The sequence below is a fragment of the Gobio gobio genome (genome assembly GCF_949357685.1).
Source record: "Gobio gobio genome assembly, chromosome: 17".
Classification (NCBI taxonomy): domain Eukaryota; kingdom Metazoa; phylum Chordata; class Actinopteri; order Cypriniformes; family Gobionidae; genus Gobio; species Gobio gobio.
The window spans coordinates 27135024-27423381 of NC_137110.1; the positions used below are offsets into that span (position 1 = coordinate 27135024).

Below are 288358 nucleotides of genomic sequence, written 5' to 3' on the forward strand. Positions count from 1 at the left end.
AAAGATAAAAATAAAAATAAAAGAGATTTGAACTTTTTTTACTAATTTCTTGAAAAACAAATGTAAAATGAAAGATGCAGCTAAATGGCATTTAGGTTCTCTGGTAACACTTTACAATAAGGTTTCATTTGTTAACATTAGTTAACTACATTAGTTAACATGAACTAATAATGAACTGCACTTATAAAGCATTTATTTATCTTTGTTAATGTTAATTTCAAAATTTACTAATACATTATTAAAATCTTGTTACCATTAGTTAATGCACTGTGAACTAACAACAAACCATGAACAGCAGGATTTTTATTAACGTTAACAAAGATGAACAAATACAGTAACAAATTTCTCAGGGTTAGTTCATGTTAGTTAATACATTAACTACTATTAACTAATGAAACCTTATTGTAAAGTGTTACCACATATCTTTATAAAAACCACCATTGCCCATGTATGAAAATATATAGGCTTATAAAAAAATCTCTCCATAACACAAACTATTATTTCTCATGCAGTACTTTGTGTTCTGTTATGTGTAATAGAAGTAAAATTGTATATCATGAGCTGAAATGAGCTTATCGTTACCGTTACCGTTATCGTTACTCCCACTTAGACCGAGGAAGAGACAGAATAAAACAAATAATTATTTATTGATAACCACCTACTTTTGTTGTTGTAATAAACTGATTTCAGTACCTAAACTATTTGTAAAATAAATACATTTAAAAAAAGGTTAAGACTTACTCCCATCCAAGTTGAGCTGCATTTCTTTTGCCAGAAAACATGTTCTTTCTTCGCCCTTATGAGAATCTTTTCCACATCTTCGTCTGTCCCTAAGCTAACAGTTAATCATTTAACACTTATTAGCTAACTGAGATTTCAAGTTGAAATATGTCAAATAAACCTGAATTAAAACATTTAAATTAATTAATTAAAAAGGAACTTACACGTGTATTGTTCTGCCATGGACGCCATCTTGTGTCGAGACGCGGGAATTCGAGGCATTTCGGACATAAGAATCGGTTCTGCGCAGATTTTTGCTGAACTTCGGCACCGTATGAATCGCTCACGCGGTACTTTTATGTGATACATCGATCGGTCGGCACGGCAGAGCACAGCTTCAAGTCGAACGCAATAAGGGCTCCCTAGAATCCTTTTTTAATTACAGTTTATTTAAATGACTCATTCGACAAAACCAAATCATCCTTTCAATTATTTAGACATCCAATTAATAACTTAAAAAACGGCAACATTCTAAGTCAGGAATGCTGAGCATGATTTTTGAACGGTTCAAATGAATCGATTCAGTGAAATGAACTCTCTTTAAACTACTAAGCAACGCGTCCAAACACCGCGTGGTACTGTGTTGCCTAGATACGTTTGTTTGGCTCCCGAAGCCAGCAGCCTTTTCAACACATATCCGAAGCTGCAAGTTGTATCACGATGGCAGAAGACACGCAAGAAGTCCCTCAACTCGCATTAGAAGCTGTTATTGGGTTTAATGGTAAGGTGAACTGTGAACCCTCTTGCATTTGATTGTTTGATCTTTAAAATGTAAACAATACTCGCTGTATTTTCTGAGATGAAAGTAACTGTATCAAAGTAACGTTATCTAACCTGCATTGTTTATACAGGGCATGTGTTTTCTGGACTCAAAGTGCATCCAGACAGAGAACATATTATTTATCCTCTTGGCTGCACTGTTATTATTAAGAGTCTGAGAAGTGGAAAACAAGATTTCCTTCATGGCCACACAAACAACGTCTCTTGCATTTCTGTGTCTAAAAGTGGATGCTATATTGCATCTGGACAGGTCACTTTCATGGGCTTTAAGGTGAGCTGGTGCAATAAAAGTGGGAAAACGCAATGTATACATGGCTTAATAACATCATATACCGGTAGATGCTGTGTTTTACTGGAAGACAGTGCTCCCTTAATAGTCCATTCTTATAACCTTGGAATGAGATGACCATTTCTCACTACATGCAGGCTGATGTTATTATCTGGGACTATGAGAAGAAGGAGATTTATGCTCGCCTTGTGCTCCATAAAGCTAAAGTTGAAGATCTTAGCTTCTCCCCAAATGATAAGTATCTGGTATCTCTGGGTGGACAAGATGATGCCAGGTAAAATACTTCTTATTGCAGTGATCTTAAAGTGACTTCCAATCGCATATTTTGGTTTGGTTTCTCAATTTCTGTCTCTGTGTGGTTAGATCAAAGGGATAAGTTAGTTCACCCAAACATGAAAATTAGCCCATGGTTTACTCACCCTTAAAAATGAAAATGTCCTGATAATTTACTCACCCCCATCTCATCCAAGATGTTGATGTCTTTCTTTCTTCAGTCGAAAAGAAATTACGTTTTTTTTTTTAGGAAAACATTCCAGGATTTTTCTTCACATAATCGTTTTCAATTGCAACCACAATGTTGAAGGTCCAAATCAATGCTGTTTCAAAACGCTTTGAAGGGCTTCAGAGATTCTGTACGATCCCAGACGAGGAATAGGGTATTATCTAGTGAAACGATCGGTCATTTAAAAAAAACCCAAAAAAACTAATTAATATACTTTTTAACCTAAATTGCTCATCTTGCGCTGCTCTGTGGCCGCCAGTGATTGCGCAATCATGTTGAGACGTCACACTAGATGTAGGCGAAAGTACCGCCCCAACCAAATGTGCGAGGACTAATACAAACGGCCTTTACCAAAAAAAACACTCAATCTTCAACTTCAAAATCATCCGACATCGTTGTTTTACCTTTTTTTTGTTAAAGGGCGTTTGTATTAGTCTTCACATGTGCGCTTTGTAAATACGGGGGCGGTACTTCTGCCTACGTCTAGTGTGACGTTTTAGATGTGATTGCGCAATCCCTGCCGGCCTCAGAGCAGCGCAAGATGAGCAATTTAGGTTAAAAAGTATATTCATTTAAAAAAAAAAAAATTAAAACGACCGATCGCTCTTTAAGCACCACACTTAAGTAGAAGTACTAAAGTATTCAACATTTTTTGTAATTAAGTATTGCAAGTAGTTTATTTTAAAATGTACTACTCAAGTACTGAAAGTAAAAGTACAAGTATTGTGTTATGTAGTTATTAAAGAAAGTAGTCAAAAGTTTGAACATCATATTGTATTTATTATTTAATAAAAATACAGCTGTTCATTGTTTGTATATGTTACTTCACAGTGCACATTAACTATGTAAACAAATAGAGAGCAATTTGAGCGCAAGACGCTCGTGTTGTTTTAAAGACAGTGAATCTCTCTCTCTCTCATGCGCGGTAATGTGGGTTTGGAATGGAATGATTCGTAACATTTTTATAATTGTAACGAGTAACGATGCAGCACATAAAAAAAATATCGGAGTAAAAGTATTAAACTCATCGAAAATATGTACTGAAGTAAAAGTGGAAGTAGGAGAAAAAAATAATACTCTAATAAAGTACAGATACTGCCTTTTAGTACTTAAGTACAGTAGTGAAGTAGTTCTACTTCGTTACTATACATCTCTGGAAAGGAGTGCATGCCCACTGGCAGTGACAGCTGTCAGGACAAGCAAATTCAACTGAAATGCCTGAACCACTCCCCCTCTGGTCACATTAGGCTGTCAGTGACAGCGCTCCCTACGGTCAGCGCCAAGCTATAAGCCTCAGGAGGAACCTTCGTACCGCATGAAGTCCTACCTTGGCAGCTCGAAGGCCTGGAACCAGCCCATTCAACAGAAGGGGTTCCTTTAAGGGAACTTGGCTAGGGGACCCGAGGGACCCGAGGGAACCTGCGGCAGTCACTATTCGGGAAGAATTCACCGACTGCCACCAGGGAGGCCTGACCTAGCGACCTCTATGTGGGACACGTCAGTTCGGCCAACCCTGTCTTTTAAGAACAGAGCCTCTGGTACTCGCCTCCGAAGAGACATCCCGCTAGGGTACTGCAAAAAGGCAGTGTCCTCCACCAGCCGGACCTCAGAGATGGGTTATCCTGGAGAGCAGCGCTCAGTGAAGTGCTTTCTAACCCTTGCTTGCGAGGGGAGTTTAGCCGCTCAATCCTAGGATCTACCGAGCACTTATTTTAAGATGTGTTCAGGAGGCCGAGCAGGCCTACGGGCTGATCCTAGCTGGGAGGCCCCGAGGGGCCTACAACTGACGGATCAGTACCAAGCGGCTGTAAGCTCACAGAAGACTCTCACTTGAGAGGAGCTCCTAAGCCTGCCTGGTAGGTAACCATGCTGTAGGCAACCTATGCAAGTTCTTGGCCTGTAGGGACCGCATAGCAGCAGCGTTGTCTCGTAATGCTAGGGTATGAACACCGCCTTCAGGTGCTACCGGCTAGAAACCGGAGCCTGATAGCAGGTGACCACTAGCTGTCAGTGTAAAGCCAGTTATGTGTTCCCGCCTAGGGAACTCGTTCCCCAGGGAGGCCAGAAAGAGGCTTCCATCTGGTAACCTGTGCTGACTGCTCGAGCATCCAAAAAGCAGTGGAGCTTAGCCTCAAGGAGGCCTAACGAGGCCTACTACCTGATAGCAGTTGAGCTAGCCCTCAAAGTAGCTGGGAAAAACAGGGACTCGCTCCATCAGGGAGGCCTAGTGAGGCCTACCACCTGCTAGTCATTGGGCGTTCCTCCAGGGAGGCTTGATTAGGCCTGCCACCTGACAGTAGGTCGCGATAGCTATCCGCACAACCTTTCTGGTGCTAGCTTGTCACAGTGACTGGGCCCGCCCAGTGACTGAAGACCAGGAACATGTTTTGAATCCGCATTCACAACGCCACAGTGACGCTGCTGACGTAAGACGCTGTGACGTGTTATCTGGTGCGAAAACCAAACCGGAAGAGTAGACAATGCTTAATAAAGTCTTAGTTTTTGTTATTTTTGGACCAAAATGTATTGCCGACGCTTCAAAAGAGTCTAACTAACCAAATAATGTCACATATGGACTACTTTGATGATGTTTTCATTACCTTTCTGGACGTGGACAGCAAAGTGTGCTTACACTTACATTGAAAGGACTGAAAGCCCTCGGACTAAATCTAAAATATCTTAAACTGTGTTCCGAGGATGAACGGAGGTCTTACGGGTGTGGAACAACATTGGGGTGAGTCATTAATGGAAGAAATTTCATTTTTGGGTGAACTAACCCTTTAAAAGTACAAAAATATTGTTTTCCTCTTTTGTTTTTCGTGTGATCAAGTAATTTTTTTTTTTTTTTCGTGTGATCGAGACACTCAGCAAGTACAGGTAGCGCTGTTTCGTTCCGCTTTAGGACTTAGGTGTATATGACATTCTTCTTTCAGACGAATACAATCGGAGTTATATTAAAAAATGTCATGGCTCTTCCAAGCTTTATAATGGCTGTGAATGGCTGTTTCTGTTTTGAAGTCCATAAAAGTGCTTCTATCCATCATAAAAGTGCTCCACATGGCTCGGGGGGGTAAATAAAGGCCTTCTGAAGCGAAGCGATGCGTTTGTGTAAGAAAAATATCCATATTTAAAACTTTACAAACAGTAACCTCTAACTAAAACGCTAACTGTCGTATGCGCATTCTCGAGAGACTGGCATTCTAGCGTATGACGTAGGATGCTCCAGTGAGAATGTGCTAGTTCTCGTGAGAACCAAGTTTTGTTTTGCTCTATCCTCTGGACTTCCGCGTTCCTCACCACGTCATACGCTCTTTTATGTACTAATGCACTTTTATGGTCTTCAAAACAGAAACAGCCATTCTCTGCCATTATAAAGCTTGGATTAGCCAGGACTTTTTAAATATAACTCAGATTTTATTCATCTGAAAGAAGAGTGTCATACACCTAGAATGGCTCGAGGGTGAGTAAATCAAGGGCTGATTTTAATTTTCATTTTTGGGTGAACTATCCCTTTAAGCAATATTCATATTTCTTCTACATTAATTAATGTAGATGTACATTAGAAAGTCTTTTCTTAGCATGTTTACATTATGGTTTTAGTATCGTGGTGTGGAACATCGAGAGTAAGGAGGCTATATGTGGCAGTCCTGCTTCAGCACAGAGTGCTGGTGACTGTCTCACCATAGAGTATACCAACCTGAACGATGAAATCTTTGTCTCTGCTGGAAAGTAAGTCCAATTTTGGGATATATTCTTCATGTAATAATAATTTTCATTTAAATCTGTAACAACTTTTATAGCATAATGACACACACTTAGGGCCCTATTTTAACGATCTGAAACGCAAGTGTCAAAACGCGAAGCGCAAGTAACTTTGTGGGCGGGTCTCGGCGCTGTTGCTATTTTCCCGGCGGGATAAATGGCTCTTGCGCCCGGCGCAAATCTAAAATGGGTTGGTCTGAAGTAGCTTCATTATTCATAGGTGTGGTTTGGGCGTAACGTGAATAAGCCAATCCGAGCGTCATCCAACATTCCCTGTAAAAGCAGGTGCGCAAGTTCCATTATGGATTGCTATTATTATGGCGTATTTACCAGGCGCACGCCAGGAGCGGTTCACAGCCGAGGAGACTGATGTTCTTTTAAGAGCAGTGAAAGACAGAGAAGTGAAGTTGTAATGTTGTACATTATGGTAAAGGTGATTTCACAGTCTTTTTTTTTTCAGTCTTTCAGTTTTTTCAGTTTTTCAGTCGATTTTTGTTCCTGGTTCTTGACGGACAAACCAATTTGTCAGATGTCCTTATATACATATATGTCTTGCCACTATTGGGCAAACAGGTCTTATCCTTAATTATTACAATTAGCCTGAATCATTTGTAAGCTAGATTTATGCCTATTTTTTCACATCTTCGTGGCACACCACAATGATTTCCGTCATATGACGGATGAAGATGAAGATATCTCATGTGTTAATATTTTTTTAGTGTAACAATTTATGATTTGCAAAAATAACTTGCATCTGTGTAGATTACATGAGCAAAGTGTATGCGCGTTGTGCACGCTATACATTATGGTCAAGCATGCGCCCTTAAAATAGCATAATGAACAACGCGCAACGCGCCACTGACTTTAGACTAGGTTTTTTCTGGTCAGTGGCGCAATTGTTTAATGAAACAGCAAAATAGCACCAGGGATTGTTTGCGCCGGAACACGCCTCCTTTTTTGCGCTGAACCGCCCAGGGAGCGCAAGTGCATTCACTAGTTTAGCGACGTGCTTCTGTGGAGGGAAAAGCGCGCTTTGCGCGGGTGCAAAATAGGAATGACACATGCGTCGGTGTACAAAGTCAATTGCGCTGGGTGCAAGATAGGGCCCATAATCTCACATTAAATTATTTCTGAATGATCATGTGACACTAAAAACAATAAAAAATCTTATTCCAAACTTTTGACCAGTAGAAAACTGTATATAGAGTATACTGTGCAAAAGTCTTAGGCACGTTAGTATTTTCACACACAAATACACACACACACACACACACACACACACACACACACACACACACACACACACACACACTCACACAGGGTTTTTTTTAGTGAAATGTGGGGACATTCCATAGGCATAATGGTTTTTATACCGTACACACCGTATTTTATATACCCTTACACTGCCCCTGCCCCTAAACCTACCCATCACAGGAAACTGCACAGTTTACTTTCTGTGAAAAAAACCTAATTCTGTATGATTTATAAGAATTTTGAAAAGTAAGGACATGTGTAACGTCCTCATATTTCACCATCTTTTTGTAATACCCATGTCATTATACACATTTGTGTCCTGATATTTCACAAAAACATGCCCACACAGACACACACACACGTTGGTGCAACTACATTATGAGAACATTCCATAGACTTAATGGTTTTTATACTGTACAAACTGTACATTCTATCACCCTACACTACCCCTACCCCTAAACCTACCCATCACAGAAAACATTCTGCATTTTTACATTTTTAATAAAACATTGTTTAGTATGTTTTTTAAGCTATTTTTATTATGTGGACACATGAAATATCCTCATAAACCACGTTTACGTTGTAATACCAGTGAAATACCCATGTCATTATACAAATTTGTGTCCTCATAAATCACATAAACAGGCACACACACACACACACACACACACACACAAATGGTTTTAAGCCATTTATTTATATATTTTGCTGTAGTGTGTCAATAGGAAATATCAGTGTACATTTCCAAACATCCCTTTTGCTAGTAATTGTAATTATCCAGTGAGATTTTTGTATGCACAAGGACTCTGACAGAACACCTTTGGGATGAATTAGAGCATCCAAATCAGTGCCTGACCTCACAAATGCGCTTCTTGAATGGTCAAAAATTCCCATAAACACACTCCTAAACCTTGTGGAAAGCCTTCCCAGAAGAGTTGAAGCTGTTATAGCTGCAAAGGGTGGGCCAACTCCATATTAAACCCTATGGATTAAGAATAGGATGTCATTAAAGTTCATGTACATGTAAAGGCAGGCCTCCCAAAACTTTGGCCAATATAGTGTATATACCACAAATTGATATAGTGTATGCGTGAAATAAAGTGCTTATCGCTTTCTGCAAATGTCAGTATGTTTATTTGTGTTTTTTTGGTGTTTTTTTTCCAAGTGGAACTCTACGTGTGTGGGAGCTCGATTTGCCCAACAGAAAGATCCGGCCCACAGAATGTCAGACTGGACAGCTTAAGAGAATTGTCAAATGTCTTGAGGTGAGTGAGAATCACTGCTACTGCCGATTCTGGTTCTCTCATTTTTTACCTGCTCATTCCATAGGTGTTTGTGTGGTTAAAACTGGTATATAAAACATCACTAAATGTATGTGTTTCTCTGCCTTGCAGATCCCAAATGATGATAATTATTTCTACTGTGGAACTACAAGTGGGGATATTCTGAAATTGAACCTGAAGACTAGGTTGCTCAACAGCTGTGGACCTGTTAAACAAAAATTCAGCAAGGTGAATCTTCTTATCTTAATTTAACACAGCGAGCAGCTTAGAAGTTCTTCTTTTGTTTTTTGTTTTTTTGAAGTTGCCTGTATATAATATGAATGACTTCTGAGAAAAATGCACTTATACATTTTATGTGAATTGTTTTCAAAATAATGCACTGAAAATATTTGATCTCTTTGACTTCTGATTTTATTTATTTATTACACTACACAGTCCAGGAAACACAAGTAAATAGACGCACAAAACAAGCTGAACAACAATAATTTTTAACAGACCTCTTGGTTGAAATTATAATTTAAAGTGCTTTGTCTTGTTGTTGCAGGGAGTGAACACTCTTAAAGTCTTGAAGACTGGTGATATTTTAGTTGGATCAGGAGATGGGATGTTGACTTTGTGCTCAGGAGGGAATTTCAAAACCATTAAGTATGTAACTTTCTTCTCAGTTTTCTATTCTTTTATGTGTGCTTTGTTTTCCTCCTTGTTTATTATTTATTATTTCTATCTGCCTTCCTCTCGTTCAACCACTAATTTTGGTTAACTATATTATTTGTGACAGGAGTGTTCAGTTAGAGGGAGGGGTGACGTCGGTGGCCCTGCGTGGAGACGGGCATCAGTTCTACGTCGGGACAGAGGCAGCACAGATCTACAGTTTAGGCTATGCTGACTTCAAACCAGAGCTCATTGCTACAAACCATAACAGTGCTGTAAAGGATGTGGCCTTTCCTTTGTGAGTAAAACTGCAATGCTTTGTGAACACCTCTCTTCTGCCACCAGAGGGAGACGTAAGCTTTGTATCGGTGGCCTAAGTAAAATACATTGACCGTGCATCTATTTGTGCAAATCCTCTCCATCACTCTCAACAGTGGGACGTCAGAGCTCTTTGCCACCTGTTCGCAGAATGATATACGAGTGTGGCATGCTGATTCCTCCAAGGAACTTCTGCGTATCATAGTTCCCAACACAACATGCAACGCTCTGGGCTTTATGCAAGATGGCAGGAGCATCTTCAGTGGTCAGTCTCATACAGGATGACCTGTTGAAATGGTTTGAGGAGCATAGCATTGCTTTTCTGTGTTGATGTATTTTCCGTTTTAAACACTTTATGTACACTCCTGGGCAAGCCAAAAATGGCAAAATATTTAGTGGTGTTTTAATGGTCTTAACCATCTTAATCACAAATCACTGGTTAGCAAGAATTGCACAAATACTGTAGATAAAGTAACAGCACAGAATAGCCTTCCCCAACTTGCAGAGAGCTTTCTACAGGAAGAAAAGTCAGTGTTGTTCATGACTTCAAATAGTTCATGTGTAGTTGAAAAATGTCTCCCAGTTCGTTTGAGTTTAATGTGAGACCAAATGTTCACTGGTTCAAATCTGGACTTTGACCAGGCCAAAACATGAGCCTGATGGACTTGTTCTCAAGCCACTTCTTGGTTGTCTTTGCAATTTGGGCAGGAGCATTGTCTTGTTGAAATATAACATCTGATCATTCCTCTTTAGATAACTTTTCATTTGTGGGAAGCAAGTCATTCTGTACTCCAAACAGGAATTTTCACAGTGAAGTAGCTCACCAATACCAGCAGCTAAAAAGGCTCCCCACACAATGACACCTCTTCCTCCATGTGGTAGAGATGCATTTATTATTATATTTCTCACCAGATTTACGAAGACACCCTCTGGAGCATCACCATGTAACTCGTGTTTCATTGTGATTCACACAAATCAAACTTCCCATATTCTGCTAAAAACCTAATTCTGTCTTTGATGTTTTTCTGAGACAGCAATGGCTTTTTAAGTAGTACATTTGCTTAAATTTAGCTAGTTTCCTGACCAATAATTTGTGGTTAAGTCAATTAAAAGCTTAGTGTTTAGCCATTTTGGGCCTGGCCCTTTTCTTTAGCACAGGAGTGTACAAGCTGTAATAAAGTACAAGCTATATCTTAACTGAAGATACAGACAAAACACGATACTGCTTGGTATTGCTAATTTGATTTATAATTTTACTACGAATAATATAAAATTAATGGATTTTTAAATAAATGGATACTGTAAATATAGTATTATGCTTTTTTTAATATGATTTATTGGATTATTTATTTGTTAAAGTTATTTTTTTAATAAATACTGATTAAAAAACCCTGTGAAATAAATATTGTCTATTAGATTTGAGGTCATCTATATATTCTAGTGTACTGTAAAAACTGATAAAACAAATAAGAAATAAAATATATAATATTTACAGCATTAAAAATCCATTTATTATATATATTATTTACAACCCCAAATCAAAGTTGTGACAGTATGGAAAACGCAAATAATAAACAAAAGGAAGTGATTTCTATTTTTAAATTTACTTTGACTTGTATTTCATTGCAGACAATAATAACACAAAATATTTCATGTTTTGTCTGGTCAACTTCATGTCATTTGTAAATATTCCTGTCATTCAGACCTGCAACACATTTCAAAAAAAGTTGGGACAGTAAGGCATTTACCACTTTGTAATGTTGCCATTCCTTTTCACAACACTTAAAAGACGTTTAGGGACTGAAGACACCAAGTGATGAAGTGTTTCAGGTGTAATTTTGTCCCATTCCTCCTGCAAACAAGTCTTAAGGTGGGCAACAGTAAGGGGTCTTCGTTGTCGCATTTTGCGCTTCAAAATGCGCCACACATTCTCTATTGGAGACAGGTCGGGACTGCAGGCAGGCCAGTCAAGTACCCGTACCCTCTTCCTCCGCAGCCAGGACTTTGTAATGTGTGCAGAATGTGGTTTTGCATTGTCTTGTTGAAATATGCATGGACGTCCCTGGAAAAGATGTCTTCTTGAAGGCAGCATATTATGCTCCAAAATCTCTATGTACTTTTTAGCATTAATGGTGCCTTCACAGAAGTGCAAGTTACCTTTGCCAAGGGCACTGACACAACCCCATACCATGACAGACCCTGGCTTTTGGACTTGTTGCTGGTAACAGTCTGGATGATCCTTTCTTCTTTGGTCCGGAGCACACAGCGTCCATTCCTTCCAAAAAATACCCCAAATACTGATTCATCTGACCACAGTACACGTTTCCACTGTGTGATGGTCCATCACAGATGCCTCCGAGCCCAGAGAAGTCGACGGCGCTTCTGGACACTGTTAACATAGGGCTTCCTTTTGGCACAGTACAGTTTTAACTGGCATTTGTGGATGTAACTACGTATTGTGGTACTTGAAAAAGGTTTGCCAAAGTAGTCCTGAGCCCATGTGGTGATATCGCTTATAGATGAATGACGATTCTTGATGCAGTGCCGCCTGAGGGATCGGAGATCACGGTTGTTCAGCTTAGGCTTGCGCCCTTGTCCTTTACGCACTGAAATTCCTCCAGATTCCTTGAATCTTTTAATTATGTTATGCACTGTTGAATGTGAAATATCCAAATCTCTTCCTATCTTTCTTTGAGGAACATTGTTTTTAAACATTTCAATAATTTTCTCACGTATTTGTTGGCAAACTGGCGATCCTCGGCCCATCTTTGCTCCTAAAGGATTAGACCTTTCTTGAATGCTGCTTTTGTACCAAATCATAATTACAATCACCTGTTGACATCACCTGTTTCAAATCACATCATTATTTAACCATTTTACCTCATTACTAGCCCTAAATTGCTCCTGTCCCAACTTTTTTTTTTAATGTGTTGCAGGTCTGAATGACAGGAAAGGATGCATATTTACAAATTACATGAAGTTGACCAGACAAAACATGAAATATTTTGTGTTCATATTGTCTGCAATGAAGTACAAGTCAAAGTACATTTAGAAATCACTTCTTTTTTTTTTATTTGCGTTTTTCCATACTGTCCCAACTTTTTCTGATTTGGGGTTGTATAATAAAATTATATAAATGTTTGAATTATGCACAAACTTGTTAATTAATTTACTCATTTAACACGTTTGGAGTTCAGTACAATGTAGTTACATCTTTCTTTATTTGATAACTTTTTTGTCAGCTTGGAACGATGGGAAGATTCGTGTGTTCACTCCAGAGAGTGGGAAGCTGAGGCTGATCATTCATAATGCCCATAGTATGGGAGTGACTGCCATAGCAGCAACCAATGACTGCAAGAGGATTGTCAGTGGCGGGGGAGAAGGACAGGTACAGCATCAGATACACGTCATAAACTCACTCTCGAGAGCTGGGCTCAGGCTTTAGATGATGACATTACACATGACATTAACCCACTTAGTTCATGGTTACTTAATACATAATAACAAATAAATGTTTGTGAAATATTATTTTAAGATTAAATTGATTCACTTTTTGAGCGGAAAAAAAGGCTGCGGTATGAAATGAGTGACATCAAGCACAACTACTTATTACTGTTCAAAAGTTTGGGGTCAGTAAGAACTTAACACTTTTAATCTGCAAGGATGCAAAAGCAAAACATTTAGTTTTTATTGTGACTGTACTCAACTTAACAGATTGTAATGATGTACAACACTTGCCTGAATAATAGAAAAAATAAAAAAAGCAAGCCGATCACGCCGGCGCAGCGGCCGACTCGAGAGGGTTAAACTGATAGTGAAGACATTTTAAAATAAATGCTTTTCTTTTGAACATTCTATTTATCAAATCATCTTAAAAAACTATCACTGTTTCCACAAAAAAGCAGCACAACTGTTTTCATTATGGATAATAATAAGAAAAGTTTAAGCAACAAATTAGTATATTTTTCAGAAGAATCAAGTGACCGCTTTACCAGACAGCTTTGCTATCACATTTTAAAATGTATTCAATATTACTGAATTTTTTATCAAATAAATGCAGCCTTGGTGAGCATAGGAGACTTCTTTCAAAAACCTTTAATATTCCAAAGTTTTGAACGGTGTATGTAGGAAACTAGTTTCCTTGAAAATGATTAAATACACAGTTTAGCTTTCATTGTAGAACAATATATATCTTTCAATATATATGTATATATATATAATATATATATATATATATATATATATATATATATATATATATATATATATATATATATATATATATATATATATATATATATATATATATATATATATATATATATATATATATATATATATCTTATAGAGCCATGTAATAATAAGTAGAGCCGTTTTGTTTGTTTGTAATCTAAAACATCCTTACAATAAATGCAGACTAAATGTATACCTTGACATCTTTCTGTAATGAAGGTGAGAGTCTGGGAGATATTCCAGAAATCCTATCGACTCATTGAGACCATGAAGGAGCATAAAGCCACAGTTAACTGTATTAAGATCAAGAGTAATGACAAGGAGTGTGTGACGGCCAGCTCTGATGGAGCCTGCATCACCTGGGACCTGGTGTAAGTTTGAAGAGCATCAGACATACTGAGTGAGAGGTCTTGCCCTCAAGTTATTCATCTATGCACAAGCTTGTCATGTGTTGTAAAGTTGGTACTTTATTTTTACAGACCTGTTCCTTGCGTACATACTATGTACTTATGATAGTAATTACAATAACTGGGTAATAACCCTGAACCTACCCCTAAACCTAACCTTAACCCATGTAGTTATCCAGTACTAAATACACACAAGTGCACATACTGTAAAAGTGAAACGAAAAAGTTAAAGGGTTAGTTTATCCAGAAATGAAAATTATGTCATCAATTACTCATGTTGTTCCAAACCCATCTTCGAAACACAATAGTCCTTAGTCAAGGTAGCGCCATATTTAATATTTGACAGGACTGAAAAGGAGGCTGTGTGGGAGTGCATTTAATGGATTGTACTGTTGTTTAACAACATTCTGATTGTGCAGCTGATAAAACATCTTTACGAGAAAAACTTTCAGTAGGTAAAACAGATCTTAAAAGTTGTGAAAATTCTGTGAGGATCTTTATGCAGTGTGTGCCATTGTAAAGACTGTATATCTATCCCTCACAGCCTTGTTTTCATCTGGGAGAAATGTTATGGTCTAAATTTAAAGTCTATTCACTCAAAACTCAAGCAAGTGCGTTTGAACTTCCATTTACCATATTTGAGTGCTCTATGTACCGCTACGTTTGTTGATCAGTGTTTATATGTGAATAAGCTAAACCTGTTCATCATATAAAGCAACTGTGTCTCCTAGAAGACTTGGATTAAACCGCTCGATTTCATATGGATTAGTTTGAATGATTATGAACCTTTTGAAGCATCTGAGTTTTACGTCAATAGACATGAGAGTGAGTAATTGATGACAGAATTTTCAGTTTTGGGTGAACTATCCCTTTAAATCATACACCTTCACATGAACCAAATATTCAGAGTACCGATTTTCATTGTGAAAAAAACATTTATTTCATGTCATCTTTAACTATATTTGTCTGGGTTCTTCTCATTTCACATTCAGGAGGTTCATCAGGAATCAAATGGTCTTGTCCAACACCCTGTTCAGTGTTGTATGTTACCACCCTGAGGAATACCAGATGATCACCAGTGGCACTGACAGAAAGGTACAAGACTAGACTGATCTAGACTGATGTACTGGCATGTGTTTGCCAGAAATTTGGCCAGAAAGAGAGAGAGACGGATGGATAGGTGAGAGAGTAGAAAAAAAAATCAGAGATAGATACTGTGTGTGCACAACAACAAGCTGACAGAAAGCTCTCCCAGTGTCCTGTGGATGTACTGTAGTATGATCCGCTCATTCTACTCTGTGCCAAATAGTCCATCTGCTAGTCTTAGGGCACAGCATCAGTGTTCATTTAAAGAGCTTATTAGAATACATATGGTCAGCTGTGTACATGCGTCCATCTCGTAGAAGCCGAGGAAAGATTGGCATTCTCAGTGCTTTCATTCATATTTCAACTGTGGATCATGCTGTTGTTATGTTTCATTTAAAGACATTTATTATTTGCAAGTAGCTTAATTTGTTATCAACAATGGTACTTAAGGAAAGCTTATAACATTTTGATTAAATATTTGCTGCATTTGGACAAAGAACAAACGTGTTCAGTTAAATTTCAACCATCTAATAGCAGTAATTAATAATACTCCAGACTGTAGCCAAACACAAATGTGAGTCTATTGTTGTCCAGGAAAAGCAGCCAAAACCAGCACAGTAGGTACAGTACTTGAAAGGACACAATGCTGGGGTCATGCCGGATACCGAGTGCTTGCACAAAACCTGCTGGGACAGAGCCATCTCAATGAGTTGTACCAGACCTGCTCTGTCTGCAGGGCCCGTGCCTTTTAAAACTTAGTAGAATTGTTCTGTAATAAATCATTCTTTTTTTTTAAATGTTTTGAACACAGCCTCATGAGTATGACATTTGATACATTTTGACAGGATATTTTTCTTTCATTTATTTGTTCCTTTTTTCCTTTAAATGAATAATGCAATTATCAAAAAAAGCAGCCATATCACAAAAGTGAACATCCCCATTACTGCGAAAAGCAATCTGTGGTCTACGTAAATTACATTTATGTAATATCTGTTGTATACAGGTTCAGATGCAACAGCCCAAGACAAAGAGCAACTGAAGGCTTAGAGCCGTTTGTTTTTTCTTTAGTAGCACTATAACAAATTACATATTTCTTTTGCCATTACATCACATATAGTTTGATCTGAGTGCATGCTGAGAAATTACATTGTCTCTCATTGTTTTTTCATTCTTTAAATTGTTACCCTCTTACTGTTCACTATATAATTTGTCAGCCATCTTTGTTTTTGTGGTTTTATTTGAAGGTGCAGTGTGTAGTATTTATGAGGATCTATTGACAGAAATGCACTATATATACATAACTATGTTTTCAGTGGTGTATACAGACTTTACATAATGAACCGTTATGTTTTTATTACGTTAGAATGAGCCATTTCTTTCTACATACACCGCAGGTCCCCTTACAGTGAAGTCGCCATTTTGCGCTGACATGTTTCTACAGTAGCCCTAAACGGACAAACTGCTCTACAGAGCACTAGCTAGGCCCTGTCCCAAATGGCACACTTCATATGCACTTTCGGTCTTGTGGACTTACAATGGCTGCTGCGTTAAGTCCACGAGACTGTAGGGTGTCATTTTAGGTCTCAGAAGGGTGCTTGTGAGCGTTCCCTTTGTGGTCGATATGCGCCCTCGACGCGCACTTTTGCAGAGCCCGCACTGATACGAGCTCCGCAGTGGACTTCTTCCCGACAGTCAAAGCGGTGTTACGTCACGAAAGTGCAGACTTGTAGGAAGACCGCGAGTGTTTAGGGTGCCATTTGGGACAGGACCCTACTCTCTGCTGTCTCAGACGACGACATCTTTGTCCTGTGTCGGCCACCATAGCTTCTCTATGTGCTTCGAAAGGGAGGGGTGAGCGGTGGGCAGTTGCAATTCGCAACCTCACCGCTAGATGCCGCTAAAATTTACACACTGCACCTTTAATTAACAACCTTATTTATTTGTTTGTTATACTACCATTAAACCATTTAGACCAGGATAAGACATCTTACATTCAATCTTTAAACGTTGAACAGATTGGCTACTGGGAGGTGTATGATGGTTCTGCAATCAGAGAACTTGAGGGCTCCTTGTCCGGAGCTATAAATGGCATGCACATTTCCGAAGACGGAAAATATTTTGTGACGGGTAGGTACCTTCAATATCTTTTTGACATTCAGAGTTATTTTCACTGAGTCATTCTTCTGTCATATGGGGGATGTAACAGTAACAACAGGTGGCACAATAAACAATATAAACAGAAGTATTTATAGCGTTGCAGAAAAGCATCATTCACAAAACAGTTGGATAAATGTCTGCTCACCAGGTCTAAATAAACACTTGCAGAATTCAAACTGATCCCAGCAGTTATTTATAAACGAGTTTCACAGTTTGAGTTGATAAGATGCTAATCTAACATGTCTGTGTTTAGTGCGTATTCATGCTGCTTTCTGCAGTTTAATGCTAAACATCAAACGTCTCTTTCAGGTGGAGATGACAAACTACTGAAGCTCTGGCTCTATTCTGATGGCGAAGTGACCCACGTTGGCATCGGGCACAGTGGAAGCATCACAAATGTGAGGATCTGTCCCAACAGCAGATATATTGTCAGCACCAGTGGCGATGGAACTATCCTAAGGTGGAGATACCCACAACCCTCATAGAACCTTAAACAGTGAAGCAGTTCAAATATGATGATTGCTGGAGAAATATACATTTGCCTTGCACACACATATTGTTTTCAAGAAATTTATTTTTGGTACAACTTTTCTAAAGATTTAAAACCACACAGAACTGATATTAAATTTGCTGTGACATTTCTAAGGGCAAATGCAGACCCTTTGGATTTCCGTTACTATATTTAAACATAGTATTACAAATTAAATTGGCACCATGATCTGCAAGAAAACATTATTGTATAATAAAGTATTTTAATGTCATAGGACCAAAAAGACAAATGGTACCTTCCATTTCTTTTCCTTGCAAATAATTGAATAACAAATTAGGTTATGAATTCTGATGAGATTTAAAGGTACCATTAAACAGTCCAATTTCAGTAATTTCTTTGAAATAAAGCAGCCTAGAGCCCCAGTTTCTGAGGACTTTTTGTGAACTGCACTGTCAGCTAATATATCACCTGAGAATCTCCAGAGAGCTGGCGGGGGAGGTTTGGAGAAGTACAGCAAGGCGTGAACCCAGCATCTAGATGTGCCTGTCCCAAATTTCCTCTCACCTCAGATGAACAGTCTCAATTATGAATATCTTAACCCCTAACAGTAAGGATATTCAACCATATTGAGTCAGAAAGGAGGGAGATGGGGTGCTCTGCTAACTTACATGTTTTGGCAATAAAAGTGGTTTTGTAAGAGGTTTCAAAAGCAATTTTTGTATCTAATTAGTAACTGAAGATATGTGTCAGTATCTATTGTTGGAAAGGTTACTTTGGAAATGCAATAGGTTACAGATTACAAGTTACCCTATTTAAAATGTAATAAGTCGTGTAACTATTTCAATGATTTTATTAAAGTAATGTAACTGATTACATATGATCACGTTTTGATTACTTTTCTAAATTATCATTTAACCTCTAAAAACAGTTATTTAGTTATAATTAAGTTATAATTAAAAACACACAATTCTAGATTCTAGTGAAAAACATGTTTTTCTTCTTACTGATATATAAATAAAAAAAGTAAAAATCTGAATACTATTATTTTTACCACTATGTGTGTGTGAAGGGAACACATAGAAGAATAGATTCTAGTTTCATACTCACTGGCAACTCAATCAGACCCAATAGTGTAGCTGTCATAACATGCATGGTATTGTTTTTGTTTTGTTTTTAAATAAATAAAGTGTTATATTCCACCCATAATATTGTTTAGACTCAATGACCAATCGTTGTGTAGTTAAATGGCTCTATTTTGCCAGTCAAAATGGGACAAACTAATAGAAAGATTTGTTCACTAGGTAGTGCTTAAGATTAACCTTTCTCATTGGAGATGCTTCCTCAGGTTCAACATTGAAACCTTCGATGTCGATAGCATTTTAATAGTTGGCAAACATTTTCACTGAACTTTTATATTTGTGCTCTTTTCTAATTTCTGCATGAAATGATTTTTACATTTCCAGCACTGGAACGCATTATCACTCGCCATGGTGGCATCTCTCAGACTGGTTGTAGCAGATGTGGTGCACTGTAAATTCAATCAAGAAAGCCAATCAAAAGCATCAGAATAGCATAGCTTTACTAAGCGATGTTTTATTAACAAATTTCGGGAGGAGCATGTTCAGATAATTAAACCTAATTAAACACAAATGGAGCACATTAAGTTAATTAATTTAAACAACGATAAGAGGTGTATATATACTACAGATTAACCTCCTTTTCGTTGACAGTTTTTTAGCATCCCTCCACAAACCCCATCTCCTCACTTTGATTTAATAAACTCTTATTAGACATCAACACAATCCATAATACGTTCTGCTGAACACAAAAGAAGATATTTTGAAGAATGTTTGTAACCAAGCAGATAGAGCAACCATTGACTAACATAGTATTTTTTCCCTACTATGGTAGTCAATGGTTGCTCTATCTGCTTGGTTACAAACATTCTTCAAAATATCTTCTTTTGTGTTCAGCAGAACAAAGAAACTCATACAGGTTTGGAACAACTTGAGGGTGAGTAAATGATGACAGAATTTTCATTTTTGGGTGAACTATCCCTTTAAATTACGTAACACTGTTACATGTAACCTACTCCCCAAACACTGTCAGTATCTACAAGTCAATATTATGCCATGCTTTACATTGTGACAGTTCACTGGTATAGCCTATATACCACAGACTGCGCAGATCAAACTATTCAATGACCTTGTTGTTGATATTAAGAAATAAAGTAAGTCAGTGGGCGATCTAATCAATTGTTCTAAGTAATATTAAAAAGAGTATTTACACTCACCTAAAGGATTATTAGGAACACCTGTTCAATTTCTCATTAATGCAATGATCTAATCAACCAATCACATGGCAGTTGCTTCAATGCATTTAGGGGTGTGGTCCTGGTCAAGACAATCTCCTGAACTCCAAACTGAATGTCAGAATGGGAAAGAAAGGTGATTTAAGCAATTTTGAGCGTGGCATGGTTGTTGGTGCCAGACGGGCCGGTCTGAGTATTTCACAATCTGCTCAGTTACTGGGATTTTCACGCACAACCATTTCTAGGGTTTACAAAGAATGGTGTGAAAAGGGAAAAACATCCAGTATGCGGCCGTCCTGTGGGCGCAAATGCCTTGTTGATGCTAGAGGTCAGAGGAGAATGGGCCGTCTGATTCAAGCTGATAGAAGAGCAACTTTGACTGAAATAACTACTAGTTACTACCGAGGTATGCAGCAAAGCATTTAGACTGGAAAAATGTTGCCTGGTCTGATGAGTCTCGATTTCTGTTGAGACATTCAGATGGTAGAGTCAGAATTTGGCGTAAACAGAATGAGAACATGGATCCATCATGCCTTGTTACCACTGTGCAGGCTGCTGGTGGTGGTGTAATGGTGTGGGGGATGTTTTCTTGGCACACTTTAGGCCCCTTAGTGCCAATTGGGCATCGTTTAAATGCCACGTCCTACCTGAGCATTGTTTCTGACCAGGTCCATCCCTTTATGACCACCATGTACCCATCCTCTGATGGCTACTTCCAGCAGGATAATGCACCATGTCACAAAGCTCGAATCATTTCAAATTGGTTTCTTGAACATGACAATGAGTTCACTGTACTAAAATTGCCCCCACAGTCATCAGATCTCAACCCAATAGAGCATCTTTGGGATGTGGTGGAACGGGAGCTTCGTGCCCTGGATGTGCATCCCACAAATCTCCATCAACTGCAAGATGCTATCCTATCAATATGGGCCAACATTTCTAAAGAATGCTTTCAGCACCTTGTTGAATCAATGCCACGTAGAATTAAGGCAGTTCTGAAGGCGAAAGGGGGTCAAACACAGTATTAGTATGGTGTTCCTAATAATCCTTTAGGTGAGTGTATATGTCTTGCAGGTAAGGTGTCTGATAATAAAGATGCCTATCAAAGGATAACCCTGTAGTGTGTCAGATAAGACTAGAATCATAAATGTTGGTGTTTTATAGATTAGATGAAGTCTGTAAAACCCTGTGCTGACTGAGTTTACTCTTTTCTTTTTCTGCTCTCAGTCTTCCTTGCTTATAAGCATAATGGGGCTACAGTTATGAAAATACATGAATATGATTCTAGACATGAATATGAATCATATACACACTTTTAAAAGAAAACACTCAGGGCAACAGTAGGGGGCTCCTAATGCTTTATGAAAAGACAAACCACAAGTGTGGTATAACTGATAATGAACCTCAGAATATTTATCATAATCTACATTCAGGCCAACGGTTCACAAACTTTTACTACAAGGCCCCCCATTGTCCACAACAATATTGGGAGGCCCCATGACTTTTCCAGTTTTTTGCAATTTAAAGATTTGTTTTACTCACAATTTCTACCTGATACAATATTTTAGAGCTTGATATACCTAGAAAAACATACATTATAAAAATGCCCATGGAGTTTTATGATTTGATTCATCTAGAAATAATACTTTTCAAATTAGTCTTAGTCTTTTTCAAGACAGTAGAAACCCTGGTTCTTCTTCTTCTTCAAAATTTTTTTTTAAAGTCCCTGTAAAGGCAATTCTGAGATTTTTTTCTAAACCCATTATAAATGTTAGAAATGTATTGCTGAAACAAATTACAAAGACTGTGAACTATGTAGTACTGAATTCAGAAGTTAGACCGTTAAAGGGTAACTAAACCCCTGCTCAGAGCTTAACTCCACCCACTGGCAATTTTCAAAAAATGCTGGAAAAGTGGGCAGAGCCCGGCGGACACAGAGGGGACGAGGGGACACCGAGGGCGGGGCTGAGCGGAGGGCGTGCACCTGAGACCCGCAGTGACGGATTGATTGACAGCTGTCTGACTCGCGAGTCGCAAAGATGGAGAATGACTGGAGTGACGCCAGCTTTGCAACAGAGCGGTCATTTCTCATACCTTCACCTGAAGTGGAGGAGGGTGGATTGTCTGTTACAGACACAAACCCGGAGCCTTATCACTGCGAGCCGCTGCTCAAACTGCGTTAACTCCCGATGCAGACGATGCTAGTGAAGCAGCCGCGCAAGAGAACCGACCTAATCTATCTGCGTCCGCGGCAACCACTTGCGTGTCAGGGTTTGAAAGTGCGTCTCATGTATGAAAATTATCTGTACACATGACGGGCGGCAATAATATCGCAAGAAAAGCCTGACGTGTACTGACAACTGCATTATTTAACCGTATTTTCTTCAATACAATGTTAAAGCAAGTGTCAAGTGAGTTTCATTCATAATGTTTCTACTTCATGTAACATGACAGTTCATACTGGAGTGAAGCCGTTCTCATCATGTGATTGGGGGAAACATTTCTGAGGGTGTGGTGAGCTCGTGCCAGGGGCGCGGATAGTGAGCCGTTGGAGGTACCATCCTACGTCACGATGTACCACAACGTCCAATAGGAAAATTCAACTCCAGTAGCCACCGTTCAACCTTAAGAGGGCAGCACTTTGGCGGTTTTACACCATATTTTATAGAATTAAAACACTTTATACTCAAATGTCAAAACATGTACTTGAATCAATGAACAGCATTAATAAAGCCCCAGTATTACAGATCATTAACTAAAAAAAGTTGGTTTAGGGTTTAGTTACCCTTTAAACAGTTTTTCACCGTTGCTGTGTTCAGGATTTTCTGGGCGGGGCTAAAACGGTGGCTCGATGACGCACTGGAGCCACCGAGCTTGGCTCCTCCCCTAACACGATCATAACTAGAGCACATTCGCATCAGTTTGCCCGCTCGATCGCGAGTTACTGTCAGTACTGTTAGTTACTATAGTATACAACTTACAAAACAGCTCACAAAACAAACACGATGATCAAGAAGAGGTGGATTAATTTTGTGAACAGCCATCTTGATGGAGAGCTGAGGATCACCACCGACGCCTGCCACTGAGTCTGCAGTGATCGTTTTACAAACTTTCACCGGAGACAACTGGGATTCTCTGATAATCCGCTGCAGAACCGACTATCCCCCGCCCCGGCCTTAGTCCTCCCGTCCCACCGACATCTGGTGCGTCGTGATCGTAGACGGTCATGATCAGTACGTGAGTGTTGTCTTGTGTGCTACGCCAGCTTTCCCGCAAGTGGGCGTGGTTTCGGTTAATTAAAATAAGAAACATTTAGATTTTTTTGTTGTTTTGACATGTTTTAATGCTGGAAAGTCATCTAGGCCCCTTGATTGAGAGTCACTAGTTTACACACAGAATATATATATATATATATATATATATATATATATATATATATATATATATATATATATATATATATATATATATATATATATTATTATTATTTTTTTTTTTTTCATAAAATAATTATTTTGTTTTAATCAATAAATGAAGTGAATGAACCAACATGTATTGTTATCTACATTTACAAGACCAAAATTATTCTGACATAAATGAAGTTAATCATATTCTGATCATTTGAATATTACAAATATTTTCAGGAAAATCTGAATATATATCTGAGTATGTCCAAATGAAGGTAATTGTGGATATTTGTGATTTTTTTTTTTGAGTGAGTAAGGAAACGTTATATACGTGATATACGTAGCCTATTGTATACCACATTCTTGTTTGTTATTGTGGTTACCTATACAATAATATTCCAGTAGCTGTGGACCATTATACAATGGTATTAAAAGCTTAATCGGAATGTGGACATTAATTTGAATGAACTAAAATGGAATAGGAATAGTTTGGAGAGGATAGCCTAGTTGAGCAGCGATGAAGCAGGTAAATACAGGTGTAGATTCCGTCTTTGGGCTATTCATTTCCACGTTCACTTCTCCCCAATACATGTTCAAAGTAAACCAGGCTAATAAGATTCATAGTGGGAGGGTAGAAAGCCGTGTATCCACCATTCAGACGCATACTCCAACCAGAAGCCCGAGAAAGAGAGCGGAGAAGACAACCAGTAATGGGCATCCACACACAAGCACGCATGTAGGTGTGGTGTAAAGAACAAGAGTTGTGTCTGAATGGAGTTCAGCTCAGTGTAATTTCAGGTGCGTAAGCGTCATGGATAAAGCGAAACTAGCGCAGCTGAGATCAGCCATAGGGAATGTCGGGGACGCGTTAGTCAACATGAGCCTCGGTGCCGACACCGGTGCTTTTAGACTCTGTTTTTCGTCGTCGTGATGGTTTAGTGATGAAGAATTTCGAGACGCACAGGACGCCGTGTCTTCACACCGTAGTGCACTTGTTTCTCTTTCTGACTTCCACTGATCGGTTTGGGTGAAACTACAGACTAAACATGGATACGCCGAGGGAAACCAGGAAACAAACAATCAAAGCCAAATCAACCAAGCGCAAGAATAAGACACACAAGTCCCAGAAGCTGTTCAGAAGGAAATCGTTGAAATCGCTGGGGAATTTTATGAGCCGGATTGTCAAAACTTTGGGCACTTTAGCACACTTGGGGGACGCGGACCAGCCGGACGCGGCGGAGGATGATGATGGTGGGTTCGGGGACACTCAGAGCGCCCACAACTTTGGGAATTACAGAGAGAATTCGACGAGGAAGACCGCTGCGCCCTCATCATCTTATGGATCTGTGAAAGAACGACTGTCCTGGTGCTACGGCGAGAAAACTCCGGGAGTTCAGGGTCTGAAGAATCACGGAAACACCTGTTTCATGAACGCCGTGGTGCAGTGCCTGAGTAACACGGAACTTCTGGCAGAGTATCTGAGTCTGGAACAGTATAAATGTGAATTATACGAGCGGAGGATCAACGGGATGATGAAGAGCGAGGAGGTCAGGGGGGAGGTGACGGAGAAGCTGGCCTCGCTGGTGAGGGGGCTCTGGACGCTCGATTACACGCCTCAGCTGTCGGTGGAATTTAAGGTGAGTTTCGACCAAAAATTATGTCTAGACTAGACGCGACCTAGCACGCCCCCATTCAACCAGTGTAGACAACTTCTTTCAGAGACCCCTTGCTTCCTTTCAGTGTAGAGTGGGCTCGTTTTATTTGCGTTATACTGAAGCTGAGATCATGTCAACAGGTGGGTTTGTTTGAGACTGATTTTGAGAACTGGATCAAAGATTCAGAAACGATCCGAGTCTTGCGCATAACACTACATTTTATAGTAGAGAGACCATTGGTTGCAATTGTTATACGAACAATTAGGCTTACGATGCTTTTGGGAAACGCAGCCACGAGTTCATGAATTGGATCGTATCGTGAACCGAGTAATTAAATCACAGACATTTTGAACCTATAATCATTGTTTTTGACATGTCCGATTCGGATTGATGGGGGATAACAGCACCAATTGAACCGAGAACGGAATAAAGTGATAGCAGACGCATTTGATGCTACGCCAGGATGTCAAGGACGACGTAATTTCGAGATCGAATCACTGAATCTTTCTAAATTTATTCTATAAAACGAACTGTTCAGAAGAACCGATTCACGGAAATGACTTCCTCATCACTAATTCAAAAGTCTGCACTCTGTAGTCCAGTGGCTGTGCTGGAAGTGGGAGGGGCTTAGAGTAGGAGGAGACAGGTGAATCACCTGTCAACAATTCGACCAACTCGTTTTGGAAGAATGCAGAATGTTGTTAAGTCAAAAGTTTTGTTAGATGCAAAAACTTTTTCCAGGGAAGAATGGCAATAACACTGCCTTCTTACTGGCAATAACACAGATAAACAGGATAAGAATCCTGTCATCCACAAACAACAATCATAGATTGCTCACAGATATTTAGTTATGTACAAATGTCTTGAAGGCACAGTATCTAGAATCATGTAACACGCTTGCTCAGAGAGAGTAAGTTAGGGAGGGGGAGTTGCACATTAGTCCACATTCTTAACAGACTTTGCCTCTGGTGTTCCCATTCATTCAGATCTGCCGTTTACCCTTTATACTGTGAACAGTTTCTGCTCTGTCTACAGACCTCATTAGCTTGCAGTTACAAGTGTATCAAAATGTACCTTTTTAAAAGCCAGCCTTTCCCAGGATTTCACTGTAAAAGTATTTCTGAAGCAGTTATAATATAACATTATTTCAGGTGTATATTGAATGCTTACATTTGTGTTTTAGTGCACAACAATTCAGAGTCATTAAGCAAAACCCTCTCAAAGTTGTCATATGTCCAAGAGTTTAAAATTAATTTTAGTATGGTTTATACAGTGACTAAAGAGTTTATGTATTATTCATAAACATATTATTATTGTAGCCATAAGAATTTCTTCAGTGTATTTGTAAAACTAAATTAAAAAGTGTGTGTGTGTGTGTGTGTGTGTGTGTGTTTGTTTGTGCGTCATCACGGTTACCCTGCAATGTGCAATACTGATACAGTCTCCACATCATGCACAGTGGGTAGGCTACTCTGCTCAGACATCATCCTAAGATGCATGTTTCTGATATCTATCCCATTTCCATCCATTCTCCGAATACATATCAAAATGGGTGTTGTAATTATAACACATAGAATTTATTTAGTTCCTCTGTCACACTTCCATAGGAACAAAATGTAGTATGATCATATTAATAGTTTTATTAGTGATACTTAATCATTCAGTTTTGTGCTCGTCTTGTTTACAGGGTTTGGTTTGGTACTGAATACAGTATAGACATGAAACTCTGGTAGAGGCCACATTGGACATTTAGTCTCTGAGGTGAGGAGATAAATGATGAGGGTGAGAAGGAAGGGCACCACTGATGGTCAGGGGAAAGTGAATAATACAGAGCCTGGAGATCAGCAGATATTAATGACTGTCCTCCATATGGAGAAATGAGACAGGCTGGACATGACTTTTATGCATCTCTCTTTGTTTTTCTTCCTTCCTGTGTTCTAAACAGGGCCGTAACCACCATAGACAAGTCCCCCTAATAATTAGAAATGGCCAAATTGTCACCCCAATATTTTAAATTATTGCACTGCTCTGCTGCACATTATGCAGCACTCTGTATGTTAGGATGACAAAAAGGTTTAAAAGTTAAATTTTTAGTCTGGTCTGCCTCAGCGGTCTAAAAGCTCTTGTCAATGTCAAAATGATTGAGATGGCCAATCAAATCAAAGCAGGCGGTGTTACGTTCTCTTTTGTTCTCATCACACAGACGAGTGTGCCAATCTATTGCTTTATTCCGTTGCGGAGACTCTATTCTTTCCGGTAAAATCACAAAACAAAATGCACACAAAAACGTGTCCCTGCTCTCAATCATTGATAAACATCTTTGATTTTAATGAGGGGAAAATTTTTTATTTGAGGTAGGATTAGAACCTGGAAACTTTGACACTGTGTAAAAAAAATTCTACCACCAGACCACTAGGGTATCCAAATGTGAATAGTGGATCTATCACTAACATGAAGAATCTCGGGACTAATATATTGCAACTGACATTATAATGCAAATTAATGCAAATATGGTTTGCAAATAGTCCCAAAATGATTATTTCCCATCTAGAATTACCTAGAATGTCATTCACTGTTCTGTTTCTTTATGCTTTATAAAAAAAAAAAAGAATTGCCCCCCCCCCCCCCCCCCCCCCCCCAATGTTCAAGACATGGTTATGGCCTTGCTTCTATATTTCAGTGTACATCAGGGGTGTTCAAACTCGGTCCTGGAGGGCCACTGTCCTGCAGAGTTACCTCAAAACACCTGCCTGGAAGCTTCTAGTATGCCTAGTCTTTCCCTGCTGTGGTACACAGGGAAGGAGAACAGAGGCATTTTTTAAAAATGGATGTCAATGGAGGAGAGGCTTTACTACGCTGAATAAACTGCTTTTGTGGGAAAACGGCTTATCATTTAATGAATCGAAAGCCCATTGGCTAATCTTCTGTTTGTTCTTAAACATTCCTGTTGAATTTATCTATTTTGTAGAGTTTACACTGAAAAAAATGCTGTTTTATAAGAAAAGTCACAGACAATTTTGCGAATTGCACTTCTCATTCATTTCTAAGGTATCCGCAAACAGTGACTGACTGTCGTACAACTCTAAACAAAATTCAATGACGTCAAGGCTGTTATGTGACTGGTTATCAAGGCACACTTGATTCAAGTTAGCCATTACGTTTTCTCCAACGGTAGATCCACGGACCCTCGGAGGCTTTTAGATTACATACCAAACTGGTAAACAGGTAGCCTGACGTCGTCATACTCAGATTCTAGTCAGAATGTACTGCTCCATTGGGCTGTGATTATGGGGCGTGTTTCAACCGAACCAGGAAAAAAAGTGCCTCTGCACTCAATTGGATAGACCTACAACCAATCAGAGCAACGGAGTAAGTGACGTATGTTGAGCGACGCATAGTTGTCAACAAAACTCAACTGCGTGCATGCTGGAAGAAGTAGAAGAAGATGAGTGTAAACGATTTTTCCCGGTGTTGTAAAGAATTTAAGGATACTCACCAAGTACTTACCAACACGTGGATGATTACGTTACTGTTGATCATCTGTCCACCATTGTATAAAGCCCGCCCTGACAATTTGATTGGTCCTGGTTCGAGCATAGTTGCTCCAAAACGGATCAAGTCCAGACTGAACTTCCCGACCTCAAATGTTGTGAACAGGGCTACATTCGGCTGGCATCCAGGCTAGTAATTAGGTAAAATTAATCACGCTCAAATTTGAACTGCTTTTTAGTAAACATAGTTAAATTTGTATAACCTGTCCACCTTATTGCTGTGAGTGACAAATTTTAAAGGGGAAAAAACGATACCTCTGGTGCCTCTGGGACAGTTGCATGATGTGTGTACTGAAAACAATGTTTCCAGCAGTTCCATTGTTAAAATTAATTATGAATGTTTCATACCGAGATATAATATGGACACATATGTTTATTTTATTTTCATATATGTATATATATATATATATCCCACAGGTCAGATTAGATGCTCTATTCGGCCCACTGGCCACGTCTTTGACACCCCAGATCTAAATGGAAAACTAGTTGATTCTGAAATGAAAAGATGAATGTGGTAAAGGCACATTCCAGCACGTCTGTCTGGAAAGCTTAAGAATAGGAGGGAAACTCTGCTATAGCAGCGCTGAAGCTGAGGTTATGTAATGCCCTCATTCATCATGTTGCTTAGTGAATTGGCAATGGAACCAAGACAGGTCGTGTTAACCTGCTAGACTTGTTTGTCATTCTTGTGTAAGAGAAGGGGAAGGTTTGTCCTCGGAAGTGAAGGGAGCTTGGTAATTTATGTCTAAACTAATTCACACACAAATGGTATTGTTTGGCCATAGGAGCTTTAAGAAGATGTTGAAAGAACAAAAATGAAATGTTTTACAATTTACAGGGTTTCAAAGTCTCTGTGCCATTATGTTTAGTGACCTATATGAAGTTCAAACAATTTGCTGCAGTATGAAAGGGTTGATGGTTGTTCCATGGCTTGCTTGCAACTAGCTTGGAGGAAGTAAAGTTTAAATCTGTTTAGAGCTGGGTTCGATTGAACTTTGTTGATTTAATTTCCTAGATATCCTTATCCAACATGGTCCGTCTCAAACTAGAACACCTGTTAACCTACTGTGGCTGTAGGCCGATATACATGTAAAATAAAATACAGCCTGAAGTTCCTGTTGTTGTTCGCATTTCTGTTCGGTAGTATCAGTTTACAGCCTGCAGTCCTGGTTAGACAAACATTCATAGGTATAAATGTCATAAAGTTGCAGTACAAGGAAATCTTGGAACTTTGGACCTGGTTTACTCATGCAGACATGATTTGAATTGATAAAGGGTATTTGTGCTGCAGGTGAGCGGTTGTGACAAATAACATTCAGTATGGAACAGTCAGTTTGAATGCCGTTAAAGGAACACTACACCCAAAAATGAAAATTCGGTCATTATTCACTCACCGTCAATTCTTAACGGAATGAAGGAACATAGAAGAGGATATTTTGAGAAATGTACATGTTTTGGGTTATATTGTCTATTAGGGGTGTAACGGTACTCAAAACTGACGGTTCAGTACGTACCTCGGTTTTGAAGGTACGGTTCGGTACGGGTTCGGTACAGCAGTTTTACAAAATTGCTTTTTATTTATTTTTATTAAACAGTGGTTTACTGAAAAAAAAGTGCCTGTCCTTAAATTAATTAAATTATAACTAAAAGTTTATTGAAGATATTGCTGTAAACTATATAGGGAGCCCTTACTTGCACATTAATATTAAAGGTTAACAACAGAGCCCAAACTATTAGCCTAAATTCAGTTGCTATTTGTTTTTAGGTATAATAATCAACGATCAAATAACACATTGTATGCCAACATGTAAACTTCACATAAGTTTTTGCAATAACTTCTACATCTAATTATAAAGTATTTTTTCTCCAATTCGTTGTTGAAATATAATCATTTATACACAGTGTCTGTCATTTTCATGATAGGTTTATTTAAACATACATTACATTTTCAAGACATCACTAACAGGTTAAGTAGAATAAAATGAATAGGCTAATATAGTGCATATATTTAGTGACAGAGTTGATTTCTCTAGTGAATAAAACTCTGTGAACACTGAATGACTGCCTGAGGTAAATGTGATGTGACATTGTTTAGTTTACAAGCAGTTATATTGACGTCTTTCCGCCGTTGAAACACTGATTGAGCGATTACACCACATATGATACGTGACAGTAAGTTGTAATGTATCCTCAACATACCTTCAGATGTTCATCCATGTTTATTCTTTTGGAAAAGATGATCGATTGCGTTCACGTACACGCGCATCGTGCGGCCGCTTGAATTGTGATCAGTGATCAGTCACCCCACATTAAAGAGCGTCAAAACGGCAATTTATCATTTGAATGTCGTGATAAAATGGACTGAATACTTAATATATTCGTGTGGGAACTCGGATTGAAGTGTTTTCCGTGCTTAAAACAAGCTGACTGTTAACTGTTAAAGACTGTATTCGGAAACCGTTCGGTACACATGTGTCCCGAACCGAAAGCCCTGTACCGAAACGGTTTGGTACGAATACGTTTACCGTTACACCCCTATTGTCTATACAATGGAAGTCAGTGGTAACCAAAACTATTTGGTTTTTCAAAATATAATTTTTTGTGTTCCATAGATGAAAGAAATGCATACAGGTTTGGAATGACATTAGGGAGAGTAAATAATGACCATTTACATTTTTGGGTGAACTGTCTAAGTTTTTGAGTTCAACTTGAGAAGCAAAAAGTGCAATTTGTGAATGAATCATTCAGACCATTTATAACTGATTCATAAGAATGACTCATTCACTTATCGGACAACACTACTTCTCTCTTGATCTCATCAAGGAGAGCTAGGGTTTGACTTAAATTTCAATCAGTTTCTTACACAAGTTTGTATGGGTTTGAATATGACTATGAATATGGTGCACCCATCAACCATTTTTATCATACCTTTATGTTGCTTTCGCATCAGTTTTCATACATTGTAATTGCATGGAAAAGAGCAACCATTCACCTTGAGCAACCAACAAGCTGACATGAGGGCGAATAAATGAAGACTGAATTTTCATTTTGGGTGCACTATTTCTTTGATAAAGTTGAGCAAACACCATAACAGTGATAAATGTTTTTCATCTTGTAAATTAACCAACACAAAATGTTTATGTAATACTGAAACCATATAAAATGACAAATAAACATTACATTTTCTTTGAAGAGTGGAAAATGCAATATTTGAGGATTTTTGTTTTTCTAAAGAGAAGAATTAGTAAAATGAGGTGCCATTATAGGAGTACAGAAACCTGTGTATTTCTGCTCTTAGCTTTGTGATTCCCAAAATCTGCCTCTATCCCAGATCAATCCAAATATGTAGATAAGGAGATTATTATGATCTGATTATGTGGTCAGATTTTTTTTTTACATACTGTATATTGCACAGCCCTCAGTTAGACACAGATGACAGTGTGGGAGTCTGACATTTTCCTGATGTCCTTCTTTGTTCAAAAGTCACACAGGGCATTTTGTGCATGTTCATTTTTAGGCCCCAAATAAATGACTTTCCAAAGCTTTCATATGTCTTCACTGAGAGAAGTGGAAAATCTCTCTACATTAAAGTCAATTTATGGACTCATTATCAGCTGAAAAGGTGTTTATCTGAGACAAGTTTGCAGTTCAAAATGTCACTTTTTAGGACAGTGCCATAAAATTAAACTGCAAATTAAATAACACCTCACCTATATTTTCAGAATATTGGTGATAATATTTATACAACAGTGAAGGGCCGTTCACACCGAAGAACGCTGACTAGAAGATAACTATATTAGCACCAGCACTAACAATGGATTTTGATTCACTGATTTTATCGTTAAAGTTGTAAAAAAACAACATCTGAACGTTTAATTTTGTCACATGTCTATCTGTTTGTTAGGTCTTTCAGTTGTGTTTTGATTCTGTCCTGTGTTCCTTTGTCTTAGTTTCCCGCCACTTATCTGTTTCCTAGGTTACCCTCGTTAGTTAAGTTCTGTTCAGCTGTGTTTAGTTAATTATCTCGTTTCTGTCTCCTATTTAAGTTCCTCTTGTTCACTCAGTCTTTGTCTAGTCACTGTTATGTTAGATTGAGTTTCTGTTGCCTGTGTGCAGTTATCTGAGAAGTTTTGATTAAAGTTTATGTTTGAATATATCTCCTGAGTCTTCATCCTGTTCCTGGTACTTCTAACATTACAAATGATTAGACCTCAAAACATCGCTGCAGCAGTGCAGATTCTCTGTTTAGAGCAGGAGACACTTTCCCTTGAGGCTCACACCTGTGTGTTCATTGACCTGGCATGCCTCACCAACTTCCCAGACCATTCGCTGTGCACCTTCTACTAAGCCAGCTTGAATGCGGAGACTAAGGCACACCTGCCCGGTGTGGGACCTCGAGGGGACTTCGAGAGGGTTCCAGACCCTGACCAGAGTTCAGAGAGAGCTCCAGCCCATGACCAGGTTCTAGAGAGGACTACGCCTCCTGTCCCTCCTGTCCTCGCTCCAGAGTCAATAGGGGCTCCCTGAACTCCCCGAGCCGCTCTGGCCTCCTTAGCTTCCGCCGCTGTTTCCTAGGTTACCCTCGTTAGTTATCTCGTTTCTGTCTCTTGTTCACTCAGTCTGTAGCCCTATTCGCACGGGATTAGTATTATCTGGGGACCTCGTGTGATTTCGAAATAACTCCCCCACATCTGAATTTTGCGTGGCGCATTCGCACGGGATAAGCAAGCCTGTGATTTTACTCGAATTTACTGACTATCTCCCGGATATGATGTCAAGACTTGTAAATGTTTTTTCGTTATAGATATAGCTCTAAGAAATTATATACAGTCGTTTCGATATAATTGATTGTTTTATAGTAATACAAATAATTTAGTTCAGTTAGAGAACAGACGCTACAGTTAAAAACTTAACTGAGCAATATAATAACAACATACGGCGGAAGATTCAGTTTCAAAGGTAAATGTAAAAGCGCCCCCTTTAAGCGAGTTTGTCATTGTACTGTTCTGTTTTTGTGTTTTTCATTAAGAATAATAATAAACACACCATTCAAGCAATTTACTACCAAATTGCTCATTCTAAAGTGAAAGTATAATCCGCGCGGCCGCACAGGAATTCATAACATTGTGCATTATATGTAGCCTAGCGCCATTCTTCGTGAAAGATAAAGATAAAAATGCGCACCGGACACAAACCTTATACGAAAATAAAATTATACGATCCGCCTAATCCTGGCCAAATCACAGAGATGCCGATTCGCATGGGGTTAGCTAATATTATCACAGGACCTCTGTGTTTGGCGAAATATGGTAGGTAATTTGCGGGGGAATTTTTTACTTTACAAATTACATACATGGCCGATTCGCACAGGATTAAGATCACAGACATTCTCTGCAATTATTACAAATCAACAGAGGTCCCCAGATAATACTAATCCTGTGCGAATAGGGCTTTTGTCTAGTAACTGTTATTTTAGGCTGAGTGTCCGTTGCCTGTATTCAGTTCTTTGAGAAGTTTTGATTAAAGTTTGTTTGATTATCTCCTGAGTCTTCATCCTGTTCCTGGTACCTCCAACATTGCAGATTTTCATTTCACATTTATTTGTATAGCGCTTTTCACAATATATATAATTTCAAAGCAGAAAATGCATGTGTCTACATTACAATATAGAGTGATCTGTTGTCAGAGGTGACTGTCCAAATTATGCATTTCAGAAATGAATGCAGTTAGCTAACAAAGTATTAATTTAAACAATGTATTAAATTAAGGCAGAAACAATTAGCTCACTGAAGTAATGAGTACATGTTAACAAATGATTAGAATATATAGCAGAATGCATCATGTTCATTCAGATTTGTCATCTGTAGTCTTCGCAGTAGTTGGCGCTGTCTCTTCACAGGTGTTAGGGCGTCTGAAGTCTTCATAAGAGGCTGGATCCAGACCGGAGCTGACGGACTCTGTTACCTCGGATCGGTTCCAAGATAAAACAGAAAAGCAAAAGGAAAATAATTAACATAGCTGATGTTCATAACATTAAGCAAAGATAATAGGTGAGATGGTGGGATGGTGGGTTAAACCATGGAACCGATACGCAGAAGGTTGCTGGTTCGATCCCAGTGGTCACCACCAGTGTGTCCTTGAGCAAGGCACTTTACTCCATGTTGCTCCAGGGGGATTGTCCCTGTAATAAGGGCACTGTAAGTCGCTTTGGATAAAAGCGTCTGCCAAATGCATAAATATAGATATATAATCATGTGCATTTGATCTGATGTACAAGGTTACGAGATGCATTATGTGCATGCTTGGCTAAAGAGTTGCGTCTTTAATCTAGATTTAAAATGGGAGAGTAAGTTTGAGCCCCGAACATTATCAGGAAGGCTATTCCAGAGTTTAGGAGCCAAATGTGAAAACGCTGTCCCTCCTTAGTGGACTTAGAAAGTGATTTCAAATATATTGTTCATAGTTGTCATTACTGTTATAGTTGTGGTGTGGATTTCTCATAGAATTAGAGCATTTTCTCGCTGTGAAAAGCGCCTTTAGCTCTGGTGTTTGGTCCACAAATTTAATTAGTTGAGTAGTGTTTCAAGGCCGTTTATCACCACAGTGGTGAACTTGTGATTTTGATATTACGTTAGTATCTGTTGATGTGAAGGATTTGTATAAATTAAGTTACGTGATTTGTTTTAAAACTATATCCAGATCAACATTTATCTGACACAATCTCCCGCTCCTTCCCTAGAGTGCTGTGTCCAAGTATGGCTCTCAGTTCAAGGGGAACGCTCAACACGACGCTTTGGAGTTTCTGCTCTGGCTCCTGGACCGTGTGCATGAGGATGCCAACCTCTCCACCAACAACAACCACAGCAGCAGAACCAAATCGTCCAGCAAGGTAACACACCACCTTCAGTCCTTCTAAATGCTTTTTAGAATATTTTTAAAATCAACTAATGTGTGAGACAATGCAGCGACCAAAGAGATCTACAGCCATACGCAGTTTGTTTCCCCATTCAAACTGCAGGCATTGTAATTAAAAGAGTTACTGCCAGCAGTTTTGAAACTCTGGCCCTTGAAGTCCACTTTCCTGCAGAGTTTAGCTCCAACCTTACTCAAACATACCTGCCTGTAACTTTCTAGGAAGAGAGAAGACCATGGCTGTACCCCTAAATAAGGCACCACTATAATAATAAGTGCACATTTTGTGTGTCTCCCTCATTTATCACACCTGATTCAACTCATTAGCTCATTAATAGAGACTGCAAGAACTAAATTGGGTGTGTCTGATAAGGGAGACTCTGTGCAGGGCTAGGGTGCCTCCAGGACAGGTTTGAAAACCACTGGGCTAGAGAATACCTATAATGCACTGCAAGGGTTGCGACGAATGAATTCCTGCGTCTCGCCAGAAGATGATGCCTGCAGCTGAACCATCCATACATTTTCCAAACTGCTGGTTCAGTGTGGGTACAGTGTAATATCATTCAGGTAAAAATTCCTTTTTCGTGCTAGTTTCCATACAGAGTTCAAGATAAATGTTTTACTACTGGAACTGCAAGTTTGCTAAGTTGCAAATGATTATTAAAAAGCAAGCACAAACTATACAAAAGCAGCAGCCCATTCAGTGTCCAAATTCACTCGCTCGTGTTCATTCACTCCTTCAAGAGGACTATATTAGTGGACTAATGTTGGGAATAGTGAATGAGGGTATAAGGGGCTATTTCGAACACAACTCAGGATTAGCTTCAGGTGTGTTTGATTAGGTTTGGAGCAAAACTCTGCAGGAAAGTGGACCTCGAGGTCCAAAGTTGAGATCTCCTATACTACAATGGGTCATACAAGACTAGCCCAGGGGTTTAAGGTGGGGTAAGTGCTTTCTGGTAACCGATGTTGATATTTCAAATCACCAAAACAAACACGCCCCTATTGTGATAGCTCCACCTGACACATACATAATCCAGGCAACGACTATGGCGGAATCTGTGTGTTACTATGGTAATCCAGGTCGAATGTTCAATGAAAAAGTCATCCCTTCCATGCCAAAAACACAAACAGTTCTCATTAACAACTCGACAGCACGAACATGACAGTCCAACTAACAAACATATTACAATTATGACAATATTAGAGGGTCATAGCGATCACAAAAACACAAACAGTTCTCATGAACAACTCAATAGCACGAACATGACAGTCCAACTAACGAACATATTACAATTATAACAAGATTAGAGGGTTTTATCGATCACAAAAACAAACAGTTCTCATGAACAACTCTATAGCACTGCAACGACAGTCCAACTAACGAACATATTACAATTATTAGGGATGCACGATATATCGGCAACATATCGTTATCGGCCGATAAATGATTATTTTTGATGTTATCGTTATCGGTCCAATAAGAAAATTTGACCGATATAGTCAAGCCGATAGATAATGTATTATTTCCTTCAGCTGAGACGGACGCGCTGTCCACCATGATGGGTTTGAATTGCTCTAAATATGTTTGGAATCACTTCGAAAAGGAAAATACAGTTATGTGCAACATGTGCAGCGCAAGTCTTCTATAATCTACATAAAATGATAATGAGAATAGAATAGGCTGTAAAAGAGCGTTGTGTTTCAGCGCGTTTGTTGAGGGAAGAGCGCGCCCACGGAGTTACACCTTCATGACGAGCACAGTCAAGTTCGCTTGTGCATTCACAGCCTTTTGTGCCATTGTAAGTTGTAATATTATATTTATTATTATTCTGTGTATGTAATATCATATAGGATGCGTTTGGTTGAGTTAATAAACGATGCAGTAAAGCACTTCATTGCCTACCGGTCTTTCACGCGCCCACGGAGTTACACCTTCATGACGAGCACAGTCAAGTTTGCTTGTGCATTCACAGCCTTTTGTGCCATTGTAAGTTGTAATATTATATTTATTATTTTGTGTAGGCCTATATAATCCCATATAGGATGCGTTTGGTTGAGTTAATTAACGATGCAGTAAAGCACTTCATTGTACCGGCGCGCGCATTTCAAACAGAAATGCACAGCATTAATAACTACTGGGACTGTCCTATACATAACACTGCAATGAGAATATTTCTGTTATAAAACGTAGTGAATTCTCTGGGTTTAGTTGTTTTTCAGCGCGCTGTTGTGGGAAGCGTCAACAACGCATTCTGACCAGCACAGTAAGTTCGCTTGTGCATTCGCGTCATTTTAAGCATATGTAAGTCGTAATATTACGTTTTTGTAGTATAAACATCTGATTAAAGTCATATAGGATGTGTTTGGTTAAGTCAATAACCCGCAGTGCTTCACTGTACCGGTGATCATCTTCAGTTTCAGCACGCTCTCAAACAGGGGAAGAGCATCCACAGGAGTTCTAACCCTTCACCTATGCGTGATTTTGTGCTAATATAAGTTGTAATATTATATTTATTTTGTATAAATATCTGATTGTTCTCATATATGATGCGTTTAGTTGTTAATTAAACTTCTAAGCGCTTCAGTTTATGGTTGTTCGTTCATTCTCTCCAGCTTCAGCGCGCTCTCAAACAGCAACATTATTCCTAATAGACTAGACTAATATTACAGATGTTTACTATTACTGTAATATTAAACATATTTTTTTTCCAAAAACACAGAAGCATTATTTTTTATAATTAGCACTTTTAATGTTCTAGTATCATTTCCATCAACAATATGGTTTGATTAAAACCATTTCTTTATCGTCTGTGCGGAGGTTATTTCATGCACTTGCATTCTGATTCTTTATTATGCAGCCTAAGTAATGCTGTTCAATTACTTGTTTGCATTATTTAGGTATATTATTTTAATTTTTTAGACAATATAATTTTTGGTAACATTTTACAAATAAGGTCTCATTTTATTAATGCATTAACTATCATGAACAAACAGAGAGCAATAACCTTTGTTTCTTTTAGTAATAAAATGTTTGTGTTTTGTAACAGTCCATTCACAGTTCATACCTAATGTTAAAAGACACAACTTTGGGTCTGAATATGTTGAGATTAACATGAACTAAAATTAATAAATCCTGTTGAAGTATTGTTCATTCATTGTTGGTTAACTAATACTAACAAAAATTAAACCTTATTGTAAAGTGTTAAAAAAAAAATGTTGGCCATAGGAGTGTAAAATTAATTTGAAAAGGTAAGGAATCTCACACTGGTTCAAATAGGCTACTGTAGTGTATAGGTTTGATTTATGTTGAAGTGTTTGGGACATGGCTTTTAATGGTGAGCCTTTTGTTTTTGTAATCAGGCTCTCAGAGTTTATTAAAATTTGTATTTAGATTTATCGGCCAATATATCGGTTATCGGCTTTCAAATATTAAGAATTATCGGTTATCGGTATCGGCCAAAATGTACATATCGGTGCATCCCTAACAATTATGACAAGATTAGAGGGATATCGATCACGAAAAGAGGAAACAAACAAATATTAGGAGTATATTATCTTACTTGTCGGACACATTTTGGGAGCTGACGCTTGAAACAGACAGTGGAGGATGTTTAGACGCTCCAGGCTTATACGGTGTGGAAATGAATGGGTCTTTATCATCGCTGAAGTGAACGACAATACGATCGCAAATGGACAAACAAGCGAACATGACACACGAGCATATTCAAGCAAAAGCCAGCATATATTAGTTCTGTGAAACAAAACAAAATCAATGTTACTTGCCTATCGAAAAGAAATAAAGCAACCTTGGCCTTCACTCCTTGAGTTCTCTCCAGCGCTGGAAAGCTGATCTGATATTTACGCAGGTCCTACTTCTTGCATGATTGTAAGCCTTCTTTTGTTCCACAGACATCTTCCAAATTTGTTTTTTATCTGCCATATCTCTTTCTGTCATCGCTCAGCTAATGTCCGTCCTGTTTCATGTCTTACATGCATTGAACGCTCTCTTCTCCCCGTAATTAGTAGACACACCCCTTACTGCCGATTGGCTATCAGTTTGTTATTGTACTCGGCCCGAGTCACATTTTTAAAGCAGTTTTGAAAAAATCTTTAAGGGTGTAGTATGTACTGTATTTTCCGGACTATAAGTCGCTCCGGATTGCATGTCGCATCAGTCAAAAAATGCGTCATGAAGAGGAAAAAAACATATATAAGTCACACTGGACTATAAGTCACATTTATTTAGAAATTTATTTCACAAAATCAAAGACAAAGAACAGACATTTAATCTGGAAAAGCAAGTTATTTAGCTACACAACAGCACAGAACAACAGGCTGAATAGGTGTCCGGTATGTTAACGTAACACATTAACAGTTATTCAGCTACACAATAGCACAAAGAACCGCATACCGGTACTTTGGAGGCTGAATAGGCTAAATTAACATAAGCCAGCCAGCGAGTCCAACGAGCAAGTTACCAGTAAGCAAGTTCACCAAGCTCCCGATCTCATTCCACATCACTGAATCCATTGAATTCCTAATCCTGTGTCGCTTCTGAACAACTCCGCCAATTCCGGAGAAAGATGAAGCGCCGATTCCTCTTCTGCGGGGCTGTCGTCAGACTCTGCATCAGTTACAATTATTCCGGCCTTTCTGAATCCCGACAGGATGGTTTCGGTTGCCACTGAAGTCCATGCAGTGTTGATCCATCAAAGGACTTGCTGGAAAGCTGCCTTAAAGCTCCGGTTCACCGAGATGTCGAGGGGCTGGAGAAATAAGTCGCACCTGACTATAAGTCGCAGGACCAGCCAAATTATGAAAAAAAAGTGTGACTTATAATAAGTCCGGAAAATACGGTAATATTGACAGCTAGTGGTTGAAATGGGTACTGCAGTCCAAATTCAAAATATTGGAAAGAGCTGTTTTGGCTGCAATTTGCTATGTTTTCCGCCAGCTGGCAACCTGCGGTGTCAAAATACTACTGGGCAAACTGGCAGCGTGCCGTATCGCACAGACATTCCAACACGGACATACAAAGTAGAATATCTGGCTGTAGCATTGTTTTTAAGAGAAATGAGTATGTGAAATTGCTTGTTTCCTAAATATCTGCAAACATATTATGGTATTTGGATGCTTTAGTAGAGTGAAAAAATTACATACAGCACCTCTAAGTGTTTTTCTCAGCACACAACATCAAATGTGTTTTTAAAATACCTATTTGTTTATATGAAGATATTTAGTTCACATGAACCACAATAACTGGAACTTAAACTAGAATGACCAGAACATCCCACTAACTTTAAATAGATAGTTAAGGGATAGTTTATGTCATCATTTACTCACTCTCATGTCGTTCCAGACCTGTATGACAGTTTTTAAAAAAAAATGAGTGCTCCTGAGAAAAGAAACTAATCACTAGACTTGCTCCAGTTTGTGAGGTTCATGCCATTGTGAAAAGTGGCTTGTGTCGTTTGCCAACAAACTTTGTTTTCAGAGTTGTCTCTGAAGTATTTAGTGCTTATTACAGTACTTGGAGGCAAACTCTGGACAAAGTTAAAGCACAGTTTCTGCTACAGTACTTTCTTTGGTGTTGTCTGTAGTCCAAGACACTGCAGACTACTAATTTAAATAAGATTCCACTGCAGAAGAAAACTGTAAACGTCATAACCTGCAATAGTTACCTTAAAAAGCTATTTATGATTGAACACATTTGTGACCCTGGACCACAAAACCATTCATAAGGGTAACTTTTTTGAAATTGAGAGTTATGCATCCTCTGAAATAAGCTGTATTTGGCCGAGATACAACTATTTGAAAATCTGGAATCTGAGGGTGTAAAATATACCTAAATATTGAGAAAATCAACATTAAAGCTACACTGTGTGATATTTTCCCCCAACTAGCGGTGAAAAGGTATATGACCACCCAGTGAATATTAGTTTCTGTTCCTCTCAATTCCGATTTCGTTTTAACTCCTACGGTGGCCGATTTAGTCCAAGATTAACATGGCTTCCAGTTCGACCTCGTCCACATTCGACACGGTGCCATCGAGTGTTAAAACGCGAAAGGCGAAGCTTGAATTTACGGGTATGTCCCTCTTTGGCTAATTTACTTTCAAGATGAAGGGACAACATGGCGAACGGCATTCGAACCCCTCACCCGTATGTATTTTCAATGGCCTATTATAGACTTACGAGAATACTTTATTACTTGAAAGAAGTAAATATACATTAATGAGCACATATATTTTTGAAAGAACTAAGTGTTTTTAGCTAAGAATAAGCTAAAAAAAGTTACACAGTGTAGCTTTAAAGTTGTCCAAATTAAGTCCTTAGCAATACATATTACTACTAATAATAATTTTTTATATATATTTACAGTAGGAAATATACTAAATATCTTCATGGAACATGATCTTTACTTAATATCCTAATGATTTTTCGCATAAAAGAAAATTAAAAGTTAATCATGTTGAAAAAGTTAATTGAGATGTTGCCATTTTACTGTGTACAGATCTCTGGTTGGGATCAAAATCTGCATATTAGCACATTAAAAAATTATAATAAATTGTTCGCTGTAATAATTGTTCGTTATAATTGTGTTCACTTAAAATGCTTATTTGTGCAATGACATACATTAAAAAAAAGATTTGGTTTCCCCTTCACGTTACAGCCCAGTTCATTAACCCCTCATATATATAACTGCATGACTAGTTATTATTTTTCTTCCATTGATGAGGCACTGCATCCAAACTTGTGTACCAGTCATCTCTTGTGTCTCTCTACGTGGTGTTTCTACTGAGACTGAGGTCTCAAACTCCATTAAGCTAATGAGGAGAAAGTTGCAGCCTAAGATAAGACTCCCTCCTGTGTATGATGCATTGGCTGACTAGTTTTCCTGTTTCATTTGTTAACTTTTGTGCTAGAGAGAGGGTGTAGGAGGGAAACATGAGTGGGTGGATTTGTGTGGGGGTGTTGTGAATGTGTTGTACGTTCTGTATATTTCAGTGAGACCTTATTGTAAGTGTTTATTCTCTTTAGAAATCAATGAGGAATTAGAGAGCGTAGAATGTGCTGAATAGAATTCACTTGGGTGTTTAAAACAATGTGCATGTTTGATAATGGTTTGGCTGTTAGAATGCAGTGGATTGTACAGAGTGTCAGACAGCAGCAGGTCAGCTCAAGTCTGTTTTGGCAGTGAACACACTTCAGCCTTTGTCTGCTCTAGTGGCAGCAAACGAAGACGCCAAGCCTGCATGGTAATGTGGCAGCTCCATCAACAGCCATTTTTAGACTCATCACAGAATGGGTCCGTATCTCTGGCCCCATCACATCACACTCTGATCTCATCCAAAAAGAGACACAATTATTACCAGCTGAATGACAGCTAGACACTTTCAGACCCCGTTAATGCTTACAGTTTGACATTTGAGTTCTGAACTCTCGCAAACTCACATTTAAATCAGTGAAGCTTTAGACTGTGTCTGCGATTTTGTTTATTATAAAGAAATGTTTATTTGTTTATTATAAAACAAATATTTCAATATGTCCCATGTTTCATAAGACACACTAATTCATCATCTTGGCATATAATATGCTTTATATCTGTCAAGGGGTGAAAGATTGTGGGAAAATCCTAATGACCTTAAACCAATCTACAAACATGTCTCTCACAGGTTACTTTTCATAGATGAAGTCACTGACTGTTAACTAGAGAACGATCCAGTCTGTTGACACAGCCAATGACATACTAAGCAGTGTTGTAGTCAAGACCAGCTCAGACAGAGACCTCAGCCAATACCTGTCAAAAAGAAGTACACTTTAGCTTTTTTTACTTTTAAAAATAGAACTTAAGGAAATTATATACTTAAAAATTTAAATAATATATATATATATATATATATATATATATATACAGAATATTAACTTTAAGTGTAATATCGAATAACACACAACAGTTAAAATTATAATCAGGTACTAGTAGGCTATGTTATTCAACACATCAAAATAAAAGCATGACAAAAGATTTAAAGTAAACTTTAATTTGACATGATTACAAAGTGCACTTTTAAAAGTGTACTAGAGTGTTAAGAAACAAAGTCATGAAAATGTACTCTCTTTAAAGGGATAGTTCCCCCAAAAATTAGCCCATGATTTACTCACCCTCAAGCCATCCTAGGTGTATGTAATTTTCTTCTTTCAGACGAATACAATCGGAGTTGTATTAAAAAATGTCCTGCCTCTTCCAAGCATTATAATGGCAGTGAATGGCAGCCCAAAATTTGAAGACCAAAAAAGTGCATCCATCCATTATAAATGTACTCTACGCGGCTCCGGGGAGTTAATAAAGGCCTTTTGAAGCGAATCGATGGGTTTTTGTATGAAAAAGATCCATATTTAACACTTTATGGGCACTCTTTTAACTATCTGAAACGCAAGTGTCAAAGCGCGAAGCGCAAGTAACTTTGTGGGCGGGTCTCGGCGCTGTTGCTATTTTCCCGGCGGGATAAATGGCTCTTGCGCCCGGCGCAAATCTAAAATGGGTTGGTCTGAAGTAGCTTCATTATTCATTGGTGTGGTTTGGGCGTAACGTGAATAAACCAATCAGAGAGTCATCCAACATTCCCTGTAAAAGCAGGTGCGCAAGTTCCATTATGGATTGCTATTATTATGGCGTATTTACCAGGCGCACGCCAGGAGCGGTTCACAGCCGAGGAGACTGATGTGCTTGTAAGAGCAGTGAAAGACAGAGAAGTTGTGTTGTATGGGGATGGGAGAAACCCACCCAAAATAGCGTCGGTTAAACAGGCGTGGGAGGAAATAGCCATCAGCTGTTTATAGTTATAGTTATAGCTGTTATAGTTTCATCAGCTGGCATCCCCAGGACGTCGCACCAGTGCCGCAAGCGCTACAATGACATCAGAAGACGGGGAAAGTCCAAGCTTGCCAGCATCAATCGGGCACGCCGTGTAACGGGAGGTGGATCTGCCTCTACTCAGGACCTGACGCCAGCAGAGGACATCGCTGCGTCCACCCTCACCGATTTTTTTTTCCTGGTTCTTGACGGACAAACCAATTTGTTAGATGTCCTTATATACATATATGTCTTGCCAGAAGTTGCCACTATTGGGCAAACAGGTCTCCTTAATTATTAGACTACAATTAGCCTGAATAATTTGTAAGCTAGATTTATGCCTATTTTTTCACATCTTCGTGGCACACCACAATGATTTCCGTCATCTCATGTGTTAATATTTTTTAGTGTAACAATTTATGATTTGCAAAAATAACTGTTGCATCTGTGTAGATTACATGAGCAAAGTGTATACACGTTGTGCACGCTATACATTATGGTCAAGCATGCGTCCTTAAAATAGCATAATGAACAACGCGCAACGCGCCACTGACTTTAGACTAGGTTTTTTCTGGTCAGTGGCGCAATTGTTTAACGGAACAGCAAAATAGCACCAGGGATTGTTTGCGCCGGAACACGCCTCCTTTTTTGCGCTGAACCGCCCAGGTAGCGCAAGTTCATTCACTAGTTTAGCGACGTGCTTCTGTGGAGGGAAAAGCGCACTTTGCACGGGTGCAAAATAGGAATGACACATGCGTCGATGTACAAAGTCAATTGCGCTGGGTGCAAGATAGGGCCCAATAAAGTAAAATAGCTAGATTCCGCTATGTCCAACGTCATCGTCGCGCCAGTTACGCTTTTTCCGTAAGTTTAATACGGAAGGCAGTCCGTCGGAAGCTAGATATTTTACTTTATAATGTGTTAAATATGGATATTTTTCTAACAAAAACCCATCAATTTGCTTCAGAAGACATTTATTAACCCCCCGGAGCCGTGTGGAGTTTGGGTTTCAAATTTTGGGCTTCCATTCACTGCCATTAAAATCCTTGGAAGAGCCAGGATATATTTTGATATAACTCCAATTGTATTCGTCTGAAAGAAGAATGTTATATACACCTATGATGGCTTGAGGGTGCGTAATCATGGGGTAATTAAAATTTTTAGGTGAACTATCCCTTTAAGTACACTTTCATTTAATTAATATTTATATTATCTGCAAGTAATGTTTTAAATATATACCTTTTAAGATTTTAAGTTGCACCACAGATGCACATCACATACAGTTAAGCCCACTTCTTTTTCACAAGGGGAGGGACTGAGTCTGAGTCAAGACCAAGAAATATCGAATTCTATAATGAGTACTACAACACTATTATTCACAATGTAAAATGTCAAATATTTTAAACATAGTTAAAATGTTTTTAGCTAGAGATAGAAAGAAAGAAATAGAGTAAGAGATGGCAGGTCAAGTGTTTGTCAAACTGTTTGTCAAAATGTCAGTATGATTTGCCATGAAAGTTCTCACTTCAGTGTTTAACCTCAAAGGATTGAGAGTTTACTTAGAGATTACAACTCACTCAGTCTGTCTTGGCTATAGCCTGATGTACTGCGCTGATCACAATCAGTTTGAATGAAATGAATCAGAATCTTCCTAGTACTCACACTTTGGTAGGATTTGCCCAGCAAAACGGAACCTTCTCTGAAGGAAATATTACTCAATATGCTTCCAGTGCCTCAAGGCCCAGCTGTCCATCTGTAATTTACCTTCATCCATTTAAGTTATTTATTAAACGACCCTGTTCCATTGACGTATGGAAAAAATAAAAGCGATCCAATTTGCACTCTTCTCCACTTAGCTCTAGCTCTTAGAGACTTTCTGGAGGTGAATAATTTCTGAAGTGGTTAGTTTTGCACTGAACAAAGCTGCACTTCAGTTTCTTTGGGTGTTGTCACAAGTGTCCCACAGGTACACTTATACACAGAATCCAGTCGCCTTCATTAGTCACTGTGAGATCTCTTTGCCTTGATGGAAGTGGTGCTTATAGGAATATAATGGATCCAAGGATGGTCTGTTGTTCACACCGATTGACTCGCTGGACTGTCTTTCGCTAATAATTGCGTAGAATATTTCGTATTTGAAAGCACAGGAGAACTTACTCACTCCTAATTCACAACATGTGCGCATGTACATAAATTTGTTCTTAATCTTGTTCGAATGTTAATGAATTTGGAGTATTCTAATTGAGTGACCAACCAAGGTTAGTCATTTGCATAAAACATGCCCAAATCATCTCCATATAAGGGCTTGCCCTCTCCATACATCCTTGCCTTTACAGCCTTTCGTCACTCTCAGCAAACATATAATGCTCTCTAATGATGCACTCTTAACTGAGAGCATGCACAGCAAGATCCTTGAGCAGTGCCAGGTGTGTGTACTTCAAAACCAGTTCAAACGCAATAAACACCTTTCATACAGACCTCTAATTAGCCAGCTGTACTTGCGTGTTTCTGTGTTGTTATACAGAGAAACTTCCCAGGTTTAGCTATAATGCAATTTTTCTTACTCTTTCACTTTATATGACGAAATATATTTGGGATTTTTGCTTATAGAATAAATATAGAATACATTTTAGTGCAGTGTACTGTATGGTGTATTATTGGTGAATTTTAGATTTGTTCGTGAAAACATTCATACACAAATTTGATGCAAAAATTATTGCGTGCGCACACTTCGTGAATGAGACGCATTGTCTTTAAAGGATTAGTTCACTTTAAAATTCAAATTACCCCATGATTTACTCACCCTCAAGCCATCCTAGGTGTATATAGCCCCGTTTCCACCAAAATTACCCAGAACAATTTGTCCCAGGAACATTTTTTCCCAGACCTGCTGCTGATTGCGTTTCCATCGCGGTTTAAAGTACCGTGACGATTAGTCCGGTGACGTAGGACTGCGTGCGACTTTCCAGAGCCCACTGGATTTCATCCTCAGCAAATAAACTTAATAAAGCCTGAACCTCGTCGTCGGTCCATCTGTCGTATTTTTTGAACTCCATTGTTGATTTGAATTGCAAACGACTCTTACTGCACGCACCGCAACAGACTTTTAGGTTGAAATAAAATGCTGCGTGAGCTCAACCAATCAACACGTTCGACGCCCAAGTCCCACCCCCAAAAGTTCCTGAACTTTGATAAAGTACCACCTCGCGAGCAGGGCCAAACTTTTTTTAGTTTTTTAGTACACACCGAGTACCACGCCAAAGTCCCTAGTTCCTGGGGAAAGTTCCCGTGGTGGAAACGTGGCTTATGACTTTCTTTTTTCTAATAAACACAATCAGAGTTATATTAATACATATCCTGATGCTTCCAAGCTCTATAATGGCAGTGACGGGGTCCATTGAGTTTGAAGCTCAAAAAAGTGCCTCCATCCATTAGTGTTGTAGTCAAGACCACCTAAACCAAGACCAAGTCGAGACCAAGAACAGGGTATGCCGAGACCAAGACAAGACCAAGACTTTGTGAGGTTGAGACCAAGACAAGACCAAGACAGGGCGAGACCGAGTCAAGACCAAGACTAGACCAGCAGTCCTTAAAGGTCCCATGGCATGAAATTTTCATTTTATGAGGTTTTTCAACATTAATATGAGTTCCCCTAGCCTGAATATTGTCCCCAAGTGGATAGAAATGTTGATCGGTGTAAAACCGAGTTGTGGCTGTCTTTCTCTGCCTTTGAGAAAATGACAGGCCAGACTAGCCAATCCTGAAGTCTCCTGGTTTGACGTCCAAGCAGGCACGGTTTCCTCCCTTTCCTCCGCCCAGAGAATCTGGCACGCCCATGCAAACGCTCGTCGAGAGATCATTGCATCATTGCTTGTGAACGAGTGAACGCTGGCAGTTTCTCAGTGTTTGGATGTACAAATGAAAACAGAAGTCTTTTTTCAGTTCCTTCTGATCTGTGATCAGTGATTTCTGATGTGTAGCTAATTATTTATTATTCGTGCACACAATGCGGCTTCTCTCTCTCCAGACAGAACGGTGTTTTCGTGTTTTATATCTTGTGAGTCAGTGTTTTTGTACGTCCTCGTCGCGTCTATCGGTTCTAAAATGTGCATACAGTCATGAGTTTCTGCTCAACATCAGCAGAGATAAACCTCACACACGCCGAAGCTCGGCCTTCAACATCCCCGACCCCCAGTACTGCATCTGGCCCACAGCGGAGGCACCAAACGCGGCGTGAGATTAAGCAGAAGGGGGGTAAGCTTGAGCATATCCGGGCTAGCCAGCCTAGCCCCACAATAAACTGGATTACATCCGATTACTGCTGTTGTGTCTTTGTTTGCGCTGTGTACTCAACGCGCGTCACTGACGCTTTTATTTTATTTTATTTTAAAAATAATGCTATTATCAACACTTACTTTTAACTCGTTCATCTCGACAGCTGTAATGGTACTTTGCATGTGTTACAAAGTTGGTAGAATAATGATGAAGAGACGGACTCGATGTGACTGTTTATTCAGAACTCTCAGATACAAACACAATAAACTCGCGCTGACTGACAGCGCTCTCATAACTCAGTAGTTACTATAAATAACTTTGTTAGCAATCGCTGAGCTCAGTCTCTGATACATTAGTGATGTCCGGTTCGCGAACGATCTTTCTTTTGAACCAGTTCTTTTTAGTGAACCGAATCAGTTCACCAAATCGGACTGAATCGTTCTAAACGGTTCGCGTCTCCAGTCAGCGCTGATCCATAATTTACTAAAGTTACTAACTTTCTGACATGAGTGACAGTCCCTCCGACTAGAAATAGACTAATAACCTAAAGTATATGCTGTAACTAAAACAGTTCAGACATGCTGAGAACTGATGTGAAGTGAACTCAGGTCCATCCGTCTCCCTGGCAGACTCGTGCTTGCTCGTGCCTCGATAAACCACGCCCCCTCCGCTCATATAAAATGCAAAGATGTCAGCCAATCACAACAGTGGGTGTTTTTACTGAAGTCTCACAGCAGACACGCCTCTTGAAGCAGGGCATTCAGCCACAGGGCAAACAGCAGTATAGAAAAAATGCCTTTTATTTCTAAATTATGACATTTTATGATGTAAAAGTCATACTAACAATATAAGTACAGCTCAGGAAACATTATAAAATAATAGAAAAATGCCATGCCATGGGACCTTTAAATTCATCTAAAATATCCATATCTACTTTCTGAGAAATGACTTATATTTAATAAATAAACACAATTACAAGTAAGACACTATAGCGCTGTTACCAATCAAATCACTAACAATAAAATTCATGGCACAGAAGTTGCATCTGAATTGGTACAATTACACTTGCATAAATAATGTTCAGATTAATTTAACATTAAAACATTAACGTTATTTAACAGTCACAGAACTTTTATTCAACCGATTTGTTCAAATCAGCTGATTCATTTGATAACGAAACGTTGCCAAATAAGCAAAGACATAGTTTTTTTATATTAACTTCTTGTTTATTGAATGTTTGTATAAATCAATTTGCAATCAGGGTTATATTCATGAAAACAGCTCTCTTGCTCTTGTGATATTGCTTAATTATATTCTATGTTATATAAAAAAAACTAAATCTCAGAATTTTGTGGGCATTTATATTAATTTTGGGCATTTTTGAGACAATGCTGCATTTATTTTGAACCCGGCAGCACAACAAACGAAAATCACTTTACAAAGTTATTGATTGCGTTTTAAGAAGTAAGTTTTACATCAAATCACATTAATGATATTAAATCAGACAATGCACCGGCAATTTAGTGAGATCCTTGCAGTTGTGGTCTTGACTGGTCTTGAGATAAAATCCTGAGTCCTCTAAGTCCGAGACCAAGACAAGACCGAGGAGAAATGCAGTCGAGACCGAGACAAGACCAAGGTCTCGGTCTCGGTCTCGACTGCATTTCTCCTCGGTCTTGTCTTGGTATCTAATCTGCAAGACTGTGAATGTAAAGCCAAGCCTGTTTGCTTGAAGTGGAGTCTCTGGAGAGACTGCTGTCAAATTAAAATTTTTGGGTGAACTAACCCTTTAAAAATGCCATAACGGTATTTATTTTTTATATGAGACTTTGTTTTCAAAAATAACAAAGCACAAAACTCATTGAGATTTATTGAATGGGAGGCATGCTGCAAATAATGTTAAGTGAAGTTTAATTCATGCATCAACTGAAAACAGACTAAAAGATCGATTCTTTACTGTAAGAATCGACAGGGTTCATCTAAAATGGAGGGAAAAAATGCTGTGGTAGTAAGAGTTACAGTACAAATTCACCACATTGTCACAATAAATTTCAAGGCAGTTGCTGTTGAACTTTAAATCATCTGCTCTTAGCAATATTCCCATAATCATACAGTCTCCCTTTTTTGTGACAACTACACTAGTTTTGTACAATAACGCTTATAACTATGTAATATTTGTTTATTAGTCGAATATAGTCTATCATTTTAATGAGTGTAAGATCTGTCAGTTTCTGCGTCTTGTGGTGTTGTATTAAAAATAGTTCATTTTAAAAATGTGTCTCGGGGCTCATAGCAGTTTTGGAATGCAGGAATGTGTTTTATGTGAACGCCCTTTAAGAAACTTCTTCGCAGCTGACATTTCAATGTTCATTCATCGGTGAATCAACGTCATGTATCAAGGTTGAATCACTGTTGAATTTTGTTTTGATTGTGCAATTGGAATCAGCATTGATTTCGCAACTTTGTTTTGTCTTTCGTACAGGCCTTGTTCAAATTTAAATGTTGAAGTATTTTGTGAACTTTTTATTTTATTGAATTGTTTCAACATTTTTAAAACATTATTTCAACACTGAAACAACAACTTACATTATTTAAACCACATTTCAATGTTGAAGTTTGATCACATGCTGGCTGGGTTTGATCAAGGACTCTGATTTTTCAGGGCTTCCTTAAGACAGAGTTGGCTAGTCCTTCACACAACACAATTGACACAAGTTTTTGCAAATCCCTAGTTAGCGCATTCAGTAAATTGAATGCTTAATAGGGTAGCGAGTAGTGACGGACAATACAACAACCAGGTGACCTCCATTGATAAAATCTGTGGCAGTAGAGCTTTAGTATGTATTCTGGTCTCCAGGGAGTTGTCTACTATTTCTGTTCTGCTATGAATTCAGACATTGTCCCAAGAACTTCTGCTCTAAAACAATAGTACAGTGATGACTACCTAGTTATTTCAATAGGGGCCCTCTAGGTCAAACACGCAATGAAGAAAGATCTTTAGAAGCAGTGAACTCTATCACACTGGATCACTTTTGGACAAGCCTCTATAAACACCGCTCTGAAATTGAGGAATCATGAATATTTAACAAGTTCAACCTAAGAGAGACAGAGTGAGTGAGTGAGAGAGCGAGGGGTTGAAGTCATAGAGAGAGGGAGGCATATGCCACAAAAGAGAGGAACATTAGACTGGGAATTGATCGGCTGAGAGGGCAGAATGCACATCCGGCTCACCATCACCCGCTCCTGAAACCTCAGGGGTGCTTTAAAACTGCACCATACACTGCATAATGGCATCCTGCCCTCTTTATGAACCCTTTAGAGGTGGATAGGTGTATTTTAAGCACTTTTAAACATAATAGACTTTTAATGACCCCCTTGTGAGGTGTTTTGCTTTCCCCCCTTGGTTTGTCCATCATATTATGTTGCTTTCACTAGATAATAGATACATTCTTTGTGACAAGGACTTTTAAAAAAATGTGCACTCTAAATTGCAGATTAAAATCGTCAAAAATTTAAAGTGAGTTAACAATTTATTAGAGTTTTATACTTTTTGCATAGTACAAAAAGTATGTAAAAAATATTCCATAATATATTTATACTGTGATAATGCACAGTGAATAGAGCTGTATAAATTTGTAATAAAATAAAGTGTATGTTTGTGATCTGAGCTGTTCATAATGTCTCTCTCCTGTGATCAAGTGCCATTGGTGTCCATTCAAACCCTCAGCTAGCAGGCACCCACCTGACACACGTACATGTTCCCTAGATACTATTAAAGGGCCTGTAATGGATTTCACTGCTGCTTGAAATATTTAACACTTTTTTTATAGGAAAATTTGATTAAATCAATTAATATTTCAGATAAACTCCCTAAAAAGTGCAGAGAACCACTAAAATATTCAGAGGCATCTAAACTTTTGTCTATTCTTTAAAGTGAGAGGTGAACAGTAGAGTATGTGTTGCTGATGGAGGTGTGTAAGGCTGGTTGAGGTGCAGGCTGATTTTGTGTGTGTGTGTTCGTGTTCGTGTGTGTTCATGTTTTTCTATCCCGGTGGGGACTTCAACCTGAATGCACACTGACTCGTGGGGACTCGTGTGGACATAAATTGAGGTCCCCATGAGGAAACAAACGTGTAAATCATATATATTGAGTTTAAATAAATGCAAAAAAAAGTTTTGTGTGATGGGTAGGATTAGTGTAAGGGGATATAATGTACAGCTTGTACAGTATAAAAAACATTACATCTATGGAGAGTCCCCACAAAGATAGCGAATCAGACTTGTGTGCATGTGTGTGCAGGTTCAAGGCTCTACTGTTGTGCAATCGTATCTTAATGCTTTAGAAAAAAAACCTACACACCCTGACATATTTCTGAGAAAAAAAATTAATAAAACACTTTTATAACTGGGTATGTGGCTGTGTTCAGAATGACCTAATCATCAAGCTCATGGGAAATAGTACACACCTGTCTTCACCTGAATTGACTCTGACTAACTTGCATGCATATATGCAATCACTGCAATCATTTTTACACTGTTTTTGCTTCAGTGATAGTTTTTGTCTTTTGATGAAAACATTTAAGTATTTGTTCATTCACTGATAAGTGTCAGCTCATATAGAATATGATTGGAATTTGTTAAGTCTAAGTTTATATTTCTTCTTTAAAATGCATTGTTAGTTTATTAGTTATTACTTTTCCTTGATATATTTTTGTTTTAAAATAGTTTAAATAAAGCTGCAAACGACAATTATCAGGGTCCAAGCACCATGTAGCACCATGCTCATGTAGATACAACTGCCATGCCCATGTATCCTTACAGATATGTGTGTGCACTGCAAAGTTATCAGTCTGGAATCTCCACTGATACTGCGAGTTAGTGTTTGATGAAACGGCTTATAAAAACACATGATATAAAATCATGAAATGTTCAGGCATTCAAATTGATGGAAAAAGATTAGAACTAAAACATTTCTTATACAGTTGTCTTCTAGTAGACAACATTAGTATTATAGCCCTCATCTGTCATTCACATTGAGAAAATGCTGAATTTTGATTGGCTGCTCGAGGCCATGTTTGTTTATTTGTCAGAGTAATTAGGGGCTGTTTACATGACATCGTTTTCAACTAAAAACAAAAAAACGTTTTGTGTTTTGGCCGTTCATTTACACAACAGCGTTTTCTAATTTTAAGTTGACATGAAAAAGCAAACATTTGAAAATGGATTTCAAAATGCGAGGTAATTAAAGTTTTTTTGTGCCTTTTTGTGACAGGATAGTATAGAGTGGACAGGAAGCGAGGTGGTAGAGAAAGTGGGGACGGGATCGGGAAAAGTCCATGAACCAGGATTCAAACTCGAACATGTCGAAGTGCTGCCCATGAGGCTATCAGTGCAGACAAAGTGCGAGATTTTGAAAACAATACCATTATCGTCTCTCTAAGCGGTCACGTAACACATATGCGCATTACATGTTTAGTGTAGTAGTGTTTCTTTAAAAAGTGACATTGCCAACTTCAGGCCTGGCATGCATAATGCAGCGTTTTTAGTCAGCGTGAACGGGACTTGTTTTGACAATGTTATACACAAAGAACGCAAAGGAAAAGCTTTTCATTTTTTAGCACAAATCGTAGTATAGCAAATGTGTAAAAATCTCAAAATATGTTACTAAATATGTCTACTATCATGTTAATGTTGGAGGAAGGGACCCCAGACCTTAGAAAATGTATTAAGAGACTTCATTTAACCATATTTTTTCAAGGTTTAAAACCGATACCATCTCAGCAAGCCATCTCTGAAAGCATTGGGGGAGCAGTGGCTTTCCAATCCCTCAATATAATTCTCCTGGCCACAACCATGTGTAACGGGTTGGTGTGCACAGGAACAGGCTGAAGACTCAGACGATCAAAATACAAACTTAAACTTTAATAATGCTCAGGAACAAACAGAAAGTTAGGGTAAAATAATAGTGACTAGACAAAGACTGAGTGAACAAGAGGAACTTAGTTCACACTTGTAGTTCGGTTCGTTTGGTCCGGACCAAAAAACAAAAACAAAACATATAGTCCTGGTCCGCTTAGCGTTCACACTGGCATTTTTAACAGCGAACCTAAAGTTACTGAACCAAAGGCATAGGGATACGGTCACAACCTGATTGGTCGGCTTTTATGACGTATATTTCGCAACGGAGCTTGCTTACCGAACATTCAAAACAATGCTGTGTTCTGGATTAAACGCGATCATTTGATGCGGGTACATATGGTTTTATTTTTACCAGCTGAGAACTCCCGAAGAGCTCATAAAATGTTCAAAACATTCAAAACAGCACCAGGATTTCCTCCGTTGTATGCAGAAACGAAGATCTGCATATTTTGATGAGGCACTTTACCTCCTCGTTGCTCCACGTTTGCCCTCGACTCATTTTGGATACACCGATCTTTCTGCGTCGTCAAATCAGCTGACTTGTAGCGGCATCTTGTGACAGCACATTCTGTTTTTGGTTCGTTTACATGTCTTTGGTCTGTGTTGCGTTCATATATCAATCGAACCGCACCAGAGTTCGTTTGGAAGCGGACCGAGACCCATCTTTTTAGCGGTCTCAGTCCGCTTGTTTGGTGTGCACCAGGGTTCGTATGGCAGCGTTCACATATGTTCAAATGAACAGCACTAACCGAGCAATCGCACCAGGGTTCGTTTTAATCGAACCAAACATTACAAGTGTGAACGCACCCTAAAATAGGAGACAGAAACGAGATAATTAACTAAGCACAGCTGAACAGAACTTAACTAACAAGGGTAACCACGGAAACCGACAAGTGGTGGGAAACTAAGGCCCTGTCCACACGACCACGGGTATTTTCAAAACCGCACCTTTTTGTACGTGGTTTGGCTGTTCGTCCACACGCAAACGCAGTATCCGGTTACTGAAACCGGACTTTTTTGAAAACTCTTGCCAGGGTGAAGATTTTTAGAAACTCCGGTTGCAGTGTTGTCGTGTTGATGGTGAAACTGGAGATTTCGGCTTGTGAAGTCGAAGTGTGTGCCGTTCTCTCCTTTGTTTGACGTCAGATTGTGCGCTGTTATCTCTTTTGTTTACATGAGTCGAGTCTATGCAATGGCGGACGTAGCTTTTAACAACTCTGCTAACAGCGCTTATCACATGTATACAGATACATGCGCATTGCGCAGTTATCTCATTGTATTGCAGAACAGAGGCACCAGAATGCAATAATACAAAATAGTAAGGCAAGTGTGTGAAGCTATTACAGTCCACTTAGGCCCTGCCCCTGTGTATATACAGTTACTTGTCACTGAGTCCAAAGTAAAGGAACTTGGGTTTCACTGAGCCCATGGCATCCCTCAGTGCATGTGGAAATCAGGCAGCCAATCATAGCGCGGTTTTGCGTTTTCATGTGGACAGAGATTTTTTTTAAACCATGCTTGTGTGGATGCGATTGTTTTTTAAAGGAGGAAAAATTCTGGTTATGAAAATACCTGTGTACGTGTGGACTAGGCCTAAGAAAAAGGAACACGTGACAAAATCAAAACACAACTGAAAGATCAAATAAACAGACAGACATGTGACACCATGCCTGGTATCAATGCCAGCTGCAAATAGTACGGCAAAGAGGAAACTGTCAGAATGGCCAAAGATGGCCAGTTTCATTTCAGGAGAGAGAACCTGATCATATGCTGCAGAATACAAGAAAACATATCTTGCCAATAACTCTGGAGCTTCAGGCGGAACCAAAAAGAATTGGATAAAGTTCCCTCTGCACCCTGACATCGATCTCAAATTGGAGACACCGCTGGGTAGATCTGGTGGAGTTTGGCTTTAGAATGGTGCAATGTGTACAATTTTAAACTGAAATTATTGGATTCTTGCACTGATGGAACAGCTATGCATTCTCTGCAAGATATCGGACCAGAGATCGACAGATAAATTGATGCCAGCCTCCTTTTCCCAGGCAACCTTGAGATAATCAGAAGATGTATTTAACTGCGAAGAGAACAGGGAAACAAATTGTCAAACCATATCAGGGCTCCAGAGTGCGACTAAATGGTCGCATTTTGCGACTAAAATTTGAGAGTGTGCGACTGAATTTTACATCCAGTCGCACATGTGCGACCAGTAAATTTGCCTGCTGTCATACTGGAGAAATTAAGAAAATACACTTACTAATTATAATTGATAGACATTATGTCTGGCAAATTCTATCTTTGCCAGCCTTTTCTATATGAGATAATATTAAACCATTTGTCCGTGATGCATTTTTGCTCTTCGCAATCCAGAAGAGAGAGAAAGCGAGCTCTCTCACGTTGAGCTCCAGCGAACACACCACAGTCAGCTTAATGAGTGACGATGGCCAAGAGAACTACACTAAAGTTTAGTCTGCTTACTTTAGGGATGTGCTGTGATATTAATCTAATTTTATTTTCGATTTTGGCTTCCAAGAATTATAAAAAGATGATATATTCCTATAGCCGTGTTCGTCGAGCTCATCCTTCCCTTCACAGCCTTGCGCTGTCATTTCTCCTTAAACCTAAACTAAACGTCAGATTCAGTGATTGTTGTAAACTGCAGTCTCCACTGTTGCTAAACTGCGGGATGTGTTTGATAATAAAGAGCTATTAAATGCACAATAATCCGCGCAAGAGACGCTGTTTCCAACTTCAAGGCGGCTTATGTGTGTGTGCTGCGAAATGGACCGACTGGCACTTAATATTTTAGGCGTTGTGTGCGCGTCTAAACCATCAAATAAACAACAAATAGCCGGTGTCAAAATGACCGGATTGGAGAGTAGTTATTTTAACAGTTTATATCTTAAATGGGCGTAAATAGTTTGGAGAAATAGGAGAATATGATATTATTAGTTCTACATTCGATCGGTCTTAAAGGGGCAGCGTCTAATAAACCTGCTGACGATTGAGCCATTAATTCCAATCGAACAAAAGGCAAATAGAAAATATTCACATCTCTTGAATTAATAACTTTAGATTTTATAAGCATTAATCTATCAATTTATACAGTGAAAACTATGCAGTGTTATTTTACATTTCATTACTTTATTAGATTTCTTTGTAGGTTTGTTCTTTACTGTAATAATGTTAGCAGACCTTCCGAATGCCTGCACACTGGTCCATTTACAAATAGATGCGGTTTCTTTTGCTATAGATATTTTACTTTTCAGATTATAAAGCCATGTTAATTATGTTTTTAATGTTTTTTTTTTAAATAAAAAAAAATATATAAAGTATAATAAAAAGAACCGTTAAGAATACTGTTAAAGTACAGGATCGATAAGCAGTATGGGTAAGAGTAGTAATACCATTAAAACCTTAACGATACCGACTCCTATTAGTAATACAGTGGACATTAGTAGATTTGGTTAGCATGTTGATTTACGGTGTGCGCCCCTAAAATTTCTGGTTGTGCCCCTAAAATTTTCAGTTGGGGGCCACTGTGCTCCTAGTGAAAAAAGTTAGTCTGGAGCCCTGCATATGCCTAGAATCTGGTGCATGTAGCACTAGATTACAGAAACAGTGCACTTCCTGCTGAATATTATAGTCAGAGAAAGCCTGCAGAACATAATGTCAAATCTCCAAGTAACAATAAAAATGAGAGTGAGAAAGACCAAATCTACTTGAGAAGAAGATCAAAAGATGAAAAGTGACCATCTGTGTACAACTCGCTAAATGTAGAAAGAGCCTTGTTATATCACATTTGGAAGTTGCTACAGTCTTCGTTATCATTGATGGAATAAAAAAAAACCTTTTGTGTTTGTCGTTTTGTAGTTTTCTGCAAGATGGTTTTGATTAACATGAGGGTAAGAATGACAGAATTGTAATATTTGAACTATCCCTTTAAGGGGGCCATTGAGGCATTTCACGTGAACGTGAGAGGAGATGAAACTGTCACCTCAGTTATCTCTTCCTGAAGCCAAAGATTGGCTCTGTAAAGCACAGTATAGCTCATGCTGTGAGTGGGTGTGTATTTTGGATGTATGTGTGGTTGTGTGTGTGTTGTGAATCGCATCCTAATCTCAGCTGGATTACATTCGCAGTGGGGGTGTAGGATGGTAGGCTGGCATGCTGTATCGTGGAGAGGTCTAGAGATTACTCGCCTAGCAGGGGTTTGAATCCTCTCTGTGTGCATGTATGCGTGTTCACACCCAGGTGCTTTTCTGGATTTTTGTGCATTTTTCTAGTCAACTCAGCTGTATGCTCTATTTATCATCTAAATGAATGACTGATCAGCACCCAGCTGCTCTTCTTCCGTTATCAAACATGGGGTTGGCAGTATCATCTATATATTGTATGTTATTCGTGCTTATCTATAAACGCCCCAGCATTGGAGATATTGTGTTGACAATATGTCTATGCCCCATTTGTAATGCATTCCTCTGCAGACCTCTAAAACTGGTCTTCAGAAGTAAAGGGGGGAATGTTATCTGCTCTGATCCCACACATTTTATTTTACCACAGAACAGTCTGCACTGTTCCTTTCTTTGTACAGAATTAGGTTCACTGCTTTTTACTAGTACAATTTAGTCACTATACAGCAGGACATTCCTTACTTGTTACTTGAGGAATATCAGCATATCATTTGAATGATTTCTGAAGGATCATGTGACACTGAAGACTGGAGTAATGATGCTGGAAATTCAGCTTTACCATCACAGGAACAAATTGCATTTTAAAATATATTAAAATAGAAAACGGTTATTTTAAATTGAAATAGGCCTGCTAATTCACAATATTACTGTTTTTAATGTATAATGTAATGTATTTTAATGTTTAACTACCATATAGGTTCATAATTTACATAGATAATGCATAATGTACAATTATTTCTAAAGTGAAGATCATGGTAACCCACTAGTAATGACTGAAGTATTACCAAATCCTTCAGAAGGAATAACTAATTATTTGGATCAGTATTCTAAAGTGAAAAACATGATAACTCACTAATATTGACTGAAGTCATTGTAGGCCTTTGAGGTAAACTGTGACATATTATACCCAAAAAAACTTTTTTTTTGCAGTGCTATAGTGGCCTCCCCTTTGTCTTCTGATGCCATGTGGCTGTGTAGTTTCCATATTTCACTGTCTGTCTTTATCTTCTTTATCTGTCCTCCACTGTCTGTCATTAATAGTCTCTCTACTATTGTATCTGTTGAACTTGGGCAAGACAACCAACCTTGTGATATCACAGGTTGTAGCTATAACAAAACATCCTTTTATATCTTTTAAATGGTTATATTTATCGTGTTTGTTAGTGGAGTGAGTGGAAATCCATTTACGAAATAATATTAACTTTACTGAATGCTTCATTTTCTACTTTAAAGCCATTCCCTTTATTTCCACTTTAAAGCCATACCCTTTATTTCTCAACATTGTCATTTAAATTACATAACATTTGAAACATTTTAATCAATGTTTTTACAGAATTTATTAACCATTGTTAATGTTAGCTAATTCAAATCTTGTTCATGTTAGTTCACTGTGCATTAACTATGTGCATTAACTAATGTTAACAGATGCAACGTTTGATCATAATGTATTAGTAAATGTTGAGATTAACATTAACTACGGTTAATGAATGCTGTAGAAGTATTGTTCATTGTTAGTTCATGTTAAAATTCACCATCTATTTTTTGAATACATGTTATAGATCTTATTGTAAATGATTTATCTAGGTCTATGTTTCAGTTTCATATACATTTTAAATGTAATATTTAATCAAAATGGCATAACTTGATTTTCCAGTGAAAACGACAGATACAATCCATTTTATTATGACTTTAATTACATTCATACGCTCAGGCATACCCGAGACGCTGTGGCACTGATATATTTGCTACAAACTAAAACTGTTTTAAGCATTCTGTAAGGCTGGCCACACACTTGAAGATTTTAAGCTAGGTTTTTGGCCCAATTTGCAACCCCCAACTGGGCGTGGTCCGATTTGAGACTTCTCGCAACCGACTTTTTGTCCAAAAAATCCTCAATTGTGTGGTGTCATTTAAATTATTTTACTTATCCCAATGGTGTCGGAGCCCGCATATTCCCAAATCGTAAATATCAAACATAAGACTCTACCTCAGACGTGATACCCGCGATAGCCAATGAGAGCAAGCTTCACCAACAGGATGTTACGTGCTTCTATAGCTGAATGACAGCCACAAACATGCCGCGAAAGGGAAGTATTGATCACCCATAATCTTTTTTCTCCTTTATTTTTCTTCCCGTAAAACAAAACTCATGCTAGGAGAATCAGCTGATGATGTTGATCGTCCTCCATTTGTTTTTCTTCTCAAGTCACGTTTATTCTCACTGTGAATATATTACAATCAACAGGTTTGTGGTCTTGTGGTCCAGACGAATCTTCTAGTGTGTGCATTTGGAGGATTATAATGCTAAAAATCGGTTCAAACTGCCCTTATGTCTTATGTCCCACAGCTTTAAAATCGTCTAGTGTGTCCCAGGCCTAAAGCTGCTTTGAAACGCTGTATTGTGAAAAATTCTTGAGAAAACAGCCTGCAAAACTCACATTGGCCACTCAGGTAAAGTATGATTTCCTGTGCCGTGGCGCTGAAGTTCCACTTGTGGTGGTAATTCTCCCCCGCTGCTGAAAAGTGATGTTGGAAACTGATACAGGGAACCTTCTAACCTTCAAACTTGGTATCCCATTAAAATAGGAACAGAGTAAAATATCCATTTGTAGTGTTAGGCAGAGTGAGTAAAGGAAGGAAGATCATCTACTCTGCTCTTTGACTCAAGACATGCAAGCCAGGTAATATAATAAAAGTCCTAGAATGTTTTTCAGCAGCTGCGCTTGGGGATGAAAAGAGGTGTATGACCTCTCGAAATGAATAACGAATCACTAAAAAGCCCAGCAGATCAGAGCTTCTGGGAAGCCCTGAGAGTGAGTACAGAGAGGGAGACGAATCAGAGAGGGGGGGGGGGGGGGGGGGGGTTTGAATGTCTAATTGGAATGCAGAAATGGAACAATTGAGAGATGGATAAAGTGACATATGGATAAACAAATACGGAGATAGAGGGTTGTTAGAGTGAAATGCCTGTCAGGGTTTTTCCTATCCTGTGAGTCCCAGTGTTTGCTGTGATACCGTAAGCCCTAGCTGAATAGCCTGAATTAGCAGCTGCTATGTGTGTCTGAAAGAATAGCTGTGAGTCAGCCCCTTTCCTGCAAGACTAGCATTTCGTCCCCCTTTACATGCCTCTCTGTCTGTTACTCCATTCTCACTGACCTCCCAGCGACTGTTGACTCACATGACTGTTGGTGCTGCCCAACTGATGGAAGAATAAAAGGATGGATGGGTTTCTTATAAAGAAAGTGCCTCATGCTTCACTACAGAGTTGAGCTGAAATCTCTATACAGTCCTTAAATGCCTCTGATCACAGAGAAAAAGCTCTGAAGGACACCAATTAACTGCCCTCACTGGATTGTTAAGAAAGTGGACTAAGGATTCTTTCTGTCCGAGCATGAGCAGATATGGTTTAGAGGAATATTTCTGGCAGAGATTGCATTTAAACCTTGCTCGAATGACAACATTTAAAAAAAAATTTTTTTGTTAGGGTCAGTGTTTCAAATATCTTAAACTTCCATTTAAATATAATAGATAATAATTAGATATATTAATATTATGTACTGTACACATGCAATATAATAATATAATAAATAGTCTGGAACTACATCTAAAATGAATTATCGGCAATAATATTAATTAGGGGTGCACCGAAATTTCGGCCAAAAAAAACCAGCGGAAAACGCTAACCGAAAGTGAATGTCACGCGCCCCTCCCATCCGTGCACAAGCGCTTAGGTTTCACTCACGGTTGAGCCGTTATCACGCGACGCGTCTGCCTATCAAAGATTAAGCGTGTCAGCGGTATGAGAACAAATAGAGATGTATCCAGCTGAACTACCCATTGCCAGAAGCGACAATCCCCTTGACTACTGGTGCGCGAACGAAGGCCGCTTTCCATTGCTTGCGCGGATTGCACGCAGGTATTTATCTGCCCCAAGCAGTGTGACCAAGCAGTGTTTTTCCATGTCCGCGGGTTGAAGCGACCCCAATTATGTGATATTTAGACCCAGGAATGCGAATTTTAGCAGGCAGCCCTGCCAAAAAAAAACACATTTTACCCCCAAATGCCATATTTCCCGGAGAACAGTGACAGACAGTGAGAGACTATTCAGTGCAGCATTTCATGTTCTTAATGAGAACCATTCTGTGATTTTGTGTGCAGTTATTCAGATAATTGTGGATTTTCTTTTTGCACAACTGTTAAAAAACTATTTTATTTGATGGAACAAAACTTGAAGAATAATATTATTTGGTATCATTATTTATATTTATTGTTAAAAATATTTTAGGTTTTGTTATGTAACTTAATACAAGTTTGATTATTCTTTTGGTTCGTGATTTTTTTTTTTTCATTTCAGATCCATTAAATTCAAGCTATATATATATATATATATATATATATATATATATATATATATATATATATATATATATATATATATATATATATTATACGTTTTTAAAAGAAGCCATTTTCGGCTTCAGTTTCGGTTTTCGGCCAAGTGCCTCCTAAATTTTCGGTTTCAGCCCAGAATTTTCATTTCGTTGCATCACTAATATTAATAAATAAAATACAAATTATATAAATATATATATATATAATTCTTCTGAAACATATTGCTTAAAGTGTGTGTTTATATATATTTTTAGATATTTTATATCATGCACCTTTGTCTGTTATTTAAGTTTACATCTTGGGGCCATTTTAAACCAGTTATTTGCAATATATTGTGATTTCACTGGAACGAAAGAGTCTGATGAAAGATGTGTACATGCATCTCTGACAGCTGTGGGACAAGGGACAAGTTTCCATGCCAAACGTTTTAACTTCAACAATCTTTGTTCTTATCGTGACAGAAAAAGAGGGACGTTTTAAAAGATTTTTATAGGTTTCAAAGCCATATGCTATACACAAAGCTCTGAACTGTTGACCAGTAAGGAATTACTTTGATAAATTCTTGTAAAGGGCTGTGCATATTTTTAAAGACTCATTCAGACACTTCTTGGAGTAGGGGAGAACCGGGGCGAAAGTAACACGGGACGAAAGTAACAAAGTGATTTTCTCCGAGCCCTGAATACATTTGCATTTCAAGCTATGACAGCACGTTCAGCACACAACCCATGACGGATCTGCCAAATATCATGTGATTCCGCCATCGTTTCCCGCGGTTAGGTCCGAAATACAGTTTTCAAGTACGGCAAGTAAATTAATGAAGTGGTACTTTTTTTCTAATTACAAGTTGTGTTTCTTGTTTCATGTGTCACAGTAATGATCAATCTACGGGTTATTTAGTGCTGTTACACACACTGAAGGTTTGTCTTTTCAGAGTTTTTCAGTATAAAAGTAAATCGTGTTTAAATGTCAGGACTTCCTGTCAGGACGAAAGTAACACTATTGTATATAGGCTATATGTCCCGCTATTATATATATAATGCATATTATGCAAATTTAATTTAATTTAATTTTTATATTGTTCATACTGTTGAAGAAAAAACTTATCAAATAGATTGACATTGCAAATAAAAAATATTCTAAACAATTCACGTTTGTACTGTCATATTACATTTGAAACATTTGATGAACTTTAACATATAAAATGAAAATGTAATTTAATATTTTTTTTGCAAAGATAAAGGACAAAATATGTTTGCAGTTACATATTAACATGGTCATAGTCAGGTATGTTTAATAAAAACAAGAGTAGCACCAAAAAATCTAGCTTGTATTGTTGTGTTACTTTTGACCCACCTGTGTGTTACTTTCGTCCCACCTGATGGGGTCAAAAGTAACAATGTGCAACTTATGTTCAAAGTGAAATTATACTGTAGTCGTTCTACATTTGTACAAAATACCACCTGCTATTGATAGAACACACTTGTGAGTTATTGGCCACAGCAAAAATATCTCTCGGTCTAAAACATTATCTTTTAAAATTACGATTTTCTGAAAAATGGTACTTTCGTCCCTGCTCTCCCCTACTGCTTCTGTGAGAGGAGGTAAATACTTGGCATGTTTCGGATTCATTTGTTGCAAGAATGTTTTTAGCTGTTTTCATACTGCAGGGAGTATATAGAGGAAGATAGAAATAACGCAGGAAGTAGAGATCTGTGAACCTCAGTGGATTTCCTTACAAACATCCAACTCCACATGCAGGAGGTTACTCACACTGTCCTCCGTGGGCAGACAGATGGATGTAGTGGATAAAAAGGATTTGTAGATTCAGCATGATTCATGTACTTTTAATTACAGCCCTTAATTTGGTTCATCTTAGTCCTTCCTTAACTTCTTTATAACCCCCTCCCCTTCCTCATAGATCCCTGTTCACTTCTTCACCATTTTTTTCCACACATTTCCTCGCAGCTTCTCCCTCACTTTCTTCCAGCTCTTACCTCTCTTCTTTAAAGCTCTTCTCTCTCTTCCTCAAAGACTTTCTCCCACAACTCTCACCGACTTCACCTCTGCCTTCACTTCCTCTCACTTTCCTTCCTCTCTTCCTCAGGTCTCTGCCTTTTTTTGTTCAAAACTCTTCCCTCATTTCCTCATAGCTCTTCCCCCACTTCCTCAAAACACATCCTTTTGCTTGTGCACAACTCTTCCTCACTTTGTCTCCAGCCATCTCTTAGAACTTCCTCATAGGCATTTCCTCAATTCATCATGGCTCTTCCTTCTATTCTTCACACTTCTGCTCTTACTTCCTCATAACTCTTCCCTCGCCATCACAACTCTTCCATCTCTTCCCACAGTTCCCTGTTGCCTTGCACCACTTCCTCACAACTCTCCCCCTACTTCCTCACAGTAAGGGTACTTCCACTCAGCCCTACTATCTTATTGCGCTTCCCTCTCTGGAAATCGGTCCCGATTCTCCCACTACCCTTCCTTCACAGCTCCGTAACGTTTCACACAGTTCACCTTCCTTTACTTCCTTTACTTCCTTTTCGCTCTTGCCACAGTTCTGTGTAAGACCGCATTTTTAGGTATATCCTAATACTTATACCTAATTTCTTCATAGCTCCATCCAACGCATTACCATTCTGATACATTGACTTGTAGACGAGCTTGTATAATTCACTCTTCCACTTGTTCTGAATCACTGCCATTGTGAAGCATTTACTACAGTAAAGTTGACAGTGGATCAGCTATTCTGAGCTTGTGTGATTGCGTGGAGGTGGGGCTAATTTGCATATTCATGGTTTTGCATTTAATGAAGCAAGGGTGAGTTATATAAGCATTACAACACTTTTTTCACAGAAAAAAAACAAAACATTTAAATATGTAATTTTGGTGATCAAAGATTAGTTTTATGGATACAATGATTGACTACAGGGTGACAACAGCTTTCTTTAAATGAAAGACATGTTCTTAACTGAACTTAACTGTATCAAAAAAGATTCACCGAAGACAGTGATGTTCAATAGACACATTCATGTGCATCTTCAGTGACTCTGCAGTGAATAATTCGGAGGACAGTCATTGTTAACAGCAGCAGCTCCTCTGCAAGGGCAAGTCCTTGGGCTGGAGTTTGTCTGCTGAATGAAACATTCTGATATCTAATACCCATGAGTATCTGTGTGGTCTAGCAGTTTCTATTGTTTTGCTGATGCTGGTGATGGGTATCTGTTTGACCTCATCTCTTTAAAGGCAATAACTCATTCAAACCCCATTCCAAGTTATGTGATGAGACAAACAGATATAGACATGAGCTGCACCTTTACATATATTAGTGTTATGAAAACATGGTCTTGAATTATTTTCTAGCATATGGTCATCTGAGGTTTCTTTAACAACAAATAGTCACTCTATTTCTGCAGATGTCTACTTTGTCTATCCTTTTGAAATTTGTTGAATTTGAATTATTTTCAGTCATTTTGAGTGAACAAAAATCCATGTGTATACCATCTATGGTAATGTGTAGCAATGTTCTCCAGACATCATCCATTGCGTTGACTGTTATATTTCTGACTGTGCACTGCACTCCTCTGTGGTTTTTGTTTTCCTGGTGTGTAGTTTTGTTCTACAAGCAAGTCGGTGCTACTTTATACCCTCATTATCATCACATAAAGTAAAATTATCAAGTTATATCTAGCATAGTTTTACATTTGGTAAAAACATTTTGAGAGCGAGCGAGAGAGAGATTTGAGATTTACAATCACTTTATTCAAAAACAATCTCTTCATCAAAAACTAAACACAGAGCATTATCACAACACCACGGAATTTAAAAAGCATTTATCGTACTCATTAGTTTATGAAAATTTAAATCAATAGGAATTCTTGGTTTTACCATATCTTTTTTTTTTATAAATGGTAATACAACATCTTGTCCTGACTTCTCTTATTTATCATGGTAATATAAAAAATACTATCACCATTTTTTATGGTGGTTTATAAAGGGCTCGCCAAACAGGCTTAGTTTCATAATCAATCCTTAATTATTCCCTACATACTGTCTGTACATACATATCTGTTTTAATACTTAATTTGCACTGATGAATATATTTCACAATGCATTAATATTTTTCCTTCTACTGTACACAAATCAATATGTTCATTACAAAAATCAATATGCTCATTAACTCCCAAGTTCAACAGGGGCCTAGTAAAACAGGACCCATCAATAGCAGGTGAAATTTCAATGTCACTGCACTAAACTTTCCTAGAAGTGTCTTCTCTTCAACAGTTAATTTTAATAGTTAGTAACTTTGTAGAAAAAGGTATTGATTGAACTCCTAAAAGGGTAGTAACTTTTTCAGGTCTCTGTAAATCATATCCTGATTCATTTATGATGTGTTTTTTTTTTTTACTTGAAAAGTTTTCTATATCATAATAAGTGTGTTAGAACAGGAAAATCTTCTCCAGAAACATCAAATCGAGCTCCAAACACAAGTGGTTCTTCCAATAACCAATAAAGAGAAGTTGCTGATTCCATCCACACCAATGTTAACACCCACCCCCAACCCCCCAAAAGAAACCCAAAAAACTTCTTGACCCAAAAAGCTCCACCAGTTCTCTTTGAATATTTACCATATTTACAAGTCCATTTGGAGGGTCTAAACAAGCAATAGAGAAGAAGCCACATCTAAGGGAGTAACATTTCCATTTTTCCAATCATTTATTTTCTCAATTATACCTTCCCAATTTTTCTTTATGAAATTTTTATTTCCCAAATAGAAAAGATATTTTAAACGGGGAAGATCATCCTTTTCATTTACAAAAACAATAACATCATCAGCATAGCGGAAAGATATAAAAAGATTTTTACAACCAGGGAAAACCAGACTTTTTTCATGAACTTGTACATTTTGAAGTAAAGGTTCTATGGGAATACAGCATACCAGACATGGGACATCCCATCCCACTCCCCTCTGAACTTTGAACAGAGCACTCAAACCACCATTAATCTTAATAACGATGCTACAGTACATAGCCCTGAATCATTGATATAAAAGAGGGCTGATACCAAAATCTTCTAATGTATTCCACAAAAACAGATGTTCAACTCTATCAAAGCTTTCTCTTGATCGAGCAAAATCAGACCAGAGTTAATTCCCAAAAGTTTAGAAGCATCCAAAACATCCCTAATTAAAGCGATATTATGGGCGTCAGAAGCAAAAAAAAAAAAAATGTGGATGGGTCCTCCCCCAGAAAGATTAGTAGATGCCATTTTCCCATATTCTGGTGCCTTTTAATTAAACAATTACTTTTATAGCCTAAAACGGTTACCGCATACCTGGCAAGTTTTCCCAAAAATTAACACAGCAACAAAAGTTGTTTTGAACAAAAAATCCTTCCTCTGCCAAGCAGTTCAGATAACTGTTAGCGTTATAAGAACATGGTTGTAGTGTAACTGTAATTCAATGCTGCAACAAAGACATGATGCCTTTTAAAGCAACACGCAAACAAATTATGAACATTCACTTAAAGGCACAATATGTAAAAAAAAAAAATTAAAATATCCAAAAACCACTAGAACAATGTTATATGTTTTGTTGACTTGTGTGCTTGCATTATCCCAAATGTTTCCAAGAATGTTTAAATCTAGAGAAATAAGCTATTTTAACCAGGACACAGACTGTGTCCGCGTGTTGCCTATCAATGACATCTTTCCCACGTTACCCTATTTTGTAGAAACCGTGGAAACCCGAAATACGCTTTATATTGTGTTTTAATAGACAGGTGAGTAACTGTTTGGATACATTAATCAAAACAAATCATTGTTATATAGCTCAACACTATTAGTGGTATTGTTTAAAGGGGTGATGAATTGAGAAATCAACTTTCCCTTGAGCTTTTGATATATAAAAGGTCATGGTAATATAAGAATATCCTGTACGTTTCAGAGCTGATAACTTTCTTGTTAGTCAAAGAAAAGCTTTTATTGACACCAGGCCCAGCAAATGATCAATTTCAGAATGTGCCCGGCTATGATGTGAGAGCAGCACCGCCACAACAGAAGAAGAACAACGCCTGATTCTGTAGCCCCGCCCACCGACTCGTGCCACTAACATGACAGCTAAGAGCAGCATAGAACTAAACAGCATCGAATTTCTAAACAGTAAACATACCACATAAGCTTTTCGGATTCTGATTTTTAAGCATTCGGATTCCAATATTATGAATGCATGGATGAACTCTATTTTTAATGAATATCCAGCTCACGTGGGGAAGACATTGCACGTATGTTCATTTAACCATTTGCAGACAGGATGAGATTACATGAACGAATGAAGCAACACACTAATGTGAGTAAAACATGTTTTTATATGTGATAGTATTGCATTGTTACAGATCGTTTGATATCTATGGATTATGTGTACGTGTCTAACAGAACATACCTTAGTACGCTGTCACAGGCTGGAGAATACATGTCTTGATGTGCGTTGTTCACTCTCTTGACTCGATATTTGAAGGGTGCGCGCTGTACGGTTCGCGGTTATATTCATCGATTGGGCGGGCCAAGTAACATTAATAAAAAAATATCATTCCAATCAATCGCGGGTGGATGAGAGATGAATCATTGTGTTTGTTTGATAAAGACATTTTGCGAGCCCTGGCTGTGGGCTGGGCGATTCATTCAGGTTGCCGGTTGCCACACGCTGTCACTGACAGGGGGAGCAGAAGCTCATTAAATATGCAAATCTTATTCAATCCTAGCCGTGGACGTTTACTTCCAAGTCTTCAGTGTGGCACGCCCATCAAAACTGAGCGTTTTTCAGGGAGCCTCAAAACCAGGTTAGAAAATAGCCTATTACTTATTCATTATGATCTTTTTGAATGTAAAAACCACACAAACGCAATAAGTTGACCTCAGATAACAGTATAATAAAATAAAAAAGCCAGTTCATGACCTCTTTAAATCTTGTTTTCTTGATTTACCGCGAGTACCATATTTTACCATGCCTAATATCTAGCTAATATCTAAGATCTAAGATCTAGCTTAGTGCAGTGTGCAACAAATGTCTCATAGTAGCCGCCAAACGAACTCACAGGGTAGCATTGTAACATAACTTTCAATACACTCAAATGAATCTGACATGATAAAACAGCGCTGCGTTACCCCACATATGACCGGAAGAAGTCGTTCAGTACTGTTCAGTATTATGAGCCCAAGTGTGCTGCTTTTGATACTTCTCCATATATCACACAAATTGTGAGTTTCAATCAGTTATGTGTTTTCTCTGAAACAGCATGTGGTTCTATATGGTTTTTATCCAGTTTATCATTAGCGGTACAATTAAAATCTCCACCTATAAATAACAACTCTTCTGGATTTAAATCTTTCAAAAATGCATCCACCTTATTAAAGTAAAAAAATCTTTCCAGTCCCGTTGTAGGTGCATATATATTTATACGCACCATAGTTGTTTTCTCAAAATTAACATTAACCTTTAAAAAACATCCACAAGTTATTTCATCAAATGCATAAGATAAAGGTAAAAAATGTTTTGAAACTGCAACACCTCCACTAATAGAGGGTTTGTGACTTAAGACAATCTACCCATCCCATTCTCTTTTCCAAAAATCCCATTTTTAAAATCACGGTGTTTCTCCATCTTTGGAACCATTTAAATTTAAAGTTCTTATTTTAAAATGTGTCATTTATTTTAGAGACCAATACAATAAAGATAAAAAACACACAAAACAAGTTTTAGCACACAGCCACAAATGCACTCACCACGCTCTGTTCACTCCCAGCATGCACTCCGAAAGAGAGCGAGAGAGAGCGAGAGGGAAATGCTGCCCAGTCTTGTCACTGAGGCATCTATTCTTTGTTCTAAAGTCCAGCTAAGTGGCTTTTGACCCAGTTTTGAGAAGGTGCTTCTTCGAGTGTGCACTGAAAGCTTGACAATTCATCTGATATGAATAAGAAAAGAGACCACAGCCAGATCTCTCTCTCCCTCTCTCTCTCTCTGTCTCTCTGTCTAACTTACTGTATAACAGTTCTTCTCACAAACAATGTTTCCTGTTTCAGTCAGTGCCTCAGTCTCAGTGAATATGGCATTATTAGCGCCAATGTCTGACAGCACTCTTTCTGCCTTTTAGTTCCCCGAAGGTACTAGTTTGTTGTGTTAAGGTATAAATTCCTCTCTATCACTTCCAGTATGGAAAGATTTTATGTAAGGACATGTTTAATTCCGCCGTTAGGATTTGCATTGAAGAATCAGATGACTTTTATCATACTGACTGTTTCCCATAATTCTCTGACTGCTCCCCATAATTCCCTGAATGTCTTAAGCCCTGTTTGGGGAGCTAGTTGTCCCTGAGGAGGTTAGGTAAATTTGTGTTTCACAGATGTACTTGACATGATTTAAATCCCATCCAAATCGAACATGTCTGTGTTTATCCTTGTGTAACCTCAGTAAAAATGATGAAGCAAAATTACCTGCTGTTTTTGGATATTTCAATGACCCTCATAGAATTCTAATCCCATCAGGAAAAGAATGTCTGTGAATTCAGTATATTATTTTCTACAAAGCTACTTCTCATTTTTTTCTTTAAATGCATAAAGCTAAATTTCTTGTCGCACTTGCTGGTGTGTCTTCATTATGGGTTTAGATCTTTTACCAAGTTTTTTAATAAAATAGTTGGTGGTTCAAGTATTGCTTGCATCTCATCCAATATAAAAATGAAAATGAAATAAGTTTGATCATGGACTGCTCAGAATGGCAGTATAGCATCTATATCTAATTAATTCATTCCCTTCCTTAATTATATGCAGAACATTATATTTCTTATATGGCCTTCCATAATGCCCACGTCCTGAAACTTCGAATTTAGTTAAAAACTAACCAATCCTATCTTAAGAATATTTTCATACTCATAAAGGCATGTTCAGACCTTTATTTTGAAAAAGCATGAAAGATTGGTGGAAAGCTCAGTTTGTTTTCATGCCAAGAGTTCAAAAGATGACATGCATTCAATTTTATGAGAAATAAAGGTCTGAAAATTTTTTAAATATAAAGAAAATGAAAGATTCTCCATTTGTCATGTGGTGGTGAGCTATAACACACACATACGTGTTCTTTGTATCTTTATTAGAGGTTGAATTCAAATCAAATACTGCCAAACTCAACTCAAACTTAATTTTTCACTTCTACAATAATCTGCCAAACGTCTTCTTTAAAACCAATCTTATGTCTATATTCCAAAGTATTCTTGAATTACAACCATTTAAAGGGACTCAAAAAATGAAAATTCTGTCATCATTTAGTCACACTCAAGTTGTTCCAAACCTGTATACATTTCTTTGTTCTGCTGAACACAAAGGAAGATATTTGGAAGAATATTTGTAACCAAGTCATTGGTGGGGGAAAAAATACTATGGTAGTCAATGGCTGCCCGATATCTGCTTGGTTACAAAGATTTTTCCAAATATCTTGTTTTGTGTTCAGCAGAAGAAAGGAATTCATACCGGTTTGGAACAACTTGAGGGTGAGTAAATGATGACAGAATTTTCTAAATGTATAATTTAGAAAACTATCTGAATAGTGCTTTAGGCCAACCGCAGCTTTTGTATGTTGGATTATCGGGTCTGGCTCATAATTGCCATTCCAATTCTTCACAAAGGTGTTCAATAGGGGTGCAGGTCTAGGCTTTGTGCAGACAGTCAAGTTCTCAGTAAATCCACACTCAGTAAATCATTTCTTTATGGACCATCAAAGGGGCATTGTCACGTTGGTACAGAAAGGACCTTCCCCAAACTGTTGCAAAAAAAGTCGAAGGCACACGATTTTCTAGAATGTAATTTTATATTTGCAGTATAAAGTTATAAATAAAAGAACATTATAACTCAGGCTGGAAATTTACACATTAGAAGAACATGGAAAGTTTAGATACAAAGTCAAAAGAAATCTAGGCCCAAAAACCCCCAAAAGACATAAAACTCTAAACTTTTATTTCAAAATGTGATGCTTTTTGTGTTATTATCTCTGTAGTATAGCAATACGATTTCTTTCTGAATGGAAAACAAGTAATACTGGCTATATCTGTCTCAGTTAGATGTTTTAATTCATGGCTTGTATTTCTCTAATATCTGAAGAAAACAAAATTCTGGTTGCATTGAAAAAATTGTTTTAAACCCTAGCTGTCTAATCTATGCTTTCCTGGTGAAATATATACTTTCCCTGTGTAAACTGTAGTTATCATCCGAAAACCAATATGAAAACAGCTAAATATATATTTTTTTCATTTATTCCTTCTGCTTGCACCTCTCAGGGACCTTTGGAATTGGAAGAGAGTCCATGCCCCAGCCCAGCAAACTCACAGCAGCCTGGAACTCGACACAGTTTCGTTCAGGAGCACTTCCAAGCTCAGTACAGGTCAGACACCCCTTAGTCTTTAATTTAAGATCAAGTCCGCCCTTCTATTGGAACACTTCTGTGGTATTAGGCGTCCTTGATTGTGTACTGTATTATACAATATGTTATGTGATCATACTGTAGTAGCATGTAACAATCTGCATGCAATTATTCATAAAGAAGACCATTGTGTACTGATAGAAGTAGATAGAAAGGTTGCACAATTTGGTCAAACATCATACTGTGAATATTTTCACAAATATTGTTGTCAACTGGAACATGATAAACATGTAAAGTAAAATCTCATATTGCTGTTTAGAAAAAGGTTAAAAGAACAAAAATCCCTAAAATCATCCCTTATCTCATGTTAAATAAGATGTTTGAATGTACATTTTACAATCTATGTCTCAATCAGCTCCCTAGTTCAGTCTGGGCACTGCTCAGGGAGTCAGACATTTTAAGGGCTGTCTCAATCCATTGAAACTTTTGCTTCCTAAAAAGTCCCACAATGCACTGTGAAAACCAGGGAGCATCGACGCTTTCTATGTTCCCTTAATGGAAGTTCTGATACACGAAACCTAAATCATGGACCACACTCACTACACATTAGTTGCATACTAATTAGTAATATTTTTACCCTATAATTTTTGCAGATTCCATAAATATTCTTGTTCACGGTTTATTCAGACATCCATCAATAAAGAAAATGACTGGTTATCGTCTGTACCACAGTTTTGGCTGAGAGTTTGTCTCTCCTCAAAAAAATGGGCTCATCCGGCACCCGTTGAGTGAGCTCTCTAGAAAACAGCAGGCTTCATGCTATTCACTGTCTCTCTCAGGCTGCAGGGCTGTTGAAACATCTGTGCCGGAACTTTCTGCAGAGTGAAAATTATCAAGTAAACCACAATGAAATCACACACTATGCTATAGAGAATATTACGAAAGCATTATTTTCACCTATTTTTGGCGTGACAAAGACCTTCTCGCCAGCGGCATTTCTGCTTCTGTAGATGTGAGCAATATGCAAATGCTGAATATTAAGTTTTCAAGTGAGCAAAAGTTATTTGAGTAGGTTTAATTCGATTTTTTTTTCTTGAATGCTAAACATTCTAAAGCATCAAAGCTCTTTATAAATATCCCAATTTTCCCAGCTTCATGCCCACTCCTTAGCAAGTAGAAATGCAGGTAGAGATGAACTCAGCAATTTTCTTCAGTCGAGTGAAACGCTTCCGCTTCTCAGTGAGTTCTTGATTTCATGGATTCATTTTGTAATTCCATTAGCTATTATGGTTGCTCTAATTTTGAAAACAGATTGACTACATTTCAGATTGCACCCTGCTTGTTTGTTCAAATCTTCGCCACACAAACACTGCTGTGATATCTGCTTTCAGCATTTGTTTAATTAAGTCAGTCTTACATTGCCTGTGGTGGTTTATGTCTGATAAGCTATGAAATGTATAGGGAGACAAAACACTTCAGAAGCATACATGATGTGATCATTAAAATCTGGATTCTGAGTTTATCCGGAGCTGTGAGCATTTTTTGTGCTCCATAGGTGTTTAATGAAGGAGATTCAAAGCACTGAAGTATCCTCAAGGACTTTGATTATAAAGATGTCTTTAAAGTGCGGAAGTTTCGGACTACTGTAGTTGCAGTTTTCTGTGTCTAAGTGCCACAGTAATGACAACATTTGCTTGCCATGTTAGAGCTGTGGTAGTGATGGGCGGTATATTGAATATTATATATTTGTGATAGTTAAGCAGTATCATGAATATTGCTATGATTTTAATGTTTTGCTAAGTTTCATAAAGACTGCATCGTTACATCATCATTAGTTTCATGATTCCTCCTTGTCTTGTAGCTCATGAGTATGAGTTTTAAAACAGAAGTTTTAATAGTGCATGAACCTCAGTAAAGCAAAATTTATGTTAGAGTCTGAGCTTGAAACAGTTCAAACTGTCCATTTTCAGTGAATCTATGCACTGAAATCAAGCAAATTCAAAATTGTGGTTTAACAATTTGTTCATGTCATTACTCAAATTGCCCTCGTGGGGCAGTTTAAAATGCAGACCATGCCAACCTCTACGCATTTTGCGTAGCGGGTACACATTTGACCTCAAAGTACGCTGGTACGATTTGTCACTACACAAAAATCAGGTGACACCTCTGTGCATGCGCAGTACTCAAATCAAGCAACAGCAAAAGAAGAAGAGTTCGACCAATCAAAGCTCTGGGTTCATTCCTCAAATAGCAAGTGGGGGTGATTGTCAAATGCATAAGGCCTATCATTAAAAAAGAGACTGCAAATCGACAGCAACACAAAATCACAATGACCGTGTCCCATTCCGTCACACTGATGGTACTCAAAAAAAATAATAATTCCAAGGTTGGCAGGTCTGAAAATGTTTTAGTAAAATGTACAGTATGCTGGTAACTCTCTGAGAGATTGGCATGGTAATATATGGCAATGTTAAAGGGTTAGTTCACCCAAAAATGAAAATTCTGTCATTAATTACTTACCCTTATGTCGTTGGACACCCGTAAGACCTCCGTTCATCTTGGGAACACAAGTGAAGATATTTTAGTTGAAATCTGATGGCTCTGAAAGGCCTCCATTGGCTCAATGCACTTAACACTCTCAAGACCCTTAAAAGGTACTAAAGACGTCGTTACAAAGTCCATCTCATCTTCATGAGGCTGTGTTTTGAAATCGTCATCACTATATAAGTCGTTATTCAGGGTTTTTTTGCGCACAAAAACTATTCTCGCCGATTCATAAAGTTATTTTAGAACCACTGTAGTGAGATGGACTTTGTAACGACGTCTTTAGTACCTTTTAAGGATCTTGAGAGTGAACCGTGCATTGTGCCAATGGAGGCCTTTCAGAGCCATCAGATTTCAAATAAAATATCTTCATGGCTTCATGGCTTATATAAAGTTGCTGGTACTTTTGAAAATGGACCAATACTTGGAGATCCTTATGAACCCAAGTATAACAATCCTAAACACACCACAAATGCAATAAGTGTTCATTCTCAGAATTTTGAAGTCTTTAAGTGGCCTCCTCAGTCTCCAGATCTTAAAGCCATTGAAAACCTGTGGGAAATTATATGCCTGAATTGTGATGAGTCATGCAGGTCATCAAATGAAGCTCAGCGTTGGGGAAAGAAGTTAAGCATGACACATGCACAAAGTTTAGTGAGTTAATACCCAGCAGAATGGCTGCTGTAATCAAAAACAAGAGAGAACCAGCTAAATATTAATCAAATTAATTACATTGTAGTCAATGTATGCTTTATTTCCTGTGAGCTTTGTTTTTCTATGCATTTTTTGCATGATTTAAACCCATATTCCATGATATGCTGGAGATTGCCTTTCTTGCCAAGCTATTTTGTCATTTTAATACCTTAACCAAGTTTAGTGTTTTCTTCTTCCCAATATATCATACTCCTCATATTTTGATTGTTTAATTGAGCCTGAAGGGTCATTAAAGGCAAATATTGTGCAAATATCCCCTCCGGACATCCCTTTTGGCCACTGCTGTATATCAGGTTCTGCTACAGCATGCAGTAGATAAGGGAAAGACAGGCACAAATCCTTATCTACAGTCTCAGTGGCAATATGATTGCAGTGTTGATAACTAATCTAGGTTTGGTTGCCATATTAAAAATAGATTTTTAGCTACATATCAGCTAGATGACTTCTGAAAACACCCTGAAACCAGCCATACCCATTTGATGTATATGATATTTGAAATATAGGACTGCACAAAAATATTGCAAAGAGATCCCCCCTGATGTTGCTAAAGTATTGACTAGGAGTTTGGAGGACCTTCTGTTGATTTATTTAGAAGCTGAGTTGTTTTTAAACACAATCTCAGACTCAGAATATACTTCTGTTTTTCCTTAGGCTGGTCTCAGTTTGCTCTCTTTGGACTGCTTTTTTTTTCTTTTTTTCTTTCTTTCGTTCTTTTTTCATAGAATGTATGTTTTTTTGTCTCCCAAGTGATAAAAGTGAATATACTGAGTAAGATTCTTTTTAGAAAGATCTACACGTCCTGGACTGAGGTCGCATAGCCTCTTTTGTTTGGGGAAAAACCAGTTCCACCTGCTCTGCTGTTTACAGACTGGTACCGAGTTGCTGGTTGCCAAGGCCTTTCACTTCAGATTGAGTGAAGGCAATTTATTAGTGCTGTCAGTTAAACGCGTTATTAACGACGTTAACGCAAACCTATTTTAACGGCGTCAATTTTTTTATCGCGAGATTAACGTTCTTTTTGGTCTAACAAACTTTGTAGTTTTTTCACATGCTGTTGCAACAACTAGTAACGTTAGAAAAACTACAACACCACTCCGGATGTAGCTAGACCGGAAACAAAACATCAGGCACGCTGCGGCTGCCCGCACTCGTTTGGGCCATTAAAAGAGTAGACGTGGATGGCAAGCGTGAGACGCCGAAATGAGAAACGTATTATGCCATGGTTTAACTCAGGGGTCTTCAACTAAAAGTGCTTGTCTTGAGCGCTGCTTTCTGCTCTGATGGTGCTTTCACACCAGACGCGAATGAAGCGTTTTGCGCGAGTGATTTAAGTCAATGCAAAGACGCAAATAGACATTCTGCGGCGCGGATTAAGCGGCGTGCATGTCGCGTCATTCGCGTCCGGTGTGAACGCACCATCAGTCTCTTCTTCACTGCATGCTTGACCGCGCGTCTGGGTCTGAACGTAGTAACTGAGCATTGCAACGTTAACTGTTTCATTACGTCAAAAGGCTTCGCGGTCCGGATTCGGACCGGAGTCCACTAGTTGGCGACCCCTGGTTTAACTGCACTATAGGCGGAGTCCTAGTTTACCTTGCATGTGCACTTTGTAATTTTATTTTGTATCACCCTGTTTTGATCCCTTAGAAAGGGCTGTTGAAGGGGCTGTTTGTGCAACAAAGTATTTGTTTCACCCTTTTATTGATGGGCAGTGTTACATTGTGTGAGATTATTTGCTCCAAGTGAGAATGTTGGTGTGAAATCGAACACTAAAGTATGCCAATGTTGTTTTCAATAAAACAAACATTTGAACAAAGCAAGCCGATCCACTTTTCTATGTTGATAAGATCATTAAAATAAGAAAAAATAATGGGACAAAAAGAAATCAAGGGACATTTAGAATAAATAAAAATGTGCGATTAATTGTGATTAATTGTGAGTTAACTATGACATTAATGCGATTAATCGGGATTAAATATTTTAATCGTTTGACAGCACTACAATTTATAAAACAGAAATTTTGATGAGATGAGTGTACTTGCTGCTCTTTCACCTCACAATAATCCATTCATGAATTGGACTCATCTGGTCCTCAGACTCACTGGCTAAATTTACATGCAACCACCAGATAATCCATTAGTAATCAGATTGATGGCTCAAAAGGACTGAAAGGTCGTCATGGAAACTCCTTAATCCATTTGAGTTCGATACAAATTAAATTTCGATTGTATTGGTATTGGTGGTGTAGACCATTTCTAATCTGATCGATAGGACATGTAAAAAATTGATAGGATTGAAAACCATAACTAGAAATTACTGCACATGTGCAATGATGTAGAATGGCGTAATGACGAAACCGAAATAGATAAATATAAAGTATTCTCTTTAAAACAAAGAAAATAAGCTATGGAGAATAGTATGTGCAAACAACGGGAAACTCTGTATATATATTCATGCAATGTGCATGTACATGTCAAAAGATCAAATCTGATTTAAAGCTTGTGATATATAAACATGCACATCAAACCGATCACTTTATTTAGAGTTCATGTAAACACTATGTTTGGATTAATTTAATCAGAATGATTTCATTCCGATTGAAACAAAATATGTCCATGTAAATGTAGCCCTTGACTTGTAGCAGTGCTACTTTAGGGCGTTTTCACACCTGAAAGTCCGCACCAAGGTCCGAACCAAAGTTCATGTTTTGATACATTTTATACATTTGGTTAGTTTTGGTTTGGTTTCACATTGCAATTATGCGAGCGCACTACAGAACTTTACATGACATACTTGCGTCATGTCTTCATCATCATCATGTGGGCTGCATCTTGATATTGATTGGTTTGCAAACGGACATGCGTCTGACGTCAGTGTCTTTGACAAGAATGAATGGACAGATGCATATCGTTGCCACTAGTGAACAGTGCACATTGCTTGACTATTTCTTTTCGTTTCGAATTGTTTCGTTTACATTTCTATACACATATTTCTATACACATATTTCTCATGTCTGTGAGGCAAGTAGCCTGCTGAGTTTCGGTTTATTTATTAGACCTGTTCAAGAGCAATGCAATTGATCACTCCGGCGCCTCCATGTCACGATTGTTGTTTATTAAATCCAGGCAATTGGCTGATGAAACATAAAATTAAGATACAATTTATACAAAATGAAATTCACTTTAAAGAAAGGCTTTCTACAAAACTAAACTTAATGAAATGGTCAAAATCATTTCTGACCTTCTGTCTTCTGACATATTGCGCATCTTTTCATTTTTCATAATCAATATAGCCTAGATTAAATTTTAAAATAACATTATAATATTTAAACATAAACAGGAACTTCCTGTAAATGGTCTGAAAGTCCGAACCATACAGAAAATGCTTTCACACTAGAAACGACCCAAACCTTTGTTTAGTTTGATCCGGACCGAGACTACCTCTTTTCGTCTCGGTCCAGGGGAGGTTTCACACCTGTAATTTTGATTCAGACCAAACTGAAAAGTCTGAAAATTCGGACCAAACAAGGTAGGTGTGAAAGGGCCCTTAGTTGACAGCTTACTGGAGGGGAAGATAATTTAGTGTCAGTCTTGTGAATAAATGTTCTATATTTGATGTTATATCACTAGTAAAGGTGGAATGTGCTTTACTGCTGAAAAAAAGTGTGTGAATATCTCTATTAGCTGCAAATTAGTCACTGCAGGGTGCATAAAACAAAATGTAAGAGTACACTAAAAATGTAATTGTAATTTAATACATATTTAATTCATTACATATATTGTTTTACCTTCATTCATTAAAAAGCGTTATATCATCATCATTAGGTACACAGCAGAGTCATAAAGCATTACAACACAACCTGGCAGTGATCGAAAGAATACTTAATTTTTTTTCTTTAAACAGCATACAATATAACACAATAATTAAATTATTCATTTTCTCTTTATTCATTAAAACGCATATTATCAGCATCATGTGCATACATGCAGTTATAATAGTCATTACCATTCAAGTCTTATCATAACTGGTAAAACCTGAAAGCCAAAGAAAGAAAACTTCCAGGTAGGAGCTAAACCCTGCATGACAGTAGCCCTCCGGGAGTAGAGTTTGAAGTTCTCAGAACTAGTAAATAACGGACCCCAGTGCAGCCACAAATATCATAACTATCTATAATAGGCTTAACTGTAATTAAGACATATATTAAACAAATGTATTAAAAACAGAAAGACGCTATAGTTTCAGCCTTATGGCTACTCAAAGGCCGCGGAAACAAGTCCAGTGGGTTCGTTAGGCGAGTAAAATAGAAGCTTGAGCGCGAGTGTGGCGAATGAAGACGTACGTGCTGCGAGTCGTGTCCAAGCTTTCAAGGGCTTGATTTGCGCGCAGAGGAGATGTCATGCGCGCGCGGGTTTAAAAGGAGCTTGCGGGCTGCCGTTTCCTCGCGTGTAGATCTGTTATTCTCTCGCTGGAGTGATTTATGAGAGCAGGCATCAGTTGTGCGCTCGGTTATTAATGGCATTGTAATGCCGCCATACAGTATGCTGCCAAGGCTTGGATAACAAAAAAGTACCATAAAGGTATAGCTCTAATAAAAATCATGACATCAAGCTTGCACTAAAAAGCTTGCCCCAATCTTGTCTCTAGTCAAAAAATAACATTGGTTCACATAAAATAAATACAATTCTGGCACGTGACATTATGGCACACACAAGATTATCAGTAAATAATAACTTAAATGTTGACCTGTTCCTCCACAAAGCTATTCAGAAGACTTGGAATATAGTATGGAATACATTTACAGTGATTTTACGGTATAACTTTTATTTGTGTTTTTTGGACAGCCATAGTCACTTAGAAGTTGAAGTATGAAAAATGTCAAAATTCTTGAAAAATCCCTTTTTTTGTGTGTTCCATGTAAAAAATAATAGCATAGGATTGGAATTATGTGACACCATTGTTCTAATTTACCTCCATTCTTGGGTCAAAGAGAGTTCAGTACCATTAGCAGACTCATGCGGAATATACACCCACAGAAAGACTTATACTCTGTCATTCAAATTCCACACGTTCTGCCCCTTGTGTTTGTTTATTTCACACTTTGGCTATTATGATTATGCTTTTAGCTGACAATAGTATAAAATGTAATTCTATACCATTTAGGCTTGGAAGAATTTAGCAAGGAAGAATTATGATGACCTAAATGTCATTCTAAAAAGCTGTTATTGTGTGCTAGAAGTGATTTAAAATAACTCCAAAAAAACTTAAAATCTTGATTATATTAGCCCTCTAAACAAAAAGAGCAACTGAATAATTTAAAAATGATGGATTGTACCAATGCATCATTTATATTTTCTAAGTGAAGTTGACAATGTACTACGGGTTAAAATGAGAAACAAAGAACCTCATTGTATTTAGATCAAAGCACTGCAATAGAGCAAAGTGGTTTGACTTTCTTTTGTAAAATTATTGTAATTGTCTCTCATGAGAATGACATTCACTGAATTAACATCACAGAACAATTTGACTCAAGACTTTGAGGAAAGGGTAAAACAGAGAAGGTCTATTCACTCCACCTTAGTCCAACAAACCAATGCTCTTCTGACATGCCCACCAGACTAGTTCAAAGACAGTTTTCTCAATGGACGTGCTTTAAAGTGGCATTGCGATTTACTGCAGCTTAACGACACAAGTATGGCATGGGAACAGAGGCACCTTGACTTATGGTGTGATTCTATAGGGTAAAAAAATAGGGCCTGAAATAAAAGTCAATCTCAATGCTGTTTGCAACCATGTTTAAACTCTAATTTGTGTAATTTTGTAATTTTCTAGAAATAAATATTAAACAAACATCAATTTACATTTTAAATAAATATATTTTGTGTATATATAATACATTTTGGTTTATAGTTTTTAATTAATTGATCTCATAAAATAAAGAAAATATTTTGGTCACACTTTAGATTAGTATGGAAGCTTATGTGTAAAAAGCAATATGTAAAATGGCAATGCATTTCAGTATTTAAATGTACATTTTCCATAACGTGTGCAACATTTGGAGCAAAATGAAAATTCAAATTGAATAATACAATTTACATTTGCTATTTCCTACACTAGTTTTAACATATCATTTAAATATAAATGTTAACGCTTTATAAGTTGCAAAAGTAAAATGAAAATGTATTACAGAAATGATTAGATGTGTTTAACATGTTAAAGCAAAAATTATCATTTAAATGTTATTTTTCTTAATTGCATTTACACTCACAGTTAAGATGCATTGCATGAAATGTCCCGCAATGAATATCCATTTTGCATATTGCATTGCAAATTGCAAATTGCTACACATAAACTTCCATAGATCAGGGGGCAATTCTCACTAATAACTAACTATTAACTACAAATTTTGCCTCAATAAAGTCCTAATTACTGCTTATTAATAGTTAGTAAGGTAGTTGTCACGTTTCGGTATTGGGTAGGATTAGGGATGTAGAATATGATCATGCTGAATAAGGCTTTAATATGTGCTTTATAAGTACTAATAAACAGCCAATATCCAAGTAATATGCATGCTAATTAGCAACTAGTTAATAGTGAGAATTGGACCCTAAACTAAAGTGTTACCAAAAATGTATAAGGCAACAGAGTTGAATGGCTAAGCTTTACAAATGCAGCCAACTTTTGTAAAATTCAGAAAATGCAATGCTGTTATTTCCTTGTATTCCCACCAGAAAGTGTCCAAATTATGTTACTTCTAGAGTGTGCGCAATGTTGAGGAATGTTATTTTTTGCAATGATGTCTAATCATGTCGTAACAGGGATGCTTTGTTTTTTACATTTTGGAAATTAAACATAATTTTGTTATATACCATTTTAGGGTATGATTCCTGTCCCACTACAGTAGAGTACAGAGTTGATTCTGCCATGGCTCTAAACTACATAGTATAAGCATGTGGATACTGCATGTATCCATTTGAGTTTGGAGATAATTATTAACATTGCTAATATGATGTAGCATGACAAGCCAGACCCACATCAAGATGTTGGGTCTGGGAACTCACCATTGGCAGGGCTCAATCCGAGGGGCGGGGTAAACGGTTGTCTTTCAAATTCCCTCTGCACGCAATAGGATAGCAATACAACCAACCAGAGCAACGAAGAAGGTGAAGCGGAGCTAGTTGATAGATTAAACTTTCGCCGTATCCGGTCGGTAAAACTCAGAACACATCTTCCTTTCTTAAGAATGACTTCAGTGCCGTTCTTTGTTCTTTTCTCAAAGAAAAGCTTAACTCCAAGTCTTCCAGAGTCGCGGCCAAAGCCGATTCGAAAGACCGCTGTTCGCCAGCTTCTTTGTTTACAAGTAGCACACAGAACCGCGGTAACTCTGCCGTCTTTATGTTAAGCCCTCCCACCGACTCTATACACGATGTGATTGGCCTGACCAGAGTTTGGTTTTTCCAGCTCGCAAGCCAACGGAGAGTTGCTAGACTACCCGGGCTGCAAATTAGATATGCTGCCGCTAGGGTGCGTCTAGATTTCTAGGCTAGATATGACGTTCACATGCTGTTATTTTCACAGCACTTCATTTACCTTCACTCTTCACATTAACTCTCCATACACACTTTCTCTTTAACAAGTGCTTCATTTGTTTGTGTGCGATGCAAAACACATCTGTTGAGTATCACTGTAAGGCTGTGGTAGGTGTGCACTGCTATTTTAAGGGGTCTCCACCAGTTGATATGACAGATCTGCCGAGTTCACAAGGCACAATTGGACCCCAACATGATGCAATCTGCAGCCACATTCTATATCTACTGTTCCCTCACTTTCTTTTTCATTTATTCCACTTAGAGATGTCTCTTCTATTTCTTACTCTTATCGTCCTTGTTTCTTTTTTCTTCATTCTCTCCATGCTCGTTTTTTTTCTTCTTTTTTTTTCTTCTTTTTTTTTCGTGCTGATATATTGAAATCCATGCATTCCAGAACTTTCCATCTCAGTGAATATGAGAACATGTGCCCATCTCTGCTGGTTTTCGAGCTGTCATCTGCACTGCAGGTGAACACGTTCCACCTGCAGAACCCAGATGCATTTCCAGTGTGCAGCCGTTGAGTCATGAAAGGGAAGCTCTATATCGGGCTCAGAGACAGACATGCTCACGCAGGTCCACTGTGGACATGATGCCAAACAACTGTGCTTTCCAAAAATACTCTTCAGGCAAAATTTTTATTTTTGTATTGTTGTCCAGTAACACAAGATGCATTATTTGATATAGAAAATTATTTGATTGTAAGTAGAGGTGTGACCATGAGATCTCACGAACATGACACTATTTCTCGTCGAGCTGATATCAGTATGGCGGAATTGAGTTTGTGGCAAAACCTTTTACAGTGCTTGCATTATATCGTTTTTTTCTTTTAACGCATATGATACTTCATGCTCAGAAAGTAGAAATGAAGTGACATTCATTACAAGATGATTAGTTAAAGGTGCTGTGTGTAATGAGGACCTATTGACAGAAATGCAATATAATATACATAACTTTGTTTTCAGTGGTGTATAAAGACCTTACATAATGAACTGTTATGTTTTTATTACCTTAGAATGAGCCATTTCTATCTACATACACCGCGGGTCCACTTACAGTGAAGTCACCATTTTGTGATGCCATGTTTCTACAGTAGCCATAAACGGACAAACTTCTTTAAAGAGCGCTAGCTACTCTGCTGTCTCCGACGACGAGGTCTTTGTCCTGTGTCGGCCACCCTAGCTTCTCTATGTGCTTCAAGGGAGGGGTAAGCGGTGGGCGGTTACAATTCGCAACCTCACCACCAGATGCCGCTAAATTTTACACACTGCACCTTTAAAACATTTTAAAATGCACCTGCATTGTTTTGCATTTTGTGACTTTCAGTCAAATAAAATACTTTTTTTCCAGCCATACATTACGTCATTGAAAATGTATTAAAAATAGTGTTAAAATATTGCCTCGTTCTCGTGAACCCAATATTGTGTATCATCTCGTCTTGTGAGCAAAGTGTATCATCACACTACTATAATAGTAAGACAAATAATCAGCATTTTCAGCTAAATTAAGCATTAGCAATTCGATCTGTGGAATCCTTTTTTTTTTTACAATACATTGAAAATGTAAAAAATATGCAATCTACTCCACTTTCTTGCAATGCTACAAAGTGCAGTTGCAGGTCACATTGTGATGTATCGATTACGTCTTCATGTGATACTAATTTGCAGGTTTAAGTTCACCAAAGTAGAATGTTGGAATGCAATAAAAATCAAAACTTCTTCATATGAGCTTGCGTTTCCCATCTTCAGCATTCAAATGCATGTGAATAGAAATCAATGGAATGAAAAGTGTAGTGTGACCGCCTCTTAAAAGAAAAATATTGAAGATGTGATAAGAAAAAAAAGAGTCTTAATACACCTATCATTTTTGGGAGAATGTATATGCCCCTGGAATGAAAGACAATAATACAGATTAAGAAAAATTGAGTTTTTGGAATGTTGCAGACTGAACAGCTAAATTATCAGGGGGTTTGATCAAAATACTGTAGTTTTAGGATTAAAGTAATGTGGCACATAAAATGCAGGAAACCATATGGAACCCTTTCTTTCATATTGTATTAAATATATACTCTATAGCTGCATTCAAATATATATATATATATAAAAAAAATACATGGTCAAGCCAGTTGAGACTTTTTCATAATTGACAAAAGAAAGTCATAAGTTTGAAGTCAAATTGGGATAAGACTCTTGTTGATGTGAGGATAATAGCGTATGAACATCATACTAAAGACATCAACTAAGCACAAAGCTACACATAAAATCAAGCAAATTATTGGTTATTATGGTTGTGAGTGTTTTAAAGAAAGTGAAATGTCTCATGGTCATTTCTATGTTTCAGGTCATCACTGACGTGCCCTCATTGCCTTAAACAGAGCAACACCTTTGACCCTTTCCTGTGTATTTCACTTCCAATCCCACTGCGACAGACCAGGTATGTTACTGTCCCTTCTGTCATTATCTCTTTGGAATCTATTAGACTCATTATCTATTTTATGTATGTAAACGCGCTTGTATGTATATCTTTGTGTATCTTTGCTATTGTGTGTTTCAGTGTGTTTGTCCTTGGCCTCCCTGAAATTCTTCATGTGATGAATGACCAAGTGAACAGCTCTTAACAGAACATTGTCTCAATTTTCTTAAATCTCAAAAACCGCCAGTCAGCAAAATCTCTCCTGTGAGACTGTCAACCTGTCAGACAGACCGATAATAGAACACGAGAAATATATGGAGAGAACTATGGCTCATCATGAAGACTTGTACCTACTGTCCTAACACTCAGATTTCTCAGCATGCACATCTCTGAATCACTAACCTCCAGATTTAACATTCATTACAGTGAAAATTTCATATCTAGCCTCACTGAGAGTTTTGAAGGTCTTCAGTAAATGTCGACAATACTTATTGTTATGAATTATTATGAAGACTACAAATTAGAACTGTATCAACCAGTAACACTTTAGTATGGGAAACACATATTCACTATTAAGGGACTATGACTTTTGCCTCGATAAACTCCCAATTTGCTGATTATGAATTGTTTGTAAGGTAGTTTTTGTAGCGTTTAAGTTTAGGTATTGGTTAGGATTAAGAGATGTAGAATATGGTCATGCAAAATAAGGCATTAATATGTGCTTTATAAGTACTAATAAACAGCCAATATCCTAGTAATATGCATGCCAAAAAGCAACTAGGTAATAGTGAGAATTGAATCCTAAAATAAAGTGTTACCAATCAACCAGTTCATTACAGTGATCTGATTTAAAAAATGGTTCTTTCAAAAATCAGACATTGCTACTTCTCTAATGAGCTCTCATTAATGCACCACAGTCTGATACTCTCAGAAAGTTGTTGTATTGTCTTAGAAGACTTAAAGTATCAAACCAGACTCGTTGCAAAAACCGTGCCTCTGCCGATATTTCTGTAAAAGGATATTACATTGATTCTTGAAGGTTTCGAGACAATTTCACAGTAAAATGTCCAATGAATTGTGCTAAAGGCACTTTTAGTTTTACCTGAAATACACCGATCAGGCATAACATTATGACCTAATATTGTGTTGGCCCCCCTTATGCCAAAACAGCAAAAGGGCATGGACTCCACTAGCATGGACTCCACTAGACCCCTGAAGGTGTGCTGTGGTATCTGGCACCAAGGTGTTAGCAGCAGATCCTTTAAGTCCTGTAAGTTGCGAGGTGGGGCCTCCATGGATCGGAGCTGTTTGTTCAGCACATCCTACAGACGCTCAATTGGAATGAGATCTGGGGAATTTGGAGGACAAATCAACACCTCAAACTCGTTATTGTGCTCCTCAAACCATTCCTGAACCATTTTTGCTTTGTGGCAGAGCGCATTATCCTGCTGAAAGAGGCCACAGCCACCAGGGAATACCGTTTCCATGAAAGGGTGTACGTGGTCTTCAACAATGCCTAGGTAGGTGGTACGTAACATCAACGTAACATCCACATGGATGGCAGGAACCAAAGTTTCCCAACAGAACATTGCCCAAAGCATTACACTGCTTCTGCCAGCTTGCCTTCTTCCCATAGTGCATCCTGGAGCTATGTGTTCCCCATGTAAGCGACGCACACGCACCCGGTCAACCACCTTATGTAAAAGTAAACGTGATTCATCAGACCAGACCACCTTCTTCCATTGCTCCATGGTCCAATTCTGATGCTCACGTGCCCACTGTTGCTGGTCTGTGGCTATACAGCCCCATACACAACAATCTGTGATGCACTGTGTATTGACACCTTTCTATCAGATCCAGCATTAACTTCTTGAGCAATTTGAGCTACAGTAGCTCGTCTGTTTTGATCAGGCCACACAGCCAGCCTTCGCTCCCCACATGCATCAAAGAGCCTTGGCTGTCCATGACCCTGTCGCTGGTTCACCACTGTTCCTTCTCTTTTTGATAGATACTGACCACTGAACACCCCACAAGAGCTGCAATTTTGGAGATGCTCTGAACAAGTCGTCTAGCCATCACATTTTGGCCCTTGTCAAACTCGCTCAAATATTTACGCTTGCCCATTTTTCCTGCTTTTAACACATCAACTTTGAGGACAAATTGTTCACTTGCTGCCTAATATATCCCAAGAGATAATCAGTGTTATTCACTTCACCTGTCAGGGTTCATAATGTCATGCCTGATCGGTGTATTTGAACATGAATCTGGTCATGTTTTATTATGTTGATTGTTGTACGTATCGCGACGGTTCAAAAAACAAAATGTCCGGTGAGTGACGCTAAAAGTTTTAATGCTCTATTGCATTTCAAAATGACATACAAAACCTAACTGATAGTTAACAAAATCAAACGTGAGATTAAAAATGCTATTTCTGAAGCAACCATGCCATTTAGCTTGTTTCTTCATATCTTTAAGCTCTTTTATTGGGACTTGTGTTTCACTGTACTGATACCTGAGCACTCCTTATGGCAAGAGCAGTGTTGTACCAGAGCAAGCAAGCAAGTTTGCGATTTTAGAAAAGCCTTACATATGGAGCTGGTTATGTGATGCAAATGGCAAAATGTATTAGTTTACAAACCATGCACTATGGTAAAAGTAGTCATAAAAAAAAAATCATAACATAGTATTGTGCAAGGAAATGCAAAAAAAAAAAAAAGGCTTATCTAGGTGTTGTACTGGTAGTCTAGTCTTACTAAACTCAGCTAAGACCTTTAGCCTACCAACTAGCTTATGACATGCTAGCAATGTGGTAAAACATGCTAGCAACATGCTAATTCATGCTATCAAAGTGTTAAACATGCTAGAAATATACTAAGTAATGCTAAAACATGCTAATCAATGCTAACAACATGTTAAAACATGCTAACAACATGTTAAATAATGCTAGCGACATGATAATTAATGCTAAACATGCTGAAAACAACATGTCACAACTTGCTAGCAAAACATGCTAAATATTGTTTACACATGTTAGCAAAAAACTAAATCATGTTAGCAAACATGTTAATTCATGCTAAAAACATGCTAGCAACATAATAAATAATGTTAACAACATGTTAAAACAGGCTAGCAAACATGTTAAAACATGGGAGCAACATGCTAATTCATATTAAAAAATGCTAGCAACATGTTAAAACATGCTAGCATAAAATGCTAAAATAATGTTAGCAACATACTAAGATAAATTCAAGATGAATCAAATTAGAAACATGTTAAAACAAGTAAGAAACATGCTTAAAATGCTACAACACGTTAAATCATGTTAACAAAATGTTAAAACATGCTAGCAACATGTTATAACATGCTAATTTGTGCTAGCAAAAAGCTAAATAATGTTAGCAAAATGTTACAGGTTAAAACATGCTAGCAACATGCTACTTCATGCTAACATGCCTTCAAAACATTCAACTTTAAACTTCAAACTACTTTCTAAAGCCAACTTCAAAGTTTGTCATCAAACTTTATTCAGCTAGTTCACATTGAAGTCATACGGGTTTGGCATGACATGATGGCAGAATGTGTCATTTGAAGTCACATTTTTTTCTTATTTCTGGGTGAAATATGATCTGGGCATTTCTTTTTGTCAGATTTACCCAATTAGTGCTTTCAGTTTTGACAACAAGTGATTACATCTAGTTGATGTCTGTGCAGATATTTGGTACGCTGTAGATAGACTGTACTTTTCAAATTAATTATACACAAATATGTCTTTGCATATTACACATCCAACCCGCAACACATCCAACCCGCAATTTAACACACCCAGATTCTGAAAACAGAATAAGCTGAGTTTGAATGCCAGTCCACATAGATAAAACCCTGTCACATGATTCAGACTCTGAGGCTAAATCTAAAAAAGGTTCAGTTGTCTTCTCACTGGTACACTCAAGTGAAAGTGTAGTTTTGCATAACCGAGAGCTTTTGTTGGGTCCAGCATTTCATATACAGCTTTCAATAATGCAGCATAGAGAGGCATCTAAAAGTCCACCCAAGTCTCCAGGGCCATAATGTCCACAACTGCATCTGCAGTGAAAAATGCTGCTGCACTGAGACAATCAGCTGCTCTGCGACTGGCTTGTGTGGGGCCATTTCCAGCCAAACTAATACAGCAGGAAACAGATCAGCTCTCAACTCTAATGTGCACTGCACCCACAAGCTGCGTGTTTGTGTGGCAGTGCTAGAGACACGTGCTGGTTTAAATCAACCTTCACGACATGTACACACACAACCAGACATATCTGCTCTCACTCAGACTGTAGCCCTGCATGTGGCAAATTGATTTCGATTGGTTACTCACTCTCTCACACACTCTTTCATATACAGTATTGGTAAAGCAAAAAGCCACAAGAGTATGTGTTACACTGGTTTTTAACCATGGTTAAAAGGATAGTCTGCTCAAAAATTCTGTTTCATCTGTATCATCTCCATTAAGCTTCCAACACCTTCAGTCTTTACTTTTAAACATTTTCTCTGAAAGTTGGAGTTAGAATAGCTTGCAAGTGTGTGATTATAAACACAATGAGGCTGTAAAAGCTTGCTAGTGAGAAGACGAGTTTTCCTGTTCGGTGGGATGGTGTTTAGTGTACGTAACAACCTTTGTAGTCCCATTTAGCCACTTATTATTTAGCAAACAAGTAAAAGTTTTTAAAAATGTTACCGTTTTAATGCTGCATTAATGTTGCAAAAAGAGTCTGTGGTTACCATTACTTGAAGAGACTTGAAGAGATCATTTGTTCTCATAAATCAGAAACTGCTATGGTAAAAGCCCAGAGTGAATTTAGCTGAATTGGCCTATAAATTGACTGAACATCATGACTGAACAGTTGTACTTGATGATGTGCTAAATATGTATGTTATTGTGTGTTTAGGGCCTTGAATGTGACGTTGGTGTTCAACAATGAAGGTCAGCGGTTTCTGAAAGTAGGGTTGGCTGTGCCTCTCTTTGGGTCTGTCTCAACGCTCAGGGCCATGGTAGCAGAGGAGGGCAAGATCTCTCCAGACCAGGTGAGACCTGCTGTCTGTCATATCTGCTGGTGTTTTGTCTCTCTTTCATCTTTTCTTATTCCTGAACTACATTGTGTGCGATACACACCCATTGCTTCATAATAAAATATTTGATTGTACCACACACACACCTTGCATAGTCTTGCCAAAGAAGAATTCCTCTTGCATACATCTTCCAGGCTCACAAAGAGTAATAGCGAACAAGCACATACATCTCTATTTATACTCCATTAAACTGCCTCCTCTGAACACACCCCATCTGGTGGTTAATGGAACTACCCAGACTTGCTCAGCCAGGGCTCAAGGTGTTATTGTGCTGCAAGATACAAATATTTAATGACACTGTTATAATCCTTGAACACACATTATTTTATATACTCACTCATTGAAACCTGGTGCACACTGTTTGATTTGGGCTTTCGTTGGGTCCAACATTCAAAATGTCATGGCTTTTAGTAATGATGCTTACTGTGATGTTACACAAACTCGTATTTGTGTTTGTTTGGAACACAAACCTCATTGATTCTTGCATGTCAAGCATGCACATTTGAGCTTCTATTTACCATATTTGATGGTCATGTGGGTTTGGAATGATATGAGGTTGAATAACAGTGAAAGAAAAACTAACCATTTAAGCTTGTGATTAGATTATAGTATAATAATAGCAAAATGCATATTGTCATGATTACATTTATTATTGTAGTATTAAAATTATCCTTAGGTTTCTCTGGATAATGAACAGTCCACAAATTCCCACTTTTGCCCAGAAATGACAGAGTTTAGACTATCAAGATTATTTATTTCCTTGTCCAAGAGGAGCATTGGCCATATTAGCACAAGGGTTTGCTTGGGTTTCTCTTATCAAAATCGATATCAATCGTGACCAAAGTTTATATTGTACAGTCCATTGATGTACAGTCTGATCATGCTTATTCACTTGCACCAGAATCTCTATTCCCAATTCAATATAGTGTACTTGTGGGGTGACAACAATTAGCAATTAGACCCTATTTAGAGCACCATATCAATAATGCATGCAGATTAAGAAGCATAACACCAACCAATGTTATTATTTTCATAATGCATTGAGCATGTTAACATTCCATGGCCAGGCAATTTTATTTATAGCACATTTCATACAGTGCGTTTTACATAGACATGATAAAGAGAAAGAACAAGAAAAACAGTTTTATTAAAATCATAAAAAGATCTAGATTAGTTTGCTGAAATCTTAATCCAGTAATTAATCAATTTTAAATAGCCATATCAAAATACCACAATTCCTATACAGATAATACTTTAAATAAAAAATCAGTGCATTTAAATTATGCTCATATTGATGAGGACATTATCTGGTAAGGAATAGATGGCCAGATGTAAAAAATAAATAAATGTATGTATTTATTTGTATAAATCTTAGGCCATTTTACTTGTGATAACCATTGGAGATGCAAGTTGATATTAAACGAAAAAGGCTACAAGGTGATATTTGCAAGTATTAAGAGCATTTGGACCTCCATTTCTAATCTATAGTATACAGTAGTGTGTTCATCTCTTCAGCTCTGTTAGTAATGCAGTGGAGAGGCTTACAGGATGCTATGACTATTTCAAAGCCGCCACAAACAATGTTCTGTCGCAGATTACGAGAAAGAGGATGACTCCTTAGCCTTTATAGACAGATCTCGGCACTGAATATTATATGACGGGTTCAGGCAAAAGAGATTTTTATTTGGCCTGTTCCACAGAGCTTAGATTTGGTATTATGTGGCCTTTTGTAAAAATGAGCCTTCTCTTAGCAGGGCATCTTACAGTGATATACTACTGTAGATAGTGTCTCCCCCTTGTGGTGTGAGGCAATATTGAGATGAGTGTGTATGAGTATGTGCATGGCTTGTTTAGAAGAGTATACTACCATACTAATCTAACTATTACTGCATTATATACTACCATTGGCAATGTGTGCAGTATACAACAGAACTGTTTCATATACTGTATCCCACAATGCAAACTTGACATTCTATTTTTGTGATATCAGCCACAATTTTTAAAGTATAACATTTTATAATATATAACGTGTGCATATATATGTGTGTGTGTGTGTGTGTGTGTGTGTGTGTGTGTGTGTGTGTGTGTGTGTGTGTGTGTGTGTGTGTGTGTGTGTGTGTGTGTGTGTGTGTGTGTGTGTGTGTGTGTGTGTGTGTGTGTGTGTGTGTGTTGGAGAACAAAACAGTGGTGTGAAATATTGTAATGGAGTGATTGAAACAGAAACCAAAATCAAGCAATAGAAACTGATCTACCACTGAGCCTAATAGTTTGACATTGATTTTCCAATGTTTGAGCTAAAATCCCCTTATCTGTTGGTTTGTGACATGGCAACAGCTTCTGGAAAACAGCTGGAGAAAAACCTAAAATCTTCTTTGTTTACTAAAACCCAAGTTTCTCGTTCATCGGAATAATCTGTTTTATGGTGTGCAAGGCCATTTGAGAAGAACATTTCTCTTTCTCTTATAGGTGATTTTGACAGAGATCAACTCAAATGGGTTCCAGCGCTCTTTCTCTGATGAAGATGATATGACAAGTATCTCAGAGAGTGATGTCATCTACGCCTTCCAGGCTCCACCCCTGTCCACGAGAGGAGGCTCCATGCGATTCTCAGGTAACCTAAGTGATACATAAGGAAATCAGGGCAATGCTTCAGCTAATTGTATGTGAGTGCTGTAAATTTGAGATGTTTGCTAACTTCCGTCTAGTCTCATCATTTTCACTTTTCTTGGTAGCTTAAGCCACATTTCCACCAAAATTACCCAGAAAAATTTGTCCCAGAAAATTTTTTTCCCCCAGACCCGTTGTCTGCGTTTATATATCGCGGTCTAAAGTACTGTGAAAATTAGGCAACTTTTAGTCCGGTATCGTAGGACTGCGCGTGACTTTCCAATTTCCACTGGAATTCTTCCGCATATAAGCTTAATAAAGCCTGAACCTCGTTGTCGGTCCATCTGAAATCAACCAATCAGCATGTTCAGTGTCCAAGTCCCACCACCGAAAGTTTCTGAACTTTGAAAAAGTACTACCTCGCGAGCAGGGACTTTCTGCGGGGGAAATTTTTACCTGGAACTTCATTTAGATCATGGTCCCTGCGGTCGAAACACACAGAGTACCACCCCAAAGTCTAGCCTGACGTCGCAATACTCAGATTCTAGTCAGAATATGAGTCTGATACTGCTCCATTGGGCTGTGATTATGGGGCATGTTTCAACCGAACCAGGAAAGACCTCAATTGGACAGACCTACAACCAATCAGAGCAACGGAGTAAGTGACGTGTTGAGCGACACATAGTTGTCAACAGAACCCAACTGCACGCACGCTGGAAGTAGTGGAAGAAGATGATGAGTGTAAAGGATCTTTGCCGGTGTTGTAAAAAGAATTTAAGGATACACGGAATACTTACCAACACAATTATCATTTTTGAGGGAAGTAGTAAAAGTGAATGCATATACGAACAAGTTCTCCGTTTAGAAAACAAATTCAGCCCAAGCACTCTTTGGTGACGTGGATGATTACGTTACTGTTGAGTATAATATGTGACTGTCCATCATCGTATAAAGCCCGCCCTGAAAATTTGATTGGTCCAAACAGCTCTGGTTCGAGCATAGTTGCTCCACAACGGATCAAGTCCAGACCGAACTTCCTGACCTCAAATGTTGTGGGCGGGGCTAAATTCGGCTGGCATTCAGGCTACCCAAAGTCCCTAGTTCCTAGGGAAAGGTCCTGCGATGGAAACACTACTTTATTCTGGCCAAAAAACTGCACACTTAGACTGGAGGAAACCACTTGATTGGCATGTAAAGCGACCTGTCAGGATTTATTTTTGTTATTTAGTGGTGGGGTTATCCTTCTTAACACAGCTTTAAATTGTACTGATCAAAAAAACTGTGTTCTAACTCAGGGTGCGAATTACACAATGGCCTTGGGATCAGGGAGGACAGACCTACTATTAGGCTATTTTTAGCTAACCGTTTGCTTCGTACATTCAGTTTAACAGCATTAAAGAGGGCAAATGTTATCATTCAACTGAACTGTGTAAATGCACTTTAAACACATTCCCCCGGTTCCACAGACAAGGTTTAAGATAGTCCCAGACTAAAAATAGGCAGTGTTAAGATGCACACCAGTAATGTTTTATTTTTTATAAAAGCTACTTAAGTGTCCTAATTGAACTAAGGCCTAATCTTGGCTTAAGCCCTGTCTGTGAAACCAGGTCATAATGTTCTTCGTCCATAAATGCACATCCCTGAATGAGTGTGTTTTATACTGTATTTAATTAAACTAGAAAGAGCTAGAAATGCATCTTCATATTTATAGGTAAAGCTTCATATTACGAGTAGATTATTTTCTTTGAACCCCCCCAAACATCTTGTTTTATGTAAAGTTACGTAAAGCCAGCCAATCAGACTGGAACTGGTAATTTCAATCAGCGATTGGAATGTATTTTTTATCAAAAATGTGACCAGTCACGGAAAGTAGGGACACAAGTCGGCAGCACAACTTTCGAGCAAAATGAGAAAGAAGCGTTTTTTTTTTTTGCTTTTTTGCAGAATCTGTTAGTTGAGATCACAAAGAAACCTCTCCGTGTTTGAGTATTGGTATATTTAAAAGCATACACTTTGAGGTTGAAATCGGCTTGTTTTTCGGAGATTCTAGCATGCAGCAGAGGCGTGTTTCTTTTGTTATTGCCCCCGCCCTCCAAGGGAAGCCTGGCTCAGTGTTGCCAAGTCCGCTGTTTTTCATGCTTGCAGGTTGAAGCGACCCCAATTATGTGATATTTAGCCCCGGGAATGCAAATTTTAGTAGGCAACCATGCCAAAAAAAACACATATTTTACCCCCCAAATGCGATTTTTACCGGAGAAGCACCCCTGAAACGTGATTGGGCTTGTTATGGGTTAGTTTTTAGTAGCAATTGTGTGGGTTTTCTTGTGAAAACCTGGCAACCCTGGTGGCTGGCCGCGCAGTAACGCAATAACGAGCAGCTGATACGAAGTGCAAACCTCCCAGATGACAGAAAGTCTGAAGCAGTAAAGAAGCAACACGATCATCTTTCCCTTGTGCAGAAAGAGAGGGCTTTGTACAACGACATGACTGAAAATAAACATACATTCAGATTAGGGGTGTAACGATTCGTTTTAACAACGATTCGATTCGTATCACGATTTGAGGTTGTCGATACGATTCAAGGACGATATTGGTTCATTTAGAACGATACGATCCGAAACGATTCAGTGACTTGAAATCGATTCAGTAACTTTTTAGCCAAAAATTGTGTGACTGAAATAAATATCTGGATACTGCTCAATGCAGGTGAAGTTTCCTAGATTCCTGTTGTTTCTTGTAAGGGAATCCGGTATATCAATTAATTATGGATATAAACAAACAAGTAAACAACAATTAATGGCAAATGCATTCAAATTTTATTTGAATAAAGTGCAACCAACAGTTTAGGTTGAATTAAAAGGAAGTTAACCTTTTCTGCTCTCATTTTCAATTTTCAATACATTTTCAATAAAAGCACAGTAAGTGCAACCAACATTTCAACAGTAGGTTAACCTGCTACTTCTGCTTTTGTTTTCCAACATAAAAATATTACAATATTAGTATAAAAAATAAAGTGCAACTAACTACTCTTCAGGTTTAATTAATAGTAGGTTTACCTGCTACTTTTGCTGTTGTTTTACAACATTAAAATTATACAAATACAATATTAATATCAAAAATAAAGTGCAACCAACATTTCTTCAGGTTGAATAAACTGGCTGAACCTGCTACTACTCTCAGTTTAATAAACAAACAATATTTAACAAAGATAAAATGTAACCAACTACTCTTCAATGACTCTACAGATTTCTTTTTCAAAAATATCAACATGATCTGACCGCAGAACACTTCTCTGTGCGTTCACTATGTCGCCAGCAGTACAAAAACTCGCTCTGCAGGCATACTGGTGTCAGGAATTCACAGGTAACATTTAGCAAGGGTTGAAAGTACAGGTAAAACGTTAGTAACTTAGCTCTTTCTCCTGCTGGCTTGATAATTTCTCGCACGTTGGCTTCTCTGTCATCCGCCATGCTATGTTTTGTTTTCTTAGCGCTGCTGCTGGTGCGTGCGTTGCGATGATGTCACAGATAGGCAGACTTAATCGAGTAACGTTTAACGGCTTTATCATTAAAAGTGCTAAGAAAAAATATCCATATAAAGTCTGACGTGCTTAAATCCAATGCGTTATTTCCCATGATCGATACAATCGATTGATTACCTTTTAAAACGATGTTAGATCGATATATGTCGTCCGGAAGGCCATCTTGCCGAGCACAGATCGATGTAGTTAGATCATAGGAAAATAAATCGATACATCGATGTAGTAGCTGAATCGTTACACCCCTAATTCAGATCCTTGAAAGTGCTTGAATTTATTTTGTGCAAGAGGTTTTCTGGAAGAAATTCCATATTATTCTCTCCGGTCCGATAATGTGTTATTTCGCCAACACTTCGTGGACTATGCTTGATTTACGTTTGTTACTTGCATTTACGTGTTACGTTAAGTGTTTCCCTCGTGAGGTACTTTGTGTTGTACGTTGCCATGATGTCAGATCATTTTAGTATAGGATGTACTAGTTTTATGCAAAACAGAAATATGACAAATAGAATATCAGACCTCTGTCATGTTAACCAAGCTGTGGGAACGCTGTATTAACAACTATCCAAACTGTTTTAGACCTAAAAGAGTCTTTGTAGGCCCTTAAATGTCAGAGAAAAGAACAAAATATAGAAAAATATAGAATTGACCTATCGGTAAGCCCCTCCCATCGAATGCCGATGAGCCAATGGCAGTTGAGTATCAGTTGCGCTGGGACCGGAACTCGGACATCTTTAGGTGTCAGCGCCATAGAGAAACATTGGAAAATCCGAAGCTGTCATCGGTTTGATGGTGTTTATGCTACAAAAATGGTAAACGTCGTGCCTGAGGTACTGTAACACTGATTCCAGGGATTCTGAGAGGATTTTCTGGTTGTCATACTCTAATTAAGTTACTATTAAAGTTAGTTATTCCCTGTTAACGTACAAACCGACTAACTATAACTAACGTTAACTGTTCTCATGCAATGGTGTAGGTCAGAAACACGAAGGTCTACATTTCAGTGCATCTCTCCATATTAAACTGATTAAATGTGAATTTATGTAATCTTACCCTGCGGTACATGAACAGTGTTGATCCTGGATGTTATCATCTGCGATCGTAACAAGAGGCTTCTCCCGTTTACATTGAGATCTGTAAACCATCGCTTCCAAATTAATCTCTCACCATATTTATTTTATTCCTATTTTATTTCTGTGAGTTAGATATGTTTAAAGGTCTGCATTATCTGTCTTATAAGGAGGACTCCTATTTTGACAGGTGTTATAGTCTACGGGTAAGTTAGTGAAAGGGAAAGCTTGCACGCAGTTTATCGGAGTTGTTTTGCAGATACAAAGTTCCCCAGTTATTAACTGCACCCCGAAAAGGCATAATGTCTGTGTATATGTTTGTTTACTGTGAGTGTTTTTTGTGTATTTTGCTGTGTATGTTAATGGTAATGCCACGGAGAGAGGGCTAGAGAGAGAGAGTTTGTGAATGAGACATTAAGGCGCACTTATGCTTTGTTTGTTCAGCTCTTACAATGATTTTTTGATTGAAAAATGATGTAATAAACTTCATAAACCATCAGTAAAGTTTGGCCATCATTCGGACGGGATATACGCTACATTCTGTGTCCACAAAACATCTTGGGATAAGGTTTTCACACTGACAGCTGTACATTGTAAGATATAGCAACTCCGTTAGTTTGTCCGAGTTAGCAACAGTAACTAAGGGGGGCGGGGCTTACCGATAGGTCAATTCTATATTTGTTTCTTATAGAAAATTGTACTTTGCATATTATACTATTAAAACACATAATTATAGTTGATTTTAGTTTATCATAGTTGATCATAACTAGAGATGAAATGGCATGAAAATTTCATTTCATGACTATAGTGACCAAAATGATCACGGTTATCACAGAATCCTGTTCAAAAAGTCCTAATGCTACATAATGCATCCCGTTGGGTCTGTCGTTGCTATGCAACCATGCAAGTTTACAGGGGGGAGCTTTACAGAGGGTATGGCTTATCTAAATGAGATGTAAATGAGCCCTATTGTCACTCCCAGCAGGTGAGAACTGCAAAATGTTTAGAGGTCTTTTTCTCCCTATTAAGGTTTTTTGAGTGCCTACTTTCAAATGGCCTCAACTTCTCCAAATATTATCAGATTTCCATGTGTTGCACATTGTTGGAAAGCTTGGAGACTACACTTTCAGAATCTGTGAATAACTCAAAATGCCCCAGGACCGACTTGTGTCCCTACTTTCCGTGACTGGTCACAAATATTTTTCCAATATGCCAGTGACTGGTTATTGAATGGTTTGACTGAGGCTGAGACTAATTGGAATCATTGACCGAAAGGGAGTTATTTTCCAGTAAAAAAAGTTGAAAGTTGAAAATGAATATCGCTGTTATCTGTATCGCTGTTAAACAAGTTGCTCTGGTGGATTCCAGCTTTTCGCAATACTTCACATACCATTTCAGTTTTCCGTCGATACTGTACAAAGCTGTGTAACTTCTTCTGTTTTGTTGACTGCATTTTTGTTCTATGATGAGTGGGCTGCGATGACAGATTATCAATGCTAGAACTTACATTCTACCTTAAATTCCGGAAAATACAATATTTCTGATGAAAACAGTGCAGACCACTCTATTTCCCTGTTTTGCTGTTTACAGTGCCTAGGGCTGTCACAGACAGATTTGATTTCTCTGGACACCTGTTTCATGATATCTGTCAGGTAGTATGGACATTTTATGTCTATTAGTCCACAAAAATATTAGCTTACAGCACTTTTAAGAAAAATGTAGGCATATAAGGCAATGTGCTGGAAAATGTAGCATATTTACACAGAAATATCTCAAGTACACAGTGACTTCTCAGTCCAGTGATGCATTTACGTGATAGGATTGCAGCATACATTTTTCCTTGTAAATGAGCTTACATTTTTTACCTCCCAGCTACGTTATAGCACTGTATATCTTAAAGGGTTAGTTCACCCAAAAATGAAAATTCTGTCATTAATTACTCACCCTCATGTTGTTCGACACCCGTAAGACCTCCGTTCATATTCGGAACACAAATGAAGATATTTTTGGCTGAGAAAGGCTTCAGATAGGCCTCCATTGGCATTCAGTACATTTACACTCCCAAGACCCATAAAAGGCGCTTAAAACGTCGTTACAAAGTCCATCTCACCACAGTGGCTCTACAATAATTTTACGATGCGAAGACAATAGTTTTTGTGCGCAAAAAAACACAAAATAACACCTTTATCCAGGGCTTAAAAACGGAAAAAAATATCAATCGGTTCACTCCGAGCAGAATCGATATTTTAACGTTTCCGTTTTTGCGTTCCTCAATAAACATTACTGTTCCGAAAACGGTTTGATATGAAAAAATACCGGTTAATAACGTTATTTTAATTTAGCCTATACTTTAAACAAATATGTATAAATAGACTTATTTTCACTCAATAATAATATAACGCATGGTAATTAAACTTGAATATTTAATTCATAACATTTTTAAAACCAGAAATACGTGCATTAATTACAAAGCATAAACAGCAGACCTGTTTTAATGGAGCGTTAGACAATCGAAAGTGGCTCTTATGCCTAATTATTTTCAGAAGAGTGATAACATTCTTTGTACATAACTTTTTTTCAACACGACTTGTTTTAAAAATTGCATGAATAAAGAATAAATAAACTGGATAACCATTGCTCTTTTAATGCACCGTCAACTGCTAATTTCAAAGCAAACACTGCGCAACACGTCCTTGCATCACATAATCAAATTCAGTCAGCTAATAAAGCTTGATAATTTAATGCAATATAACATATCATTTAATACGAAGCATCAACCGTCTATATAGAAAACATTGACCTGTCCTGTATTGGCAATCTGAAAGACTATAGGAAAAATGTTTGATAGATGCTAGTAGACTTGGACAGGCTTAAACAAAATCCATAAACTAGCCTAAATCGGTCTGTTTGAGCTTAAAGTCTGTACTGCTTATTTAAACGTACGAAAATAATGTCCTCCAATACCTGCGATTTCATTGTAGACCTCAGCGGGGAAAGAAATGTACTTGAGGCATGAAAATGCGCGCTCTGCACTGACGGTAGATTCATAGATGATGGTGCGCGGGCATTTCACTCACGCTTGATAAGTCAACGTCACATGCTGGACTACTCTATTCATGATTGGTCACTGCCAAATTAAAATATTAAAGAGAACGATAAAATAACGTTATTAACCCGTTAATGGTCATTTCAAATTAACGTTTCTGTTCAGAACGATTCAAATTGATTTTGATTTCGTTTCCGTTTTTGTTCCTCTTAATTTCGTTCGTTTCCGGTTTTCGTTTTCGTTCCTTGAACCGGTTCAGAGCCCTGCCTTTATCCAACTTGTTCTTGTCTTCCGTGTGTGCCTCCACGACGCATGCGCGAGAATATGACGTAGCGCCGGGGTTCGGGAATCCATGAAATCCACACTTTAGCCCGATTTTAAGAACTACGCCGAGACCTAAAGCACGATCAATGTAGAATCCAACAGCTTAGATACGCGCGTCTTCCTCTGCTCGTAAACAAATCGCTTCTGGGTCATGTGTCCGAACGACGGATCTGCGTCATATTCTCGCGCATGCGTCGTGGAGGCACACACGGAAGACAAGAACAAGTTGGATAAAGGTGTTATTTTTTTTTTTTTTTGCGCACAAAAACTATTGTCGTCACATCGTAAAATTATTGTAGAGTCACTGTGGTGAGATGGACTTTGTAACGACGTTTTAAGTGCCTTTTATGGGTCTTGGGAGTGTAAATGTACTGAATGCCAATGGAGGCCTATCTGAAGCCTTTCTCAGCCATCAGCTTTCAACAAAAATATCTTCATTTGTGTTCCGAATATGAACGGAGGTCTTACGGGTGTCGAACGACATGAGGGTGAGTAATTAATGACAGAATTTTCATTTTTGGGTGAACTAACCCTTTAAGTTCACTGAAAGGTCTAAAGAAAAGTTTCTCCTTCAAAATTAAGAATCTCTTTTGAATTACAGATAGAACCTGTTTACGAGTCTTTATAGCATGTTTGTTTAATATTGCTTTCAGGTGGATGATTGAAGATCAATAACAGTGCAAATTGTGCTTATGAAGGTTGTCAAAAGTGGTACAGCTGGTCTTGTGATCTCAACACGGCTGCCCCCATGAGGGGCTCCATGTAGAAAAAAAACTACTTTTTCTAGCTACTGATGTGACATCCTTTGTGAAAAAAGTACACTTTAGCATACTTTTAAAAATAGATATAGTTATAACGGAAATAATTAAAAGAAAACACTTATTTGCAACTGAATGTTATTTTTCGGACACTAAACTGCGTGTTAATTGCAATTTAATAAAAGTGTATTATAGTTAAAATTTATATTTAATGCAATACGCTGGAGTTTATTGCTTTTTCACCCACTTAAGAAGGACTTAAGAACATGTACATGCATACCGGTATGCAATTTCATAATTACCTTGAGTTTGAAATATGGTTAAAATGTACTGCTGAATATACTGACAAGCATTTAAGTAAACTAAAATATACTTTAATATATTTATATTGAAACTTGTGTGTTATGTATTTACATATATTTGTAATTACACATTTGCAATGGGGATGTTGCAATTTAAAATATATTACATATAGTATTGAATATCACGCTACAGTTAAAATTACAAGTAGCCTAATTTACATGTGACTTATGCTTGTCAACACTTCAAAATAAGTCTACTTTTAAAGCATGACAAAATATTATTAAAACATAATGATTTAAGTGTACTTTAAAGTACAATTTTTGACATTATGCAAAGTGCACTTTTTATTACAAAGGGGAAGTTCTTAATAGCAAAAGATGGGCAAGAAAGTGTACTTTCTTTAAGTACACTTAAGACTTGAACTAAACTACAAGTGGACATTCAATACAATTAAATGCACTTATTTTTCATAATGTATGTTTGTCTCATGTGATTGTACGTTATTAAAATCGATGTGAAATGTTTTTCTGAGGGAAATAATGTATATGTGTGCAATACCAGCTGAAATTAATTGCTAACATATTATTAATACTGTATGTGAATTTATGAATTCACATGAGAGGTTATGGAACAACTCATAATATCAGAATATTATACAAGATTCTGTCAAAATATTTTACTTACTGCTCAGCTGTCAGTGGTTGGCTAATGAGTATATTTTAGCACTTTGCATATTATCCATCTTAATTGCATTACTGATCAGCCGGTTATCATCAGGTAGGTTGCATCAGTATAACATTAAATGACTCATGACATGATGAAATATCATATAGCCTACATTTAAGTTTTAAATATGGATTGAAAATACTGAATTAGAATGAAGTGTCAAGCAAAGCAGGCTAATACTCTGTAGATCTAAATGTTGCCTTTCTTCTCTCTGATTTGGCCTTTTCTACTGTAATGAAATATTTTTTTCTCTGGCAATTTCCAATAAGATGAGGCTGTGTTGGGTGTCTGCCAAGGCTTTCTTATTGAAAAATGAACTTGTGCTTGTGTTAGATTTAGAAATTGATATTCCATCTGATGAAAAATAACAACACTGGGATTACTGCAAAGAAAGACAAATGGATTGGGAATTAGAGTGTCCGTCCTTGTATCAGTATGTGGCTTTCTTTTTTTCCAAATAAACTTTTATAATGGTATAAGCTTCTACAACAAACAGGATAATAAAGGGATCCATCTGCAAGTTCAATATTGAAGTAAATTCTTTTTAATTGTATTTGTATAACACTTTATACAACCGTAATTGCCTGAAAGGAGTTTTATGGGGTATTAGAACTAGACCTTCAATGACCAAGCCCATGGTTACAAGAAAAAGTACCGTAAAATAGAGTTAGTAAGTAACCTTGGGCAGAACTAAGGATCAAAGGATAAATCCATCTTCCTCTGCTTGGCCTGACTGGAGGCCATTTTAAAATAAGCAGTAATGTGTGTTGATGTATTAAAGCATGTAGACAGTATTTTCACCTGACCAGTTTTCTTTCGTAAACATTTGGTTTGGTTGAAAAATAATAATATTATTATTATGAAGAATTTCCATTTTTAAGCATTATGTTTTCCACAGAAAACTTGATCACTCGTACTTATTTCACTTCTGAACATTTTAAGACTGGATTATCCCATTTTGCTGCTTTTTCCAATTGCCATATGCTCCTGTGCTTTTCACCTGGATCTAAAACTATTTATCTTATGGTTAGATTGTAATTATAGCTCATCTATATCAGGAAACAAGTACTGCCCAGCTTTGTCATGGGCCTCATTTCTTGTACAATGTGCAGTGTATTAAGAGTGTTCATCAAGTTGTGAGAAACTTTAAATTATATTATAAATAACTTTTTGCTGACTTTGCTTGAAGGCATGTTTTATACACATACAGCTAGACGGTTTGTCATGACTCTTTGCCTCATTACAGGTGACAGTTACCGATCGGCACTAAAATGTGGTTTGCTGTCTTATTTCTCTCTGCAATCATGTCACTGCTTTTTGTTGACTTATAAAACCCTTTCTTAAAACTGCTGTATTTTTAAACTGAATGTTTTTATGATAAAATTTGGACATCCCTCTCGGATTCAAGATGTATACAAATTAGGCAGAGGTGGACAGTAACTAAGTACATTTACTTGAGTACTGTATTGTAAAGTCGTTTCTGTAGCAGCTTAGCCTATCAGTAATCACTCTTGTAGGGTCATGTGAAGTTTCCCAACATTTTTTGAACACTGATCAGTTTATAGCAAATTGGAAGAAGTCGGTTCCTCTGCGCAGTGTGTGCACCCATGGCCATACTTAAAAAGTATGTTTCAGTTTTCTGAAAAGATTAAAGATAAGTTAAGTTGGCATACACTTGATGCATGTCTCATAAAATGTTGATAAATGTAAACGTCTGGGAGAAAGAGAAGAGTAAACAGTTGGGAGAACATCGGATGTGTATCAGTGTATTGGATCCATGCATTTGCCCTTAAAGAGCTTTGTAACTTTTATACAAGTATTTAAATTAGTTTAAGGTAGTCGTATGCTTGCATGTCGGATGGAGCATCACTGACTGGCTTAAACCACCATGGTGGCATACTGTGGATTTATACAACAATGCAACAATAACAAAAGGCATTGACATAAAAAATGAAATTTACTTTTGATACTTAAGTACTTTTAAAAGCAAATACTTCTGTACTTTTACTTAAGTAAAAATATGTTTTTAGAACTTTCACTTGTAACGGAGTAATACTTGTGTAGTAGTACTTTTACTTTTACTCAAGTAATAGAGTTGTGTACTTTGTTCACCTCTGAAATTAGGATAGTGTATTCATAATTAATTGGTCATTTAACATATTGTCGCTGTCAGGCGGAAACCTCGTATTTCGTCAGTTTGGACTCTCTCTGCTTGTTTGCATAAAGAAAGAACTCATTGTTTGAATAAGTATAGCGTTTTCATTACTCTAGAATTTCATTTTATATATATATATATATATATATATATATATATATATATATATATATATATATATATATATATATATATATATATATATATATATATATATATATATATGCGCCATTTTGATATATTTCTGTTTATTTGGCCGTTTAGGTGCGCAACCAAAGACAAAAGGCTACTATGCTTGTCCGTGTTGTACTCAGTCACAGCATCCTGTCAGTAGACTTCATTTCTCTTTCGCGACTTAACGCATTTTTAATATTTCTTTTCAATATGAAGCACATCCCGCTCTTTTTTTTTTCTCATTCAATAACTGTATACAGTATCGTCAACTGAAATCTGCGCGGATTATCATAAATACGACACATTTATAGGACATAAAGGGTCTCTGCGGCAAAAGCGAAAGTACCAACGTTGAATAATTGCTGCACATTTCAAGGCACTTCAGTGGGCCTTTAAAACAAAACATTGTGAGATTAAAAGCAACATTTCATAAAATATATAAAAAGATATAATTTTCGTTTTACTGCATATGCGTATTTTTTCAATCTATGAAAACAGGTCTTAATATCGTGTGCGGTGTTATTTCTTAAGTAAATTGATCTTGTCTGAAGAATAAATAAAAAATTTTACTGGAAAACAAGTAAAAAATATCAGGAAATATTTTTTGTTGTACCATTGACGATTCTGATATTTATATTTAATTATTATCTTTTATTAATAATTATTATCTGACATTTTTTCATGTATTATGGGATGTCATACACACAAAAACAAAACACCATCAGGGTAAAACCAAGCGGCAACCTCCAGCAGTTTCTCTTGAAGCCAATACGGAAGTGACTTTAACTTAAATTCATCGACTGGCCGCTAGGGACAGGCTCCAGAAGGGAGCAGAATCTCATTGAGCCCCATGTTAAAATGCCCAACTTTACAGCAGAAAAAAACATGTTTACAGCCTGCTACAAATTGTGGTTTTGGTCTACACGGCTAATTTTGCCCTTCATGACAACTGTGAGGGGGGTGAATTTTTGTATAACTCATTCATTGACATTATATAAAGCCTTAAAGTTCAGCATGATTAAGGGCGTGGCCACTTTGAGTGACCGGTGGATAGCCATTTATTTGCCGTCTGTTAGTCATCGCGTCACCTCAGCTCCACCCACGTCCCACCTCTTTGCCTATTTTGCCTCTTTTTCTATCATCCGTGAGTGACGTGGGATGACGTTCTGTCAAGATGGCAACGGCCAGCTCGACCCTACTTTGCGCTTCAAAACTGTTTTTCAGAATCCTATGGGTGACGTCACGGACACTACGTCCATATTTTTTTACAGTCTATGGGTAAAACTCATGACACTACAATAATGCAATAAACATTAATAGCAGAAAATGTAACAAAACACATTGATGTGCATTACTGACTACTAAAATAAGAAAATAAATATATATGATCAAATGTGACATCACACAGGAACTACTCTTGTTTACTACTGTTTTTCACTGTAAATTATACTGTAAATTGTTTTCACAGTAATTCATAGCTTTACCTGCAAAAAAAAAAAGTCAATTTGACTGTATTTCACAGTAAAATAACAATGAATGTGGTAATGAACCATTTACAGTTTGCACTGTATATGGCAAGGTAACTTAACAGTTTTTTTATTGTAGCATTTTTTCCTGTAAAAATTGCAAACATTTTTACAGTCTATAATAGTAGCTCACATTTGGTAGCAGGTACAATATCTTTGCCCTCTTTTCCAGTGCATATACCAAATTCCCTCCCTTGAGGAGATGTGATCGACAGACCAGGTTAGAAGGTCATCTGTCTGAACTGTTCTTAGATCAGCTTACATCTAGGTCTCTCTGAAACATAAGTTGATAGAGGTTTGGTGAGGTCATGTGTGACTGAGCAAATACACACTCCACTTCTCTGATGGTGTGCAATGCTCTTGCAGATTTGCCTGCTATTGTCTGGACTTTCCAGCCCAGACCAGTGAAGAATTCATTCTGCATGGGCTGCTCTTTTACTGCCATTTTAATGAATTACTAATATCTAAATTTGCTATTAAAGTCATCCTCTTCCTCGGAGCTGTTCTGTCATCATGTATCTACTCTAGCGTGGTGGAATTAAAGCAATAGTCCAGGTTAAATACATGTATGCTGTACAAGTAACTTACAGTAACTTGTACTGAACCAGAAATAGTCTTTTAAAGCCAGAGTAGAACACGGTGTAGTGAGATATTGTGCGGTTTAAGGGGAAAAAGCAAAACTGCTGTGATTGAAGGCAATTACATTATTAAGAGCCAGTGGTTGATAGATTACTTACAAATTGTAGTACGTTACTCATTTCAAATTATATGACAAAAATTGTAAAGAGTAATGTAATCTATTACTTTACACATTTTAGGTTAAATAATCAGGCTACTTTTAGATTACTTTTGACCTAACCCATTTATCACATTGATACCAGCACTGTTGAGAGCCTCTATTGGCTCCTCCTTTGGCCTTAAAATAAAACCATGACTGAACAGAAGAATTCTGTCAATATCCTAAAGAACTGGATTGTCGCAAAGGCTTTCAAGCTGTGGGTTGGTCTTAGTGTGTTTGTGTCTGTGAAAGTGTGAAATGTGTATGTGTGTGTCAGTGAGGGCCAAGTTTAATTATGGCTCTCACAAGCTCACAGTTCCCCTCTTCAATCTGCTCCAGCTGGCCCTCAAATGAGACTCTGACGAGTAAGTAGAGCGAATCAGAGAGTGAGAGAGAAACACTTCCATCCTTCCATGAAAAGAAGATACTATACATAAGCACTTGCTACATGTCATCTCATTGGACTGCTAAAGAGAACCAATATTTATCCAGAAATCTGTTATATAGTGTTTTGCGAGCTTGAATATATATACCATTCAAAGGTTTAGGGACCGTAAGTTACGGTTAGGGTTTTCTTCCAGCAATGATGCATTAAATAGATAAAAAAATGACAGGATTTTTGTAACAATGTACCACTGTCTTAGCAAAAAATAGAGCCCATATTATGGATTTTTGAAAATTACCTTTCATGTAGAGTGTAACATAGTAGTGAATGAAAACATCCTGCAAAGTTTTAAATCTGAAAGTATATAAAGTTATTGTCTCTCAAAAGTAAGAGTCGACTCTGAGTCAATTAAACGAATCGTTTCTTAAACGAGTCCTTAGACGTTTCGTTGAGACGTCAAGACGAAACATTAGCATATTGCCCGTCCACTTATTGTGGGCATAGACACCAGGGAAAACTTGAACCACCTCAAACACTGCAGCCGATTCATGTGGATACTGGATAGTATCATGTCGAGAAGACTCTACAATGTGTTTATTGTGTTTCATATTGTGTAGGTATCTGGCTAACCAGCTAACTTACGTTATTACTATCTTACTAAAAATACTATGGCAAATCAGCTGTGGGCTGCAGTATTACAGATTTGTTTTGCAAACCTTAATGTTAACTTACATCCGTCATTCACGTTAGTGCTTGGCTAACATATGCGCTGTTATTGATACAGTACCCACATGTGCACCGCAGTAAATTAGAAACACACATACAGGTTTGTTGATGAACGCACACTTGTTAATGCTGATGGTGAAGAATTACAGTTGAAACATCTTATAATGTACCTCAAACTGAGTAGCTTCACTGAGAAACGTCCTGCTCAAGGTTTGGGTTGAATAACTAGTTCTTCCAATGTGTCATCATCGATACGGACTTGCACTGGGATTGATGTAAAATCAACGTCATCGTAACTGTCTTTACAGTGTGTACAATCGCTGAGCTTTAGGAAGCCTCCGGATGGAGCTGGAGTTCAGTTATGGTCATGGGCTAGACCAATCACAACAGACTGGGCCATCTGACTAATCAGAGCAGAGTAAGCTCGGGGAAAGGAGGAATTTAGAGAGACTGTTTCATCCATCGAGTCGTTGAGAATCATTGACATTGTGGTGATGTGCAATGTAGGGGAGATGTACATGAGGGTATGGTTGTAACACTTTTTCCTTCAGCACCTAAAACTACCTTTTTTCACATCTGAAACTTTTAGGCAAAGTACCCACATTTGTCTACTACAAATGGCAACAATTTAAATTTCTTCAACTATATCACAGACTTTGTGAGATGATGACAAATACAAGGTGGTCCTTGGTTACAACCTACCCCACTACTGGGGTAGGTTGTAACACATACTGGGGTAAGTTGTAACAGGTAGACAAAATGCACAAAAACCAAGAGTTCTCCAAGTGATATGCCAAAAAACGAGCTAAACCAATCAGGCCCCGCCATTTCTTCTCATCCCAGGTGTGTAGATGCTATATGTTGAATTCCACCGCGAGTTGATAGGCAAACTTTCGGACCTAAAATAAATCATAACACAATGTCTGAGTAGCGATACACATTTTTTAGAAATTGTCTAAATGTATGTGTTGGTAGTTATTTCACTTTTACCTGATTTAAAATATTTTCTTCATCATTCACAAACATTCAATTGAGTTTGCAGGAAAGGTCCACAAATTAAGAGGTCTTGAATTTTGCCTTTTCTACCCTGGGCCTGTTCTCAAGACGCTTATCCGTCATGCTCACCTCACGTGGAGTTAGCCCATAGTATATATCGGCTGCCTGGCTTGTATACTGTGACAAAGTCTCCTCCTGCTCCCTGGTGACGACTTGGGGCCTCATTTATAAAACTTTGCGTAGGATTTGCGTCAGAAGTGGCGTGCGGATGAAACATAGGACGTGCGTACTTACAGAAATATTTGGATTTATAAAACCGTGCGCACGCACATCCTACGCAGTTTTCCCTTAATAAATCACAATCAATTCTAAATGTAGCGCAGCTTTTGCGGCTTCATGTCACGCCCATAGTTGCCCATAAATAGTCCGTGAAACGCCCACAAGTTAATATTCATCGATTGCGAAATCATGGCAAATACAGAGAGGAAATCAAAAAAACGTAACTTCACTCAATGTCAAGTAGAAGTTATCGTTGGCGAGGTGGAAAAGAGGAGAAAAATGTTGTTTTGGAGGGCACAGTGTGGGCATTACTAATGCCAAAAAGGCACTTGAGGTGCAAAAGGTTGCAGACGCCGTAAATGCTGTAGCCTCACAACCTCGGACCGTGGCCGAAAAAAAAAGAAATGGTCGGACATCAAAGTCGAGGCAAAAAAGCGTCTAGCGCTCCATCGCCAGAGTGTGTCTGCCACGGGTGGGGGAGAGGGGACACCGGAGCGGACCCCTCTTGATGAGAGACAGGCGGCAATTATTGGGGAATCCCTATTAATCCCTATCCCTATTATCTATGTGGAAATGGGAAATAGTTCAGTGCAAATGTAATTTCTTGCAGCTTTCTGAATGGTTGAGACATACGTCATATGTTATTTTATCGAAAATAAAACAAACTAAAGGCATTTGCATGAATACCATGAAGAATTTTTGACTATGAAAACAACTTTCCCCAGTGGACAATTAATACATCTATCTATCTATTTATCTATATATCTCCCTAATTATCTATCTATCTGTCTATCTAATTGCATCTATATCTGCTCCGCCAGACGGACACATTGACAAGAATATCAGTTTTGTACATTATTTCGTTCTGTTTACCATATTATTTATGAGGATAAATTGCATAACATGCCAATATTGTTGCAGAACATATTTCACTTTTTTTTTTTTTTTGCATTTCTGTTGTAATTTTCATTTGATTTTGTTTGTTTTACACTGCAGATCGATCAAACGGGTGTTTGTGTAGGCTGTTAATTGTAATACTTGCTTTATGAAGTCTTCAAGTTATTTATGAGAGGCAGTATTGCCATTTCTTTTACACAACAGTCTACGGTTTCACACACTTTCACGTGTTTCTTCCATCTGCCGAGAGTGTCGCCATTTCTCATTTCACCCGTTTTTGTGCGTACGCCTGGGTCAGAGCTTGCGTGAAGGACTGCACATTTTCCCGTCAAGTTTGCTTTTTATAAATACCAATTATTGCGTAGAGAGCGGCGTACGCCTTCTTTTGTGCGTACGCAACGTTTATAAATGAGGCCCCTGGTGAGGACTGTAGTATCCTACACGAGGAAGGTCCCTCGATCCCTGGTCTTTCATTTCTTTATATTTCTGCCAATTAGCCTGACGTCGTCATACTCAGATTCTAGTCAGAATATGAGTCTGATACTGCTCCATTGGGCTTTGATTATGGGGCGTGTTTCAACCGAACCAGCAAAGAAAGTGCCTCTGCACTCAATTGGATAGACCTACAACCAATCAACGGAGTAAGTGACGTATGTTGAGCAATGCATAGTTGTCAACAGAACTCAACTGCACGCACGCTGGAAGAAGTAGAAGAAGATGAGGGTAAACGATCTTTGCCGGTGTTGTAAAAACAATTTAAAAATGAACTGTCATTTAAATGACTTAGTGAGAAAAGTAACATAAGAGAAAATTAAATTCAATAAGATCAATAAGCTTTTTAAAGGAAAAAAAGCAGTCACACTAAAGTTTGTTTGTACTGTTTGTAGAAAGAGAGCAGCGTACCATTGTCCCTCTCATCAAATCAAGAGATCAAGAGAATGGAAATAATTAAAAACAAAAACAAAACTTTACAAACTTTAACAAGGGGGGTAACATTTAAGTTACAAAATAATATATAGTATGATTTGAGCCACGGTTTGATGTTTTGTCACCTAAAACACATATTTCATTATGTGTGTGTGTGTGTGCGTGTGCGCGTGCGCGTGTGTGTCCATGTTTTTCTATCCCAGTGGGCACTTCAACCTGAATGCACACAGACTCATGGAAGGGAATTGGATCACTGTGGGGACCTGAATTGAGGTCCCCATGAGGAAACAAGCTTGGCTCATTTTCATGAGAAAATGCCGAAACTTTTGTGTGATGGGTATTTAGGGGTATAATAATAATAATAATAATAATAATAATAATAATAATAATAATAATAATAATAAACTTTATTTATATAGCACTTTTCAGGCAAATAATGCAGTTCAAAGTGCTTTACATAAAAATAATGTGCAATAAAAACATATCCATCAAACATGGTTATGGTTAGTGTAAGGGGACATAATATACCGTTTGTACAGTATAAAAACTATTACGTCTATGGAGAGTCCCCACGAAGATAGCAAACCAGATGTTTGTGTGTGTGTGTGTGTGTGTGTGTGTGTGTGTGTGTGTGTGTGTGTGTGTGTGTGTGTGTGTGTGTGTGTGTGTGTGTGCGTGTGTGTGCGTGTGTGTGTGTGTGTGTGTGTGTGTGTGTGTGTGTGTGTGTGTGTGTGTGTGTTGTCCTGCATTGTTGGCTTTTAATCACATTGCAGGATCAAACATCCACTTCTGATTGAAGTGAAAGATCAGAGCATGCCAGCAGTCACCAAGGAAACGAAGGAAGTTATAAGATTGATGCAGGAATAAAATTATACATGTATCCATGTTTCAAATGCTACTAGTGAATACACATCCTGATACACAAGATACAACATATAGAAAACACAAGTAAGAGCTGTATAACGATCCCAACACTCCCTCTGCATTCCATTCAAATCACTTATGGAAAACTAGCTGCAAAAATGGATCATTGAGAAGTCATATATTGACCACCCACCTACTGTATGTTTACATATTTAGTGTGAGTACATATTAAAGCAACAAGCCTCAAGAAGCTGTGTTTTACAGTGATGGGGATTGTTAGGCATGGCGCAGTGCGGCGTAAAAGTGAAGATTAAAAAATTCAAATGAAATTGTAGGAAAAAGGCCCCTTAAACTCACTGAAAATGTATGAAACATAACTGAACTTCCTTTTATCTTTATTTGAAGATTTGATGGCACTACGTACAAAGTTCAAGTTTTATTATTGAACTGATTTATAATTATACATTAATATTTTGCAACACTTATAATGTTTAATAACATGTTTCTTTTTATCTTTCGTAGGGTTCCATCACTCCCTCCCTTCCTCCCCATACACCGCAGAGCCCGAGGGTCACAGGTTACCACCCTCAGGGACGTTATCGTCAGAGTTCTTGAATCAGGGTGGTTCTTCAAAGATCCTTCTATTACTCTGCAATGTTGCTGGATCAGACCAACAAGCAGCAAGGTGACTAAAACATCTTAAACCTAATTTTACAGAAGGAGCCCTCTGAGGGTTTCCTAACCTTTTTTTGCCAACTTATCCCCAAATTGTTTACTGAAGTCCTATGAGATTTCAAGAAATGTTCTAACCCATTCAAAGAACCCTTTGATGGATAGTGAAATGGAGCAGTGAGTCCTTTCTCTATTGTTTATAATTAAGTGGTACTTTTTAACTTTATAATATTGTGTAAAGTAACATGTTTTCATATTTTAAGATTCCTACTCTACATACATGTACTTGTAGCCTACATTTGAATTTTGCTTTATACATTTTAATATGGGAGGGTTTCGCTGAACCTTAGCTTCTTTATTTTAGCTTTAGCTGAAGTTAGCTTAATATTGTATTTTGTTTAACACATGCTCGGTTTCCCACAAAAATTAGTTTGAAATCAAACCATAACGGGTGAACCCTTTGAGGTACCACTGCTAACCCCTTTGAAGACCTGCCGGTTAATAAATATAATGAATCATTTTATAAAATACCTTTCAAAGCTTTGGGGTCAGTAAGATTTTTATTTTTAAAGAAATTAATACTTTTATTCGGCAAGGATGCCTTAAATTGATCACAGTGGCCAGTAAACCATTTAAAATGTAACAAAAGATAACTATTTCAAATAAAGGCTGTTCTTTTAAACTTTCTATTCATCAAAGAATCCTGTAGCACAGTTTACACATGTATATTAATCTGTTTTTTCTTTATAATATTTCACAAATGTACTGTTTTTATATCAAATAATAGCAGAAGAGACTTATTAAAAAATCTTACTGACCCCAAACTTCTGAACTGTAGTGTATGTTTATTAAATACATATTGAAATTAATGACTCTTTTTATATGTAATATTCTATTTTGTTTTGAATTGTTTTACACATTTAATGTAAAATGTAAATATAATTTAACTATTTGCAATAACAAAATTTGAAGCAGATTTGTGTAAGGCTGCAGCATTCAGTCCTTGACTTGTTTGTTCCTGCAGAAACATTATCGTGTGATTTAAAAGACCATTTAAAGTCCATGTATATTTATAATTTTAAAGATCCAATATCCCAAACGTGATGTTCTATACGTCAAGAGATTCATTGGAAATTCATTTTAGACCTACTGACAAGAGACATTTCTAGATTCACAAAGACATTAATTCATACAAGTCAGATCAGTCGCTGTCAGAATCAATAATACAAGTAAGTAAACTGCAGCACAGGAATCATCTTACATGCTCCGACTACAGCTGCACTGATAGGCTGGACTCTGGGGAGTGCTGCATCTGGCCGTCTTTGTCACTAACCTCCAGCTGTCAATCAAAGTCGCACACTGTCTCGCTCTCTCACCCGTGGACACAGGGCAATGGGTGGAAACAGATGACGGGTATTCCCCTGGAACACCTACAAATGTCAGGATGACATTTTAGGGCCCAGGAGAGAGAGAGAGAGAGAGAGAGAGAGAGAGAGAGGAGGGGGGGGGGGGTGTATGGGGAGTGTTTGTGTACTGCACCTTAATGGCAGATGCCTCCGGTCTCTAGACAACATTTGATAGCGAAGTTGTCTCTCTGATTCAACGATTGCAACAAAATATCAAAAAGTAGGTTAATATTTTCAATGTGATAGGATGTTTTAAAAAGGGGAATTTTGTAACTTTTGCAATGTTAATTTGATCCTGTCATAACTTAATGTGCAGAGGCAACTTCAATGGACTTCAAAATTTCATTTATAGGTTGATTTCCCCAAAGAGTGTGAGTGCTTTAGCTCTGTAGCACTTTCAAAACATTTCTCTGTTTGCTTGACTCGGCTAATATCACCAGTTAGGGGCAGGACTACCTGTAATATCTGATTTCTGGGGAAGTGACTGTTTAGTCCTTGGGAAATCGTATTTTTTGTGTGTGGTGCAGCAGTTTGGCTAGCTAGACTAAATGACAAACCACACTGCAGCTTATTCTGGTCAATGACTGTCCATTCAGTCAAGAAGTGATGGTCTGAATGACATATAAAGCAAGAGACCACAGTTTTATTTTTAAGATTTATCTGACATTCATTTCAATAAGTTTATACCGCAATATTTGACTGGAATGGAAAAAAAAACTGGCACAGCAATCTTTACCAATGAAAACACTGGAAAAAATAATGGAAAACCTTTATAGATTATAGACTTTCTGCCTGTCCAAATTTTTTTACAGAGTATGTAGTTAACTTAATGCTTACTAAATTACTTCAAACTAAACTCTGTATATCTTTCAAAGATTTGATGCCTCTAACCTGGCAAACTCAGGCAAATCCAATTATTATTTTTTCCTCAACAAGCAAGCATGAATAAATGCTGTTTCCCCTTTGTAGCGCTCAGGCAGGGGAGAGTGAGGCAAAGATACCTATTGCAGCTGTAGTTTATTTCTAAAAGAAGATGATCCAGATTGCGGAGATGACAGCTTGAAAGTGACTGCTTAGTTAAACCAAGACAGTGGCTGCATCTGAAAACCTAGGCAGCTGACTTGTTGCCTCATTGCCTTATCAGACAATGGGCCCTATTTTAACGATCTGAAACGCAAGTGTCAAAGCGCGAAGCGCAAGTAACTTTGCGGGCGGGTCTCGGCGCTGTTGCTATTTTCCCGGCGGGATAAATGGCTCTTGCGCCCGGCGCAAATCTAAAATGGGTTGGTCTGAAGTAGCTTCATTATTCATAGGTGTGGTTTGGGCGTAACGTGAATAAACCAATCAGAGCGTCATCCAACATTCCCTGTAAAAGCAGGTGCGCAAGTTCCATTATGGATTGCTATTATTATGGCGTATTTACCAGGCGCACGCCAGGAGCGGTTCACAGCCGAGGAGACTGATGTTCTTGTAAGAGCAGTGAAAGACAGAGAAGTTGTGTTGTATGGGGATGGGAGAAACCCACCAAAAATAGCGTCAGTTAAACAGGCGTGGGAGGAAATAGCCACAATTGTTTCATCAGCTGGCATCCCCAGGACGTCGCACCAGTGCCGCAAGCGCTACAGTGACATCAGAAGACGGGGAAAGTCCAAGCTTGCCAGCATGAATCGGGCACGCCGTGTAACGGGAGGTGGATCTGCCTCTACTCAGGACCTGACGCCAGCAGAGGACATCGCTGCGTCCACCCTCACCGATTTTTTTTTCCTGGTTCTTGACGGACAAACCAATTTGTTAGATGTCCTTATATACATATATGTCTTGCCAGAAGTTGCCACTATTGGGCAAACAGGTCTCCTTAATTATTAGACTACAATTAGCCTGAATAATTTGTACGCTAGATTTATGCCTATTTTTTCACATCTTCGTGGCACACCACAATGATTTCCGTCATCTCATGTGTTAATATTTTTTAGTGTAACAATTTATGATTTGCAAAAATAACTGTTGCATCTGTGTAGATTACATGAGCAAAGTGTATGCGCGTTGTGCACGCTATACATTATGGTCAAGCATGCGCCCTTAAAATAGCATAATGAACAACGCGCAATGCGCCAATTGTTTCCAATTGTTTAATGGAACAGCAAAATAGCACCAGGGATTGTTTGCGCCGGAACACGCTTCCTTTTTTGCGCTGAACCGCCCAGGGAGCGCAAGTTCATTCACTAGTTTAGCGACGTGCTTCTGTGGAGGGAAAAGCGCGCTTTGCGCAGGTGCAAAATAGGAATGACACATGCGTCGGTGTACAAAGTTAATTGCGCTGGGTGCAAGATAGGGCCCAATGACTTTTAAGGCAGCATAAACGCACAAAGGTACCTCATGAAACAGCAGCGTAACAGTTCAATGATCTACAGCTAAATAAAGCGAGCTTTAATGAGAACTAAACAAATATTTCATTACTACAGTAGTAATTTCTCAATAGAAATAACATCAGAATTGGAAAACGTTGGTCAAAAACGTACATTTACACACAAACTGACCTGCAACCACAACTTCCATACGCCATCTTTCTAGCTCATCTGTCATCGAATGGAATGCATAGGATTGTGGGATATCAAAGGCAGTGAAGGATACATATATGCTGCCTTCAAAAATCGATCAGATGAAGGTCTCTCAGGAGGCAGGAAGTGAATTGATAACATGCCTTGATACCTTCCTACCTTGAAATGTGTCCTCCGAAGGCAGCATTTTCCAGTTTTTGGACGCAGCCATGAACTGACAATCTCGAGAGCTACAGGGCTAGATAGATATAAACAGGGGTAAACGAGAAACTAAACAAGACACAGGTGAATATAATAAGAAACCAAGAAAAAATAATTAGTATGAAAAACAACCTAAAACACAGGAAGAGAAAACGGAAGCAATGGAACATAAATATCTTTCAAAATAAGAGCCCTAAACCGGTATAACATGACACCCATACTCTTATAAAGTCAACCAATCATATTAGAGCTTGCTGGATATCAGAAAGTGCATATTTATATAGTCAAATAATCTTAGACTAGTGACGCAGGCAAAATAAATAAGTATTCGGTCCACACAAAATTGTGCTGTCACTCATTTTGACTTTGACTTTCTCTTTCCAGGTTTGGCCCTCCATTCCTGATGAGAGTAGAAAGGACTCTTTCTTGGGAGCATTTGCGACAGAGTGTCTGCAATAAGCTTTACTTATTTCAAAAAAATACAGTCATAAAGGTGAGTGTGAGCTGATAATTTTTTTTTTATGTTAGCGGTATGTGCTGCGGTTAGATTAAGGGTAATTATGGGATATTACATTTCTTTATTATGACAGAAGCCTCTCGATAATAATGACACCGCTCTCCCTGCAAGCTTAAATATGCACATGAGGGAAGGATAGTCATACAGACCAATTAGTTGAATACAGGAGATGGAGAGATGAGATGAAAGAGAAATGGTCATGTGTACAGGTTCTCTTTCACTCTTATAAAATTCACACCTGTTGGACTTACTGACTGAATATGAATAAATGTGTTTATTATTATTTATCAGTCATTTTCTTTTAGATACATGCTGAAGTGCTATGTTCTTTCTTAATAAGTTTAAATATGCAGGAATGTCACCATAAATGGTCATGTGCCAATGCTGCCCTCTGAGGGCCATTGTTGTATCCGTTTTTTCCAAATAAGAGATTCTTGTTTAACATTCATAAAGTTGATCATACCATGAATTATCTTGAATTAAAATTCTAAAAATGTTTTTAATTACCGTAGTAGAATATATTTAACTAACAGCTTTAGTCATATACATTAAATGCATTTAATCATCTGAAGAGCCTGAAACTAGATGCCACTGTTTTATAACACCAGTCCTGATCATTGACTCAATCTTTTTTCAATGCTAATTCTTAGTTATTTGTACTTACAGTATTAGACCCATTATATTGTATATGAGCTCTACAACAAACTAAATGTATTAGAACATGTTTCAGAAAATTAATGAGAAAGAAAGACACAAGAGATCTTGCATTGTCTTCTAATTTCTCCAGTACAACAGATTGGCCAGAACTGCAAAGAGCAGAGTTGTATTGTTTTAATGTCTTCTCAGGATAATAAATTAAAGGACCAATATAAACTCACCTTCTCAGACAAAAGACTGCTGCGGTTTTCATCTGTTCATTGGTTCCCATTAAGTATTTAATTTATCACTCTGTATGCTTGAGTACAGCTCCATTTTGTTCTATTTCTGCTTTAAATTGCATCTTTAAAGCCTGATGTTCCTCTCTTCCTCAGTTCCACTATGCTGCTGTCATTCCAAGAGAATGAAATAAACAACTTTTTCAAACCTCTTTTAATGCATTAGTTCACCCAAAAATGTAATAATATCAAGAGAATTGTATTATTATTTTCAGTGGAGCTATTAAGAATTTTCTGTATTGTTGCAAACATTTGATCTTCATTATGATCAGATATTATTCTAAATCCTATATCAAATTTTGAATCTTTTTTTATATACAGTATATACTTGTATGTGAACCTGTAGGATTACAGTATCAGATATTTAAAAAGGTAATTGGAATAAGGTAATTAATTAGATAAAATTGGGTTTAGTTGGCCCTGGTCAGCTGAACAAATGTAAACCTGGACTTAGTTCACCCAAAAATGATAATTCTGTCATTTTCTCACCCTCATGTCATTCCAAACCCGTAAGACTTTAGTTAATCTTCGAAACACAAATGAAGATATTTTTAATGAAACTTTCCCTCCCTTCAAAGTCACTCCACCACAACTTTCAAGCTTCAGAAAGTTCACAAAGAGATGTTAAAAGTAATACATATGAATCAAGCTGTTTAATCCAAGTCTTCTGAAGAGGCACGTTCGTGTTATATGATTAACAGATTTAATTTTGGCTTTTAATCACATATAACCATCGATCATTGCACTTACATAGAAAACATAAAAGAGGGTCAATGGTAGCTCAACCGTACTTGCTTGAGCAAACCTCAAGCAGAAGTTTGACATGCCTTGTCAACTCATTATTGATGCTTCCCAGGCTGAAAAAGGTTGCAAAATTATTTTACACCAATCAGATTACAGTACTTATTATTAAAGTATACAAGTGGAAGAAGCTCAGCTACAATGTTACTTTAGTTGTCTAACAAATATCACTCCAGGAGAAAGACATCTTATATTCTCTCTTACATTATCTAAGATTGGTGTTTATGAATCCACCATCGAGCAAACACTCTCTAAGAAAATGTCTACCCGTTTAAAGTTTGCCAGAGACCGTGGAGCCAGACGACTACTGGAAGAATGTCTTGTGGACATATGAGTCCTAAATATAACTCTGGTTTAAATGAGAAGCATTGCATTTGGAAAAAAATTTAAAATAAAATATGAACCTCATCCCAACTGTAAAGCATGGTGGTGGCATTATTATTGTTTGGGGTTAATTTACTCCTTCTGGACAAGGCTTGATATCAATGATGGAATAATGAATCCTGCGTTTTCTACAGGGTGTCAGTCCTTGAACTAAAGCTCAACAGAAAGACCATGGCCCTTAACACACACAGGTCTGATCCACAATTACCGAAAATGTTTGATTGCTGTTATCAGTGGCGTAGCAAGTCCCGGGCCCATATGTAGCCAGCAGCCATATCACCCTGTAGCCCAAGACTGGTTTCCCACTGAAGCTAAGCAGGACTGAGCCTAGTCAGTACCTGGATGGGAGACCTCCTGGGAAATACTAGGTAGCTGCTGGTAGATGGTCTCTACCAGTGTTAGTGAGGCCATCAGGGGGTGCTCCCCCTGTGGTCTGTGTTGGTCCTAACACCCCAGTATAGTGATGGGGACACTATTCTGTCAATAAGCACCGTCCTTCATATGAGACGTTAAACCGAGGTCCTGACTCTCTGTGGTCATTAAAAATTACAATGTCCTTCGGAAAAAGAGTAGGGGTGTAACCCCGGCATCCTGGCCAAATTTGCCCATTGCCCTCGGTCCATAATGGTCTCCTAATAATCCCTGTAATCTCCTCTCCACCAATCAGATGGTGTGTGGTGGGCGTTCTGGCGCAATATGGCTGCCGTTGCATCATCCAGGTGGAGGCTGCACATGGTGGTGGTTGAGGAGATATCCCCTCCTCTAACGGCGGCTCCTGACACCCTAAGACACAACCTGAAACCAAAAGTTCTGGAGGGTGGAAGAGCAGATATGGTCCAGGGGGAGGGATGGAGGGCCAGGCCCGTGAAGGGGAACTGTACCAGGATTGGAGAGCAGAGGCGGACCAGGGGCCTCATTTATAAACGTTACGTACGCACAAAAGAAGGCGTACGCCGCTCTCTACGCAATAATTGGTATTTATAAAAAGCAAACTTGACGGGAAAATGTGCGGTCCTTCACGCAAGCTCTGACCCAGGCGTACGCACAAAAACGGGTGAAATGAGAAATGGCAACACTGTCGGCAGATGGAAGAAACACGTGAAAGTGTGTGAAACTGTAGACCGTTGTGTAAAAGAAATGGCAATACTGCCTCTCATAAATAACATGAAGACTTCACAAAGCAAGTCTTACAATTAACAGCCTACACAAACACCCGTTTGATCGATCTGCAGTGTAAAACAAACAAAATTAAACGAAAATTAAATCAAATCAAAATCAAATCAAATCAAATCAAATCAAATCACTTTATTGTCACACAGCCATGTACACAAGTGCAACAGCAGGTGAAATTCTTGGTGCAGTTCCGAGCAACATAGCAGTCATGACATGTACAACATTTAAAGCAGCATCAGATTACACATCTGATGCGCCCACAATTACTCACAGCACAGTAAAACACTACAATAAATAATTTACACAATGTGAGTGTAGTTCTCACAGCTTTAACCAATATACACATACTTACAATATACATATACTTTAAACAATATACACTAAACATACATTAAACAGTATACATTAAGCTATAATAATAATAATATACAATGTACAGTATCCATTATTATTCACAGTAGAGATCCAATGTACAATAGGTGCTATATGATAAATGATAAATAATAAATTATAATAAATGTGTATATAATGTGTGTGTATCTACAGTGGGTTGTGCTGAGTGATATTCTGTCCAGTGTGTGTTATGATCCTGATGGGTCAAGAGTTAAGGAGTCTGATTGTTTGTGGGAAGAAGCTGTTCTGGAGTCGGCTGGTGCGTGTTCTGATGCTGCGGTACCGTCTGCCTGATGGCAGCAGTGAGAGCAGCCCATGGCTCGGGTGGCTAGAGTCTCTGATGATCCTCTGAGCTCTCTTCACACATCGCCTGGCGTAAATGTCCTGGAGGGAGGGAAGCTCACCTCCGATGATGCAGCTGGCCGTGCGCACTACCCTTTGCAGGGCTTTGCGGCTGCGGGCGGTACTGTTGCCGTACCAGGTGGTGATGCAGCCAGTCAGCAGGCTCTCTATGGTGCTGCTGTAGAACCGTGTGAGGATGTGGCGGCTCATTCCAAACCTCCTCAGCCGTCGCAGAAAGAAAAGGCGCTGATGAGCCTTCTTCACAACGGCCTCGGAGTGGACGGACCATGAGAGTTCCTCTGTGATGTGGACACCGAGGAACTTGAAGCTGCTGACTCTCTCCACCGGTGCTCCATCGATGGTGATGGGGCGGTGTTCTCTCTCATTCCTCCTGAAGTCGACCACCAGCTCCTTGGTCTTGCTGACGTTGAGGGAGAGGTTGTGCTCCTGACACCACCGTGTCAGAGTGTGCACCTCCTCTCTGTAGGCCGTTTCATCATTGTCAGTGATGAGACCTACCACCGTCGTATCGTCAGCAAACTTGATGATGGTGTTGGAGCTGTGGGTTGCCACACAGTCATGTGTGTACAAGGAGTACAGGAGTGGGCTGAGAACACAGCCCTGAGGGGCTCCAGTGTTGAGAGTCAGTGGTGAGGAGATGTTACTGCCCATTCTGACCACCTGGCGTCTGTTTGACAGGAAGTCCAGGATCCAGCTGCATAACAGGCTGTTTAAGCCGAGAGCCCGGAGTTTCATGTCAAGTATGGAGGGCACAATGGTGTTGAATGCTGAGCTGTAGTCTACAAACAGCATTCTCACATATGTGTTCCTCTTTTCCAGGTGGGAGAGAGCAGTGTGAATTGTTGATGAAATGGCATCATCAGTGGAGCGGTTTTTGCGGTATGCAAACTGCAGTGGGTCCAGTGAGGGGGGGAGAACAGAGCAGATGTGGTCTCTGACTAGTCTCTCAAAGCATTTGCTGATGATGGGGGTCAGAGCAACAGGACGCCAGTCGTTTAAGCAGAGTGTTTTTGACTGCTTAGGTACAGGAACAATGGTGGACGTTTTGAAGCATGTGGGGACCACAGACAGGGAGAGGGACAGGTTGAAAATGTCCGTGAAAACTCCAGCCAGTTGGCGCGCGCACGCTCTGATGACGCGGCCGGGAATCCCGTCTGGACCCGCAGCTTTACGGACGTTCACCCGCCGGAAGGATCGGGTTACATCCGCTTCAGATACGGAGAGTGCACTAACCTCTGTATCTTCAGCCGCGAGCTCTCTCTCCGCGAGGGCGGTGTTTGTTCCCTCAAAGCGAGCATAAAAGGTGTTGAGCTCGTCCGGGAGAGAGGCAGCGGTGTTCACGGTGGAGTTTGAGTTCCTTTTATAGTCTGTGATGATGTTAATTCCCCGCCACATGCTTCTGGAGTCGGTGGTGTTGAACTGTCCTTCAATCTTGTCCCTGTACTGGCGTTTTGCTGCTTTGATTGTTTTCCGGAGGGCATAACTTGCTTGTTTATGCTCCTCCGCATTACCGGAGTTAAAGGTGAGGGACCGCGCATTGAGTGCCGCGCGAACATCCCCATTTATCCACGGCTTCTGGTTTGGGTACAGCCGAATTGTTTTGGTCGGAACAACGTCATCTACGCACTTCCTGATGAAACACGTTACGCTATCAGCGTAGACCTCGATGTCGTCATCAGAGGCCGACCGGAACATCTCCCAGTCCGCGTGATCAAAACAGTCCTGTAGCATAGAGTCCGATTGGTCCGACCAGCACTGGATGGTTCTGAGGGCTGGTGCTTCCTGTTTCAGTCTCTGCCTGTAAGCGGGCAAAAGTAGAATGGACGCGTGATCTGATTTGCCGAATGGTGGGCGAGGGAGGGACTTGTAACCCTCCTTGAAGGGGGAGTAGCAGTGGTCTAAAACACGGTTCCCTCGCGTGTTGATGCTAACATGTTGGTGGTATTTGGGTGCGATGCGCTTGAAGTTGGCTTTGTTAAAGTCCCCGGTCACAATAAACGCAGCCTCAGGATGCGCGGTTTCCTGCTCACTCACTGACCTATACAGTTCCTTTAGTGCCCGGTCTGTGTCGGCTTGTGGGGGAATATACACCGCTGTGATGATGACCGCGGTGAATTCCCTCGGTAGCCAGAATGGTCGGCACAGAACCATGAGAAATTCCAGATCAGGAGAGCAGAAAGACTTGATAGAGTGTACGTTCCTCTGATCACACCAGGATCGGTTGATCATAAAACACACACCCCCGCCTTTGCTTTTCCCGGAGAGATCTTTTTCTCTGTCCATCCGATGCACGGAGAACCCCGTGGTTTCGATGGCTGAGTCTGGAATCTCAGCGGACATCCAAGTTTCTGTAAGGCAGATAATGCAGCAGTCCCTCGTGTCTCGTTGGAAAGAGATCCGCGCTCTCAGCTCGCAGAGTTTATTGTCCAGAGACTGAACATTTGCCAGTAAAATACTGGGAAGCGGGGGTCGGTTTGCGCGGCGTCTTACTCTGACGAGTACGCCAGCTCTACAGCCCCTTCTCCGGCCGCGTCTCCGCGGCCGGGCCACCCAGACAAAGGGTTCCGCTGCTGTGTTTGTAAACGGCGTGTCGTCGTTGATGAATTTAAAGTCCGGTTTTCGGTGTGCGATTGCCGAACCAATGTCCAAAAGTGTCTGTCTGTCGTACGTAGTAAGGCAGACAACATCCAAGACAAAAAACACAAAAACTATAAACAGAACAAACAAAAAACTACAATGCTTCAGCAGAGCTTGCGACGTTGCGGCCGTCCTCGGCGCCATCTCATCTCATGAATTACAATAGAAATGCAAATTAACACATATTTGCAAAAATAAAAGTGAAATACCGGTATGTTCCGTAATAATATTGGCATGTTATGCAATTCATCCTCATAAATAATATGGTAAACGAACGAAATAATGTGTAAAACTGATATTCTCGTCAATGTGTCCGTCTGGGGGAGCAGATATAGATGCAATTAGATTGACTGATAGATAGATAATTGGGGAGATGTATAGATAAATAGATAAATAGATAGATAGATGTATTAACTGTCCACTGGGGAGAGTTGTTTTCATAGTAAAATTTCTTCATCGGCTACGGAATCATGGTATTCATGCATATGCCTTTAGTTTTATTTTTGATCAAATGATATGACGTATGTCTCAACCATTCAGAAAGCTGCAAGACATTACATTTGCACTGAACTATTTTCCATTTCCACGTAGATTATGACCGACATCTGTAGCTTGTCAGATGCAATTAAATGGATGGAAATAAAATGCCCTATCACAATGCGTAATGACGCACAATGGCTGATCTTGCACTCTTAGAAGATGTGGCAAATGGAAGGAGTCGGAGTGAATGCATCTTCAGACAGCAAGAAGACTTGCTGGCAAATGAGGACACACTGGCGATGGAGCGCTAGACACTTTTTTGCCTCGACTTTGATGTCCGACCATTTCTTTTTTATTTCGGCCATGGTCTGAGGTTGTGAGGCTACAGCATTTACGGCGTCTGCAACCTTTTGCCACTCAAGTGCCTTTTTGGCATTAGTAATGCCCACACTGTGCCCTCCAAAACAACATTTTTCTCCTCTTTTCCACCTCGCCAACGATAACTTTTACTTCAAATCGAGTGAAGTTACGTTTTTTTTTATTTCCTCTCTGTGTTTGCCATGATTTCGCAATCGATGAATATTAACTTGTGGGCGTTTCACGGACTATTTATGGGCAACTATGGGCGTGACATGAAGCCGCAAAAGCTGCGCTACATTTAGAATTGATTGTGATTTATTAAAGGAAAACTGCGTAGGATGTGCGTGCGCACGGTTTTATAAATCCGAATATTTCTGTGCGTACGCACATCCTATGTTTCATCCGTACGCCACTTCTGACGCAAATCCTACGCAAAGTTTTATAAATGAGGCCCCTGGGCCGTGGAGCGTGAGCGGACCTGGGCCATGGGGCGTGGGCAGACCTAGCCCCGAGCCGTGGGCGGACCTGGACCCTGAGGCGTGGGCGGACCTGGACCCCGAGGCGTGGGTGGACCTGGCCCCGAGGCGTGAGCGGACCTGGCCCCGAGGCGCGGGCGGACCTGGACCCTGAGGCGTGGGTGGACCTGGACCCCGAGGCGTGGGTGGCCATGGCGGATCAGGCAGTTCAAGGGGCCATGGCGGATCAGGCAATTCAGGGGGCCACGGCCTTAATGTACCCCTTGCCCACCCCCCCCCCCCCCCACCCCCCCAAACATTTTCTTGGGCAGGACTATGGGCTCGTGGGCTGGAGTGGGCTCGGGGGCTGGAGTGGGCTCGGGGGCTGGAGCACGGGCGTGGCCTGGAGCGCGGGCGTGGCCTGGAGCGCGGGCGTGGCCTAGCCTGGCGGCGTGGTGGCATGGTGGCGTGGTGACTGGGCTCTCTGGTGTGAAGGGTACTGTGGGACAGTGGAGCTCCTCATCCACCATTCCCACAGTAAACGAGGAGCCACCCAGCAGGAGGGCATGATCAATATAATCAACCAGAGTCCATGGGACACTGCTATCAGGCAATAGGAAATTTAAAATGTCACTAAGACCATTTCGAAAAATACCTTTAAGGGCAACCTCTTTAAAGTCCACAGAACTCCTGTATAAAGTCCTCGATGGCCTGATTCCCCTGGCATAGACAAAGCAAAGCAACTGATGGGTCCATTTTGTTGGGCGAGTATTCTGTAACGTTTCATTGATCCACTGGAGGCAAGTCTTAGTTGAACCCAAATGCAGTGTTCATTATATCTTAAATGTGAGCAGGAACACAATAGCCTAAGACTTGACATGAACATGAACTCACCAACAGCAGTGTTACACTAACAATACTCGACGAGGACACATGAAAAACACAAGGGCTAAATACACAAAGACTAATGACAAGACACGGGACACCTGTGAACAATGATTAGACAATTAGAATTAGCCAATGACATGACACAACACATGAGGGCATGGGAATCACATAACCAGGAAACATGACAAGGAGAAAACATAAACGTGAAACAAAACATGAACCAACTGTGACATCACTGTAGCTTATCAGAAAAAATACCATACCAAATAATACCATAACAAAGCCAACAACTTTTCACAACCAGGACGGAACTAAAAAAAAAAAGTCTAAAATAACCAAGGCTCAGCCAATGTCAATAATAAACTGCATGCAAGCACAAACGATCTTGGCACGGTGGCCCAAAATGTAAAAACACAAAAGTACTCACTAATTTTAGTTGCATTCTCTGGCCCTTTCTTTAGGCAAATTCATCCAAAATGTCCTTGGTGTTTAATTCACGTCTTCGTGCATTCTCAATGGAAATAATTGCCAGTCCCAGTAGTCTGTTCTGCAACATGGTGCTCTGCAAATAATTTTTTTAATTAGCTTTAGTTTTGAAAATGAGCGCTCCGCTGAAGCAACAGTAACAGGGATGGCAAGAAAGAGAACTAAAACTAGATGTGATAGAGTTGTTCTCAAAAATCAAAACACTGGCCGGATCTTGAACTGTTAGATTCCCAGAGATTTCTCTCCACTAACCTCTCGCACGATATTTTCTTTTTTTTTTATTTGGCGCTGCGATGCAGCAGCGTTTGCATGTAGTACAGCATCATTAAAAAATTAAAATGTGCAAAAACTGACAAATGCACACAAGAAATTACGGAGGAACAGGAAATTACTTCACATGACATGCATACAAAAAATATATTTATCGTGGCCACAAATTAAAAATTAATTCCCTCATTTTAATTAAAATGTTCATCTGGACGGGCCCCCAAGCCACCCGTGCCGATTGCACGTGCATACCCTGCATGCCCAGACTGGCTGTTATTGTCATGGTCACACCAGATTCTGAAGGCAAATATTCTCTCAGGAAAACTAAATAGTGCAGGGAAACAGGAACTACAAACCAGAATATCAAAATAAGAGCCCATAACACAGAACATATACCTGACGATTGTCAATGCTGAAAACAGTTGTGCTGCTTATTTTTTTGTGGAACTGTACTCAATTTTTTTTAGGATTCCTTAATGAATAGAAAGTTCAAAAGAACAGCATTTATTTGAACAATATACTGTATTATTGGTAACAATGTAAACATCTTTGTTGTCACTGATCAATTGAATGCATTCTTGCTGAAATAAGTATTAATAAAAAATAAAAATAAAGCTACACTGTGTGATATTGACCATCCAGTGAATTTTAGTGTCTGTTCCTCTCAATTCCGATTTCGTTTTAACTCCTACGGTGGCCGATTTAGTCCAAGATTAGCATGGCTTCCAGTTCGACCTCGTCCACATTCAACACGGTGCCATCGAGTTTTAAAACGCGAAAGGCGAAGCTTGAATTTACGGGTATGTCCCTCTTTGGCTAATGTACTTTCAAGATGGATGGGCAACATGGCGACCCGCATTCGAACCCCTTACCCGTATGTATTTTCAATGGCATATTATCAACTTACGAGAATACTTTATCACTTGAAAGAAGTAAATATACATTAATGAGCACATATATTTTTGAAAGAACTAAGTGTTTTTAGCTAAGAATAAACTAAAAAAGTTACACAGTGTAGCTTTAAGATTAAAAATCTTTTGAAACTAAACTAAAACATTTGAATGGTATTCTAGGTCAATTTTGAATGCTGAACCTGAATGCTGTTATTTTTTCATGGAACAAATTAGAATTTTTGAAGAATCTTTATGCAACTCTTTTCCATGTAATGCCGTTTTAGTTAAATAGCTACACATGGAGTGAATCAATTACTTGTTACATTTATTAAAAAAATGTATTTTGCCTTCCACAGACTACTGAACTGTTTAAGATGCGTGTTGTTGGTGGGTCGGCTTCCTGCAGTTACCTGTCTCCCTATGACAGCAGACCTCTGTGCCACCCAACTGTGGACAGGTGAGTCCACACCCCCCACCTGAAGAACAAAACAGTGTATTTTTTTTTTACCAAGTCTTTTGCTCACCAAGGCTGAACTTGTTTGGTCAAAAATAAAACAGTAATATTGTGAATTACTTTGTATTTTAAAATGTAATGTTTTTGTGTTTTTTTTTTTTTTGCATCAATATAAAAGTCTTGTCACTGATCAATTTATTGTCCAATTTATTATCCTGTCACATCTGGTTCAGTTAATATTTTACAGTTAATATACCTTGAATACTGTCTGTCTGTATGCAAGCAACAAGTCTGTATTCTCTTACCAGTAGTGACAGTGACTAAAGTAATATCAAAGATAGCGACCCATTGAGCCAGAGTTCTTTCAAATCTTTGTTAACCGACAGAAGCTTCAATTTAAACATGTGCTAGCCAGATAAATATAGTTTCATTGCACTCATGTCTCACATCCTTTGCAGTGTCTCACGCATTACACAGAATTTGAGTCACATGATCCTTCAGAAATCATTCTAATATGGTGATGCTCAAGTATCATTTCTTATTTATTAATGTCAGGGGTTGGTGTGCAGCATGCATATATAAGATGAGGAGTAAACAAACCAAAACTAAAACAAACTCTCAGGAGATCGTAGGAGAAACGTAGGAGAATAGCAAACCAACATACTCCACAAACGAGAACTGACCTGAAAAAGGAGTATACATGGCAGACATAATGATACATTTGTGATGATAATATGTAACAAAGGAAACAAACAAGGACATAATCAGTAACCAAGGAAACCGAAACTAAATAGTGCAGAGAAACAAGAACTAAAGCAAACAAACTAGAATATCAAAATAAGAGCCAGTGGAGAACAGTGACTGGATCTAGAACCTTCAGATGATACACAGAGCTCATATTTCCGTCGCTGTAAGTTACCATAAGCAAAACCACACACAAAACCCCTTAGCAGAGTTGTATGATGTGACAGACAACTAGTTATCCAGTCCGGTTATGTTTACACACCACAGGTTTTCCGAGAATGCTGTTGTGAGTCCTGAAAATGTACAGGTATGAGTTCAATAATGCTTTTGTCGCTCTCGTAAATAACTGTACTCTTTGTGAACATCAGACCTAACATATTAATGACTCAAATACAGGGCTGTATTATATATACATATTATATATAAATAACTGTCCCGCCACTGGCCGTTTTGATGCCCTATGCCCTATAATGCCCATTTTCTTGTAGTGCCCCCTTGAGCACTTGGTGCCCTACGCACAGCGTGTGATGCGCATGGTGGGAGCGGCGGCACTGGGGCTGAAAATCATATTCTGCTAATGTGTGAACGTGATCTTCGGTTCATTCCATTTTTCCTGTGTTTGTTTATATTTCCTCAGTTCCTAGGTTACTAATACACCCTTATTTGTTACCATAGTAACTGATTATGTTCTTCACCTGTTTCTTCTTTAAGGGATAGTTCACCCAAAAATGAAAATTAGCTCATGATTTACTCACCCTCAAGTCATCCTAGGTGTATATGACATTCTTTTTTCAGACGAATAAAACCGGAGTTATATTAAAAAAAGTCCTGGCTAATCCAAGCTTTATAATGCCAGTAATTGTTACTCACTGGTTTTTGAAGTTCATAAAAAAATGCATCTGTCCATCAAATAACGTTCTCCACGTGGCTCTGGGGGGTTAATAAAGGCCTTCTGAAGCGAATCGATGCGTTTGTGTAAGAAAAATATCCATATTTAAAACTTTATAAAGTAAAGTTCTGGCTGATCGCCTTCCATGGAAAAAGTGTTGAAAGTGCCTCTGCAGTTCAAAATGCTTACGCTACGTCTGGCGAGCGTAACTGGTAGAGTAAGCATTTTTAACTGCAGAGGCACTTTCAACACTTTTTCCATAAATTGAATACGGAAGGCGATCGGCCGAAACTTTATGCATCGAAGCGCATCGATTCGCTTCAGAAGGCCTTTATTAACACCCAGAGCCGTGTGGAGCACGTTATTTGACGGACAGATGCATTTTTATGGACTTCAAAAACAGCAACAATTACTGCCATTATAAAGCTTGGATTAGCCAAGATTTTTTTAATATAACTCAGATTTTATTCGTCTGAAAGAAGAATATCATATACACCTAGGATGACTTGAGGGTGAGTAAATCATGGGCTAGTTTTAATTTTTGGGTGAACTAACCCTTTAAATCTAAAATGTATAACCCGGTGTTTTAGTCTTGGGTTGTAGGTTATTGTCTTAGTTTGACTTAGCAATTTTGTTGCTAGTTTTCCCGTTAGATTATGTAAGGACGCGAGATGGTAATGCAGTCATGATGCAAAACGGAGTTACACCTCTGGTGTGCATTATTTTTAAATTAAATTATTCCGCTTATACTACGATTACCACACCTCAAAACATTGTTCATGATGTATTTCAAGACATTTGTCAGTTTTGTTGTCCTTAAAACGCTCGTGTAATTTCTTACGCATCTCATCCCAAGCCTCTGTTGCTAATTCCAAAACGTCATTTTAGAGAGAGAGATTAAGTGTGTGTGATACCTCAGTCAGTGCGTTTCTCAACAGTGTTCGGCACCAGTGTCTCTACTAATAGCGAAACTGTAGGTTTATCTATTGAGTTTGTGTCCCTACTGTATGTTTGTGCATTTGAGTGGGACAGAACTTATATCTCCAAAACTTGGAAATAATTTGTTGTTTTTATTCTATTGTTTACTATGTTTATTTGCTTGGTGAGTGTCGTTGTGGGTTTTGGTTATTTTGCTGTTGTAGAAGGCTGTAATGACCTTTGAAATAACTGTAATCATTTAGCAAAGTGATATGGAACTTTAATGCAGTCAAAACCTGTCTGGAACTACTTGTGTGTTTCCCTGAAAATAATTGCAACCTTTAGAACGTTCATCAACCAATCAGATTCAAGCATTCAACAGCCATAGTATAAGATCATATCTTTTTTTTTTTTTAAATCTTACTGACCCCAAACTTTTGAACCGTAGTGTATGTCTAGAAATTCCTTGAAATTTGTTCTATACACCCTAAGTGCTCATCAGTCTTGCTAAAAGTTAATATCTCCAGCTGCTTTAAACTTTTTAATTGGTCTCCAAACACCCACATCACAGTTTTTTAACCTAGTTTGGACTAATTGTATCCTCTTCTCTGCATCATGTTTGTGAGGCTCTAGAGAGACAAACCCAACAAGCTAAACCATGAAGAGCTCATCCTCTCAGTGCTGTAGGTGTAACACACACAGTCTCAAAAGCCAATGATCCATTTCTCAATTTAAACAGCTTAAAACTCAGTTCCACAGTCGTGACTGCAGCCTCATTCGCTCCTGTGCCTGCTATTCTGGGCTGTTTTCCTTCCTCTGAAGTGAATATAACCGAATTCTGATGGTTTTATTTGTAAATGTGTTTTACTTTAAAGTTCAAGGCTTTTAAATGAGAGTTCAGTAGAATAGAATTTGAATCTTTAGAGCAGATTAAGTATGAAACCACAAACTAGATTAAATAAGGGGTTTGACGGTAATGTGTGCGTAAGGAATGACAGGGATAGATGGGATAGATGACGTGACGCGTGTTTAATAAGAATATTTTTATTTCTGAATTAAAATTGTTTTTTTTAGGGGGCATAAAGTCACAAATGTCAGGGTACAACTGCCCTTATATCATAATAAAGAAAAAAGTTTAATTTAAAGAATGACATATTTGAAAAGAAAAACTTTTTACTATTATTTCTCAAGAAAACAGAAATATAAAAAAACTGTTCAATGCTTATTAATATGTGATAAAAAAAAATGTGTCTGCTAAATTAAAATCGTGTGGTGTGACCATGAAAGTAATATGGTGCAACCAACACGCATAATCAAACAATACTGCAGATTCATAATATCTGATATTTTGCCCTGTTTATCACAAGGCGAGGTTGGTACCTGTTTTTTGTTTTTAATATGTCATGTGGTTCAAATACTATTTATGAATCAATAATTCATAATATTTGTAAAATACTCACCATGATCTCTCTCTCTCTCTTTTGGCTGCTCCCACGGTGGATCATCAGCATATTTATTTGGCACAGGTTTTACTCTGAATGCTTACACAACCCAAAACAAAGGGGGTGAGGCCATGTTGAGTTCAGGAAGAGTTGCTGTGGTAGAGCACATTTAGGAGTCTGTGTAACGGAGGCCAGCTAGTAGTTGCTGTGCGAGTAAACCTCACTCCTCTGATCTAGCGACTGATGTTAGAGGTTGGAGCCTTTAGCCTCCTTGTTAGAGCGTCCGTCTCTCATCCCGGCAGATCAAGGGCGAAATCAAATCGCTGGCAGATCAGGTTGGGTTTAGCCAGTCTAAGTTAACTCCACATCAGCTACATAAATTCATCAACTAACCATTCAGAAACGTCCTGTTGCATTCTACATGTTGTCACTTCTTTTGAGTCTCGCAATCATTGTCCGACTCTGGTTTGAACATAAAAGTAGCTCCGATTACCTCACACAGACATGCACTGAAAATGTCAGAAACTGTTCAGCCTAACACAAGATCTTGAAGCTCCACCCTCTTCCTGAAAGGGGGCCGGGAGCAGCAGCTCGTTTGTATTTAAAGGGACACACAAAAATGGCGCGTTTTTTATCAAAAAGTTACAATTTTAACATCGTATAAAATAATCTGTGGGGTATTTTGAGCCTAAAATTTCACATACACACTCTGGGGACATCAGAGACTTATTTTACATCTTGTAAAAAGGGGCATAATCGGACCCTTTTAACACTTGAAGAGGCCAACATAAATATGAAGCCAACATAAATACAAAAAAAGTGTTGTTCCTTTCATGGACATTCTTATCATTGACCCAGATGTCACTGACTAAATGTGCTATGGTATTGAACATGCACCATGCCATAGGTTTTTTTAAGTACCTTGGAGTACCATGAAAATATCAATACTGTATATGAATATTGTCATCATTCAGAGCCATGCAAGTACCATATTATCATCTGATAGCATCATTATAACATGCTAGAGCAGTTTTTTAAGGTACAGGTTTGGAGATGTGAATGTTTTTAACGCTGCAGAGGTGTTTGATCACATTTTCTTACCAAAGCATTGTTGTTTACTCTCATTTATGTCTGTCTCTGTATAAATAGGTTATTTATTTGTAATTATGATGTTCAGATGATAGCAGAGACATTCCGTCTCTCATGCGGTTACCTGCTGTTCTTTGACGCAAGCTGCTGCTCTTGTGTGCTGAAAGCCAGCAGTGTTTAACTGTGCAAGTAATTAAGTTTGTCAGCCATTGCTGAAGATGCATTCATTCTTCTATCTAGAGGTTTCACAAGCAAGATTGAGTTAAGAAGACCACATTTTCCAAGTAATGACAGGAAGCATATGGTTGCCCCAAACATTTATCATCAAATAGATGGTTTGTATGAACAGAAGTTCAGAGAACAGTGAAAGAGCATGCAAAGTTCCAGTGTAACTACAGAGGCAAAGGCGTGTGTGTACAGGTATACAGTATGTGAGGACACAAATGTGGTATTTGACATGTATTACAACGTTAAAATGGTTTATGAGGACACTTCCTGTGTCCTTGTAATCCAAATGGCTTAAAAGCACACTAAACTGTTTTTGTTTTAATTAAAAAAATGCCAAAGGTTGTATGTGATGGGCATGGGGTAGGGTTAATGTAGGGGGATAGAATATATACGGTTTACAGTATAAAAACATTACGCCTATGGAGAGTCCCAGTAAACCACATATACAAGTGTGTGTGTGTGTGTGTGTGTGTGTGCGCGTGCGTGCGTGCGTACGTGTGTACGTGTGTGCACGTGATTTAGGTCCCCAAAGTTCAGTTTGAGATAAGGTAAATTGTCAGTGTAAGACAAGATAAGTTGTTTGGTGTAAGATAAGAAAACTCCTGCATGTGCGTGTGAAGCCTTTTTCTCAATAGGCCAGAGTTGATGAATCCAAGTGAATTCCCCTCACGTCTCTGAATTATTGTTCCCTGCTTTTAAATCCTCTCAGAAACAATCGCAATTAACGCAGACGGACTGTGCGTCAGAATTAATCTGGCTTTAGCCCAGCTCTCAGAAAAACTCAGCCATGCTCCAGTCACATCTTCAAATTACCCCGCACTCCTTTCTGCCGCAGTTTTTCCCTCTGTCATATTTGATCGATTGTTTGCAGAATTGCACTGGGTGAACAGTGAGGGCAGAGGCTGTAAATGCTGTGTGTTCTTCTCCCTCTTGGTTATTTAGCCAGGTGATAATTGCCATGTGTGTGCATAGGCAATTTTTTTCAGTCTGAGGACCTGTAATGATAGTGAGAACTGCAGATGAATCCTACTGGTAATTACCATGAATAATAAAAAAAGAAACCTATTTAGACTTGCAATTTTAAAGGATAAATGAACTGGACATTGTTCTTTGACTTACTTTATTTTCTGGACATTTTCTTCTCTATTTTTTTTTCTCTCCCTCTATATTTGCATCATGCTTTTGTCTTTGTTTTGTAATGATTAAATAGTTAAAATATATATGTTCTGATTAGAAAACAAAATTACATAATCATCATAGTTGAGTCGAGTCATGACCCAGTTGCATGTGGTCATGATCTAGCCATACCTCCTGTCTTTGTAATTTCTTTACCCTTCTTTACTGTACAATCAAAGGCAAATAGACATAAGTTAAATTATACAAAATAATAAACTATTGTATACTATATACATTATGGTCAAAAGTTTGGGGGCAGTAAGATTTTGTTGTTGTTGTTGTTGTTGTTGTTGTTGAAAGAAGTCTCTTGTACTCACTAAGGCAGTGAAACTTTATATATTGTGTTATATTGTGAAATATCATTACAATTTAAAATAACTGTTTTCTATTTAATATATTTTAAAATGCAATTTATTACTGTCATTAAGTCAGTCTTCAATGTCACATGATCCTTCAGAAATCATTCTAATATGATGATTTGCTGCTCAATAAACATTTCTTATTAATTCCCATGTTGAATGTTCTCAAGATTATTTGATGACTAGAAAGTTCAAAAGAACTGCATTTATTTGAAATGGAAATCTTTTATAAATGTATTTACTGTGATATTTGATCACCTTAAGTCCTTTCTGAAAAAAGTATAAAAAATAACGTACTGACCCTAAACCATTGAACGGTAGTGCAAATTCAATTATTGGTAAATTAAAAATAAAAAAGTCTGCCAAATGATAAATTGACTGTTGCTGTCCTAACTGTCTATTGCTAATATGAGCTTCACAACACTGGCTGTAGTCTGCCCCCTAGTGGCTGAAAATAGAACTCACAATTTGAATCATGTTCTTTCTCACAGGGCCCTGAAGTTCTGTGGTCCTGGTGGTCCTCTGCATGTGAAACTCGTGATTGAATGGGAGAACAGAATTAAAGAAAGGTGAGATACATGCTGCTGCATAAAATGTTCTTATTATAGGCAAACATGTTCATTTAATTTAAAACTATCTTGTCAATTTCCCTGTATTAGTAAGGGTATTCTCAGTAATATCATTTGAAAGTCAGAATTCTTGTGTGATTCATATCTGTTTCAGTCTCTTTGGTAACATTCAAGAGGAAGTTATTGAGGATGCAGATAGTGTGAGAATCCAGCAGCAGAATCATGTACAGCAGCACAGCTGCACGCTGGATGAGTGTTTTCAGCTTTACACCAAAGAGGAGCAGGTACTCTTTCCTCCAATCACACTCCCTGTTTATTTCTCTCTCTTCTTACCTGTGTCATTTATGTGAAGATCGTGGAGATTAAAAAAGGGGCAGTCGTGGCCTAATGGTTAGAGAGTCACAGAGCAAAGCACCTAATCCCTAAACGCTCCCTGGGCATCACAGCAAAACTGGCTGCCTACTGCTCTGTGTGTGTGTGTGTGTGTGTGTGTGTGTGTGTGTGTGTGTGTGTGTGTGTGTGTGTGTGTGTGTGTGTGTGTGTGTGTGTGTGTGTGTGTGTGTGTGTGTGTGTGTGTGTGTGTGTGTGTGTGTGTGTGTGTGTGTGTGTGTGTGTGTGTGTGTGTGTGTGTGTGTGTGTGTGTGTGTGTACTCACTACTCCTAATGTGTGTGCACTTACTTGGATGGGTTAAATGCAGAGGACAAATTCCAAGTATGGGTTACCATACTTGGCCTTCACATGCCACTTTCACTAAAATGTAATTTATTCTTGTGATGGCAAAGCTGAATAATTATTCTGCATCATTACTGTAGTCTTCATTGTCGCATGAACTTTCAGAAATCATTCTGATTTGGTGCTCAAGTAACATTACTAACATTATTATTATCATCAATATTGACAGTTGTGCTGCTTCATGTTTTTTCGGAAACTGTGATCCTTTTTTTTCAGAATTCTATGATGAACCGAAAGTAAAAAAAATGTTTTATTAAAAATAATTTACTATGTCTTATTGTATCTGTTAGTTTTCTTCTTCTTCTGCCATGGTAGTCTATGGAAGCCCATAGAACTGTAAAAAGTTGTGAAATTTGGCACACAGAGTATCTAACTCAATCCCACTAGCGCCACCAACTGTCTAAAGCTTCACTTACATTTATGTTAATAACTTTTGAACTGGAAGGGCTAGAAACTTTTCTTTTTTTCCCCCGATGCCTTGGCTCAAGCCGATTCGGTTGCACCTTATGACGTCATTTTCCGTAGTGAAAAACTGTTCTCAAATAACACACGAACAAATTAGGCGAAAATCATTGTTACGAAACTCGGTATGTGCCGTTGGGACCATGCCCTGAATGTACTCAAAAAGTTTTGAGACAGCGCCACCCTGTGGTCAAAAATTATAATGAAATTTCCAAAAATGCTAATAACCTTGAATTAATTTAGCCTATTTTAGTGAAACTGGTCTTGATAAATTCCGTGGCTGAGAACAATGATACCAATTATATTATTTCCTCGAACTTGCTGTCCGCCATTTTGAATTTCTTTGAAAACCTACTTTTTCGAACTCCTCCTAGACCGTCTGATTTTCACCAAAATTGGCTCAGATCATCTTCAGACCATGCCTGCAAAAAGTTAACAAAAGCTTTTTGACAGACCAAACCATTCTCGAGTAATGCATCAACGAATTTGTTGGCATGATGCCAAGCTGATTCTGAGGCTGTAACTCTGCAATGCTTTGGCATATTGACACATATTGACTTTTTATGTGTCATTGTCACCTCGCACTGAACACACCATAATAATTTGATAACAGCGCCACCTATTGGTCAAAAGTGAGAAGCAAGTTAATCATATTACAGTGATTGTATTTGTGAATAAAATAATCTAAACAAATCTTGAATTGCTTTATTGTTGCAATATTTTGAAATTGTTTGTAACAATGCAAATGCCTTTACGGTCACTTTTTTATTCAGTTCAATTTGTGTAATAATCCATCAAAAACAACTTTTGGGTTCCACAAAAATGACAGAATGTTGGGTTAGAATGACTTCATAATGAAAGAATGACATTATTATAAGTTAATGAAATACTTTTCAACCAGAGCTGAAAAATGGCATAGAAAATGAGTTCCTCTTTTTTTATTTGTTACCTAACATTTGATATATTTCACTTTCTATTCTAGGCCAGTCTAGTTATGAGTTTAGTGCCTCTGCAGACACTCTGAAGTGACCTCTTGCTCTCATCATCTGCATTTTCTGTCTTAAATGCTAATGTTTAAGATGAAGTGGGTTTTGATGAAAAGAAAAACACTAAAATCAGCTCTAAAAATATGGACTGAACATGAAGAAAAGACAGGTAAAAAAAAAAAAACAAACCTCTTGAAAATCTCTTGCAGTGTAGAAAGCTCTACAAACGAACATAAGAGCAACCAATTATATAAATTCATATTCTAGCATAGCAGTTATGTGGTTAGGATCTTTAGGGAGGATGTCCAGAGTGATAATTTATTTCAATTATATGATTCAGTTGGTTTTTTAAATGGTTAGAATCAGGGGCGTTTCTAGGATTTTCATTTTAGGGGGGCTCAGCCCCCAGTGAGGGTATGGAAAAAAAAAATGGTAAGACTTTAGTTTAGGGTCCAATTCTCACTATTAACTAGTAGCCTATTAGTATGCATATTAGGATATTGTCTGTTTATTATTACTTATAAAGCAAATATTAATGCCTTATTCTGCATGACCATATTGTACATCCCTTAATACAATGTAGGCAGGTTTATAATCAATGAGATCCCAAATCCAAATGAGGTTTGGGGGGGCGAGAAAATTTTGATTTCCATGATCTACATATGTGCATTTTAAGATGTTCTGAACGCCTAAAAATTAGATAACAATAACTTGAAAACCATGTCATTGGGCAGATATGACTGATTACGTTTTTTCGATTTTTGTCAGGGAAGACAGTAAACATATGTTTAACTAATATTTATATGTTTTATGAATCATTTTTGAAGGCTAACAGGATGTTTTGTATTAAATGTATTAAATTACGGTAATTCATGATATGCACACATTCATTACTATTAATCTTATGCCTAATCTGAAGAAAACAGCTTTTATAATATAGTTAACAAACAAGAAATATTAACAATGACATTACATAGTTCTATTTCAATTCAAAATGGCGAATTTACTCAAAAGTTTATTAATTTGCCTGAATATTTTTGTCATTTGTTTAACGTTTCTGACTTAAAGAAGCAGCTGTCAGATATGAAACGTTTAGTTTAGCTACATATCTCGCACTTGACGTCAAGTCGCGCTGCTAAAATTCGCGCTCAGCCTCAGCAGCGTCTGTGAACATAAAGCCCGCCTACTCTGATTTGATTGGATTTCTCAAATATTTTGACATTGACGAGCGATGACAGACCAATGAGCGCACACACCTCTGCTTCTGACGTGCGCTCTATTCGCCGCCACAGCGGATTGAAAAAAACACGCTGATTAAAAGATGGGACGAAGGCGAAGTTTCATATGTTATAAAGGTTAATCACAAATTTTTTAGGGGGGCTGGGCAGAAGTTTAGGCGGGGTTGAAGCCCCCCTAAAAAAGGGCCTAGTGACGCTCGCCCATGGTTAGAAACAAAATATGCACATATATAGTCAACATATTGAATACAAAATTTAATTTTTTAACACTATAGTGAGGATTAATGCAGTAGAAAATGTTCTCTACAGAATTTATACTTGCAAAGGCGTTAGACATTTTGATTCACAGGACTGATCACTATTCCACTATTCCAAGATTATTCAAAACAAAACCCTCTTGAGGAGCAAATAGAGATTTTTTCCCTCCTACCATCATGTCTCTCATATCCCACTCACTCTCGCTCTCTTTGTAAGGTCATTCATTCATTTCTGAACTCATTCTTCTCTGCCTGTTCTGGACAAGCAACACTTATGAACCCCTGAGAATTGCCTCATCGTGAGTGGCTGCACAAATAATTATCGATCCTCTAACAGTGTCATGTCATTACTCAAGCAACACTTATACCAGGACTTCAGTTATATGGTGTGCAATGCCTGTGAGAAATGGCTGTACAGCTTTAATTAAATCATGCCTTTTTCTGTAATAGATATTTTAAAGTTATAAATAACGTGTTACTGATGGTCTATAGTGCTTCTGTAAATATTCAGATGTTGTTGTCCTTTCCTCTCTGCATGTTCACTGCACTCCAGTCTGTCGCAGCAGTGTATTCCTGAGACATAAATGTTTTACTGCACCACACTGAGTCAAAACCATAGACCGTAAAAAAATAGGTTCAGATAATGACATGGTTTAGTTGACCATGGAGAATCGCTACACTCTGCATGCATTTCAACAAATCCCCAGAAAGAAAATGTTATTTATATACCTGTGATCATGAATCCTACATAGGTAGTATCTGACTCTATTGATTTATTGTCTGTGACATACATCACTAATGAGTATTGGACTGTTTATAGCTAATGTTTGTCTTGCAGCTGGCGCCAGACGATGCATGGAAGTGTCCTCACTGCAAGCAGATGCAGCAGGGGATGGTGAAGATGAGTTTATGGACCCTGCCTGACATACTCATTCTGCACCTGAAGCGTTTTCGGCAGGTGGGCAAACGCCGAAACAAGCTCTCCACCCTCATCCGCTTCCCTGTGAGCGCTCTGGATATGACTCCTCATGTGGTGAAACGCAGTCAGAGCATGAAGAATCTGGCCCCGTGGCCTTCAACCTGGAAACATGGGGATACTGACTTCCTTTATGACCTGTATGCAGTCTGCAACCACCACGGAGGCATGCATGGAGGCCATTACACAGGTGAGTGTGCTGGGATCTCTATTGAAGCAGGGGTTATCTAAAAACATTTCTCTTTAATAATGTGGTTTTGACCTTGCGGATTTCATTCAGTAATATAAAACTATAAAGACACACTCTTAGTTGATTTTTAATGACTAACAATGTCTCGCAATTCTGCCCTACAAAGGCAAAAACCTTAATGCTATAGCTTGTAATAACTGAGAAAAAGGACTTTAAAGATTTGTAGTTGTCCAGTCAAATTAATTATAGGTAGGACACTGGAAATCTGACAATTAAATGTTTTAGTAATGAAAATGATCTACATATTTTGAAGTTACTGTACCCTGCCTTTGTATTGTCTGCAAAAAGTGAGAAGTCACACCAAGGCAAATGGCATACCACATTATAAATATTTGGTTGCTGATCACCATTTACAAAATCATTATAGTAACACCTGTATAAAATCTAGTAATCACTGCATTTATATTGGATGATTTACAATTGCTTTGTTATATGGAGCAGTTTGGTAGCCTATTCATTGGATAGATGACGAGCTTATTTTTGCTATTGGCTGCTAGCTAGCTAAATGAAGTATATTGAGATCTGTCTAATTTTTGTCTAACGCATCTTTTGTGTTACACAACTCAACCATAATTTTCCTTCAAGAGCAATGGGCCATCCTTAAACGCTATTAGTAAAAACAGCCACTCAACTATTTGTTTTACATACACTTTTATTCAGGTATTGTGTGTCAGAAGTTCTTCAGTGACAGATGAATGACACTGGCTACACTGTAATCTAAACGCAGCAAACATTAATGGACAGTAAAACAAAGGCAGAATACCATAACTCCAGGCCGGCACAGTAACTTCTAAAAAATAGTAACTCAATTTTAGCATTCCAAAACAAAGGCAAAGAATGGTAACTGGTATTACGGTGTGTGTTCTGTCTTGGTTTCTCCCGTGCTTTTGGAAGTTACTGTTAAAGGGTTAGTTCACCCAAAAATGAAAATTCTGTCATTAATTACTCACCCTCACGTCGTTCGAGACCCGTAAGACCTCCGTTCATATTCGGAACACAAATGAAGATATTTTTGTTGGAAGCTGATGGCTGAGAAAAGCTTCAGATAGGCCTCCATTGGCATTCAGTACACTTATACTCCCAAGACGGATAAAAGGCACTCAAAACATCGTTACAAAGTCCATCTCACCACAGTGACTCTACAATAATCTTACGATGCGACGACAATAGTTTTTGTGCGCAAAAAAAATCAAAATAACACCTTTTTCCAACTTGTTACTGCCTTCCGTGTGTGCCTCCACGACGCATGCGCGAGAATATGACGCAGATCCGGCGTTCGGACAGATGACCCAGAAGTGATTTGTTTACAATCAGAGGAAGACGCGCGTATCTCAGCTGTTGGATTCTACATTGATCGTGCTTTAGGTCTCGGCGTAGTGCTCAAAATGGGGTTAGAGTGGCATTTCATGGATTCCCGAACCCCGGTGCTACGTCATATTCTCGCGCATGCGTCGTGGAGGCACACGCGGAAGGCAATAACAAGCTGGATAAAGGTGTTATTTTGATTTTTTTTTGCGCACAAAAACTATTGTCGTCGCATCGTAAGATTATTGTAGAGTCACTGTGGTGAGATGGACTTTGTAACGACATTTTAAGTGCCTTTTATCGGTCTTGGGAGTATAAGTGTACTGAATGCCAATGGAGGCCTATCTGAAGCTTTTCTCAGCCATCAGCTTTCAACAAAAATATCTTCATTTGTGTTCCAAATATGAACGGAGGTCTTACGGGTGTCCAACGACATGAGGGTGAGTAATTAATGACAGAATTTTCATTTTTGGGTGAACTAACCCTTTAAGACAACCCATTATTTTCTCGAAAAAACAACAAAATTGACTCAAAATCCACATGATAAAGGCGGTCTTGAATGTCCTAAAAATATCAATAACTAATGTTCGACCAAAAATTAAGTTACTGCCTTTTGCCTTTGTAAGGCAGAATTCATACTTTGCATTTTAGGTGAATTATCACATAAAGTCATTTTCACAACTCAAATTTCAAATTATGAATGAATTGTGTATAATATTCTTTTTAAACATTTTGGGGTTAAAAATGAAATCCATTTTTGTCTCGCTAACGATACGATAAAATTGTATGTAACCTAAATACAATCATAATGAAAATGGCACATTTGATAAACCATGGTTTATAATTTTTTTCACCCACTTTATTATTTATCTTTTTTACTTTACATTCTTCATTTATCTGTTCATATACATTTAAACCTAGTGATCTTAGGCAAAGGTTCATGTCCATGTTACTATGGACTACTCAGATACTAACCAGTTCGATAACAAAATGCACTTACATTTTTTTACACTTTGTTTTGGCAAATGTTCCCCAGAAACTAATCGATGCACGAGCCACTAATGAAATTGTCAACCCTACATAAATAGCCTAAATTAAAACATGAACAGAAGTCTGAATCAGCATATGTCTGCAAAACAGCCTATTGTAGGAACTCGGTGGACAGCCACTGGTACAGTTATGACGACAGCAGCGTGGAGCTTGTGCCAGAAGAGGAACTGTGCACACGAGGGGCATATATCCTGTTCTACCAGAGAAGAAATGTCATCCCTCCCTGGTCTGCCAACAGCTCAGTCAGAGGTCAGTGAATGAGCCTTTGTGGCCACATTTCAGATGGAGGTTGACTGACATTTTGTTTGTTGCATTGGATCAATGTTAGGCAGGAAGCACATCTGTTTTTTTCCCTGTGTTTTTTTTCCCCCTATTAATATTGCAATGTGAATGTTCCACAGTCATGGTAAGAATACATTTGGTGTTTTGACAGTGACCGAATTTTGAGTGCAGGACCTGTTTTTTTGTTGTACAAGTCACATTCTCTTAAAATAGTTCAGTGCAAGCTGAGCAGAACTTTTTTCTTTTGGGTGTCCGAGAACTATTGCGATTGGTCAGAAATTGAACTGTTTGGCACCTGCTTTTCTCGTGAAGTATGGAATGTCCTGGCCAGAACGAACATTGTTCTTGCCACCTCAAGAAAACAAACTAATTTCTTTGTTCTTGTGGAGTGTGTACCAAGCTTTAATCGAAAGTTTGTAACATTACACTAGGCCTTTTTTAATGTAATTCTGTTTCCTTTGTAGTTATGATTTCAACATTTGTATAGCTCATCATTTTTTTAATTATATTTAATTATATCATTTATTTAAATAACTTGAAAATTATCGGAGCCGATAGCCTCATAAGCAGTGCTTTAAGACGTAGTTAGGTTGTGTTTCGGGTGACGCGAGTTTGAGTCCTGGCTCAGGGACCCTTCCTGATCCAAATAAATAAATATTTAAATATCTTAAAGAAATAAAAAAAAAGACGGTTATGTCAGGACAATCATCCAGAATCTCTAATAACAGGAGTCTGACTCTATATAAAATAGCTGATCAGAGAACATGGAAGTTGAAATATTCAGTGGTTAAAATAGCTAAAACAACTTTGACTATGCATACAAATCTGAACAAATTAAAATGAATACTGTGAGACAGAGAAATATCTTATTGTACAAGGTTTAAAACATTAAAAAAGACATATCAAGTAGTAGAAAATGTGTATGATTAAGTAACTTAGTTGATATTACTCTTGACAGAGAGCTGGATTCTGAGAGACGTGCAGAGACTGCAACATGGCTATTTGATTTGTGTTCGTGCTGCGCTCATTTCATTCATTTGTGTATAATATTGGACATTGTTTAAATAATTTAAATAGACACATCAAATAGTAGAAATTGTGTATGATGTATTATTTTAGTTGATATTACTCTGTTGCCAAGCTCTGATTTCTGAAAGATGCACAGAGACAGAAGCTTGGCTATTTGATTTGTGTGCATTTCTCACAGAGTTTACATAGACGTGAAGTAAATAAAAATCAATAAGATAACTGTCTTGGTAAAATGATCATTAAAAGATACATGTTAGGTGAATTATTGAAAAAGTTGTGTAAATAATGCAAATGATTAATCAGTTGTAAAACATAATATAGAGACCACATGACAATTTACATTGTTTAATGTAACTAAAAACTGAATGAAGGGTTCCCTTTCGAGGGAACTCTGTTACGTCTGTTTGGTAACGCTCCTGCACGATTACATCTGATACATATGTCCAACTAAGTCCAATGTCTAAGTCCAATGTCATTGACGCAACGTCACCCCATGATGCGTGACTGCGTACCACGGACGTCAAGTCACCTTTATTTATATAGTGCTTTTTTACAATATATATTGTTTCAAAGCAGTTTTACAGTGATAACAGGAAAATAATGCAACAAAGATTGTTTTGGCTGTAGAAGAAAGTCATTGTCCAGTTTAAGAAAGATCATAGTTGATTCATTTCTATTGTACAAATCATTAGTTATTAATTTAGGGGCCATTTACACTACAATATTTTCAACTGAAAACAGAACACTTTTAATGCATTCCGGCCATTCATTTACATGACAACAACATTTTGGTGGCCTGAGAATGCAAACTTGGAAACAGGTTTCAAAGTGGAAGTTTTTGAAAACAAGCTTTTCACTTAGACAGCCACTGAACTCAGGGTCTATGGAGATGTCACCTTTCATGGCACAAAAATTGCCTAGAGATGATGGCTGCTGCACTAGCACTGAGGTACTTCCTCCCAGACCTGCTCAGACAACACATCATGAGTCTCATACATAAATCATCAGAAGGGTCTGCAGTCATGGCCTTTTTGCAGACTGACACTAGATCCTCCTGTGGTCCCAAAGCAAGCTGCTCTCCTTGAGAGCCGAGAAGACGACGCACTGTCCACTCTGGTTCTTCCTCATGCATCCAGCTCCACTAGGGCGGGATGCCATGGTGCAGATGTGGCTGAGATTGCTCTGCTCCCAGGAGTTCTTGAGAGGGTTCGACTGGACGTAGTCCGTCTGCTGTTAGTAGCCCAGTTTTGGCCGGCCCGAGTTTGTTTCTTGGATCTCATATCTCTCCTGGACGACTCCTCTTGGTAAATTCCAATCAGGAGGGACATTCTGTCACAGGCCAGGGGCACAATGTATCACCCCTGGGCATAGAAATGGAAGCTTTGTGTCCAACTTGTGAACTCTGGTCTCTCAGCCAAGGTTGTTGAGAAACTAAGCTCTAGTGCTCCCTCCACGAGGAAACTTTATGCCCTGAAGTGGACAGTCTTCACCTCATGGTGCAGAAAACACCAGTTGGGCCTAGGGTGACCACTTGTCCCGCTTTGCGTTGTACCGCACAGCATTTTCACCCCTTGTCCCGCATGTCACATATTGAGAAAATGTCCCGCATTTTCACTAGTCTGTTGATTTTTAATGATCATATTGAGAAAACATGCATGCGTTCTTTTGCCTTTTTAAGAAAGCATTTTATTTATTACTTTTGCGGCATCGTTTTTCATCTATATTTAACAGCGCTTCGTCAGAAGTAACATCCCGCCTTACTCAAATACAAAAGCCATTTTTAAACCATATCCAATGGTTGAAAAGAAAGGAGTAAACACGGTCACTAGTAGGTTGTGACGGCTGTCAATCAAAATGTGGAGCGGTGATTCGTTCCATGTGTTCCCTGTCAGAAAACGAATGGATAGTTCTGTATATAAATGAATATAAATATATATATTTATATTCATTTGGTTGGTTCAGTGCTGGAGTTTCTTCAGGAGTTCAGGCACTGCGTTGCATTACCATACACTTCCTGCATTCCTATAAGCAACTTGCTTAAACCAATCAGAAGCTGACGCTGTGTTGGGTACCCTTTATAGCTTCCTTGGTACGCCATCACGTGTAATGGGGTGACATTGCGCCAATGACATTTGACTTAGTTGGACATATGACGTAATCACGTAGGGGAGTTCCCATAGCATGTCATTTCCTTCTCAGGGAACCATGGTTACAGTCAAAGATCAAAGATGCGTTAATTGGTCATTGTGGAAACAATAATACAGGACATTATTTTAGTTATTAAAAATTAAGGTGTAGCATACTCCATGCCTACTCCATCCAGTGGGTTAAACCACTGAACTGATATGCAGAAGGTTGCTGGTTCAATCCCAGCAATAACCACCACCAGTGTGTCCTTGTGCAAGGCACTTTACTCCCTGTTGCTCCAGGTGGATTGTCCCTGTAATAAGTGCACTGTAAGTCGCTTTGGATAAAAGCATCTGCCAAATGCATAAATGTAAATGTAGTCATGTTCGTCTCCTTGTGCAGGTTCCACCAGTTCCTCCATGTCAGACCACTGGCTCATCCGTTTAAATGGTGACAGTAAAAGAGAAAGTATGGTATCACGGTCTTCCACAACATGCCCTTCTTCCATCCCAGACTCCCCAGAGTCTCCCGTCTTTGAAAATGAGCCCTCGGTCGAAAAGAGAGGTGAGTTTACCCAGCAAGTTTGTTCTCGTCATTGTAAATAAGAAATATAAATAGTAAAAGAGAGAGATTGTATCATAGTTCTTCACTTGTTTTGTCGTGGGCAAGTGTTTTCTACCATGTACTGAATATTATACAAATGTCAGTCTCTTTAGGTGGGTTCGAAAGCAGACCTTTTGTGCGAGGAATCCAAGGGCGTAGTGTAAGCATGAAAAGTCCCGCCAAGACCAAAATGCTCCCACTCCGATGGTCCTTTGGTAACAAAGACCGCCACAAACCTGCCTCAGCTCCTGGCCCGGCTCCTGCAGAGCTAGTGGAGTATTTAGAGTCTGGGAGGAGGCCAAGATGCACCAAAGACCCCATTGTTGCCCTAATGACTCGACCTTCAGATAAAGAAGTCAGTAAAGAAAACGATACAAAAAAACCTGCTGCCAAATCTTCAAGCCACAGCAGCCTCAGACCTCTAGAGTATCTCAAAATACCGCAGGGTCAAGAAAGAAGTAGCTCAGAGAAAGCAACGGGCCAACAACCCAGCAGCAGCAGTAGACCAAGAGAAGATGGGACTTTGACTAGACGGAGCAGCAGAAAATCTAAACAGGAGCAATCGCAGTCCAGAAAGAGCTCTAGTGCAGGGATCCAATCCAGTTCCAGTAGTCCAAGCTGCTGGGAAACCACACAGAGGAATGACTCAGGTGAGGAGCGAGACCAAGCAGAGGAGAAACAGAGAAAGGGACAAGAGACAAAACGTCACGATAGTGTCTTCGCATTTCTCAAAGGTGGTTTCATGAAGAAGGACTCACTTCGGAGGTCTCGAGACAGTGAATCTGTGAAAATGGGTGATGCGGGGGTGAAGAGCCCATCTAGAGTTACGCTCTCCAATGGGACACATAATAGAACTTCAGAAGGTAAAGACAATAGCAATAACCAAGGTCGGAGCAGACACGGAGGTGAACTTGCAAATGGCAAGGTGAGCCGTGGGTCATCAGATATCAAACGGTCTCAAAGTTCTTCCAATATTCAAAGCAAGGCAGATCTAGGCTTAAGAAGAACAGCATCTTTACACAGAAATGGCACATCGGTGGCCCAGCCACAGAACACGCCTGTGGACAGGGGCTCTCAGAACACTCTGCATCGCACACGGTACAGCACAAATTCACTGGGCAGAAAAAAAGCAGTACCTGAATCGAGCTTCTGAGACTTTCTTCGCTACACCCAAATATCACAACAGGGTAGCAAATTTATAAAAGCCCAAGTAAGAATTGTGGTATAAAGGTAGGTTTGAAATGATCACTAAAACCTGCACACAAACCACAAATGAAGTTGCACATACCTTTGAAACTAGTGGATAATATTTTTGTTCACTTGTTTCTGCTTATATGAAGTGCCTCTGGGCCAGAGCTATTTTTCAGATTGTGTTTTGCCACTAGAAGTACATTACACACTGGCCTCAACTCCATGCTTTTGAATTGAAAAATTATTTGCCTCAGATTTGATTTTCTTGTGCCACTAAATAGATTTATCACCTGTATACATGAAGGGAATTGCTATTTATAACTTTTTCAGTTTCATCTCTTATGATTCTGCAGATTGTACTGACTGGCTGCTAACCTCTGATGGGTGTTCATGACATTTAACAAAGATGTCAGTTCTTGCACTTTCAGTGAATTTATTGCACCATCTGATTTAGTCATGCTTTCAGACCAAAACATGATGTGTTTTTTTTTACTCTTTTTTAATTTTTTAGTTACATTTACAAATATTTTAAAATATTTTCTTAATGAGTATTGCTGTCTTGCTTTCCAGTAATCCAGTCATATGACTTCAGAACACAGTAACCATCATTAGAACAAGACAATTGTTAATTGGTTATTAGGAGTAAATAGTTCTCACTTTAGATTAGGTTTAGATTTTTCTTTAAACCAACCTTTATTAGACATTAATTGCATTCATATTCAGTGTTCCTTCAAATGTTTACAAATACATTAAGCGCGCGCACACACACATGTTGGCATATGTTGTTTATGGTAACTCTTCATAGGTGTAATGGTTTTTATTCTGTACAAACTGCATATTTAATCCCTTTACACTAACTCTACCACTAAACCTACCCATTACATCTACATCTTTACATATGAGCTCATTAAACAATAATCATTTGGTTAATTGCAGTGACATTTAATGAAGAACTCACTATTTGTATATAGTCTATTAATATATTAAACTATAAACAAATATTTTCCAAATGATTTGTAAGTAGTATACTTTATTACTGTATACTTATTATAAAGTGTTACCGAAAACGGTATTGAAGTAAATTTACAGCATTTGCTGAATTAAATATAATTTTCTTACCACCTTGGCAAATTGTGTTGTTTTAATCATGAACCTCACTCATTTTCAATAGTTTTATACTTGCGACAGGCAAACTGCTGGTGTGATAAGAATACACTTCATTCAATAAGTATTACCCTGGTATTTAACTTCTTTCAACGATTTAGATATTTTAACTGCAAAACAAGACCAAAATACTGATTAAGAAAGGGATTTTTTCAATGCAGAGTTTAAAAGGGTTTTTTGTATTGTTTTTTCCTTTTTTTTTCAGTATACATTAAGACATTTACAAATTCATATTATACTTTTTTTTTAAAGTGTACATTCACACTGAAACCTAAACTGTGTGCTTTAAGTGATGCTCTGTCACATATGTACAAGGATGGGGTGTTGACAACACATTATATTAGACCTTTGTAATACAGTGTCACTTCTGAAAAGCACAATCACACTAACCTCATTACCAGTGGATTAATCCATACACTAACCACCTGGACTAAGTTTGAAGGCAATAACAATAATTTATGTAACTTAAAGGATAGTACACAGAGAAATTAACCCCCATGTTGTTCCAAACATCCACCACCATAAAAGGAGATGTTAGGCAGAATGTTCATGGTGCTTTTTTCCATTAATAAAAAAACTGAATGGGGAGCAGCAACTGTCAATTTCCGAAATGACCAAAAAAAAACTCACTAAACCCTATGAATCCTACTATATCATATTTGATAATTAATAATATTTAAATCATGTTAAAATGGTTGTATCATCCTTGTATTGCATTTAATTATGTTTTGGCCCCCAACTACAGAACATTGATCATTAGACTAAGTATTTAAATATCAACTTACTAAAACATATTATTGTGAGAAATAGTGACTACTGATATTTATATGCATTTTATGTAAGTAGTCTGTTCTACTTATATATAAAAAATATATATTTATTTGCTGTTTGATTTTTTTTTTTTTATATATATTTTACCATTGACTTTCATTGTATGGAAAAGAGAAGTGTGAACATTCTGCTGAACATCTCTTTTAGTGAATCAAACGAATCAAATAAAAATGTTAATTTTTTATTTTTTTTGGGGGGGGGGGGGGGTAGGGGTTCTTCTCATCTGAAAATTAAAGTGACCTTAGAGAATTGACGTCCTTGACAGATTGTGTTTGGCTCTAATTGCTAAAGCTACAGTCAGAATATGTCATATTGTCTCCTTCCAATTTAGACTACTTGGGTTTGTATGTCCATTAATCTGATGAATGACAACAAAACTAAAAAACATACTTGTGTATCACTATCTAGCAGCATTTAAATAGTCTGAATGCTGCTCATTAAACACTAATGCTATATTTACACACTGCAAAGCTCATCCTCTTACCAAATATAATATTTTAGAATACATTACTCATGATCAAAGATTTAAATTGATTCTTTTCTCAGTGTGATTGTGAGTGAATTAACTCAAACATCAATCAAAATCAAATTCACACAGTTGTGTTTTTAACAAGAAATGAACCAAACTGTAAGTGTCCTTTTGAATATTGCACATGATCATGTAAAATAGTATTTGTTTATTTCTTTGCAATCTATCTGAATTTCTTTCAACATTGGCTTATTGGAAAAATGTGCCTCTACCACCATTTTTTTTGTTTTGTTGCAAAACTCCAAAAACCTACCTATAAATACAATTCACTGCAGTTTCTAGTGGCCATAAAACACCAACTTTTATTCCTTTTCACACAAATGATGATTACAGGGGCAGATTATCAATTAATTAAGACTTCTTTTGCATGGTGCGTTCATAAAAAAAAGACCCCCAACCCCTTCATCTGTTCTTTTAGAGCAGTGTACACTGTCAACAAACAACAGTTTGAAACGTTCAATAAATAAAATCGGACAAATACAACAGAAAAAGAAAAAAAAAACATATGAATGAAATTAACTTTTAGCCTACTGCTTATAATAGCCTACTATGCAGAAATTGAAAAAAGTAATTAAATGTAAGAGAAAATCAAATCAAATAAAACATTGCATAGTCTTCACTGTATGAGTATGACATCGTTCTCTCGTTTTCTTTTGTTGTTTGATTAACATTAAATGACAGAGAGAGCTGCGGTCACTTTAAGACCAAATGCACAGCCCTGATAGACTTTGATTACTTTCCCAGCTCACAGAATAAACCTCCTGTTCACCAAAGACATAACTGAATGTGTTTAAATCCCCAAGACGGACATTTTGACATGTTTTTGCGTGTATTTGTCCGTTTAAGCACACACCCGAAGCCCAAAGTAGCCTGCACTTGACCGTGTGTCTCTCCATCTCGGATAGCGAGGAACGGATAGCCGTCTGTTGAACGTCTCTTTCGCAGCTCAATACGCTTTTACACGTGACTTTACTTGATTCGACTGATTTGGATGTTATGTATGAGTGACAGCGCACCGCTTTAAAAAAAAGTTACGGAAAGTGGCATCATGTTTTCATAATCGTTGGAAGCAAAAATCAAAAACTAAACTAAAACAGCCCTAAATAGCTACCCTACCCTACACAGCTTGCATACTCTGCGTATAGGGAGGATCGGCTCTGGTTGCGACCAACTTTACTTCAGTATTGTGATGTATTTTCCAAGTAAAAACTGAATATTGAATGAGAAAAATAGAGGGGGCGTGGATTGTTTTTTCCTGCTGGGAATTGATTGGATTCAGAAAATTAGGCGTTCCATTCAGCTCGCTGTCAAAGCTCACAGCAGACTGACAGTTGAAGGGGATTTTCTACCCAAGCCGTCAAACTGACGTCATTAGAGAAGGAAGGCCATGCTAGAGGGGAAGTGCATTTTCAGATTTTGATCAAAGATTACAAAAACAAACTAAATTATTAATTAAATTTCTTGGATGAATTGTTCACTACAAGACTAGTTATGTGCACTAACAGTAAATAGGGGTCAATTTTGATTTCATGCCGACTTTAAAAGCGATTCCATTGTCTCTCACTGGATATTTTCACATTGAAAGTGCTGTGATATATGCAAGAAGCAACATCATTTTGCAGAAATGTTGTCACTGGCACATTTTTCCAGTGAACCTGGGTACTGTATGCAGTAAAGTTTGATTTGCCCTGTAGAATATGGTTTATTTATTGTTGTATATCACGCAGTTTGCAGATTATTTTTGTTGATCGGAATAAGCAAAGATATGAAGTGATGGAAACTCTTTCTGCCTAGATGTTCAAAAGAAGAACAACATACTTTTATATCGCATTTTTGTTCATTACAGTTCTCAAAAAGTTGTTAGATACCATCACACCAGAAGAGAGATTAATCACAGTTCATACATTGAAAAAATCAAGTAAAAACATATTTTCTCTTTTCAGCTTTATTGAAATCTGTGTACGAAACCCACTAAAGGTTTTTGTCTTCTTCTGTCAACATCTAATCATCCCTGTTATTCTGGGTTTGTCAAACGTTATGTAAAAAGCAGCAATTACACAGCATGTAACAGGATTTGTGTAGACACAAAGGTCTGCTCCCCAAGGGCATTTTTTTCCTCTCCAATGCTTCCAAAGTAATCCTACTTTTCACTATGCTTAAAATAATAAGTACTTGTACTGACAAGACAACGAATGAAGGAATCTTACCCTGAAATCTTCTCTTTTTTTATTTGGTTGAGATGTTTTATATGCAACTTTTATAAACTTTTTGTAATGTCTTTGTGTGTGTGTGTGTGTGTGTGTGTGTGTGTGTGTGTGTGTGTGTGTGTGTGTGTGTGTGTGTGTGTGTGTGTGTGTGTGTGTGTGTGTGTGTGTGTGTGTGTGTGTGTGTGTGTGTGTGTGTGTGTGTGTGTGTGTGTGTGTATGTGTAAATATATATATATAAACAAAAAATATATTGTTAATCTATCTGGGAACTGCATATGTAGGAATAGATTATGTACAAATCAAATTATCTTTGAATCATTGCACAAGGGTACATGTTCTGCTGTTAAGATGACTACTTACAGGTTTGTGTGGACCTGTGTCTACAATAAAACTGAATATGATAATGATATATTTTTGTATAATTGCTGAAATTAAAATGACGTTTGTACTCACGTTTCTTAGACTTTTTTAAAATGACGGTGCTTATTATTAAGTGCATCGGTTCATTTTTCATTAAGCATGACTGAATCATACCAGTTTAGCATTTATCTTTATCATCTAAAAGTGTTTTTTTTTTTTTGTCACTGCTCTCTGCAAAACTTCAACTGTGAAAGTCTCCTTTTGCATTGGATACAGGAGCTTTAAATCCTGAGGGAGTTTTCATAGAGCATTCAAAGTGCAGCTTGATCCATTCCTCATCAGCATGCACTACCCTATAGTCTCGAACTTCAGATTGACAGTGTCATTGTTTCAGTATCAGCTGTGTCAAACAGAAGTCTATTCAATATTATTCAAAGGCTTGATTTACATAATTTTGAATGCAAATTGCTTCTAAAAAAACTCATGCACTTCAGAACGTTATAATTCTTTCATAATTGTTTTTAATTGTATAAGGATCATAAGAACAAACTCACCATAATCACAGTAAAAGTGCTGGTCTGCTTGTCTGCATGCTAGAGAAGTGTAATCATCTCAGAGACATTTGGGACTTTTGAAAACTGTTTGTAAAAATCACACACAAATGTACATATAGTACAAACAAAGTTTGTGTTACCTATGCTGTATATAACATAGGCTACTGTAAGTTAGCTGTTATATAATAACAGACAGAAGGGATAGTTCACAGAAAAATTGAATTTCTGTCATCATCCTCATGACTTTATGGTAGGCACAATGTTAATAACTGACAAACTCAGTCACCATTCATGTTCATTGCTACGTATTTTCCACACAATGGAATTTAATTCTGACTGATGGTCACATTAGCGAAATTTCAGATGACATTTTGTGGAGAAAAATGGTCGATAGCAGTAGCAGCTCCTGACCGTAAGTTTAGGTAGGGCAGATTATTTATGATAAACATTTTACAAGCTTTCTAATCGCTGAACACCAGACACACTTTTGGCAGAGGTCTGGATTGCTTGCGTTATTCATTCTGAGGGTGGTGCTCTAATGTTGATTGACAAGTCACACGACATGCATAGAATGCTATCTTATGCTGAGTTTAGGCTGCCCGATTTTAGCCCCGATTTTGACTCGCCGACAGGTTTTGCGAAATCGTAGACAAATGAAATCATATGCAAATCGCTGCTCGTGCACGTGAGTGACAATCACGCAGTGTGAATGATCAAAGATGCGATCAGAGAGACTCGCCGATGAGTCGCAGACGATTGTGAGATATTTGGCATGCTAAATATTTGGACCTGTCGGCGATTCAAACTCCTGCTGTGTGAAATGTGTTCTGACTGAAAAAAACATTGGCGATGACCTACAGCCAATGAAAGTGCAAGATACAGGGCAGCGGGAAATTCGGGGAGGAGTACCAGAATATCAGTATTTTAATAGATATATTTACATTTATATCAAACAGAAACAAAGCACAAACATTTGCTTGACCAGCCGCAACAGCCGCATTTACCTCAAACTCTCTTTGCAGAACACAATCCTTGCTCCCTGTCTCCCATACCATTTCCTCCACCATAATCTTTTTTTCTCCTTTTTGCTGCAAATCAGCGCACAGACATTTGGATCACAAGTTTCTGCGCTGCAGTCTATATATTTAATAACAATTCCAGGCTCATGCGAGAACTCCAGTCTGAAGCACGTGTGATCTTGCGTTGTTTCCGTCTCACTTCTCGGATGTGCTTAGTTGTGAAACGTAGTTTGCGGACGGGACAGAGCTGTCGGCGATTCTTCCTCTTGTACAGTCATGCAGTGGGAAATCCCCTGTCGCCTATCCATCGTGCAGTGTGAAAACAGCAGCAACTGAATGCTGGCCCAGATAGTCATGCAGAATGAAAAGAGCAGTGATCCGACGAGTTTGAAAATCGTGCAGTTTGAACTCTGCATTAGAATCACCTTAACATAGTAGCCTATTTATTGCCTTGGAATGTCGTTTTAGAATGTTGCACGTTGTGGATGAATTCCGGTGAGGGGAAAAAAAGTAATTTCTATTCACAGAACAAACATAAACAAACACAACCGAACTATATACAATGGGGAGAACAAGTATTTGATACACTGCCGATTTTGCAGGTTTTCTTACTTACAAAGCATGTAGAGGTCTGTGATTTTTATCATAGGTACACTTCAACTGTGAGAGACGGAATCTAAAACAAAAATCCAGAAAATCACATTGTATGATTTTTAATTTATTGCATGACATAAGTATTTGATCACCTACCAACCAGTAAGAATTCCGGCTCTCACAGACCTGTTAGTTTTTCTTTAAGAAGCCCTCCTGTTCTCCACTCATTACCTGTATTAACTGCACCTGTTTGAACTCGTTATCTGTATAAAAGACACCTGTCCACACACTCAATCAAACAGACTCCAACAGAGAGCTCCACAAAGGACATCAGGGATAAAATTGTAGACCTGCACAAGGCTGGGATGATGGGCGCAATTATTAGAAAATGGAAGAAGTTCAAGATGACGTCAATCTCCCTCGGTCTGAGGCACCATGCAAGATCTCACCTCGTGGGGCATCAATGATCATGAGGAAGGTGAGGGATCAGCCCAGAACTACACGACAGGACCTGGTCAATGACCTGAAGAGAGCTGGCACCACAGTCTCAGACTGGAGTCTCAAAGAAAACCATTAGTAACACACTACGCCGTCATGGATTAAAATCCTGCAGCGCACGCAAGGTCCACCTGCTCAAGCTAGCACATGTCCAGGCCCGTCTGAAGTTTGCCAATGACCAACTGGATGACCCAGAGGAGGAATGGGAGAAGGTCATGTGGTCTGATGAGACAAAAATAGAGCTTTTTGGTCTAAACTCCACTCGCCGTGTTTGGAGGAAGAAGAAGGATGAGTTCAACCCCGAGAACACCATCCCAACCGTGAAGCATGGAGGTGGAAACGTCATTCTTTGGGGATGCTTTTCCGCAAAGGGGACAGGACGACTGCACCGTATTGAGGCGAGGATGGATGGGGCCATGTATCGCGAGATCTTGGCCAACAACCTCCTTCCCTCTGTAAGAGCATTGATGGGTTGTGGCTGGGTCTTCCAGCATGACAACGACCCGAAACGCACAACCAGGGCAACTAAGGAGTGGCTCCATAAGAAGCATCTCAAGTTCCTGGAGTGGCCTAGCCAGTCTCCAGACCTGAACCCAATAGAAAATCTTTGGAGGGAGCTGAAAGTCTGTATTGCCCAGCGACAGCCCCGAAACCTGAAGGATCTGGAGAAGGTCTGTATGGAGGAGTGGGCCAAAATCCCTGCTGCAGTGTGTGCAAACCTGGTCAAGAACTACAGGAAATGTATGATCTCTGTAATTGCAAACAAAGGTTTCTGTACCAAATATTAAGTTCTGCTTTTCTGATGAATCAAATACTTATGTCATGCATTAAAATGCTAATTAATTACTTAAAAATCATACAATGTGATTTTCTGGATTTTTGTTTTAGATTCCGTCACTCACAGTTGAAGTGTAGGGGAGCGCGGGGCACAACCTAACGCGGGGTTAGCTGTAACACGCATGTTTTAACCCTTTCCACACATGCCAGAATGACGAAACTTAGTGTATTTACTAGTTGCCATATCAACATTATTTAGAGAAAAAATTACTCCAAAATTAAAAAATCGCTGGAAGATATTACTGAACATGTATTTAACCATAGCAAAAGTAAATTTCTTACTTAAGTTTAGTTTTCATCTCTGTTTTTTGTGTTTATTTAAAATAAGACAAATCCGATATTATTGTAATCTTATATCTGTTATTAAACAGTTGAGATGGTTCTTTAATGCTGATCTAACAGCAGAAGACACGAGCCGCGGTTTAAATCCCAGTTGCGCAGCTGGGGTGCGTTGTAACACTGTGTTACAATGAGCCCCTATTAGAAATATGCCATTATATTCTAAACTTTTGTTAATTCTTTTGAGAAACCATGAGAAAAGTGTGAATAATGACTGAGAGTTAATGTTCAGAAATTATTAATTATTATTATGTTTTGAACTATGCTGTATAGTTGTATTTAGCGATGTATTTGTAGTCAAACTCAAAAATGCTTATATTTTTAATGATTAAAAAATGCCACTATTTTATTTAAAAAAGTTAATAATTGTATTTTATTGACAAAATATTTTAGTTTGTCTTGTATATTTTTTTGATTATATCAGATAACATTTTAAGCAGTTATTTGGTCATGTTACATTGTGCCCCACCACGTTACAATGTACCCCACCTACGGGGCATGTTAAATCAAGAAAAAAGTATACACTGTATTAATGAAACAAAACCACATAATTGTACTAGATGTGTGCAATTAATGTGGGAAAAAAATAAATACTCTGAACCCCAATTGGATTTACACAAACTGAGAAAGTCAAAAAGCGTTAGGTTGTGCCCTGATGGCATCAGTGGACTGATGTCGTCTTGGCCTGAAGCAAGGTTTATGTGAGCGGGGCAGTCTTAAATAGACTGATGCAGGTATGACATCACTTTGTATGCCAAAAAACGGAAGCGAGTTAGCATTTTAGCACTTCCGGTTCCCTTGTCCTGAAGTCATGTTTTTTTTAATGGGTTTTGGTTAAATGGCTGAAATAAGGTATGTGGTGAACACAAGCTCAAGACACTTTCACGTTTTATTCTATGAAATAAAATACATCAGTATTACCCCACTCGTGATCTTTGTTTAAGCTGTTATGTGCGGTTGCTAACAAGTGGCCAAATGGGACTATAGAGGCTTTCGGGGAGATTAAACGGCATCACGCCGAAAAGTAAGCTCAGTCCACTTTTACAGCCTCGGTATTTATTGTTTATAAATTGTGCTTTAATATTTCAAATAGAGATAAAAACTGAAAGAGTTGTCGGATGCTTTGTTATAGTTGAGAGACCGCGGTGGAGGGGAGAGCGGGTACAACCTAACGTGGGGTTAGTTGTAACACATATGGTTTAACACTTTCCACACATGCCAGGATGACGAAACTTAGTGCATTTACTTGTTGCCATATAAACATTATTTCGAGAAAAAAAATGTTTTTCATCATGATTCCTTTTCCCCACTCGCCCTTGTTATTTTGTTATCCTTGTTTCCCTTTATGTACCTGTGTGCTTCAGTTGTTGTTTGTCGGTGGATGTGCTCCTGTGTTCCTGTCGTTGCATCCCTGCCAGTTAATCGTGTTCTTGGATTTTCTGTTTATGTTGTGTGTGTGTTATTAAATCGTTCTTGCTACACTTGGATTCTCACTCCATTTCATCCCTGCTCACATGCGACAGTTACACTGTGCCCCTATTAGAAATATGCTATTATATTCTATATTTTTATTAATTCTATTGAGAAACCATGAGAAAAAGGTGAATAAAGACTGAGAGTCAATGTTCAGAAATGCTTAATTATTATTATTTTTTTTTAACTATGCTGGATAACTAGTACCCCTAACATGTGACAAAATGTCCCATAGGTGGGGTACATTGTAACATTTCACTTCCATTCTTTCGGGGTAAATCAAGAAGAAAAAAAGTACACTGTATTAATGAAACAAACCCACATAATTGTACTAGACATGTGTGCAATTAATGTGGGAAAAAATAAATACCCTGAACCACAAGTGGATTTACACTAACTGAGAGTCAAAAAGCGTTAGGTTGTGCCCCGCTCTCCCACATGTTTATAGCCTACCCTTTAGCTTTTTACTTCTGTTCTGCCGACTGCATTTAGACTTCAAAATTCATAAAAGTTGTGTTCATCTGTAATAAAACGTGCATGTATCATAAACTTTTGTTCATCACAGAGCTTGGTGACGTCATACCTGCGCCACTCTATTGCTCTAAATTAGAGCGTGCTGCAGTTCCAATTTTCACCACAGATTTACCAACGCTATCTCACAACGAATTCGTACTTATTTGTACGAAGTGACAAATTCGTACTAATTAGCCACCTCGTAAAATATGTACGAATTGCCGTGAGATCTCCGCGGGAAATGAAAGCATATCTTTGCGTCATTAAGTCATCTGGGACACCTAAATAAGGTGTCCCAGCTAGTAAGGCCATATTACGTGTGAGGTTGTTGGAGGTGGGGATTTATAGTCTTTTCTCAAAGCACTTGATATATTTAAACTTATCAATTTGATGGCGGATCCAGAAAGGTTCAAACAACAATCATCAGTGACAACTGACAAATTGTATAAAAATAAGCTAACTGATATAATAAGAATAGCCAAGAAATTGTATTATAAGAAACTATTGATTAATAATAAAAATAATATAAAAGGAACTTGGGCTGTATTAAATAGCATTCTCAAAAAAGACTTTAAAAAAAATACTTACCCTGAATATTTTGTTGACGCAGATGGTGAATATCGTAATAAGAACAGGATAGTTAATAGTTTTAATAATTTTTTCGTAAACATCGGCCGTGACTTGGCATCTAGAATCCCAGATGTTGAGCACAATATTGATAAAATTGAGAACAATTCAAACACCATCTTCCTTTCAGCAGTTAGTGAGGAAGAAGTAATGGATATTGTCCAAAAGTCCAAAAATAACTTCTCTATGGACTGTTATTCCATCAATATGGCAATATTAAAAAAAGTTATAAATAACATCAAAACACCTCTAACGCACATCTGTAACCTGTCACTTCAAAATGGTTGTGTTCCCAAGAAAATGAAAATTGCAAAAGTTATTCCTCTATTCAAAAATGGCAATAAACATACATTTACTAATTATAGACCAATTTCATTGCTCCCTCAATTTTCAAAAATTTTAGAAAAAATATTTAATACTCGATTAGAAAAATTTGTTGATAAATATAATCTGATTAATGACAGTCAATATGGATTTAGAAGCAAAAGATCTACATCTATGGCTATAATTGATGCAACTGAAGAATTATCAAATGCATTGGACAATAAAAAATGTACCATTGGAATATTTATTGACTTGAAAAAAGCCTTCGACACTATCAATCATTCAATATTACTTAAGAAACTTGAAAGGTATGGGATACGAGGGGTGGCTGGAAACTGGGTAAAAAGTTATTTGAGTGACAGATTGCAATATGTGCAGATGGGTGAGGCCTTATCTGATTGTCGTGAAATTCATTGTGGTGTCCCCCAAGGGTCAGTATTGGGCCCTAAATTATTCAATTTGTACATCAATGATATATTTAATGTTTCAAAACTACTTAAGTGTGTTTTATTTGCAGATGATACCAATATTTTCTATTGTGATGACAATTATGATAAGGTTATCAATGTGGTAAATGCGGAACTAAGGAATATAAAAAAATGGATGGATAGTAATAAATTATCTTTAAACTTAGAAAAAACTAAAGCTATATTTTTTGGTAATTACAAGAAAAAAATGGATAAGACAATTGAGATAGATGGGATACAAATTGAAAATGTTTCTGAAATAAATTTTTTAGGAGTTATAATAGACAACAAACTAACTTGGAAAACTCACATCAGACACATAAAAACCAAAGTCTCCAAAAGCCTTGCAATAATAAATAAAGCCAAACAGGTCCTTGATGAGAATACACTCCGTACCTTGTACTGTTCCCTAATTCTACCGTACTTAACTTACTGCGTGGAAGTATGGGGAAATAATTATACTAACTTAATACAATCACTATTTATCTTACAAAAAAGGGCTATACGTACCATACATAAGGCTGAATACCTTGAACATACAAATCCACTGTTTCTTAAATCAAAATTATTAAAAATACATGACCTAGTTAAATTTAATACAGCACAATTTTTATTCAAAGCATTTTACAACTTATTACCTGATAACATACAAAAGTTATTCACGCAGAGAGAGCAGTTATATAGTTTGAGGGGTTATGGGAACTTTTTACTACCAACAATCAGAACCACCAGGAGAAGTTTTTGTGTGTCTGTATGTGGAGTTAAGCTATGGAATAGTCTGGGGCTCGAACATAAACAATGTAAAAGCATTCATCAATTTAAAGCACTGTATAAACAGAAGGTCTTGTCTCATTATAAGGAGTGCGTGGTTTAATTATGTGGTGTAAAATCATGTTACCAGACTCTGTGTTATCTTACCTTTTAGGTATTCTGATTACCATTGTTGGTATTACTATAATAGTATAGATCTATGAATTCACAGTCTGTGTTATCTTACCTCGTAGGTATTCTGATTATCATTGTTGATATTATCATAATTGTTACATGCGGTAATATATGGTGTGTATCTAAGGAATGTGTTTTTTGTTTTGCTTTTTGGGGGGATTTCCCCTTCTTTTCTTTTTGGAGTTTTTCTCATATGAATATATATCAAATTGTAATGGAATGTTTGGATAATGTCAATAATTAAGGAAGCACTACCTTTGTTTATCTTTGTAATTTTTTTTGTTTGTTTTGTTTTTGTTTTTTTCCTTTTCTTGTTTTGTTGTTTTTCCTGTTTTAAATTGTAACCGGGGTGGGTTTAAATAAGTTAACTTCTACCCACTCCTTTTCGAGCAACAGTTGTAGGATGTATGGCGTTAAAGTATGATGAATTTAACTAGTTGTACAGACTAATCATAATGCTTCTTTATTGCCTTTGTTATGCGTCTTTATATATTGCTCGAAATAAAAATAAATTCATTCATTCATTCATTCAACTGGAGATTCACCCATTGTAAAATGCAAAAGACTTCAGACTTTCGGAGTGGCTACAGAAAAAAAGAGACTGCAACCGGGCCCATTTGAAAACAAGGATAAAAAGAGCTTTTGAAAGGTGGCGTGAACTCCGTATTTTGAAGGGGTTCAAAACTGACGCAGAGACTGTTTTTTTCTGCTGGACAGGTAAGACATTTCAATGTTCAATGGTTGAATTATGTAACAGTAGCACACTTGTTCGCTTTATTCATACAGTTACGGAGTTTTCTTTTTGTTGTGCCTTTCTCGTTTTGCTATGTGCATTATGGTAAATATCAATTATTTTGTGCTAGCTATGAGAGGGAGCAATTCTCCACAATTTGTTGTGGAAATACTCCACAATTTGTTGGTATATGAAAGTTAGAAATTAGACTGCACAGAAATGGAAACTGAACTACAGGTAGCCCTAATACACATTAAATGTAGTCACGCAATGCTGATCTTGTTAACATTAACAATTTGAAAACAAAGTATAATTTGCACGGTTTGACGTGCTATGATAAGCGATCGTTAGATTCGATAGATCACGATTTATTGCAATACTTTTTTCCCTTAGTTGGTCAGAACAAAAGGATGTAGCTACTAGTTCAGATGACATATTAAGATGAAAATTCTTATGTTGGTCATACTTTCAAAAAGTAGAATCTGTGATTCCGAATGACAGTAGCACACCGGCGCAGTGACTGACAGCCATACATTCTCCTCAAAACATTGGATTCATCCACGCTGTGCCGTGCCGAGGCACAATTCACGTAAAGTTGATAATTCCGCAAATAGCTGCAATTGCAGATTTCGAGAAGAGATGGCGACAAAGAGGAAAAACTATGGACTGCAGCTTTAAATATATTGTCTGTTTCCAGCATTGCTACAGGCCCATCACATACATTACTATTGTTCAAAGGCCCAATGAAAGGCCTTGAAATCAGTCCCGCCGCTGGCCGTTCTGATGCCCTAAGCGCTATCACTTTATGATGCCTGTGGTGGCGGCATTCGCGAATTTGTAGAGCTAACCCCAGAGAGCATTTTCTTGTGCTGCCCCCCTGAGCACTTGGTGCCCTACGCGCAGCGCGTGATGGGAGCGGCGGCACTGCTTGAAATGCACAGCATTATTCAATGTTTTGGCTTAATTTCCACCAAAACAGGAAGACAGTGCGGGACATATCGAACAGCTCCTCCCCCTTTTTAAAATAGCTCATAGTGTTTTGTTATCACAGCTCGGTAAAGCAGCAGTTTCCTCCTAATGTTTAACCATTTCTCCTCCTAATCTCCTCCATATCACTTAAAAAAAAAAAAAAAAACTTTTGTTTTAAAAAATAGAAATTTAATTGAAGTTTAATAGAAATGGAGATATAAACATATAAAAGTCTTACATGTAGTCCCTTTAATGACAAATAATAGGTCCATATGAGACAAAGAAACTGCTCATTTAAAGCAGAAATTTATTTCAACCTTAAATTTGCTTTAAGCAGAAGCGATTTATCTTTGACTTATGTTAAAGGAACACGCCGACTTTTTGGGACTTTATATTATTCACCTTATCCCCCAGAGTTAGAAAGTCCATACCATTCTCATCTCTGTGCATGCCATTACTCTGTCTGACGCACACACTGCTATAGCCTAGCTTAGCACAAAGACTGGAGGTAAACGGCTCCAGCTGGCCTACTGCTCAATAAGTGACAAAATAACGCCAACATTTTCCTATTTACATGTTGTGATGTGAATAGTTACATTGTGTACTAAGGCCAACGGAAAATGATAAGTTGCGATTTTCTAGACCGATATGGCTAGGAACTACACTCTAAAAAATGCTGGGTTAAAAACAACCCAAGTTGGGTTGAAAATGGACTAACCCAGCAATTGGGTTAAAAACAACCCAATCGCTGGGTTAAAACAACCCAATTGCTGGGTTAGTCAATTTTCAACCCAACTTGGGTTGTTTTCAACCCAGCATTTTTTAGAGTGTATTCTCTCATTCCTGCATAGTAATCATGGAACTTTGCTGCCGTACCATGGGTGCAGCAGGCGCAATGATATTACGACATTATCTTATGAACAAATGACAACTCCTAAATAACTGGTTTGTAAATAATGTAATATTTAATTTAGAAATTATAAACTGATCATTAATAAAGTATGAAAATACAATTATTAAACACATTATTATGCTTATTTAATCAAGAACAAGGCATTTATAGCTGTATTTATAAACTGCTTACTAATGTTTATTAATGCTTTATAAATCATTAATTGACTAGTTACTAATGCTTAACTAATGATTCATAGCGTGCAGTTATAATAAAGTGTTTCCGATGAGTTTGCTAAAAAGTCTGTGAAACAAGGCTTCTGTCATATATTTTCTGTGCAATACTTTTGTATCTTGTGCAATTTATATTGTAGCCTATTGTATACTTTCTTTTATTGCATTTTTCTTTTCTTTTCATTTTTCTGTTTTTATTTTGTGGGGGGACTGGTTTCTAAAAAATTGAAAATCTCAACCACAAAAGCAAACCTTGCTCAGCCCAGACCCTGCAATCTTGATGATGTCTTCACCGTCCATCACTGTGTGAGAATTTTGCTGTGTGGAGTGGCAGTTCCTCTTTACAATCGATAAGGTTGTAGGAAAAATAAACAATTCGGAATACACATAAGAATTCAAGGAAAATATGTTTATTTTACTTGACAGGTACACCACATGACAAGTTAAATTTAAACCTTTCTTGAAAATGGTATGAATGTTTTTCAAAACCATTTGAAACATGAATACACAAAGTATACAATTTAAGAATATTGCATGTTCTGAGGCCACTTAGAAGCCATATTAATGACTTTTACAGCTTGATTATAATGAGTAACTGACATTTTAGAGTTGCCGTGCCTTCATCTTTTTAGCAGCATCTTCAAGTTAAAAGCATTACAAATTATACGCCAGCAAATGTCTGTTAAGATTAGTTTGACGACATCGGGCATAAAGGGGCAATGTATGGAAAATAGATGTCTCTGTTACCATGAGACTGCCTGTTGCTATGACAAAATTGTTAAGTACTGTCACAGTACTCAAATCTTACACGTTAAGACAGCTCTGAGAAAGCATTTGTCTCTTTGAGCTCCTTTTTAGGACTCAAGGACCTTTCCATTTACTGCTTTTACTACTTGAGAAACCTTCTCAGTGGATGTACAAAACCTGAAGAGGGCTGTACAAAACCTCAATACGACTGACAAGGTGATGCGAGTAATTTTTCTGCCATTAGAGACACTAAACAAAAGGACAAAACTGTCCTTGCGCCTTTCAAGCAGCATTGTGTCCAAATACATTTAAAAGCAATGTCAAAATAGAACCACAACAACAAGATTCAAGATGAACAACAGCATTGCAAGATTTCATTTGAAGTTTAAAAAAGACGTGTACTTAAGGACTTTTATGAGATTGAAAAACATTTATTGATAAGGCATGAATAAAATCGATCAAAAGTGACAGTAAAGACATTTATAATGTTACAAAATACTTTTATTTCATATAAATGTTTTTCTTTTGAACCTTCTATTCATAAAATAGTCCTGAAAAAAGCATTACGTTTGCACAAAAGTACCAATCAGCACAACTGTTTTCAACATTGATGATAATAATAATACAATTGAGCACCAAATCAGCATATAAATGATTTCTGAATGTTCATACACAATATGGTATATAACAATAAAGAATGGAGTAATGGCTGCCAAAAATTCACCATCACATAAATTATTTACATTTTATAAATAGAAAACAGTTATTTTAAATTGTAATAGTAATTCACAATATTACTTTTATTATTATTTTTTATCAAATAAATATATTGTCACAATAGCAAGATATATGACTTAAAGGCAATGTAAGATTTATGGATTAAAATATCCCAAAACCACTAAAACAATGTTATATATTTTATTGACTTGTGTACATACATTATCCCAAATGTTTAAATCCAGGGAAATTCAGCAATTTTAACCAGTGTTTAGGCCCATGTCATTGTGTCACCTGTCAATGACATAATATCTGTGTTACCCTCGATTTCCGGTTCTACTTCTGTAGAAACCATGGAAACACCAAAGGCGCTTTAAAGTGCCCATATTATGGTTTTTCGAATATTCCCTTTCATACAGTGTTTAATATAGCTGTTTATTAATGTAAACGTTCTGCAAAATTGTAAAGTCGAAAGTGCACAATAAATAAAGTTATTGTCTCCCAAAAGAAAAAAACGCGAACAACTTGACCCGCCCTTCAAAGCAGGATTTTAGTGACAACAACGCGGGATTCGCAAAACGCTTGCTATTGAAAGATGGGTCAGTACCCAGTTTATTTGGACCAACTTGCTCCTCAGATTCACAACCTGTAAGTATTTATTGATGTATATATTTTCTACCGGGTGTTTAAAACACATAGTTTTGTGTTTTATATTGTGTACGTTTCTGGCTGAAAATAGCTCTACTAAGCAGCTGTGGGCCACTATTACCTAAAACTGTGTCTATTAATGCAGGTCGTCTGTCGTTCTTACTACTTTGAGTAAAGATAAAGGATGGAGCAATATTTTATAAAACTTTAATGTTTCATCAGTCATTCATGTTAGTGCTTGGCTATGCACTGCACCACAAATAATTAGAAATACACATGGGTTTTTTGATGGACGTACACTTGTTAATGCTAATGGTGAGGAATTACAGTTGCAACATCTCATAATATACCTCAAAATAAGTAGCACATCACTGAGAATCTTCCTGCTCAAGTCCTTGCGATGGAGGTTCGGGTTAAATAACAGTGCGCACAATCGCTGAAGACCTAGGAAGCCTCCAGAGCTGAAGTTCAGTTATGTAATGGCCGTTTAGCTTCCCGACACGCGCAGTAGGCTATATGTTAGACCAATCGTAACAGACTAGGCCATCTGGCCAATCGGAGCAGAGTAGGCTCGCGGAAAGGAGGGATTTAGAGAGACTGATTCATCCAAGTCGTTTGAGAATCACTGAAAACAAATAATTTTTTTATAAAGTAAAAAAAGTAAATCAGATAACACTATTTTGTCAAGTGGCTAACATAGCATAACCAGACAAAAAGCTTTATTTGTAGTAACAGTAATTTCTCCACCATACGTTTTAAAATTAATTGCATGTCATTTAGCAATGCAATTCATCCAGCTTTTATAGTAATATGAAATTCTAATATATCGATCTAGTTACTGCAGTGCTGCAAAACAGCACTGCATTACGCCACAAATATAATTCGTCAAATAAAGTGACCTGTAGGAGTAATTCAGCACTTCATTAGAATGAAATAAAATAATGTGAATTTAAGTGATCAAATGTAACTTTAAGTTCAAGTTCAGGGAAGACGGAAGCGAACGTTAAACGCAACTTTAATTGTAAAATATGCATAAACAACAAAACGAAAGGAGTGCAGGATATAAGCATAATAAAAACAGCAACGTAAAATGTCCCAGGCTCTCGGCCCTGCCCTGCTTCATAAAACAGTAATGTTAAAGGGTTAGTTCACCCCAAAATGGAAATTCTGTCATTAATTACTCACCCTCATGTCGTTCCAAACCCGTAAGACCTTCGTTCATCTTTGGAACACAAATGAAGATATTTTTGATGAATGGCCCAAAAAGGTAGTAAAGACATAGTTAAAATAGTCCATGTGACTACAGTGGTTCAACCTTAATTTTATGAAGCGATGAGAATACTTTTTGTGAGCAAAAAAACAAACAAAAATAACAACTTTATTCAACAATTTCTTCTCGTCTGTGCCAGTCTCCTACGCAGTTTATGTTGTAAATACAGTGCAGCGCTTCCGAGTTCTACATCAGAATTGCGGCTCACCATTGGCTAGCTCCTGCATCAGCATCACACGTATTTTGCTCACATGAACAGCATCGACCAATGGTGAGCCAACATTCTGCCGTAGAACTCGGAAGCACTGCACTATATTTAAAACTTAACTGTGTAGGAGACTGGCACAGACGAGAAGAAATTGATGAACGAAGGTCTCACTTTTGACACTCTTACTACAAAATATTGAAATATATTTAATTATAATAGTTGGTTGAGAGTGTAGAAATACTGATTTGATTTTGTAATTTGCAATGCTTTACGGGAAAGCGTGGTCACTACTGAGCTCCTTTTTCTATGGTAAGAGCGACTTCACTCTCTTCAGGGTTTATAGGTGGGGTAATTCTTAATCTGGAATAATTATACTTTTTTAATGTTTCATATTGTTTCACAAAAAAAAAAAAAAAAAACTTTAACAGAAGCATATTCACAGTTCTGGAAAAAAATTAAGAGACCACTGCAAAATTAGCAGTTTCTCTGAATGTATTATTTATTTATATGTATCTGTTTGAGAGAAAAAACCTTTTTGATTTATTCTACAGACTACTGACAATATTTATTCCAAATTTCAAATAGGAATATTGTCATTCAGAGCATTTATTTGCAGAAAATGACAACTGGTCAAAATAACGGAAAAAAAAATTCAGACCTTGAATAATGTAAATAAAACAAGCTTATATTCATTTTTAAACAACACAATACAATTTTTTTTAACTTAGGAAGATTTCAGAAATCAATATTTGGCGGAATAACCCTGATTTCCAATCAGCTTTTGTGCGTCTTGGCATGCTCCCTATCAGTTGGTCACATTGCTGTTGGGCAACTTAATGCCACTCCTGGCGAAACATTTCTAAATGGCTTTATTTAATGGCCGATGGCATTTCAGAGGTTTTCAATGGGGTTCAGGTGTGGAGATTGTGATGTCCAGGACAGGGCCATCTTGATCTGGTGGATTGGAGCATTTTCCTGCATGAAAAAACGATCCTTTCGAGTTGGGGAACATTGTCAGAGCAGAAGGAAGCATGGCTTGAGTCACGCATCCTTCACAAAGACAGATCTGCCTGATCCAGTTTTCAGCTTTGCTCAACACCTGGTCCTCTAATGGTTAGATAGAGACCTGGAGAGGCCTACAACCCACAGTCTCTCACACCCACAGTGTAATTTGTCTTTGCATTATTCAAGGTCTGAAAACATGGCATATTTTTTCGTATTTTCGACCAGTTGTCATGTTCTGCAAATGCTCTAAATGGCAATATTATTATTTGAAATTTGGAAAAAAAAAAATCAGTAGTTTGTAGAATAAATCACATCTGTTCATTAAATAATAAATCCAGAGAAACTGCTTTTTACAACACATGGTAAGTACTTAAGTAAAGTAACTTTTGAATATACACCAAGTGGATCTACCAAAACAATAATAAAATATCAAGCACAATCAATCACTTACTGCTGAACTGCTTCATTTTCTAATAAGTAAAACAATTAATCAATTAAAATGATACCGTTTCAACCTTTACACATTATACGTGTTCATGATTTAGGGATGATGTACATAATGCAAACACAAACACACAGTGCACAGAGATAACAACATGTTGATCCATTGTTCCATCATGTTGTTCTTACTTTCTATATTTTCTTTAACTTAATCAACATTTTATGTTTAGTAATGAAACAACATATTGTTTTAATGGAGAGCTGATGTTGCTTTGTGGTCTGCCTGTGATGTACATTGTTATTCATCAGCATGTAGTTGTACATCTGCTCAAAGATTCTTCACTTTACCCGACTGTTCAACCAGACTGTCAGTCATTCTATTGTGCTCTGCATACCCTTGCTTTTCCTAAGCCTATATCTTCAAAGCCTGTTCCATCTGGACCAAGAAAACAATTAAATCTCACACTCCAAGTGTTAACCATCTGTAATCACAATAATATTCTTTAAACTTGGTTGTTATTAGAAAAAAACAAAAAAAACAAAAACATTATTGTATTACTCTGAGGTTTCAGCAGGAATATGTCTTTGGTGGTCTGCAGCCAGACGGAGGGACACAGTGGCCTCTGTGGTGCTCGGGTTGACCCGAAAGTGGTTGTGCGCAGGCTGGATGGCAACTACAAACTGCCGCTTAAAGGTCTTACTCAGAATAATATAGAGAAAAGGGTTAATGCAGCTGTTAGCATAGCCCATGCTAATGGCAACGTGATAGACATAATAAAACGAGGCACTGGGTTTCTGTATTCCTAGATGGACAAGTTGAAGAATGTAAAATGGAGCCCAACAGATGAAAAAGGCCAAACAGATTGCCACAGCCATCCGAGTCACACTTTTGGTGCGCACTTGTTGGTTTCTCGGGGGAAGAGGTGCCACTGTGGTAGACATATGCTTTAAGATTTTAAAGAACACCAAACAGATAATTGTGAGTGGAAGGGCGAACGCCAGCACAAACTGATAGATGGTGAACCAGCAGATACTGGTGGATGGATTCGGTAGCAGGAGAGCACATCCCACCTGGCCGCTGTGGAGAGGCATCAAGCCAGTGTACATTAAGACAGGGGTGATGGAGATGAGAGAGAGCGCCCACACCATCCCCACCACAGTGCTGGCCACGCAGGTTGTCCGGACATGGTTAAAGCGGAATGGATGGACAGTTGCCACGTACCGGTCCAAGGTCATAACAGTAAGGATGTAGGTGCTCACTGTCTGGCTGTTAGAATCTAAAGCAGAGATGATTTTGCACATAGTGGCTCCGAAACACCAAGATCCATTGCCCATGAGCTGATGGATGAGAAAGGGCATCCCAAGGAGGAAAAGCAAATCCACAATAGAGAGATTGAATATGAAAATGTCTGGTACCGTTTGTTTAGCCTGGCATTTAGTCTTTTTAATGATGGTGTAGATTACAATAGAATTTCCAGTGATGCCCAAAATACAAATGGCACCAAAAATACTGGGCAAGATGGCATTTCCATACTGGTCTCCCATAGTCTCTAAGCACAAAATAGAAGAGAAAATAAATGAAAAAGTTGACGTCCTGTGGTGCACCTGTACATGTACAGCATTTATTAAGCTAATTATTTTAGATTGTGCTATTTTTAAGGTGCTAAACTTAAAAGAAATTGAGCCACGGTGCCTAAAATATAGGCTACACTTTCTCTCATGCTTTCACAGAAATTAAAAATAGGCCTATTGATGTTTATTAAAAACAAAACCTATTAACGTTATACATTGCCTATAATCCATATAGATACAAAAAATACTAATATATTAAGAATAATAAGCTGTTGATGTATTCTGTAGATAATGTTATATTCGCTAACAAGCTCATAAGCATCAGTTCTGTTTCTATCAGCTGATAACCTTTGAAACAAACTAAATTGCCTCCTTCACTTCCACAAAACTGATTCCCTGCAATCTGCCTACCTTGTTCCGAGGAGTTAAAGAAAAGGAGAGATGAGTTTTCAGAGTCTTCAGTGATATCCATGGTGAAAATTGCGAAAGAAATGCCGTTTACATCTCACTCTGTAGACAAAGCAGCTAATAACTTTAAGTCTCACAGTGAGGGTCGCGCCTAGCACCTCCTCGAATTTAGCCTACTAGTCTACTTATAATACCGTAAACAATTTTCACCGCACATACTGCTGAATGCAATGAATAAAGACAAATAAAAACGAAAGAATAACCCTGGGGAAAACTTGTTTGAAGACGCGTGAGCTAGAGCAGCATCCATAGTCTCCGTGTCTCTGCAGAGAGGGTTAGTCAACGCTCACTCTCTTTGGACAGCAGCTGACACCTCCAGTTAAAGAATGGAAACTGCACCTTAATCCATCAAGGCATCATTTCGTCTCCTATTTGCAAATGGTTTATTCAAAGGTTTGCAGTTGTTCAAATATCGATCATGGGAGGCGTGTGTCAGTCTCTTTGTGTGTCCTAACCACTGCACAGAATCTGCACTAACCCAACAAGTCTTGCTGTTTCTATTGATTTATTGACGTAACAGCTTCGTCGTGTTACATAAATCATTACATTTCACAAGTTTAAATGTACCTATACATTTTGATGTGCCGTTTGGATTTTTCCTTTAGGCTACAATTTTACATCTTACCTTACATAAAAAAAGATATATTTGAAAAGTACAATATCCCCACATCAACAAACCCACAGCTTATAATAGGCTAAATTATAATATTTACCTTTCCGCCTGTATAAATGTGGTTCTTTTTTTCTTTTTCTTTTTGTAATGTCATTTATGCTATTTGAGCATATGAGTTATTTGTTAGTGCATCTGTTGTAATGGAAATGTAAAGGGTAAATTGACTTATGGACTTTTGAATTATAGAGTGCAGCATTTCACCTTTTAACCGTTAGATGTCGCTCCGCTCATTTGTGTGTCATGCTGCAATATTCTTATGGAGAACTGGAACAACCAATCTCTCCTGTTTCAAGCCTCAAATCTGGACTACGATCTTCAAAGCGAGATTAAAAGGTTTATATAACGGGGCACGCGCGTTTAAATCGAATATCTGATCTATAGTGCACCGTCGATTTAAAAAGTTTCTATTTATTAATTCAGTGTGCGAAGTTTTTGTTTGGACCTTTCCATCTTTGCGGACCATAACACGAAGGAAGCGGAAATTAACAGCCCGCTTGCTTTTCCCAGAGCTAACGTAACTCCGGAGTCGGGAAAACTGACTGAAACTGTGAGCCGTATAACATGATTTTACTGTTGTTAAAATACAGTAGTTTTATTTAGATCTCTTTTTTCCCCTCAATGCTAAGGGGGATCGGAGAGGGAAACTCTGCACATCTGTGTCTTGGGTAAGTGTTTCTGCTTGTATAAGAATGTTCGACGCGTTTCAGATTGATAGATTTCTTGGTAGAAATAAAGATTTATACGTGGTGGAAAGAAAAACATACGAAGGAAATTATGTTGGAGTGGTGTTGGTGAATGATTCACAGTTAAGGCTGAAAAGTTTAGTGTCAAAACAAAGGATAGCATCTTCACAACCATAACGTCATTAAACGAATCTGTTCATTTAACGCTAACTATTTATATAAAGAACCATAATGATTATATTAACACCCATTAATACATACTGCTGCAAACCAAAACCTTCCTACTATAATAAACGAAGCTGTCTGCAAGCGACGTGACTGACGCCCAGCCAGGGCCCACTTCACATAGTTCAGTGCGAGCTGTCCGGAGGACAGTCTAGACTCTCGCGAATTCGTTGCATGGTTGCGGTGTTGACAGCTTGATTATAACGACAACGTTCTAGTATCTCGCATCACTAACACTAGCTGTGTCGAATAGTGGAGTGAACAAATCTTTTAAAGAATCGTTCTCGTTCAATCCCATGCACTGACTCATTTGTTCATCTAAGTAACCGCTTGACTCCATTGGTTTCATTTCCAGTCTTCAGACGGACGATAAGCACGAGCAAATAGCATTCGAGTGTGGACTGCGAAGGGGCATTTTCATTGGTTGTATCGTTTGGACGAATATACGCCTCTTTACTGGACGAGTGACACCTCTTGAAGCGATACAGTTCGTGAACGATTTGCGTTTGCGTGAAGAACGAGAGCAATTTTACTGCTGACCGTCGTTCGTTCTGTTCGGTTCATGTCAATCAATGTCGTCGACAACAAGGAGAAAAGGGAAAATTATGACTATACACGACTACTATAATGACGTTTACAGACACAAAACTATTTTATTATCGGTAACAGTTGACTAAAACCAACCACTACCATAGAAAAGCTTTAACCGTGATCTTGACATGATGTATGAAGAATTTGTTTGTTTGCAGTTAGTTCAGAATCAGAATCAGAAAGAGCTTTATTGCCAAGTGTGCTTGCACACACAAGGACTTTTTCTTGGTGCTGAAGCTTCCAGTGCACATATAGTTGCACATAGTTGACATTTATGTTGTGGGGAAAATGTGCCAGATCTTAATGACTCAAGCTCTCACCAGCATCCAGTATCACCAAGACACCCTGACATCTGATTCCTCTTATTGGCTCATAGTCAGTTGCAAGAAAACGTCAGCTCGACCCAGTTATTTCGTTCTCTTTATATTTGCGTACATTGCACAGCTGCTTGCTTCACACCAGATCTGATTAAAAGGCAAAAAACAATCTTTCATGATTCTTATATAGATATGTCATACATTGATAACTACATTTGTTTCAAATATTTATGTCCATCTGCAGGTTGACAGCACCCAGACCAGGAAGATCTGTCACTCCACGGACAGCAGGGACCAGGACAGAAATTAGGAGATTGAATCAGATCAGTTAAGGGTGTTATTTTGCCTGTAGAAACACTTCCTGCTGGAGCTTTATATCTGTCTCACGACCACACAGTTCATGCCATGGAGGCAATAGCTAAATACGATTTCAAAGCTACTGCGGATGATGAATTGAGTTTCAAGCGAGGAGAGATTCTAAAGGTAAGTGCCATTTATTGCTGCAGCATTTTCACTTGTCTTACTGATCAAGCTATGGGAAACATGATATCTACAGAAATTTAGATAGTTTATCTGTTTATCTTGTTGCAATAACTAATTTATACAGAAAAATTGTAACTTTAATCAGTGTCGAAAATATGCAGCATTGATTTCATAAAGTCTGGACGTGCAGTGATGTTAAGTCAAGTCAATTATCTTATTTGCAAAGTGCTTTTCTCAATGTACATTGTTTTGAGTCTGCTTTTCAGAAAATCATGGAGTTAATGTTTTAATATATTCATGCCTCAGAATAGTTTAGATTTTGGGATGATATAAAAAATCAAGCAGTTTATGTGTGATTGTAACAAGAAATTGTATCCCACAATTGGTCTGCTGTTAGGAACTCTTTGACATTGAAATTATCTCTTGGATATCATGTAACTTTGTTTATCTGCTTTCAACTGTCCACATTAAAAAAATCACAAATTGAGTTAATATGTGGTCGCTTTGAGGCCATCAACTTTGATAGAATACATTTTTAAAACACTCTTAGGGGATTGGAAAATGTTAAGTCTTTCTCTTCCAAGAAAAAGCAAAACATTGTCTCATGTTGCACTACACAGTTTTTTTGTCCAATCTAAATCTCTAACCCACCCCCCACACACACCCATAGCTAAAACATGAATTTTGAAGCAGTTATGTTAATTTTTCAAAAACATACGTTTTAAATAAGTAAATAGATAAGGCAGTTTGGGGTGTGTGAAGTGTACGTTGTAGAACAAAACATCAAAGTATCGTCAAGTTATATTTACTACAGGCTTTATTTTACTCATAAATTAAAAAAAAAAAACATTCAATAAATAAAATATATATTGAAATCGATGCACGCATCGCAATATCGATGCTAAAATAATATATGCAGCCCTATTTTGAACTTCTATTCATCAAAGATTCCTGAAAAAGGGCATCATGGTTTCAACAAAATATTAAGCTTCACAGCCTTTTTCAACATTTATTATTTATTCATCACAGGAATAAGTTACATTTTTTAAATATATTAAAAAAGAAAACATTTATTTTAAATTAAAATATTTCACAATATTACGTTTGTAGCCTTGGTGAACAAAAGAGACTTCTTTCAAAGACCTGATTCTGTCCTGCTTCTAAACCAAGGTCGGTCAACCTAGCAACTCAGACTCCCCCCATCCACCCACCCCTGAAGGCTTCAGCTCCATCCAAAGGATTTTGGACTGGATTCAGGAGCGCTTGCCATCCTGCTATAATTTAATTTAGGTCACGTATCAGCTATTCTTGCCCCCTGGACCTTTCAACCAGCAAAACGCATGACTTCAAAGCTGCACATCATTCTCAACATTCCAGACAACTTTTAATCAGCAGCGCACATAAGTAATATCTGCTCCTTCATTCTGCCAACTACAATATAATCACACACGGCCCTTTTCACCTGCGTTTTACTTTAAGAATTTTGGCACACAAATGATGGGATAGAGATACTGTGCACTAGCAGAAGGTCAATGAAGCTCCATCTCTCAAGAAAACCTTTGAGCTTTAGGGTCTTGAAATGCATATTTTATTATCTTCTAAATCTAAATTTGCCAGAGTAGCATGACAGATTAAACAATTCAAGTCTCCTGGCAAAAGGGATTAATCTTAGTGATCACTACAAACTTTTCTTATCATTTTTTTTTATAATTGATCATATTAAAAATTGCAGGAGTGTAAAGCAAGGAGTGCCAGACTTGTCTTTGCTTGTTGCCTTTTCTTCATTGACTTCACCTCTTCAGAGTGAAATTGAAGGCTCAGGAGAATTGGTCTTGATATTTTCCTCCCCTGCTCTTTGGCAATGCCTGCAAAATTCAAATCTTGGCACAGACCAAGAGCAATGATGGGATTTGATAAATTTTTCAGAGCAATTTTTGGAAGCTACAATGCCAAGGCAAAAGATTCCCTATTTTACCAATTCCAGTCTAGTTGTGCGTTTGCATGTGTAGTTATCTCAATTGAATGTGTAAGGAATAATTGATGACGTGCTATTGTATTATTGAAAAATAATGCACACCCAAAGTGGTAACATTGCTATAACTGGAGGTGTACAGGCCTGTTCACACCGGGACGATTTTCGTGTGTGTTTATCGGCGACGTTTAACGCCTCGTGACTAAACAAAGGGCGCCAATGTGAGTGTGCACACCGACGCGTAAAACGCCAGGCGTAAAAGCGTCATTTTTTAAAAAAACGCCTCGGGTTCGTTTTTTTATTTTGACGCGACGCGTTAAAAACATGCCGACCAATAGGGTTGGGTATCGTTTGGGTTTTTTTTCGATTCCGGTGCCAAACCGATACTTTTAAAACGGTTCCGGTGCCTAAACGGTGCCTGAACCGATACTTTTTTTTTTTTAAAAGGCCACCAAACGAGGTGGATGACATTAAATGGCTTTTTATTTATTTATTTATTTATTATTTAAATTGAACCATTTATTAAAAGTTTAATGTATACTTAAATGTATGAATATAAATAAATACAAAACACAATTTACTTATTTACAAATTATAATTGACATATTTACAAATTCACAGTAAAACCTAAGCCACCCAACTACAACAAGCCTAATATAACTCTAAACAGTTACAGTAATAACAGCAGTCGTCTGTATTCTTGCTCTGCTACAAACCAGCTTCGAGCTTCAGCTTTATTTTGAAATATGATCATATTCTCTGGCTAAATATTTTAGAACGCATCGCCTTAATGTTTCCATGGTGACGCGTCATGTTTCTCACATGACACACAGCAGCCGCAATAGCGCTGACTGCTCAGCTGTATCGGGTTTATTTCGTTTTTTCTTTTTATTCAAAATATTCACAAACTTCTTAACTGTGTCACGAACTATCTGATGTTCAAATGTGTGAGTGAATGTGTGTTAGTTGATCTATAAAGCGCAATGGGCGGCGCCATGTTAGTTTATGCCTCAGAATCGGATCTGTCGGATTTACAACACTTGAGTTCATTCTCGTCTCACGAAATACATGAAAGTAAGTGACCAGTGAACTGGAAGAAGAATAGAGTAAACGCTATAGTTACTATATAATGTGCATGTATCTGATGTTAATAAAACATGTAACGTTAGTCAAATTATAACCGTCTGAAAGGATTGTCATTGCCGCTTTCATAGACATCAGTGTGTGTTTTTTGCTAGTACTTATGAACATTTAAATGTCTGAAACCTGAAATAAACATGATGTCGTTGAAAACACTGAATAGTTGTCATGAGTTGTGATGTGACCAGCGCTGAGCGTCTGTCTCTGGCTCAGCCAAAGCGCGAAAGCACGTTTGAATTTTGGCACCGAAATGAGGAACCGAAATCTGCGTTCTGATTCGGTCCGGTACATACCGGTTATATAAGTACCGGTGCCATATTGGAACCGGATTTCGGTACCCAACCCTACCGACCAATGAGATCAGCGCTTTTGTTCACGTGCCTGGAGCTGCTGAAGTGACAGTAAAACATGACTTGGTGGCGCTCAAGCACAAGCCAAGCACACATTGATATGACGAAGAAGTAGTAAGTAGACAAAGAAGAAAATGAGCTGATAATGCTGCCTGCCAGTTAGCAAAAAGTGTGTGAATGGTTTTGGCCATAGACATAATATATCTGTGGTTTTGGCAAGCACGTAAATACTGTCTCTCTTCTTCTTCTGTGTCACAAGCGAGTGTCAGAAGCGTAAATTGCCTCACTCGGCGCATCGGCAGTGAAAATTGCTTGGGTGTGAACACTCAAGACACGCCGAAAAACGTCGTATTCGTCCCAGTGTGTAGTACAGGCCTTTTATGTATGGAGGTGCCACCTCAGGTGTCATTTTTTTTTTTTTTTTATCAATTTAATAACATTTAATAATTGAATTGTCAGTAATTCCGCATATACCACAGTTATTTTTATTTTAAGACATTTTTCAGGTTTTTGTCCTTAACAAAAATCTTGTGTATATAGATCTACTTCCTTGCATCTTCCTTATAAACAGGCCAAGATTCCACAACATTATTACCACAGTTATTTTAAATTGTAATCATATTTCACTATATTTTTACTGCATTTTGGATCAAATAAATGCAACCTTGGTGAGCAGAAGAGACTTCTTTCAAAAACATTAAAAAACCTTACTTATCCCAAACTTTTGATCGGTATCAATCAACATTGTTTTTTTTTTAATAAGTAACAGAATTCTTTTGGAAACTTGGATCATATAGAGAGGGATTTTTTGCTATTTTGCTGTTCTCTATATGAGAATCTTTTTTTATTTAAAGGGGGAATAACAGCATAAATATATCCCATGGGATAACAGCATTTGCTTCTAATATGTTGTGAATATTCCCAAGCCCCAAGAGTCTGTTAGATTGGCCTAGAAATCCTGGCTAATTACTGTATCAGCCTCCTAACTGCAGGATAGGATTTGATCTTCTCACTTGGGTTCTGTTTTAAACCTCTGGCTATAGGGAACTCGGCTTTTTCCAGAGTCTCTTGTGATTTTTGGTGCTTCCCCCACACCTCCCCCAAAGGCAGCATTGAACATTTTAGCTGGATGTCTGATATATTTATATATTTATTGCCCTACTTTCCTAGTTTCATGGGAGTTGATTTTGCATACATGGGAGTTACATCAAATAACATGTCACCTGCTAGTTAAGAGGAATCCTCTCACATACATCTTCCTCTTCCCTTTGATGTAACAAACCCTTGACTTCATTTCATGACTTTATTGTCTTTTTTTCCTTAATGAAACACAAAAGAGCACATTTTGAATAATGTACTTGTCACTCTTTTCCTTGCTATTACAATGAAAGGTGGAGTGGCAATTGCTTAAAGGGAAATAATTAATTATGAAGAAAGACCAAGATCTGGCAGACATACTTTACTTTTTTGTAAATTTTTGGAATTTTCGGTTTACGTAATTTTCTTTGGTGTATCTGAATAATCCATCGCATTCATGTGTCGTCTCGTCGCATAATTTTTGGATAATTAAACCGTCTGTAGACACTTTATGAACCAGGCCGAACTCTTCTGCTTATTAAAAAAATATAGTTTGCTCTCTGTAGTGCCCTGACAGAAGCCCTAGAAAGGATGTATTTTCAGTATTTTTAGCATCGTTCACACTGACTTAGAACATTCATCCAAAAGTGCCTCTGGCACACGGCAGAATGCCACTAAAAAGGTTCTATGCTTTCAGTTTTGAGAATTTGGCGTTGCGCCAGAGATGTGACTAGCAATGCTACAGTCTGTACAGAGAAAATAGTTGCAGTTAAAGCTTTTCTTATAGTTGCAGCCAAGCCATATAGTTTAAATGGGAGACTATTAAGACAGCAAAGTGCAAGATTTGCAAGTTGAAATTTTCTACTCGTATGCTACTGTTTGTTTGAGATACGTTGTGACTTTTTTAGTATTGAATCTATTGAAACTCATTGTGGATGGACATCAGCGATTAGCCTATGCATTTAAACAAATAGTTGGATTCGGTGGATTCTTCTGGTGTAATACCTTTGCAGGCCCTCAATTTACTGACTGAGAGCAGATGTTTGGGTTGATATCACTGTTGTCCTTACTTCACAAATGTAATATCACCCACACAAGCACTCTATGACTTTTCAAGGTCTTCGGATTGCTGTTCTTTACTTGCTTCACAACTGTCTTTTGCCGCTGATGTAATTTCCAGTCAAAACACATTTCGCACTGCAGGACCTGGATTGCAGTGAGGTCTAGATAAAAAACCTAAAATATCTTTTGGGCATCTTTGAAAATGTAAACATGACAATTGTGCACATAGACATGGATTCAAAGGACCTGATGCCCGCTTTAGTGACACATTTTACAGTCTTTTAACTGTACAGTTATTATCTGAATGTCCATGACTCACAGAACCAGACTGCATCTCATGCGTCCTGCACAGCCTCCCGTAGATGTGTGTCTGAGTGGGTCAGCCTGTGATTAACTGCATGGCCTTCAGGGGATGTTTGGACTCGTAAATATCATGGCTGATGATGCCAGTCTGATATCATTGGTGGTGTCATCTATTTATTTACAGAGGAATAAGAGGCAACATACAGATTCATTAAAATACATCAAACTAATTAAATGATTGATCCTTTTCGATGTGGAAAAAAAATATTTGCTGCACTACTTGCTGCTGCTGCTGCTACTACAACTAATAATAATAATAATGATAAGTTGAAATTGGTGCTTTCTAGTCTCAGGCGATTAAATTCTTTATAACCAGTATCAGCTCTCCATTGCCCCTGAACACAACAGTAATCTGTTTATTACTGATATAATGCTTAGGTAGGCCTGCAGGATAGGGTACATGCCAGACATGAGGTGAAAATCTTTGGATTTAGAGGATATTATTAGCCTAATATGGTTTGTCTGTGTTGTTCATTTAATATTTGAATTATCACTGAATTAAGATCCTGCAAAATCTCACCCCCTGCCTGTATGCTTCATTTTCCATTTTCGTCTCATGAGCAATTATGCTTCCTTTGCCTTTCTTAAGTGCTTTAGGCACACTGGACCATATTTCCTAGAAAAAAATGGCCTACATTTTCCAGTTTGGGTGTACAGTGTGACCAAAAACCTTATAACTCAGTATACGTAATGCTTTATATATACTGTATGCTACAGATCAAAAGTTTGGGGTCAGTATGATTTTTTTATTTGAAAAAGGCATATTAAATTGATTAAAAGCATTAAATTGGGGGGGGGGGGGGGTCTAATTCCAAATATAAATGGTGTTCTTTTGAACTTTCTATTCATCAAAGAATCCTGAAAAAAATTATCACACACAAATATTAAGCAGCACAATGGTTTTCAATTTAAAGTTAACACTGTATACAATCATATGAAATGTTATTTGAGCACCAAATCAGCATATTAGAATGATTTCTGAAGGATCATGTGACACTGAAGACTGGAGTAATAGCTGCTGAAAATGTTAAACATTTTAAAATATATTCAAATAGAAAACAGTTATTTTAAATGAATAATTTCACAATATTACTGTTTTACTGTATTTATGGTCGTATAAATGCTTTCTTGGTGAGCATAAGAGACTTTCAAAAACATTAACAAATCTTACCAACCCTAAAGCTGAAAGGATGCTTAATTTTTTTACGCACAGCCTTGTAAAGTATACTTCTTTTGACTCGTACGCGTACAAACAGGTGTTTGACGCATTCGCCATGAGTTACAACCCTTGTAAATACCGCAAAAACAATGTGCATGTGCAACTTGCGCGTCCAAATACGCACAGTTACAAAAATCCGGCGGTGTGCATTCAGTACCCGCGTACTCTTCAAATGATGAAATTTGCATTGCGCACTGTACGCTCACCCTTGCGTATGCGTAAAAAGTGAAGTATATGTTGGCCTTAAACCTTTAAACGGTAGTGGATTTTTTGTGGAAATTCTGTAGTAGTTCATATGTATTAAAAATTAAAAAGCAGTATGTCTATTTTTAGATAACCAATTTAATTAATTACTTAATCTCATTTTTCCCTTTTTGTTTGGAACAAAACAGTTTTATGCCGATTCATGCAATACTTGAGATCAAAAGAAAATACTATAAAATAAAATACATATAAAACAAATAATTCTGAATATTTTCTGATAGAATGAGCCATGTTACAAGCCAGTAAAAGCCAGTGAGCCGATAGCCCCATGGGCAGTGCACATATGGCTTAACTGCTTCTCTGGCGACCCGAGTTTGATTGCCGGCTCGAGGTCTTTTGCCGATCCTGTTCCTCTCTCTACCCCATGATTTCCTGTTTGATATCTACACAGTCCTACCCAATAAGGCCATAAAAATGCCAAAAATATAACTTTAAAAAGAAGAGGACAATAAAGTCGGTAGATTTATGCACGAGATAAGTCTTGGTTGGCTGTAGTTTATGTTTCTATCATGATTGCACTGCATTCTCTGGTGCTTGTGTTAGTGTGATTTGTTTGTTCTAGGCATGGTGATTAATAATGTGATATTAACATGAGCCGATGGCAGTCCATTGTGACTCAAGCTGGAGCAGTACCACAAGACTGAAGTTTAGACATTTAAACCACACATTCAGTTTCTACTTGACATGGTAAAATCACAACACATTAAACACTTAGTATTGTATTCTTTTGCTAAGTTTAGTCAAGCAATAAGGGTGTATATTACAGTAATTTAAGTAGCAACGTGTCTCATACAGTAATATAAAACCATTCACTCACATATGTGCATTTATTGCATCGTCAAGGGTGGCTCATGCATCAGATTATGGAGTGAAAATATTCATTTTATATTATGCCTTGAGTCACATGCCCTGTGCATGGGTTGTCTTGGGTTGTGAGTGTTTGTGTGTCAGTATGAGAATTGTATTGGATTTCTAGGGACAGAGCAAGCTGGTTGACAGATGTGGTCAGAGGCCTTGTGACTCTGCTCTCTGCCTGCATGAGAGTTGTCAACACTTCCAGGCTTAACCAGGCATGACATGACAACTACGACCAGAAGTTATTCAATTTCACAAAGAGTCGATGAACACTAGCAACTGGTGGTGATTTTTATGCAAATGCAGCGAGTACCTAGAGACATGTCGAGCACATTAGGGATGGAACTGTATTAAAATTTCATATCACGATTATCAATATTAACATTAAAGGTCCCGTTTTTCGTGTTTTTTTGAAGCTTTGATTGTGTTTACAGTGTGCAATATAACATGTGTTCATGTTTCGCGTGTAAAAAAACTGTATTTTTCACACAATTTACTTATCTGTATACTGCTGTTTTCACTGTCCTCAAAACGGCTTGAAAGATTTCCCTGTTCTATGAAGTCCCTCCTTCAGAAATACGTAACGAGTTCTGATTGTGCCAGCGGTTCCCGTGTTGTGATTCGACAGCAGCTTAGGGCACACAGAGCGCACGTTACCGGAAAGGTCACGCCTCTTACCATAACGGGGATGCATGCGCTCAATGATCTCTAAGTACAGCGTCCCTGGGAAAGCCAAACAAAGGTGACTTGACTCCGGGATGAAAATAACAGCGTCTCGACGACATGGCAACAAATAAACTATACGAACGCAACCGAACGCAACACTTCCTCTTCTCCACGCGGGAGCAACAAGACCACGCCCCCTTTTTCGCGTGTTCTTGTGGGCGGAGGTTAGTCGACATACTGCTCTACTGACGTAATTAAAGCAGGAAATACCAGGATGTAGTCCTAACCAGCCGTTCGCTGTAGGCTTTGAAAGGGAACTTCTGTTAAATAAAATATCTCGCTTGGCATTGAACTTTGAGCTTTATAATTTTACAGGTATTATAAATGCTCTAACAGCAACATTACACACTAACTAAAGTTTGAAAAATGGGATCACGAAGAACAGGACCTTTAACAAAAGAACTGATGCACAGACTGAAAACATTTCTACAGGTTTTATATTTGAAAATCAACAAACAACAAATAAAACAAGCAGCGGTATTCTCTTTTTTTTAAGCAATATTCTATTCTATGACATTTCCTTCCTTATAATGACCATCAATAGCAATGCATTATAACACAGCACACATCCATGTCACAACGGACGCACTCTTGTTTCGTTCAAATGTAACATGCCGTCTTGCGTCTCTGTTTTTGATTGTATTGAAAATTAAATCAGAGGACTTTACTATTAATACAACTATAATATTGTTGTGATCATCTTGTCTGGACGATTGTTTTGTACGCTGTACAAAATTGATTTATAAACAGGTAAGATTTAAAACATTAATCTCAATTCAATATGTCCCCGTTATTATTTATTTGGTAAAGAAAATCTGTGTTATAAGTGTATTGTACAATGAATATACATTATTATCCCTTAAATGTCACTCTTAAGTCAAGTCAAGTCACTTTTATCTATATAGAGCTTTTTACAATGCAGATTGTTTCAAAGCAGCTTCACAGTGTTAAACAGGAAAATAATGCAACAGAATTTGATTCGGCTGTACAGCCGTTCTGGAGAAAACGGTGATGTCATCTAGCTCATTTCAATTATCATACAGTGACAATGTGGCAGATTTTAAGTTCAATTATCATACGAAGATGACTTGGCAGATTTTAAGTGTTTTCCCCTATTGGGGGACTTTATTTTGCATGTTCTGCAGACAGGGTGACCATCCTCATTTAAGTTTCCCTCAGGACTTTAAGTTTCCCAAATTTGGTCCTTTTAGAAGGCTGAAATGTCTCCACTCCAGAGTCCTTTCACTGCCTTCCGCCATTTCCAAGTATAGGTCTCTGCAGGATAGTAATAGGAGTTACTAGATCAGTGGGTGAGACCATAAACAGAGGGCCGTTTTTCACTGCGTTACCTGATTTGCCAATGTCACAGTGTGGGTAGGGTTTAGGGGGTCGGGTCAGGTTGGGTGAAGAAGGGGATAATTTTCATTGCATGATTTATAAACGCCCATCAGTTTGAAAACACCCACAAATTTAGAAATGCCCACTATTGTTCCGCAGAGACCTATTCGCTATTTCAAAAAACAACGTTGTGCGCTGCGCTTGCACCAGACTGATGCAGACTGAGTTTTCAAAATTGCGATAATCAAACACGGTTTTAATGATAATTAATTACATTTTAAACAATAATACTAACCGTCAGTACATTTTATCGTGGTTTATCATTAAACCGGTAATCGTCCCATCCCTAGAGCACATGAATGTAGTGATCTTGTCATTGCAACTCGATTTCTGCACACTAACGAATGCTTTCATCATAACTAACAGAGCAAACACAATGTAAATAAGAGATTTGTTGATTATAATGGGAGTTTTGACGAGAGTCCTAATAAACGTGCACTATTTTATTGACAGCTCCAGCGATTGTAAAGGGAGCATTCTTTGATCGCTTTCTATATAGGTATAATTTATTCACAGTTTAAATAAGATTAATTTCATCCTACTTAGAGGACCGTTTTGTCACTTGTTTGATTTACTGGCACATAGACAAAGAACATCTGAATGTACATAAATCATTACATATCAGAAATAACTGGTCAGATCAGGCATTAGAATTAACATTTGCAACGTCATCTCTCTAAGGCCCTGTTTACACTAGTGCATTTTCGTTTTAAACATCGTTTTAAAATTAAAACGATCCTTCTCTACACTGGTGTTTCCATTGCGTTTCAGAAACGATCTCGGCCTACACTGCACGACCGAAAACGCATGTCACATGACTGTTCATGCACACTGGGTAAACAGTGTAATAAGTAGTTGCCTCTTGCTCATGTAGACAGCTGCAGTATTAAACAATACAGCGTTTAACTGAACAACGGCTGATAAAAGCGACCACAAAGTCAGCAAAGCATACAGTTCCGTCTCCGTGTTATTGTTTACACGGTCGTCGAGGTTGACTGCGTTTCCCAAAAGCATTGTAACAATGGCCACCAACAGTCTCTACAATCAACTTATTCGTACAATGCTTTTGTGAAACGCAGCAACGGTCTGGTATTGTCGTGTTCAGGTAGTGTAATTTGGGCAGCCATCGTTTTCAAAAATGTCTGTTTTGGTCCAACCCTGGCGTTTTCAAATTAAAACAGGGTCTGCAGCGGTTTCAAAAATATCCGTTTTGAAGGTTCAAAAACACCAGAGTAGTGTAGACGACAGGCGTGCCGCGTAACCGTAGCAAAATCGTTTTAAAACGAAAACGCACTAATGTAAACTGGGCCTAACACACCAGTGGGCGGGGCCAAAGTTGCAACGATGAAGTAGACGTTGATTTTCTTCTGCAGAGGCGGACTTTCATAGGTATAGGTATTAGTTTTTGGACTAACAAGGAAGTTTTCAGTTCTGAAACTTCAACATTTCTGATGAGATCTTCGGAGTACTCGGATACTTTTGCCTATCCCTACTAGTGGCCAACAATATTGCAAAAGTGTGAATGGGGCCTAAATACAAAAAATTTAAATTCTGTTTACTCATGTTCATGTTGTTCCAAATCTTTCCTTCTGACTTTCTTTCCTCTGTGGAACATTAAAAAAAATGTTTTGCGATTCCCTTTTTATTCCCATAAGCTGGAAGTCCCACAGAAGAAAGTCATACTGTTTCGGAAAGACACAAGGGTGTGTAAATGATGGCAATTTTTGGGTGAACTATTGTATATTAACATGGAAGAAATAGCTTTTAATAAATTAAGAAAGCTATTTATTTAAGCTATTTATTTTTATAGCGTCGTACCTAAGGTCACGTGTTATACACAGTCTCCCTGTACTCTATATGAGTGCAAATGCACCATCAATATCTAAACTGTTTCGGTATTCTATTACCGTTTAAACCTCTTTCTAGGCTTGCTACGATAGTCGGTGTTGCCGGTGTTACCGGTGTCCAGACTCCACACCGGTTACATCACTTGCCCACCGTGGCACCGCCCACCGTCTTTTTGATTTTTTTTTTATAGTAATAAAATAATTTAGTTCAGTTAGAGAACAGACAATACAAATAAAAACTGAACGTGTCTGCTTAATAAAGCAGGATCCGACCGTGAGTCTCAGCAGGAGTCATTCATCAGATTTAAGAGTGAGGAGCTGACTGAGATGATCGCAGAAGATTTGGTTTCAAAGCGAAACGTAAAAGCGCCTATTTAAGGGAGTTTGTCATTTGTTTTGTTGTTGTGTTTTTCGTTAAAAATAATAGGCTAATGAACCCACAATTCAAGCAACCCGCAGCCGAATTGGCGCTGATTAAAAACCGAAAGTAAAATGTGCACGGCCGCACAGAGCGCGCATTGTTTACTTTCGCCTGGCTCCGCAGTGCGAGCCTCCGCGCTACGCTGCTGCGTGGATTTATTTTTGCCGCGCGCACCCTCGCGCTCGTGCGGGCGCGTCGAGTATAAACGAGGCTTTACGGACGAACTAACAGTGTGCATTCATGGCGTGCATCTCAATCATAGACTGATCAATGCTTGATCAGTGCCCTGACTACTGAACTAGGGAACTGATTGAGACGCACCCATGGCCTCACAGAGCGCGCATTTACAGACGAGCGGTCAGTCACGGTGTGTGCGCACTGGCGCGTTTTCAGTTCAGAGCGGTCGTGTGCATGTTACTTTCGGTTAGATAGAATTAGTGATTTAAAAGCCTCCGCCGGTGATACCGGTATTACCGGTGTTGTCACACATCAATTAACCGGTGGGAAAATTTCCTCACCGTCACATCCCTACCTCTTTCCCACTCTCTTTTTGTTGCTATGCTCTTTCTGCCTAGCAACAGTGCTTAGCTGGGGACAAGTATGCTGCTGGTAGTATGATGTGCTCTGTCTGTACAGGGATTTAGTGGATGTGGATTGGGGCCGACTGACATCACTGAACCACAAACCTGTGTTTTAGCATTTGGACTTGGTTTGGGCATCACATTCAGCTATCTGTATGCTGTATTACTTTTTGTCTTTAACAAAGCTTGGTCTGATTCTGTGTTGTATGTCTAAAAGCCAGTTTTCACCCAACCACTGTCAGGGGTTTTACTGGAAAGAGACAAAATTGGGGCAAATTTTGCATATGCAAATTCTCCTCTGCACCCACACAGAGATTTCCTAAAATGTTGGTTACTTTCTTTCACCAAGATTAAAAGAGTAAAAAAATGAAAAATAAAACATTATTTTCCACTCTCTATTTGTTAATGTTTAGAGTGAGAGTAGATTTTAAAAGTACAAAATAAAAGGATGTGTTTTTATAACCAAGAGTCTGTTCATTTTTCCCACCAAGACCTACTTAAGTTTTTTCTTTTTTTATATTTGGAATTTGACATCTTGGCTTGTTTATAATGTGACTATTTTTCTTTAAGGCAGAGAAAAGAGGCGCCATAGTGCAGTGGGTGTGAGAGCAGATTAATAGTTGTTTACAGAGAGAAGGGATGGAGAGACCATCTTTCAGAGTTGTGAGAACGTTCCAGGCTATAGGATAAGATTCCCATTTATCTTAGATGGATGTGTCATAACATACTTGACTTAAGCATGACTGAGAGAGTGTCTTTGAGCTTAAAGTAATCACATTAAGTGATGCTTTTTCATATTTCATATTCATATGTTTCAACTAAAAGCCCTCAACCTCTGAGATTATCCACAGGTCAGTAATGGACGACTCGTCTTATTTCAAATTGGAAGGTGATGGTCATTACCACAGGTACTTCAGTTATGAAAGAGACATGAAATCCCAGCCATCAGGACTGATGTTAATGGTCCACATCTTTGATGCGCAATCCATCTGGTTCAGTTTTGCAATTCCACAAAACAGGGAGTGTGCAATGTATTTCTCATTAGTGCCAGAGAAGCCTTATGTATACAGGATGTTATGTGTGGCTTAAAGTTGAAATGATGGATATTTCCTGTATGCTATTTATAGAGCATGGCCTTGGGTTTTAAACAACACAGCTAGTGATATGATTGGCTCTTTAGCTCCTCTGTGTTCTTCGGTGGGCTGATTGAAGGTTTACTGTGTAATGACAACACACTGGTCAAGTTTTGAAGTGTCTATTGTTTTGCCATCAGGTTTTAAATGAAGAATGTGACCAGAACTGGTACAAGGCAGAACTCAATGGAAAAGAAGGATTCATCCCTAAAAATTACATAGAAATGAAGCCACACAGGTAAGTATTTGCTCTTTTTTTAGTCACCAAAAGACTTAATATGTCAGGAAATCAATCTTTATGGGTTAGTTCACCCAAATATTACAATTCTGTAATCAATTACTCTCACTCCTGTCGTTCCAAAACTATAAGACTTTGGCTCATTTTCTAAACAAATAACCTGAGAGATTTCTGGCTTCACTTTCAGATTTAAACCTTTGCAGGATGTTTTTATTCACTTAGAGCTGTTTCATACTACATGAAAGGTAATTTTCAAAAATCCATAATAGGTGCACTTTGATTCAAGTCTTCTGAAAAGACTTGATTTTATATGATGAACAGATTTAATAAAGATTTAAGTGATCAATGCTCATGAAATATGGTAAGCGAAAGCTCATCCGTACTTTCTTAGCCAATGAGGTTTCTTCTAAGCTTCTGCGAGAACCAATGAGGTTTGTTCTCATGCCTCAAGCAAGAAGTGTGGTTAAATGGACTTTCAATGTAGGGTCAGAAATCTCTTGGGTTTCAATTGTGTTTCAAAGATGAATGTAAGTCTTTTGGGTTTGGAAAACATGAGGGTGAGTAGTTGATGACAGTAATTTTCATTTTTGGGTGAACTATGCCTTTAATTCATTATTTATACAAAGAAAAATACATTAGCATATGTAGGAAAGTAATGCAATAAATATTTAAAATTGCAATGTTGAATTGGATCTGTTGAAGCTCTTTAGTTGTTTATGTTCTGTTTGCTGAAATCAGCAGTTGAAAGTCAGTTCTTATTACTCTTATTAATGTCAATGTAATGTCTAATTTAGTACTCTATCATATGAATCAATGCCTCTCTTAGAACAGTACTTATCATCTAAATATACACACATATCTCTAAGTTAAACTTCTTTTTTTCCTGTCCGTCCAGTAAACATGGACACTTTTTTTATTCATTAAAGGGGTGATGAATTGAGAAATCAACTTTCCCTTGAGCTTTTAATATAAAGGTCATGGTAATATAAGAATATCCTGTAAGTTTCAGAGCTGAACACTTCCCTGTTAGTCAAAGAAAAGCTTTTATTGACACCAGGCCCAGCAAACGATCGATCTCAGAATGTGCCAGGCTATGACGTGAGAGCGTTGTGAAGCACCGCCTCAACAGAAGAAGAACAACGCCTGATTCTGTAGCCCCGCCCACCGACTCGTGCCACTAACATGACATAGGCCTAACAACGGTCTAACAACGTACTAGGCGCGCGTGTGTGTGTACGGTTCGCGCTTATATCCACCGATCGGGCGGGCCAAGTAATAAAAAAATAACATTCCAATCAATCGCGGGTGGATGAGAGATAAATCATTGTGTTTGTTTGATAAAGACATTTTGCGAGCCCCTGTGGTCCAACGGTTGCCGTTTTCCCACATGCTTCAAAACAATCCCTTACGGTGTACTCGCGAGGAGCCGAAGCTCATTAAATATGCAAATCTTATCCAATCCTAGCCGTGGGCGTTTACTTCCAAGTCTTCAGTGCGGCATGCCCATAAAATCCAAGCGTGCAAGAGAGAGCCTCAAAACCAGGGTAGAAAATAGGCTATTACTTATTCATTATGATGTTTTTGAATCTAAAAACCACACGAACATCATAAGTTGACCTCAGACAACAGTATAAAAAAAAAAAAAAGCCAGTTCATGACACCTTTAAAGATGCGCTTCTCAGCGTCATATAGCTGCTTTGCAGAATCTAAAATTATTCAAAACTCATTCAACACCAGTACAGTACTCACCAGTACATTCTACAACATCTTAACCATTGCTTTTGGATTTGTTCTGAACACACAGCTGGTTTTATGGGAAGATTCCCCGTGCAAAAGCTGAAGAAATGTTAAATAAACAGAGACACGATGGAGCGTTTCTCATTAGGGAGAGTGAGAGTGCACCTGGAGACTTCTCACTCTCAGTCAAGTATGTATTTGTCATTCTATTCTATTCTAGATTCTATTTCTCTGTGTCAAATAACACTGCCAGTTTGTATGACTGTTCTGAAGTCCTAGTAATAAACACTTAGAAACAAAGGCTGCTGATTTTGAAATTTTGATGCAGTAATTGAATCTGTTCTTGTAAATAGGGGCATGTCAATGAATAATTGATGCAGTGCAGCACAAAATATGGCAGTTTCAGCACTTTATTTTTGTGTTATTCTGAAATCTTTTGTGTGGTTTCTAAAATAGGCCAAAACTGTTTGAATCATTTAAACAGTTCTCCACAGATAGCTGCAGACATCAGGGTTCATGATAAACTGAGTTTTTTTTTATAACTATGTTTGCAATTTCCAAGTGCTATAAATGCAGCCGTTTATGATGTAATTCTCTATACACTGTTTTTTCCTGCCTTTCTCATAGATTTGGGAATGATGTCCAGCACTTCAAAGTCTTACGGGATGGAGCAGGAAAATACTTCTTGTGGGTGGTCAAATTTAACTCGTTAAACTCTTTAGTAGATTATCATCGGTCCACTTCTGTGTCCAGGAATCAGCCCATTTTCCTCAGGGACATTGAACAAGTACCACAGGTAGGACTGAATCAGTGCTGGAACATTCCACAAAACTGTATGTACACATTGGTGTTTCATTTTTAAAGCCTTACATGCACAAATGTCGTTTCAAACCTGTAAGACCTTTGTTCATCTTCATAACACAAATTAAAATATTTTTGATGAAATCCGTGAGCTTTCTGACCCTCCTATAGACTGCAACGTTATTACCACTTTCAAGGCCCAGAGAGGTAGTAAAGACATCGTCCATTTGCTTACAATGGTTCAACCTTAATGTTATGAAGCGACGAGAAAATACTTTTTGTGCGTAAAAAAACTTTTTGTGCTCTTCCGTGTCAGTCTCCTATGCTGTTCACATAGTAAACTGTGCAGAGCCTCCGGGTTATACATCAGAACGCCGGCTCTGCATTTCATCTCGGAATTCATAAAAAATATCATAATTTGTGTTCGGAAGATGAACGACGGTCTTACGGGTTTGGAACGACATGTGAGTAAATGATGACAGAATTTTCATTTTTCGAGTGAACTAACCCTATAAACTGATGTGTCATTTGTTCAGAGATTGTAGTGCTCGTAAAACGCAATACAAATATGATTATTCTTCCTCATTTTTCAAATAAACCAATTGCTCTGCAAAGTTATAGTCTAATTCTGATTTGTTGATATTTCTAAGAATAATTTATCAGGATGTATTTGATTTGTTCATGATAGTTGTTAGTAGTCTCTAATGAGAAGATTTTTGTAAGATTGCTGTCACAGGCTTATATTTTTCAAATATATCCAGGCGCCCCCAACTCTGTTGTTTGTTTGTTTGTTTTTCTTCCGCTCATATTTTAATATTCATTTGTCTGTATAATGAGTGTTGTAGGTCTATGTTTTATTGGTTGTTGTCTTTTCCACATATTTACATGCCCATTTCTTGAGTCTTTTTCAAATCTGAGGTGTGAACAACCAGTGCTAAAACGGGGGGTTCATGACAAAAACCATAATTTTCATACATTTTTTATATGTATGGTAAATGTATATGTAAATATATTATATACAGTATATACATCTGCTATCTTTTATCTTGAATTGCTTAATTTTTAAACTTTGGGGTTTTTGTATGATGTATTGGTGGAGTGTTACTCCAATCTACTAATCTAAGCACAGTTATTATTGCAGTTATAAACAGGCATTAGGCCAGATTGAGTTTAAAGCAATGTCATAATTGTAATAATTCTCAACATTTTTCCTTCTGTTCCACAGCATTCCACATATGTTCAAGCTTTGTTTGACTTTGACCCTCAAGAGGATGGAGAGCTGGGTTTCAGGCGTGGAGATTTCATCCAGGTCCTGGACAACTCGGATCCTAATTGGTGGAAGGGGGCTTGTCACGGACAGACCGGAATGTTTCCTCGCAATTATGTCACACCTGTCAATCAAAACATGTAACTTTCAGAGAAAATGTTTGCCTGCTTTAAAGCACTTGTGGACTTCCAGCTGGGTTGCCACGGAAACGGAGACCACAGAGTGGAGAGAAAAGGCTCAATTGGTGACGTGGATGTCGATTGGCCGAAATAAAAGATAGACTGTGCTGTTTGGAGTGGTTGACATTTTATGAAGCACTATTGGCTATGTGAGAAGAATGTTCCGGACTGATATTTCGTTCATGTACTGTGTATCACATCAGCTTTGCAACTTTATTTTATGTTATATGAAATCTGCTGTACTAAACAAAAGTATTTTATGTGAAGGAAAGTCTTGTGCCACAAAGAAGAGGTTGATATCACTCAGCATGCCACTATGTTTTGCACCAGGATTCATTTTAAAGCACCACATTATGTTTGATTTGTATTGTAAAAATGCATCGAGTTTTTCATGTTCGATTTTTGTTTTCCATCTTTTGTCATGTTTCTATATGTAGTGTTGCCATGTTATTTAGTGTGGGATGATCAAGAGTAAACTCATTTCATGCCATAGTTTCAATTACATGCAGCAGTCTTTTTCTCTTAAAGGTACAGTTCACCCAAAAATGAACATTCTGTCATTATTTACCGACCCTCATGTCATTCCAAATGTGTACAACTTTCTTTTGCGGAAGAAATATCCTCATTTGTGTTCCACAATAGAAAGTCAGGTTTGGAACAACATAAAGGTGTTACCAGAATTGTTATTTTTGTTTTGACTATTCCTTTAAATCAAAATTGCTTGAAAATAATGCAATGGTGCCAAAGCGTCTGTAGCAGATCAATGATCAAGTGTAACAAATTTGGAGCATTTCATGAATCCCTTTAAAAATGGCACTGGATGTGACATTTGGGATCTTCATAGAGTATGTTGGATACTCTGGATGATTCCTGTATAAATTACACAGAATAAAGATATTTCCAGTGAAAACTTGTCATGGCATTGTTTTTTTTTTTTTTTTTTTTTTTTTTTTTTTGTGGAAAAATATGTTTGATATATCTGCTTAGTAGTGAAAAATAATCTTTAACAAATTAAATTATCTGGACTATGCGCCATCTAGAATGATGCCATATAACTGTGGTGACAAAAGGCTGAACTTGCTCAGATTGATTACTAATAAGCTGTTTTTTTTTTTTTTTTTTTTAAGTTTATTACCTCAAGATGCAGGCTGTACACAGTGTATGATGTCATTTGAGACTATTTTTTCTTTTTGTCATTATGTGGCACTAGCTTAACTAAAAGAAAACTAACGTGTGCTACTTTTGATGCTGAATGTTTTACCTTTAAAGTAGAAAGCTGTATTCACCGATCATGCATAACATTAAGACCTAATATTGTGTTGTGACTTTTTGCTGCCAAAACAGCCCTGACCGGTCAAGGCATGGACTCCACTAGTCCCCTGAAGGTGTGTTGTGGTATCTGGCACCAAGATGTTAGCAGCAGATCCTTTAAGTCCTGTAAGTTGTGAGGTGGGGCCTCCATGAATCGGACTTGTTTGTTCAGCACATCCCACAGATGCTCGATTGGATTGAGATCTGGAGAATTTGGAGGCCAAGTCAACACCTCAAACTCGTTATTGTGCTCCTCAAACCATTCCTGAACCATTTTTGCTTTGTGGCAGGGCGCATTATCCTGCTGAAAGAGGCCACAGCCACCAGGGAGTACCGTTTCCATGAAAGGGTGTACATGGTCTGCAACAATGCTTAGGTAGATGGTACGTGTAACGTAACATCCACATGGATGGCAGGATCCAAGGTTTCCCAGTAGAACATTGCCCAAAGCATCACACTGCCTCTGCTGGCTTGCCTTCTTCCCATAGTGCATCCTGGTGCCATGTGTTCACCAGGTAAGTGATGCACCTGGCCATCCATGTGATGTAAAAGAAAATGTGAATCATCAGACCAGGCCACCTTCTTCCATTGCTCCATGGTCCAGTTCTGATGCTCATGTGCCCACTGTTGGTGCTTCTGGCAGTGGACAGGCGTCAGCATGGGCATTCTGACTTGTCTGCAGCTATGCAGCCCCATACACAGCAAACTGCGATGTACTGTGTATTGTGACACCTTTCTATCAGAACCAGCATTAACTTCTTGAGCAATTTGAGCTACAGTAGCTCGTCTGTTTGATCGGACCACACGGGCCAGCCTTCGCTCCCCACGTGCATCAATGAGCCTTGGCCACCCATGACCCTGTTGCCGGTTCACCACTGTTCCTTCCTTGGACCGCTTTTGATAGATACTGACCACTGCAGACCGGGAACACCCCACAAGAGCTGCAGTTTTGGAGATGCTCTGACCTAGTTGTCTAGGTCATCACAATTTGGCCCTTGTCAAACTCATTCAAATCCTTACGCTTGCCCATTTTTCCTGCTTCCAACACATCAACTTTGAGGACAAAATGCTTACGTACTGCCTAATATGTCTCACCCACTAACAAGTGCTGCGATGAAGAGATAGGAATCAGTGTTATTCACTTCACGGTCATAATGTTATGCCTGATCGGTGTACATTTTAATAGAGACATTTAGCAATCAGTTGTTTTTTATTTGTTATAGGTTCACTTGGTAGCAACATTTATTTTTATAGGGGTCAGTTTTGTTGCTTGCCCACTTAAAGAAAACCAGCACTGCAGTGACACTCATCCTCATGAAGTGAGCCAGATTTGCTGTGAGATGTTACTCTTCCACCAAGGCACTTGCAAATTCTTGAACCTGTCTGGGACATGTGGTTTGAAGTTTATTGCTCTGGCCACATCTGCAGTCCTCGTGCCTCCCAGCAGCAGGTCTATGGCATGTTCACACAGGTGATCAAGGACCCTGGGCAGATCAAACAGAAGCAGAAAGGTCCCTTAATTTAAGGTTTCTTAATTGTCTACCACCTGTAAACTGTTTCTTAAGGATTGTTCCACAGGTGCATGCGCAATAATTGTTGACAAACACTGTTTAAACCCTTTCCAATAAAGATCTTGTAAAGCTTATTTGTATTTTACAAAATGATCTTATACAGTATCGTGAAAAGGGGATTTTTCTCTTTTTGCTGAGTTTGTTTTCATGATGAAATATGAAATAAATATGAAAATATGTTTTAAGTTTATACTCAACTATTCCATCAGCTGCAGTAAACCTCAACAATAAAAAATGCCCATAAGGCATCAGTTTGCTGTCTGAGTAGTGCAGTTTCATAATACTGGAATTTAAGTACACCTAGATCATGGGTGAAATACATTTCATAACACCCTGCAAGTGTTGCATTTATTTTTTTATTTTCTCCTCAGTGATTATGTCCTGGGTAATGGGTAGTTTACAAAAAAGGAACTATGTAGTTTACAAAAAAAAAAAAAAAAAAAACTTTGTTAATTAAGTTGTGTATAACTAGTGTTTAATTTGGAGCTGACCAGTAAAATGGTTGTGTGGTTGGCACATGGACTGTAATAAAAGAGCAACCATTCATTCATACATTTACCTTAATACATTAAGAAAACACACATCTGTCCTCAATACCATAAAATGTAGGTGAAGGGAACTCTAAAATCTATTCACTGCTTATCTACATTATTTAAAAAGCATGTTATGGTTGCACAACAGCTTTAATCCATTCATTTCTAGAATGCCTTGTCCCATGCTGGGTCACAGGGATGCTGGGGCCAATCCTAGCATCTTGGGCCATAGGCAGAGAAACAACCTGTGTGGATGGACCGCAAATTTAATCCTGCATTTGAAAATAATTAGGAATATTTTGAGACTTTGAATGTGTATTTTACCCACTTACCATTGTGCTGCCATCTTTGCTCATGGGAGCTCAGGCAGTTCTGGGCACAGCAGTTTTTAAGCCTGTCACCTGAGCCATAAATGGTATGTGACTAATGTAGCCTACTCTGGAGCTGCTGGAAAATTACGACAAAGTTGATTCGGTGATTTTGTCAGAATACTGCTACTGGAGTTATGTTTGGGTAGACAATGGAAAAGAAGAGTTAGCCACATCTTGGGGACATTTGTCATTCTATTCTATTCTAGATTCTATTTCTCTGTGTCAAATAACACTGCCAGTTTGTATGACTGTTCTGAAGTCCTAGTAATAAACACTTAGAAACAAAGGCTGCTGATTTTGAAATTTTGATGCAGTAATTGAATCTGTTCTTGTAAATAGGGGCATGTCAATGAATAATTGATGCAGTGCAGCACAAAATATGGCAGTTTCAGCACTTTATTTTTGTGTTATTCTGAAATCTTTTGTGTGGTTTCTAAAATAGGCCAAAACTGTTTGAATCATTTAAACAGTTCTCCACAGATAGCTGCAGACATCAGGGTTCATGATAAACTGAGTTTTTTTTTATAACTATGTTTGCAATTTCCAAGTGCTATAAATGCAGCCGTTTATGATGTAATTCTCTATACACTGTTTTTTCCTGCCTTTCTCATAGATTTGGGAATGATGTCCAGCACTTCAAAGTCTTACGGGATGGAGCAGGAAAATACTTCTTGTGGGTGGTCAAATTTAACTCGTTAAACTCTTTAGTAGATTATCATCGGTCCACTTCTGTGTCCAGGAATCAGCCCATTTTCCTCAGGGACATTGAACAAGTACCACAGGTAGGACTGAATCAGTGCTGGAACATTCCACAAAACTGTATGTACACATTGGTGTTTCATTTTTAAAGCCTTACATGCACAAATGTCGTTTCAAACCTGTAAGACCTTTGTTCATCTTCATAACACAAATTAAAATATTTTTGATGAAATCCGTGAGCTTTCTGACCCTCCTATAGACTGCAACGTTATTACCACTTTCAAGGCCCAGAGAGGTAGTAAAGACATCGTCCATTTGCTTACAATGGTTCAACCTTAATGTTATGAAGCGACGAGAAAATACTTTTTGTGCGTAAAAAAACTTTTTGTGCTCTTCCGTGTCAGTCTCCTATGCTGTTCACATAGTAAACTGTGCAGAGCCTCCGGGTTATACATCAGAACGCCGGCTCTGCATTTCATCTCGGAATTCATAAAAAATATCATAATTTGTGTTCGGAAGATGAACGACGGTCTTACGGGTTTGGAACGACATGTGAGTAAATGATGACAGAATTTTCATTTTTCGAGTGAACTAACCCTATAAACTGATGTGTCATTTGTTCAGAGATTGTAGTGCTCGTAAAACGCAATACAAATATGATTATTCTTCCTCATTTTTCAAATAAACCAATTGCTCTGCAAAGTTATAGTCTAATTCTGATTTGTTGATATTTCTAAGAATAATTTATCAGGATGTATTTGATTTGTTCATGATAGTTGTTAGTAGTCTCTAATGAGAAGATTTTTGTAAGATTGCTGTCACAGGCTTATATTTTTCAAATATATCCAGGCGCCCCCAACTCTGTTGTTTGTTTGTTTGTTTTTCTTCCGCTCATATTTTAATATTCATTTGTCTGTATAATGAGTGTTGTAGGTCTATGTTTTATTGGTTGTTGTCTTTTCCACATATTTACATGCCCATTTCTTGAGTCTTTTTCAAATCTGAGGTGTGAACAACCAGTGCTAAAACGGGGGGTTCATGACAAAAACCATAATTTTCATACATTTTTTATATGTATGGTAAATGTATATGTAAATATATTATATACAGTATATACATCTGCTATCTTTTATCTTGAATTGCTTAATTTTTAAACTTTGGGGTTTTTGTATGATGTATTGGTGGAGTGTTACTCCAATCTACTAATCTAAGCACAGTTATTATTGCAGTTATAAACAGGCATTAGGCCAGATTGAGTTTAAAGCAATGTCATAATTGTAATAATTCTCAACATTTTTCCTTCTGTTCCACAGCATTCCACATATGTTCAAGCTTTGTTTGACTTTGACCCTCAAGAGGATGGAGAGCTGGGTTTCAGGCGTGGAGATTTCATCCAGGTCCTGGACAACTCGGATCCTAATTGGTGGAAGGGGGCTTGTCACGGACAGACCGGAATGTTTCCTCGCAATTATGTCACACCTGTCAATCAAAACATGTAACTTTCAGAGAAAATGTTTGCCTGCTTTAAAGCACTTGTGGACTTCCAGCTGGGTTGCCACGGAAACGGAGACCACAGAGTGGAGAGAAAAGGCTCAATTGGTGACGTGGATGTCGATTGGCCGAAATAAAAGATAGACTGTGCTGTTTGGAGTGGTTGACATTTTATGAAGCACTATTGGCTATGTGAGAAGAATGTTCCGGACTGATATTTCGTTCATGTACTGTGTATCACATCAGCTTTGCAACTTTATTTTATGTTATATGAAATCTGCTGTACTAAACAAAAGTATTTTATGTGAAGGAAAGTCTTGTGCCACAAAGAAGAGGTTGATATCACTCAGCATGCCACTATGTTTTGCACCAGGATTCATTTTAAAGCACCACATTATGTTTGATTTGTATTGTAAAAATGCATCGAGTTTTTCATGTTCGATTTTTGTTTTCCATCTTTTGTCATGTTTCTATATGTAGTGTTGCCATGTTATTTAGTGTGGGATGATCAAGAGTAAACTCATTTCATGCCATAGTTTCAATTACATGCAGCAGTCTTTTTCTCTTAAAGGTACAGTTCACCCAAAAATGAACATTCTGTCATTATTTACCGACCCTCATGTCATTCCAAATGTGTACAACTTTCTTTTGCGGAAGAAATATCCTCATTTGTGTTCCACAATAGAAAGTCAGGTTTGGAACAACATAAAGGTGTTACCAGAATTGTTATTTTTGTTTTGACTATTCCTTTAAATCAAAATTGCTTGAAAATAATGCAATGGTGCCAAAGCGTCTGTAGCAGATCAATGATCAAGTGTAACAAATTTGGAGCATTTCATGAATCCCTTTAAAAATGGCACTGGATGTGACATTTGGGATCTTCATAGAGTATGTTGGATACTCTGGATGATTCCTGTATAAATTACACAGAATAAAGATATTTCCAGTGAAAACTTGTCATGGCATTGTTTTTTTTTTTTTTTTTTTTTTTTTTTTTTTGTGGAAAAATATGTTTGATATATCTGCTTAGTAGTGAAAAATAATCTTTAACAAATTAAATTATCTGGACTATGCGCCATCTAGAATGATGCCATATAACTGTGGTGACAAAAGGCTGAACTTGCTCAGATTGATTACTAATAAGCTGTTTTTTTTTTTTTTTTTTTTAAGTTTATTACCTCAAGATGCAGGCTGTACACAGTGTATGATGTCATTTGAGACTATTTTTTCTTTTTGTCATTATGTGGCACTAGCTTAACTAAAAGAAAACTAACGTGTGCTACTTTTGATGCTGAATGTTTTACCTTTAAAGTAGAAAGCTGTATTCACCGATCATGCATAACATTAAGACCTAATATTGTGTTGTGACTTTTTGCTGCCAAAACAGCCCTGACCGGTCAAGGCATGGACTCCACTAGTCCCCTGAAGGTGTGTTGTGGTATCTGGCACCAAGATGTTAGCAGCAGATCCTTTAAGTCCTGTAAGTTGTGAGGTGGGGCCTCCATGAATCGGACTTGTTTGTTCAGCACATCCCACAGATGCTCGATTGGATTGAGATCTGGAGAATTTGGAGGCCAAGTCAACACCTCAAACTCGTTATTGTGCTCCTCAAACCATTCCTGAACCATTTTTGCTTTGTGGCAGGGCGCATTATCCTGCTGAAAGAGGCCACAGCCACCAGGGAGTACCGTTTCCATGAAAGGGTGTACATGGTCTGCAACAATGCTTAGGTAGATGGTACGTGTAACGTAACATCCACATGGATGGCAGGATCCAAGGTTTCCCAGTAGAACATTGCCCAAAGCATCACACTGCCTCTGCTGGCTTGCCTTCTTCCCATAGTGCATCCTGGTGCCATGTGTTCACCAGGTAAGTGATGCACCTGGCCATCCATGTGATGTAAAAGAAAATGTGAATCATCAGACCAGGCCACCTTCTTCCATTGCTCCATGGTCCAGTTCTGATGCTCATGTGCCCACTGTTGGTGCTTCTGGCAGTGGACAGGCGTCAGCATGGGCATTCTGACTTGTCTGCAGCTATGCAGCCCCATACACAGCAAACTGCGATGTACTGTGTATTGTGACACCTTTCTATCAGAACCAGCATTAACTTCTTGAGCAATTTGAGCTACAGTAGCTCGTCTGTTTGATCGGACCACACGGGCCAGCCTTCGCTCCCCACGTGCATCAATGAGCCTTGGCCACCCATGACCCTGTTGCCGGTTCACCACTGTTCCTTCCTTGGACCGCTTTTGATAGATACTGACCACTGCAGACCGGGAACACCCCACAAGAGCTGCAGTTTTGGAGATGCTCTGACCTAGTTGTCTAGGTCATCACAATTTGGCCCTTGTCAAACTCATTCAAATCCTTACGCTTGCCCATTTTTCCTGCTTCCAACACATCAACTTTGAGGACAAAATGCTTACGTACTGCCTAATATGTCTCACCCACTAACAAGTGCTGCGATGAAGAGATAGGAATCAGTGTTATTCACTTCACGGTCATAATGTTATGCCTGATCGGTGTACATTTTAATAGAGACATTTAGCAATCAGTTGTTTTTTATTTGTTATAGGTTCACTTGGTAGCAACATTTATTTTTATAGGGGTCAGTTTTGTTGCTTGCCCACTTAAAGAAAACCAGCACTGCAGTGACACTCATCCTCATGAAGTGAGCCAGATTTGCTGTGAGATGTTACTCTTCCACCAAGGCACTTGCAAATTCTTGAACCTGTCTGGGACATGTGGTTTGAAGTTTATTGCTCTGGCCACATCTGCAGTCCTCGTGCCTCCCAGCAGCAGGTCTATGGCATGTTCACACAGGTGATCAAGGACCCTGGGCAGATCAAACAGAAGCAGAAAGGTCCCTTAATTTAAGGTTTCTTAATTGTCTACCACCTGTAAACTGTTTCTTAAGGATTGTTCCACAGGTGCATGCGCAATAATTGTTGACAAACACTGTTTAAACCCTTTCCAATAAAGATCTTGTAAAGCTTATTTGTATTTTACAAAATGATCTTATACAGTATCGTGAAAAGGGGATTTTTCTCTTTTTGCTGAGTTTGTTTTCATGATGAAATATGAAATAAATATGAAAATATGTTTTAAGTTTATACTCAACTATTCCATCAGCTGCAGTAAACCTCAACAATAAAAAATGCCCATAAGGCATCAGTTTGCTGTCTGAGTAGTGCAGTTTCATAATACTGGAATTTAAGTACACCTAGATCATGGGTGAAATACATTTCATAACACCCTGCAAGTGTTGCATTTATTTTTTTATTTTCTCCTCAGTGATTATGTCCTGGGTAATGGGTAGTTTACAAAAAAGGAACTATGTAGTTTACAAAAAAAAAAAAAAAAAAAACTTTGTTAATTAAGTTGTGTATAACTAGTGTTTAATTTGGAGCTGACCAGTAAAATGGTTGTGTGGTTGGCACATGGACTGTAATAAAAGAGCAACCATTCATTCATACATTTACCTTAATACATTAAGAAAACACACATCTGTCCTCAATACCATAAAATGTAGGTGAAGGGAACTCTAAAATCTATTCACTGCTTATCTACATTATTTAAAAAGCATGTTATGGTTGCACAACAGCTTTAATCCATTCATTTCTAGAATGCCTTGTCCCATGCTGGGTCACAGGGATGCTGGGGCCAATCCTAGCATCTTGGGCCATAGGCAGAGAAACAACCTGTGTGGATGGACCGCAAATTTAATCCTGCATTTGAAAATAATTAGGAATATTTTGAGACTTTGAATGTGTATTTTACCCACTTACCATTGTGCTGCCATCTTTGCTCATGGGAGCTCAGGCAGTTCTGGGCACAGCAGTTTTTAAGCCTGTCACCTGAGCCATAAATGGTATGTGACTAATGTAGCCTACTCTGGAGCTGCTGGAAAATTACGACAAAGTTGATTCGGTGATTTTGTCAGAATACTGCTACTGGAGTTATGTTTGGGTAGACAATGGAAAAGAAGAGTTAGCCACATCTTGGGACACACTAAACCTACAGGACTCGATATATTTTCAGGTAAATCTTTTACTATCTGACAACAACTGTGTCCACATAATAGAAGTATGTATGAGCAACATGTAAATATAAACACTGACATAAAATTCAATTGTAAGAGTTCAGTTCAGACAGTTTAGTCTTGTTTCGCGTTTACTTTTACCTGTGGCAAAGAGAGTGTAGGCTACATGGCGAAATTGTGTTCAACTGTGTTTATCACTTTTTTCTTCCTTTTTTCCCCCAAGAATTCCTTTTCGTTTTAGGTCGCATTTAGTAACTATTTAGTAATGCGTACCGGTATGTAACAACCTCTACCTGTACTAGCCTACTTGTTATTTGTCTCCACCTAGTGGCATCTTTCTACATAAAGTAATTTTTCAGAACTGCCCCCAGATAACGAGTTATATTGTGATAATTATGTAAATACTTTCGGAAGGTATAAATAATTAATAATACGCGAACACACATTGGTTCATTGTTCATAATGATAAGATACTACATGCTATGGTGGTCACTCGAGTGTTGATGCCAAGTGGTGCTCACCGCAGAGCCGAATGACGTCCAGCTCCCCCTCTCTGGACAGCATGGGTGGAGCTTGTCCTAATCCAGCTCCACCTCTATTGATGTAATGGGTGGAGTGGAGGGATATGTTAACCGGTGTTGTTGGACCTTCTAGCTCCAGCCATTACGCCCAGATCAGAGCCATAGAGAGAGAGAGTTGCGACAACTCCATAGACTCCAATGGAACGGTTTTTTTTACAGCAATGGCGGCTCGCGGAGACTCTCAATAGTTCCCGGAAGTAGCAGCCGCGCCATAGAGAACAGCAGAACAGACCGTTTGTGATGCACTTTTAAAAGGTAAGACGTTTAATCAGTAAGATTTTAAATGATCAGCACATTTTAATCAAAATAACTTGTACATTAAAGCCTGCTTGTGTAGATTATTCATCATTAAAAAAATATATATTTTAAAAACAACATCGCTGTAACTACACACTCATGCTACATACACATGTCGATGTGTAATAAAATTATTGAAAATCAATGCATTTATTGACTATTAATTACCAAAAAGCGCAGTTCTGTCACTGTGACTATCAATTTGAATTGCCCGTCAAAGCACTTCCTGGAACTATTCGAGGTCTACATGAATCACGTGACTATCAAGCGTTTTGAACTTCCGTTGTCGCAACTCTCTCTCTATATGGCTCTGGCCCAGATTACATTTAGGAGGGTGCTGGACGTCACGCTCCACCCATTTGCTCTGCAGTGAGCCGCCTATCGTTGAACCCGGAGGTATGTCCAAAAGCGCATGCGCACTGACCAGTCCACGCAAACAGGAAACAAACACGCGCGAGGATTCCTCGTTTGAAGTAAGAGAGTGATATTGAAAATGTGTGTTGTGTATTGTAAATTGAAAAAATTAGCAATATTTTTTTACATAAATTAATTTATTAACGAAGCTAGAATTTGTGCTAACTTTGGCGTAAACTACCAAACAATTCAGCACGGCGATGTCAACGAGATAAACAATGCACGCGAGCGATCCCTGTCATGTCCTGTATGGTTGTCATATAATTGAGTTGATTTTATATACATTTGATAAATGTATGTATTTGTTTATTCCTTGTTTGTGGTCGTTCCTGATTGCCGTTATTGCTAAGTTCGAGCAGCATGGATTCCGCATGGACGGCGTTTGATACGGAAACTCAGACTATGCTTCAAACAGCGATTAAGGGTATGTAAACTTTAAGGTACCTAACTTCTCTGATAATCCATTAAAATGCTTTTGCGGGATTTTGAAGTAACATGCCATTAGCTTACCCTTGCCGGTTAAGAATGATTTTTTTTTACACCCCTTCCTCACAGATCCAAAGAAAGTTGATTTTGACAGGCTTTCCAACGCCATTGTAGTGCAGACATTGAAAGATCTCTCATTCTGTAAAGATGCTGGCCGCATGTGTTATGCTGTGGTTCAGGTATGTCTTTCTTATGTTCAGTGGTTAAAGTGGGATTTGGCAGACCAGTGGGGGAACCCTCAAATTTTGTGTAGGTGCAACAGGGAAAAATTACTCACCGTGGGACAACATATTGACTATTGAGTATCGTGGTATAGCGATACTTTTTGGGACAAGAGTGTCACTGGCACCAATTATCACAAAAACTTATTTACTTGATATTTTAATGGTTTTATTTTGGTCCATCTACATCTACACTGATATGATGATGATACCATGTTAAAATAATATGCGACACAACCTTGTTTTTCACAATGTAAATTCAAACATAAAAATGGGAAGTATAAAAATGATTAAATCCCGAATTGGGGCCCTGGGGCTATAACAATCCCAAGGGCCCCCATGGTAGCCGATCTTGGAGCCACAAAGTTTTCTACCACAGAAATAATTTTTTTTTTTTCATAAAACAAAATTGTCAAAGCACAGAGATACAATGCGTATATACTGAATATTCAATTTTAATATTAAGTAGGCCTATATATAAATATTCCAGGCTGCAACACATTAACAGCATTAATGCATTAGCTCCAGATATGAGGTCAAAGCAAACAGGTTTCCAGAAACAGAAACAACTTTTGAATACTGCCTTAAGGAGTTTTAAAACATGTCCCCCAAGACATTTTTTATTTTTCTGATCTATATATGTGTATTTTACGATGTTTGAAGGCTAAAAATAATAATAAATAGCTTTCAAAACAAACAATGTTAGTGGGCAGTACATTATCTTGTCATACCTACTCTCTCCTCATTTCATCACTCTCTCATTTCCATCACTCTTTATTTTTCTCTTCCCCTCCTAAAGCTGAACTCTGGCTGATGTCAGTGAAGAAAGGGTTAACTTAAGTTAATTCACTGAAGGATACGAATGCTATAAAGTTTAATAAATTAATTAGAATATGTACACACACACACACACGTTCGTTATTTTATGCCTAATCTGGTTTAAATTATTTTACAAGATTTATTATAGATGCACCTCGGAAAAATACCAAGGTCCAGATCATCGGTGACCTCATAGCTGACTATGGCCACTATTACAGTCGTGTAGGCAGCCTATAGTTTACCTCAACACTTCAGTTTACATGGTCGGAGCGGAGCTCTTCAGTCTGGTTGGATGAAACGAACCTCCATTGAAACCCTGTTTATTGTTTTATTACATTGAATAAACTTTTATATTAAACAGGCAGAGGCTCAGAAAGCTGCAACCAGTGTTTTCAGGAGAAAGCTGTTGAATCGTCTACAGCAAGAGTTCACTGCCAGGGAGGAGATTCGAAACCGCTCCGTGCAGGAGTGGGTGTGTGTGGTCACGTTTATCTGCAGTGTATTTGATTACATCAAGGTAAAATTTTCAGTTGCAACTAGGCAATTTTTATTTTTTATAGGATAGTCTTTTTTTCCTCTACCAGGTTTGACTGACTTCCTTGCTTTTAGGTAAACAATGCCCCTGTTGTGGCCCTTGTGGATCCAATATACGACTGCCTCTTTAGGTTGGCTCAGCCAGATTCCTTGATGAATGAGGAAGAGGTAAGAGGCATTTTGGCACATAAACATTTGGAAGTAAATTTCATTTTGGGAAGGAATATTTACAGTGCGTCTGGAAAGTATCCACAGCGCATCACTTTTTACAATGGATTAAATGAATTATTTTCCTTACAATTCTACAAACAATACCCCATAATGACAACGTGAAAGAAGAAAATCACATGTACATAAGTATTCACAGCCTTTGCTCAATACTTTGTTGAAGCACCTTTGGCATCAATTACAGCCTCAAGTCTTTTAGAGTATGATGCTACAAGCTTGGCACACCTATTTTTGGGCAGTTTTTCCCCATTCTTCTTTGCAGGACCTCTCAAGCTCCATCAGGTTGGATGGGGAGCGTCGGTGCACAGCCATTTTCATATCTCTCCAGAGATATTCTATCGGGTTCAAGTCTGGGCTCTGGCTGGGCCACTCAAGGACATTCACAGAGTTGTTCCGTAGCCACTCCTTTGTTATCTTGGCTGCAGTGTTTCCCATAGGTAGAGAATTTACTTGTGGTGGTGGGCAGGACGGAGTGGCTCGGTGGCTCGGAATTGATATGCAGATAAAATTAACTTTAAAGTCCCAGTGAACCGGAAGTTGCAACTGATTTTATTTCAGTGCTGTGACGTATTTCCAAGTGAAACGGAATATTGAATAGAGGGCAGGGTTTCACTTCAGCGCTCCTCCTCTCCATCTCTCGCTCATAGCAGACTAACGGTTGGAGGGGAGTGGTTAAGGATATTCAAACCCAAGCCGTCACACAGCTGTCATCAGAAAGGGACCGCCAAGTACTTTTCAGATTTTGATTAAAGGTTACCACGGCAAACAATTTGTTTCTGTGTATTAACTTGCACAGATTAATTGTTCACCCGAAGACCTGTAATGTGGGCTAACAAAGTAAATATGATCGTTGATTTTATGAGGACTTCACATTTTTATTGGGGAAATTTTAAATATTCTGCTCTTATTAAATGTAGGCTACCATTGTTCTTCTATAGTGTCACACTGAACTGACCGACAGCTTCAGTGTTTATAAAAGGAGCACTCTTTACTTGTTTTCACTCTACAAACCCTGAGATGAATAATGACAACTTTAAAAAAACATTTGACTATTTCTGCCACAATACCATGTGGTGTTATATTAAATCCATGGTGAATGTTGGTGATTTGTGGACTGAAACTGATCTTCGCTCATGGCTCAATGTTTCTCCTGGTCTCCATGTCAGCTCTGTTTGGTCTGATAGCTGTGGTTTATAACAGAGAATTATGTGCCGAACGCTTCCACTAGATCTTGCAGAAGTGATGTTATTCTGTTGTGAATTTAAACGCTTTCTCACTGGATCTCCAGCGCTGTGTGGTAACATTGTCATGTGATCGAGATCGGCCCGTAAATGAGCTCGCGCTGCGCTGTCTATTTTCTCAGAGCTGAGAAACGATCCGCACAGCTCAAATGAGTAGCACGGTTACGTTCCACTCTTGCTTTGTTTGCCATATGTTAATAATGCGTAACAGGTGCCCGCTACGTTTCCAAAAGCACGCTAAACTCAGCACATGTGAACTGAGACGAGGAGCTGATCATGTGAGCGAAGCGCGCACTTCTCTTAACGCAGCACAAACAGACAGTCTTTTGTGATTTAAACAGGACGCAAAGCCTTATCGAGCTTTCGATTTTTAGTTTGTTTGACAGCAATTGTGCAAAACACGTCATTAAAGACCTTTTGTGTAATGAGATGTTTAAATATATTTTCGGGCCACCTCAGTCTAGTTAATGAATGGAAAGCACTGAAATCTATTAATGGCATTTAATGTTGATTATTGTGGCAAATAAATCAAAGTATGGGGAACACTTCTGTGTGAAAAATGAACCTTCGCCCCAGTCTGAGGTCCAGAGCGCTCTGAAGTAGGTTTTCATCAAGGATGTCTCTGTAAATTGCTGCATTCATCTTTCCTCGATCCTGACTAGTCTCTCAGTTCTGGCCACTGAAAAACATCCCCACAGCATGGCCTGAGAGTCCTTAATGTGCCTTTTGGCAAACTCCAGACGGTCTTTTACTGAGGAGTGGCTTCCGTCTGGCCACTCTACCATACAGGCCTGATTGGTGGAGTGCTGCAGAGATGGTTGTTCTTCTGGAAGGTTGTCCTCTCTCCACAGAGAAATGCTGGAGCTCTGTCAGAGTGACCATTGGTTTTTGGTCACCTCCCTGACTAAGGCCCTTCTCCACCGATTGCTCAGTTTGGCTGGGTAGCCAGCTCTAGGAAGAGTCCTGGGGCCTCATTTATAAACGTTGCGTACGCACAAAAGAAGGCGTACGCCGCTCTCTACGCAATAATTGGTATTTATAAAAAGCAAACTTGACGGGAAAATGTGCGGTCCTTCACGCAAGCTCTGACCCAGGCGTACGCACAAAAACGGATGAAATGAGAAATGGCGACACCGTCGGCAGATGGAAGAAACACGTGAAAGTGTGTGAAACTGTAGACCGTTGTGTAAAAGAAATGGCAATAGGCTATGTCTCTCATAAATAACTTGAAGACTTCACAAAACAAGTATTACAATTAACAGCCTACACGAACACCCGTTTGATCGATCTGCAGTGTAAAACAAACAAAATCAAACGAAAATTACAACAGAAATGCAAAAAAAAAAAAAGTGAAATATGTTCTGCAAAAATATTGACATGTTATGCAATTCATCCTCATATATAATATGGTAAACAGAACGAAATAATATACAAAACTGATATTCTCGTCAATGTGTCCGTCTGGCGGAGCAGATATAGATGCAATTAGATAGACAGATAGATAGATAATTAGGGAGATAGATAAATAGATAAATAGATAGATAGATGTATTAATGGTCCACTGGGGAAAGTTGTTTTCATAGTAAAAAATTCTTCATCAGCTACGGAATCATGGTATTCATGCAAATGCCTTTAGTTTGTTTTATTTTCGATAAAATAACTGACGTATGTCTCAATCACTCAGAAAGCTGCAAGAAATTACATTTGCACTGAACTATTTCCCATTTACACGTAGATAATAGGGATAGGGATTAATAGGGATTCCCCAATAATTGCCGCCAGTCTCTCATCAAGAGGGGTCCGCTCCGGTGTTTCCTCTCCTCCACCCGTGGCAGACACACTCTGGCGATGCAGCGCTAGACGCTTTATTGCCTCGACTTTGATGTCCGACCATTTCTTTTTTTTTCGGCCACGGTCCGAGGTTGTGAGGCTACAGCATTTACGGCGTCTGCAACCTTTTGCACTTCAAGTGCCTTTTTGGCATTAGTAATGGCCACACTGTGCCCTCCAAAAAATATTTTTCTCCTCTTTTCCACCTCGCCAACGATAATTTCTACTTCACATTGAGTGAAGTTACGTTTTTTTGATTTCCTCTCTGTATTTGCCATGATTTCGCAATCGATGAATATTAATTTGTGGGCGTTTCACGGACTATTTATGGGCAACTATGGGCGTGACATGAAGCCGCAAAAGCTGCGCTACATTTAGAATTGATTGTGATTTATTAAGGGAAAACTGCGTAGGATGTGCGTGCGCACGGTTTTATAAATCCGAATATTTCTGTGCGTACGCACGTCCTATATTTCATCCGTACGCCACTTCTGACGCAAATCCTACGCAAAGTTTTATAAATGAGGCCCCTGGTGGTTCCAAATTTCTTCTATTTACGGATGATGGAAGCCACTGTGCTCATTGAGACCTTCAATGCTGCAGAATTTTTTCTGGACCCTTCCCCAGACCTGTGCCGCGATACAATCCTGTCTCGGAGGTCTACAGACAATTCCTTGGACTTCATGGCTTGGTTTGTGCTCTGACATGCACTGTTAACTGTGGGACCTTATATAGACAGGTGTGTGCCTTTCCAAATCATGTCCAATCAACGGAGTTTACCACAGGTGAACTCCAATCAAGTTGTAGAAACGTCTCAAGGATGATCAGTGGAAACAGGATTCACCTGAGCTCAATTTTAAGTGTCAATGGCAAAGGCTGTGAATACTTATGTACATGTGATTTATTTTTCATTTTTAATACATTTGCAAAGATTTAAAAATAAACTTCTTTCACGTTGTCATTATGGGGTATTGTTTGTAGACTTTTGAGGAAAATAATGAATTTCATTAATTTTGGAATAAGGCTGTAACATAATAAAATGTGGAAAAAGTGAAGCGCTGTGAATACTTTCCGGATGCACTGTAACTTTCGTACATAAGTATATTGTCCCCTTGTTTTAAATTAACGTTGTCAAATGTTTGATAGATAACAGGCTACAGGTTGTAGGAATGTCAGAGGACAAAGTAGCTTTGTACTTGTAAAACAATTTTGTGGAATATCCAAAAACCTGAGTAATGATATACTGCTTTCAAACATTCAGATGCTACCCACGCTGCAAGCAGTGTTTATTGATCCTCTCAATAATACAAAAAATATACAAAAACTTTTATTTTATTTTTGCTCCAGATCTGCAATTCGGTACTTCAGTCACAGCAAGTCTAGTCATGTGATGTTTATTTAAACACTGCTTTATACAATACTGGATGCTTCAAACAGGGTTTCCGTGGTGTCTTAAAAAATCAAAAAATAAATAAAGTCTAAAATTTCAAAATTAATTTTAGGCCTTAAAAAGTCTTGCATTCATTGAAGTATTCCGTTTTAGGTCTTAAATCATTTTAAACAGGACTTAATTTTCCTACGTCCATGTAACGCTACCTCTAATGCTCATTGAAAGACTCCCGCAGCGTTTAACTTTTTTTTTTTTTTAATTCTGTGATGTAGTTCTAATAATAATAATAATAATAATAATAATACATTTTATTTGTACTGCACTTTACATTTGGAACAAATCTTCTGTTCTTTCTGTCTTTCGTTCTTTCTGTCTTTCGTTCTCTCTCTCTCTCTCTCTCTCTCTGTCTGTCTGTCTGTCTGTAACAAATTTCAGCTTTGACCTAATTTGAATCCATGACAATTAAATACAGGAATTTCTTCTGTGTTTCTAACAGGTGGACTGTCTAGTCTTACAGCTTCATCGTGTGGGCGAGCAACTGGAGCAAACAAACTCCCAGCGCATGAATCAGCTCTTTTACTTGCTGCGGGATGGTTTTCTCCTTGAGGAAGACCTCAGCTCCATGACAAGGCTCTTGCTCCTGGAGATCTTAGAGTTCAGGGCCAGTGGCTGGACCCTCACTGAAACTGCACACAAGTACTACTACAGTGAAGTAGCTGACTGAGGAGAGAATGAGGTTCCTTGTTTAGCAATAGGGTTTCAAGCGATCAGTGTTCACAGAAGGCCTAAAGAGTACTGCATGGGAGAAAGAAGTGGAAACTCCATGTAATAGTACCGTGGAGCAGTTTGGCAGAGCTCGTTGTTCATGCATTTGCATGTGTTGTGTTCAGCGTTTGAGTTTAGCTCCTCAGAATGTTCAGGTTTGGTTTTCTCTTTTGAGGTCAGTGTCTTGAATCTGCAATGGATGATGATGATGATTCGTTGCAATAAGAAAAGCAATCGCTACCAGCCCCAAAACTGAGTCACCAGCAGTGTACATGGATGGCAGTTTTTTTTTATTATTGTTATTTTTAATTTGAGATAATGTAAACTTTGTTTGTACAGTTGTATATTTATTTTTTATAGTGAAGGGTTATTGCAATATCATTGGAAGATGCTCTAACTTTTACCTGTGTTGTTAGTACATTAGGATACCTTGTAAAAGGTTCTTCATTTTATATTAGTTTAAAAAATGGCCTACATTAAAGTTTCTGTTTGGGCCAATATGTATGTATAAGAATCTTCAGTCATGTTGGCTGCTGTAATTTATTTTACAAAATTTGAGAAAATTTTCATTGTCTTGTTAATATACTATAAAGTCTGCTGTTTTGAGTTTCATAAATAAGTTTTGCTCTCTCTCTCTCTCTTTACCAAGGTATAAGCATTTCATAAACTAAATTAATGTGAAATGGCCAGTTCAGAAAGTAAAAGTTTTGATAAATTTTACTAAATTAGTACTAACTTACCTGAGAATGTTTATAAATGGTGCTAGATTATCATTAGATATGAAAAAACTACCAGCACACTGCCCTAGTTGTAAAGATTTAGTTAAGAATAAAAAAATAAACTTGGGAACTCGCATCACATAAACACCCACCACAAGCCAGAACAATAAATTTACACACACAGACCTCAAGACCTGATTCATAAAACACGAGTAATCAATTATCTAACTAATCAATTGTTATAACTCTTATTGTTTTGCACTGCAAATTAGACAATATATAATGGAATAAATGTTTTAAAAACATACGGTACATTTATTACATAACTATAATCCTTTTTTTTTAGAGTACCTTTTTGTTTTATTATAGATATAAGCCTTGATACCTAAATCAGCTGGGAGTAAGTGGTGAATATATTTGGGACTGTTATAATGAAATACAAAGTAAAATGCTTTTCACAAAGTCATTCTTTACACAGCATATGCTGCAATAATAATAAATATAGTATAAATAAATATTTACATAGGAAATGCTTTATAGAACTTACACTTACAGTGAAACTCCCTGGCGGTAATATATCTCGGTTGTTATTCACAATGTTGTTGTTCATTGAATAAAAAAGGTCATTCGGCAACGTCACGTGGAAAAAAATATGCTGTTTAAATTTAGTCTGCAGTTTAAATGCAGTTTATTTAGTCTACTGAAGCAGCAAAAAACAACAAACTTTTGGTTATGCATTTGTTATGCAACCCCGTCTTTCAATCCTTAAAATATTAATTAATATATTTACACGTTTAAATATGATTTATCATATATTTTATCTATGATAAACTAGACAAAAAGTGTGTATTTTTTTTTATTTATTTTTTTAACAAGTTATGTTCTTACACAAGCAGTGTACCAAAACGACAGTGTTGCTTGGTTATGGGGTGGGTGGTGTAAATATACTTAAAGGTAAATATACTTGTCAACAGAATATGTTTTCATGAATTATTATACTTCGCCTCCTTTCGGACGACCACACAGGCCCCTGATTCACACAGAGGCACGAGAATGTCACATGACGGGTATGTGTAGTTCGCTCTCGTCAGCTATGCAATTGTGTGATGATCATGGCGGATCCGGAAGGAGAGTCACTGGAATCATGGCTAAGTGAGTTGTCATGCTAAATACATTACCAGAATATGCTTTAATTTAACTCTGTAGCGTATTTAAGATGCAGAGAACAGCCATATCCGGATGCTGTTTGTGACCAGTTCTTGTCTTGGCTTGTCTGTGATATTTATACTGACATGTTGAAGTCATGGGGGTCGGATGGACTGACCCATCCTAGCCAGTATTTGGGGTATCGTAGATGCGAATAAAGTCGGCAGAATATTTGGTTCGAGCGAGTCTATTATGCCCCTAAATGTCTAGGCTTTGAAACACGTAATTTAGGCTGTTGGGATTAGCAAACTCTTCTGTCATCCACTAGCCAATCTCCTTTTAAACTGCTGTCTAAACAGCTGTAACTTTACACTTATTATTTTCTCTGAAACAGTTGCTTCTGTTTTTAAGTAGAAAATCAACCATTTTTTATTGAACTTCACAAGTTGCACAGTTTACACCATTGTCACTATTGTCTACCGTAGAGCTGCCTTCGAAGTAGTTTCATTATCGATTAATTTATTATTAAGTATTGAGATTAACTGAATCAACATTGAACTAAATCGCGCTAAACAATGACACTATTGCATTTTGTACAGCTGAAATTGTTGTTTCATGGTTGAGGAATTTTGCTAAATTATGTTTTACTGTGAGGCTGCATTATATAGGCTAATTACATGTGACTTGATTTTGGTCTTCTCTGAATGCATAAATGTATTATGCCATTTGTTATTTAATGAATGTGCTAAAGGTTCAGTGTGTAGTAGCCTACACTGCGTGCAGAATTATTAGGCATGTTGATTTTCTGATCATATTTTTTTCCAGGCACATTTTACCAATTCCAAACCACATTAATCTTAATAACTACTATTGATTTTTTTATTTAATAATTTATAAGTGACAAATAATTGTTCATGGAGGCTGGAAATTAAAAAAACACCTTATATTCAGGTGTGCAGAATTATTAGGCACATTTTCTTTTGAAAACGTGAAATGCTCATTGGGTCAGCAGGGTCAGACAAAAACAGGTGTTGAAGAAAAGACACATGTTAACTGCAAAAGAATTAAGGTGAAGAATTAAGTGTGAAACCATCAGGACCCAAAAGTCTGACCTTGCTGACCCAATGAGCATTTCACTGTCCAATGGTCATGCTTTAACTGCAATTTTTTGGCTCATTTTATCTGTAAAAGAAAATGAGCCTAATAATTCTGCACACCTGTTTATAAGGTGTTTTTCATTTCCAGTCTTCATGAACAATTATATATCACTTATAAATGATTAAATACAAAATGAATTAGTTATTAGGATTAATGTGGTTTGGAATTGGTAAAATATGCCTGAAAAAAATATATGATCAGAAAATAAATGTGCCTAATAATTCTGCATGCAGTGTATTTATGAGGATCTATTGACAGAAATGCAATATAATATACACAACTATGTTTTCAGTGGAATATAAAGACCTAATGTACCATTATGTTTTTATTATCTTAGAATGAGCCATTTCTATCTCCAAACACCGCGGGTCCCCTTACAGTGAAATTGCCATTTTGCGCCATCATGTTTCTACAGTAGCCCTAAATGGACAAACTGCTCTACAGAACGCTAGTCAATCTCTGCTCTCTCCGACCACAACATTTTTGTCCTGAGTCGGCCACCGTAGCTTCTGTGCTCCAAGCAGAGCAAATGGGTGAAGTGTACATGTAGCTCCTCCCCACTAGAACTCCAGAGAGGAGGGGCGAATGTAATTTGTGCCTAATGGGAATATCCAACCACACCCTAAAGGCCCGGGTATACTTCGGCCGTCCGCGTTCGTGCACCGCCCGCATGACGTAATTTTCGTCACTCGGAGGGCTCGCGGCCGGCCGCACACCCCATCCGCGCGCAGCCCAAATTTTGTGACCGCGCGGACGGTCCGCGTGCAACAGCGCATGCGCCAGCAGTACAGAAGAGTCCACTAGGTGGCAATAAACACAGTATTGAGCACAGTGTTCAGCCGTCGAAGAAGAGTGTGCAAAGACCGGTTTAAAAACAACACGCTTGGAAAAAAAAAGAGAGAATTTTTGATTCTTCAGTGTTTCTTCCAAACTATGTAGCAATGGTGGATGCACTACAGTTCTTCTCCGATCATGCCCAGCGAATGTCCCGTTGATGACAGGACTCAGTGCTGCCCTCCGATGTCTGGTGGAGCATAGACACTTTTTTACTGCGCATGTGTCGAACGTGATCCTCCGCGCGCATCCGTTGTGTAGTATACTTTGAAAGACGCGCGGACAGGGCTGCGCGCGTGACGCGTCCGGGCGCGGTAAGTGAAGTATACCCAGGCCTTAACCCTACCCACAACTCTACCCCTCCACCCCATTGGAGCTCCAGAGAGGAGGAGCTGAATGTCATTTGACTCTGCAGTGAGTAACCACTTGTCCAAAAGAGAGCGGGGGATGCACAACCTCACCGCTAGATGCCGCTAAAAATCACACACTGCACCTTTAAAGCTACACTGTGTGATATTTTCCCCCATCTAGCGGTGAAAAGGTATATGACCATCCAGTGAATATTAGTTTCTGTTCCTCTCAATTCTGATTTCGTTTTAACAACTACGGTGGCCGATTTAGTCCAAGATTAACATGGCTTCCAGTTCGACCTCGTCCACATTCGACACGGTGCCATCGAGTGTTAAAACGCGAAAGGCGAAGCTTGAATTTACGGGTATGTCCCTCTTTGGCTAATGTACTTTCAAGATGGAGGGGCAACATGGCGACGGGCATTCGAACCCCTCACCCGTATATGTATATTCAATGGCATATTATAAACTTACGAGAATACTTTATTACTTGAAAGAAGTAAATATACATTAATGAGCACATATATTTTTGAAAGAACTAAGTGTTTTTAGCTAAGAATAAACTAAAAAAGTTACACAGTGTAGCTTTAATGCGGATGTTCAACAGAACAAGAGTAAAGCATAAGAGAGCATGGATTTTCATTCAAAAATATTGAAATTATTTTGATTTTCTTGATAGACAAAGCCACCAATCCTTCCAACAGACAGGAGGAGTGGGAGTACATCATTGGGTTCTGTGACCAAATCAATAAGGAACTTGAAGGGTATGTTCATCTCTTCTTCATGGGTGGGGTAATACTGATGTATTTTATGTCGTAGAATAAAACATGAAAGTTTCTTGAGCTTGTGTTCACCACAGACCTTATTTCAGCCATTTAACCAAAACACGTTCAAAAAACCCATTGACTTCGGGACGAGGGAACCGGAAGTGCTAAAATGCTAACTCGCTTCCACGTTTTGGCCTACAAAGTGATGTCATACCTGCCCCAGTCTATACAAGCTATATTACTTTTTCCCCGACAGTCGGGTATTTACAGTCTGGAGAGGAGTTGACGCTAGTTGCTGAAAATCAGAGCCAGTTGTTTACTCTGTAACCATTTACAACGTCAGCAGAAGTATGATGCCTATTGCTTTAAAATCTGTTCAGATTTTAAAAGTTGGCTACTTTATTCCAGCCTTAAAGGAACACTCCACTTTTTTTGAAAACAGGCTCATTTTACAAGTCCCCTAGAGTTAAATAGTTGAGTTTTACCGTTTTTGAATCCATTCAGCCGATCTTTGTATCTGGCGGTAGCACTTTTAGCATACATCATTGATTCTAATCAGTCCATTAGCATCTCATTCAAAAAATGACCAAAGACACTTTCAATATTTTTCCTATTTAAAACTTGACTCTTCTACAGTTACATCGTGTGCTAAGACCAACTGAAAATGAAAAGTTGCGATTTTCTACACTTATATGGCTAGGAACTACTTTCTCATTCCTGCGTAATATTTGCGGATCTTCGCGGCCGTACCATGGCTGCAGCAGCACAATGATATTACACTGCGCCTGAAAGTAGCCCCCAGCTAGGTAACTTTCAATGTGACCGGCACTAAGTTCGTGTAGTTGCAGAGAAAGTTTCAGGCTTGCAGCCGACAAATTGTGTTGTGGATTTACCTGTGTGATAAGCCATGGTTCTGTGTGTTGTAAAGGGCTGTGATAGTAAGTCGAAGGTGTATACTACCACCATGTTTCACAGAATACCAATGAATCATTGCTCCGCTGCAGCCATGGTACAGCCGCGAAGATCCGCGACTGTTACGCAGGAATGAGAAAGTAGTTCCTAGCCATATAGGTGTAGAAAATCGTAACTTTTCATTTTCACTTGGTCTTAGTACACGATGTAACTGTAGAAGAGTCAAGTTTTAAATAGGAAAAATATTGAAAGTGTCTTTGGTCATTTTTTGAATGAGATGCTAATGGACTGATTAGAATCAATGATGTATGCTAAAAGTGCTACCGCCAGATACAAAGATCGGCTGAATGGATTCAAAAACTGTAAAACTCAACTATTTAACTCTAGGGGACTTGTAAAATGAGCCTATTTTCAAAAAAAGTGGAGTGTTCCTTTAAGCAGATAAGAGAGGATTCTAAGTTAGGGTGATTCTGTAATACAGCAACTGTAAAGTTTGTGTTAGTTCTCATGAATCATTGATTTGAGAATTGTATCTGTGACTTGCAGCCCACAGATATCGGTCAGATTATTAGCACATAAAATCCAGTCACCACAGGACTGGGAGTCATTACAAGCACTAACTGTGAGTTCATCTCCTTCAGTCTCTAAAATTGACCAAAAATATTATGTTTAATATAGTGACTAACTAAATTCGGATTGTTCTTACAGGTTTTAGAAGCCTGCATGAAGAATTGTGGGAGAAGGTTTCATAATGAAGTTGGAAAATTTCGATTTTTAAATGAACTCATTAAAGTAGTTTCGCCTAAGGTAAGTTAAAGGATTATTTACACCAACAATGACAATTCTGTCATCCTTTACCCACCTTCAAGTTATTTAAACATGTATGATTTTTGTCCAAATTTTTAGGTATCCATTACAGACACATTACCTCCATAATACGTTTATACTTTTTTATTTTTATCTTGCAGTATTTGGGAGACCGAGTATCTGAACAAGTGAAGATTAAAGTAATAGAGTTGCTCTACAGCTGGTCAGTTGCTTTACCAGATGAGGCAAAGATCACAGAGGCCTATCAGATGCTAAAGAAGCAAGGTTCTTTCGTCACAAATATAAATATTTGCATTTATAATAAACTCACTTACTTATTTTCTGTGTTCCAATTTTGCTAGACTGTCTTGTTTAGTCTTTGCAACATTCTTTCTTAGGTATTGTAACAGAAGACCCAGAGGTTCCTGCGGACAAGACCCTCGTTCCCTCGCCAAAGCTTATGAATCCAGTGTTTGACAATGAGGAAAAGAGTAAGGTGAAGAAACGCATTACACTATTAGAGTTAAAAGAAATATTCCAGGTTCAGTACAATTTAGGCTCAATTGACTGTATTTGTTGTATAATGTTTTGGTTTTGGGTAATTCTTATTGTAAGGGTAATTGTTTTGTAAAATTGTAAAGCATTGTCCATCTATAAACATTTTCTTGCAGCGTCTCGCAGAACTTCTTAAGAGTAAAAAGCCTGAGGATCTTCAAGAAGCCAACCGCATTATCAAGAACATGGTCAAAGAGGTAAGTGCGCGAATAATCTTATGCTATTTAAAAAAACAAACAAACATATTTTGCGATTTACTGGCAAATATGTAAATCCTTCAACGAAAAAACACAGGTGGCAGTTTTTTTCGAATGGACAATTTGCATTCATGTAGGCTTCATATAGTATTGAAAAACATTTTTACATTTGTCATGTCATGTAAAAAGTAAAAAAAAAAAACGTAATGACTTTTTCTTTCCGCCATTTCATTCAATGTAAAAGTATTTGTAAACATTATATATTATTGTGTTTTTGGAGATGCACCACATGACGTTCATAAAATATTGTCATAAAAAGGTCAAATGATCTGATATTTTGTGGGTATTAAGTTATTTAATCATTTAATATTAATCAGATTTTATTTGTTGACCTTGACACACAGCCATGATGTGATTATGTGAATATATTTTTGTAAGAAGATAAATTATATTAGAAAAATTATACATCAAAAAGGAATTTTAGTTCAGAAATGAAAAGCATGCTCATGGTAGAAGTGGTGTATTCAAGTCATTAACATGTGCATCATTACCTTTTTGTTTACTCCCTTGATGGTTGTGCTTGCAAGAATTCATACTTTGCTTTCAGGATGAGGCTATACAGCAGAAAGCTTCCCATCGTGCCAGCACCCTAGAGGAGGTGAACAACAGTGTGAAGCTCCTTAATGAGATGCTAAGTCATTTCAAAAGAGATGAGTCGACACAAGCTGACAAAGAACTTCTAACGGTGAGACCTGACTTTAATATCAGGTCACTTCTAGACTTAACTTGCATTTGAATGTAATTGACCATGTGCAACTTTTTGTTCATAGGATCTTTATAATGACTGTGACAAACTTCGAACCGCTGTCTTCAGACTCGCCACGGAGACCGAGGATGATGACAGTGCCTTAAGTAATACACATTAATAAATACTCATTTAGGTCTTGAACCAATAATATATTATAACCAAAACACTTCCTCTCCTTTACATGCACCTTGTGGTCTTTGGTGCAGGTGATATTTTGCACGCTAGTGATGATCTCTCACGGGTAATCAACTCCTATAAAAGGATTGTTGAGGGACAAACCATTGTGATTGACATACCAGGGTCAACAGCCTCAAAACGTATGTATAATTTATCAGAATTCTTACACTACACCTTCAAATGTTTTAGCATTCTGTATCTGAATCATCCAAAGAGCTTGCATGGTTTATGAAACTACAAGTCTGAAATTCGGTATGAATTTGTTTTCTGTTTGTTTAGACACCAATGACGAAAGCTCTTCTGAGATTTTGATTGATTTGGCTGATTTGGACTCGGAGTCCCCTTCACCCCTCAAACATTTTTCGACTCCACCTAAGCACTCCAACTCCCTTCCTGCTGACCTTCTCACTCTTACATCTTTAACTGGAGCTCGGCCTTCCTCTTCCAACACGTCCTCTGGATCGTCCAGTTTCCATATCAGTCCACCATCAAGCCAGCTTCCCAGCACTCTTTCTCTTCTGGATGAAGAACTTGGTTCATTAGGTAAAGTATTTTGCAATTTATGACGTATTTAAATATATAAAATATAAAATTAAATACACCACTGTTCAAAAGTTTGAGGCCAACATTTCCACACTTTCCACATTAAGCTGCACAACTTTTTTAATAATAAGAGGAAGAAGGAAAAAGAAGAAGAGAGAAGTTTCTTGAGCACAAAATCAGCATATTAGAATGAGGATCATGTTTCCTTGAAGTTGCTGAAAATGGAGCTTTATTTATATATAATTTTGTGAAAGTTTTTTATAAAACAAATACAGCCTTTGTAAACACAAGTCTAAATTTTTTAAAACAAAAATCATACTGACCTCAAACCTTTGTACTGGAGTCTAAGTAATATATGTATAATATAATTATTATAATAATAAATAGAATGGGTTTAAATTTAATAGGTAAGAGTCATCCATTTTAAGGCAATCTTGGTGTTTAACACTCTTAGTGCTAACCGACTACTTTTCAGGCCTTGGCAGTCTGGACTCAAAATCAAAGTCAGCAGAAAAGAATACAAACGAAGCTCAAAGCAATCAGTGGATTTCTTCTCAAGTAAGATTTTAAGAGTGCTGTATATTTAGTATTTATAATGTTTAATATTTAAATTATAATGAATTTAAAATGTGTGCCTAGAAAGTCTGCATTTCATGAGTTTTTTTATTTATTTTATTTTATTTGTTTGTAATGACAGACTTCTAAACCAGAGATTGACCACCTCTTCAGCTCAGCTCCATTAAATCCTCTAATCTCAACAGCGCCACCTACCTATGAAGCTACCTCAGTCACAAGCTTTGAAAACTCCCTCCAGCAGAACAGTAAAGATTTTGCGATGCTGGACCTGGAAAAGCCTAATAGGTAGTGAGAGAATAAGTAGCAATTTATTTAAATAAAAAATATATATATTTATTACATATTAGAATTATTTCTGACAGATTATTTGACACTGAAGTAATGGCTGCTGAAAAGGAAGCTTTGTAAATTATAGGAAAGAAATATATATTTTTTTAAATATATTCTAGAGGATTGATGCCCATTGGTAAATGTGAGTTGTTCACAGATGAAACAGTTTAATAATAGCATTAAAACGGGGAGGGAAGGAAGGAAGGAATGAAGGGACAGAACATGCACACACTATTATTAGAGCCTATTATTATGATCAGAGAATTGGTAGTGATGTGTCTCTTTCCTTTTAAATACAACTAATTATTTGTTCTTTCTATTTGAAGCAGCCAGTCGAAATATTCAAGCTCGGGCAGCAGAGAACTTAGAGCTTGGGAAGAGAACATCCATCCTGCATTAACCACATTCAGTTTTCCCGCTGGAATAGCACCAGTGCCTTCTGCTGTATCCTCTGCCAAACCTCAGAGCTTTGCCCCAGACAGCCCTCTCTTCAGATCCCTGTCTCCAACACTACCCACCAGTCCGTCCCCCTCAGCCTCTGACGTCTCCCTAAACACTGTCTTTGTTCCACTGGAGGCCATTAAACCAAGTAAGGCCAATACATGAATATGGATGCTGTGAGATCTATAGCAGTTATTCTAGACTTAATTACTTGCCTGTTCGGGTAAGGCTTAGAACGGTGTGTTTTTCCCTTTGTTTTCACAGGTAAGGAGTGTCCAGTGACAGCCTATGATAAGGATGGTGTTCGTGTTTTGTTGCACTTTGCTACTGACCAACCACCTGGTCGCTCTGATGTTCTGGTGATTGTGGTGTCCATGTTGAACACAGCACCACTGTTAGTGAGGAATGTAGTGCTTCAGGCAGCAGTGCCAAAGGTGAGAAGCTTGAAATGTCTTTTTAATGTTCTTCTGAAGTTTTAATTTTATATACACACCAATCAGGCATAACATAATGACCACTGAGAGATGAAGTGAGTAATAATGGGTGGGATATATTAGGCAGCAAGTGAACATTTTGTCCTCAAAGTTGATTTTTTTAGAAGCAGGAAAAATGGGCAAGCATAAGGATTTGAGCGAGTTTGACAAGGGCCAAGTTGTGATGGCTAAACGACTGGGTCAGAGCATCTCCAAAACTGGAGCTCATGTGGGGGTGTTCCCGGTCTGCAGTGGTCAGTCAAAAGTGGGTCATCGGCGGCCAAGGCTCATTGATGCACGTGGGGAGCGAAGGCTGGCCCGTGTGGTCCGATCAAACAGACGAGCTACTGTAGCGCAAATTGCTCAATAAGTTAATGCTGGTTCTGATATAAAGGTGTCAGAATACAATGTGCATTGCAGTTTGTTGTGTATGGGGCTGCATAGCCGCTGACCCATGTCCACCACTGACAGCGCCAACAGTGGGTATGTGAGCATCAGAACTGGGCCGTGGTAGTAATGGAAGAAGGTGGCCTGGTCTGATGAATCATGTTTTCTTTTACATCACATGGATGTCCGGGTGCGTGTGCGTCACTTACCTGGGGAACACATGGCACCAGGATGCACTATGGGAATATGGCAAGCAGGCGAAGGCAGTGATGCTTTGGGCAATGTTCTGCTGGGAATCCTTGGGTCCTGTCATCCATGTGGATGTTACTTTGACACGTACCACCTACCTAAGAATTGTTGCAGACCATGTACACGCTTTCATGGAAGCGGTATTCCTTGGTGGCTGTGGCCTCTTCCAGCAGGATAATGCGCCCTGCCACAAAGCAAAAATGGTTCAGGAATGGTTTGAGGAGCACAACAGAGTTTGAGGTGTTGACTTGGCCTCCAAATTCCCCAGATCTCTAGCCGATCGAGCATCTGTGGGATGTGCTGAACAATCCATAGAGGCCCCACTTTGCAACTTACAGGACTTAAAGGATCTGCTGCTAACATCTTAGTGCCAGATAGGGGGGGACCAACACAATATTATATATATATATATATATATATAATATGCAGTTCTGAATAGCTTTTGGTTTCAGATGGTTTTGATTAATGATTTTTTGACTTTTACCTCTGTGATTTGTAATTGACAGTCTATGAGAGTGAAGCTACAGCCCCCTTCTGGAACAGAAATGGTTCCCTTTAACCCCTTCATGCCCCCCAGTTCTATCACTCAGATCATGCTGCTGGCTAACCCACTGAAGGTGAAGAAAGACGCACACATACACATGTTTACTAAAAGATAAATCCATAAACTTCTATCATTTTTATATACAGCTAGTTATAAATACTGTAACTTAACCCTAACATCAAAGAACTTTCTCCTTGTTTTAGAATAGAAAACCTCAAAAGTTAGTTTTGTTAGATGTAGCTCAGTTCTGGGTGAAAATTTGTCCCCAAAATATGGTTAAGTGGGTAGACAATTTTTTCAAGAGAAGCATCTTAATGTCACTATTTTTTATCTCTGTTGCCTGCTGTATAAATAAAATCGGTTATTCACAAATTATTGCCTTTCTGACCTAGCAAGGTTCAGTTTTAATCGTAAAGAACAATTTTACTTCTTTCCTTTTATTTGTGAAAAAAATAAATAAATAAATAGAATATAGTAAGGAAGGGTTGTCATAAAACATAGATTTTCTAAGATGGCTTCGATAGTATCAATAATGACACTAAAATCAATAAATTAATGCCATTTGTTTCACACTAACATTAAAAATGTATCACCAATGCATATAACCACATGTAAACGAAGTGGGGGGAAATAATTAGGTAAATTAATAACTTTTGACAAACTTTGTTTTAAAATGCTTTTTTATTATACATTTTGACATATATACACATATACATATAGAGTCAAGCCAAAATTATTCAGACACTTTGACCTGACCATGTTTTGCTTGTTTTTCTTTAATTGCTAATGAGACCCTTAGACCACAGACTGAACTAAATGAAGCATTGCTTGGTAATTGGTTGACCTCAATTGGTATTATCTAATTGTGTACTTAAATTGAACAGCTGACAGCAAATTGGTTGATTGTAATCCATTACATACCTATCTATCAAAGTTATCTGACATTATCAAGATTAATTTGTTCTGAATTTGTTTAATTTCTGGTCATATTTTATTACCATTTTGTATACGATAGCGAATAAACTGATAATGTGAGAAAATGTTGAAGGTGTCTGAATAAATGTTGGTTTGACTGTGTGTATATACAGTACACTTCTCGTTCAAAACAATATAGTTATGCCATTTTGTATTACTGAAAACTTGGTTTGGTTATAGAATGCTTTTATATGGGATTTCTTTTCATCACTGAAAAATCAATGGACATGTTTGTTACCATATTTCGAGAGTGATTACATTGCTAATCCCAACAATATTAGTTATTAGATGGTGTTCTACTTGTGGCCATAAAAATACATTTATAAATGTGTGTTAACATGATACAATTTCTATGATATGACTGCATAATTGTATGTGTGTGTTTTGCAGGAGAAAGTGAGAATGAGATACAAGTTGACATTCATCCTTGGAGATCGACAGGTCACGGAGTCTGGAGAGATAGACAAGTTCCCTCCAGTGGAAAGATGGGGTCATTTATAGCTGTTTAAGCATTATTACTCATGAAGAGTAATGGAAAACACGATGTGCATCAATGAGCTTTCGACAGTGTCTCAAAGATATATGTCCAGGATGTTACCTTTGACACATTGTATGTTAAATTTATAAATCCCAATCTCTTGAGTTATCTCACAGATGTCTTGATGTGCTGGTCTTGGTCATTAGGTACTGTTGTCATCAACATAAGCGTGTTGCTTATAGTAATGGGTCATTTTGTTGTTAGCCACCACTTGACAATTCAAGCCATACAGATCACTGGACATGTTACAATTGGTCATTTTTTACATTTTTCTCTGTTCTGTGATGTGATGTAAAAGTTGTGTTAGTGCTTATGTGAATTTTATTGATGTTATTTCTAAGTTTTACATATTTATGTCATTACTATTTATCAGATTCTTGGAGTTTGACAAGGCTGGTCTCACTGGTTTAAAGCCAAGTTTACTTTGTCATACGTCATTTAGCAGAAACTCAGCAGATAACAGTAATTCACACAGGGAAGAGTGTGGAAAAAAGATGGTGAAAAGCATACTTTGACTTCTGTGTTTTTGGATGTACAGTTTCACTTTTTTTTCTTCTTTTTTTACACAACTGGTAGGAATTACTTGTATGCAGAGTTGTCTGATTTTCTTTTTGTTATGTAATTGGACAGGAGGCTGGTTTTGACGTGTAAAAAGACACATTTTACATTTTGGGGTTATTACAAATGCCATTATTTATATTATACATTTTGACTTTTAAAAGATTTGTTTGCTGTATGGAAGTAATGGAAGCGTTTTTTGTATGGCTTTTGTTCTGTTTTGTTTTACAGCAGACACCTCAGTATTATTTTGTTGTAATGGATGTGTCCAGGCAGCAGCCTATTCTAATGATATTCAAATATTATTAATTTGACTCGGTAAATTATTTTGAGGAAGAGCTTTACAAATATTTCAATGATACTGTTATTTTTAGATTCTAAGTGAAATGTACAATTTAACATTATGTATACTGTTTTAAAAACTAATAAATCTATTGTTTTGAACAATGTGGTATAATATGTCTATCACTATCGGTTGCTGGGTTTTGTCAAATTATTCAAGCAACAAAATCAAGGGGAAGATGAGGGTCAGAATGTGATTCCGGAAGTGGACCATTTAAATGCGTCATGTCCGGCGGCATTACGCGCCTTCGTGTGAGACAGCGGCAGTCATGGCAGACGAGAAGCCAAAGGTAAGTGTGTGTGGCTCGTTATAAATGTTCTAATAAGCGCGACAATTCTTTGTTATATGATCAATGGGGACTATTTTTTAGCGTTTTCCCGCCTCTCAGTTATTGTTTCTTGATTCAGTGTCTTCTGCGAAATGGTGCTGGTCTTTCTTAAAGCTAACGCGCTAATTGCCCAGTTCGCTAATGTGCCTCGCACTTCGTGCACACGGCAAGTGATAAGACAAAACTTACAGTAAACAAAACGCTGTATTTTGGAAACCCTCGGGCTCACTGACTGTTGGCGCGTAAAGCTCTGAACTCGTGCCGCTCTCAGATAGAGCAGCTGCAGCATTGTTTTATAACGGATGCGTTGTGGGAGTTCATTTGTTTGTGTTTTTAATCTTTTTTTCGACAGAATTTTTTTTTTTTTTTACACTTTTGTAACGTTATATTGGAAATCTCAGTTATGTGCATTACAATACTGACAAACTTACTCTACAACAGTGCTTCTCAAACCTGTTCTCGAGACCCCCAAGGCCCCACTGCACATGTTCCATGTCGTCCACACATCTGAATCAGATCATTAGTAGAGAGTAGAGACTGCAATACTTTTATTTTGATTATTTATTTAATTTATGTATGATTCTTTTTTTTCACTTTTCATTTCAGGAGGGTGTAAAAACTGAGAATGACCACATAAATCTGAAAGTAGCCGGGCAGGATGGCTCAGTGGTTCAGTTCAAAATCAAGAGGCACACACCCCTCAACAAACTGATGAAAGCATATTGTGAGAGACAGGTAAAATGCATTTCATGCACATTCGAATGTATAAATTACCTTCCCTTAAAAAATAAATAAAAAATCCTTTTAACTGCACAGGTTGTCATACTTGCCAATTGAGCTTCCTTGTACAACGTTTAAATAGTCTGTTTCAGAATTTGCATTATCATTGCTGAACTTTGTTTCTAGATAATTCAAAATTATAAAATGCATACAATGTGTTAATAGATCTCCTATACAACATGAGGCTCTTTCACATGACTCCCATTAGGGCTTCATCGCAAGTGGGTTAACTCATCTCAAGTAGTCCAACAAAAGTGGGTTTTTTTTTTTTCATTTTATTTTAAGCTATTGCCTGGTATTGGTATAGCAGTAACCACTATTTGCTTTATTTGCCATGGTGGCAAATTTTGGTTATATAGGCCTAGATTTGTATCCCAACCTCAGTCTCAGCTCAGAATGGTCATAGCTCATGGGAACAAAAACTGATCTCTGAAGCACATAACATTAACACTAACACTAGCTCTTTGAAGTACATCTATTAACACTTCACATTATTGTTCCTTAAGGTCAATTCACACCACACAGACAAACGGCAGCAAACAAGTCGGTCTGTTGCCGTTGGTCGGAGTTTGTTTTTGGTGTTTGTTGGGTCGTGGAATGTCTAAGCAGTGTGTTATGATTTTCCAACAAATGACAACATACTCTGACATAATCTGACCTGGACACAAACCGTTGCCATGACGATGAGGCAAGTCCCTTGCAAAGATAAGTGTAGTGGCTGGGCATGCTTAGTAAATTATCCTTGTAGTGAAAATGGAAAGTTTCTGGACAATTCTAGAAAAAGAACAAGGAGATATTCGCAATATAAAATCTGAAATACTTGAAAGCATAGAGATTGTTACATGGATGCACTCTCGCGTTTCTATAATGCGCTCTCTACATTTAACACACCTTTTAAAACTTAAATCCCAGAGCAAGGGCTAGTTGAAATCTGGGGAAAACCTGCTTTGTTAAAGGGGTACTTCAGTGCTGGGAAGATGACTGTGTATTTAAACTGTCATTTATGTAGTAGAAACATCTATTACATCTGTTCTAGGGCTGGGCGATAAATCGATTTTATCGATTAATTTGAGTGTGTAGTTAACGTCGACTTGTTTGAATGAAAATTGGTTTTCTCTTTAACATCCACCGATGCTCCCCGTAGTTCCGAGCCCTCCCCCCGCGCGTTTGCCAAAGAGATACACAAACAACAAGGACAGTGTGATCTTACAACATACAGTATAATTTGTAATCGAGATGTTCTGATACCCTTTTTCCCTTCCCGATTCCGATACCTGGGCCCAGGGTATCGGCCGATACCGAGTACTGATCCGATACCTAGGTGTGTATCTGTATATAATACTAGCCCTGTATGAATTGCTAGAATTATATTATGGTGTGCTTCAGACTTATCCCTTAATAAAACATGAACAAATGCATACAGTGAACTACTGCATTTATTACAGTATTTTTATTATCTGACATGCATTTGACAGTAATATTAAAGGGTTAGTTCACCCAAAAATGAAAATTCTGTCATTAATTACTTACCCTCATGTCGTTCGACACCCGTAAGACCTCCGTTGATCTTCGGAACACAAATGAAGATATTTTAGTTGAAATCTGATGGCTCTGAAAGGCCTCCATTGGCACAATGCACGGTTCACTCTCAAGACCCTTAAAAGGTACTAAAGACGTCGTTACAAAGTCCATCTCACTACAGTGGTTCTACAATAACTTTATGAATCGGCGAGAGTAGTTTTTGTGCGCAAAAAAACCCCTAAATAACGACTTGTATAGTGATGACGATTTCAAAACACGGAATCATGAAGCTTCGAAGCGTTATAAATCAGTGAGTCGAATCAGCAGTTTGGATCGACAATTTTCAGCAGTTTGACGGTTTGACACGCGACTCACTGATTTATAACGCTTCGAAGCTTCATGATTCCGTGTTTTGAAATCGTCATTACTATATAAGTCGTTATTTAGGGTTTTCTTGCGCACAAAAATTATTCTCGCCGATTCATAAAGTTATTGTAGAACCACTGTAGTGAGATGGACTTTGTAACGACATCTTTAGTACCTTTTAAGGGTCTTGAGAGTGAACCGTGCATTGTGCCAATGGAGGCCTTTCAGAGCCATCAGATTTCAACTTAAATATCTTCATTTGTGTTCCGAAGATGAACGGAGGTCTTACGGGTGTCCAACGACATGAGGGTAAGTAATAAATGAAAATTCTGTCATTATTGGGTGAACTAACCCTTTAAAATATCTTATAATATTTGTAATATAATATCTTGTAATATTATAATATATATAACAAAATGAGTGAAAAATAAGCAACCATCTAGGCATTATTATTATTATTATTATTATTAGTAGAGACTAGGGCTGCTCGATTATGGAAAAAATCATAATCACGATTATTTTGGTCAATATTGAAATCACGATTATGTAACACGATTATTTCACATGACTTTGGGAATGTGTTGTATTTATTAAAAATACACCTTTCAACAATTCAATTGAAATTGTAACATTTGTTGTACTTTTTGAACTATTAAAATAAATAATATAACATATATTCAAATCAAAGTATAACAGTATTCACGTAAAAATGATAACCACAAATAAATAAGATCAACAATATGGTTCGGCTAGATATGCTTTTCAGGTACGTCTAACATTAGTTTTCAGGTACAGAAATGTATCAAATGTAAAATAACATTGCATATTTGAGTGCATAAATTAAAGATGAATCCTATTAAACTTACAAAAGCTATTCAATCCGGATCGGATATGCGTCGTCTTTATCGACTGTATAAAGTTCACTTAAGGCATATACAGACTATGTCTGCTAGAATACTCATCAAGATGGACATGTTGACATACGTTTTGTGTGAGTTTGTCCGTTCAAGAGCAAGACTTAAAAGAGAACTCAATATTTGCGCGCTGTGAGACGTGTGCGCGCTCTCGGATGAACGCACAGAGACAGATTTTCTCACAGCGCGCGCGGCTTCTCATTCTAAACCTAAACCCTAAAGCACTAAACCCGGGTGATGACGGTGAAAACGACTGGTCATATTCAAACATACGGCAGCACTCGCATGCATTGAACAAAGTTTACAAAGAGAGAATTATTTGAGAAATATGAGGGGAAAAAAGGACGTTTACACGGCTCCCCTGCTCTCGTCAATTTTTGTTTCTTTATTAGATTGTCATAGGTCACTGTGTTTAATTTTCAAGTGGTTAAACAAATTCGTGGTGTTCCCTTGCGTTGCAGCCACTACCATGTAGAAAATCTTGCACGTAGTATGTTTCTGCTCGTCGTCTGATTCCTCAAAGCCAAACTGTTCCCAGACAACGGAGTTGGTTTTGCCTTTTTTGCTCACCAAACGCTGCTGTAACTGCTCTCCTTCTGCCATCTTTACTCGCGCCGAGTTTTTAAATTCCAGCGGATGATATGCACACGAGACTCACGACCTGAGAGAGATTGTGGCTTCGGGAGGGGCGGATGAACGCGTGCGCGTTTCATTCAGAACGCAAGACAAAATAAGAGTGTTCTTGCAAAACTGAACATGGCAAAATAATCGTTTTTTTCTCGATTGTACTATTTTGGTGATCGTTGGGAGGCAAAATCGAAATCGAAATTCGATTAATTGCACAGCCCTAGTAGAGACATATTATAACTTAGAGACGTTGCTATATCTACTGTACAACAGTAGCCTACTATTTCTGTCAATTAAAAAAAATGTAAACCAAACTTTTATTTTGACGGGTTGCCGTGAAGATATTTCAGTTTCGGTGTTCATTATGACAGTTTTCTCAAATGAAACAGTCATGAACTGACAGTTTGTGTTCGTTTCCTCATATAGTGACCATAGACTGTGAATATGGACGTAGCGAAACTGGGGGAGGTTGCTGCTTGATAGTGACACACGGCAGAGATTACAAAGATAGCGAGTGTCATGCGCGTGTGTGTGTGCGTGCAGGCGTCCGCCATCCACACAGATGAAATACTGCTAAACAGCGGACATACTGCTAATCATATACATACAGTAAGCTGCTAATGCGTTTTCATTTCTTCTTCGCTGCTCTAAACGGGTTGCTTGTGGCAACACAACACAACTGCCTGTGTATGCAATGCATTCTGAACAGCGAAGAAGAACCGTGCAGGGGTTAGGCAAAGCTTGCGGTCATAATAACTAGGTCTTGTTTAAGAAAATGGGATCAGATCGGTACATGGGTTCATGTACTCGCTGATACCGATGCCAGAATTTGTTGTGGAATCGGTGATATTTCTGATACTAGTATCGGAATTGGAACAACTCTAATTTGTAATTGGTTCAGTTTTTTTGGCGTCAGTCGCAGAACAAACAATACCCCGCTGCAAAGTGTGTTTTGAAGTCTGAACGGAACAGTGCTATTCATTTGAGCTGCACGGAAAGCATAGCGCGAGCTCACACACGGTCCGATCTGGGGTGACACGATACTACACAGCGCTGGGAGATCCAGTGAGAAAGCGTTTTAATTCACCACAGAATTAAAGGATTAGTTAACTTTCAAATAAACTTCTGCTTATTTACTCACCCCCTTGTCATCCAAAATATCCATGTCTTTCTGTCTTCAGTCGAAAAGAAATGAAGATTTTTGATGAAAAGATTTCAGGATCTTTCTCCATATAATGGAAGTCAATAGCCTCCAAACGGTTCAAGGTCCAAATGAGAGGTTCAGCACAGCTTCAAAAGGGCTTTAAACCACATCAAACTGTACCAGACGATCAATAAGGGTCTTATCTAGCAAACTATTTTTTTTTTTTTTTTAATAAATAAAGTTAAGTTTTATAAGCACAAATGCTCGCCTTGCTCTGTTCAGTGATGCGCGCTTGTGACGTCATGTAAAACGCAATTACGTTGAAAAGGTACTCGGTACTTCCACCTGCGTCTAGCGTGACCTTTTCAACGTAATTGCGTTTTACGTGACGTCACGAGCGCGCATCACTGAACAGAGCAAGGCGAACATTTGTGCTAATAAAACTTAAACTTTATTCATCTCAGGGTTCATACAACCTTTTGAGATTGAAATTCAAGCACTTTTCAAGGGTTTTCAAGTGCTTCACACTTTTTCCAGCACTTAAAAGCTCTAAATATTATCCAAATTTAATGTGATTAAAAAAAATTAAATAATTTTTATAAACGTGTAGACCACGTTGTGGCAAACAAGCACTTATTTTAAAGATATTAAAATGCCCACTATAACCAGTAGATGGCTGAAGAGGAGCACTTATTGACAAAAGTAGGAAGTCACAAGGTCTCATGAAAAACAAAACGTTTCTTCAAATTGTGACTAAATTACCCAGAAACCAAGTAAAGAGCTCCTTTAATAGTCACTGAAGCTGTTTGTCAGTTCAGTGTGATACTATAAAAGAACAATGGTAACCTATATTTAATAAGAACAGAATATTTAAATTGTCCCTATATTTTTTTTTTTTGCACATTACTGTTGTTAATAAAAGTAAGCCCTCCCTTTTATTTGTTTAAAGCATGCTTATCAAACAGTTAAGTCAACATTTGATCTGTTCACAGGGGCTATCAATGCGTCAGATTCGGTTCCGGTTTGATGGGCAGCCAATTAATGAGACTGACACACCAGCTCAGGTACAGTTCACTGATATGACCAGTTCTGGATGTTACCATGCTTAAAGCATGCATATTTACAGTATGTCTTTTTCTATTTGCAGTTGGAAATGGAGGATGAGGATACAATTGATGTATTTCAGCAACAGACTGGGGGCATGATGTAAATAACTACCTTTGCCCTCCATCACCATTGTCCTCCTCTCTGCCCCCTGCAAATTTTTTCTTTTTTAATAGGCTGACCTCCCTCCACCTTGCCAAAACATGCCCACTAAAATGCCCATCAGCTCTCCCAAATCAGATGAATGCATTTTTAAAATACATTTGTGTAAATGCATTGATATATTTCATCAGCTGTGGACCTAAGAGCATCGAGGCTAAAATGCTTTTGATCAGTCATAAGATCTGGTATATAGAGTTTTGGTCCGTGTCAGTTCTAAAGTACTGTTTAGTTTGCTCAGAGCCGTTGGACTTTTTATATATATTTTATATATGTTGACGTATTTCTCTTTTGTACTCAGGCTAATTTTATTCAGTGACTTGTGTTGTGAATTGAAATGTTGATAAGATTTTGCGTTGGAATAAAACCGTTTTACAAAACCACTTGAGGCTTGTGTACCTGTAACAGAACTACCAGTTAAATGGGACATTGTGTTTCCACTATTATATTATTTAGATACAATTTTGGTTTACATACACCTTGCAGAATCTACAAAATAACATTATTTAATTTTGTTTATACTCACTGAATAAGCTAAACAAATGTTTACATCATGCACATTCGACTGCATAAATTACCTTCCCTTAAAAAAAAAACAATCCTTCCTTTTAACTGCACAGGTTGTCATAATTGCCAATTGAGCTTCCTTGTACAACGTTTGAATTGTCTGTTTCAGTATTTGCATTATCATTGCTGAACTTTGGTTCTAGATTATTCAAAATTATAAAATGCAAGTTAATAGACCTATACAACATGAGGCCCTTTCACATGACTCCCATTAGGGCTTCATCGCAAGTAGGTTAACCCATCTCAAGTAGTCCAACATACATTTTTTTTTATAAGGAATTGCCTGGTATTGATATAGCAGTAACCACTATTTGCTTTATTTGCCATGGTGGCAAATTTTGGTTATATAGGCCTAGATTTGTACCAAAACCTCAGTCTCCGCTCAGAATCACAAAACAAATGTTTACATATAGTCAAGACAAAAGCAATATAATACACTTCAAAAGTGCACACAAGCAATTCTTAATGTTTGATTGCCACCTGGATGATCCACAACTTTTTGTGATAGTTGCTTGTCAATTGTCCTGAGCAGTTAAACTGTCCACTGTTTTTTCTGTACATTATTAGGATTTCTAGCATCTTCTGCATATATTAACCCTTTCCAGCAGTGACTTTGAGTTAGAGATCACTTGTCTTTTCACTCTGAAGACAATTGAGGGACTTAACTATTCTAAAAGGTGCAAACATTCACAGATCCTCAATAAAGCAACACAAAAATAGGAGATGGGATGTAAACTTTTGAATAGGGTGTTTCATTTAGTCATGCCCTTCTGAAGGTTCATTAGATGCTTAAATATTTTACATACAAAATAAGTAGAAGTACAATTTACTCTGATTATCCTGTTTAAATTATGTTCTACAATCAGTGTGTTTGCTTGCTTTTGTACAGTTTTACATGAGTTTTTTTTACTTGTTTTATTCTGAACTGACCGCAACTAATATTTTTTTTTTATTTTTTTTTTACAAAATTCGCGCTCTGGCGCCGCTCCAGTGGCGGATCTGCAGAAGTGCAGTACTAATCGCGTCTAATGGGCGTGTACAGGAGCGCAGATTCAGCACTAAGAGACTGATGCCCTGAGCTGGAGAGACGCTCTTTGTGGCTTGATGACAATAATCTGTCGAATATAGTTTGGGAAACGCCGTGAACAGAAGCTGTGAGTGTTCAAGATGACGACCACCACCACTTATCAAGGCATGGATCCGACCGGGAGGAGCAGCTCCAGGTGCTGACAGATGTCTATAAGAAGATAACAATGCTCAAGCGGTTTAGTTTGTAGCAAACAGCTAATTATTTCATCTTCATAATGGCTAATGGCATTTCAGGACGTTATATGAAATGTATCACTGACGAGACAAAAATATATTCTCCAGATGAACGATATTGGCGTAAAAACGGTTGGCAATGCTGATGAGAAATGAGCACCATCTTCGTTACAAATACTGCGCTTTGGGGATAAAATGGGACGCCGTAGCTCAACGCCAAAGTATATTGGATTTTAAGCCTTTGAAAGGAGGATTTTGATTTATAAATGTCTGTTTTATTGTACTAATATGTGCATCCTTCTGGAAGTGTCTGAATCTTGTTAGCTGCCTATCTAGACAGCTTTTGGGGGGGAGACACCAGAGGCGCGTGCAGCATTTTTGAGGCACAACGGTCGCTTTCCAAGTCTTATAAATATTATATAATGCTCCAAAACGCTGTCTAGGCAGGCAACTCGCTAGGCTTTGTGACACGGCCTCTGACTGCAGCATCTTCAAAAGGACATCTACACAATTAACGACATAATTGCTTAGTAATTAAAACATCTTTACTGCACTGTGTCAGTGGTTCGTTTGAAACGAGTCCCTCTCCACGCGTTCTAGCCTACGAGAGGATGCTTGAGCGCATGTGTGTGTGTAAGGTTGGGTGCGGTTCAGCTGGTGTAGTAAAGAATTATATTACGCTCCCTGTTGTATCCGTCTTATCGTTTCATTACCTGAATGCACTTTTGACGTTTATCACTAATCACGTTTATCCGTCGTTTCTTTCTATCAGTCGGACTGGTAGAGTGATTTTGAGTGAGGTTTATTTCAGCATGCTTGCTGTCAGACGACAGTTTCAGCTCAGCTTACTGAAGCTTTTCTTTCTTATAAGAACAGTAAGAATTTGGTTTACAGAATATAATTAAAATAAGCATAAATAAAATTCAATCAAATAATAAATGCACATGAGGAATTGGGAATAAATCTTACATCTGCACTAATTATTTTCTTTTATTTACAAATATCATTATAAAGCCACAATGTTTTTTCTTCCTTTTCTTAAAGGCACACTCTGTAATTTTACTCAACACTCTAACTTGTTTTATTTGCCCCTCATCGGTCTCATTTTGTATTGATGTTTTTTTGCGATGTTGGGGTATGTATGTGACAACATAAACACTTCAGAAGTCAAAAATAAAAGATGACAGGGAATGAACTGTAAAACACACACACACAAAAACAATGGACTTTTAAAATAAAAGTAAACAATGTGCATAGCTCAAATAAAGACAAGCTAATTAGTGAATGGTTACAAAAGTTGCATTATGACAACAGATTTTTAATGTTTCTTTGTTTTCCATCCCAGAGTGCTGCGTCCACCAGGTGGAGGTTCAAACATCTGCTTTGGCAACGATGAAGAGAAACCTGTGAAAAAAAACAAAATGGCATCTAGTATATTTGATGAACCCGAGGACCCTCATGCCCATCGGAGGAACAATCCACCAGGTGGTGATTTTTATTAATAACGATTCAAGTCTTATCTTTTACTTTTTAATAGCATACTTTTAGGCAGTTTTATTCCCTTTTTTATTGCCTTTGAGTTGACTAAACCTTAGAGAAAATTATAAGAAATATTGAAATTATGGTTTTATGAGTATGCACTGCTTTAAATGTGATTTTTGCTGTGATTTTACCTTCTGCTGGTGGAAGCAACAATAACTTAATGTGACTCACTTTAACATGTGTTTCAGATCCACATTTAAACCAAATTTGACTGTACTAAAGCATACAAATACTATAATAACTTTCTAAGTTCACATACTTGTTTCTCTAAAAAAAACAATGCTAGAGCCAGTTATTCTACCTTGAAATGTGCGTTCCGTGTCAGAATGTCTGTTTTTGCTATAGTCTGTGGGATTCCACCCACTGCCAAATTACCCAGTAGCATTTTGACCCCCCGGGTTGCTGGCAAACAAACTGGGTCAGAGACCACAGATTCTACCCAACCTAAAAAGCCTCAGAGAAATCTCTCAAAATCTCTATAAACGGGAGCATATTAAAACACGGATAAATCAACTTACAGTGTAAGGTGCGTCGCCTTCCATTGTCAATTGCGCTCGTGCCTGTTGCTTGTTCTCAATTTGGCAACCCACGGGCGAGGGAAACAACTCAAATAGTTTGAATTTTGACTGCAGTACCCCATTCAACCGCTAGCTGTCAATATTACATACTACACCTTTAAATAATTTAAAAGTGATAACTAATGTCCCTTCTTTACAGAACTTTATTCTGTTCTTTAATCTTTCAAAATACTTAATATTCTCATAAATGTATTTTCATGCATGACAAAGTATAAAATACAACTTATATTACTGTATATCTGGGCTTTAAGTATTCTCTATTGTTTATAAGATCAATGCACAGATACTTTTACAGTTCTTATTTGTTTGAAAGGTGGGAAGCCTACAGGTGTGTTGTGTGGAGAGCCATCTGCCCCGCTCAGAAGATGTACTGCTCAACCAGTCAGCCAAAGTAACACCACACTCGACAATAATATACCTGTGGTAAGATATAGAGACATGTTTAGTCATTAATGAGTGAAAACAAACTTGTGACCTTGGATCGAAGTTCAGACTGACTTCAAAGTGATTGCATAATGTGCTTTTTAAATGTATTACTGATAATATGCTTTATTTTTGACAGAATGGTGATGAAGACTCGGTCAATGTTGGTGAGTGTTCTAACTCTTCATATAATTTTGCATCAATGACACATTTTTTTTTTTTTTATTAAATAAAATGACTTTGCATCTATTTGAGCAGATTCAAGCACAGAAATCATCTTATGACAGGGTTCACGTGTGATTTATGAAACATTCGTATGCTGCCAATCACATTGTACGAATGATCGTATGTTGATAAATCAGGGGGCTGAAAACAATCGTCATTTAAATATCACGCCCCTAAAAATTATTTTTAGAAGCCGTGCCCCTAGGATTACGACATGGAGAAACGTAACCCGGCCAAGAAGAGGAAATAGGGAAGAGAAAACAAAAAAAAACAGTTAACATTGTAAATGCAAACAATTACATTAATGAATGTATATTAAATACTGGTAAATATTATGATTTCCCCTCACTCCACAACAAATATTTTAAATTTAAGGGTATTCAAAACAGAAAAAGAATGAAAAATAAGTAGCTATAAATTATATATTAAACTATAAAAAAGTGTCATTCATTATAAACAACATACAAATATCAAGACAAAATGTATTTATTTAAAGCGAAACTGAAACGGCAATGAGCTCACCTCTCTCATTCGGCAAGAATCCAAATGTTTCCATATTTGCCATGTAACATTTGGTTGCTAAATTATTATCCATTATGTAAACAAGGCTTCGTACTTCACTTGTTTTCCAATATCCACATAAAACAACATGCATCACATGCGCAAAAATGTGGTTGGGCACAGGGCACACTGATTTTACAGCGGACCGTTTCAATTGAACAGTGTAACTTTTATGTTTGGTTGACTGCATTTTAGTTTGATGATGAATGACTGAAATGTAAAGTTATCAAGGCCAGAACTGATATGTTGTGTGTGCGTGCGTAAGGCGCCTGCGCGATCAGTTGGATTTAATAAAATAAAGATATAAAGAATACAAATACAATGTGTTAAAACGAGTGTAGTTTATACTACTTGTTTTACCTTTTTTTACCTTTTGTTAAAGGGTTAGTTCACCTAAAAATGAAAATGATGTGATCATTTACTCACCCTCATGTCGTTCCAAACCTGTAAGACCTTCGTTCATCTTCAGAACACAAATTAAGATATTTTTGATGAAATCCGAGAGCTCTCTGACCTCTCCATAGACAGCTATTTAATTAACACTTTCAAGTCCCAGAAAGGTAGTAAAGACATCATTAAAATAGTCCATGTAACTCCAGTTGTTCAACCTTAATTTTATGAAGTGATGAGAATACTTTTTGTGCGCAAAAACAAACAAAAAATAATGACTTTATTCAATAATTTCTTCACCTCTGTGCCAGTCTCCTACGCAATTTACGTTGTAAATACAGTGCAGCTCCTGCGTCATCATCACACGCATGTGTCGTGGTGCTCAAGTGAACAGCATCGGCTGCCGTAGAGGGGCATGACAGCTCTCGGATTTCATCAAAAATAAATAAATTTGTTCCGAAGATGAATGAAGGTCTTATGGTTTTGGAACCACATTCACGCTAACTCAAAAACTTGCATACACGACCTGAGACCTGAAGTGAGATTTGATTGTAGCTCACGTCCATATTGATAAATGCCAAGTTTTGCACACCCAGATTTCTGTCGTACGTCTGTTTCATAAATGCGGCCCACTATGAGCATGTTTTTAATTAGTTTAATTAATAAGAGTATAAAATAAAAAATTTACAATCATATCACAATGACATAAAGCTTTTTTCTGGCAAATCAAAGTTCTGGTCTTAAAAGTCAAAGTCTTAAAGCTACACTGTGTGATATTTTCCCCCATCTAGCGGTGAAAAGGTATATGACCATCCAGTGAATATTAGTTTCTGTTCCTCTTAATTACGATTTCGTTTTAACTCCTACGGTGGCCGATTTAGTCCAAGATTAACATGGCTTCCAGTTCGACCTCGTCCACATTCGACACGGTGCCATCGAGTGTTAAAACGCGAAAAGGCGAAGCTTGAATTTACGGGTATGTCCCTCTACACCCGTATGTATTTTCAATGGCATATTATAAACTTACGAGAATACTTTATTACTTGAAAGAAGTAAATATACATTAATGAGCACATATATTTTTGAAAGAGCTAAGTGTTTTAGCTAAGAATAAACTAAAAGAGTTACACAGTGTAGCTTTAAAATATCCAGTAATTCAATCTTTTTATGACATTTCATGGCAAAGTTAGTTCCAGATGTAATATGTCATGTGGTGCAACTCCCTGAAAAAACATATTTATGAAGAAATATTTCATGATATTTGCACACAAAAAAACAATGTCTTAACTATAATATTACATTTGAAAATAATGATTAAGATGACATATCTGCTAATATATTCAAGGTTTAAAGAAAATGTGTCAAAACCTTTTTTTGTTTGTTTACCACATTTTTTTGGTCATTCAATTTAAACTAAAATAAAAAAATTAAATACAAATTTGCCTCATGTATTTTAAACTAGATTAAAAAAAAATTGTCATTGACTTTCACAAGGGTGAGAGTAAGAGAAAATGTGGCAAAAATATAACAGAAAAAAGAATAAGAACTTTTCCGTCCCATATATTTTTTATTGAAATGTTATAAAATGATCTGATAATGAATTAGTATTTCTTTTCATTTTTATGTTCACAGATAGCACAGAAGAACCTAAACCTGTTCAGGAGCAGCATGACACACCAGCTCCTCCTTGCCTCTCTGCAACAGAGCAACCTGCAGCTGGGCTTCCTTCTGGCCGTAGAAACCCACCAGGGGGCAAATCCTCTCTCATCTTAGGCTAAACATTTGCCGCACTTAAGGATAAGATCTGGGCCTATGTGAAACGAGCATCTCAGAGTAAATGTGCTGTTCTGTTGTCAGTGCGCTCATCCTCTGCATAACTGTATTCATAAAATGACACAGAAGATCATAAAAGCCTCAAAGAACTGATTCAGATCAGGGCAATTTAGTCAGAGAAGCGTGCCACAAATCTCTGAGCTATGATTCGTTCAAAGAATGCCTTTGAATGTGTTGAGTGTTGGTCTCTCAGTCTTGTGTTGACTAAAGACCTCTTAGGTAAAACCTGTGTATGCACTGCTACTCTCAGATACTACAAACCATAGGCCAAAATTTGCCATTAACATTCAACATTTAGAAGTTTACACTGCATTCACGTCAGCCTAAGAAATGTCTCCCTGATTCAGTGTTTGTCTCCCTTTTTATGTATTAAGTTTTTGTCAGCACTTTATGAACTGTGGTGCCCAATTTGTGGGGCCTCAGACCTGCTGGTTAAGACACAAATTTTCACACCCATCACTGCTCATAAAAAAAAGGCTGAAACATTTGTAGATGTAAAGAAAAAAAGTATTTACACTGATATACTGATCGCTGAAGAGATATTTAGTACAAAAGAACAAAAACGCAATGAGGTTTAACAGCTACACATTGAATCATTGCCTGAACATTCAGGTGTGTGGTTAAAGAACAGAGCAACAACATGAGAGTGCAATGAATATTACCTTCTAGCCACTAGTGACTTTTCTGTGCCAGAAAAGGTGCATGTGAGCAAGCTATTATTTATTTGTTTGTTAAAAAATAGTTATAAAACATGTACGAAAATAAAAACAGCCACAGTGTAAAGCCATTTTATCGAATCATTCATCAAGTATTCCATATTCACCAAAAAGATTGAAAGTTCTTGCCTTGTTATTTTTGACGTATGCCAAAAAGGTGCTGTATTGTTCTTTGACTTCTTGGAGGAAGTGTGTAATCGAGTCTGTTCATTTTTTTTATGTACATGAGCTTTTCTCAAATTAAAAAAAAAAATCTTTGTCTGTGTTGTCCTGAGAATAGATACTAATGTCACTGCCGTCTAAACACCTTATGTTTCTTCTAATTTTCCATACATGAATTTGAATTACAAAATAGCCATAGAAAATACATGGATGAATACACAGTGCATACGTATTTGGAGTATAAGTGTATAGTGCGTCATTTGGGACACAACTATGATTTCCTATTAATTCAATACAATGTGAGGGAATACAGCAGTGCAGTGGGACTCACTTTTTATGACAAGCAATCCGGTAATTTATACAGATCAGTGGTCACAATGTCTGGTTCCGAGATCGCCTCCTCTAACCCTTAAATAGGGCGATATTTGAGAGGACAGACATTTGTAGTGATATCCGAAACCATAGTGGATGTTATCAAGTTCACTCATTCAATCCCACAATGCACTGCAATAACAAGTCAACAACACTGATCTATATAAATGAGATTTTTATAGAGCAGTGTTGCATGCTAGTTTCCATGCTAGTTCAAGATAAATATTTTCATCTTACTACTGGAGCTGCCACTTTGCTAAGTTTCAAATGATCAGCAAGCACCAACCATGCAAAAGCGACTTACCCCTCCGGCGCACTTAGTGTCCGAATTGACTCACTCCCTGTTGAAAAAACCAGCATATGCTGGTTAGGTATGTTTTGAAGCATGGCAGCTGGTTTAAGCTGGTCAAGTGCTGGTCCTAAGAAACTAGCTCCAGCTCCGGACCATCTTAAACCAGCTCTTGACCAACTAAGGACCAGCATAAACCAGCTCAAACCAGCTGGCAGCTGCCATGCTTCAAAACATACCTAACCAGCATATGCTGTTAATTTCAACAGGGCTTGTTTTTATTCACTCCCTCAACTGAACTATATTAGTGGAGTAATGTAGGGAAGCCTACAAAAATCATTCACGTCTACAGGTGGCAGCAATGTCCTGTTTAATTTTGAAGGAGGTTTTGTTGGTTTTGCTTCTAATCTGCTTCTATTCTGTAGTCTACCTACTTTCACATTGCCATCTGTAAGGGTGAACTTTGTATAAAACTAAATGGTCTTCTGCTATAACCATACTGTACAAATGTAAACATTTAACTTTTGACTAACAATATGTTTCTTTTGGTTCACATTTTAAGCTATCTTCCTTGTATTTGTTCTAGTTTTAGCGTGCGATGGTCTGTTATTTCTGGACAAATCTGAGCTAGAAATATTTTGGAAGGTGTATAGATGAAATTAACAAATAAAATATAGCCTATGTCAATGGCAGACTTCACAGTAGGCCTCTAGCAATTTGGATGTTGTAACGTAGTTTGTTCGTGTGGGAAGAAGGAGGCTGGAACCGGCGAACATTTAATAGACTTAATAGACTTAAATAAATCAACAAAATAACATAACCGGCGGCAGTTCCTCACGGACGACTGCCGCCTAGGTACAAAATAAACATAAACAAAACACAACATAAAATCCAGGCCTAGTCCTCTCTCCTCCATTATACTCCCGTCACTCCTCCTCTCGTACCGGTCCCTCAGCCTCGCTGCTCGCCACAGATGTTTAAAAAGAGCACTTATTACGAAAATAATAATCTTAAAAAACAATAGCCTATTTAAGTAGGAATTTAATGTAATATTGTCTGACAATTGCATGTTATTTGCAATTTAATGAAAATGTAGTATAGTTTAGTATAGTATGCAATTAGTTAAACTTAAGATAGCCTTTTTTGACACTTAAGTATTTATATGTAATTTCATAATTACTTGTGTTGTCTTTAGAATAGCGCTGCAGTGATTACTTTTATTAAATTAAAGATTAAATTTATACTTGTGTAAGCATGTGACAGTGTGTTTATCATCTTATATGACTTTTGGCAATATTGGGGTGCAAGAGAACTTTTTTCACAAGAGGTTATTAGTTACTTTCATTTGAGGGCAGAAAAATGTCTGTTCTGTTAATGCTTTATGGTCTCACGTTAACTTGTTTTTCCATCTCATCTTTTCTGTGAGGCCCGGTGAAGGTAGGCTTTAATCTTAAATACAGGGATCAAAATTTCTTCCATTGCAACACCACTAGAATGTTCACAACAGTCATACTTGTTCATTTACATTTGATTTCATTCATTGGAATATGGGAGGACATAATAATAATAATAATAATAATAATAATAATAATAATAATATTAATAATAATAATAATAATAATAATAATAATAATAATAATGATGATAATGATGATGATGATAACAGGCTTCTTTTGGCCAGGTGAGGTTTTGAACCCCAGAAACACAAAGGCCAGTGGTTTCTTTGCTTTTTATTCATGCCTCAAGTCATGACTTGTCACAGGAGTCATGAGACACGGAAAGACTGGGAAAACAAGAACAAATGTAAACACGATCAACAAAGACCTGAGTAATAATGAAACTAAACTTTAAAAATGCAGAACCCAGAAATGAAACATTAAACTAGACTTTAAATGATTAACTTTGGCTTTGATTGAAGTTAACAATGTATTTTTTGTTTTAATGTATATTTTCATCTTTTACAAAAAATGGTGAACTCTTCAGTGTCAAGTGTTTCAATCTGCATGTCTCTGTTTTAATATACAGTGATTTTTGTTTTTAATTAATGAATATAAACAGGCCATTAACATTTTATGTTACAGCAACTTTTATGTGTTAATTTATAATGTCAAAAATTAGTTTGTTGATCTAAGAGCAGTTAAATACTTTCTAGATTTAACTTTACCCTATTTTCTTTCTTCGCTAAAGAACAAAAGACAGTTTTGAATGGTTCTACTTTTTTACTATAGACCTATTCAACAAACATTTTGGAAATGTAATGCCAGTTGAAATTCCTGTTCAGACAGGTTATCAGATGGCTTACCAAAAACATATTTTGAATAGTGTCAGGTTACATGATAGTAAACAGGATAAGATACTCCAACTTTACAAGATTCATTACTTAAAAAATGTCCATCTTCAAGGCTCAGTTTTACTTTCATCTGACTGAAACACTGAGCTATTTTTGTGTGGTTTTTTTTAAATATATACAATATTGTTTTTTCTTTTGTTACATCAGTATTTAATGCCTTTTGTCTCTCTCTCTCATTAAAGACAGAATCCCAACAATATCATAGACTGAATCTGTGACAAACGGAACTTGTTGAGCAATATATGTTAATATATGTTTATCATTTGACAGAACATACTTGTTTGTACAATGTTTTGTTGGAAAATGTTTGTGCTGTATATATTAAATAAATGACATATACTGTATATATAATGCACAGGCACTCCTATATTTTTTGATATGGCTTAAAGGGATAGTTCACCCAAAAACGAAAATTTTATGTTTTTCTGCTTACCCCTAAGGCATCCAAGATGTAGGTGTCTTCGTTTCTTCAGTAGAACACAAATGAAGATTTTTAACTCCAACCGTTGCTGTGTGTCACTCATATAATGCTTGTCAATGGGGTCGAACTCTATTAGAGTAAAAAAAAAACATGGACAGACAACTTCAAATTAAACCCCGCGGCTCGTGACGACACATTGATGTCTTATGCTGTGTTCCAGGCAGGTTTTTGAGCCCGTAAATTACAACTTCAAACCACGACTCACGACTTTGTAGTGTTCCAGGCAAAGTCACGCCAAACTGCCTGAGCGCATGAATTGTGTGGTAGTTTGATGTAAACAAAGCATGTCGGACCGTACGGGGTGTATGCTCATTTACAATAATTTCTATCGCCAAAGGTGCTTACTCCTTGCTTATTTGAGGGAAACGGAGGAGAAAAACAGCGCAGACGGCAAGAAAAGCTGTTATACCTTTTATTTTACGTTATTTGTATATTTGTTTCATAAACACTGCAACCGTAGGGGGCTGCCATTGTTGCTTCGCGGGCTATGTGACGTCAAAACTCGTAACTGGGAGTACATCGATCTAGTACAAGTTCACGGGTGGTAAGTCACGGGTTTGGCTGCCGTTCCAGTCCACTTTCACGGGTAGAAGGTTGGAAAAACACGGGTTACGGGTTGCCTGGAACGCGGCATTAAAGGGGCTATATGCAACTTTTCCCCAAAAATAAACGTAACAATAGCCTTTTTATTTTACCATTTATGACTCAAACATCTCCTGATGAGCATACTGACACCTTGTCCGCTCACAGTGGGTGCACCTATAAGCCTGTATCCTATTTTTCCTATTTTCTGGCAGGTCGTTTTTTCCCGCGCTGTCTGCGGATGTGACGTCACCACCGCTGCGAGAGCGAGCAGAAAATAAGAGCAGTTCTATTTTTTGGCCACAGGTGTCAGTCGCGAGTTTAAATTTCAGAAAAACGCATATAGCCCCTTAAAGACACGAAACGAGCGGTATTTATGCAAATATATCACCTCATATCAGACGAACGCTTCAGCTCTGCAGACTGCCATCACTTCCCGTGTGTGAGGTCAAAATTCCGGCCGGGTCATAGATATATACATAGATTCCTCATTAGTGCCTGCATGGATCATGGCGTGGATCGCTTGAATGAGGAATCTACGTATACATATCTATGACCCGGCCGGAATTTTGACCTCACACACGCTGAGATTTAGGCTGAGATTCAGTTTCAAAATGAATAGATTATGATTTGGAGCGGTTAGAAATAGTGAACCCACTCCAAAGAATTAATTAATTTCGCATAGGAAATCACCCCATTATGTTCATTCTTTTCCATTTGGAGTCTTTTTTCATAAACAAGTAATTTACTCATAGCAAGGTATAATATTTGCAGTTTGTATGATTCCATAGCTATTGGTCACACGCATTAATGTGGCTGATAACTTGTAGGCCCTGGGCTGCGTTTAAGTCCAGTTTTTTTATGCCCTTCTCTCACTAACTTCCCTCCATGTAGGCCTATGTCATTACTTATGTTGCAGTTGAGTGCCCACTTCTGGCATAACCTAATATGTTGCAATGTGTTTAAATGAATCTGCTGTGATGTCACAATGTTGCATTGTCTCTATGGGTCTGCCTGAATTGTACATATTGAGTAGACTTGCTCCCTCTGTCAAAATCGAGAGGTTGTGGGTCTGTCCAAATAAACTTCCCTTCACCCTCGTCACAAAGTTGAACGCACTTCAAAATAGCGGAGATGATTCCTCAGAGAGGAAGTGCTTTGGGAAGTCTGCAAGTGTATTGGTGCTTCTCATTTCTCATTTGTGCATCCTCGCTTCCTTTCCTCGCTTCCTTTCCTTTCCTCACGTCTCAGCTCCACCCCCGTAAGATGCGAGGGAAGGCTGCAAGGAAATAAATTGAAGACGGAGGAACTGAAAGAAAAGCTTGATCACTTGAGTGTTACTAAAGCATTATCAGCTGCTCTCAAGGGATCTGCCCTTAAGTTGTTGAAATTTGGTTATTAAAGAAATTAATAAATAATTATAATATAGCAAGATCCCCTGTTGGTGATATATGGTTTATTTTAACTATTTTACCAAGGGTAAAGCATACATTAAAATTATTGTGACAGATGTGATGGGGAGGATAATTTATATGTGCGCCATGCTTCTCGACAAGACTGACTTCTGCATATACACCATGTGCATCCTCACTCATGACTCCTCTGGAAGTTTCCTCACTCCTCGTTCCTCGCCTGTAATTGACCGTTCACAAAGACCCGCCTCCTTTAGGCAGTGGCTCAGTGGTTCATGTAGGTTGTCTACAAACCGGAAGGTTTGTGGTTCAATCCCTGGTTCCACCTGACCAAGTGTCGAGGTGTCCATGAGCAAGACACCTAATCCCAGCTGCTCCCGACGAGCTGGACGGCACCTTGAATGGCTGACACTGCCGTCGGTGTGTGAATGGGTGAATGTGAGGCAATATGTAAAGCGCTTTGGATGGCCATGGCCCATGGGTCTGTTGAAAGCGCTTTATAAATGCAGTCCATTTACCATTTACCATTTAGTTACTATTGCTGTGTCTGACAAGCCATGGCACTTTCACGCCACACATCATGTTCTCACGCAGTGAAAATACTTAAGGAGCAAAGAGAACACTGATAACGCGCCAACAGACAGGACAGAGCAGGTTACTTTTGATATGAAACAAAGTCTCTTAAAAGTCTTTTAAAAAGAAATTTAAACAATAAATTCCATTTTGTGGCTCTTTAATGTGAACTTGTGACTGATCGATGTAGTGCCTCAGTTAAAGCTGCTTATGAACCGATCGTTCCTTCTAGTTAATTTATAGCATCAAAGAAACATGAATGAACATCAGAATAAATGTTGTTTCAACCACGAAAAGACGTCAATACACACCGTTTTTCAAGATCAAGTCCAACAACGTTAAATGATTAGTTCACTTCAAAATGAAAATGTCCTTTTATTTTACTCACCCCCATCTCATCCAAGATGTTCATGTCTTTCTTTCTTCAGTCGAAAAGAAATTAAGTTTTTTGAGGAACACATTCCAGGATTTTTCTTCACATAATGGTTTTCAATTGCAACCAAGATGTTGAAGGTCCAAATCAATGCAATTTCAATTTCCCAGACGAGGAATAGAAAAATAAAAAAATAAAAAATTATATATATATATATATATATATATATATATATATATATACTTTTTAACCTAAATTGCTCATCTTGCGCTGCTCTGAGGCCGCCAGTGATTGCGCAATCACGTTGAAAACATCACACTAGACGTAGGCATAAGCACCGCCCCCGTGTTTACAAAGCGCACATGTGAAGACTAATACAAATGCCCTTTAACAAAAAAAAAGGTCAAACAACGATGTTTGAAGTTGAAGATGGAGTGTTTTTTGGGAAAGGACGTTTGTATTAGCCCTCGCACATTTGGTTGGGAGGTACTTTCGCCTACGTCTAGTGTGAAGTCTCAACGTGATTGTGCAATCACTGGCGGCCGTAGAGCAGCGCAAGATGAGTTATTTAGGTTAAAAAGTATATTCATATGTATTTTTTTTTTTAATTACCGATCGTTTCGCTAGATAAGACCCTATTCCTCGTCTCTGAAGCCCTTCAAAGCTCTTTGAAACTGCATTGATTTGGACCTTCAACATTTTGGTTGCAATTGAAAACCATTATGTGAAGAAAAATCCTGGAATGTTTTCCTCAAAAAACGTATTTTCTTTTCGACTGAAGAAAGAAAGACATAAACATCTTGGATGAGATGGGGGTGAGCAAATTATCAGGATTTTTTTTCATTTTGAAGTGAACTAATGCTTTAATCTATCTACTAACACTCCTGACTGCTTTGACAGACAAAATTACGGACTGCGATTTATGATTGGTCAGATCGTCAACCTCAAAGGCCCCATTTTTTCAGTATTTCGTAATTTACTGGATAAGGATTAAAGGTAGGGTAGGTAGGATTTGGTTAAAAAACTTTTTTTTCCAAATTTGTTTAAACTTTCTTTATATATCAATACATAATTAAAATGTAAGTACTCTGAAAAAGAAAGTATGAAAATTGAGTGTCTGTAGACCTCTCACGACTGTTTTAAAGACAGCTCATTATTTCCATTCACTCCACATTCTCCCTTCTGGGCTCTTTCCAAAGCCACACCCCCAAAACACATGAATGCGCCACGCCGACCATCAGCTGAAAGAGTTTAGACAGAGGGTAGTAGCTAAAGCTGACTTAGTTCTAAAAAAAGTTCCTGGATGCGGTGTACTAGCTTTTACACATGCATTTTGTTATCTAAAGTTACATTTTGCGAAATTCAACACGACAGCGATCAACTTGAGCTAAGCATATTGAGTATTTATCATCTCTACTAATGGTTCGCTAAGTGTATAACATTGTAACTTTATGCTAAGTAATGTTATGTTAGCTATATTAGGCAGCTACGTGTGCTAGTGATACATGCTTCATGAAAACATAAACCAAAAAAATGTATACTCAAAATGAAAGATTACATGTCCAGCAGAAATACAGCCTCTTGAACTCAAATCAAACGGGTGCGCCAGGGTTATCAGGTTTTCACAACAAAATCCGCCCAATTGCTACTCAAAACTAGCCCAAAACAAGCCCAATCGTGTTTCTCCGGTAAAACTCGCATTTGGGGGGTAAAATATGTGCCTTTTTGGTAGGGCTGCCTGCTAAAATTCGCAAATCCCGGGGCAAAATATCACATAATTGGGGTCGCTTCAACCCGCGGACATGAAAAACAGCCCGCGGCAACAGTGTGGAAGTAGCCCGACCTGGCAACACTGGGGTGCGCACATGTGGGCAGATCCTGTAGCAAAAGGGGTGGTAGCCATGGTAGCGAGAGAGAGTGACAGGCGCCCAAGCCAATCACTTGTTTCGGCCAGAACAAAAATAATGAGCGGTGTTTATTGCAGATTAAAAAGTCTAGAGTCACTCGATTTTTATACTCTCTTTTTCAGAGTACTTACATTTTAATTATGTATTAGAATATAAAGAAAGTTTAAACATATTTGGACAAAAGTGTTTTAGATCATTCTTACCTACCCTACCTTTAAGAATAAGGATTTAAAAAAATAGTATTTACTCTATTTCTTCCTGATCAAATATTTTAGAGCTTGAAGCTTGAATCGTGCGGCCGAGTCTGTACCCATTTTCAAAAAACGTCTAAAGACACATCTTTTCCAGCAACACCTGACCGATCGAAAATAACACTTATCATTCTATTCATTGTCTGTCTGTCTAATTTATTTAAAAAAATAAAATTAAAAAAAAATCTGTTCTGTGCTAGACTAACTGAGACTTGTTACAGCACTTGCATATTGCTGATATTGTTGCCCTTCGACTGCTCTAGCTGCTTCTATTGCCCTAATTTGTAAGTCGCTTTGGATAAAAGCGTCTGCTAAATGACTAAATGTGAACATAAGGGTCAATCATATAAGCTTTCCTTTGATGTATGGTTTGTTAGGATAGGCCAATATTTAATATCTGAATTCTGAGGGTGCAAAAAAGTCTAAATATTTATCATGTTATTTATGCTAGGAAATTTACAAAATATAATCATAGAACATGATCTTTACTTAATATCCTAATGATTTTTGACATAAAAGAAAAATCAATCATTTTGACCCATACAATGTATAGTTGGCTATTGCCACAAATATACCCGTGCGACTTATGACTGGTTTTGTGGTCCAGGTTAACAAATGATCTAAAGAATGTTTTATATTGCATTTATAAGGTTTCACTTCTCCTCCATTTTCTCTCTAAAAAAAAAAATTGCTAATTGATGCAAAAGCCTCCCGAAAGTCTAGTCTTCTGCCAGGGAGTTGTTATGATGAATGCAATGAAAAACAAGGGAAATACAAAAGAGAGCACTCAACTATGTAGGCAGATTGAAGGAATGCGGGAGTGACTAGAAGACCACAGAGAGGACAAAAGTCAACAAGGGACTATTTAGTGGAAGGATACAGCTGCAGTTCCCAAAATGTCAACTTGACCACAAGACTTTGGACTTTAGCCAGGTTGTGGTCCTGGCTGTAGTTTCTTTGTGCATCTGTGCTGTGCTGTGTTTTTGTGAAAAACAACCAATCCCCATTATAATTACCTTTATTTTTGTGTTCATCCTAAGAGGAGAAGAGTTTATTTGACAAGAGTGAAAGACATCACATTTGTTTTAAACCTAGGCCTAAATCACAGACCGGAGATTCATGTACCTTGTCGAAACCATCGCTGCAAATATCTTACCACTTCCAGCAGATTATACCCTAACACAAACAAATATTTCAGGGGGCTGAAAAAATATGATGTTATGATGTTATAACCTGCAAGAAATATTGTAGGTCTTAGTTTTATGTCACCAACAGCATGAACAAAACAGTTGGTGCAGCAACAGTCCTGTCTGATGACACACGTGCCACTTGAGCACACATACTCAAAATTATTACACATTCAGTCCAGTTGGTGCTTTCTCCTCCAATTGTCTTTTTTTCTTGTGTTTTATTTGTTCCTTTGTTCAGTTTCCCGCCACTCCTTGTTTCCATGGTCACTACCATTATGAGTTCATTTAATTCAGCTGTGTCTGTTTAACTATCTTGTTTGTATTCACTATTTAAGTTCCTCTTGTTCACTTAGTCTTTGTCTAGTTACTAAAGCATGTGTCAAGTAAGTTTCATTCATAATAGGTGTGTTCGACATCGGCTGCGGCTGGATGCAACTGATCAATGAGAGTAGTGTGCAGGCGGGGAGGACCTGCAAACGGAGACGTGAAGTCGGACACTTTCTGCTTCCCGCAGTTTGCATACTTAATATCAGCTGAAATAAATGCAATATTTGGCAATACACAGATGTTTCGACATTATTGTCATGTAAATACTTTATGTACTGCTTAATACAGCGTCTGTTTGTTCAAGAATAAAGTTCAACAGGCCTACACTATCAATGAAGTGGGGTCTACGTTTTTAATCAGTTTTATTTTGATAAACATGACAATATAACATCGCGACTACATGAAAGGAGGTTTTACTGTTATAAAAAAACAGATTTGTGCGCATTAGTGGAGCTGAAGGTTTTAGAATAAACACGAAACACACGTGATCGCTGTCATGCGGTAAATCTGGCCAATCTTGGACTGTGTCATCAGAGTCCGTGCAGCCTCATGCAGCTGCTCTGGAGAAACTGCACCGGCTGCTCTCGAATCGCTCTCGCGGCAGTTGAGAGAGTGTGTCTGCTTCCTGAACAATGCTAGGAAGACTGTTCCAGAATTTAGGTGCTAAATAGGAAAAGGATCGACCGCCAGCAGTTGATTTTGATATCCTAGGAGTCAGGACCTAGGTATTATCAACGGGCCATAGTTTTGAGACTGCAATAAACGTGATGGAGTGTAATGCGTTAAGAGCTCGCTCAAGTACCTACTCGGGAGCTAAACCATTCAGTGCTCTGTAATAAGCCATTCAGTGCTCTGTAATAAGCCATTCAGTGCTCTGTAATAAGCAAGATTTTAAAATGTAGGGGAGCGCGGGGCACAACCTAACGCGGGGTTAGTTGTAACACGCATGTTTTAACCCTTTCCACACATGCCAGAATGACGAAAATTAGTGTATTTACTAGTTGCCATATCAACATTATTTAGAGAGAAAAAAATAGCGCCAACATTAAAAAATCTCTGGAAGATATTACTGAACATGTTTTTAACCATAGCAAAAGTATTGCCCAGATAGCAATGAGTCGGCGGACCACCGGCGGTGATCCGGCGGCTGTAGAAGCGTCAGAATTGCGTAATCGCAAACATGTTTGACGGCGCACCGCCGGCGGCAGCCGCTTTTTAAAAGCGGCAGCCGGCTTCCTACCGCCTTCGTACCGCCGCCGGCCCGCAGGCAAACCGCCGTTCCGCCGCCTTTATACCAGAAGGCGGCCCGGCGGAGGCAAACGCTTTTTTCGAACGATCTGCCTCCGCTTATTGTGTAATAAATAATATATATATTTATTTATTATTCATATATTTGTAACATGCAGTTTATGATGGATAATAATTGAACAAACCAGATAAATTCCCATTTGGCATTTTTATTCCACATTTCAAAGTACATTAACTGTCAATGATACAAGATAATATAAATTAAATATAACAGACAATAAATAAGCTTAAATAGGCCTATAAATAACAAAAAACATTTACTAAAGAACCTGCATGTTTCCAATTAAATTTTGGTTTAAAAAAAAAAAAAAACAGCCTTACAAGCAAATTATAACACTTACAATATTTGTTAATAACAAATAGGTCAGCTCTGGGATGAAAAGAATTACCATTAAATATTATATCAAATAATGAGGATATTTGGTACCAAAGAATGTGCAGGATACCAAATAAATCGAGGTATAACATCACATTTAACAAGCCATTTCTAACAATAGCATAAATGGTAATAATTTAGAGTAAAGCTCTGGAGAAGAATAGAACAGTAGTAGAACAGAACATTATAACAAGCCTGACTATGGGTTCTCCGGTTTTCCCCGACCTCCAGAATGAGGCAGCGCAAATTGGCTTATCTTCAGTGATTTCTTGTGCGCCTATATAAAGGACAAACAACCTCGCCATCCCATATCTATCCAAGGAGCTGCCTTCAAGGCAGGGTCACAGGGAATAAAAAAAAAGTAATTTCCACAGTGAACAGTGTGGATTGGGTGAGTGTAGCCTGAAACTTCTGGCTTCTTTAGGGGTCTTGATGTTACTGACTGCAGGATAAAGAAAGGGTTCCAGGTGTCAGTAGTCAGCCTAGGTGTAAGAGGTCGGCTGTGGGTCCCTCTCAGCTGTGCGGCGTCTTTTTCCACCTTCACGATCAGATGCTCCTTTCAGGTAACGCATAGCGCTAACCTGGACCGCCTCATCAGTGGCATCCTGGGTCGCCGGGTTCTTCCGGATGGCTCCTGTAGAAAATACAGATCTGTCATTCCATGTGAATGTCATAAGGCCACACACATCTACTTAAATATATAACAAATTTATATATTTATATATATATTACTTTGAACAATGGTCTTCAGGAACATGTCTCTAAAACATGCTTTATCCCCTACACCCGTCCAGGTTGTATTAATGGAAAGGTGATTAGAGAAGATACTCTAAAGCATTCGCCACACGGTTGTCTTTAGGTCCCTCCCACATTTGATTGCCAAAAACCGAAGCTGAAAATACAAAAAAGTGTTACAAATTACATATCTCTGAAGCTTCTCATACATAAATATAAAAATGTGACAGGCTGTGATTCAGACTGTAGAATATGCAGTGTACAATCTTAAATTTTACTTTTTAGATTACCCTACAGCATTATAAACAAAATCAGCACACTTACTGGAGCTCTTTATCCTGCCTCAAACTGTTGTCAAGCAACGCCAAATGGGTTGTCTAGGGGGAGTAACAGACCCCCTGGCAGGGATAACTCTCCAAAAGACACATTGGCACTGAAATGTTGCAGCATAGTGTCCATTTTGTTGTCCATGCTATGCACAACATCGCCAAACTCTCCAAGACGTCGCAGCATTAGGGTCTGATCTGCACCTACAGGGGTTCACAGAATAAAAGAATAAAGCAGTCAGTCCTGGTCCCTCAACTACTAAACTATGACATTTACAACTAGGTCTACTACATGTACAGGTGGCCCCAGTGGGAATTAAACCAACAACCACAGGTGTTGTTTGCAAGTTGTACCTGATTGCCCAGTACGAGCAAACGTCGTCAACATTGTCCCAACTTGCTTCACCTGCTCATGAAGTGAGCCGCTGTCATCCGAAGCTACAAAATGAAAGGCATTTGGTAATTTTGGACCTACATCACAGTCAAAAAAGTAAAATTTAAGAAAGAGTGCATGTTCTCACCTGCTCGTGCATTGCTTTCCCTCAGGGCTTGGTTCTCATTCTGGAAATCTACATAAAAAATATTTTATTTTAATTATATATATATATATATATATATATATATATATATATATATATATATATATATATATATATATATATATATATATATATATATATATCAACAACTACAGGCACAATTTTCCATACTGTTAAAGTTTCCAACATCTGCAATTTCCTGTTTGTCCATCTCAACTCCTTTCAATATTCTTCTCCTTATAGCCCAGTAACTAGACATTGTGACTAACAATTTATTTACCTTGAAAGCCGAAACGATTGTCCAACAATAGGTCTCTTGGATGAAGATAACCGATTGTGCTCTGGTCAAGGTATCTGCAAGAAAATGTGAACAAAACCGCATTAACGTTAAATACAGAATATACAGTAGCTATGCTGTGGGGGGAAAAACTGGTCAGCCAAATGTGGAACAGTAAAATGTATTCATTCAGTGTAGTGATTCAAGTAAACTGCATTGTCCTCAAACATAATAAGTACAGCAGTTCAGAGAAATAACTCATAAATGACCTTAAATGCTAGAAGAACAGTAGCAACACAGCACATGTTAGCTAACACTTGCTAAAACTGACCTAACGTTAGCAGCATGCTTGTTCGGACTAACAAAATAATTTAAATAACCTATATACATCATTCTGTTTTGTTAGAAAACACCAAAAGTTAAACTTAAGTCTTTCTAGATGTAAAGCTTTGGCTAACTTACCTACAGTAGCTAGATACATTTTAACATGTAGAACATGCTTGAACTCAGTGTGTAAAAAAGGCGAAACAGCACGTGTTAGCTAACACTGTGTATTGTGCACTATATCAGCGTGCGTGTCTGAACAAACTAATTAAAACAACCTACCGGTATATACATCAAAAATGAACATAATATTGTGTGACACAAAAAGGAAACATGTACTTACTTAAACGCTCGTAGTCGAGGATATTTTCTGATCTCCTCTCTTCAAATACTAAAACCATGTGATGAGCGGCCGCTGTTGGTAAATCTGTATGTTTTACCGGTTTGTCTTCCGTCTTTTTTAAGTATACTGCCCCTCTCGGCCGGTGGAGGTACTTCTCTGTTTTTTTTATTTTATTTTTATTTAAATTAGTACATGTATAGACAAGTACAATACAAAAAGTACAATGAGAGAAAAATAAAAATAATAAAGCATTGTGGTACAGTTCCGAATATGTAGAACAAAGAATAACAACAAATGTAACACTGTATATAAAATAAATAATAAAAATAAGAATTCTGAGATAGAAAATACTTTATAATATTAAGGCAGTCACATGAAATTGAAAAGCTTTCAGGTTTCTGTTTTTGTAAGCTTTTTGTTTTGCGACCTCATGTTTGAGAGGGTTTCAAATATTGTAAAAATCAGCTTTATAAGAGGTAATATTAGAGGGCTTCTTTTGAGTTATTCTTGTCTTATGAATGTAGAATTTTTCCTAAATAATTAATAATATATTTTTGTTTTTCAGAAAAATATGGGTTTTGAAAACAAAGTAAAATGTCATGAAGTTAGTTCTAATTTTTTGTCATGTCTATTTTAAAGTCAGTCCAAAAAGAAATAGAAAAAAGGCCAATACAAAAATAAGTGTTATCCTAAAATGAACTTTCAAACTTTCTTAACCCTCCTATTATGCTAAAAAAAAAAAAAGTATTACATCCATTATGGGTCAAATTGACCAACACTGTTTAAACACACTCGACATGCAAATAATCAAGTGAAAATTTAAATGTAATTTCCTAAACCTAACCTTATCATGGAATCAAGAGTCAAGAATCTGTTATAAACCCTAATGGCTTTGGAGCAAAAAAAACTAATATTTGATATAATTCACATATAGGCTATTATGATTTTATAATCGCTTCAAATGTGAGAACTAGTTAAAATGCTGTCAGTTCCACTCTATTTCCCAACAAGCCAAACATAGCCAACGTGGCTGGTCGAATTTGAGAGTAGAAATCCTTGTATTTCACAGCGGCTTGCCGCCAGCCGGCCGCGGTCCATTAGGCGGAGGCAACCGCCAGAGAAAAATGTCGGAGTAGTAACGGCTAGTCGGCCGCGGCATCTCGCAAGAAATGGGAGTGACGTATTCGGCGGCAAACGTTTCATCACCGCCAGCGGGACAGCTTAGGGCCGGCGGCAAAAAGAAGCCGTGCCGATATTTTTTGCTATCTGGGTATTGGACATTTCTCACTTAAGTTTAGTTTTCATCTCTGTTTTTTGTGTTTATTAAAAATAAGACAGATCCGATAATATTTTAATATCTTTTATTTAACAGTTGAGATCGTTCTTTAATGCTGATCTTACCAGCAGAAGACAAGAGCCTGGTTTAAATCCCAGTTGCGCAGATGGGGTGCGTTAACTGCATTACAATGAGCCCCTATTAGAAATATGATATTCTATACTTTTATTAATTATTTTGAGAAACCATAAGAAAAGAGTGAATAATGTCTTGGAGTTAATGTTCAGAAATGATTAATTATTATTATGTGTTTGTATGATGTGTTTGTAGTCAAACTCAAAAATGCTTATATTTTTAATGATTCAAAAAATGACTATTTTATTTAAAAAAGTTAATAATTGTATTTTGTTGACAAACTATTTTATTATTTCTTGTATATTTTTTTGATTATATCAACATTTTAAGCTGTTATGTGGTCATGTTACATTGTGCCCCACCACATGTTGCAATGTAGGCTACCCTACCTATGTTGTCACATTTCACTTCCATTCTTTCGGGGTAAATCAAGAAAAAAGTATACACTGTATTAATGAAACAAAACCACATAATTGTAGTAGACATGTCAGCCATTAATGTGGGAAAAAATAAATACTCTGAACCCCAAGTAGATTTACACAAACTGAGAAAGTCAAAAAGCGTTAGGTTGTGCCCCGCTCACCCCTATGCAATTTAATAGGGAGCCAATGCAGTGTTGACAGAACCTGGCTAATATGGTCATACTTCCTGGTTTTAAGAACTCGAGCTGCGAGTCAACGGAGAAAGTTCATTTTCACTAGTTGCTTGCAAAAGGAGAAAAGGGTTTGTAAAACGATTCGTTGTTAGGCTATTGCGTGTAGGTGTGTCTCATAAGATTTGTCTACAGTCATATTGAAAGTGAAAGCAGATCTCCTTTACAAAGGCTGTCCTTCATGCTTCGAGAGGTTGTATTCTCGTTTCCTTGTCCAGTTGAAGAGCATTTACACTGTAAGTTTTCTTTAATTTTTCGCCTATATTCGATGGTGTTATTTTTGAATATCCGTAAGGTTGAACCGTAGCCTACGTGTTGTACGGTTTAGTGTAGGCTAAACAATGCGGTCAAATACCGCGTAAATAGGCTACTGACCCGCTAAAAACACAGAGGCAGTATTCGGGCACATTAATGGAAACTGATCCCACTCTTATTAATCATGAGTAACCCCTATGGCTCTTAACATCTATTTGGTAGGTTTTTCTATTAATGCGTTTCATACACGGAAATAAAAGCTGCGCATATGCGTCAACATAACTGAAATTATAGTTATATAGGCCTATTGTAATATGCTATAGGCTACCCTACCAACCCCTTTTCATTAAGTGTATAAAGTCGTTACTTTATCTAACAGCACAAAATGAACAACAGGAGGATCAAGTGAAGGCAGGTTGCAACTTTTGGTTTAATAATTTACAATAGGTTAGAAAAATGCGAAAGGGTAACACTTTATAGAGAGAAAGGTTGTAGTTTGCAGATGGTAAAAATAAGTCTAATTTGAATGTGGAGATGGATGTAAATTAATAAATACACGTAATGATTTAGCACTCTTATTAGGCTGATATTATTATTAATTATATTGCATATTTACTTCTTAAATCATTATCAGCATTAAGAATATGTAATATCTCTATTAAAATTAATTACTTATGCATGTCAATGTTTATCCACCATGTATAATTTATGTATCATGTTGAAATGCACAACATTTTCTGACCATATTTACTGACCAAGCTTTATTTATTTGAATAACAATAACATTGTAGGCTACTTAGTATTGCTTGCTGAAACCCAGCCTGAACTTTTGCTATAGTAAAGATAACGATTTTTACTTTTCCTTTCAGAGTAAACATGTCTTCAGTAATGGTTATGGTACTTGTAATATTTCCTCTCTTCATCCCTGCTGTGAGGCCCAGTGAAGGTACAATGCATTGATATTCAGAGATATATTGGATTTGTATAGTAGCATTATTGTCACAATAATGTTTGTATCCAGTAGAGATTAAGATTGTTTGTTGTGCTTAGAGCAGTTTCAAAGAATGTTCTGGGCTCAATGCAAGTTAGTTATTTTTTTAATTGTAAATTATTTTCTGTGGTTACCATGCCACAGATTCTGACAATATATACTTGTATCAAACTCTGAACATTCCTTTAACTATTTAGTTATGCTTTCACTAAAATACCATAATGCAGTTTTTATGTTTGTACTCTATGTTCAACAGATTTGTGGGATTTGGAATGCCTACCTACAGTTGGAATTGTTGCTCAGACCACAGTTATCAGCTGCTCTTTCAGAGGTGTTAAAGATATCAAAATAGTTGCAGTCATTTTAACAAAAATCCCACAGGACAAGCCACTTTTGATAATACATGAGGGAAAAATAGAAGGAGATCAACGCTTTTGTCTTAAAAACCAAGCAATGGATCCATCACTGCAATTCTCTGACACTATGTTTTCTGATGAGGGTAAATATCTGTACAAGGTTGTAACAGACAGTGGAGTTAAAACATTACAAATTAGCATCAGTGTAACAGGTGAGATTTAATTTCTTCAGTCATATCAAATAAAATAAAATCTAATTCTTAGCCATTTTGTTTTAATAATGGTTATTATAATACCTTTCTGCTTTCTTGACACTTCTCAATGTTTTTTCCCCACTCAATAAAGCCAAGTACCAAAATCCAATCACAAGCACATGGCCTCATGAAATACCAGACCAAGGGCCCGTCGACCTTTACTGCAATGCTACTGATGGCTACCCAGCAGGCTTCATCCATTGGTTTGACCGTTCTGGAACTAATTGGACCATAAATTCAGAACTGACAAAAGCCACCAAGGACATCAATGGTTTAAAATCTGTGGCTTTGTCTAGCAAACTGACTTTTAAGTCTATTGACTTGGGCCTGGCGCCATTTACATGCATCGTCTTTAACAGCAAATATGTGAAAGATGGAGAAAGCACATTACTCCCAAAACCATCCAAGCGTAATTAAGCTTTATTTCTTACCATCTCTTATTTGAGTGCTTATAACATAGCTAGAAGGTTGTGTAAAAAATTATCTGCTGAAAAGATTTGCTTACATATTTAGCCATATGTCAATAGGTTTAACAGTAGCACTGTTTCAATGTTTACATAATCGTATCATTAGTTCTGAAGATCTACTTTCTCAATGTGAAGACAGTGGGCATGTTTTGAGACAAAGCAAATGTGTAGAGAGCTGGCCATATTATGGGATTTTATTAGTATAATTTTTTCTTAGCAATGTAATTTACAGTTTTACAATAAAGCACTGATATTGCCACATATCTGCATAGGCTTCTAGAGATATCTCAGGTTATTGTGAGTCAGCACATTTCTAAAACTGCCCATTGTCCTAAAGTAAATCTTGTAGTACAGTATATATATATTTCAACATTGTCATGGATAATATGTGCTGGTGTCAATTGTATGTATATTGTTTCCTCAGATGATTCTAACAAGGAATCTTCACCATCTAATACAACACACATTGTCGCTGGTGTGATGGTCATTGGATCACTTATTGTTGGTCTTCTGTTTGCTCTGTTGTGTTTCCGAAAAAGAAATGTTCAACGTGAGTATATACTTAAACATTTGTTCTAAAGAGACTGTTGAAAACTGAATTGTTGTTTACTCTTATTTTCTATTATATACACATTTCAGTGATTATGTCTGAGTAAGGATTTCGCAGCCAAAAGGGGAAATGTGGCAATGCTTAAGTTTAGAAACTAGAGGCCTCAGCAGATCTTGTCTAAGGGGAACTGTTGCGTTACTGAAATACCTCAGATAGCACATACAGTACTTCCTTTTCATGATTTATAAAGTCATAGTCATTGACTTCTGTTTAGGTTAAGCTGCAGTCAACTATAGGTTTTTGGTGAAGTGGTGTTTTCACTTCTCTATAGTTCTCTAATTAAAAGTTCTTCAACAATAGAGGTTTGAGTAGTCATTAGTGATATATAATTTTGCACTGGATTTATTCACAGATGGTAGACGACCTTCTACCCTCTATCCTATTCTAAGTATGTTACTCAAATGCATGTCATTTTATATTAACAATGGTGTTGTTGGGTTAAACATCCTCTCTGTTAGACATTTTTGTTTCTGTTTCAACAATTAGTTGCAGCTTGAAATATAGATTCTCTCTGTGGATCATTTCTGTTTCACTTTCCCACTTTTCCATGTGTTCATACTTAGCCTAATCTGAGTGGTGGGAAAGTACAGCAACTCTGTCTTGTTCTAATAAACATTGGAAACAGATGTTCTCTCTCTCTCTCTCTCTCTCTCTCTCTCTCTCTCTCTCTCTCTCTCTCACTCTCACTCTCTGGGTTTGGGAATGACACTTGAAGTGCCCTAGCTTTTTCTTATCAATTAATAATATACAACATGTGTTTTTAAATAGGTTATGAATCAGGAAATACTGCTGAAGATGATCTGGAAACAGGCAACATCACGGTAGGCCCACAGTTCATTTCCGCTTTTAGGCACAGATCAAAATAATATTATGATTATTACAATTTAATATTAGTTAATAGTTAACACATTGTTTATTTATTTTAGCTCATAAGTTATGTTATTGACTTCTCTATTTGTATTTTTTTGTTTGTTTGTATTTTTTTAGCCCTAATCTTTGAAGCTTCCACTATCAGCAGATGAAATTGAAACTAAGCCCTGATTTTCATACAGCACAGTCACAATGGTCAGCAGAGCCACCATTTCACTAAAGCAAAAGTGAAGGCATAAAGAAAATGGCTGCTGCTTCAGCTTTTTGCAATATGTGGGGAAGTAATGACAGCCTAACATATCTAATAACACTTTTCAATAAGGTTTTGTTTGTTAACATTAGTTCACTACATTATTTAGCACGAACTTACAATAAACAATCCTTTGACAGCATTTATTAATCTTAATCTTAAACAATAACTGTATTGTATTATTAACTAACATTAACAAAGGTAAATTAATGTAAGAAATACTTCACTGTTAGTTCAAGTTCGTTAATGCATTATCTAATGAGACCTTATTGTAAAGTGTTATCGCTTTTCTTTACATTTACAAACAAATGTGGGTTTAGGGAGCATGTAGGGAGCACTGTACCTGACAAATTCATCACTACATCCATGTAAACATGGAGTTTTCAAACTGGGGTCTATAGAGCCATGGAGGTGAAAATTTGAGTAAAGATTTTTACAAAATGTTTTTTTCTATGGTTGTCACAGTTAATTTGACATTAATTAAATATGTCAACATGGTATCTGGTCAGAAATCATGATTCATTATGCATGATTATTTTGAATTAACAAATAAAAAAAGGCATATTATAGTGCTGTCAAACCGATTAATCGCATCCAAAATAAAAGTTTGTGTTTACATGATATCTGTGTGTGTACTGTGTATAATTATTATGTATATAAATACACACACATGCATGTAAATATTTCAGAAAAACATGTTATATTTTTTATTAAAAAAAATATATATATATATATATATGATAAACTAAATATACAGTATACATGCAAATATTTCTTAAATATATACATGCATGTGTGTGTATTTATATATACATAATAATTATACACAGTACACACACATATGTTATGTAAACACAAACTTTTATTTTGTATGCGATCAAAATCTCAAAATCTATAGATCTGTAAAAAGTGAGTTTTTTATGTTCACATTTTCACTCTTTTTGCTTTTTCAAATAAAGTTTCTGTAATTATGTTTGTTCTTATGCCATTGTATCACTGGTCATTTAACCTTTACCCCTACAAATAATTACTGTCAAACAAATAGTAGCACATTTTTTAAGTTAATTATTACATGATTTGTGTTGTGGTGATTTACCCAGTAATTACTGTAATTGTGAATACAACTGTGTGCCAATAAGATATTCCCGTTAAATCAAGGAATGTTGTGGTTTTGAAGTGGGAATGCTCTGAATAAAGGATGTGTATATTTTCATTCTTGATTTTTGAATATGATTATGAAAGATATGCCTCTTTGTAAAATGTAGCATGTAGAGATGCTTTTACACTCTTAAAAAATAAAGGTTCTTTGGCGAGGTGTATGGTTCCATGAAGAACTGTAAATATCCAAAGAACCCCTACATTGTGCAAAAGGTTCTTTTTAGTGTAGAAAGGTTCTTTATACTATAAAATGCTTAGGAAAAAATGGTTCTTTAAAGAACCTTTCCCAAAGCAGTTCTTCAGGGAACCAAAAATGGTTCTTTACTGTACAGCAATAAAAGAAAAGGGAAACTTTGTAACTTATCATAACACATGGATAACTGGTATCACCTCTTTAAAAAAAGGCAGATGTGTTTCTTGATTTTGAAAACATTTGGCTTAGGCCAAAACTTGAGGAAGGTCTGGGGGTATTGGACAATTTTTAATATTCTTCTTTTACTGTAACACATGTTTGAATTGAGTTTTTCCACTCCTCTTGTTTTAAATGAACAAAGTAAATAATGCTGAAAAAGAACTTCTAACAACTTTAATGATCATGGACACCAGTATTGCTTATCCATGCAGCTTTTCAAATTATACTTACATTTTTTATGCCGAACCAACAAGCAGCAAGTAAAGCTGCTTTGAAACAATCTGTATTGTATAAAACACTATACAAAGAAATATAGTTACGTTCCCAATTGGATTTAGGGGCAAATGGGAAGTAGGCCTAACGGTTTAAATCAAAGGTCAGCAACGGCAAAGAAACGTTTTGAACCGTTCTCAGTCCCAGCACTCAGTACACAAAGAAAAAGTTCAAATGCATTTATTTACAAAACACAAGTGATGACGTATATACAGTGCAAAGAGAACTCTAAACCAGGGGTTTCCAAACTGGGGTCCAGGGACCCCCAGGGGTCCTCCAGAAGGTTACAAGGGGTCCCCAGAAAATTTCAGAGAATAAAAAGACAAAGCAAAAATGGATAGTCTACCGAACATTCTGTTTCAGTTCTGTTTCTCTCCTTTCTTGGCATATACATACTTTCCGAAAATTTCATATGTTTGCTTTGTATCTTTCTAGTGAGTTTTTCTCACCATAGTCCCCTTTGTCTTGCTCACTGGGGTTATAAGGCAGTATTCTCAAGCGTTTTCTTCAGGAGCGGGTAAGGCCAAAAAAGAAAAGAAAAAAAACGAGAAAAAGATCGCTAGTAGTAGATAAATAACCTGCAGGGAAAATTCTCTAAACTTCCCAGCAAGCAATTTTGCATCTAAAAGATGGTTAAGTAAGTAAATGTCCACCCTGCCTGCCATAGAGCGTGAAAGATACATCTACAAACCTAATTTGGTCAATTTAAAAACATGTCCCTGCATTCTCCCAGCGTCAAATTGGTGTAAAACCCACCCAGTGGCCAGAGGTGTTTTTCCTGGACCTTTAGCCGACTCGTAGGCCTACCTCATCGAGTCACCAGGTAAGCCAATTAATGATTTTACTTTGTTTTTGAATCATGAATTACATACAATTACATGCATTTCCACTACTGGGGTGGAGTGTGAAGCTTTGATGGACAAGGAAGAAAAAAAAAAAAAAAAATTAAGAATTGAATTATTCTAATCAAACATGTATTCTTAAGATATTCTGATAAAGTAGATATTCAATAAAGCAAATTATTGTTCAGCAAGTTCATTAATGTCAACCTTTTAATTCCTACAACCTTAAAGGGTTAGTTCACCCAAAAATGAAAATTCTGTCATTAATTACTCACCCTCATGTTGTTGGACACCCGTAAGACCTCCGTTCATATTCGGAACACAAATGAAGATATTTTAGTTGAAAGCTGATGGCTGAGAAAGGCTTCAGACAGGCCTCCATTTGCATTCAGTACATTGACACTTCCAAGATCCATGAAAGGCACTTAAAACGTCGTTACAAAGTCCATCTCACAACAGTGGCTCTACAATAATTTTACGATGCGACGACAATAGTTTTTGTGCGCAAAAAAAAAATCAAAATAACACCTTTATCCAACTTGTTCTCGACTTCCGTGTATGCCTCCACGACGCATGCGCGAGAATATGACGCAGATCCGGCGTTCGGACATATGACCCAGAAGCGATTTGTTTACGAGCAGAGGAAGACGCGCGTGTCTAAGCTGTTGGATTCTACATTGATCGTGCTTTAGGTCTCGGCGTAGTTCTCAAAATGGGGCTTAAGTGTGTATTTCATGGATTCCCGAACGCCGGCGCTACGTCATATTCTCGCGCATGCGTCGTGGAGGCACACACGGAAGTCGAGAACAAGTTGGATAAAGGTGTTATTTTGATTTTTTTTTGCGCACAAAAACTATTGTCGTCGCATCGTTAAATTATTGTAGAGCCACTGTGGTGAGATGGACTTTGTAACGACGTTTTAAGTGCCTTTCATGGATCTTGGAAGTGTCAATGTACTGAATGCCAATGGAGGCCTATCTGAAGCCTTTCTCAGCCATCAGCTTTCAACTAAAATATCTTCATTTGTGTTCCGAATATGAACGGAGGTCTGACGGGTGTCCAACGACATGAGGGTGAGTAATTAATGACAGAATTTTCATTTTTGGGTGAACTAACCCTTTAAAAAAAGGGTAACTAAACCCCTGCTCAGAGCTTAACTCCACCCACTGGCAAATTTTGAAAAATGCTGGAAAAGTGGGCAGAGCCCAGCGGAGACAGAGGGGATGAACCGAGGGCGGGGCTGAGCGGAGGGCGTGCACCTGAGACCCGTAGTGACGGATTGATTGACAGCTGTCAGACTCGCGAGTCGCAAAGATGGAGAATGACTGGAGTGACGCCAGCTTTGCAACAGAGCGGTCATTTCTCCTACCTTCACCTGAAGTGAAAACCCGGAGCCTTATCAATGCGAGCCGCTGGCTCAAACTGCGTTAACTCCCGATGCAGACGATGCTAGTGAAGCAGCCGCGCAAGAGAACTGACCTAATCTATCTGCGTCCGCGGCAACCACTTGCGTGTCAGAGTTTGAAAGCGTGTCTCATGTATGAAAATGATCTGTACACATGACGGGCGGCAATAATATCGCAAGAAAAGCCTGACGTGTACTGACAACTGCTGACAACTGCATTATTTAACCGTATTTTCTTCAATACAATGTTAAAGCAAGTGTCAAGTCAGTTTCATTCATAATGTTTCTACTTCATGTAATATGACAGTTCATACTGGAGTGAAGCCGTTCTCGTCATGTGATTGGGGGAAACATTTCTGAGGGCGTGGTGAGCTCGTGCCAGGGGCGCGGATAGTGAGCCGTTGGAGGTACCATCCTACGTCACGATGTACCACAACGTCCAATAGGAAAATTCAACTGCAGTAGCCACCGTTCAACCTTAAGAGGGCAGCACTTTGGGGGTTTTACACCATATTTTATAGAATTAAAACACTTTATACTCAAATGTCAAAACATTTACTCGAATCAATGAACAGCATTAATAAAGCCCCAGTATTACAGATCATTAACTAAAAAAAGTTGGTTTAGGGTTTAGTTACCCTTTGAAGCTACACTGTGTGATATTTTCCCCCATCTAGTGGTGAAAAGGTATATGACCATCCAGTGAATATTAGTTTCTGTTCCTCTCAATTCCGATTTCGTTTTAACTCCTACGGTGGCCGATTTAGTCCAAGATTAACATGGCTTCCAGTTCAACCTCGTCCACATTCGACCATTGAGTGTTAAAACGCGAAAGGCGAAGCTTGAATTTACGGGTATGTCCCTCTTTGGCTAATGTACTTTCAAGATGGAGGGGCAACATGGCGACCCGCATTCGAACCCCTCACCCGTATGTATTTTCAATGGCCTATTATAAACTTACGAGAATACTTTATTTCTTGAAATAAGTAAATATACATTAATGAGCACATATATTAAGTGTTTTTAGCTAAGAATAAACTAAAAAAGTTACACAGTGTAGCTTTAAAAGGGCTTATTTCTGCTTTTGTAGGCTCATTTTGAAAATATAAGCACCTAATTTGTATGTGCAAACTAGGTGCCGGTGTGATGAGACGTCATGCTCGGCTAGATTCGCCTAGAGCTCGTGAATCATCGGAGTCGCGCGCGCTGTTGCAAAAAATGACCACCACGCGAAATGGGGTCTTGCGCACCCAACTCGCACGACCGCCCACCACCATTTGGGACAGGGCCAGTCACTGCCCAAGTACTGTTACAACTCAAAGTTCACATCTAGCCAAGTATAGTTCAAATCCCCGGATGTGTCCTTGATCCGACCCTTTTATCTATGGGGAGACTGCAGACCTGGAGCAGGCAGAAATAGGCTGAATCCGAAATTGCCCCCTAAACCCTCAATCACTATTCCCTACTTTAGTCCACTAATACAGTTCACTTGAAGGAGTGAATGAAAACGAGTGAGCGAATTCGGACAGCTGTTGTGTGTACATCAGCTGTACACTCGTTATTGCGGTGCAATGTGGGATAGAATGAGTGCACTCAATAACGTCCACTATGGTTTCGGACACCACTACAAATGGCTGTCCCCTCTAATAGTGACTTATTTAAGGGTATAAGCAGAGGTGGACAAAGTACACAACTCCATTACTCAAGTGAAAGTAAAAGTACTACTGGTCAAATATTACTCTGTTACAAGTGAAAGTTGTGAAAAACTATTTTTACTTTAGTAAAAGTACAGAAGTACAGCTTTTAAAAGTACTTAGTAAATTTCCTTTTTTATGTCAATGCATTATTTTATTATTGTTGCATTGTTGTATATAATAAATGCACGCTATGCCATGGTGGTTTAAGCCAGTCAGTGATGCTCCATCCGACATGCTAGCATACGACCACCTTGAACTAATTTAAATACTTAAAAGTTACAAAGCTTTTTACAAAGCTGCTGTCACTTTAAGGCAGAATTCACAAATCCTACACACTGATACACATCCGATATTCCCCCAACTGTTTACGTTCACTTAAGACATAATCAACTTTGTTACCGTGAATACTTTCCAAAATGAAAATTTTGACATTTGGTGTTTTGGTCTGTTTAAGTGCGAAAAACACACAAAAGAAAGCTCTATTCAGTACGCGTACTCTGACTGAACTGAGCTCTTTCATCATGCTTTTTCAGATTCAGCCATGTCTATGCTTCTCTTTCTCCCAGACATTTACATTTTGCAAAAAAAAATTAAATAAATACATTTTAAAGAAGAAAAAACAATCATCCACTGACTTGCACAGCAGCTACAGAAACGATTTTTGACTTCGAGGACCTTGATAGAAATGTAGTGGAGTAAAAAGTACGATATTTGTCTTTCAAATGTAGTGAAGTTAAAGTAAAAGTTTCCCTAAAAAATAATACTTCAGTAAAGTACAGTACACTCAACTCCAATCAATTTCATAGCAAAAGACGTTTTATGATCATTTTAAAATGTTAAATGTAGGCCTATGTAATATTCAGGAACACTGAATTAACGTCTTCATCGAAAGACTGGGTGATTTATGAAGTAGGCATGTCATAGCCTATATGGGGTCGGTGGAGCAGCATGTATTTGGATGAGAAAATGACACCTCTGGCCATTGATTCGGGTCGTTTATCAGTCACAGACTAAACTGACCCAATATGGCTCAGTGTTTCTATAGCTCTGCCGAGCGGCAAAAGTGATACCCTGACCAGGCTAAACTGGGTTAACCCCATGCATTTTAATTGTGGGGGAATGGGTATGATGACATAGCTTATTTCGTTTTATTGTAGCCTAAAATATACATGGGAGTGAGCGCGAGCTGAGTGACGCTAACAAGAACGCTGCTGTTCCATTAGCAGAGTAACGTTAGCTTGGCTACCGGACTTGTGTCCTCCCGTCCTCGGGAGTTCGTTCTCCTGAGTCCAACGTGAACTTGGGCGCGGGACAGGCGGAAGTACCGCTGACAGCGACCGTCATCCAGGCGCAGCTCCTGGGACGCCTTGAACGCGCACCTATTTCGCTTCAAACGCTCTATATGCGCGTCCAATTCGTCGTGGACGCGCGGGTGGATTCTAAATGTTCAAGCCTATAAATAGACGCGAATTTGACGCTCTATTCGCGTTCGGTGTGAACGCAGGAAAAAGAAGGGTCAGGGTATATTCTGGCAAACCGTTTGCCAATCGCGTCTAGCAATGGGCAAAGCAAACTGTTGTACACGCCATATACGAACACGTGATGGATAACTCGCCAAGCAAATCATTCGTTTACCTTTTCCCAGCGCGATATTGATGAAGGAATTAAGTATAAGAGAATGAAGCAGCAGGAGGCGTGTCAACAGTTAACAATTTCAAAGTTAAAGTTCGTAACTCAGCACTTGTATATCCTTTATGCCACGAGAGTGTGCAGCTGTAGCCTGTAAACTGTACATTATGTGCAAATATGTAGGCTACATAACTTAGGCGACCATACGTTCTGATACAGGTGTATGTGTGTGTGTATATATATAGGCTATATATATGTATATATATAATCTTTCTGTTCTATTGTGTCATTCATGTATGCATATACACTGAGCTCCTGAAAACCACAACAAATTCCTTGAGCTCATCCCCTCCTCCCATTTACATTTAAATTGTAAGTTTTAAGTTTAGCATGTAGATGGTGATGCTGCATCATCAGCCAATGTATTAAGTGAAAGTATTCATTAAAATAATAAATAACAATGAAGAGCTATTCTGTTTACTCCATTTATGCCCATTTTTAAATACCCATACACTCTAAAAAAAAAAGTCTCGTAATCATAAGGGAACCTTTTTTAGTGCTATATAGCACCAATTTTGTTGCTTCAGTGGTTCTTCAGAGGTGCTATATAGCACCTTAGTCAAAGAACCGGTGAAGAACCTCTGAAGAACCGCTGAAGAACCGCTGAAGAACCACTGAAGCACCAAAAATGGTGCTATATAGTACTAAAAAAGGTTCCCCTATGATTACGAGCCAAGAACTATTTTTTTAGAGTGTACTTTAATTGGAGATATGTAATAACAGCAACAGCGATTTAAATTGAATGATTTTACTCAAGTAGCCTAGAGGTTTTAATGAATATGTAGCTAGATATCTGTAATGTACAACTTTCTTATTGAATTATTTAAATAACCCCATGAACTACAACAGAGTGAGTTCCGGAAGCCATCCGCTCACATTACAACAGTAAAATTAGCAGAAAATTCCATCAATCAGAGAGTATAAAAAGGTAACAAAATAGCTCTTTAGCTCTGCCCTCTCCCATAAAGCACTGCAAATGACGTAATTGAGTTGATCTGCCTACGCTCACAAAATAACTACTGTAAATGTTTGTATGTATGTGCATATTTTGCAATATATAAATGTATTTTGTCTTTCAAAGATGTTTTTTATATTTGTATTGTGATTCACATCGTAGCTGTTAGCTTGGTTCATGGCTTTTTTTAAATGAGTGGAAAAAATACTTCCAGAAACCAGCATTTCTGAAAAAGGGGGTGGTCACTATAATGCACTCTGTAAGTATTATACATTTTAAAATAAAAACAAGTATTAACATGCCACTTTGTCTTCTGCCAGTTCTTGGCATTTTCCACAAATCAAATCCAAAAACATTAATGTGTCCACAAATCCCTCATTACCAAAAACCTATTCAGCATATTACAATGTCTTAAATTGCTATTTTCCAGAGACACAAATTTGATAAATGAACAAAACTGTTTCGAATGACTAAATCTCACAAATGCTGATATTCAGATGAAATTACAAAATTAAAAAGAGCACAGCCATTCATTAAAGGTGCAGTGTGTTTTTAGCAGCATCTAGTGGTGAGGTTGTGAATTGCAACTGCCCTCCGCTCACCCCTCTTTACGGTGGCCAACACAAGACAAAGATGTGGTCGTCTGAGACAGCAGAGAGTAGCTAGCACTCTGTAGAGAAGTTTGTCCGTTTAGGGCTACTGTAGAAACATTGCGGCACAAAATGGCGACTTCACTGTAAGGGTGATGTAGATATATATATAGCCTATATATATATTTGTTTTTTTAGTTTTTTTCGCTTTGGTACTATTTTCACAAGCAAGGTGTACATTTTCAAAACTCAGTACTAATATCACAACAGGTCAACAAAAGTGAACTTTTTTTCAAACATTTCAGCATATTTTCAATTGCGTTAGTACAATACACAAAACCACAAAGTATCCTTTTCACTACACAAAATAAGTGTTTCATTTACAGTAACTGCCTGCCTCTCTCTCTCTCTCTCTGTGTGTGAGAGATTTTCAATTTGTATAAGGGAGAGAAACATCAGACTGATCAGAAATCAGAAGAAGGGAGACAAATATAGCATTTTACATTACAGTATGCCATGTGATACTGTAAACAGATTACCATGGTATAGACTGTCACATTATTGTAACTCACCCTTATAAAGCTCAACTACAGTAGATTCAGTCATATGGTACAGTGAGAAGTGAGAACATTTATTGGCAGCAAACTCTGTTATAGCACAGAACCTCATGGCTGTGTCATAACTTTATCACACCTTTTGATAACACACGGAATACTATCACAAACATTATGGATTCAATTACATAAGTTAGGTAATGTAAGTGTATTTTCTAATTAGGCATATATAGCCTGTGTTACTGTAGATAATTCAGCAAAAAGGGTGATTTGAAACATGTATCTTGCATTGTTTGCTGTTGGATGAACTGATTGTTTAAAGTACTAAACTGAAAGAAGATCACACTGTTGTGTTTCGGTGATTAAACCAAATGTTCTCATTACATATTATAATAATCTTGTGATTGAAACAATGATTATGTGGACTGAAAATATGTGCAACTGAATGAAAGCATGAGATCAGGTTGTGAAAGAATGACGAGCTGTGTTACAATTGTGATCAGTTTGGATTTTTGTACTAAGAGTTTTGAAAATGTACTCCTTACTTGTGAAAATAGTACCAAAGCGAATAAAAAAAACTGTAATAGAAACAATTGCCTTTATATATTGAAAACTTGGTTTATGTATATTAAACTGCATTTCTGTCAATAGATCCTCATAAATACTACACACTGCACCTTTAAATTATATGAGATTTTGTTTCATCTATGGTCAAAAGAAAAAATGTGTGATGTGAGTGATGGATGGATGGAGTGATTGATGGAGGGAGGAAGGGAGGGAGTGATAGAGTGATGGATGAAGTGATGGAATGATGGATGGAGGGATAGATAGATAGATAGATAGATAGATAGATAGATAGATAGATAGATAGATAGATAGATAGATAGATAGATAGATAGATAGATAGATAGATAGATAGATAGATAGATAGATAGATAGATAGATAGATAGATAGATGATAGAACTGAAATAATGTTTACGTTATTTCAAATAGTTATGCACTAAAATAAAATTAAAAAGTCAACAGGATTTTTTTGTATTTATTAATAGTTAAATGTATACATTTTTGCATTGCTTTTAAAAAAATATTTACTAATAATTAGGAGTTTTCCTATGTGTTATGATACCATAACTAAATAAAGAAAAAAGTGTTTTGTATATAAGTATGTATATGAAAACGTTTCAATTAAATTACAAGAAATAAAATGTACACTGTAGCCTATGTAATATTTACCACCAGCACAGTCAGGTAGGCTACTTATTTTGTTTATATTTTATTTATTTAAATTGAGACATAACATAAGGACGATTTGGATGCTTAAGATTATGGAATAATCAAGTCATTTTTAAAGTAGAGGGCAGTTTATCTGCCAGTGAGTGTTGAATTTGGATTAAAACTAAATTCTATTATTTTAATAGTGCTTACACATTTATTTAAAACCTAATTTGCAGGAACTTTAACTTTGAAATTGTTAACTGTTGACACGCCTCCTGCTGCTTCATTCTCTTATACTTAATTCCTTCATCAATATCGCACTGGGAAAAGGTAAACGAATGATTTGCTTGGCGAGTTATCCATCACGTGTTCGTATATGGCGTGTACAACAGTTTGCTTTGCCCATTGCTAGACGCGATTGGCAAACGGTTTGCCAGAATATACCCTGACCAAGAAGTCTCTGATGCGCTGTGCATGTGACTACCACTTCCACCAGACTAGCATAACATTTAGGGAGCGTCTCTAAAGTTACACTCTAAAAAAAAAAAAGGTTCTATATGGCATCAAAAATGGTTCTTGGCTCGTAGCTAATCATAGGGGAACCTTTTTAAGTGCTATATAGGTCTTTATTTTATATCACTATATAAGTCGTTATTTAGGTTTTTTTGCGCACAAAAACTATTCTCGTCACTCCATAAAGTTATTGTAGAACCACTGTAGTGAGATGGACTTTGTAACAACGTCTTTAGTACCTTTTATGGGTCTTGAGAGAGTACAGTGCATTGTGCCAATGGAGGCCTTTCAGAGCCATCAGATTTACACTAAAATATCTTCTTTTGTGTTCCGAAGATGAACGGAGGTCTTACGGGTGTCGAACGACATGAGGGTAAGTAATTAATGACCGAATTTTCATTTTTGGGTTAACTAACCCTTTAAAGTATGGCATATTTTGTATATGGTACAGTACAGTAGTGAAAAGCACCAATATTAAGACATGATTTGACCGTTTATATGAATAATTATCAAAAATGTAAAAGGTGTGCATCATAGCTGACACTTAGATGAACACTTTACAGTTGGTTTGGATACTGTAAGTCATTCTGTTCAGATGCTATTGAGCTTTAAAAGGCATATTTTGTATATGGTACAGTACAGTTGTGAAAAGCATCAATATTAAGACATGATTTGACCGTTTATATGAATAATTATCAAAAATGTAAAAGATGTGCATCATAGCTGACACTTAGATGAACACTTTACAGTTGGTTTGGATACTGTAAGTCATTCCGTTCAGATGCTATTGAAGTTAAAAACGTGTATACCAATGTCGTATGTAACTTTAGAGACGCTCCCTAAATTTGCGTATACCGAACGTCCAACGTCAAACCAACTTTATGCCAGTCTCCAACTGTTGTTGTTGAACAGAAACTAGTCACAAAGGGCTGCGAAGATGCCGTGTGTTGTGAGATGCAGTTTTCTATTGATCAGTATTTGTATAGGAAGCATGTCATGGGAAGCCAGAGTGGTGCAAGGTATAAGGCTCTGAATATGAATATGTGTACATTTTGCATTAACACTTTACAACAAGGTTTAATTTGTAAACATGAAGTAGGCCTAATAATGAACTGCTCTTCTACAGCATTTATTAATCTTTGTTAATGTTAATTGCAACATTTACTAATACTAGGCTACAATCAAGTTGTATTTGATAACATTAGTTAATGAACTGTGAAGTAACATCAATGAACAAACAATGAACAGCTGTAGCCTATAAAGTTGACAAATATTAATAAATACCAGGGCCGTGCACAGGGTGTCCCGGTGGCTATCCACTGCTCTGCCCTCATCAGCTGAGGTGCCCCTCTCGCAGTCTATGGTCGCTACCCAATGTTTTTTTACCCTCAGCTAAAGATCCACCGATTCTGCAAATCTGCTCCCGTGTTTTCCCGCTCAATCCCCAGTGTCACTCAGAGTCTGTGTGCGTAAATCTGGAAAGCGGAGACGACAGTTCCAGAATGCCGTCGCATTAACAATCCGCGGAATGAGTAATTTGATAGTTTGTTTTTGTATTTCTGTCTGTATTATTTTGCTCTGGATCTTCTAATAGTGCTAACAACTTGTACAAAATACGTCCAACGTTCTTGGAAGAGAATTAGAATTCTTGTCTAATCAAATTTTTGTACCCGATCTGATCTAATGTTGGATATCAAAGTTTTTGTGTCTATTTGTTAATGAGGGATTTGTGAACAAAATGTTTTTTTGGTTTTGTGAAGTAAATGTTATAGCTTTTATTTTGAAGTTAAAAAATCAAATTAGACCCTTGGGGTAAGATGACCCAGCCATATTTGGCACAGAAGGCCCCAAGTGGCATGTTGTTACTGGTGTTATTGTTTTTAAATGTAATACTTATTGTAATTAACGGGGCTATTATTTAATATTTTCATGATTTAGATGTACATTTCAGTCATCTTCACTTTCATTAAAACCTATAGGTTAATTGAGTGAATTCTATTATGACAAAATCTACCTATTTTTTTTTTTATTATTTATTATGACATATCTTCAATTAAAATATGGGCAATTAAATAAGTAAATATTGATATTCTTGTATATAAGTCATAAAAAATTTACCTTTCAGATGATTATCTTTTAATGGGATTCAGATTTTTCTGTTATCAGTTATTCAATTATTCTACTAAAAAATTTAAGTAGAATATTTTATTTAGTATTTTACATTAATGACACTTTAAAAGATATATAAATAGTAAAAATCATTTTATCAAAAGTAATTTATGATAGACACAAAATTAGATAAAAACTGTTTTGACTGACTACACTGTTAGACATTTATAAGAGATTTTACAGTAACTTACTGGCAACACTGTTGCCAGTAAGTTACTGTATTTGAGATTTACAGTACAATAACCGCATTTCAGTTTACAGTAACTACATGTTACTGTAATTTTGTAATACAGTACTGTTACTGTAAACCTTGGTTAACAGTGCATTAATCCTAATCCTATTCAATAATTAATACTTACTGAATTACATTAATTCTTACATTAATCTATCCTACAGAAGTAATCCAAACAGACAATTATTATGAAATATAAAATTCTTTATTTAAAACATTTTAAGTGCTTTAACTTAAACATGTAAATGTGTGGAAAAAGTTCACTTTAAAACATCCTCGAATCAAATCTTATTTTCAGAAAATCATGTATAAAAGTAATCAGAGTGCATTCAATATCACTTATTTTACATTTTATTTACATTTACATTTATGCATTTGGCAGACGACTTGCATTGCATTCAAGATACACATTTTACATTTTGTCAGTTCTTGCTTTCCCTGGGAATTGAACCCATGACCTTGCTAGCGCCACACACTATTGTTTGAGCTACAATTTTAAAAACTCTGCAGAAAATAGTTGGTAGAATACTGTAAATAGTTGGTTGAAGAATACTGTAACTTTGGTGCAAAATACACATATACATGAATAAAATATAAACAAAGAGCAAATTAATTCTGAAACAAGTTATCACAACACAACACAAACACAAGTTTCATGTCTGTACCGATCTGTGTCATCTTCCACATTGGATGATTTCAAACAGGAACCAGGATTCTGCTCCATTATGGCAAGAAGTCCCTCTAGATAAGAATGATATGAAGTTAGTCATACAATTTGAGTAGGCCTATACACAAACATTTTACACTGTTGGAATTTAATAAAAAATAATAATCCCATTACAATTCATCATAATGGTAAAATACTATTTTATAGACAGTTAACACTTTGAGGTACACCTAGCTCAACGTATGCTGTCTAGTCTAATCCAGTCCTGCAATGCCTTCATGAAGATGTGAAATGAAATGTTCAGTTTTTGTTTTAGCTGGTGATTCAATGTTATGAATATTTTGAAGAATGTACTTTGTAGTGATGCTGAACCTGATTGCATATTAGAGGTGTCTCTGTTATTAGCTTAACAAAATTGATATTGAGTAAAAAACTAAAGAAAACTGTTAGTACATAATAGTAGCAGCAGCACAAACTACATGCTCCAAAAAAGTAATATTACTGAATCACCTCAACATGATTTCACAAACTATTTAATCAAAAACAACAATGTAACCTTTTATTGCAGGATGGATTACATGTATACTGCATTAGCTTTAGTAAGGTATCCTCAAACTTAATGCTGCATTCACACGGGACGCTTCTCATTTACTTTGAATGGTTGACGTCATGCGTTGCTGAACTGAATTGTGGGTTCCGTCGCGTCGCTTCACTCACGTTGCAAGCGGCAGAAGTTGAAAGGTGTGTTGGACATCAGCTGTGGCCGGATGCAACCAATCGGCGAGAGTAGCCGCGTGCAGGCGGAGAGGAGCTGCAAACGGAGACGTGAAGTCTGACACTTTCTGCTTCCCGCAGTGACGCTCTCGCTGTGTTTGCACACTTTATCAGCTGAAGTGAAATAAATGCAATATTTGTCAATGCACAGATGTTTCAGAGACATTTTTTTGTCATGTAATACTTTATGCACTTCTTAATACAGCGTGTGTTTGTACAAGAATAAAGTTAACATACAAGCCTAAACTATCAATGAAGTGGGGGTCTACGTTTTTCATCTGTTTTATTTTGATAAACATGACAATATAACAACGCAACTACATGAAAAGAGATTTAACTGTTATAAAAAAGAGATTTGTGCGCATTAGAGGAACTGAAGGTTTTAGAATAAACACGAAACACATGTGATCGCTGTCATGCGGAGAATCTGGCCAATCGTGGAACAGCTGTGTCATCATCAAAGTCCGTGCAGTCGCTCTGGAGAAACTGCACCGGCTGTATTAGCCGACTGCTCTCGAATTGCTCTCGAGGTGCTTTGATGCCATACGTCACTGTCACGTGGCGTTGGCGCTGTCTCAGGTCAGACAAAATTTCTAACCGGCATGACGCCCTGTGTGAATGCAGCGTAAGTGTCTGTGTACATTACATATCCTATTAAAAAAGTGTCTCACCTAGTCCAAGTTTTTCCATTCAAACTCCATTAGGTGGCGAAGGAAGGATGACACTCTGTTGTTGATTACAGTTGTCTTCCTGTTCACAACTTCCCTGGTCTTCCGACTCACTCTGGTTTTGGTGGTGCATCTTGTTCCCTCCTCTGGGTTTTTCCTCACGAAAAAAACTTAAAGCAAGAGAAAATTAAGAGAATAAAGATATTTTAAATTTCATCACCCTTAGTGCCTTTGCTTTAAATGTTTTTGGTAACACTTTAGAATAATGGTCCGTCATTAAACGGATAGTTCACAAAAAAAAAAAAAAAGTAAATTCTGTCATTTACTCGCCCTGTTGTTCTAAACCTTTTAAAGAATGTTTGTAAACAGACAATTTTGAGGCACTATTCACTTCCATGGTAGGAAAAAATTACTATAGAAGTGAATGGTGCCTCAATCTGTTAGGTTTCAAACATTCTTCATCATCTTTTGTGTTCAGAAATGTATTCAGGTTTGCACTTGAGCAACATTATTCTAAAGTTTTGCAATGTTTTTTTCATAAATTATATTTCATCTGCCAAAATCATCCAAAAATTGTCCAGGACTGCTTCAATTCCAGAAAATAAAATTATAATCTGTCAATCCTGGACAAACACAGTTTTGGATTATTTTAGTATAATATAATTTATGAAAAAAAAACATGGTACATGGCTAGTTACAGCTAAAAAGAGGTGGAAAAACTAAATAATTTTGTGATTCTGTTAAAACGACCCGACTAAAACATACAAGAAAAACTTTGAATTATCAGTAATATGTGGAGAAACAAAGAGGACTAACGTTACTTACCGTTGTATGAGTTCCAGTGTCGCACAGCACAGGCAGGCTCCTGGTATTCTTATCTAAAATGTAAAATAAATAATGTCAATCCAAATGTAAACTTTGTTTGTTAACGACATTATTTTTGCAACTAGTGGCCAACGTTAATTTACTAACTAACGTCGTCCTAAATGTACGCTTAATATGCTCGATAAACAAAATCTTCATTGTATTGGTAAAGTTAATTCAATAAACTCACTAACGTTAAGTCTTTTTAAAAATAAAACGTTAGGTTTATGTTACCTCAGTTTTAGTACCAAAGCTGAAGCAAATGATAACCTAACGTTATGTAAAGTATGTTGTCCGGGCCGTGAGCTCTCTCCTCGGGCAGTAACCTTACACACGACGCTGGCTGCACTAGTTCCTAATCTAATTCAATAAACTCGTTTTTTTTTTAAATAAAACGTTAGGTTTGCCTCAGTTTTTAACAGCAAAGTTTAAGCAAATGATAACCTAACGTTATGTAAAGTATGTTGTCCGGGCCGTGAGCTCTCTCCTCGGGCAGTAACGTTACACACAACGCTGGCTGCACTGGTTCCTAATCTAATTCAATAAACTCTTTTTTTTAAAATAAAACGTTAGGTTTGCCTCAGTTTTTAGCAGCAAAGTTTAAGCAAATGATAACCTAACGTTATGTAAAGTATGTTGTCCGGACTGTGAGCTCTCTCCTCGGGCAAAACTTACAACGCTGCACCGGTTCCTAATCTAATTCAATAAATTCATAAAACGTTAGATTTACCTCAGTTTTTAGCACCAATGCTGACAAGCTAAAATTGGGGTGCAGACAACCGCGGATAGTACAAATCACACTTACCTACCTTGCTTGTTTGCCGTTCTCACGGGGGATGAAAAAATCTTCGCAGGGTGTCCGGACACAGCTCATATGTTCTCTGGAACCGTGAGCTCTCTCCTCGGGTGAAACTTTCAACGCTGCACTGATGGTTCCTAATATAAATCTAAAGCAAATCCTGTCGATCCCAATTGTGCCAAATAGGCCGTTGTGGTAAATACAGTATTATACTTTATTTTTTAAAAATACAGGAAATCACTGTATTTGGTGTTTGACGTCATAGAAAATACCCTTGATGCAACGGGAATTACAGTTATTTACTGTAAAGATAATTTACAGTATTATACTGGGTGATATATAGTAAATAACTGTACAAATTACAGAAATGTCTAACAGTGTAATTCTCACAAATGTTGATATTAAGATGAAATGACAAAATTACAAATAGTATATTTATTCATCAAAAGTGCTGAGATGAGATTTTGTGTCATATATGGTCAGGAGAAAAATGTAGGGCTCAGAGAGTGAGGGAGAGCCCACTAAGCATCAGCTAAATCAGATAGTTACAGGATGTCAGTAAAGAAATAGTAAGAGTAAGATGGATAATTTGTATGGACAAGCATCCAATCCTCACCCCAATGCCACCCCACCCCAGTGCCCTTTTTTTTGGTTTGGGCCACTGCCCCTCAAAATGTCTGTGCACGGCCCTGATAAATACAGTAACAAATGTATTGCTCATGATTAGTTCATGTTAATTCAAATGTTAATTCATGTTAACAAATGAAACCTTGTTGTAAAATGTTACCCATTTTCTTTTCCAATTTAAAACGGAAAAATGTTACTTGCCTTTGTATTATATTGTTATGGCAGACTCTGCAGTAGAATATATTGTGTAGAAAAGTTGCATTATTTATGAAAAGACCAAGCACACAAGATAGATTTGCAAATTCATTAGTGTATTTAAGTGTTTGCAGACAAATGTCTCAATAGTTGCTTTTATTCAAACAGTAATCAAAGCTACTGGGCATGATGTCATCATCGAGTGCGCTACGGATAAAACACCTCAGGATGGGGTGTACTTGTACAAGCAAGAAGGAGCAAGTGAACCGCGGCCAATCTTCTACTTTTACAAAGACAACACTCTTACCTTTAAAACCATGAACAAATCCAAAGCCACTGTAAGTGGAACATTTCCCAAACTTAACGTCACCCTCTTTCATGCGACTGCCGAAGATATTGGGTTTTACTGGTGTGAATTTTATTTGGATGAAAAAATTACTGCTGGCGATCGCACTTGGTTATGGATAGGTAAGTGCGTCTTACATTTCATGTAAATAATTTTATTACAAAACATGAATGAATTAACCACATATGTTTAGTTTGTAAACACTGAATGGGGAAATTCTATTCAGATGCAGAGATTGAGAAGTACAATCACATTTTGATTAATATTGAATGGAAAAAAGTATAATTCATCCCTGGCCCTGATTTTTTTTTTATTATGCCATTAAAAAAAGAAAAAGAAGAGAAAGACTGCCCAGAAGATGTTCTTCCTCGTGTGAATATCTTCCTCATTTTGTGTGCTGCCATGTCTCTGCTGTGCTTCATTGGTTTCTTCTGTATGATTCTGAAGGCAAGTATAAGATGACAAAATATGTGGTTCACAAATCAAAGGCAAAAACAGAACTTATATACAACATTATGCGTTTCTGATTACTGAGGTATGCAGTCATGTGAGATCATGTTGTGACAAATGACTTCTCAAGTTACTTTTCATTGAGGCTTTTTGTGGTTTGATTTGTGGATGGGATGTGCATGGGATGATTATAAATATGCATTTATACACTGCACCATTGGTTCTCAAATCCGGGCCTGGAGACCCACCTCTCTGCACATTTTGAAGGCTATGTCTTTGTCTTCTTTTATTTCACACACCTGTTTCAGATCATTAGCTCCTTTGGAGGGAACTCCATGAACTGAACGGAGTGCGTCAGATAAAGGAGACATACTAAATGTGCACAGCAGTGGGTCCCGAACGGAGTTGAGAACCATGCACAATTTAAAACTATACATTGTGTTTGTCAAAATAAGTATAGTGTAGTTAAAGCTTTATATGAAAAAAAAAATAGTATGTTTAAAGACCACAGGAAACACTTGAATTGGTTTTCAAATGCAGCTCTTTAAAGTTTCTTGCACAAACTATGTATAAAGTGTTTTTGAAACTGTGCAGAAAACAAAACCGGAGTGAAAATAAATAGTTGAACCATTAGTTATGGATTTATCATCCCTATTACCTCACTATATCAGAGGAGGTACCTTGAAATTAAATTTTACCATAGTCTATTAATTATCGATTAAACCGCATGTGCACTCAAACAGCACTATAGTTCTAGTAGATGTCTCTTAGTACTTGAACCTCTTTAAAAAAGCAGCAAGAACAAAAAGATCAATAAGTGATAATCCACAACAAGGTCTGTGTTGATCTGAAAATTCAGCTTTTGTCCCCGTTATGATTGAATCACAGGACCGGATACCAGTAATTTGCCAAGAGATCTCTTTTTTATTATTTTTATAATGTCAGACATAGTAGAGACATTGAAAAGTTATTGTCTCATGCCAGCTGTATGTTTCTCCATTCCTCCATTTCTCTACCCTCTCCCTTCTCCATCCTCCCTTGTCTCTCTTCCTCTATCTCATTGTCGTCGTCGTCCCATCTCCCATCTGAGGCCGGACACTCAATTTGGATGTTATATACTACTAACAGAGGATCTCACTAGGAAGATACTTCCTTAGAAGGAAGAGAAACATGAGTCCTATGTTTAAAATAGAGCGTATACTTCATGCTTACATATGTTGCACAATCCACTTTCCTTATAAAGAATCAGTTGACAATACGTCATGGAACAGATGCATGCTACTGTATACATCAGTGGAAACATGTGCTATAAGTATGCACATTCCTTTAACAAATATAGCTCATCCATGTCTCTCCTTGGGACACATGTACAACACAGTCTAACTTTACATGGTACATTATACAAATAATAATGAAAAATATAGTAAAACATAATAATACTAAATAAAAATAACATTAAACAATAAAATTTCAATCTTCAGTCTGCAATACGTGTTTTTAATAAACATCAGGTGGTCCTTTGCCTCCACATTGTGCATTAAAATTGAGTAATGCACACCAAGCTGTGGATTATCCCTTACATATTATTGCATATTATTTAATCTAATTACTTAATTAGACTTGTTAGGGCTGGGCGATAAAACGATAATGATATGTATTGCGATAGACACGTAATCGATATCAATAAAAAATGCGTTTGATAAAACGTTCGATCATTTTTTGTTTTTATGTATGAGTAATATTAACTTTTATAGTATTAATATTACATTTTTTAAATTCCCTCTAAACCTTTGTAAAATACTCCACACAACCACAGGTATACATGACATTGGCTTTTATTGCCGATGATTAGCAATACAGCATATTTTACTGTTTTAGCATGTATACAATATTGCCTACATTTAAACTCATGTAACAAATATTAGAAGTAAAAATTAAACATTTAAAAGTAATTCAGGTGTAATCAACCAGTCTGTTATCCATTTCCACCGTATCAACGCTGGTTCTGGAGTGGGACTCGCTGGTTGCGGGGGGACATTGAATTTCAGACCGCTGTCCTGCTTTTCACTAGTAGCCAAAAGATGCTGCAACGCGCCTGACTCCATAACCTGCCAATAAACAAACAGTGCACAGTTCTGAGAACATTTTATCATCCTTTATCATCATCTTTAGGAATAAAGTCATGTGTTTTGAGCAAGGCACCAGGCGTTTCAAAGACAGGCGCCACATTTCTTTAGGTGACTCACATTGCGTCCCTGTATGTGGTTTTTTAAGCACAGTAATGATTTTGTCAATAAAATAAAACACACAAACCTGAATTTCACAGAGGAAATGCACCAATTCTGCAACGCTGAGAAGAGGGAACTGCTCTGGAGACTGAAGAGAATTCAAACAGCCCATGCTCACTCAACAGTCCAGTCATGCATGTTAAAGGGTGGGGTAATATTTTTTGTTCTTGAAACAGATCAGTTTGAAAGGTTGGATTCTGAAATCCACTGCCGCTTCAATATACCTATATATATTCGAATTAAATTCATAATCAAAGCCTTAATCAATATTTATCCTCCTATATTATTATAATGATTTTCAATGATTCTTTCCAGTAATTATTTTGCTTAATCAAGAGAACCACTGATTGTTTGTTTCTTCCTTTATGTTTTTTAAAGTTTGTATTTGGTCTCTGAGTGGTGATCTGTCGCTAAACACTTGATTTCAGTTATGTGTTTGGATTTTGGAGGCATCACACACCCCTAACCTGACAGGAATGCAGTAACAGTAAATATGGATCGGTATTTCATTTTTATATTATATTTTATTCCTTTCATATTTCCTTTTACTGAAACACTAAATAATCAAGATGCATATTGCCTGTACTATTGTCGGTACCTCTCACTGAGAGAAAGCATGTTATTAGTATGTTTTGGGGAGCATTCTAGTTAGAACCTGAATTCAACCAACTCCAACCTTGGAGAGACTGTGTTTGTGCGTAATAATCTGTGTTACAGATCAGTATTGGATTACAGTAGGTGGATTACGGGCATCCTAAGAGATGGGTGGACTTGTTGTTCTGAGCAAGCTGGTGCCTGCTCCAGACCTGGAAGGTCACTACCTCCCCAAATTCGGGGGGTGAAATATCAAGCAAGTGATATATGTACATGTGAATCTGCTGACAATGTGTGGACATTTACCATGACTGTTAATTTTCTCTGAGTCAATCAGAATCATCCAATGATGTGGCTTGACCTTAAAAACAGTATAACTGTTGAGAAATTGTATGTAAGATAGGCTGGTATAGGGAGCCGCGCGGCCTACGACCTCTTTGTGAGACTTGAAGCTGGCTTCTGATGATGAAACTGCAAACTATTCTTCAGTAAATTTTTCTTTAATTGCACTCCTGACTCTTGGGTCTTCATTTTTCACTACTGGTCTTGGGTCCTAAACTGTTACCCCAACAAGTTTAATTCTCCATTCTAGAATATTTTGATAGAAGTTTCACAAATATATTAAGTATATTTTAAATACATAATTGGTTATTAAAATACTAAATTCTTTTAGACCGTGTGTCCACCAAAGCATTTTTTCACGCGGCTGGCTGGCGATTTCAATTGTTTTAGAACGCCATGAGCGTAACGAGGCGCTGAGCGAGTATTTCACGCTCAAGCGCTGAGCGCTCAGCGTTTTTTACTGGTCGCCAAGAGTTGAAGAATGTTCAACTTTGAGTAAAACACAGAGCTCATCACTGTCACTTTTCACCCAGCCATCCAATCACATTGGAGGAGGGGCGGGACAAATACAACAACGACCAACCGCAACATTCTGCTTGTACAACGTCAACTGATGAAAAGGAACAAAAGCATTTAAAACAAGAGCCAGAGCAAATACTTTACATTGTATTGGCATTTTTATATAGAATCAATATAGAAACAAACTATATGTGAAATGAGATACTAGTAACACTTCCGCGGATATTCCGTATCATAACAAGCAAAGAGTCTCAACTGAAAAACACGCTGTGCTGCCAAAACGCTCTCAAGCGTCCACAGCGAGACGTTTTCAGCAGAGCGCATAACGTTTTCAGCTGGATAAAAACGCTTTGGTGGACACACGGCCTTAGTGAAAAAAACATAAATATAACTAAATTTTAGACACAATTAACTGTTGGATTTTTTTATAAAAAAAAAAAATTTGGTATGTTCAACTCAAACAATCAAGTAAATGTTATTCAGAGATTTAATTAAGTTAATACAGTTAATTATTACTGTGATATTTACTAAGCCACTGAATATTTTTTAAGAGTGTGGCTGTCAAAGTTAATTTGAAATTGATTAAATATGTCAATATGTTATCTGGTCATAAATCATTATGCATGATTATTTTGAATAAACAAATAAAAAAGGCATATTTTAGTGCTGTCAAACCGATTAATCACATCCAAAATAAAAGTTTGTGTTTACATAATATATGTGTGTCAGTGTGTGTACTGTGTATAATTATGTATATATAAATACACACACATGTACAGTATGTCACACATGCATGTATTTATTTAAGAACATTTTTATATGTTTATAAAAAAATATTTATATACAAGATAAATTAAATATACAGTATATGCAAATATTTCTTAAATATAGACATGCATGCATCATTTTAGTGGGAAAATGACTCAACAAAGCTGCACACTAAAGCCACAACATCAAGTTTAAGTTTAAGGGTATGTTTACACGACAACAATGTACTAAAAACGAAAACGATCCCTGTTCACACGGATCTGCAAATACGACTAAAATGCTGCATTATGCATGCCAAGCCAGTAGTTAGCGATGTGTCACGGGGTAGGCCAACCTGGCCGCACCCACCCCCAAAACCCGTACCACCCTTGGGGAGTCGGACAGAGGCCCGGCAAGGACGACAGACAAGGCTTCAAGTAACAATCTTTTTATTAAATATAAAAGTGGAAAGGGGGATCTAAAATTGTGAGTCTTCTAGGCAGGGTCGTTCCGTCCTGCGGACCCGCTTCGCTGCCTAGCAATCAGGTGAGTATTCGGGTACGACCTCCTCTTGAAGGGCTGGCAGACACA

General features: G+C 37.8%; 11 protein-coding genes and 2 long non-coding RNA genes across 21 annotated transcripts; 10 read left to right on the forward strand and 3 right to left on the reverse strand.

The window, feature by feature from the left end:
• Positions 1–1440: 1440 nt before the first annotated feature.
• cfap52 (cilia and flagella associated protein 52) lies at positions 1441–17987 on the forward strand (the record flags this gene model as incomplete). Its single annotated transcript, XM_079839941.1, has 14 exons — positions 1441–1501; positions 1632–1831; positions 1987–2123; positions 5952–6080; positions 8533–8632; positions 8762–8878; positions 9195–9295; positions 9429–9599; positions 9736–9884; positions 12862–13007; positions 14072–14223; positions 15252–15354; positions 17361–17472; positions 17812–17987. The coding sequence occupies 14 exons, from the start codon at positions 1441–1443 to the stop codon at positions 17985–17987; spliced, it is 1854 nt and encodes a 617-aa protein (XP_079696067.1).
• A 6435-nt stretch (positions 17988–24422) lies between these two features.
• On the forward strand, positions 24423–151648 carry usp43a (ubiquitin specific peptidase 43a). The gene is made up of 15 exons (XM_079841358.1): positions 24423–25347; positions 35656–35805; positions 73780–73883; positions 87044–87136; positions 92044–92179; positions 94691–94835; positions 114826–114988; positions 119525–119633; positions 130529–130629; positions 137963–138040; positions 138195–138324; positions 142555–142882; positions 145388–145546; positions 149138–149299; positions 149443–151648. The coding sequence occupies exons 1-15, from the start codon at positions 24757–24759 to the stop codon at positions 150489–150491; spliced, it is 3498 nt and encodes a 1165-aa protein (XP_079697484.1). The 5' UTR covers positions 24423–24756; the 3' UTR covers positions 150492–151648.
• A 20580-nt stretch (positions 151649–172228) lies between these two features.
• Positions 172229–173767, reverse strand: mchr1a (melanin-concentrating hormone receptor 1a; the record flags this gene model as incomplete). The annotated part of the gene is made up of 2 exons (XM_079840636.1): positions 173657–173767; positions 172229–173223 (listed from the first exon to the last, which is right to left on the reverse strand). Exons 1-2 carry the CDS (start codon positions 173715–173717, stop codon positions 172229–172231), a joined length of 1056 nt encoding a protein of 351 aa, XP_079696762.1. The 5' UTR covers positions 173718–173767.
• An 852-nt stretch (positions 173768–174619) lies between these two features.
• On the forward strand, positions 174620–196228 carry grb2a (growth factor receptor-bound protein 2a). Of its 3 annotated transcripts, XM_079841254.1 has the most exons (7): positions 174622–174933; positions 175013–175051; positions 176447–176685; positions 191234–191331; positions 193136–193258; positions 193696–193864; positions 195095–196228. In XM_079841254.1, exons 3-7 carry the CDS (start codon positions 176608–176610, stop codon positions 195278–195280), a joined length of 654 nt encoding a protein of 217 aa, XP_079697380.1. In that variant the 5' UTR covers positions 174622–174933; positions 175013–175051; positions 176447–176607; the 3' UTR covers positions 195281–196228. The 3 variants fall into 3 exon arrangements, with proteins under 3 accessions (XP_079697378.1, XP_079697380.1, XP_079697379.1); XM_079841252.1 differs by having other exon boundaries at positions 174620–175051; XM_079841253.1 differs by lacking the exons at positions 174622–174933; positions 175013–175051 and adding an exon at positions 175648–176360.
• A 1788-nt stretch (positions 196229–198016) lies between these two features.
• LOC307140466 (growth factor receptor-bound protein 2-like) lies at positions 198017–202234 on the forward strand (the record flags this gene model as incomplete). The annotated part of the gene is made up of 3 exons (XM_079840023.1): positions 198017–198137; positions 199684–199883; positions 201114–202234. The coding sequence occupies 3 exons, from the start codon at positions 198017–198019 to the stop codon at positions 201297–201299; spliced, it is 507 nt and encodes a 168-aa protein (XP_079696149.1). The 3' UTR covers positions 201300–202234.
• A 2818-nt stretch (positions 202235–205052) lies between these two features.
• On the forward strand, positions 205053–214773 carry mif4gda (MIF4G domain containing a). Of its 3 annotated transcripts, none has more exons than XM_079840682.1 (6): positions 205053–205334; positions 206978–207051; positions 207183–207292; positions 208515–208670; positions 208763–208855; positions 213873–214771. In XM_079840682.1, the coding sequence occupies exons 2-6, from the start codon at positions 206988–206990 to the stop codon at positions 214098–214100; spliced, it is 651 nt and encodes a 216-aa protein (XP_079696808.1). In that variant the 5' UTR covers positions 205053–205334; positions 206978–206987; the 3' UTR covers positions 214101–214771. The 3 variants fall into 3 exon arrangements, with proteins under 3 accessions (XP_079696808.1, XP_079696807.1, XP_079696806.1); XM_079840681.1 differs by lacking the exon at positions 205053–205334 and adding an exon at positions 205946–206171 and having other exon boundaries at positions 213873–214765; XM_079840680.1 differs by lacking the exon at positions 205053–205334 and adding an exon at positions 206626–206686 and having other exon boundaries at positions 213873–214773.
• Positions 214774–215746: 973 nt separating this feature from the next.
• On the forward strand, positions 215747–228660 carry gga3a (golgi associated, gamma adaptin ear containing, ARF binding protein 3a). Of its 3 annotated transcripts, none has more exons than XM_079840788.1 (17): positions 215747–216012; positions 219028–219112; positions 220574–220649; positions 220736–220834; positions 220996–221119; positions 221233–221330; positions 221506–221586; positions 222194–222331; positions 222417–222498; positions 222601–222711; positions 222851–223114; positions 223590–223672; positions 223812–223975; positions 224347–224609; positions 224726–224895; positions 226077–226187; positions 227480–228660. In XM_079840788.1, the coding sequence occupies exons 1-17, from the start codon at positions 215967–215969 to the stop codon at positions 227588–227590; spliced, it is 2106 nt and encodes a 701-aa protein (XP_079696914.1). In that variant the 5' UTR covers positions 215747–215966; the 3' UTR covers positions 227591–228660. The 3 variants fall into 3 exon arrangements, with proteins under 3 accessions (XP_079696914.1, XP_079696913.1, XP_079696912.1); XM_079840787.1 differs by having other exon boundaries at positions 215939–216012; positions 224350–224609; XM_079840786.1 differs by having other exon boundaries at positions 215939–216012; positions 222851–223113; positions 223577–223672.
• A 95-nt stretch (positions 228661–228755) lies between these two features.
• sumo2a (small ubiquitin like modifier 2a) lies at positions 228756–235854 on the forward strand. The gene is made up of 4 exons (XM_079840920.1): positions 228756–228817; positions 229463–229591; positions 235201–235272; positions 235356–235854. Exons 1-4 carry the CDS (start codon positions 228797–228799, stop codon positions 235416–235418), a joined length of 285 nt encoding a protein of 94 aa, XP_079697046.1. The 5' UTR covers positions 228756–228796; the 3' UTR covers positions 235419–235854.
• A 1224-nt stretch (positions 235855–237078) lies between these two features.
• On the forward strand, positions 237079–243828 carry jpt1a (Jupiter microtubule associated homolog 1a). Its single transcript, XM_079840640.1, has 5 exons — positions 237079–237261; positions 238647–238786; positions 239735–239844; positions 239984–240011; positions 242653–243828. Exons 1-5 carry the CDS (start codon positions 237206–237208, stop codon positions 242796–242798), a joined length of 480 nt encoding a protein of 159 aa, XP_079696766.1. The 5' UTR covers positions 237079–237205; the 3' UTR covers positions 242799–243828.
• Positions 243829–255276: 11448 nt separating this feature from the next.
• LOC307140842 lies at positions 255277–258906 on the reverse strand. Its single transcript, XR_013818288.1, has 7 exons — positions 258067–258906; positions 257403–257476; positions 257105–257152; positions 256938–257021; positions 256582–256787; positions 256255–256414; positions 255277–256156 (listed from the first exon to the last, which is right to left on the reverse strand). It is a non-coding gene; the product is annotated as an uncharacterized lncRNA (long non-coding RNA).
• A 1108-nt stretch (positions 258907–260014) lies between these two features.
• LOC307140841 (uncharacterized protein) lies at positions 260015–265395 on the forward strand. 3 transcript variants are annotated; one of them, XR_013818286.1, is made up of 8 exons: positions 260096–260365; positions 261254–261330; positions 261632–261943; positions 262077–262394; positions 262877–263002; positions 263831–263883; positions 264050–264751; positions 265013–265395. XR_013818286.1 is itself a non-coding variant. In XM_079840613.1 (7 exons), the coding sequence occupies exons 2-7, from the start codon at positions 261261–261263 to the stop codon at positions 264053–264055; spliced, it is 885 nt and encodes a 294-aa protein (XP_079696739.1). In that variant the 5' UTR covers positions 260015–260365; positions 261254–261260; the 3' UTR covers positions 264056–264894. The 3 variants fall into 3 exon arrangements, 1 of the variants encoding a protein (XP_079696739.1); XR_013818287.1 differs by having other exon boundaries at positions 260100–260365; positions 264050–264646; XM_079840613.1 differs by lacking the exon at positions 265013–265395 and having other exon boundaries at positions 260015–260365; positions 264050–264894.
• Positions 265396–275222: 9827 nt separating this feature from the next.
• On the forward strand, positions 275223–286667 carry LOC307140722 (uncharacterized protein). The gene is made up of 5 exons (XM_079840396.1): positions 275223–275303; positions 275823–275859; positions 282650–282949; positions 283159–283274; positions 285604–286667. Exons 2-5 carry the CDS (start codon positions 275823–275825, stop codon positions 285655–285657), a joined length of 507 nt encoding a protein of 168 aa, XP_079696522.1. The 5' UTR covers positions 275223–275303; the 3' UTR covers positions 285658–286667.
• On the reverse strand, positions 278076–281940 carry LOC307140601. The gene is made up of 5 exons (XR_013818262.1): positions 281670–281940; positions 280822–280874; positions 280000–280166; positions 279207–279442; positions 278076–278628 (listed from the first exon to the last, which is right to left on the reverse strand). It is a non-coding gene; the product is annotated as an uncharacterized lncRNA (long non-coding RNA).
• Positions 286668–288358: the final 1691 nt, after the last annotated feature.

Excerpts from the sequence above, each read along its gene's own strand:
- usp43a (XM_079841358.1), top strand. The coding sequence starts at position 24,757 with ATGGATACGCCGAGGGAAACCAGGAAACAAACAATCAAAGCCAAATCA. Across the intron at positions 73,884-87,043 it reads CACTTCCAAGCTCAGTACAG|GTCATCACTGACGTGCCCTC; the intron begins GTCAGACACCCC and ends TCTATGTTTCAG. Across the intron at positions 138,325-142,554 it reads TTTACACCAAAGAGGAGCAG|CTGGCGCCAGACGATGCATG; the intron begins GTACTCTTTCCT and ends TTTGTCTTGCAG.
- grb2a (XM_079841252.1), top strand. The coding sequence starts at position 176,608 with ATGGAGGCAATAGCTAAATACGATTTCAAAGCTACTGCGGATGATGAA. Across the intron at positions 176,686-191,233 it reads AGCGAGGAGAGATTCTAAAG|GTTTTAAATGAAGAATGTGA; the intron begins GTAAGTGCCATT and ends TTTTGCCATCAG. Across the intron at positions 193,865-195,094 it reads ACATTGAACAAGTACCACAG|CATTCCACATATGTTCAAGC; the intron begins GTAGGACTGAAT and ends TCTGTTCCACAG.
- mif4gda (XM_079840682.1), top strand. The coding sequence starts at position 206,988 with ATGGATTCCGCATGGACGGCGTTTGATACGGAAACTCAGACTATGCTT. Across the intron at positions 208,671-208,762 it reads GTGTATTTGATTACATCAAG|GTAAACAATGCCCCTGTTGT; the intron begins GTAAAATTTTCA and ends CCTTGCTTTTAG. Across the intron at positions 208,856-213,872 it reads CCTTGATGAATGAGGAAGAG|GTGGACTGTCTAGTCTTACA; the intron begins GTAAGAGGCATT and ends TGTTTCTAACAG.
- gga3a (XM_079840786.1), top strand. The coding sequence starts at position 215,967 with ATGATCATGGCGGATCCGGAAGGAGAGTCACTGGAATCATGGCTAA. Across the intron at positions 223,976-224,346 it reads GACCTGGAAAAGCCTAATAG|CAGCCAGTCGAAATATTCAA; the intron begins GTAGTGAGAGAA and ends TTCTATTTGAAG. Across the intron at positions 226,188-227,479 it reads TGCTGGCTAACCCACTGAAG|GAGAAAGTGAGAATGAGATA; the intron begins GTGAAGAAAGAC and ends TGTGTTTTGCAG.
- sumo2a (XM_079840920.1), top strand. The coding sequence starts at position 228,797 with ATGGCAGACGAGAAGCCAAAG. Across the intron at positions 229,592-235,200 it reads AAGCATATTGTGAGAGACAG|GGGCTATCAATGCGTCAGAT; the intron begins GTAAAATGCATT and ends ATCTGTTCACAG. Across the intron at positions 235,273-235,355 it reads AGACTGACACACCAGCTCAG|TTGGAAATGGAGGATGAGGA; the intron begins GTACAGTTCACT and ends TTCTATTTGCAG.
- jpt1a (XM_079840640.1), top strand. The coding sequence starts at position 237,206 with ATGACGACCACCACCACTTATCAAGGCATGGATCCGACCGGGAGGAGC. Across the intron at positions 238,787-239,734 it reads TCGGAGGAACAATCCACCAG|GTGGGAAGCCTACAGGTGTG; the intron begins GTGGTGATTTTT and ends TTTGTTTGAAAG. Across the intron at positions 239,845-239,983 it reads TCGACAATAATATACCTGTG|AATGGTGATGAAGACTCGGT; the intron begins GTAAGATATAGA and ends TATTTTTGACAG.
- LOC307140841 (XM_079840613.1), top strand. The coding sequence starts at position 261,261 with ATGTCTTCAGTAATGGTTATGGTACTTGTAATATTTCCTCTCTTCATC. Across the intron at positions 261,944-262,076 it reads AATTAGCATCAGTGTAACAG|CCAAGTACCAAAATCCAATC; the intron begins GTGAGATTTAAT and ends CACTCAATAAAG. Across the intron at positions 262,395-262,876 it reads ACTCCCAAAACCATCCAAGC|ATGATTCTAACAAGGAATCT; the intron begins GTAATTAAGCTT and ends TTGTTTCCTCAG.
- LOC307140722 (XM_079840396.1), top strand. The coding sequence starts at position 275,823 with ATGAACGGAGGTCTTACGGGTGTCGAACGACATGAGG. Across the intron at positions 275,860-282,649 it reads GGGTGTCGAACGACATGAGG|TAATCAAAGCTACTGGGCAT; the intron begins GTAAGTAATTAA and ends TTATTCAAACAG. Across the intron at positions 282,950-283,158 it reads TCGCACTTGGTTATGGATAG|AAAAAGAAGAGAAAGACTGC; the intron begins GTAAGTGCGTCT and ends CATTAAAAAAAG.